This window comes from Phalacrocorax carbo, chromosome 3, assembly GCF_963921805.1.
Source record: "Phalacrocorax carbo chromosome 3, bPhaCar2.1, whole genome shotgun sequence".
NCBI classification, from domain to species: Eukaryota; Metazoa; Chordata; class Aves; order Suliformes; family Phalacrocoracidae; genus Phalacrocorax; species Phalacrocorax carbo.
In genome coordinates, this window is record NC_087515.1 from 34390136 (window position 1) to 34678493 (window position 288358).

Consider the following 288358-nt stretch of genomic DNA (forward strand, 5'->3'; position numbering starts at 1 on the left):
AGAAGAATTGAGATAATACAGCAGAAAAATATGAGTGAATTGGAAAAGAATTATTTTGTATATAATTTTTTCTATATCTGACAGTAAAATAATACTTTTCACTTTTATAATCTGTTTGATAAAACAATGATTTACTGATATAAATTGTAGGAGAAGGAGAAAAAAAAAAAGCCATAGCTGTAAAAAATTGCAACAAATACTGAAAGTTGCATTAAATGCTGTAAAGAAATACATGCCTTGGAATGTCTATATGATAATGTATTACTTGTGATCCCAGTCAAATTTCCCTGGATGGACTATCCCCAGAGACTGGGGTATTCAAGGAATCAATTTTTCATCCTAACCAATAATTTATGAGCATTTTTAGCTCATCTCACCTGAAGAATCTTATGCCAGTGTTCAAATGGATGCAACAGAGACTTACACTCTGAAGTATCCTTTGAAAACAGGCAGGAGAATGTCATCTGTTCAATTGTGTATGCTTACATTATTTTTACAGAGTTCAACTTAACGCTTACTGTGCTGGGTTTAGCTTCATTACACCTTGTAGCAATTTTAGTCAGCAACTGCAGAACTTCACTAAAATTCTGACTTCAAGGAACAGCTAGTAGAGGAAAAAATAGCTCAGTGGGTCAGAGATGGGAGGATATAGACCACACGGCTTCGAGTTTACTGATTCAATTCTCACCCAGCTTGACTGCATTTGAAAAATATTGCTGTCTGTGGACTCTTTGAATTGTGTACAGCAACTTAATATACTCAAGCCCCTATAAGGACTTTTCATACTATACAAAAGAATGCTATATTTGGAATTAATTGGAAGTTTTGTCGTGCTGGGCAAAGTTGTGAAGAAAATAAGCTATTGTTTAAACCTAGATATTAGAAAAAGCCCAGTTGTCAGCTAATGGCAGATTGCTGGTAGGGCAAGAAGGAGAAGAAAGGCATGAGATGATTATTTTGTCACTTTAAGCATATTTGTATTATGGCAAAAAATCTATTAGCTTTTGTCCTCACGTTGTCATGCTTCTAGTTGAGATCCAGTCTATCTTCTCCCTCCAAATACCATCAGCTCTGACTGTCTATGCCAATCTGAAGCTCTTTTAGGAACAGACTAAGTTTCCACCCTTCCAAGTTATTCTTCCAGATTTTTTTCCCTATCTGATATCACCACACAAGAAATGATAGGGAGTCTGATAGCTCCATTTGTACCTACTGGTCAGGACTACGTCTCCTGGAGGGTAACCTTCACTTTTCCCTTCAAATCAAATCTGTAAGGAGTCTCCTAATGCATAATAGTAAATATGCATGGCTGCTTTGACTTGAAGACAGTTGCATGATATTCCAAATTGGTCTCTTGCTGATGTACTTTGGCAATCCTGTTGGACAGGTTGGACAGTTCTTATCTACCACAGCTAGGCAGGCCTGGGTATAGTGCAACAGAATTGATGTAAGCCACCCTGACACATAAACAGTGTCAGGAACAGGCAAAATGTACCACCATTGATCAGCTGCATTAATGACTCATGAACAACTCATTGAGTAATGCCACAAATACTCTGATAGTCTATCACAATAATTGCAGATACTGGTTTGATTGAGAGAGTTTTTAGGAGCTATTGAAATTACTGTATGAACCCACATCATATTTCCTTTCCTTTCCTTTTCTTTTATGCTATTTCCCTCTCCCATCTATTTTGCTGACCCTGCATTTGCTGTCCATCTCCTTGAATACCCTTGTCACTGAGAGAATGCGCTACTACTCAAAAGATGAAGGCTTGCATAAATACAGATATATCCTGTTCTGTTTCCTTATTTTTCCATAAGCCCATTGGTGCACTGTTTCACCGGAAGAATGAAATAATTCCAAGGCTAATGAAATAAGAATAATTCCAAGGCTGTGCTTAATGCAGGATAGCATGGTCAATGGCCACTGCTTATGCTGCAGGAAGAAAAGGGCTGCCTTTCACTACTCTTCCTTGCTTCAGTACTGGGCTCTGTGCATGGGGCTGTGTATTGGTTTGTACTGGGAAGTTAAATGTTTTTAAGCACCTTGTCCACAAAAAAAAAAAAATATTCACTATTTATGTAACATTGCATATAATAATGATCTGGAAAGTACTCTCTGAAATAGTGACAGTGGTTCACAAGTAATGTTAAGCTTACTGGAGCATAGATGTTATATGCTGTCCTAAGTCTTAAAGGTTAGGAAAAATTGCACCTAGCCTTCATTTTTTATTTGATCACTGTTGTTAGTGATACTTTCTCCACATTAATAGACTAATTTCTTCATTAGACAATTATTAAAAAATAATTACAGGTCACTTCTTGTAAAGTCTATGCTTTCGCATGGAGGGCATTAATCAGGCATCATTCTTGCTCTGAGACACAGGGAAACAGATGGCTACAGCAATAGTAGGAATGACTGTCTCTTGCCTCAGCAGCCTGAATGTCTAGTCAGTCAAGAAAATTAGTCTATTATGCCCCTGATTTATTTGAGCTTTGGCTATTTTGTCTTCAAAATGCACATGGATATTGAAGTTTTAAATCCAGATTTTACATTTGTTCATTTGAGAGAAAGGGATTATTTCTATAAGGAAGCAAATTATAATTTCTACACCTAACTTATACATCTGGACTGATAAATATTTTCTACTTTCGTCTGTTTGCAAAAAAGACACTACAGAGTACAAAATGAATCTACCTAAAAAGTCACTTGCAAAAATTCATATTTATTTTCTCACTCGGGGTTTGAGGCTTAACTCTGATGTTATTTGGGTGGTTTTATGTTCTCATGACCTTATTAAGATTTACCAGGACTTTAGAATGCTGTTTTTTAGCCATATCTAATATAGCATGGGGACCTGCTCCTGATGAAGCCAACCATCTAGGTTTATTGTTGAATTATGACTCCTCAGTTACTGTGCCAAGGGCAAGATGTAAGGCACACAAGAAAAACATTGGGTTTTCAGAAAGATGGAGAGCTGCTCTGTCTCTTCAGTGGATCTTCTGTGGCAGTTCTCATCTGAGAAAACAAAGTCCTTATAAAAACAGTTTCATCTGCTCCCTGGACAGGCTTTTTTACTTGTGATATAAAAGGGTTGTAGTTCCTGTCTTTTAATCTTGGAGTATGAAAAATACAAGTATGCATTTTGTTGGTTCTTGTTCTGAAGAAGATGCCAGCTTCACAGCCAGCCTTCCCTAACATCAGTGGGTTCACAAACAGATCATTTTTTTTCCCTTAGAATTATATTCTTTAAAAAATAACCAAAAACAAACAAAACAAACCTTCAAAGGACAGTACATAGATCAACTTGTAAAGAATACATAGTTGCATTGGGTTTGCATGGCAAGGGTTTGGTAGTGGGGGAGTTACAAGGTGGCTTCAGTGAGAAGCTGCTGGAAGCTTCCCCTATGTCTGATAGAGCCAATGCCAGGGGCTCCAAGATGGACCCACCACTAGTCAAGGCCAAGCCCATCAGTGACAGTGGTAGCACTTCTGGGACAACACATTTAAGAAGGGGGAAAAAAACCTGTGCAACAGCAACTGCAGCTGGAGAAGGGAGTGAGAATATGTGAGAGAAACAATTCTGCAGACACCAGGGTCAGCGAAGAAGGAGGGAGAGGAGGTGTTCCAGGCAGCAGAGCAGAGATTCCACTGCAGCCTGTGGTGAAGACCATGGTGAGGCAGGCTGTCCCCCTGCAGCTCATGGAAGTCCACAGTGGAGCAGATATCCACCTGTAGCCTGCGGATGACCCCACGCCAGAGCAGGTGGATGCCCAAAGGAGTCTGTGACCCCGTGGGATGCCCGTGCTGGAGCAGGCTCTGGGCAGGCCCTGTGGACCTGTGGAGAGAGGAGCCCACGCTGAAGCAGATTTGCTGGCAGGAGTTGTGACCCCCAAGGGGGACCCATGCTGGAACAGTGTGTTCCTGAAGGACTGTACCCCCGTTGAAGGGACCCAGGCTGGAGCAGTTCATAAAGCACTGTAGCCTGTGGGAAGGACCCATGTTGGAGGAGTTCATGGAGGACTACCCCATGCTGGAGCAGGAGAAGAGTGTGAGGAGTCCTCCCCTGAGGAGGAAGGAGCAACAGAGATGTGCGAAGAACTGACCACAACCCCCATCCCCCTGAGCTGCTGCAGGGGAAGGAGGTAGGGAATTCAGAAGTGAAGTTAAGCCTGGGAAGAAGGGAGGAGTGGGGGAAGGTATTTTAAGATTTAGGTTTTATTTCTCATTACTCCACTCTGATTTGATTGGTAATAAATTAAACCAATTTCCCCAAGTTGAGTCTATTTTGCCCATGGCTGTAATTTGTGAATGACCACCCTATCCTTATCGCGACCCATGAGCCTTTTCTTATATTTTTTCTCCCCTGTCCAGCTGAGGAGGGGGACTGATAGAGCAGCTTTGGTGAGCACCTGGCATCCAGCCAAGCTCAACCCACCACAATAGTACTTAGTGGTGTCCGACGTTCCCATAGAAGAAAGGTTCATTCTTCATGGAGTTCTCTACAGCTAATAAAACTGCACATATTTTAAGGTAGTTGAACAATATCAGAATTTTACACTCTTTTTCATAGGTGTAAAGATGTACATTGTGGAGAGCAAACCTACTAGTGTTAAGCTTCTAAGACAGTTCATCAGAAAAGATCCATTTTGCCATAATGCATTGATTCATAAGGTAAGAACAACCCGTAAAGAAGGGTCATTTTCACTCTGACTTCATGCTGGTAGTGCTTATCCTAACATGACACTCCTTAATCCCAAACAACATTGATACAAAATGCCAAGGCAGCATTAGCTGGGATCTGCAAAAGCACAGAAGTTTGTGTCAACTCACTAAGGGAAGGCAGCCTCTCTGCTCCTCCCAAAAGAGTGATCATTTCATCAGGCACACTGAAGCTTAGAAATCATAAGTTGCAATATAAACAATAGTTATGATTCCCAACCCAGCTGGTGCTCTCAGGCAAAAAAACCTGCAGTCATTTGAATGCAGCAGGATAAACACACTAGAACACTAATTTGTTCAGCTACCGTTCCAGCTTGTTACCCATCTTTGGCAGATATAAGTGCTTAATTACAGTAGTGATGTCCACAAGTATCACAGAAGATGGTTTATCAGGTGTTTATAGTACCAACAAATATCATCTGACTGAAGTATAATAAGCAACATCTCAGCCCTCAAAAATTATGTACATAATATTCTACATCATAGCCAGAAAAAATATTTTCAGTAGAATTTTCCATTTAGAGAAGTGGCAGGGTTCATTCTGGTGCTTGGATTGTAGCAAATTTGTGATGGGACCCATGCAAGATTCTGGTGGGACCTGTATGGTTTCTGCTCTGCTCTCCTGCCTGCAATTTCTTCAAAGACAGAACCCAAGAGTTTGTAAGCCCCAAACCCTTTTGTTTCAGAGAATTCAGATAAAATCCACTTGTAACTAAACCAAGTTCATAAAATGGAATTTTCTCTTCAGCTTAGTTTATTATGATATTTAGCTAGATATTAATTATTACATTATTTTATAAAGCTAGGGAAGAGGGCTATTTGAGCATGGGTCTGTACAGCTCACAAAGCACTGCTAAGCACCTTGCTTATGGGTATTACTATGGAGATATGACATAGTAGAAGCCTCACTTGCATTTCTGTATTGAGTATCCCATTGTCAACAGTTTTTCTGTCCACATCCTCTCAAAAAAACCTGCTGAAGGGCTTTCACAGAGAAAATAGACATGTACTTTACAAATATAGGTAAGCCAGTTCTCCAGTCCCTCCTATTCTAATATTTGAACGCACTTGCAGTTTGTTAACAAGTTAGAAGGAGGCAATCTATAAGTATTGACTTTGGCTGTCTGGGAATGGTGTCCCTAGTGACTTATTTTTATCCCTCCCTCCCCACTTCCCTCTGACAAATTTTTGGTTGTAAGTCTTTGTGGCAGGGATTGCAATCACCCTCCAGCCATCACCTATCAGGAAGGGGCTATGCAGTTGACATCAAAGTCTACAGCATTAATGCTTTGATTAGAAATTAGTTTTGTACACCTTTCAGATGCTGGCTTCTGTGAAGGGTTACACAGTGTGGCAGCTGAACGTTTGTTGAGATAGTCCCTTTGAAAACATGATCACTGAACATAGCATTTTCATTAGAAGTGCTTGTGAATAATGCGCATTAATGAGGAGTTGTAGTACCTACGTTTATGTGCTCTTTACTCAGCTAATTCATGGTATCTCACTGTGAGCACAATAAACCATGGTACAAATTGTGCTGCACAAATAATCCATGTTTAACAAATAAATAAAAGACAATGTGCAATACCACACTTCAACACACATCCTTATATAAGCGTAACTCTTCTGACATATGTTGGAAGGATAATCACATGTATCTTTGATTACTACCAATTTATTAATTACTTTCAACTACTTAAATGTTCTCTGGGAAAAAAAAAAAGCCAAACCAAAACTTTAAAAACTGGGAATAAGTAGTAGAATTCAATTTCTATGTTAATATGTTGGAATTTTGCTAAAACCCAGCTAGCAAAAACATGGATGCACACATATAACATGTGTACATACAATCAAAACATCTAAAAGTCTAGATATTTGGGAGGTTTTTGGAAGTGAAGCAGCAGACAGTTTTTTCCAACTAAATATTATTCTGCAACATAAAAAAATGCTAACTGCTGATGTGCTTATATATGTAAAATTTTTAAATAATGAAATTAAAGTAAACTTGCGCAATCAAGACCTTTTTGTAGATTTTGCAAATAAGTTGAAGAATTCAGATGGAGTAAATACATAGATATTTAAACTGTGACACTGAAAAACAGGTGATACTGAAAGGCACTGGCTACTTAATTCACGTAGAGTTGGGTGAGGTAAATGATACTTCTGAAAAATCTACTAGCTGTATATTTGCAATTTCAGACAATTTAAAATTCAGGACATCCATTACAGTTATGATCTGAAATCCTGAGGATGTTGTGTTTTTAATGAACTAATTTTCAAAAGCTAATTATTCCTGAAAGATCTTAGCCTGCAACAGAAAAGAATTTAAGTGAACTTCCTATTGACAATGTTTTACACACAGCTTGGGTGTTACTTGTTAGAAGCCCAGCTAATAAAGAGCCAATATTGTATCCATCCTGGGCTAGATTTTTGTATATGTCTGAAAATATAAATTTCAGTGCAAGTGCATTTGTTGTTTATCTCTGGGCAGACAGACAGCCTTAAATTCAGTGCAGCACTTAATTCTCAATATATGCTATTTTCAGAATTATAAGTAGCACTTTACAGGCTTTGTGGGAATCCTCCAAATAGAGGTGAACTCATACACACCAATTATGCTTTGTTAATTATGAAATCATACTTAAGTAAAGTTCTCCTATCCTGTAAGTGGTACTAATTATTAAAGTTATGTTTGCTTTGAAAATGTCTCTTAAAGTAGGGTATGGTTTATCTCACCTGAAAGAGGCAGGTCATTTTAAGCACCGCCCAATGCCTACGATAATTGGGTCACTTAGACCTTAAGCACAGGTATGAATATAAGTTAAATTGTATGACTGTTAAGAACAAAGGAAGGCTCTTTTCACATCACTAGGATGAAAGTGGAGATTGTGGCTGGGGTAAAAAACAGTCATATGGCATAGTTTATAGTGCAATATTACTCCTATTTCCAGAAGAATAATCCTCTTGAAAGATTATGATTGCCTTATTGTTGACAGAGATTTCCTTTCAATGCACTTTGTCAACTGAGGAGCAGAGGAGCACTCCAGGTAGACAGCCCAAGTGTTATCTAAATACAGAGGGAGAGTTTCAGCTTCCTTCTGATGATTTTCTGTGCATTCAAGTAGAGTTCTTTGTTGTTTGATATTTTTTGTTGGAAACAGACATTTGCACAAAATAATCCAAAGTAGAACAAGACAATTATGTGGCAATGTTAATCTTATCTAATATTCATATTAATGACCTATTTTTAGACAAAACATTATTATTGTAACTCTGCTATGAAGCCGTCTTTTTTGATTACATGAATGGATCTTTCAAAACAAACCGAAACTGCCTGCATTTGGCACAGTACAATAATTCTGATTGCCTTTCTTTTGTTCCCCCTAAGAGCTATTCTTCATTTCTGCTTGAGACTAAGAAACTCTTTTTATTTTAATCTGATTTCTTTTTTCTTTTTCTGGCATAGAAACAATCAATAAGAAACCTGCCTCAGTACCAGAAGAGAATGACCTTTGCATTCTCAGCTGATGATACTGCAGAAAGGTTTAACTCTGGTGTCAGGCTATTATTTCATTGTATTTTCCAGCTATATGGAATTTTCCTAATATCTATATAGAAAGTTATAGTTGTTTATTATAAATGAACACATATGTCTATAGTTCTGCTTGAATGGCAGCATTTTTCTTCACCAAACATTATTTAGAGAGTGATTAGAGGATTTACCAGGAAAAATTTTAATTGTAAAGAATGACTTGACAACTTGTGAGTACAGGTGTACAGCAGTATTGCTTCTGTATTTTGGTGAGATGGTGGAAAAAGATGCACTCTTATCTAAGCCTTTCTGAACCGCATAGGTCCATACACACATTTCCTATCCTCCTTTCACTTTTAATGATGTATGTTGCTGAGTTTAAATCTTTGCTTCATTCATTCCTGCCATATATGTTTGTACACACAGACTAGAAATAAACCAGAGCAAACAGTTTAGATTTCATACTTCATTCTTCTTCTATTCATGATTCAGGTTATTTGAGCTAAGCTGGGAACACCTCATGAAGTATTGGTTCCCAAACTGGTCTGCTTTTAAAAACTTCTTTCATTTTGCAATTGCCAAAAAATAACGGCCATTTTTCTGTCTGTATTCACATTTTATGGACCTTCACAGATTTACACCAAGTGATTATTTACTGCAGTTGTTATTTATATGCTGCCTGTACAGTTTCTGCACTGCTTATCTGCAGAGCTTTCATAGAAAATATGAAAGGGAGAGCAAGTCCTCAGCTTGAGTAAAGTAGATGATGGTTTGATAAATCAAGACCTAACACATCAATGTATTACAAAATAATCCTGGGAGGGGAGACAGTAGCTGTAACACTGAAGTGGTCAGATTACATAAAGACAGATTTATGTCGTTGGCTCCAGTAAAAATGTTGATAAAGCCCAGGCACACTAATTATCTTTAGGCAGTATTTGCCCCATATCAGCTAATGTAACTTATACCCATGTAAGAGGTACCATTACAGCTCACCCCCAGGCTTCTGGTGGGCAGCAGCTGAAAAATTGATGTTGTTTAGCAGAATAACAGTCACTGTTCCCCAGCTTTGGGGGGCTGCAGAAATGGTTGGAATAACATGATAGCTGATACCTTCTGCAGGCTTCCTGTGGCACTGCTGGATTTCACACATAGACCATTTAACTATTTTCTTTCAATTTATTTCTTAATCATTTTAATTATGCTTCATTACATCCCCAAAATTGCCAAATGCTAATGCTTTTTCATGGGGTCATTCATTTTAATAAGCTGAGCATTGCACATACTGCAGCAAAAGCTGAACAGTAGGCTGTTTTACATTAATCATAAGTTTTAAGTTAAAAACTGCAAAGAAAATGTACATTCTTATCAGTTATGGCAAGTGCTTCCAAGTAATTTAGTAACTATCTGCTCAGATCAATTGTATTTCTTTCTAGCTGTGCTAGCAACACCATAGCACTATGAACCTGACAAAGTTCAGTTTCCTGAACAAATGACCTCTATCCTTATGGCAGAAACAGCACTGTGGCAGTACAGCAGCATTGCCATCCATATCGGAACCGCAGGTGTTCAGGAAATCTTAAGGACTGTCAGTGATAAAACTGCGGTGTTGACTTTAATTCATTATTTTGTGGGAAGCCACCGGTTCATTTTGGGCGTGGGAGACAATTTCCATAACTCTGCTGTGAATTCTCTTGCTGACAAGATGAATTGGGCTTTTGTTTGTAAATTGGATCTTCAACTATCAGGGAAGATATTTAGCCAGCTAAAGGTGATAGAAAGCTTTGCTTATAGGTTGCTTCCGGACAAGTCAGTGTCATCAAAGCAGATGGTAGCTGGTTGTAAATTCTTTATAATATTATTGTCTAATATAATAGCAAAGTGTGAGTAAATTAGGACATCATAGTTTTTTGTAGTGGAGTTATCCATGTGTCTAGATGCAGAATTTGTGTGCAGTCAATGGAAGATGGAAAGTTTTGCAGTGAAGGCTTGATTTCCCATTACTACCCTTTGGAAGTATTCCTCTTAGAAGACCAAAAGTTCTATCTAGAATGACAAAACTTCATCTTTTTCTATTTGTTTAAATTAAATATGGATGTCAATCAAAGTATATAATTAGACTACAGTGTCAAGCCACCTCTTGTGGCAACTTGCAGAAAATACTACTTGTACATAAACCAAGTATATTTCTCTTCACAGAAGTAAGGTAATCAGCTGAGGAAAAAAGAGGTGCCTGTTGCTGTAATAGGAAAAGGACTGTGAAAGCAAAGGGTGGTATTCTTCTCATCTTTAGTGAAAATACAATCTAGAGTCAGGCAACTGGTTTAAAATACTTGTTTTGGGTCTCCCAGTAATCTACGAAGATAAATGCCTACAGAGTGCAGTTCATTTGTCCTATCCCATGGACAAATATCCAAGACTGGTATGATGAAACAGTCATTCAGCAGGTGTCTGTGTTGGTAAGGGAAGAGAAGACAGGGTGAGCAGCTTGAACTAGACACATGGATTGTACATAAATAAAGTAAATCCTATAATAAATGTTAGCCTTTTGAGGATATAATGTATTTTGTCCTTTTATTTTTTCAATACTATATTAGGTGACTTTTTGTGTTTCTATTATAAATTCTATAATAAAAAGAAGAACACTTAATCCTGCAGTAAAAAATCCTCATTAAGAACTGCTGGCTTCTGTATTCTTGAGAGTCTCTTTATGTGCTTGTATCTGGACTATAAGTCTGGACCCTGATACGCTGTCAAGGTTGAAGTCTGAATGTCTGACAGCCTTTCTTAGTTTTTGCCAATGCTCGTGGTTTTTAAGATCACTACAGTCCACTGAATATATAAAGAAAAATTTAGAAGATCTATTTTTGCTCCAAACTCTTACATTTATTGACAAATTTTGCCAATTTTATATATTTGTTTATGATTTGCTTTCCCATTACTTTGTCAAATTGAAGTGTACAAAACATAAAGTGCATAGTAGAGGAAGCAGCTGTAAAAGCTTCAGAGCTGTGATGGAAAAAAAATAGACTCTTGACAGTGCCTCCAGAGTCTGTGAGCCAAGTGTATAAAGTACCAATAAAATCACAGTATTAGGCTGAATGCTGAAACATTTTACAGATTTAAAAATACCAGCTAAACTAAAAACCTCTCAACTTGAGCCATCTGAAAGACACACAAAACAAACCACTTTTCTTTTTTGTATATGCACATAGTAGACCCTAACTTCTGCTTGCAAATCTTTCTCTAGCTTTTACTGCTGAATATTGTTTATCAGAAAGAGAAATACTTGTGACTGCAATGCTATAGGAATTGTCATACTGAAATGACTGGTTTCCACAGAATTACTTTCCAGCAAGGCTATGTTTAGTTAATGCGAAGAGAGGCAGCCCTTGTTTTATGTTCCATCATTCACCCTTCCTCTAAGTGGGCTGTAGTCTAGGAATCTTTCCAACTGTGAGGATGAGCCTGAGCAGTTGTTGCATTTTTGAATGCATCATCTATACCGTGTAACACATAGCATTAGACTGTCTTTCTTTGAAAGCTGTTGCTTTACTTGACTGTTTGTTAATGGGCCTGTAGTACACCATGTTGTAAGTCCAAAGGACTTCTCTGAGATGTTGATGCACCCTTTGTAATCTATCTTCAAAAACAAATATGGAAATATTTTCATATTGCCTGGAAAGGCTGTTCAGGAATACAGCAATGATCTCTTTTTTGCTTTGAACTTCATTGTACATTCACACTAGACCAAACTCAACTAGTTCTTATATTTGGCCATCTTACATGATTATACAGTGCCAAACAATATTAGCTTTAAATTTTGAGTGATACTTTTAGATAAAATTGCAGTGTACGTATTCTTCTCCTGGAAAATGTCTAGGGATGTTTCTTAAAAACAGATGCTACCAGTGCATCTATTATGATTAAGTAATGTATATGTATGGTATCATTAATTGACAAAGTATGCATGTTGACTCATTAAAACCATGCAAACTTCTGCATAGCAGGTGTAGATTCCACCCACTTTAAATGTATCAAGTGTACAGTTCAGATCTTATCCTTTATTCCATATGCACTGAAAGAAAGTAAAAGTCCGAAAACAGGATATCTAGCAGGCAATTTATAGCAACCACTCTAAAACAATACTAATGAATGGGCTTTCAGATGATATAAAGTCTATTCCTTGACTTTCAGTTATTTCTGTATTCATGGTATATAAAATTAAATAATTAAAATGTTTATTTATGGCGATAGGAACTGCAGTAATACTGTCACATGAGCTAAATTAACGTAGTTTGTTTTTTTTAAAAAATGAATTTTATGTCAATGTTTGTGGAGGGCATGAAACAGCCCAGAAGCTGTGCACAGAGAAGCTGCTGGCTGTGAACTTTTGCAGGGACTACAAGTCTTTCATTGGGCATGCTCACCACAACCTAGCTAGGGCCAGGGTTCATGGTCTCATTTAATGACAGGGACAGCTATCCATTATGACCATTATGGAATGAGGTGACAATGATTTTACAAGATCTGCCAGTCACCTCTCAGATTATCATCAAATTTAGTCACTGTTGATGACGATCTCATTTGAAAAAGCAACCGCAGTCTTGGAATTAAGGAGGTGTTATAGCCCAATGGGCAAGATCAAGGATTTGAACTTGGAAATGCAGCATACTGATCCCAGTTGTGCTCCGTAATCACTACATCACTGATTCTGAGGATTTGGGGGGAATTTAGGAGATCCACAGGCTTTATTCAGGCCATTTGCTCAGAGATCATTTTCACTGTGAACAAATGTCGAACCGAATTGTGGTTATGAGTTGTTCATTTCTGATTCAATTCATTTCTCAGCATAATGACTTTAGGAAGTCAGTTCATGCTGATGATGAGCTGCTATTTTTCAGTGTAAGTCTCAGGTGAAGTATACAAACAACCTTCTGCTGGACCCAGTTGGTTATTTAAGAAATTTTGTATCTGTATGTCATATTGTCAGGTCTGCTTCGAAGGGGCTTATTGAAATCTTTATGCAGGAAATTAGAGAATAACTGACAGACAGTGATCAAATAATGATTAGTGAGTAAAAGCAATGCATTTCTAAAGAAGAATAACCCCGTGGGGCTGAAGATCATGAAACACCTGAAGTTTAAATATATATTTATTGATAAACTAGAGATTTCCAAAATGTTTACAGCTAATTTAGGAATAAAACTAAACAGTACTGTTGAAACTACTGTTTGAAGCTTATTCATTAATATTATGCTTCCTCTGCATATTCATGCAAACTCTTCATTTGCACGTAACAGATAACTAATAAAAAGTAATATGCTTGCAGTACTAAAGAATGAAGTTACTGTGCTCATTTTCAGAATATATGTATCTCATTGCTTATTTTGGATGCTTTTTATTGGTTTGTATATGACATTCAAAGAAATATAGCATAATAATTGATTTTAATTTGTTAAAGTTGCAGAAACTAGTTTTAGTGTCAAGTTTCTAATAACACTATGTTTCTAATAACATTTGCATTAATGAGTGAATTGCTAACACATTTCATATTTCAAATATTTAATTAATCAGACTTTATTAACATGCTGATTAATAAAAGCAATACTTATAGATTATTTATAAATCAGTGTAAAATGTTCATTTTCATTAACTTTCCACAAGATGTAGAAAATAGGTTATAACCTATTTTATTTTAGTGATGATTACTTACTGTTCAGTGGGGTCCTTTATATAGTTTATAGGAGCTGTATTTTGTTGCTATATTTGTACCTGAATTGTGCCCAGATTACTAGTCTATTTAATAATTAAGTAATAATTATACAAATAATGACAAATATGGAAATATGACATATAAAAGTAATTCATTACATATGCCATCATTTCAGTCTAGTACCTACACATGTTTACACTGGCACACTCCTCCCAGACAAAGGATATCTCCTAAAGGTTTGTACTGTCCCCTGACAGAAAAGCCTAGGTACCCTACATTTGATGACGTGCCAGAGCTCAGGTAAAGAACATCTGTATATTTTCACTGATTTCTGATCATTTTCTGCTCTTCCAATACCTTTTATTTTTGAACAGCTGATAGTCAGACAGATCATTTACTCTCTGATCATTTACAGTGTGTGTTATTGTGATACAGGAAACCATGAAGATGGTCTCCAGAATGTGAACTGCTGCAGTGTTGTCTCTTTTATTTTGTGAGGAAGTTAAAAGCATCCCCAAGTCCTTCTGGGTCACACAAAATATTTTCCTGTTATGATAGCCCTGATGATTTCAATGGGCAGCTTGGCTGCAGATGAGTGGCAAAATCTGATGCTTAATAAGATTAAACTTCAAAGACTAATTAAGCTCAATTGCAAATACTTTCATGGCTGATCATCACCAGTTGAGGCATGTCTGGCTGACAAACTTTTTCAGAGTGACTACATTTACTTATCCCAAGAGACACTGAACCAAAAAAACCATGCAGTTTTGTCTGCATAAAAGGTTGTTTTATTGATTATTTGGGCAACTGAGATGCATGTTGCTATCCCCCCAAATTAAATATAATGTTTCTACTATAATGTCTATTACTATGGAAAGATGAGAAAAATAAATATTTTAAAAACTGTAAAGGCTGTTTTTACAATGTAGCTTTTGGAATTATAATTAATTACTGATTCAAAATGCTCAATTTTATTAGCTAGCATCTGATCATAGACACTTTAAAAGTACATGATCAACTCAAACCATCCTTCAGTTTTTAACTTGTCCTTACTGAAGTCAAAGAATGTGTTGCCTGAAAAAATACCTGGATTGAAAGCAGGAGATCAGTTTATATAGAGAAATACAGAGAGGAGCCTCTTGGACAGCCTCAGTACAGCATCTTGACTGACCAAGCATACCTCAGTGAGAAAACAAAACACTTATCCATATTTATGGGCAGACATTCACCCATGTCCATCTAGGTTACTACCTATGTGTAGCTTTGTGTAAGGAAGAGGTATGAAGCAACATTTGTAAGGAAGAAGTGAGCCAGACCTGGCTGGGGTTCAAGGAAATCTTGTCCCTGTTAGTCCTTCACTTCATGGCATTTTCCTCCTGAGAGGGGTGGAGGCTATACTTGCTCAGCTCATCTCAAAGTTATAAGTGTCATCTGCTTGAGTGCAAACAAATACTGCGTTCTGCAAAGCAAATACTAAACCAGATGTAAGCTTGAGAGAAACCAGGGACACTGCATTGACACAGTACATTTCTGCCCCTAAGACTAATACTGTTGGTGTGGTCCTCCTGGTCCTGATGGGAAATGATTTTTTTTTGGCCATAAGTGTGCTTCACTGAATGAAATAGAACAAGGTTGAGTGGAGTGTAGGACCCATCTGAAATTATGAGCTGCTGCCCCTATGGGTGTAGCAAAGCCCTGACAAGGCAGCAGCTTCCAGCTTTTGATTAAATTTTGGGCTCTGAGGAAGATGCTGCCTTATGCTATGTCTAATTACTGATAAACGGCTGATAAACGGTTATTTGTATCCATGCAAAGTAGAAAAAGCTGCATACTACTATCAAAGTGGACAGGGCGTCCAGAATGGAGCATATTTTCATTAAGAAAAAAAAACAAACAACAACAACTTACTATTCAGAGGAAAAAGGAGCTGTAGAGCAATACCAATTCAGCATCTTACCTCCAGCATGTGGATGTTTAATGCTCCTGGGTACTGCCTTTGACCTGTTTGGTTTCCCCAGTCCAACCTATTGGGAATGGTACAGTGAAACCTTTTTCACAGGTGGCCTCTGTGAATTACCCTGAAAGCAACATCTCCTCTGGAATAAAGTTGAAACTGGGATGTAGTTTTTAATTAATTTAGAACTGGTTAGATTAAGAGCCCAGAAGTTAGTAGATGCTGTTTACCCTCACAGCAGGTAAAGCAGGGGCAGCATTTTTGTCTTTCCTGTAAAAGTTAGTTCAGTAGCAATAAAGCAGACTCTGTTAAACAGCTAATAAATATTTCTGAAGGCCACTTTTGGCGGCTCAGTGTAAAATACAGTGTTAAAATAGAAGGCTATAGCTAAGGAAGAAAGGAAAACAAAATTCCACACTGAGATTCTGCACAGTGAAATCCTTTGGGTAGTGGTGTACACTTGCTCATGGATAAAGAAAGAGACAAATTCATATATGCTTGCAGAATCCTTTGACGAGAAATAGATCACAGCTGCTTATCTAAACCACTTGCAATAAGCCTTGGGGGCAAAATCTAGGAACTTCAGATCCCAAACCATTTCTTCCATTATACCACCCAAGTATGAGCTTCCTTCACCCTCTGCACTGAATATGATCAGTTTATAACTTCTTACAAGCTAGCTGTTGCATGAAGATCTGATCATAAATACCAGTTTGGATCTTACTCTATCCAGCAGAGGGCACCGATATGCACATACAGCATTAAATGCATATTAAAGGATTTTTTGACAAATGTTTCTTCAAAAACATTGATTAGAAGTCTAATTGCATTATTACTGTTAATACAATAAGGCATGTTTGGTATTATAAAAGTTATTATTTCTGGGCTTTTGTGTCACTCAGATTATTACTTTTTCTTGTTGGCTAATGATTTAAGTGAATATATTGAAAAAAATTATATTAGTGCAGTCATGCTATTTTTTCTCTTTTGCCACCTAAAATGCATGCACTAATCTTTTTTTCATCAACACAATTTTGAAGGAGAATCATTTAAGCATAAATAACTTTAATCAAGTAGAGTGTCTTGCTGAAATCAATACTGAAGCACTGATTATGGCAAGTGGTATCCTGTATGTTGTTTCCAGATAAACATATACTATGCTAGTAGGAACTTTCTGCACTTCCCATGTGTGGAAATCCATGGCAGGGAAATTAAATAATAAACAGCCAAGCATAATCACTGTGAATAAACTGAGTTTATTTCTGACTTTATAAAAGCATGTGAACAGGTCAAGAGCATCACTTTCTCCACCCTAATATGCTGAATATACAAATTACCAGGGATAAAATAGAATTAAACAAGACCTACAAAACTCATGAAACACCTCACACCTAGTTCAGAAGATAATATAAAGATACAACATGCTTTGGCTGTTTTCAGTCTGCATGTGTTAAGACCAGCTTGGGCAAATATAGCAGGTGAGCTTTCCTTTTAGAAGGCTAAGAGTAACTGGCCTTTAATAACCTTCCTGCTTTAATGCGTTGAATGCAGTTTCTGAGTTAACTAATCACACTGCAATTAGCAACAGGTGTGCAAACTCACATGTAGAGAAACTGGAACACATGTTTCATTAATCAATTCATTAACTCGTTTTTCAAGAAAAGAAGAAAATGAAAACGTCTACTGTTATGAATAGAAATAAAGATAGAAAAAGAGTGCAACCCAGTAATAAAAGGCTACAAATCACTGGACTTAGTTTTGTTTTCTTCGAAGACAATGGCAGCATGTGATGAAGGTAGGAGTGGACTGTAAGAAAGTAGGAATTTTCTCTGCTGAGGCTGAATTGAAGTAGCTCAATCAGTATTTGAATGAATGAGGAATTACAGTTTTCACAGGCACTTCATGTTTGCTGATCATTAAATGCCCTCATAAGGAATTACATGGGCAGAATATAGCAAGAGCCACAATGATAAACATTTTCTCTCATTGCTATTAATGTCGTTACCTGCCTTGCTAAACAACTGTTTCTAAAAGCTTTGTTGGCTATTACAGCAAATGACCTCAAGCAACTGCAGAATGGCTGGCTAGGCTAACAGATATTTAGTTCTGCTGTTCTCTGAAATTCCAGAAACACTTGGTACAGAGCACAGCTGTTCTCAGAATTGAAACCTCCTTTCCACGTGGTCCTCTAGCGCTGCTTTTGTTGCCTTCAGTTTTCTTTATATTTTAAATTGAAATGTCATCCACAGAAACCTGAATCATTCTAGCCTGTTAGCTAAGCTCATAAAAATCTTCTTGGTAGCTCGTTACATTCTCTGCTCTTGTAAGTTAAGAACAATTGACTTGACAACTGACTTGATACGCATCAAGTCTCTGTATTCAGAGAAAGCTTTTGACACAGTGGTGTGGAAATCATTTGCTGATCTAAAAAAGTTCATGTTGTCTTTTCTGTTCTATGCTTTTTGCTTGGAGAACAATGGCTGTTTGACATATATCCCAACCTGAGAAATAATTTTAAGTATTCAAGGTCGCTGCCCTGGGTTATAGGTAATTCAAGATTAGTTACAACTTTGAAAATTAATTTATACTGTGTTTGCTTCAAAATAGAAACAACTATCCAGAGCTTTTCTCCTTAAGAATATTTGTAAAATACATTAATAATTTTGGCTTAAAGCTATGTAGCTCTAAAATAATAACTGCCTGTTATTTATACTCTCTGTACATAAGCTGGCTTTGGTTATTCATTATAGTGGAGGCAAATGGTATGGGAAGAATTGCAGTGTTATTAATGCTATATGCTGTTATCAATCATGGTTTTTAAGTCATCTGTAATATCTGCACCTGTGTGCTCACATTAAGAATATCAAGGTTCAATACTCAGTATTGAACGCTGAAGTTCACTCTCAGTGAATCACTAGCACTTCAGTTACTCTGAAGTTACCTGTAACCACATTTTTTCAGATCAGGGGTCTGACTTTTCCACTGCTTAGATTTGTGAAGACTGAACACAATAGGACAACATTCCTAGTTCCCATCCCTGTAGTTACTGAAATCTTTCCTGCTTTGAAGCATGTATGATTTTGACCATTGTTGTTACTGTCTCTTTTAAAAACAAATAAATTTAAATCTTCTCCTACACATAAAATAGTTCTTAGGTTTCAGTGTTGCAATTCATTATCTATTTTGTTATATGCTGTTAAACAAAAATAGGATGAGAGGAAATGGCCTCAACTTGCTTCAGGGGAGGTTTAGATTGGATATTAGGAAGTATTTCTTTACTGGAAGAGTGGTCAGGCATTGGAACAGGCTGCCCAGAGAGGTGGTGGACTCAACATCCCTGGAGGTGTTAAAAAACATGTAGACATGCTTCTTCGGGACATGATTTAGGAGGCATGGGGGTGTTTGGTTGACAGCTGGGCTTGATGATCTTAGAGGTCTTTTTCCAACCTTGTTGATTCTATGGTTCTCACAAGCTATATAGTAAAGGACTCAGAGGTGATGATCATGCAGAGAAGAAGCAATTTCTTCCCTGAACAACCTGTAATCCAAATACTGTATCATTTCTCTAGCAACGTAGTTGTTCTGTCTGGTACTTAAAAGAAGTAAAACAACCTAACCCCTATCTACTGTCTTCAAGTGCTGCCCATTGTCCTTAAGGGAAAAACCATTAGGGAGGCTGGGGGACAATTTTATGATCAGTTCAAGGGAGAAGACACCTTCATATCTGGAAATGTATCAGGCAGAAAAAAAGTTTTATATGCGTGAGTGGAATATTATGACACCGACTACATCATGAATGGCTGATATGGGAATTCAAGTGGGAACAGGTTGGCCTGTATCAACTTTGTAGAGTTCATTTTCAGCAACTGATAGACTTTGAGGTAAGCTGAGTTAAACATATTGACTTGAAGACATATGTATAGAATTTTAGGGAAGGTAAATGCAAGTATTCATTACACTTTGAGCCTACTGTGTAACAGGCTACCATTTTAAACTCATAGAACCAATGCTAATATTAATATATTCAAATCTAGGATCATCAAAAGCCTCTTGGATGTGGTTGAGGTATAGGAACTTTACTGAACTGAGCAATTAATATATGCTCTTGTTGTTACCAAAGAGCATTTTAAAATACTTTCACTATTCAGTATTTTATGTATGTACAGGCACTTGTGACCCTGGCATTAGCTGACCCTGTGACCCTTCGAGAAGTTTATTAATTTGCCCAAGCTGTCTTAAGGCACATTTCACCTTTCTCTAGAGTGTTAAGTGGTCCAGACAGCTCTATGGCAGGAAATGTTAGGAGAAACCTGAAAGAAAACAAATATATTGACACAGAAGGAAAAACATAAAGAAAAAGTACAAAAATAGCAATAAGGTATCTGCACCAGATCAGATTTATGAAATAAAATTTAAAATTATAAACAAAATTGCTCTATACTGTATCAGTTTGTAGACTTAACATTCTCTGTACATTATAAATATGAACAAGTGTTCTTGTTCATTCATTAGCAACATAGATTTAAAAAAACAAGTAGATTTTCTGCACGTCTAAACTGAGCAGTTTAGTAGCTAGCCCAAGCTTGTTATTGTTAAGAGAGATGGCCTTATATAACAGATCAGATTTGTGCAGCACAATGAAGTTTTTAACTCAGTTTATTGTTTGCTCCCAAATGAATTCTCTTCTGTTGGACAATATATCATAGTGCCTGCAATTTGCTGACACTTCTGCTCAGGACAAATTTTCAGTCAGAGCAAAGGCAGAGCACTGTCTGTCTTTGAGATGTGGTGACCCTTGCTACAAACTTTTCCAAGCATGGCAGATCATATAAAAATTTTGTGCTTTATGAATTGTATAGAAAATGTCCATCATTCATCTTGGATTGTAAAACTCATATGTTATGGAGGCCTTAATGGAATTTTGGAATAGAACCCATGGATAAAAGCTATGCCAAGAGGTTAAGAAAAGTCAAGGGACTTGTCTTTCGCCAGATCGTAGAGACACTAAATATCTTGCACATCTACTGAGGAATGCACATTTTTTAGCTGTCTTTAAATTCTCAGAAAGACCGACTGTGGACATTCAGTCTTTTTTTGATTTTAACACCCCTTTTTCACTGTCATTATGCCCAGATCCTGAGTCTGCATATCTGAAAGTATCCTGAGTAATCAAACTAGAGCTTGTTTCTGAAAGCTGTTTCTGAATCCTGTATGAGACAATCCCTTTCCTCCATTTACCCCTTGGAAAACCATGCTGTTTTCTTAAGGTAATAATCACAAAGAATCATTGAATAGTTTGGTTTGGAAGGGACCTTTAAAGTTCATCTGGCCCAACCTCCCTGCCATGGGCAGGGACATCTTTCCCTAGATCAGGTTGCTCAAAGCCCTGTCCAACCTGACCTTGAACACTTCTGCTGATGGGACATCCACAACTTCCTGTGCAACCTGTTCCAGTGTCTCACCATCCTCATAATAAAAAATCTCTTCCTAATATCCAGTCTAAATCTACCCTACATATGAAGCACTACATATTTCATAAAGCTGCTTAAAGATCTCACTGGTGTTCAGGATTAGTGGTAATAATATGGAAACTTCTGTACATAAAGCACTTTTCATCCTCTGGAGTAAGGAAGGACAAGTTCTTTATTTTCCTTCTTTTCTTACTAACAGGGAAAAAAGGTATCCTGGTTTCTGTGGTTTAAGACACTAAAACTTGCAGGTACATTCCTTTACTACATGTATAAAACTAATGTATTGTGGTGCTGTTTTAACCATCTAAATTTTAGCCTGGCTTTATATTACTTACTGATTAAATTTTTATGATAGTATATGAAGATGTTCGAATCAGTTTTGTACAGTGCTGTGCCCTTTCCCAATTGTCAGTAGTTAAATACTATGCCAATATATATATATATTCATTAATGCTTCCTTTATTTACATTTTCTGTTTTACTTTATCTCTCTGAACACACAGTGACCAAAAGCCTCCTTCTGTGGTGCATACTGAGGCCGGATGAGTGAACAAACCCCTCTGAGAAGTGATATGCCTCTAAAAATACATCATCTTTATTTAACAAAATTTATTGTACTGTACATTTGCCCACAGCACTTTCAATATGGTTCTACTTGATGAGTGTGCATTCATTATCTTATCATAAGTGTAGGTTCATGGATTTGAACCAGACAGAGCTGGTCTGTGAATTCATTGAAGCGATATATTCACAGAGGGAAAATGCCGCATAATAAAAAGAAACTGGTTGCTGCAATTATGACATTCTGGGAAGAAGGCTTCTTGGTACAAAAGTGCCCTCAGAGTAGCAAAAGGAAGGAAAATGGGCTGCCCTAGGCTTTGATCAACTTTGAGGAAAAGCTACTCCACAAACCAGATATATTGCAAAAGTACAGAATAAACAAAGTCTATGACATCATAAATCTGAGCATGGTTTTTTTTCAGTTTTAGTGGTACAAATGCATTTAAGAAAAAGTTTACTGTTGTGTAAAAGTGCAGTAAATAAGAGGTAGCAATTAATGATGCTGGGCAATGCAGAAGAGGGAATGGATGACTACTCTGTGCCAACTCACCCCTGACAAAGCTGGGAACATAAGGATGATTAGCTATATAACTTTTTTTTAGTATAAAGTACTGGTATGTCCCACATTTGGTACACATTGTACACAGAATTTTTGTTTGGCTTAGGTTTTGATGTGACAGCTGCCTTTAGCAGAAATCATGGGGCCCAGCAAAGTGTTACAAGATCTGAGAAGCAGGCTGGCACCGTAGTTTAAAAATGCGATCCTGAGTCATTTAAGCAGTATGCATACTTGTTACATCTTGAGTGATATGGACTCCAGCCCCTGCCTGCATGTTATCAGCAGAGAAGTGTAATCAAGCAGGGGCCCAGACTTGGTCCTTTTACCTGTTGTCCCAACTTGCCATCTCATGGGATTTATCTGTATGCACAATGGCACTTTGATGCCTTCTGGTGTGAAAACTGTTCAGACATGCCCTATTTTCAGACTGCAAATTTAACTGAGCCGCTGCTGCCCAGGTCCCATGTGCCCTCCACATTGCCTCCCCTTCTCCATTACTCTGTTTTTTTCATCAGAGTGTTATTATCTGCCCTGTCATCCATCTCTAAGAAAAAAAACCAAAATACTATGCACACTTTATAACATGTCCAAATTCTGAGACCTACTGTACCTCTTCCAGGATACTGTGTCTGCAGATTTAACTGTAGGTCAATGTATTAATTAATACTCCTCCTATTCCATGCAGTAAATTATGATTTAAGGTTCATGTGCCTGATACTCCTTTACACTTGCTTTCCGTTAACATTCAAAGCTTTGAGCCATCTTCACATGACGACTTGTGAGAGGTGAATTTCCAGTATGAAAGCTTGAATTTTATCAACTATGAAAATAAATATCACTATATACACCATTAGTTATTGAATTAAGTATCCAATCAGGATGCAGGAATAATATAATTTGATTTGCATAGATGCATGTCAGCTCTCTAACTAATTGACTAGATAAAAACAAACTAGAAACTGCTGTTATTCACAGATCACTGTATGATAATGAACAGCTTGTTAGCCAAGAGTCATTCACCAAAGAAATTAAAAAATAAATCTGAACAGCAAATGCATTTGAAAAGTTCTGGAATTCTCAATGTTTATTACTTAGCTGTCAGAAACAGCTGCACTAAGAAACCCATACGCATTTTGAGAACACTTCTTACAGAGAGCTATATAAACCAAAATACACAAACATCTCACAGTTTTTTCTACCTAAAAACATTAAATTCACAGTTTTCTTCTAAAGGCTCTGGATATTGTAGTAAGATAAGAGCATTGCATCTTGGTAGATGTTTATGATTAATGTCCTTGCCCAAACATAAGTATCACTGTAAACAGAAACAACGGTAACTAATGCGTGATCATCAAATGGACAAGTAACTGTTTCTTTTTTTTTTTTTTTAAATATCCTGTTTTCCAGACTCTGAATGTGACATTCCTGACCTGTCTGAATTATACTACCAGTACTCAGATCAATGTTTCTGCATTTCTGCTGACAGTGCCTGCTCTTTTCCCAGCATTTCTCCCAGCCCATAGAAGAGCTCACTAAGGACTAAGATAACTGTAGCTTACAAGACATTGTCTTGCTGGGGATAAAGAAAATGCTGGAGCAAGCTGGACTGAATATGAATTGGCTGTTCTGTTGAGATTTTGATTTATGTGTCTGAGCAAGATATTCTCATCTTTAATTTTATATTGCAAAGTGCTGGATTTTACACAGGCAAATCTAGGGTGTCTGAGCGCTATTTTTAGAGATATATCTCTATCTCTGGATAGATATATAGATATAAATCTCTTGCACATTCATTGTCCTATATATAATTTATGTAAGATGGCATGTTAGCAGTCCATGATTTAACTATGTGGTATTACATTGCTTTTACATGAGGGTAATTTTTCTTTTATTCAGCTTTATTTTCTGTACAGTTTCTGACAGACATAATGATTTTTTTTGTTAGTCAAGGATTCTTTTTGCTGGCATACCTCAAATAAGTGGTCTTACAGACTCTCAGACATTACCTGGACTTTCTCCAACTTCTAAATGCTTACTGCATTTTTCTATTTCTTCTATATATAGGCTTAAGCACTTCCTTCAGGCTGCTATGAAGCTAGAAAGATACCTATAAAGTGGAGTGTCAAAGGTGAGCAAACAGCTCCATAACAATTTTCACTTTGATTTTGCCAATATTTCAAGAAAATGCAGCAGTCTGCACATTCTACTTGCCATGTTAAAACATGATTGCATTGCTTAGTCATCCTCTGTATAGACCTGACATATGAAAATTGCCCGAGTCACAACGTAAGATGCATCAACCTGTGTGCAGTTAGTACATCTAGGTCAGTACCATCTTTTATGCAGAGTAAAATATAGCTTTGAAAGATTACTCTATAAATCTATCTTCCTTTTTTAAAATGCAGCTTCACTGTTAAAATTATTCCATCCAGGTTGCATAAAGAGAAACCAGCTTCAGAAGAAAATCCAAAAGTACACCTAAAACTAGCTGCTAACAACTACCATGATGAACTAAACATTAGATTAGATCTCTTACAGTTCTACTGTACTACAGCTAATTTCTCCGTTAACCCTATGCAGCAAATAATTCTTCTAGTAAGTGCTGGTTTCCTGATTTAGAAATAGAAGAAACAACATACCTACAGCTTTAATGACTTTCCCATTGCCACCAATGGATCCAAGGGAGAAAGTCAGGATTAGAAAATCTAGTTACTACCTTTCATTCTAAAATTCAATCCAACAAAGCAAAGAAGTGCCTATTTGGTAAAGCACACGTACTGTTAAGTCATAGCATACAGCAGTATCATGGGAAGAGTTCTTAGTCTCCATAACAAAAAAGTATTCAGAAGCATTATCTATAGTTAGAAGTAAAACCTTATCATTAATTGCGATAAATATTATATGAGCAAATATTATAAATAACTGAGATCCACAAGAATAATAAACAGACATTTTACTGAAATTTACTTTTTCATGGAACATTTCTGTATTTAATTCCTGACATGAAAATCACTTTTAAAAAGATTATGATAATATGTCTAAAGCTCATCAGATAAATTGTTGTGTCCCTAAAAAATACTGCAGTAAAAAAAAAAGTTTTTTTCAAAACTTTGAGCAAATTATCGTTTTAAGACCAAGATATTTTTAAACCTACCTTGCTTTTGACCATTAAATGTGATTACTTTGAGTTATATCTCTGGCTTGAATTGCTGACAAAATAAGAGTAAGCATGACATGATGGATAGGATCTGCCAGGATTAATAAGTAAAAACCTGGGAAAAATTAACTTGACATTTGAAGAAGCGGAGAAAATGTCAAGAAATAATTATTTTTATTCAATATCACTTGTGAGAAGCTTATTGTCCCCAACCAGGTCTGGGAATGTTGTCTATACTTTATATTCTCTGTCTAGAGTTTCCATTCATTAAATGAGATATACTCAATAATAGCCAGTTACATGTAAAATGATCCCCCTCCCTCCCCGCCCTGCTACACTCTCGTCCCCTGATCCCCCAGCTGAGCTGTTTCCCAGAGGCATTCCTCAGTCTGAACCATTTTAATACAAGTCACCCTCAGTCCTTTATTTTTATATATGTATCTGGGAAAACTGGGAAAGGGGATTACTAAAGTCCCTGCACTAACTGGACTGAAAAAACCTATTTATTCAATTTCTTCTTGACCAACCACTACCTCAAGAGGCTACAAACTCCCTAAACACTGCTCATTCACTATGCATTTGAAACAAAATGGATATCTTGGACGAAAGCCCAAGGCCAGTTACAGCTGCCTCTGCAAAATGAAGTACTCTGAAATCCTGTTCACTTAAACAGTGAAGCATTCTTTATGCAGAGGGATCCTGTGTGCCTAAGCACCACTTGGCCTCTCCTGCATCATGCTTCACCCATTACCCCCACATCACCCGGGTGCAAGGGGTGACTGCAGGGAGCCTGTGCAACCTCTGCCACCAGCTAGTCTGAGGGGCTTTTCCTTCTGTTATTGAGCCTTAAGTTTCGCTAAAGACTGAATGATTTTAGCCAGGAACCACAGAGATGACTTTCTAAATTTCAAGGCCTTATTTTACTGTCTGGAGCTGCTTGTACTAATATAAACTCTAGGTAAGTAAACTCTACATAAGTCCAGTGGTGAACATGCACACTGGTGCTTTCTATCCTGACATTATATCACACGTGGAGCAGGACATTTTTTCAAATTAGTGATGTAATGCCTCTATCCAGAGTCTGACATAATTTCTAAAAGCATGTTTTAAAGAATGTAGGTTGAGCAGCATAAAAGCTCTCTCAAGCATTGAGAGATGATGCAATTGGGGAGCAATATATTTTGGCCTTCTGATGCTACTTCGTTCACATATTCCAAACATGATTGTTTCAAATGATCTTGGGATTTGCTTTTGAACTGAAAACTGATTTCAGCACATTCTAGGAACAAAACACATCAATATGATGTGGAATAACACTGTATTGTCCTACATCAGGTAATATTTCATAACCTTTCTTGTTTAGCCGGAAATGACAATGGATTAGAGCATTGTTTCCTAACGGTGATACGCAAATATGCTGCATTCTGTAATAAATATTTTTAAGCCCTTTCTCTACATATTTAGTAAAAAAAAAAACATAGGGGGAAAAATGCCCCCCCACCCCCCCCCAGAAGAAAAACCCAACCACCAAAACCCAGAAAGCAAATGACTAAACCAGATATTCTAATCCAGTTATCTAACTGTATACAGTTTGTATTCTATTATATATCTTTCATTTGAGCAGAAAGAGACAATTTAGACAATGTATAGGTCTGAAAATCACCATTTTTCCCATCAGTGTTTCATGAAAAGTCATGTAAGCCATATGTAGAGTAGCAACATTACTCTAGAAACTAAATAAAAGAACAACAATTAGACTAGTGGAATATTATAACTAATTGTATTTATTTATAAATAATTAATTAAAAAAGAAGATAGACTTTCTAGAGTCTACAGGATAGTACTATTTTCTCCTATCCCCATGCTAACACTGTTACATTGGTGCACAGACTCAAAAAAAAACCAACAAACCACAAACCACAAAAGTTTATCATTCTCTAGAATGAATTACCATGGCCTGCTACATTCTAGAGGAAAATTTGATGAAATATTATGGTCCTTATGAAAAGTATATAAGCGTATGCAGTCTGAGTTCCCTTTGCTCTGGAGGAAACTCTGCATTAAAATTGACCCTCTGCAGGATCAATATGCCTTTTTACCTGCTTGTCTATGCTGGTTACGTGAAAACCTGTTCATACTTTGTTGTGGGTGGACTTGAGTTGTCAGTGGCTGATACTGTGCCCTCTTTGGATTTTCTGTTACAATGGGACAAGGAGTGAAATTCTGGCTCTGTTTGAGCCAATGGGGGTTTTACTCATGACACCAGTGGAACAAGAACTTTGTTGTGTGATTTTTTTGGTGTTAAGGGATAGAAAATTCTTGCATCTGTTTAAAAAAATCCAACTCTTGGCCTTAGCGGTGGGCAGGGTATGAAGTCTTCTGCAAATGACTGACCAGTTCCCTAAGGGAGGAGGATGATTCTTAGTGCTTATCCTCCAGTTTCACAGGCAAGGAGCTCCTAACACTATTGTGTCTGCTAGGCTCTGAGAGAAGATACCTGAAATGATAGACCTGTTCTGGTGGGGCACAAAAGGAAGAACTTATGAAGAGGGGTTTGTTAAGAACGACTTATGTTGTACAGTTTCTCTCCTTTCTCCAGGCAGGACCAGTCCGGGGAATTCCTGCAATATTCAATATCTTATAACATCCTTGCTTTAAGAAGAGAGAAGGAGAAAAAAACATCAGTTCGCTTTATTGCACTGTCAGGATTTGATTCTTGGGCTACTGTGCCCCTGTTGATGTCTTAATGAGGCCTAGGACATAATACATCTGATCTAGAAAATAATAATTCTACTATAAAGACCTGCTTATTGTCTTCTGTTCTCTTTTAAATATTTGTAAGGCAACAATACAGAGAACTCATCACTGCATCAAGAAAATCAGAGTTTAATATCAGGAAGGAAAATAAAAATGCTTTTGCCAGGGGAAATTGAAATACTACATGCAGCTATTTGGAACCTCATTTACCATATTAAAAGAAGTGACTTAGAAAAATTCATGTATTTAACAACTTTTAGAAGCAGTACATCTTTCTAACAGGGCACAATGTTAAACTAAGAATTTTATCACTTTTTTTTTTTGCACAATTTATGAGTATTATATAGATTTTATCTTGCCCTAAACACTCCAACATCTACCCAGAAATCTTTCGCTTACATTTATCTTGGAAAAGAGAGCTGAAGCACAGTGATGCTTAGATTATTTTTCTCCCTCTGCACAAACTACATGATTTGCATCTTATACATCTTGTGTTTGGTGCAGTGCACTGCACAGTGGTTTTTTACACAATGGGTCTTTATCAGTTCAGTTGTCTGCTTACCATCCTTATCTGATTCCCCCCCCCCCCCCCCCCCCCGATTTCAAGTGTAAAACTAAGGTGAGAAGAGCAACACTGAAAATCAAAAAAAATCCTGATAACAACGTTTATGCTCCATTACTGATTTTCATATAAGATGTATGTGGTATTTGTTATACTCTTTGTAACAAGGTCAGGTCTATATCAAGAGCATCAATATGTGTTCTTTCTGTTTCAGATATTACTGGCATTAATAATTATTCTGTTATCAACAAGTGTGTGACAATTCTGTTGATGATGCATGAGATGCTGGAATTGCCCTCATCCTTGCTCTAGCAGAGTGACCTCAATGGCAGATGTGCTACTGTGAGGAAACCAAGCTGGTACAGTTTTGAGGAACTTGCAGTAAGCAAACAAATTCTCTAAAGAAACTCAATGTTTGTAGCCATTGCCTCACACATATTAACAGCCCTTTTAAATATGCTGTCAGAGTTCATGTAACAGCAGTGAACCTTTCCTTTTTTGGCCCCCGTTTTGGGCAGGTTTTGGTTATAGTCTGTGGTCTGCTTGTTTATCATTCCTTCCATTTGCTATGCTCTTTGTTAATCTATTTCTAGCTTTGTCAGTACTACTTTGGAATTATCAAGGCATGTTATAGCTGGCAAACGTGAATGTTTCACCTTGCTGCTGCTGTGCCATTTTGGAAGGAGAGCTATGCAAGTTGCTCGTTATTAACCTTTGATTACTGAATGTTGTTTGTTGAGATGCAAAAAGCAAGAACATAAAGGCAATTTAATTCTCTCATCCTTACTGACTTCACACACTCTTTCTTTTCTTGCCTGTCTGTTGTGGAATAAGCTCCCATTTTCAACTCATTCTCTTACATCTATGTGTCCTTTCAAATCTCTTACAAAAGCTCATTTATTCCTAGCAACTCATTAACCAAACAGTCATCTCTTCTATCCTATTATTTCTATTTCACCTGTCCATTCACAAACCTGGTTTGTACCTTCTCTTTTTACTTTCTTACTTTTTCATTGTACTTATTTTTGTAACTCATTTTATTGTACTATTTAAAAGCAAATTTAGATTGCCTTAGCTAGGGGTGCTACGCAAAATCAGCAGTCAGAATCACTAAAATGAAGTCATATCTACAATGTCAGTCTCAGGTGCTGTGCATGAAGTAAAAGCAGACATATAGTTCTTCATTAGCTCTTATTTAAGGGTCACATCTTGGAGTTCACTGAAACCATAGAAGTCACTCTATTCACTTCTGGTAGCTTTGGATCAGGCCAGGATGAGAAAATGAAAAGCCAGGGTAGAAGGATGAATGGAATGGAAAAAAGCAAAAATAAGTCCAATGGAATATAGGGGAGGTGCACATTTATCACCTTAGTTGAAACATCCATTTTAATAAGAATGCAAAGAAGCGCAAAGTTTTTCAAAATGCAAGGTATATACGCAATATTTTCTCTCTGAATACAACTAAAGCCAGGTTGTGAAAGAAAATCTATTAAACAAAGGGGAATAACAATCAGAAAAGGAAGTCCTCCATTTTGTGTAGCATTCCTGGCTTACTAGTCAAAGTAATGTACAATGAATTGAGCCTTTTCCTTCTTTTTAGAAAGATGAATACATTAAAAATATCAGATGTCCATATCTTTCTGTTATCCTTTGAAATATGTATTTTCAATTCCATCAATGTATGCTCACTTGCCTTTTGTTACTTTCATATTCTCTTAAAAGCAACTACTGAACCAGAATATGTATTTCTTCTGAAGATCTTTTGAAACAAAACCAAAGACATCTCAAAACCTATAAAATTTAGGCACTAAATCCAGCTATACATAAGGATTTAAAATGGAATTTGAGATAATTTCTGTTGCCTTACTCAGTTTCTTCTAGCCTTTTACGTTTTAAAGGAGAACATTCAGGCCACAAAATGAAAGAGGTCTCTGATATCACTCACATATTTTCATTTACAAGGTACAAAAGCTTTTTCAAATAGATATTACATTTGCCATGATGCTGTAAGGGAATACTAAATTTTTTTAAAGAGTAAAAATTAAAATCTTATTAAAATTGAAATGAGTCACATGACACTTCATCTTTAATGTTGTGAAAATCTCATATGTGTCATTGTAATGGGAAAAAATAATCAATTTGTGTTCTGAGAAAAGTATTATTTTTAATTTACCTTGACGTGACATTAATAAGGTGTAAGCTCAGCAAAATACACACTTGAACTATATGACTTAGCTCCAATTATGTCTTTCTGTTAAAGCACTATTGAGTTAAATATGCTCCTGCAAATCTAGAACATACCAAATTTAAAAATGTACCTACCTTTTCTAATAGCAGTCTTGGAATAGTAAGTTTAATCTTTCTTTGTTGTGCATATAACTTTGTTTCATTTTGTTCATAAAAACCAAAAACCTACCATGGCTACCTATTTAGAGTATTTTTATATTTTTTTTCTGAGCAGTAGAAGCTCTTGCTTGTAACACATGTTCACGTTCAATATAGGTTATGACTTGTAGTAATTGTACCCCCAAAATACGCCTGATGAGTGTTTCAGCTGTGAGAATGGGCTTCTATAAAGTATAACAGTAACCTGAAACAATTACTGATGATAGAAGAAGAATGAAAAGAAGACAAAACATTTTAAATAAGTTCAAACAAAAAGGGCTACATATATTACAGACAGATTGTGAGATTTTGTCTAGTAAATAAAAGGAATGTTGGCTTGGAAATCAATGAACCAAAATTGGTGTGTTGGAACCAATTTTATTTCATTGATTTAGACTTGTATAGTCCCCAAAGGGAAAAGGGTCTCTTTTATCAAAAGCAAAAAGGGAATCACAGTAATCATAGCAGCTGACTTGGGATTTGATTATTGAACCAACCTTTTCTTTTCCACTACGAAGAACTGTATGATATATTAAGAGATTCTTAATATTGTACTTTGAAATTAGCTCAATGGCCTCAAGAAAACATTACTGTGATTCTGCTCTTATACTTTTGAGGTTTTTTCATACTTTTAAAATTCCTTTTATTTAGTTCGATGATGCTACCCTTTTCACACGAGCTAACGAGGTGAACAATGACAAAATTTCTCCCATGTAATTAAGGCAGAAAAATGCTAAGATCTATTAGTACTTGAAAGGATCTTCTCTTGCTGATGATGTCTGTGATGACATAGCTCCCTTACTATTGCCCCTTGAGCATACTGGATCACAGCTGCCCATTGCAGCCCTACCTTCAGTGGCTGTGGTTCTAATTCAACATTCAGAACCTGGGACACCTAAAACACTTCTGAAAATGTGGATACTTGTTGAGAGGATGTTGGTTAGACTGACTAGGTTCAGCCAGACTCACATAAGATTGGGTTTTCCTGTTGTACATACTGGGTCTGTTCATTTTATGGAAGTTGATGGTGAGAATGGTTTGCAAATTAGACAACCAAGTAGCTTCAGTTTACCTCCTTTCAGATTTTTTTTTTAAAAAAGGATCCTTAAAAAAAATATGCTCCATAGAAAAGACACCATCAATAAAATGTTCAGAGTTTGCAACCAACCTAATTGAAGTCAATCTCATTGCTAAGAGTTAGTCAAAGATTTAACTTTAGCCATGCACATTTATAGTATTTTTGTGGGAACGTGGGGCTGGAAGGGGTTGGGTTTTGCTTGAGGGGTTTTTTTGCCTGTTTTAACCTTATTGCTATTCTGGTGGTGTAAAATTTTCTTACCTTTTAAGGAAAAAAATTACCTCTCAACCAGTATTGTATATTACTACTGCATACTACTCTATATGTAAAAAATATAAAGGGGCTTATGACAGCTTTCGGAAATTTCTCCTCTGTCTTTCATAGGAACAGATTTAAACTGATACTAAGAACATTTGAAAATCATACTCAAAATGTGCATTGTGATTTAGTCAATAACTGAAGAACTACCTTAACTTTTGACATCTGAGGACCTTAATATTTCATTCTTAATTAATGCTAATTCCACACACAGAGACACACTCACACACATACATTTATGCACACAATGAATGTTATGTTACAGCATGTGTTATATATAACTGTGTATAGGTATACATTTAGAAAGAAAATAAAAAAGGACATATGGTTGCTCCTATTCCTGTCTTACCACATGAAGTTTGCAAAGATTCATTACTGTGATAAAGAAACTAAAAGGACACTTAATCTTGAGCAGGCTCTTCAAACCTCTTCTTCTTCCTTAAATTCATTGTACAGGAGAACAGAAGTATAAAATCTTATGCAAATTTGGAATAAATAGATTAAATGTTATTCTGTGTTCAGTCATGAGCAACCCTCTCAACCTTCTATAATTGGAGATGAAGAAGGCAGTGATGCACAATTACACCAAAAATACAATGATAACAGAAAACTATCAAACATTTCCAGAAATAAACACCCACAACAAATGTGTCTTTGTTTATTTGGTTCAGTGTAAGTAAAGTTTTCTTTCTCGAGAGCTACGGACTTATTGATAATGTGACATTAATTTGGTGGTGATTTGCATGATAATTTTCTTTTCATTTTTGTAATGGAGCTCTGGTATTCCTCATTAACATCCACAGATTTTTTCTTATGTACTCTCTCATCAGAGAAGAGTAGTGGGGCAGAATCAAATCTCTCAACCTGTTGGCCACGCTTCTTTTGATGCAGCCCAGGATACGGTTGGCTTTCTGGGCTGCAAGCACACATTGTTGGCTCATGTCCTTCTTTTCATCCACCAGTACCTCCAAGTCCTCTCAGCAGGGCTGCTCTCAATCTCTTCATCCCCCAGCCTGTACTGATATAGGAGGCTGCCCCAGCCCAGGTGCAGGACCTTTCCCTTGGCCTTGTTAACCTCATGAAATTCTCACAGGCCAACCTCTCCAGCTTGTCCAGGTCTCTGGATAACGTCCCATCCTGCTGGTGTGTCAGCTGCACCACTCAGCTTGGTGTCATCTGCAAACTTGCTGAGGGTGCACTCGATCCCACTCTCTATGTCACTGATGAAGATATTAAACTTTACTGGTCCCAGTACAGACCCTTGAGAGACACCACTCACCACCAGTCTCCATCTAGTTGCTGCAGCATGTCCAGAGAAGGGCAATGAAGCTGGTGAAGGGTCTGGAGAGCAAGTCTTATGAGGAGCAGCTAAGAGAAGTGGGGTTGTTTAGCCTGGAGGAGGCTGAGGGGAGACTTTATCACTCTCTACATTACCTGCAATGAGGTCATAGCAAGGTGGGTGTTGGTCTGTTCTCCCAAGTAACAAGTGATAGGATAAGAGGAAATGGTGTCAAGTTGCATGGGTGTTTAGATTGGATATCAGGAAAAATTTCTTCACTGAAACAGTTATCAAGGACTGGGACAGGCTGGCCAGTTGGTTGAATCACCATCCCTGGAGGTATTTAAAAGATGTGTAGATGTGGTGCTGAGGGACATGGTTTGGTGGTGGACTTGGCATTGCTAGGTTAAGGATTGGATCTGATTATCTTACAGGTCTTTTCCAACCTAAACAATTCTAAGACCAAGATTGCAGATTAGAAGAACAAAGAGACAAAAAGCTGGGAAAGTAAGGACGCCCTGGAAAAAGGGTAGTAGGTGAGAATATTTGTACTACTGGTTTTAGAAACACAGAAAACTTCTGTCCTACAAGGAATGCCATTTGAAATGATCAGTTCTTCCTTTGCTACCACTGGCTGTGCTCTATAAGGGAACATATTATACACAAAGTGATGGGAGATGGAAATGGAGTTGCATCATGCAATTTTTATAGAATATATCTATATTTTAGTATGGTTACACAGTTCTGCAGCAGTCTACAATGGTTGTTTATCTAGTCAGTTTCTTGATATGAATCTTTTCTTATTTTAGCGAGGCTCCTAGCTTTTTTTGTGTTTTGGAACAGTGTGTGTTGTGTGGCAAGACTTTCTTCTACCCTATTAGAATATATTTCATCTGAACTAGTACTCAGTTCCATTTGTAAGGTGAATTTCTCAACAACAGAATACAAAATTGCATCTCAGCTCATATTTACTGGGAGCCTGAGCTGCTCTTTCCTCTTAGTTTCCTTTAAAATTCTGTCTTGAGGTACAATGGCTCTATCAAGTCTCAGTCTAGCTTGGTAGCTGCTTTTCCCATCTTGCGATCTACAATCAAATGAGAAGGAAACAGCCTTTGCATTTACAACTGCACATTTGAAATGCATTTTTGCATCTTTACTATTCTTACTTATTATTATTATTTTAAAAAATCTTTCTCAGAAGAATATGAGGTATGAGGGAAGTGATCCTTCCGCTCTACTCAGCATCGCAGCATCTCTTCTCTGAAGAAAGGCTGAGACAGCTGGGACTGTTTAGCCTAGAGAAGTGAATACTCATGGAGGATCTTGTTAATGTATATAAATACTTGAAGGGAGGGTGCATCGAGCACAGACCCAGGCTATTTTCAGTGGTGCCCAGAGATGGGACCAAGTGCAATAGGAGCAAACTGAAACACAGGAGCTTCCATGGGAACATAAGAAAACAATTTTTTACTGTGAGAGTGACCAAACACTGGCACAGCTTGCCCAAAGAGGCTGTGGAGTCTCCAATGTTGGACATGTTCAAAAACCACCTGTACATGGTCCTGGGCAGCCTGTTTTAGGTGGGCCTGCTTGAGCTGGGGGGTTGGGTAAGATGACTTTTAGAGGACCCTTCCAATCTTAACCAGTCTGTCATGTCATTCTGTGAGATTCTGCATCCCATGTCAAAGCAAAACCAGCTGCAATTAGTGGATACAAGAGTACCCAGTCTTAATATATGAGATCTAGGTGTGCAGGCTGTTTCTCCGTGTCATGTTCGGTGAGCCTGATATACCTAAAAACGCATGGGAATGCTCTGTGTGTGTGTGTGTTTGTGTGTGAATTACTTTTTTCCCCATTCATGCTCTGTGGAGGGTAGAACTTGAGTTCAAGATGGTATTACAAGACACATATTCTTCTGCACAAATTTGCATTACCATGTGAAATATGGCCAACACAGAATAGGTATGTGTGTATGGCATGTATGCTTTATCCTAAAGTGAAAGACAATTCTCTTTTTTTGTGGAGAAAACCCACATTTTTTTAGAAGACATATATCCATATGAGGATCTGTAGTGGTTGTAACTACATGCAACCTGTGAAACATACTTTTTAATAGTAAAGCAAAACCTGCAAAATATGCTGTACTTATGGGAATGAAAAACACTGAAGGCAAGGCCCCATGAAAAATCCATAATCTAGAACTATTCATAAAACTTGGCATTTTATAGCAATCTATAGGTCAAAGCAGCCATTAATTAATTCTCACAACTCCTTTAAGCAGTGGATGAGAAAATATTATTTAAGTTGGAGAAACTAAACCGGTTAGATATTTCATCTCCTGAGGCGATATAGCATGAAATCTTATGCCCTGAATTTGTTTCTATTAATACTTATTCTATATTTATGTTAATCACACTAATTTACTATCAGTTCTGAGTTCTGTACATCTGTTTGTTTCAAAGCTATATTTCAGTTATAGCCACAACCCATTATAGAATTGCAGGAAAAAGACAGACTAACAATTTTTTGTTCTGAAATGACTACAGTAGGCACTAGTTGCTTACTTTGTGTGTTCTTTCCTTCCTGCTTCCATATTATTAGACAGTGTAATAGTGTTAGATATAAATCACATTTAGCTGGTTAATAGTTCACAAGCATTAGCCATTTAGTAACTATGCTATGTATAAAATTGTAGTGATGAAGAATATTTTCTATCCTACAAACTGACAGCACTGCTTTTTAGATCCAGCCTAGCCTGGCAAGGTTCTTGCACAGCCATATTAGCATTTGAGACTCTTTCTTCTGCAGCTAAAGGAGTGGCAAGTCCACCCAATTCTTGTATAACCTCAACAGTCAAGATATGCCAAACTACACTCTCTTTTATAGTATTCTTGTCTAAACCTTTTGTATCAGATACTGTGAAAGTACATAGGAATAATAAAATGCTTATGATGGTTTGCTATCATTCTTCTTAGACAAGATTTAAAGGGGGAGCTCAGGTCCAGTAAGAAAGTCAGACAGGCCTTCAGGCTCATGGAAAATGCTGAGAAGGCACGGATCAAGTGGTTTGTCATCTGAACACATAGAAGGCACAGTCTGTGTTTTGTTTATTCCTTGGTTAGAATATTGTAGGGCCTGAGGACATGATGATAGTTTTCCATTTGCACATGGACTCAAGGGATGCAAGAAGTTGTGTTTTGTCCTAGCCATGACTGTAGTCCCTGCAGGCACATCCTCTAGCATAGGAAGGTGGGGGCCTCTGGCTCCTGCCCACACAGCAGCTGGCAGAGCTGGCAAGCTGAAGAGGAATCATTGTTACCAGCCTTTGCAATTTTATCTTGGTCTTGATATATTTGCTATTTTTCTTTAAGTCACGAGTTGAATGATTATGAGTAAATTTCCATTCTTTTCAAAAAATAAAGTCTTCATGATTGTGGAGAAAAGATTAAGGGCATGACCTAAGGATATCCAGAACACAAATTAAAAATATGGCTTTTGAAAAAAGGAGGGGAGAAAAGATTTCTGTCTGTATGATACTGATCACAGTATTTTGGGAGAGCCATTATGTTAAATGGTTTCATGTTCCGATACTAGAAGACTGCAATTCTCTGCAGAAAGGAAAAAGTGCAGTGCCCCAAGCTCAGTGGTCACAATGTTTTGATTATTGTGGGTTTTAAACCAGCCCTCTATTACACACAAAGTCCTTTCTTCCTATGAAATTCAGAATCAAATGTGTCTCATGTTTTGAGTCTCTTCCTGAAACATAGAACTTGCTGCACTCTGTATCAGAAATAAGTGTCATCCGCAGAAACATTACAAATCCTCATAGATACAGTGAACTGTATCTAAAGATGTGGATTAACTTTAGTCAAAGCTTTTGCATTTATGTCTGACACCAGTTTGAGAAATAATTTTAATCTGCTGCTCTTCTCATGCACAGAGTGATTGTGGTGAAGTGATTTAGAAGGGAATCGCCAGAAAGACTTTAACTTTGCTAATGTAGACAGATAGACAAGGGTTTAACATGAATAATTGGAGGTGCATGTGTATGTACGTGGAAGGGAAAAAAATACTTCATTTTTGTTAGAAATAAAGTCAGCAAAAACTGAGCACAGGAGTTTATATGTAATACTCTAGATACAGAAAATCAGCACTGAATCATGCAATAGTATAGCTCCAACAGAAGCTTAAAATTAAGTCAATCCCCTGGTTAGATATGTGATTGTTGCTTGTGCAATTAGCCTTGCAGTAGTACTAAGATGAGCTGAGAAGGATTTACTGACTGAAGCCAAGTCTTATCAGAGAAGCCTTTTCGGGTGTAGATTAATGTGGAAATGACTTTTGCACGCCTCAGTAAGCTAGTGCATTAGGAGTAAAGACTTTGCTAAAATGCATTACAAAGGCCATTTTGCCCTGTACTAGAGAGAACAGTTTGCCCTTTCTGTGGCAGATGTGGTTACAGATTGCCCCTATTGATTGCACTGGGATTTACCAAATTGAGGATTTAGCAAAGATCTACCTTTAAAAAAGTTAATTCAAATTTTATTAGGTAAAAGACGATGGAGCCTTGAAAAAATTCAGTAAACAGCTATTGATGACATAATCTAAAAATAAATACTCCCTGAAGGAGAAACACACAAAAGTTGAAAAAGTGGAGAAGATTCATCTAAAAGGAAGACTCATCCCTTTAAAAGCCTGGAAGTTATCATGGACAGTGACTGATAAAACAAGGACAGGCTAACAAACAGGAAAAGAAAGGGACAAACAAATCACTAAGCAGGGATGGCTAGACACAGTCCCATGCTATGATAAAGAGTAAAGTATAATACATTTGGGGATTTTTTCAGTAAGGTATTTCAGAAAACACAGGTTGTGTTCGTATTCTGATCCAATTTTTGGTCAACTAAAAGGATTGTGAACAAGTTTTTGAAATCTCAAAGCAAACACTTTTAAAAGTTCTGAAGTAAATTGCTTCAAAGTGAAAAGAAATGTGATTTCTGTACCTTTGTATTGAATAACCAGCACACCCACCATGGTGCTTCAGGAAAATGCCCACTTTAAGTGTCAGACTCAGAAAAAAGATTTGAATTGCAGGTGCTTCTGAGGTGGGCAACATAGCCTAAGCTATTACCTGTTTCTGTGTAATGGTTTCTGGCATCTGCTTGCTCGTTCACTTTGGAACACTAACATGTATATTAAGCAACTGTTCAGCCCACATAAGGCACAGAGAATATAAATTCAGCCTAGCAGTGGGGAGGTACAACACTGATGTACTTCTGTGACTGTGGACTGTTACACCTTCAGCCACATATTTTTATAGGTTTAAGCGAGGACTGAATGAGATCATGGAGGTGAAATCTGTGGAGAAATCCTTAACTCATTGAAACCATATTAGGATTAGGAGGACTCTTAAATGAAAGCAGCTGCTTCAGCCTGGGGAAAAGAGAGTAGTATTGAATGGAGTCAAATCCTGTTGGTGGCCAGTCACAAGTGGTGTTCCCCAGGGCTCAGTGTTGGGCGGGTCCTGTTCAGTATCTTCACTGATGATCTGGATGAGGGGATTGAGTGCACCCTCAGCAAATTTGCAGATGACACCAAGTTGGGCAGTCATCATGTGTGGAAGAAAGTGTTGCTACTTTGTTGTGATACATGGAACTGCTGTGAATGTCAGAGCTGTGGCTAAGGGAAGAGAGCATGGAGGTCCCTGTATGTGTTGTGATGCAGGTACAACTAACCGAGATAGTGCAGCTTATCTACACAGTACTCTACAGGAGGCTTCTGAGAAGTTTGAAGGATGAATGTGGGATAAAGGATGATGGAATCAGCAAAGATATGTGAGGAAGGGAAGAAGACGACTTTCATTCCTGAAGTATTCAAGGGGTGGTGAAGAGGAAAGGCAGTCCCGTGTATGCATGTACTGGAACATAACTTTATCAGGAAGAGGTTTATCCATTCTGTCACTGCAGCCTACTTTATCTCCAGTTCTGATAAAACCATCTGGGGACAAAAAAAAATTGTCACATCAAGGATGATCTTCACTTGTGCAAGGAAAAATGAAAAAGCATGGGAATTGTAAAGTCATTAACTATATATGAAGAATTCTTGCATGACAACTTCAGAGTTAAAAATCATTGGAAATGAGCTGTCACGCAGTTTGCTCAGCCAAGAAAAAGAGCTGTCTTGAGTCATATTTCAATGACCTTACCTCATTTCTGGCCTGAATGGAAAAAACAACATCAGAGCTTTAACTATTTTTGCTAGAGATATCTTTGCTGCTATAGATTACTAGGAGTACTGAAATGGTTTACAAGTTGAAGGATGAGGAGAGTTTTTCAGAGGAGTAAAGAATATGTGCAGATGGTACCTCAGTAGAACATCAGAATAACTAACATATAAATCAACCTTTTTTTCATATTTCCTTATGAAAGCAAGTGGATAAACTGAATCTGACTTGCTGACTTTTATACGGGAGAAAATAAGTTTTGCTGCACAGCAATATAATAGCAAAATACAGTGCCTAAATGTAACAAGAAGTCCCAGATATAACCCCAGGTATTCATTGTAATAGACTGCATTATTATTTGATAACATTATCTTTTAATACTATTGCCTGTTTCATACCCGGCTGACAGAGGGTGGGAATTACATGAGACTGTCCCATGGAGTCAGGAGCTGTCAGGTCAGATCAGCAAAGACATTAGGTAAAAGAGAGCAGCATGAGAGAGCTTGATGTGTTCTCCAGGACACATCCAGCCTCTTGATCATCTCCCTTGCAGCATGTTGCCTTTTCCTATAGACTGTACAGAAAATACATGATCCAGGAAGCTAATATCTACAACAAAAATCAAATAGAACTACATGAGTGAAAGTATCCTCTCTCTCTGCAATTATTTGCAAGAAAGTGAGGTCAGAAGGAACCTGTAAAAATCAGTCTTATCGAATATTCATAGACCACAGAGATAAGATCTACAACTGCAGTTTCACAAGCATTTTAAGCTCAAGGCTACACACTGTCAACAGAAGAAACTGCAGAAGGAACTCCTTTTCACAATGACAAAACTACTTGGCCCAGGCATTTCTGTCACATGAAGGTAAAAACTAAGGAGAAAAAACTACATGTCTGAAGTTGTAGTTACACTCCCCAGCAGGGTCCATAGCTCATTCATGCTTGCTAAAACACGCCCTGTGCCTCCTTCCCCTGGCTTACTCCTGTAATTCTGGCTCCTGTGTGTCAACCCTACAGAAGTCTAATAATTTCCTGGTTCAAAGTAGTAAAAACTTTCTGTTTCCCATGAACAGAGACTCTGACCCTCCCTTTTCCACCTGAGAACATGGGATTCATTCTAGATTTCTGATACATAATCCTTTTAAACAAGGTTCCATTTAATCCACTCATATGTCTGTAAATCTAGTGCATGTATTTTTTTCTGTGTACAAAAGCAAATTAAAAGCGTCCAACCAGCTAAATTTGGTTTCTGAACAGCAGTAATTTTTTGCTTCTAATCAATGGGAATAGAAAAAATAATTAGTGAGGCAAAGGAATAATTTCAGAAGGACCATTTCTCTGCTTAGCAAAACTGTTATCATAGACAAGTAAATATTTTTATTATAAACAGTAGTTTTCAAGTACTTATATTTTTCTTTAATTTTTATTATAATATTTAATATTTTATACCAAGGAATATATAAATATAATATTTATAATTTTATTTATTTATTTGAACAAAAAGAAAAATGGTATAACCATGAGACTTTAATTCTGACTCTAGTGTATGATCTGGTAAATAGGTCATTTGATTGGAAGGCAGTATATTTGTCTTCTTTTACACTTTAAGAAACAATAGCAATGGGCCTTTGACCTCGTTTGGATTTTGAATCCATATGGAAAATGTGAGAAAACAGTGGCTGCTTAATGAGTAAAAAGATACAACTTTGGGGGTCTGGTTTGGTTTTGGGGGTTTTTGTTTTGGTTTGGTTTTGTTTGGCTTTGGGTTTTTTTAAAATCTGCAGCAGTGTAGCATTTGCCATTTGAAATAGATGTATATCTTCTAGGTCACTCAAAAACTATTTGACTTAATTTTCAAAGTTCTTTACTCTTTTTGTTATTCTGTGAAGACTTGTAAAGCAGTTGCTGGTTGGCTGTGGATTGCATAATGGTAGTGTTATTCCTGCTTCTTTTCAGCTGTTGCAAGAGCTGAAAAAGGCTGCTGGAAATAAAGAGGACAAGATAGCTTCTTCCTTTAGGATGGCTGTGACAAAGAAGCAAAATTAAGAAGGGATCAGAAACATTTTTAAGGTACATAAACTGTCTATGGGGGGAGGACCAAAAGCAAAAAATAATGTTGTTACCTGGAAACACAAAGGTGATGGAATTGCTTATATGGGAAGAGGTTTTTGCCCATATGCTTAAAATTAATTAAAAATTTAAAAATTTAAAAACTTAAAATTAAATTTGAGAATGCCTGTATACTCAGGGAGCTCAGTAAGATTATTCAAATGTTTAAGATATCTCATTAAATTGCAGTTTTAATACAGTTTTTATGCTGTTGGTGGAATATGCTTACATATAATTTATGGTATTATGAATAAAACTTAATGGGAGATGATTTATAAAGAGGGGTTAATGGACTTCTTTCCCAAAGAATTAGAAATCTTACAGTGTTTCTGTTAACACCCCCTTCAAACTGAATACCTCCTCATTACCTTTAGATTGTAACTGTTCATAATGCACCTGGCTAACTAATATTTTCCAGCTTAATTCTAAAGAGAGTCCTCCTCCTTCAAATTTATCATCAGCTGGTTAATCATTAGTAGCTTGTACTAGAATCCTAATTTCATGGAGAATGACTCCATCTATCTCAAGTGGACTAAATCCCTTTATACATGAGCTTGTTTGCCCAGCATGTCTCTCAGAGGTTTCTAGAAGGAAAGACTTAAAGACTTAAAGACTGGTTTGCTCATGAAACCTAATGATTTTTCCCAAGCTTTCCTTACCTGGCTCAATCAGAATATTTTTTTAAGCTTCAGTATGGACAGTACCCCTCAGTGAAAAAAAGTATTATACAATATTAATTACTGCAAATAATAAAGCTGTATTTAAAGCTTGGGTTCAGCTGTGATCCAAAGACTAATTTCAGTTGCAAGGAAAAACCGTTTATGCTGAGTTCAAAACTGGTCAAAAGAACTGCATGGGCTTGGAAGAAAGCTTTGTACTGTGAGTGGAAAACACTTAAAATTTAGTCTGTATTTTGTTGCTGGCTGTCCAAACTGGAGAATACCCTTTGTAATGTGCTCAGGTAAGGAAATAGCTTTGTTGACCATATCAGTATTTTAATAAAAGTCCTGTTTCCTAGCTTACATTATTAAATCATGCTTTCCCAAAATTGGTTGTATAATTCCATCAGAGGTAATTTGTTCTGAATCAGATACAGAACTACATACGTACAACTTCAAATATAGCAGCTTATTGTTTAACTCTGTATAGATTTTGTGTGCTTGTTGATTCAAAATTGGATGCAGGCTGTAACTGGGGAAAGATCCATGGAAAAGACTTTTTCTTCATATCAAAATGATAGTACCATAAACTTCAACCCATTTGTTTCTGATGCTTATATTCATTTTGGCCATTAACCCTCACCTTTCATTGCTCAAGGTTGTCTTCATTTTTCTTCTATTCTTGCACCCTGCTTAAATGGCAATTCACCATCCATAAAACAAGCACTGAGATATGGAACCCAGGGCAAACATTGTATAAAACTGCCATCAAAACCATTTCCTAAGGCTTATCATCAGTGATTTAACGGTCATTTGTTTGTTAGATTTTGAGAATAAATGGTTGCTTCTTCATTAAAGCATTCAGTTCCTACACACGAATTTCCAAAATGCCAGTACCATACCTGTCGTAAAACACCCATGTATATGATGCAGCATTTCTGTCAAAAAATTTAATAGCACCAGAAAATTCCCAATGAACAACTCCAAAATAAAGCTGCTCCAAAAATGCTGTTACTAAGCGATACTAATACACATATGTCAGGAAAAAATGTTTAAGCATAATAAATATTCCACCTATTACTCTGTTTTCATATTTCTTATGATTCTAACTGTTTCAAGGAAAATATTTAAACACATGATACACTGAAAATACTACATCAGTATTTTGACAAATCCCTATGCTCTCTATGTAACTTGTCCATTAATTTGGTTTGCTTAGGGTTAAATTGGTTCACTATTTTAATCAAAATGAACCAGCATTCAAATAAATTTTAGGTTTTTATTCAATTTATTGACTAAATCTAAAATTAATTCGACATCTTGATGGGATGAATTTAAATTCAATTTATTATTTGATCAGATTTTATTTTTTCATTGAATCATATTTTATGCATTCATGTTGAGTTATATTTTTATGATTAATAAAGCATACAACCTTATAAATCAACCATGAAAACATCATTCACATTAGAAATCACACTAGACTATTTTATTTTGTTTAAAAATATATGATTGCACTCTTTTGATCATATTCTTCTTATGGCATTTTACTTTGTTAGTTGTCAAGAAAAGCAGGTCATCTGCAATTCTTAAACATTTCTCATATGCATCCTGATTCTCCAGTGTCGAGGTTTTGTAGCACCTACTCAAGTACATGAGAACTGATGAAAACTACAGAAACTAGATTTTAATAGTATTCTATTGCAGAATATATTGTAAAAGAGAACAAAAATAGCCAGTCATATGCTAAGCAAGTGTGCTCAGGGAGTCTCTCATATCTCACTGACATCAAAAGCAAGATCATATTCATTTCAGTGGTGCAGAATGAAACCTATTATAGTTTTAATTGGTGAATATGACGTATAGCACTCATCCCAGGCATTTCAAGTCACTAAAGACAAAATATAGTGTGAATACTCAGTCCCTGGGCAGGCACATTTAGAAAGGCATAATTAGAAAGAGGACTAGCTTTTTCTTTTTCTTTCCAGCTCCCCAAAATAAAGGGACCTGCATTAGGTACCTGATATTTTTCAACCATGTTGAGAAGTTGAAATATCTGTGAACTTTGATGAAAGCCAAAAGCTCCTATAAATTAAATCATAAATATAAGAAAAAAGCATAATTCCAGGATAGTGGATATGTTAGAACTGACTCAGCATTTCAACATATTAATATATTTTATCACAAATCAGTGTTGGAATTTAGGAACATTTTAGAAAAGATGTATGAAATGGTTTCTTGCAGAAATATTCAATAATAATCATTTAAGAAAGCCTTTAGAATAAATCTGGAAAGTCACAGCACTTGTAAGAAATTCTGAAGGAACTTCTCAGACCAATTGCTGCATAATTCAGTGTTAGACAAAAATAGAAAGAATGTGCTACAAGTTACTGTGGTATATAGGGTTAAAGATTACAAGAAGTGGTGAAGTCCATGATTTTGTTGAAATAAAGGAGGAAACTTTTTATATTAATCAAAATGGCAAGATATGAGAGCCTATAGAGCTCCACAACCATATTGTACCTGGCAAACTACCCTAAAAACGTTTCTATTCATACAAAACCATTTGATGTATAGATTACTGGGTTTTGCACTGCAAAAATATCCTTCTAGAGTACTTGAAAATATTATGGACCTGATGTTTAGTCAGTACTTTTCCATTTCTACCATGCCTTTATCACTATTTTCTTCTCCAAAACACATATCCTCATGGAAATAACCAAAAGTATAACACACTAATGACTTTAAAACTTATTGAGGGGTTATGGCAAAATATTAACCCAAATCTTTGATATAAACGCAAGAATACAGAATAGGACATATCCCCTATTCAGTCTTCTACATAAAGAATGTGTAACTTTTCCAAAACTTATTTTATCATTTACTATTAAGCTCTAGACACTCTTACCAATTAGATAACAAGGTCTTCATGACATTTTGCTAAACTCTTAGCCTCAAAGGCATCCTGTGGCAGTAAATGCCATAGCCTAAAATTGCACTTTGCGAAGAAGAGTATTTCTTTTCATCCTGACTTTCCATTTTTCAGTTTCATTGAGCGATTCCTTGTTCCTTTGTTGAAAGAAGAACTAGAGTTCCTCTCTTATCATCTCTTCACCAATTATCATTTTATATGCTTTTGTCATGAACCTTACTTCTTACCTTTATAAGGCAAGTAATCTCAATTCTTTAAGCCATTCTTTCAAATAGGAATTTTTCAAGGCTGATAATGATTCTTATTGCCAGTCACTGATCCTTTTTCACAGCTTTTTTTTTTTTTTTTTTTAGATACAATGAAGGATACTCTACATTATCTCAACCTGTATAGTGAGTTTTCTACAGACGACTATAAATATTTCTGGTAGGTTTCCTTGACCAAAACATTTTTCTGAGCAGAGGTTTTCATTTCAATACTTTAGCCTGAAAAAAATACTGTTATTTAACACCGAGAAACTGTATGCTCATATTTCTCCTTTGAGTGTGCAGCACTTTCAATTTATCAATACTGAATGTCATGTGGCATTAAGTTATTTTTTCAGGCCACTTTGAAGTTCCTCACACCCTTTCTCAGAGTAAACAGTTACAGGTCATATTTGGTTCATTCAGCAAAGTATTGTGGATTTGGTAGAACTTAGGTGTTCCATTATTCCCTTTAGCATGTTTTTGACAGTTTCTTTAACTCCTGGTAACATGTTACTGGGGAATAGCTCAGAAAACAGCTGGATGCAATTTTTCTACAGTTTATTTGAGGGCAAGAGCTAAAGCAGCTAAGATGTATCAGGGAATTTGTTTAACGGACTTTATATAAAATATTTTAACTAGTAAAACACAGCCTTTATGGATTTTGTACCTTCAAATATACAATGGCTTATAGCAAAAGTTAGTCATCACTGGCTTATCCTGCCCAGGACTTACTCCTTCGAACTTTTTAGTTTTCCAGAAATGTATTACTTAACAAGTTGTGCTACAAGAGATTTCTGTGGGCTGACATCTCTGCTGTTAAAAGAATTGCTGAGAAAGGGAAATCAAGTGGGGTGCTTACTTAAAGAAATTATTAGCTGGCATTGTCAAACACATCCAATGTAGGTACCTTATCTACACTTTTTGTACAGCTGTGGATAACTGTTCCTGCTCCAAAATACTGATTTTCTTTTTAACTTCTGTTCATTTTGCAGTGGATATCCACACTGGAAACTGTTTAGCATTTGCTGATGGATTTTTTTTAACATGACTTTGACCTGTACATTATATAATTAGTCCATTTCTGGTGAAGATTCATTGTGGAGTACTGCTGGTATTGGCCCCACTGTAAGGCCCTGGGTGCATCACCCTCAGCGATGTGATGTTCCATGGAGGCCTGAGGGGTGGTCAGAGCTGATCCCTGTCCTGGGGAGCCACTTCCAGCAGCCATTTGGCCGTGCCTAGCCGCAGGCCCCCTCGTGCCAGCCTGATGTCCCAGCCTGGCCTCTGACCGTCCCCAGAGAGGTACTCAGTGGCTGGGGCTGGGGCTGCCCTGGCTTCCAGGCCCTGCTCTCACACACCTGGGAGTCCCCAGCCTGTGCAGCACCTGTATGCTATCACATAAGCATAACACCAGAAAGTCATCACCAGGTCCAAACACCTGGGTTTAATTATATAAAGGAACTTTTTAAAAAAGAATAGAGGCAACAGTTGACTTAACGTTACACTGTGTGCAGCAGCTCACAACCTCAGGCAACCGAAGTGCTGACACTTTTAAAAACACCCTGAGTGTTTTTAAACACAGAGTGGGAGAACTGAGAGCTGTGGCTGGCATCCCAGAAGTAAAACATCCTCAGGTAGAAACATCACAGGAAACGCCCAGCATTCCCCTACTGATGACTACCGGTGATTTTGACCTGTGGGATGGATCCTGCAGGGTCTTAAAATATTGCAAATTAGTGGGGCAGTGTTGTCTCTCCCCATGGTCAGTTTTTCTAATACTTCACTACAGAGTTACTTGCAGCACTGGTGATTTCACTCAAAGATTTCCAATACCAGCTGAACAAGATCACAATTTAGAGTTTTGCTAGGAGGGATTGATTGGATAAAATGGGGAAAAAAAACATAGAACTTTTACAAATCTTCTCTGCAAGGTTCCTTTTGAATAAGGAAAAAAATTTAATTCCTCTGGTATCAGCAGACAAAGGTATAAGCAATTTAATTATAAATGAAAACTTAGCTCAGGTAACCTGTAGCTTTGAGTAGTAACTAGCTGAGACATTTTTAAATTTCTTTTTAATTTTTGTTACTCCTAATTCTATTGAAAACAAAATCAGTCCTTCAACAAGCTATCTCCTGTCTGTGGTTTTTGGCTGATGGGACACTGCCTAGTAGGAGGGGGAGGCCGGAGTGGTTCTGTGTGCTTTTTCTTCAGGGCTGCATAGCAGTGACTGTAGCCTAGGTTGTAAATCAGACAAATCCTAGGGGACTTTCAATTTGTGATGGCCTTCTAAGACTTCAAAACTGCCCAGAAACTCCCATAGGGCCTGCAGTCAAGCCCTTTCTTTCACTTCTGGCACGCTCAGGAGATGCATATTAACTTCACGTAGCCTACACTCCAAATTAGCTGCCCTTGAGTCACACATGCCTTTGCAGCTCTCAGGATTTTTACAGTAGCATTTTCACTTAAAATAAGATATACTTGAATTAATAATTCTTTGTCAAATCTTTTCAACTGAAATCTGGGAATAACAGTCAATGTGCTCTAAAGAAATTATGTTGTATTTTGGTGTGCATTGTGAAACTGAATCAATGGCTGACTCTGGGTGACAGATGGATTACCTCTAGAGGTAGAAGGAAATGCAAAAGTGGCATCTTATAGAGCCTGCTTCTCTCTTTTATCGTAAATGAGTTCAGATCAGCTGAAGTCCAAGTGGCAACGAGACCTTACATCAGCTCCAAGAAGTTTCCTCCCTAAACTTTAGATCTAAATCATTCGTTTGCTTCCTCTGAGGTCATGTTTACTCCTTCACAAAAGGTTGCTTAATGTCAGGGCCCTTGGGGCACTGTCAGGCTTTAATTGTCCTGATCAGCCTCACTCCCACCCATGTTCCATGGGGCTCTATTTAAACCTCTGCCTGGGGTATTTATTCCTTCTTTGGGTAGTGCTGAGGTTACAGCTGTTTTCAGTCTTGCTCCCTGGTGAGACTGAGGTGTTGCTTGAAGGTGTTGTTTTCTGAAGTTGATTTTGGACCTCACCTTGCCTTATGATCCCTGGATGTTTGGACCTGTTGTTCTCGCTCGTCCTGTTCAGGTCTGTGAGGGCACTGCTTTCCCCACCACCTGGTAGCGGTGGGGTCACCTTGGCTTCTGGCTTATATCCCTCCTTGTGAAGCAGCCTGTTTTATTACTCTGCAACACCCAGAACATACACAATAATTTAGTTTCACTTCAGTAATCATTCAAAAATAATGCTTATGCCATATGCCTGATTATTACTTGATATATAATACTGTGATGAATACTCTTCAAAGATTACCTCTCACTATCAAGGCTAGATTTGTTAGAAGAACCTGGTTTGGGTCTAGTCAGATTGTATCTTGAAGAGTACATGGGAGCCTAGGGAGATGAATGTGCTGCCAGGCTTACCTGGAAGAGCTGTTCCCAGCCAACCCATGGGTTATCTATGTGGCAGTGGTCTGGAAAGGAAATGAAAGATGGGGGAGTTGAAGTACAAGATAAAAAACTCTTATTCCAGGGATGGGTTTTTTAGGGTGTTGTTCCCTGACATATTTTGTCCTGAGAAAGTCCAAGTTTTCTTATTGCAGCTCTGGAAGAAAGTTTAAATCAAAGGCCTACCAAATTTTTTTATGCTACTTATCAGAGTGTGCGCATGTTGTAGGAACAGAATAACAATTCTATGTTGAAATGATGATTTGCAAAATAACTGTTGGTCAGCTGCTAATAGCTTCAGACCGACAGAAAGAAATGGTGACTAAAACTAGTAAAACTGTTTCCTGGAAAAAATAATAGGAAAGAAACTTCCAACTACTAGGTATTTGTCTTTGAAAGTTTAAAACCAACGATCCAGGAAAATATCAGATAGTAATTTAAAAAAAGAAAAATTTCTGGTAAATGAAAGTCTTCCTGAATATGATAATAACATTTCAGTCTGTCAGCAAGAGATATAAGAAACTTGAATATTAAAAAACTTCTCTGCTATGTTGTTATATAATCATGGCATATGTTACGAATAAATAGGATTACAAAAAGACTTTTGACCTTTTGTGATTTAGTCAGCCTGATATTCTAAGACAATTCATTATGAAGAAAACAACATAAGGGAGAAAAGAAATAAACCTGGTAAAATCTTCTATTGCAGATAAATAAATCTACTCAAATGTTTACTATTGTTTGTTCATAGATTTTGGAGGCAGCAAAATCCTCCTGAGTAGTCTTTAAAGTTTGGTTTCTACGCAGGCTTGAAAATGCATTGATTTATGACCAGCTATATCAGTTTGTAGATTACGTGGCTACTTAGTATGTTTTACAATTTTCTAAAAATGTTTATAAAGAATATCTATCAAATTACCCTTCTGCATTCATCAAAAGTTTTTTAAAGGCATTGAAGGAAGACTGTAAAACCTCCCATATAAAAGGGAGGCAGAATTAGAATATCTTGTTCTTGAAAGGGTAGTTTTTTTCTGAGGATAATTGGAAGGAATGATACAAGATAACTTTGTTTCCAGAGGTACCAGCTGGCAAAGTTCTCTGTGCAGCTGGCTAGTCTGATATTGCTTAAGTGGGATTTTAATGATAAATAAAAGTTTACTGAACATGACATTCTCATGCCTGTTGCTCTGAAGATCTTGAAGTCTAAACATGAGATTTATCAGACATTCAGGTGTTACCTCGCTCTTTCTGTGTAAATCCTGGCCCATTGAGAAGTAAATTACTTTTCCTTCTGACTGTTAAAATATTGTTTTGTTTTAGGATACCAATTTCTAAAAATACTTTGTGCATTTATCACCCTTTAGGGTTTGTCTGTAATTCCAAAACAAAGGATGTACTTCTTTATTGTTGAGGGTTATAATGGATTTGCACCCATTCACATAGATTGTCTCCAGAAGTGGAGTCTCTTCCTATGGTTTTTTACTTATGTGAATAATCATAGAAGCTGGGCTCTTCTGCTATGTGTCTTTGATAAATAAATGGAGTAGAGGCCCTTAAGGATGGGAGAGAAATGCAGCCTTTGAAAATGCCAAGCCTACAATTCTCCTTGAATAGCATAACAAGCTGATCTCAGCTTGTAATGAAAACTTTCTTATAGAATAGGAATTATAGTGGTTTGCCATGTAGTACAATCTAATGAACTCAAGGCAGGGGAGATGTGGGTCCTATTTCTGTTTCCATTGTGGTGTGAGTTAGTCCAAATCTCACCCATTTCTCTTTTAGATTTTAAAGAATAAATAATGATGCTAACCTTTATAGCATTGTTTAGAATCCAAAGGAGCTCTGGGAATTTCTTAGTCAAGATCAGGAGCAGACTGGTTCTTATTGTTGGATCATCTGCAGTAAGATTTGGTTGACCAACTCAAAAGTCTTGTTAGTTATCATGCAGGATGTTAAGTCTCAATTCGGAGCTTCTAAAGTGGAATGGAGCAATAGTTTATCTCATGGCTATTAGGTAGAGCAATTTAATGCTATAGGAAGTTATTGAATTTCCAGTGTAAAATGTTCTTCCTATCTAGCGTACTTTAGAAATATCACTTTACAGGTGGTGAATACTGAAATACATTTCTGTTTGATTATTTGATCCAGGGATTTGCCTACTGAAATGTGTTCATCTCCTTAAGTAGCTGCCTAGACTGTCATGTTCATGAAACTCTTGAGTTCTCCAACCCTCTCCTGAAAGGAATTTCTCCCAGGTCATTGAGCTCTGTACTGTTATTTACATGTTTTCTGTATGAACATCTTGGCCAAATGAAAAAAGAAATATTTTCCCCATGTGAGGCAGATGAGGAATTATTTGGATGGTACAGGAAGACTGCCTCTTTTAGAGAAAGGGCACTAGAGGATTTTAGTTGAGAGTAGAATTACAAAGCGTATGGTGTTTGTTTCAGCAGTCAGTGTTTTGGGCAAGTGAATTATCTCAGCAAAAGCAAATATCTAAGTATGTGGAACATCCAGAAATACAAGCTCTTTAAAGAGAAGAACTAAAATCCCTAGTCTTCAGGTTATTTCTGGGAAGGATTTTTGTGCAAGGGCAGTTGCCCTTATGATTAATTTAAGCTAATAGGGGTTGGAATTCCTTCCACAAGGGGGAAATGTGTAGCGTGGTATCTTTATTCAGTATTTGTTCCTGTAGTTTATACATTACATATTGCACCCAAACCCAAATATTCAACTAGATTTTTCTGGTTTTAACATTTAAACTTCATCTTTTTTTCAGGATATTTTAGTATCTTCATTAAAAACAAGAGGAAAAAGAGCAAAAAAAATCAGGTGTACAATTTGTTTAGTATGGGTCCTTCATATTGTGTAATACTTCATTGGTAATAACTGATAACAGTGACACAAGGCTCACCTGAAATTAGGAAGAGGGGAATTTTATTATTTTTTCCCAAATTCTAAGCCTGAATCCACCATTGTGTCTATATACTGAAAGGTCAAGGGCATCTATTAAGGCGACATATGTGTGCAGCAGTTAAAATATGTTTTTTTCTCAAAATAAAAAGATAAAGATTATTTAGTGGTTGGTAAAATCTGGTATCAGAAGATATTTTGTGGGGGAACTTCAGTAGTATGTTGCTAATGACCTTGATACCTTCTTTCCAAGACTTCTTGTCAGTAGCGAACATAAAATCACTTCTTACAATCTTCACTTTTCTTGAAAAGGTCACAGAGCTTACAAATAGTTGAACATAGATCAATGAACACGTTCAAGATCTCAAAAAAGTTTGATACCAGAAAAAGTGAATGGCACTGCTGTCTTTGTCATAGACGAAGTTTAATAGTCCTGGGCATCAGTGAAATTGTTAAATAGTGAGAAACCTTGTATCAGACCCTGTGAAACTAGAGTAGAAGCTCTCTTGTCATTCCCCACTGGTAACTGCATTTGAGAGCTAGTCAGTTAATGGTTTGTAATTTGTTTAAAGATATTCTATTGATGTTGCTGTATCTTTATCTTTATGTCTGTGTCTTTAATCGGAATATTGCAAAAGTTCATATATTTGTGTGTGTGTGTATATATATATATATATATGTGTGTTTTAAAAAGTAACTTTCTCCAAATACCAGTGGATGAAATCAGAATAATTTTACTGGAAGTATTTTTAATTAGCCTATACTGATTAATTGTACTATGTCATTTTTTTGTCATGAATATTGGCACAATATTAACACTCAATCAATGTTTTGGGTTTCAATAGAGTCTCAAGATTAATTGTAAAACCCTTGTAAAATGAGCACATATCCTTGGCTAGGCTTTTATGACTGCTGGAGGTAGTCCCCATTTGATTTCTTAATGTTTATCCATATCATAAATTTTATATCTATCTTCAGTTGAAGATATTTTACTATCTTGTGGAATGAGGGTGTATCATACTTACATCAAAATACAGAAAGTATTTGCTCAACATTTGTTTCATCCTCTGTTATTGTTGGCAGCTTTATTATTCTTACTGTGTTGGAAGCTTACATCATTGCCATGTTTATGCTATACTTTAAACCTCTTATTGTCCAAACCCAGAAAATGACAGATTTTTAAAAAAATTTTAATTTCCTTTATTAATGTGTACACTTCATTCCTCATATTTTATATGAATGAGTACATTTTTACCATTAGCTAGGTGTCGCTAATTTTTCATTTCCAGTTGCTGTTCTCTGAGTTAGGGCAAACTTCTAGGCAAAGATGCTGTTATTTTTGACTATGGAATCATGGCTTATTAGTTATATAATAAGTTTCTTTGTAAGAATCAGCTACAAAGGTAAAAGCCCCTATCCAGTGCAGGCTAAGATTAAAAATTAAACTAAACAAAGAAAACCTAGATAAATCAATTCATTACTAATTCAATACCAGCTCAGAAAAATACTTTTTGAATCCTTGAGTAGTGACTTGCAGTTACAGATATATGAACTGTTTCGTACAATTTATCCAGTGAATTTTGGCATTTTGCACTGAATAAAATATTAAAAAGTCATGTTTGTTATTTAAAAATTAGCTGAATCAGAGTAAAATATTTATACAAAATTATTCTACCATCAAGCTTTCTGCATAAACAGTTGAATAAATTATATATGAATATGTTTTTTTGCATCTTTTCAATAGTACTTACTGAAATTCTGCATGTATTACTAAGGAACAATGTAACATTAGAATAAATTCACATATTGGTATTTAAATTTGCCAAAGTGCTTTGGATTTCCATACACTTGCTAAGTTAAGGCAGGGAGTGCGCTCCATTCTCTGTAATACACATTGATGTTATTAAGAGTTAGTAACTTATTCTCTTCTACATCAGGACAGAAGCTTTCAAAAATATGGAAAAAACCAGCAGCAGATCCCCCACAAAATAACTAGGTATGCAGGAACCCCCACAGAGGATATGGGAACAGTAATTTTGCTCCTTGATTTTAGCCAGAAATCTTAATTTCTGTTGAAAACATTGCAAAACTGACATATCCATGTGGAAATTAAAATTTTTAATGAATTATTTTGTCTATGTTTATTGAAATAATACTTTCTACATTAGGTTACAGTAATTTATAAGTAACAGGAGTCAACATTGTCAGCATTTTGGTAGGTATGCAAGCACGCAGAGCCAATGAAAGCAGGATGGTACAGCAGAAAAGATTTTGGAGTAAATTATCATCATAATGCTAAAATGATATGGTGACAGTGGAGGTACCAGTAAAAATCATTCATTGGTCATGTAGGGGTAGAGATTATATCTGCTATAGCTTCAGAAACTGCATTGAGTTTTTGAAAGTTATTGGTAGGTGTTGTTATTGTCTTGTTTTGCTTTTCTGCCTTTTCTTTTTTAGTTACTAATGTTTAGTTGAAACATTTGCTGCAATACCATCCCCCCTGCCAAAAAGAAACCCACCCAAAACCAAACAAACAAAAGCCAACTTATAACAAGAATGCAGAAGATGCATAAGGTTTTGCTCTGCCCTACTACATACTAGTCTAGCAGACATAGTTACAGTTTTCTATCTATAGTGAAATGGCACATTTTCATATTATCACTACACATACATCTGTTTGTGTGACTACACAAGATAATTTAGACAATTCTTAGATCAAAATGTTGGCAAGTTATTCATTCAGAAAGGATTGTCCTAAAAACAAAGGTCCAGATTTTTACAGATCAAAGTGTACTGACTCATACAAACCCCTTTTAAGCCATGCCACAGATGATTAATACTAAACCCATCCTACCCACAGGCACTTACCAAATGTCAGCCAATCATAGGCATCCATATCATGAGCATATCTATGCCCACTGCCCACACTCTGTGAATGATAGAGATACTCACAGCTTTGTTTGGATTCGTGCCTCTGAAGATCTCATATGTGATTAGAATGGATAGACTCCACAGAAACATAACTTGGAAGGCGCCATGGAAATTCTCCAGGATGCTGTTGATATGCAGAGGAAATTATTTTGCAGTTTCTGGGAAAGACAGACCTAGAAAGATGTTTAGGCAGAAAAAAAGTGTGACCCCTATTAGGAGGAATTCTACAAACTAACATTTTCTTTTAATTCTGCTATGGTAAACAAAGGAATCCTTAGAAATCTTGACTATACATACAAAAGGTTTTAATTTAACACATCTTTTATGGTGGAGTCCTTGAGCTCTAAAGGCTGCCCAATATCTGGGTGCATCCTGTTTTTCAGTTTCACTGACTGAAAGATCAGTTATTTGCAGAGCCCCTGGAGGGACACAAATACACATAAAGTTTAACTTTTATTACTCTTTTGGAAAAAGACTACTTTGCTGCAAGCAAACACACCTTTTTCTCTTAAAACTACATTTTAAGTCATGAAACACAAGCCCAGTAATCTTTACAGAATTTCAGTAATGCCCTGAATTTTGTCAGAGGGTGTCTGACTTGGTTGATGAGTAGCTGTGTTTTGCCAATCCAGTGAAACATTGTGTAGGTCAGTAGACTGTTATTACTGTAAATCTGATGTTTAGGCAGGATACCTAAAAGGTGCATGATTCTTAGTAAAATTCGTAGTGTGAAGACATTCAAAACATACTTAGAGGTAAAGAAGAAGCTAAGCATGGAAAACGCAGTTTCACAGGACAAAAAAATATGGTAGATACTCGTGGCATTCAGTGGATAGAAAATGTCAACATTGTTGCTCATATTCCTCATGGGTCTTATCTGAAGCTCATTAACTTAACAGGAAAGATCCAATGCATTCTGCATCCAGCTCTGAATCAGCAGAACGCAACTAGCAGTCATTTAATTTGATCACTTTCATAAACGTAAAGTTCAGTAAAAACTAAACTTTCATGTATTCCTCTTTTTTCTTAAGCACACTACATCTAACAGTTAATGCTACTTTAGGCATTTTTAATCCCAAAGCTCTTAAAGAAACATCACCTGTTGCTTACTACTGTAGACCAACAATAATATCCTTTATGTAAACATACTTTCCATAAGCTGCCCAACACCTTCAAAAATTAATTTGCATAACACTTTCAGATTTTCATCTTCAACTAAACAGCAAAACCCACTGTTTATTTCTCTACAGCCCTCTTTTACAATCTTAATTTTTTCTGCCTTACTGCCAGCATCATGAGTGCCTTGAAGGAACAGTTTTTGGTTGGATTTATGCAGAGCTGCAATGTCATTGGGAAGCTCCTAAAGAGTGCCTCCTAGCACTTCCAGGCATGCAGAATTTCTGATATATGGCCTGTAGTCTACACTTCCTGCTTTGTGGGGCCAGGTACTTCAAAAGACAGTTCTTGGAAAGAAGAGAATTAAAACCACAACTCTTACTCATGCCTAAACAGAGTATAAAGTAGTAGTTGTATTCTCTGAGTACAGGTGCTGTAACCTGTATGACTCCGGTTATATCAGAAATAACACAGGATACTTGACCTCATTTATTTTTTCCTCAATTCCATGGTAGGTGCTGGTATCTGTTTACAGTGAAAATGTTACTAGCACACTTTTTCAGAAGCAGCACAAGAGCAGACAACAGAATTCAGCAGAGTGAGCCTGTTTTTGCAATAACAATGTGAACTAGGATCTGGCTACTTTTAAAATATACTGTGGCATATGATCACCATTTGTAGCAAATTGAAGGAGAAATTTTGAAAGCTTTGGTATCAGTTGAAAGAATGTGACTTGGCAGCAAGAAAAATATATCCACAAAACAATTTCATCTGACAAAGTATGTTGTTGTCATGTAACCCAGTAATACAGTGGTGTTGCTGTTAGTATCAGACTGTAAATTTTGTAGAGTTTGCAAGGCCTCAGGACAGACGCCTCGGATTTGCTTTGTCTGAACTTCTATTCGGATCTCATCTGAATGGATGTGATGCTAAACTAGCTTCCTGTTGCTCTCTGGAGAGTGTCTAGATGGAGCTGACTGGTGATGGTGTTGAGTATAGACTTTGGGATAACTGGCAGCTCTCTACAGCCCACTGTGTTATGATGGATATCTATATAACTTTCATAATAAAAATGTAAGTAATTTTGATCCAATTGTTAGATAAAATGTGTAGTTGTCATTGTTTTAATGTGGAAAAATACTTTTTTCCCCCTGACATGGGAGGTGCAAACTGTTACATGCAATCTTGCATTGAAACTCTCATGCGGGAGAACTTGAAGATTCGAATAATTGAATAATTGCTTCATTTATATGTGCACAACGTTCCATTAAAAGATATTTGCATTAGAAAACTGTTTACGTTCTCAGTTTTTGTTTGCAACTTTTTGTGTTTGACACAAGGAACCTTTCAGCTTTCCAGACACTTAGACTGTCTAAAAGCCACGAGCATTAGAGATGGAATGTATATTTTTGAGGTGAACCTATTTAGACCAAACACTTTTGTTCTTAGTGTTACCATTCTTATAAATGGTTTGCGGAATATTTATTCTGATAAACAGCAATTTTGTGTCAAATGTTTGTGCAGCTGCAATGGACCGCAGGTAAAATGTATTAAGAATATAGTTTATAAAAAATAAAAATATAAATCAGAATACATTTTGAAACCTTTTGAAATACAGCCAGGTTTCACTTTTTCATTTTTTTTTTTCCTAGCACTGAGCAGAAAATACCAATAAAATATTGATTATGGATCATCTTTTAAAATTCAAATACGTGCTAGAAGACTGTCTTATGACATGTTCAAATTACCCCTAGTGGTCATACATTAATCTTAAATTATTAATATTTTATCTTGTAGTCATTTTCTGAAATATTTGCATAAATAACAAATGCTTCATAAGCTAAGGGAATCAATATAGTGACAAAGGAACTTGTATGCTTTCTACCAGCCTTCTGATAACGTGTTCAGTAGGCTGTGGTTAGTTGTTCCTTCTTTAAGTACTGACGCTAACATAAAACATTCTGAAGCTTCTCTCTCTTCAGTGATCTGCTCCCAGAAGAAAATGAAAGACTTTGCATTTCTGCAACATTTTCTGTTTGATTCTTTCCTTAAACAGCTGTGTGTAGTACATACAACCTCTCTTTGTACCACCATTTTTGCTCTAATTTGTATTTGAAAATGCCTTAATCATAGTCACTTTAGGAGCTTTGTGCTCAATAATAAAGAAAAGAAAAAATGAGCTAAAATCCTCAATTCTTAACATACCCAGTTGTTTCTAGTCATTGCAGGCTGATTCAGATCAAGACTTTAATTTATGTTACTGTATCAGTAGTTCACGGACACGGTCTACCTTCAGTCTCAAGGTTTTTCTGAAGCCAGGATGTCTATTCTTGACATAATCTTTGTTTGTACTTAAACCTTCCTGCTGTCACAAAGATGCGTTGATGTGACTTTGCTGTGGTTATTGTTCTTATCTGAGACTGGAAGGATTCAGCAATGTCTTGGGCAGTTTTATGCTGCCTTGTCTCCTTTTAGAGTGGAAAGGAATAGTTACAGCCCTTAGAGATGGATTTTCAGAAGCCAGTCAGCTGAACGGAGACAGCAAATACTCAGACAATGCACTTAAAACTCATGCTTGACTACTATTGACTGCAGTGCTTTAATGGACTATTTCCTGTGTTGAAACACAATTAACAGCTTGGTCCACACAGGAAAAACTGAAGGGAACCAGATCAAATTAAAAGACTTGGAGTTTTGTGCTTGTAAAAATGACAATTATTTAGCCTATCATATTTTTGCTTTACTTTCTTTACTACATACACCTATTTCAAATACCTAATCCTTTAGCATTAGAAGTACATCTTATGCAGAATTTGGCTAAGCTAGTTTTATTGATCATGGTCAGTTTTGAAATAACTGTTATTTGACCTAGATAGACACCTATATACAACAGCAATAACAAATCAGCATCACCTTATTTTCATGTCTGTGTAATTCCAGGCAATAATGTCCATACTCAATTTTCTGTTTCATATGATTTTTTTTTTCTTTTACAAATATAAGCTTGTAAGAAAAGTTAATTGCTTAATGTGCATGGTCTTTTCAAAAGCTGGTAATGAAGCAAGATTTAAGATCACTCCTATGAAAGTATTGTGCTCTTTCTTAACGTCTCCAGAAGTCATAAATCACAGTATTAAAGAAGGTATGACAGCATTAAATTTCCACAATCCTTGTGAAGCAGCTGCCATATTTGTGGAACAATTTCTATGTAAATGCAGGGTTTTAAAACAGAAATTGATATTGAGGTTACTGGAAGAGGGTTACTTTCACAATTAATTATAAATCAAAAACATGAATGTAAAGTTTGTCACACAGACAAGAGGTGAAAATGAAACAACCAAGGAAACCTTCATATGAATTATCTGCCAAATCATGTTTTCCTCTAGTCTTATATTAGCACATTTTTTTCATCCTTAATGAAATCTCTTTAGACATGAAACGTGAGCTTTTACACATATATTTATCTTCTTCACAGGGAGGAAAAAACCCCAATTTTCTCAACTTTAAAACTATGTCCTTAATTTATAATGGAAGCAGCTAATGAGTCGTAAGTACAAAAACCAGTATCTTAGTGCTAAAATCTGAAAGTGAAGGGCACTGCAAAACTACCTGTGCTTTTCTGAGGGCATCCATTAAAAGCCCTGGTCCTTCTTGAGCTATTGTAAGAGACTGTTGCTTTTCAGTTTGACCTTGTTCTCAATGAAGTTATGTTAGTTAAAGAAAAATGGGTAGGGGTGATCCCATGGAGGGAGCAGGCATTACAGAGAGGTGCTCTGAGAGATCTCAGAGCGTGAAGGTGTGGCCTACAGCACAGAGCTGCAAAACAGAAACCCATAAACTTTCAGGAACAGAAAATAAAGCTGCATCTACTTTAGCTATACAGCCAGAGTTGTGTTGAAGCAGGACCCATGTTTACCTGTTTGCTTTGTGTTGGTTTCAGTGAGCATGAAATGTAAACCAAAGTATCTGCTATGTAGACACAGCCTAAAAGACTGCGGAAAGCATCAGGGAGGCAGCAAGGCTGGCCTCTTGGGGAAAGGAAGAAACTTCAGGTGGCCTGTGGAGGGTTTGCTGCCACTCAGAGGCATTGAGTGAACTGTAACCAAGCCTGGGAGCAAGGGGCAGTGGTGTCAAAGGTATAAACCCTATTTTTCCTATTCTCTTTTTTCTATTTCTCTTTTTTTCTCTTTGACTTTTCTCTATTTAGAAAGCATTTTTGTGAGTATTCCGCTAATCCATGGGGTTTGTGGTCTTAGAAACCTCAGGTTTTCTTTGGGAAGCCCTCTCGAGACTCTAGACAGGTCTGCTTCGGAGCCATTGCTGACTTAGTTTTTCCTAGTAACTCTGTGACAGTTTTGAAAAAAGGAAGGAACACTCTTGTCCCTTTAGGATGTTTCTCTAATCTTCCTCTTCATGTCATTTCATGTACTATTGAAGTCAATGAGCAGTTGATTTTGCATTTGTAAAGTGTTCATTGGAAAAGACAAGCCCCCTTCAGTAAGACCTGCATTTTATTTTTATGCAGGAAAACACTATTGGATATAGTTCATGAACCTCTTCTACCGCTTCACATGATCTGATCACAAATCTTGTTTAAGTATAAGACTTATAATTTGTTCTGGTTAGCAATACAATTTTACACCTACCTGTTAGTTATTTCTGTGTAGTGCACTTCCATGTGTATTTCTCCATGAAGGACTCTCATTTGAAAGTATGTATTTACATGCCTGCTTGGTATTAAGATCAATTTAGAATGTGCCTTTCCCCATACGGGCTAAAGAGTGGTAAAGTTTGACTCTAAATATGTATTTTTAATTTTAATTCCCAGAGAATGCATTAGTATCCTGAAATCATTACTAATGCCTCTATTAGTAGGCGTCATTACTGATTCAGCTTTTATTTTTTAATAATGGGAAATACTTATTTCCAATCTTCAGCTGTGCTAACAGTAATGTTGTTTTCTGTAGTTGTCTCCTGGTTATCTTGCTCCAATATATTAGACATACAATTCCTGACATCTCACTTCTGGTAAGTTGTCTGAATTTATGCAGAGTACAGAGAATAATTCATTACTAGAACAGTCCTAAAAACAACTTTCTTATTCTTTTTTTTTTCTTAATGGGAGAGGAAAAAAAGTCTCCTTTTTGAACACAGATGCTGAAAAATTCTGATTTTTTTTCTCATGGCAAACCACAAACTTTGAAGAAATCCTGCCTCCAGCCCCAGCATCCAACACCTTTAGAATAATTCGCAGTATCTTTCTACTTAAAATGACATGGAAATTTAGATAAACTGTACTTTTCACATTTTAAAAGCTACATTGTAAGATATCAACATTTAAAAGTGAAAGTGTTACTTCTGTAGCAAAACTGTTAAGTGTTGAAAAGAGAAATAACAAGAGCAAAGAACCAAAATAGCTGAAGATGGATCTTTTCAAGTTCATGAATAATAGTAAGTGACATGGTTTCTTGCAGGAGAAGAGGACAGATACACATGATCCAGACAGTTCCTTTCTAAGAGTGTTACTTTCATATTTCCTAATGATGTTACAGTCACATGTTGGAGAAAAATTTCTTTTTCTTTTTCCCTATGCTGCTTTCTCTTCAGACCATTTTTGTCAGCTCATAAACTGTCTGAACACACCAAACAACTCCACAAGTTCAAACTGAAAAACAGATTTTAAAAGTACAGTTAAAAACTTTCCTTTTCTCTCCCTTTTATCCTTATAAAATCATTTTACATTTTTAGTTTCAAAAAAGGGCAACATTTATATGCAGTCCATTACCAGACATTTGGAGTGAACAATTTTTACCGCCTTACCTGACAACAATAAAAATCAAGTTTGTTTCTTCAGTCATGAGCAACTTAAAGGGGGTCAGTGCAGATCTAGAGAGGTCTTTAGTTTTGTCTTTTGGTGAATAAATTTAGACTTTCAGATTTGTGTTAAAACCTTCTTTGTTAGGTTCAGCCAGATGGCAAATGACAACGAAGTGTTAACAACCCTCTACTTTTCCCTCTTCTGTCTTCTTTTTATTGCAGAATGTGTATTCATTTCAGTGGGAAATTGTACTATTTACATGCAAGTTCACTCAAGGGCTGTGTTTGTCCTGGAGTTGATAGTTTCCCCATATGGGGTAGGAGAAATGTGTCATTTGAAAGCCCATTATCATGGCACTGGGGTTGAGCAGCAGCTATTTTCTGCAATTTTCCTATGATCAATGACTCTGCACATATATCTTGATGATTTTAGTCAATCATGTGGCCCTGTGTGGAGCTGGGTGACTCCTCCTGTGCACTGGTCTACTGACCCTGGAAAGTCAGAAATGAAGAGCTAAATTGGGATTTGAGGCTTCTATATACAGATGCCTGGCTATTTAAAGAACTCTTTGGAGAATGAGTGCTATATGTAGGTATAGCTAGATCCTTAATGTCCTGAGGGAATGAATGTGAATATTTATATTTGCAAAATTATTCAGAATAATCAGAATCTAAATGTCCTTAAGGAAGTTTTAGGAAGAATCTTAATTATAAACCAGGCACAGGGGAAAGTTTCATGACAGGTGGAGTTCTTGTTTGAAAAATATAAATTAGAACACACTTAATAAAATTAGTTTGTTACATATACACACTGAATTCTATATTAAGTAACTCAGGAAAACAGTGTGAGGATTAATGCAATAAAACCTTGGTTTCTGAAAACTCTGGACAAAGTGCTGGACTAACAACTAAACCAAAAATTAGTCTACAATTAAAAAATATCTAATATTGTTTGATCACTTGTTCTTTTAAACTGTTAGCTGTTTGGGTTTTTTTTTTGGTTTTTTTTTGTTTTGTTTTGTTTCGCCCCCTCCTTAGATCACACGTTGCTGTACACTAGGGAAACAAACAGAAGGAACTCAAAGCCTGTGTTCACCTGCTGGCTGTGTCATCACTGAGATTGCAGTGGCACGGTGCATGTTTTGCAACTTACATGACCAAAATGCTGTGAGGGATGGACACGAGCTCTGCAGGGAGATGAGGTGTGTGCAGGGGAGGGTATGTGCTGGCCCAAATGCATAGATCCCTGCTGTGCAATGGGTGCAAGGCCTGATGAGAGGTCCTGTGTAGGGCCAAAGGGGTTTGAAGGGTGACTGCTGAAGACCAACAAAACAAGGTGGTTGAACAACTGGAAGACAAAATAATTACAATGAAGAGCAGTCTTGAATGGCTTAGGAATCAAAATGTTTAAAAATGCTGATGTGGGAAAATACATATGAGAAAAGGGACTGAATCAAAACTGAGACTTTGGCTCATACTCCAAAGAGCTTTTTAATGGGCTATGCATGTGAAGGGCAGTCTTTGGGAAAGTCAGTTCTAGGTCTTGAATTTGTACTATTAGAAAACTTTGAATCCAATCTTTTAGCTCTTCTCCTTTGAAGGATGCTGACATTCTCTTTTGTACTGGACTTCTGGACTGGTCATGGACTTTTGACCATCCAAAGCACAGGATTACTTTAATAAGACACCAGATTGATACATGTGAAATGACAGTATATTTAACTTAAAGACGACACTCAGATGATATCTGGAAGTCACAAAGACAGGATTTCTAGAATATAGTACCTTTTCTATCTATTGTTAGATTTTGTCTGTGAAACAGGCCCAGGTGGAGACTCAAGTGAGATATGCTTCATATTTGAGACATGCAAGGGATGTCTGAGCTGGAGCTGCAGTAGCCACATTTCATGGGATCCTATTTTTGTTTGGTTTTACACAGTATTAATTACATTTTTACTACATGAATTCACAGCTATTATTTCTAGTGTAACGTTGTTATAGTGACCAGTCAATGATAAACTGTCTTCAGAACAAGGGATGTCAAGAGCCATTTTATTCCTATTCTGTGTGTAAAAAGAACACTAATTTCCTTTTGTGCAAGACACTGCCTGTTTGAGGGATGTGTATCTATCTTTGAAGGCTGTGACTTCTGATCATTAAAATTCAAGACGTTTGGAAAAATTAGTAAAAAAGAAAAGGCTTTGTTTTAAAGATGTTTTGCTGAGGTGAAGCTTCTCTAGCACTATTAAGGTCCATGTTGACAAATATAAACAATCTGTCATGTACTTCAAAGACAGAAATAGAAAACAGAAAAAAAAAAAAAAGGACAAATTTTTTACTGTGCACGAGAACACTTCACATATACATGAATATATTGCCAGTTGAAAGGAACACCCCTTGATTTTCTTTTCTCCTCTATCTTTTCCAGGAAGGGTGAAAATGACAATTCATGTAACAAATAGTTCGATAGTGGATTTTTTTCAAAGCTGGAATTGTTTTCTTTCTATGTTGTTATGTTGTAGCATAATGATTGTTTTCACTATTTCCATTTCCCACAAGGCAAAATTAATAATTCTTTCGCGAATGCTGTTGCTTGTGCAATAACTGGTATAACTGTGAAGACTGAGTAGTTTAAAAGGTTGTCAATATATAATTCTTTATGAGCAAGCCGTTGTTTTGAATTTGGTCGTTATGCAAATACTATCTAGTGCATGAAAGTGATTGCTATTTGCTAACATAGGTACAATGAACTGTCTTGGTTTGGACCCTAATGAACAGGGGAACCCTGCAGTGCTAACTTAGTGCATAAATGTGGAATAAAAGTTTGCACTGCTGTCATCAGCATATCATCTTGCTTCTATTTTCCTTGCATGGGATCCTATTTTACATATTGCCAGTGCAATATGCCACCTAGGCGCTACAGGGTAACGCAACTGGGACATCTCCTTTTCTCTGTTTTTTTTTGTTTTTTTCTTTTTGTGTGTACTGCTTTCACCGTACTCTGCCTCCCTGTTTCTGTGATAGTTTCCGTTCTCAGTCTTTCTGGCTTAAGTTAAAAGTACTAAAACCCCATATAGCTTGTACCTGCATATCCTTCCACCCATACCATGTCCTTCTTGTTTCAACTCTGTTAATCTTCACTGGGATTTCTTACTCTTTTCCAGTTCAAAAGCTACTCAAGTTAATTGGAGCCTCTTCCTATACTTAAGCAAGCTTCCAAACAAAGCTTCTCATACTCAGGGAAGCGTTACATTTCCATGGATTCATAACTGTACTATGTTGATTTGTCCTTTTTAAAACTTCCAAGCTTTATTTGACAATCAAATCTCATCCTTTTTCTTGAATGAAGAGAGAGGAAAAAAATTCAATTTATTTTCCTTTCAGGTCTTAGGGAAATGAACCCATATGTTAATCTATACATTACTTTCCTCTGATCTACAAATGAAAACTGAGAGCAGGAGACTGATTTCAAGAAAAGTGGTAGAGGCCTTCAAAAAAAGAAATCTTCTGTTATGGTCAACACAATATGATTTTATTCCACGGGCAACAGACTTGCTTTGCGAGCAGCTTTTTAGGTCAGAAATCCCAGTTATTTTCAAAGTGATTTAGACTAGCAAATAATCGGATCTAGTTCTGAAAGTAGCTCTTCATTATGTCATAGCGAAGAACTCATGATAGACTTGGTCACCTCTACTCCCATGTGACTGCTATCACAGCTCTTAAAGCAACACCTTGTCATAGCTATATCACATTCTAATAATTTTACCTGACTTGCAACCTGGTTTTTGCTTTTATGTCATAAATGTGTGATAAGTTTTAGATAATCCTGATGCTTTAAAGATCAAAGGCCAACCATTGCACCAGCCTGATGTGCAAGATTTTTGAAAAATTTCTTATATTTATATGGAGTGTGTAAAAGATATTTGTAGGGTGGAATGGAGTGTTGCAAGGCATATATCTTAAAATACCTTGATCTTCTCTGTATTTTGCATTAAGAAAGTAGTGAATGCACTGTATTTCTCCCCTTAAAAATATCAATTTCTGTCCTAATTTCTTAGAGTTTTGTGCATTAGCTGTTACTGGAATCAGAAATTCATAAATAAATTCACAAGTTTATGCATAGAAAATATTATTTCTGCTATTTCAAGGAAATATTTTCTAGTGAACATTAAAAAAATGTGGTTTTTTGGGTATTTGAAAAGTGTTCTTTAGAAAATGTTGGTCAGAATTGTACAAAAGGAAGAGTACATTGGATAGGACAAGTGCAGAGAAACAGCAGCATGAACATCTGCCTTTTAGATTTTTCTGCTCCCATTCACCTTTGTAATCCATGATGGGGGTAAAAAATGACCACCTTTCCTCCTTCGTGTATTTTCTTTCTCATGAAGAGCCCACTGTGCAATTGATTTTTTTTTTTTTTTGAAGATCAACACCTGCATTTTTCAATGCAATACCTAACATATCTCATAAATGTTAACATATCTCATAAATGAAACAGGAAGGACACTGGAAAGATATGTCAAAGTCACTTCCTTTCCTGGCCAAAACTTCTGTGCCTTGGCAGTTAGATAGTGTCCCTATTTCTTTTCTTGGCATACAGAATATGGAAGTCTTAAATCTTGTCAATGAGATGATAGGAAGGCTTCCTAAGTAGCTCTTGTGTAGTTTTCAAATAGCATTGTCTTAATCCTTGGATCTATCACCTTCCATTGATTTTGTATGTGGATATCCATTTTCAATGAACACCAGAAAAATAATTTATCTCATATACTGTAGCTGTTGCATTCTATTCTTGCTCTTCCTGCTAATAGTCTTTGTACCAATTCATAAAGCAGAAGCTATGAATCCCTTGAACAATGACTGTCAATTCTTGTTCTGCTACCAGTATTTAAGATAAACTGCTAGAGTCTAAGGGTGGCTCGTAGAGGCCCCCTTACCTTGATGAGCCCTTTCTCAGAAAAGTAGTATCTTTGAGATCTTTTAGTTGCAAATTTCTTTCTCAAACTGGTTTTTGGCTTATAATTTAAAAAACAAGAATCACCCATATATATTAGCAGGTATAGCTCAACAAAATATAGCTAAAGTTGTTATTATTATTAACAAATGTGAGTCTGCTGAAAACTTAACGAAAAGGAGCCTCAGTTTTAACATTTATCTGAAGCAATGGTGGCTATTAATGCTAATTAACACAGTGTAACAGCTAAGATTACAACATATTTCTTCATAGTTTTTCATGTAAAGTAGCTAGAAAGTCTCAGCTATTTTTCTAGATGAATTACTAACAAATGTGTAATATTAATAGTTGGAGAAGCAAATATCTAGCAATTTCCATTGTTTTCCTGTGTAAGGCAGGAGTATTTCCTATTTTGGGAACTATTATGCAACTCCCATTACATCACCATCTGTAATATTATGCTGTGGTATTAACAGGTTAACGTCTAGATGAAATTACTTTATGTGAAGTAAACACAGATAAAACCTTTCAAAATACATCTGAGCTGCACTTAATCACTTATTTAAGATGTGTTTTAGTTCTGTGAATGCAGCCAATATAAACAGTGCCCTGTAAGAACGATTAGGAAAGTATTTATTATGTATGTTTATAAGACAATATTCTTCAATTTAAAGGACTGATATTTTCTATGAAAAAGCTTTATGTTGTCTGGAGAAGCTGATAAGGAAGAATTGGAATTCTGGTCAGATGCTTGAGGCAAGGACCAGCAGTAAATACTGTTTGTTTAGAGAAACGGTAGGAAACAAAAGTCTAATTACAGCTGCATCAGTTGATGAGTGCATACGCTGATTTCACTGAAAACAATATTTGTTTCCTCTTTTTAGTTTAGATAGAAGTATGTTTGAGAATGATATTCAGAGTTTGTACTTTGGTAGGGTTTTACTGCACTGTAAAAAGAGGAGAAAATTATAATAAAGATAATTCAAATAGGAACAGCAGGAAATAGAAGATCCTAGGGTGTCAGTGCAAGAAAATACTCAGGGTTGCTTGTGAAGCAGGGTGACTGTATGGCATGATAGTTGTTTAGTAATTTCAGGTTATGTCTGTCAGGCCAGTCATGTCTGGCCCTGACTATACCTACCCAGCTTTCTGACTGCAGCAATTGCTGGCAGCTGGACAACCTATCTTTCTGTTTGTGACTGGATAAAATGTACTTGGGAATCATTGTAAACTAATATTCATCATAGAGTCAAAATTAATGTTCTGGAGCATTATAACCTCTGAAAAATATTCAGATACAATGAATCTCTGTTTTACTTTGAAAGACCATAACTCTAGTAGTCTAGAAAATAGAGTTCTTTGAGGTGAAGTAATACTTATATATGTAGATCACACATATAAGTGTTTTCCCTCTCCCCCCGCCCCTAGAAGAAAAATGTGATTTAGTACTAGTAATACCCAGGCATGATCTCCTAATGGGTTAAAAATAAGAAGATTTTATTACAGTCATGGGCTGCTGAACTTGAATGCAATTATTTAAGTGAGTTTTAATAGCTGGCTGCGTCTACTTTAGTGGTGTGCAGTTCTAAGATTTCCAATGGGAGTTTATGACATTTTTTGTTACTTCTTTCCTGATTGTTTATTAGTTTACTGACATTTTACCCACTGTACATTTCAGAGGAAAACACAGCTCAATATATTTCTGTGAAATCGAAGAACAAACAGGCTTGAGAAATAGTTGTGGCTGAATACTAAAAAAGCAATTTTAAAAAGGCATTAAGTTGTTATGGCAATTAAAATTCCAAATGCAAAAAAACAAGCTGAAATCTAGGCTTATAAATCCTGCACAAGTTTAAAGTGCATGTCTGCGTTAAAAAATAGTGAAAGTTAGAAACAACAGCAAAATTATCTTTTTCTTTCTTCCAAAGTAATAGTTCATAGCTGTGTTCAAAACAATCTCATGTTGGTATGGTGGCCAATAAATACTTCAGATTTTTTTTATTTCTGTTAGTTCTGCAGAGCCAATGAGGCAAAAAGGGAGTGAGTCTGAGTGCACATCACCATCGTCAAGAAAATGATTAACCTTGGTCTGATTGTCAACTTCTTTGTACTAGTAAAAAGACACTATGGTAATAATGAAGTCATAAAGCTTCACTGGTGGAGTGCTGATACAATGGGAAGGGAGCTAATTTACCAGGCCAAATTCTGTATTTGCTTGTATGCTTGCAGTATGAAACTGTCCTTCCAAGGCTAAAATAACAAGGGGAAGGAGTGGAGCTATTATTGGCTAACATGGGACCCAGTACTCCATTGTTTTCCTGTGTCCCTGAATGTAGCAGAACCATGGAGACTCACAACAGCACTCTTTCTATCTTAAATGTACTGAATGGCCTTCATTTCAAAAATGGTGGATATGGCTCTTTCAGTTTAGTAGCATGTATTGGATCTATTCTTTTGGAAAAGGAGTACCTGATAGCGTGTTGCTGTGCATGCAGGTTTGATAAGGGTAACGGAAAAACATCACCATTGTCTTGAAATTGCTGCAGCCTCAGGCTTCCTAATGGCAGGCACTGTAGTAGAGGTGTTATGATAAAGTTTTCAAACAATCTATTTCTTAAACCGATTTTATATGCACATACACACATATATTGCAAATATATTTTGTAATCAGGGGAGCCCAGAATTTAGTTATATATTCCAGCAAGTCACTGGTATAAAACTGGCAAAACAACTAGCATTAGAATGGAATTGCATGCAGAAGGAGGAAAAGGCAACATTTATAGATTTATTTAAACTAAACTCGCAAGAATAGTAACTTGCTGTCTTGAAGGCACTTTCAACAGAAAGTCTCCAAAACCCTTTTACATACAAGCTAAATGACAGAATGGTGCAAGTTTGGCTTCATCTTCTGGCAGAGGAATTAATGAGAAAACTTAGCCAGGCTTTACAAAGAACTGAGGATGCATTTTGTTTTACTTTCTCCATTGACATCTTCTGAGTTTATTCACTAGTGCAATCCCTTTTGTAGGGAACAGTAGGGCTCTTTTCTATGATTAGGGCAATTAATGCAGCCAGAACCTCTTACTATTCAGAGAAAAAAAAAAAAAAAAGAGAAGATGATAATTCACATGAACTTGTGCACCTGCATAATTAACCTATTCTAAAAAAAACCCAAACAAACCATGGTTAGAGTAGACAATTCTGCAAATACGAGAGGGGATGGAGGTGACAAAAGAGAAAAGAAACCTAAAACCTTTTAATTATCTTTATCTACCACAGATGGAAATAAAAGAGAGAAGCCCAAAGAAAGCACAGAGAATCAGTGAAAAGACTTCAGAAGAGAAAGTCAGCATTGTAACTACTAAGAATTTTCTGGTTTGGTTTGGGTGTTTGTTTTTTGGTTGTGTTTTTTTTGTTTTGTTTTGTTTTTTGTTTTTTGGGTTTTTTTTGTCTGCATGGGCAAAAATTCTCATTGCATTTGATCTTAAAGGGAAGATACAGACAATGCATTCAATTTTTATTAAAAGACGTTAAATGTAATTTATAAAGTTAGGAATTTAGGAAAGGTCTGACAAAATAATTGAATGAGAATAGATATGAAATATGTACCAGGAAACTGAGGTTCAACAGTTCATCTAGTTCTTGTAAATGAACATACTACTTCTACTGCAAGTCACGACAGTTTCTTGAGCTAAATTGTTTGTGCTTAATTGCTTGGGTCTGATGAGAATGGTTAATGTAGCCGCTTGCTTTATGAAGCTGTTTGGGGATAGGAAAGTGTCTAGATAGATATATATATAAAATATATAAAATTTCTGACTTGATCAGCCTGTAGAAAAGTGACTTCTGTTGGGCTGCCTCCGGTTATGTATGAAAGGATGGAGGTTCAATAATGTTGTTTTCAAACTTTCACTGACTGAGGTGAATACCTCGTTTGTGTGAAAGGGAAAAGTTTAGATGGGTATGAGCCAGCAGTTTGACTTGTTCTTGGGAACAAGAGGAAAAACTGCATTTTAGCTCCTTTATTTCTTGGCTTTTAATGGTGTGATACACATATGCTCTACCTGTGCTGGGATTAAGGGAGGTATGCCATGCCAGATCATAACAAAACAACTACATTCAAACTGCATTTGCATGGGCAGGAGGGGTGGTACATAAAAAAAGCCACCAGAGAGGTCACTTGTTCTGGCCCTAGTAGTGTGAGATGTCATCTTCCTGCTGCTTATCAGAGCCTCCACTGCCCAGCCAGCTGAAGTAGTGTCAGTGCGCTACAGCTGCCTGAGGTGTCTAAGTTTGTCCTAAATATAAACCATCAGTGAAACAGGTATTTGCATGTCAGCTGCTTGGGTATAGAAGCTGTTTAACGAGAGCTCACAAAACCTTTCTTTATTGCGAAGTGTGAGGTGCCACTAAGATCCAGCAAAACAGCAGCTATGAATCAGCGTCTCCCCCTGCTAGCACTTGAAACGACCTTGGTCTTTTCCAAACTGTTTACACAGTCACCATCAAGCTTATCATACTTAGAAGTATTCATTGACTTATCATACCATAAACCCTTATTTTAATAAAGGTTTCAAAAATTGTCTGAGTCTAAATTTTCAGAAGTTAATATGAAACTTAAAGTTTTCACTGGATTTAGGTCAAATATTTTTGATTGTTTGCTGAAAAATGCAGGATGCAGGGCTAAATAATTCGCAAATTCAAGATGAATTTAAAACAAATAATCCTGTCTGGAGAAAAAAGAAAGCTTAGAATAAGCAAAATATTCAATATTAAAATCCCTGAAATTAAATAGGAATTTTGCAAGGAAGTATTTTAATGTAGAAAATAACATATATTAATTATATAATGTTGTATTTGTATTATAGTTTAATATTCTTTAAGATTTATTTTCAATAGAACTCTGTCCTGACTTTTTTTGACAAGAAAGGAAATGGAAGTTAATCTAAGGCTAATTAAAAAAAAATTCCTTCATATATCTTTCTCTCAATCAGAAACTTGAAGGGAAAAAAGTTATTCAGTATACTTTACTCCTAAGTCCTAGTGACTTTCTGTTGATTTAAGTTAAGAAACCACTTAGCTATTTTTGAACTTTTTGCAGTTAGCAGTTTGACTGAAGTGTATACGCCTACTGGTATTTAATTTGAACACCATAACCTTTTAATATGCTTAGAAATATTTTATTATTTTCTTATGGTTGGTACCTACTATCTAGTAAGTAGCCATTTAATTCATCAACAAATGAAGGATTTTTTTTAGGTTAATACTCTGCAAAAAATATTTTCATTTCCTTCAAAATTATTAAAATTATTTTTGTTTACAAATATGCTGCAGGACTGATCCTGTATCTGTCTTTCACTTTGTACTTTATATTCAGGCTCCCTAATATACTTTTTGCTTTCACCATGTGTTTTGGAACAAAAGTTCCTCACAGCATAATTTTTCATCTTTGGCTTATATATCCAAGGTCACAGTTGGAACAAGCTCCATCAAGTGAAGAGTTGTTTTGTTGGCAAACAGAACTGAAATTGGTGATGGAATACAATAAGCAGTATACCAGTTAAAGTGAAATTAAAAAAAAAAAAAACAACAAACAACAAACCTCTATTACATTTCTGGCTCATTCTCTAAAACAAAGAAAATCAATGAATAAATACTAATGAAGCATTGCTAGCAGGTAGATTCCTTGTGTTTTCTTTTTGGATTGTAGTTAATTTCCTTGAGTGGCTCAGCTGCCCATGGGAAAAAGAAGAATAGAAACAAAAGTAAGCAACAGTTAATATATTAGCATAATAGTTGAGCTTGAAAAGCATGTGGTTTTGTAGACTCCTTTTATGTTTGGCATAATTTGTCAATGGATTAATAAATGCTGGTGGAAAATGGTTTTATTGCTTTGTGACCACCAATAGCACTAGTATGGTCAATCTAAACAAACATAAAGCACACGAGCATAGAAGGAAGCAAAGAGTTCTGTGAGGGACCATCATGGGCAGCAATCCCATGCCAGGAGTAGTCCGTGTATAAAATCATCATCACACAGGTGGAAGAAGTTTTTTGTAATAGAACAGGGCATCAGGACTAAGTGGAGGGGAGAGAAGGAAAGAAAACTGTTTAAAACAGGAAAATAGGAAGTGCAGCACTGTTTTTTCCATGGAAAAAAAAATACCCCCAGAAAACCCCACCACATTTTTAGAAATTATGGTACATTAGAATTCTTGCAGCTATTTGGTATGTGAATAAACAGTGTGATGGGTACGAATAATTACACTCAAGCCAAGGTTAAAAATAACTCCCCCAGGTCCCACTAATCACTTTTGATTTTAACTGAAATTTTGCATTTGGATTGTCATTTTTGTTATACTTCGGGAATCACTGCCATTCCAAAAAGCTGTCCACTTTTTTTTCAGCTTGGCAGCAGCTTAGATCTCTGCCCATGGCAGACTGATGAAATTGAGAGGCGTTAAGAGCATAGGACACAACACCAGTTATGAAGAAAGGGGGAGGTATCCTTTCTTAATGAGAAGGATTGCAGGATTTTAGCTGAACTGTTCTATTTCACAGTGTATGCTTGCCTCAGGTAGGATGAGTTTGTCAGACATCAGGTGATTTAAGAGAGGTTGGCTTAGAAAAAGGAGACATACACACTTCAGCAGAATTGCTATCCACAACATATAAATAAACCTTTAGAAAAATAAGACTTCTTTTGAATGGGAAAACAGGTCTCTTCCTGTTCAGGAAGTAGCTAACTATGAAAAGCTCTGTTTTATAATTTATTTCAGCCCAACAGACTAACAGTAGCCAACACAATCAGGTAATCTGTGTAGAGACAGAAACAGTATGTGCATCTTTTCTTTGTGAGATTTCAACTAATTATGGGCACTGAAAAAATACCAGTTTCTGAATACAGTCGCTTGGAAGGGAATCTATAATTCTAGAAGCAGTCCAGTGGTTCTGAAAATGCTAGCTTGAGTTTTTTCTGATGAATTCTCCATCCTGAATATTGACTTTTCTTTCTCCAGGAAAGTCCTTTTCTAAATAGCAGTGTGGATAAATGTCTTTATTTCTAACCCACTGAGCAAAATTTTACCATGAGAATTCAAGTTATAGCAATCAGTGAGAACAAGCTTGTGGAGAAAATTGCTAACCAAAATAAATAACTTTTTTTTTTCACTGAAACCTAGAAATACAAATATTTGAATTACTTTAAGTACAGAGAAAAGGGAAAATCTAAACACACAGTTTTGGTTGTGACTAAGAAGTTAAGGTATTCAGAGCCATTGTTTTGTATCACTTGTGAGAAGAGAAAAAGTTTAATATAGTTTTAGCCAAATCTCAAAAGGCTTGAGGAAATACAGTACAACAATATATGTGCATAATCTAATAGAACAGTGATTTTTTGACTTCTGCAACATCTACATTCAGACTTAAATTTTAAATTTTAAGTAGGAAGACATCTGTACTGAGGTGGATACTTTTAGTTCTTGAGCAATGATGATAGGATGGTAGTGAGGGAAAATGTTCTTTTTTTTGTTTCCTATTTCTTTCCTAGTAAGTCTGCAAATTTTGCTGCTTTCCTTACTAAGTAATATAAAAATATTTCAATTTCCCATGGTCACAGTCCAATATTAAACTTTTTGCTTAAAAAATTGACCAGCTCTGAGTCCTGTATTAGCCCTATATGTTCAGATTTACCATTTCAAGCTTCATATAAATATTTTTTTCTCTACCTTGTAATTTAGGATACTAATGTTTACTTTTCAAATGTAAAGAAATACATCAAGAATAAATACAGGTACAACATAAATATTGTTGGATGTGGAAATATCAAGTTTTTTAGGCCAAATTAGGACTGCAAATGTCAACCTTTAAAATCCTGTTGCACACTGCTGTGGCCATGAGTGCAGTCGAAGAAGACACTCTGAATTATTGAGTGCTGTGATAACTTGTGGCTTCATTTGGAAGTGCTAAGAGCTGTGGCAGCAGTATATATGGTTTCCAAAATGAGGTCTAATTAGGCAGGCGTAGTTATGGTATCGTCAATAGGGATTTAAATACAAAGAAATCAGATATGTGAGTCTGAAAGCTTTTATTTATTAGGATGCTCTTGCACACTTAATGCTTTGAAAGGAATTTTATTACTATCTAAAAGCAGTTGTACATTAAATCTTGAAATTAGCTTCTGTTCTGCATGAATATAAGTATCTTCTACACTGGGCAAGAGTTCAACAAGACATGGGAAGAGAGCTTTGAAGCTTTAGACGATACAATGAACTGCTCCAAACTACCCCCAAGTTTGCCCTTCCAGGACAAAAATTTGCAGATCACAAGTTTACCTTAAGAGCCCTGGTGAGAATACCATGTGAATGCCTAGGATTCTTCCTCCCTTTTTTTAAAAGCTGTGTTGTATTTTCCTGAAGTCATTGCAGTGCTTTATGGCCTAGCTTCCCTCATTTAAGCTTGGAAGCCAAAGTTAAGCAAGTTTTGTGTTAAATAGCAGTTGTGTCTCTCTACAGGAAGCAGAATGGTGCCATTGTAATGCTCAGCTGGAGGTGTTTCAAAGTGAGTTTGTATCAGTAATCATCAGCTGGCCAGAGCATATAGGGAGTTTATCTTTGGTTAATTGTCTTCCAAAAGGAAGGAGGAGACAAAAATCCAGAGGTGGTTCTCATGGGCAGGAAATTTACAGGCAGAAAGTACAACTGAAAAAGTTGTCAGGAAAAAAGGAAATCTACCTTTCTCAGCTCTGCTAAAGGCACTTCTCCTTCAGTGGTTTGCCCTACATATGTTTAAAATACTGCTGTTGGATATTCTTCCCCCAAGAAAAATGTCTGAAATATCTAAGCCCAAAATATTTCCCCTTGAAAAACTACCTTGGTGCTTTCTGAGGCTGCAATTCAGCAGTTGAGTTTCCATTCCCTTGACTATTATGGTCTTAGGTTAGGTTATATCTCCTCTGGTACTTAGCTGTCAGTCCTTATGAGGAGTCGGTGATTATAGTGTATTGTGGGAAATATGTGCATGGTAACTAAACCCACTGCAGACAATGGAAGTACTGAGCAGACAAATAGATCACATGAAATATTATGACTGTATGATATTTCTGTTGGGAAAATCTTTTAATGAATTAAAAATAAATCCACGGAAATTTAACAATTTCTGTTTAAAAATGTTCATTTGGAACCTGATGTTTTTACTGAAGTGCTACTTAGGAAGCTGCCTGGAAATATCTTATCTCAAATTTATTTTGTCTCAGGAGATGTTACAAGGTGTATGTGCCAAGACATGATCGAGAAATTATCTGGACCTACTCTGTCAGCAGAGCATATACAGTTGCTGAGACCCAGCCATGGCACTTGTTTCTCTGCTGATGGTTTCAGAGAGCCTCTTCCACTGTCAAGAGAGCAGCAGTGGTGAAGTCTGCATGAATTAAAACTGAAGGAGAGTGAATTCTGTTTCTTGTGCTCCTGCATAGGGCCTTTCTGAGTATTTGTGGTGTGTATTTGTGTATGTGAGTGGAGGGGATGGGATATGGGGACATTGGATTGGACACAGAGATATTTGCACCAACCTGTTTATGACATTAAATTGCCCCTCAGTGAGAAATAAAAGCTACATTTGCCATGACTTTAGCTGTGTCCCAGGTATGCATGTTCTCCTAAGGTCTCAATCACTGAAAATAATTTGTATGAGAAGCAAAAAATCACCAAAACTGAGAAGTCAGTGGTGCAAGTTTCCATCATATTTTTTGTGTCCTTCTGCTTGCCTGATTAGGTACCCTGGTTATATATAGATTAAGGACAGACCACAACAGGAAGCTGTGATTTGTAGCTACTGAGTGACTTTCAGCCATGGTTCCCAGTGCTGTTTCAGTTGCTTAGGCTGCTTTTGAGGGGAATACAGAGTGGGTGTCCTACACAAGGCAAGACAACTAGTGCCAGTTACTTCAGTGCAAAGAAGCAGCACAGCAAAAAGCTCCAGAGGGGCTGGTCTGAGCATGGGCAAGCAAATAGATGCAGATGCTGGTTTTCTCCCATGCTGCACTCTAGCAGGACTTACCGCATCCTTCCTAAGGAAATATTTTCAGTGATGTATCTCTTCCTGAAGAACCAATTCTGAAAGCTGTGGTAGTTAAACTATTTATGCCCTTAGTAAGCAAGAGAAAAGAAAGGCTGTCCTCTATGCAAAATCAGGCCATTTCAGTGGAAAATCCACTCATACTTTGTGATTGCCAAGCATGTCCATGAAGAAAGTAACTATGTGCTGAGGGTCCATGTGACAAAGCTTGATTTTTATGATGGAGTTGTTTGAATAACTTTGAAAAAGATCAGGAGAGCTGGAAATGACTTGAAGTTTTGGAATAGGTTTGTTATCCTGTCTTAAAATAAGTCATTGCCATGACTGGGATGCTTAAAGAGACATTTGTCTTTTAGGATGCTGGGGAAGGATGCCTGCATGTGTTCTCTAACAATGAAGACATAGGAAGGTTTGATTTTTAAGGGATGTCTGGCTGATTTCTTTTTGAATTTATTATTTTAATGTTACTGAGATTTAATTGTTTTGTTTATGGTATATCAGGGTGCCTAGAGCCTTGGCAAATCTCCTTTTCAGTTATTTTTTAAAAGGACATAGAATAGAATAGACTATTTCTGTTGGAAGGGGCCTACAACAATTATCTAGTCCAACTGCCTGACCACTTCAGGGCTGACCAAAACCTAAAGTGTGTTTTTAAGATCATTGCCCAAATGCCTCTTATGCACTGACAGGCTTCGGGAATCAACCACCTCTCTAGGAAGTGTATTCCAGTGTTTGACCATCCTCTCAGTAAAGAATTGCTTCCTAATGCCCAGTCTGAACCTCCCCTGATGAAGCTTTGAACCATTCCCCCACATTCTATCACTGGATCCCAGGGAGAAGAGCTCAGCACCTCCCTCTCCACTTCCCCTCCTCAGGAATCTGTAGAGACCATGAGGTTGCCTCTCAGCCTCCTTTTCTCCAAACTAGACAAGCCCAAAGTCCTTAGTCACTCCTCATAGGACATGCCTTCCAGCCCTTTCACCAGCTTTATTGTGCTCCTCTGCACACATTCAAGTACCTTCACATCCTCCTGAAATTGTGAGGCTCAGAACTGCATACAGTATTCAGGGTGAGGCAGCACCAATACTAAATAAAGTGGGATAATCACCTCTTTTTACCAGCTGCTTATTCTGTGTTTGATGCTCTTTGTGTTGCTATTTGCCCTCTTGGCTGCCAGGGCATGCTGCTGACTCACATTAAGCCTGCTGTCCACCAGCACACCCAGATCCCTTTCTGCAGGGCTGCTCTCCAGCCACTCCTCTCCCAGTTTATACTTGTGTCCAGCATTACTCAGTCCTAGATGCAGAATCAGGCATTTCGACTTGCTAAATTTCATGCAGTCAATCATAGCCCAATGCTCCAATTTATCTAGATCCCTCTCTAATGCCTTCTGTTCCTCAAAAGAGTCAATAGCACCTCCCAGTTTGGTATCATCAGCAAACTTGCTAATGGTGCACTCAACACCTGCATCCGGATCATTGATAAATCTATTGAATGGAACTGGCCCTGGAATTGAACCCTGACAAACACTGCTGGTGACTGGTCACCAGCCAAGCGTAGCCCCATTACTTACAACACTTTGAGCTCTGCCCTTCAGCCGGTTCTTCACCCAGCGCGCTGTGAACGTGCCCATCCCACAGTTGGACAACTTGTCCAGAAGGATGCTGTGAAGGACAGTATCAAAAGACTTACTAAAATACAGAAAAACTATATCCACCTCCTTCCCTTCATCTATAAGGTGGGTGACCTTATCATAGAAGGGTATGAAATTAGTTAAACAGGATGTTCCTTTTGTGAACCTGCATTGACTGTGCCTGACTATTGCATTATCCTTTAAATGCCTTTCTGTACTGCCCAGAGTAATCTTCTGTATAATTTTTTCCAGGAACTGAGGTTAGACTAAGAGGTCTGTAGTTCCCTAAGTCTTTCCTCATGCCCTTTTTGTGGATTGGAATAATATTGACTAGCTTCTAGTCAGCAGGGACCTCCCCAGACTCCCAAGAACTTTGGTAAAAGATAGAGAGGGGTCCTGCTATAACATCCACTAGGTCCTTCAGAACTCTGGGTTGAATCCCCTCAGGTCCCACGGACTTGTGGACATTCTGCTGATACAGCTAGTCCCTTACGATTTCAGTGTCCACAAATGGAAAGTCAGTGTTCCCACACTCATGGTCCTCTGACTCAGGGGCAGAGCAAGGTCTATCAGTATTATTAAAGACTGAGGCAAAAAATGCATTGAATGCCTCTGCTGCTTCTTTGTCCCTATTAGCCAGATGACCATCTTCAAAAACCATTGGTCCAATATTTTCTTTATGCCTCCTTTTGCTATTAACTTACTTTAAAAGCCCTTCTTTTTATCTGAAACAACACTGGCCAGTTTCAACTCTAATTGAGCTTTGGCCTTTTGTGTCTTCTCCCTGCATAAATGAACCACAGCTCTTCTTGCGAAGCCTGACCCTGTTTCCAGAGATCATACAGTTTCTTTTTCTTCTTGAGTTCCATGAGGAGTTCCCTGTTCAGCAAAGATGGTCATCTGCCCCACTTGCTTGGGTTATGACACAGTGGAACTGCCTCTAATTGTAATATTTAGGGAAGTAAACAGGCACATTTATTTTTTACTTAATTCTGGAGCCCTAATGGCCATAAGTTACCTACAGCTGATTGTCTCTTCAAGATCTTGTGTTATAACCAGAAGCAAAGGAAAAGCCTTCCCGAGGCAGATCTTGGGCCACCTGTAATGATCAGATATAGAGAACTACAGAAAGAAAACTTTTTGTAATATGTGGGATGTTTTATTTAGCTGACCAAATCACGTTGCTGTTCTATGTTTTTTGAATGTCATACATATGCCCAGAATTTAAACTAACAAGTATTCAGGTATATAACTGCATTATAATAACACAGAAACAAATTGTTCTCCCTCTTTTCTTTTTTGTGACTGACTTGCAGCTTTGCTCTTTTATTGAGCCTGTGACAATCTTGTTTAGAAGGGGTGCCCACCAAAAACAGTACACCACTGCCAGAAATAAGCTGATGGATAATGTTGCATAAGTATCATAGGTGATGAAGATAACTATCAGCAAAAGGGTTAAGTTTTTTAGTCAAGGCTATCATGTCTTTAAACAGATGTGTGGCCCTCTAAGAGATCCCTAGATAAGAGCTTTATGGTTTCAGAGAGGATATTCTGGAGAGATCAGATAATGACCTTAGTGTTAGAGAGGCTTAAGGTTTTAGCATTAGATACAGAGACTACAAATAAAGGATTTTAATTTTGAAGCACTGTAATAGAATTGAGTAACGTCAGAAAACACCTTAAAAATCAAGACAGTATCACAAACTATGAAACTAAAAATAAATTAACCTGCCTTTTTGGTCCATAATTGTACAATCCTTTGCAAATGCTGCTTGCCAGTAATAGTATTTAATTTTTAACCTGGTTAATCTTGTCTGTTGCAAGTTTAATTCCACTACGGCCATGTGGGAGCTGTTTTGTATTGCCTTGTGTCTTTTTTTCTTCTTGAATTACTTACTTGTCTTCTGCAAAACCAAGTAAGTAATTCAAGATATAAATTTATTTTTGTTACCTATCTCTCTGGGCTGTGAATATGTCCTCCCAAAACTAGAGGTTTCATAAGCATATGTCAAGACTGTAACTAGAGAAACCTAAACACAAACACAATGAAGTTTAAGTTACTGAGGACACATGTAATAGAAGGGTTTCAGTTTCTGCTTGTGTGAATTTGTTCAGTTCTGTTGCATTCAACAGATCTGTACCAACTATCCCATATGAGAAAAAACCTTATTTCCATATACCTTCTCTCTTTAATGCTTTTGCTTTTATCTGTATAGTTTAGTTTTGTGGGGGGAAAATGTATTGACTTTTAAATAAGGAAATAGCCATAATTCATATTTGCTCCCTCCTCCCTTTATAAAATTTGAAAACAGATCACCTGTAAACACACTTTGAAGTAACTATGCCCTTTTTTATACATTGTCTAGAAGCTATCAGCTATCTATAGCTATGAGGTCCACATTCATGGTGGGGTGGGGATTTTTCTTCTGTTTGTTTCAAAATAGGGTGGTTTGACCAACCAGTCTAAATAATTTAACAGCACACAATCATTAGAACGTAGGGGCAAACCAGAGCGTGGATGCCCTATATAATAGCAAATACTGACTTTGTTTCTCAGCAGTCTAGGTGGTAGCTTATTGATCTTACTGTACATATGAGACCATGGCTTGATTTCCCAGATCACCAGTTAAGCTGAGAATTGAAACACATGGTAATTAGCAGCCAGTTTTCAGATCTCAGTGTACTGAGCAAGCAAGTTAGAATAGCTGTCTCCTGGGGAGATGGAAAAACAAGTGAAGGAAATTAGGGAGACATTTCTGGATTGCATCTTGGGGAGGAACTAGCAAGTCTGTGATTCATATACCCATGGCTGAATTTCTACAATTTATGGGACTAGGGAACACTTCATGTGAATACCATAAATTTAAAAATTCCTACACTTGTGTCTTGGCAAGTATGATTTCTTGCAACTGTAAACATCTCTCATTTGGGTTACTTTACCACAGATAAATCTGATCAGATCTGAATTATTTCATGTGTTGACTACAACAATATGCCAGGATCTCTACCCCCAAGTATTCATGGGAATGTTTGAAAGCTGCTGCCAGGAAAAGTCCAACACAGTGATTCACTTCTGCTTTGATTTTTAGACCTTCACTGGGCTCTGGTAGCTCACATGCCCAGGTTACACTTCACTGACCATGCAAATCTGAAGTGCCATTTGGGATCCTGGTCTTAAGTTATCAGAAGCTTTGCCACTGGCTCAATGCGGCCAGGAGTTTGCCCATTGTATACAGAATTGTATCAGAAAATATCCTTCCTTCCATCCTTCTGTCATTCCTTCCTCTTTTTCTTGTAAGCCAAAATTCTCTGATCCAGGACCAACATGACCCTGCATAGATCTTTTAAACCCCAACTCATTACTACAAGGTATGCCTTCACATCAGATAGGTGTGCAAGAAGCATTGTCAAGCCAGTCCTAGTGGTAGGTTGTCCCTCTACTGAGTGTGTATGCTGGATCCTCTGAAAAGAAAGTCTAATAATAATGAAATCCTGTAAATCCCTATAGTAATGGCGTTTTTTGGGTTTTGGTCCCTCCCCCTCGCCCCCCACCCCCCCCAAATTATATGTTCCTAAATCTGTTGAAAGGAACTATGACTTATAGGAGAAAATGTGTATTTTTGAAATGCTCTAACTTGGTTTTCTAAGATTCTGAAATTTTGTGCACTGCCTGCTTGCTGATGCTGTCTACTTCTGAAGCTCTGCATGTCTGGAAATTTAGCCAATTATATTTTGATGCATAAACACTTGCCTGATTGCTCTGCATCCTCGTTTGCCTGTGTGATGGGCTGAATGTATGGCAGCTCTCCCCAGAGGCCATCCTGAAAATAAGATGTTGCAACTCATGAGTTTATCCAAGTGAATAAAACTGAAAATATCTCATAAGTACACAGAAAACAATTTTTTTCTTTCTTAGAAGTAAAGAGAGATTAAGATGCAATAATGTCAGTCACATAGGGGGAACTTCTTTAAATACCTGAGCCCATTATAAAAATGTGGAAGTTGGGACATGCATTGTGTACTGATAGCAGGATGTCACCATGGACACCAACACAAAAAAGTCAAATATGATGAAGGAGAGAAAAGGGAAAGAGGAGATGATGTAGTATCCATGACAACAAGTGGAAAAGAATATAAGACTCTAAAAACTTGAAAACTCTGTGCTTGTCTGTATTATTAAAATGAAATTTGCAAAGTTAGATGCACATAATATTTCTATGCAGCTGGATTTTGTGCAAGTTGTCAGTGTCAGACAGGTACAAAGGAAGTTCAAATGGTGCATTGATCTTTTCTGTTGTATTTGTATATCCCTGGAGTGATTTGTATGAAACCAAACCGCAGCTGGGTGAATGGTGGAGATCAGACCCAGTTATCTTTTTGTGTACATATGTATATACATAAACCTGTCCTTAGTCTGAATGTCTGCATTGGCTAATGATGTGACACAGTATTTTGTAAATGCATGTGACAGCCTGTAATTTGATATGGTTCATTATGATCTGAAGTAAAACAATGTGCTATGGGGAGATGAGTTGGATGGATGAAGAAATAATTTTTTCTTCCGACATGACAGGAGCTCTCCTTTGGAAGCTTGAGTATGCAGTTTGAAATGAGAGCAATGGACAAAGAAAGAGTGACAGGACAGGTGCTTGTGCTATCTGATCCCCAGAGGGTACTATACACTTCTGTCTCTGTGAAATATTTTGGGCTACCCTACACACATCCAAATGAAACTGCTTTGCATTTGCTACACCATATTTGATTTGACCTAATGGAGCTCTAGCATGTAGCCCATGTGATATTGTAAAGCATTCTTGCAAGGGAATGTGTTTTGGGACTTGAGTTGGTGTTGCAGTGAATATATAATTGTAGACTTTCTTTCCTAAAATGTAACTCTAAGCAAAAAACATTCTTGTATAAGTAGACAATATTTTATTTTCTTTAAAATTACAATTCCTTTCATTGTAGAAGTATTTGTAAATATTATTTAATAAAAAAGGTGAAATAAATTAAAAAAAAATGTTGTTTTAGAATTCAGGAATATGAAGCAAAGCTCCTAAAAGTATTGGTGAATATATGCTGTTCTCTTATATTCAGTGAGAGCTTGTATTCCCAAACAGCATGGAACTTCAGGGAACTTTTATTCAAATGCTTAGTTGTGTCCCTGCATGAGCTAGATCCAAAGCCCATTCAGATCAGTGGACAGAATCCACTGTCTTTGACTGGAATTTGGTTAAAGCCTTAAATGCAGAATAAAACGCATATTTGTAAAAGAGAGGTAGTTGGTGGGTGGAATCCAAATTGTTTACTTGAAAATAGTTTCAAATTAGATTTTTCTGTTGACTGCATGCTATAAATATGTCTGACCATACTTCTTTTATTTATATGCACTTGTTACCTGAAGGATAAAATCTTGGACATACCAAATCAGAAGAAAAAACAGAGAAAGTTGCAAGATATTTAGGACAAATACACTTTTTAAAAAAATGTGCTTATAAACTCTGTATTCTCTAATTGCTGTATAATGCAATGAGTCTTTTAGAGTCACAGAAAAGACCAGTTTTCTTTTAAAGTAATATTTAAAGTTTAACAAGTTTATAATCATAAACCTCAGTCTACTTGTACTTCACAGGTTTAATTGGCTCATATCAGGTGTTTACTTTGACGGAAGATCTTAGAAAAATAGCCAGGGATCACAAGAAGCAGGGTTAGTAATTCAATAGTTGCTGTTAGGACTGCATATATTTTGTGCACATACGATAAAGCTTTTATATGTTCCTTCAATAGCCAACATTATGAGATCAAGGGAGCTGTGGAAGTAAAATATTAAAGTAAATAAAAATAAAAGTAAATAAAAATAGAAAGTTGAATGAAATGGAAGATTTATAAAGAGGATATGAAAAGGAAGAAAGATGAAAAGTGAGAATAACGGTGATACTGGTGGAATTAATTCCTGAAACAAGGAAGAAAATATCTTTTTAGAAGTTGCAGTAATCATATGCTACCACCTGCACAAGAAGGTCAGAAAGATCACAGTGAAGTCTTGGATAAGATCCCCCTCATTTTCCTTTAAGACAATGAATGGGACAGAAGTACTATATATATATAATTTCCAGGGCCACATGAGAGACGGTTTGCTTTTTTGGCAAAACTACCTCAGGAGACCTTTTTGTAATTGATTTAAAGATATATACATTTTACCATTCACAGTAATGAATGCACAGAGCTCAAAGCTAAGTCATGCATTGAATGTTAATAGAATTATCGTGAATAAGCTAAGAAGCAAAACTTGAAAACTCGGATTTAAAATTAGACTTGATAACTGATAAAATTAATTGCTATTCTAAATGCAATTTTTTTTGCATTTCAAAAAATTTCTGTGTAGAATTTGGATTGTTTGGTAGCAAAAGCAAAAGGAAGAAATTTGGGTCCTAAGTATTCAAAACCTAATCCTGACAGATTTATCCCTGGTGAAGTCCACTGGGGTCCATGAAATCTTGGGCAGTTAAACAACTTCTGGTCCACAGCAGATCCTTGAGGCCAGGATTTCACCCACATTCATAAAATATGCATGTTTGTATGCATACAAAATTCTAGGATAATCCATCACATCTAAGCAGTATCGTTACCAGATAATAAGCCCCTACACAACCAACACAGTCAAATAATTCCAGGGAAAATCATTGGCAGGAAGATGGAGTTAATTGAAGCGAGAGGGAGGGGAAAATGGGAGATAACCAGGGACCTGCGGAGAAAGCAGCCTTAAGCTTTACTCTTACATTCTCCCTCCCTTCTCCTACATTTACACTGATCACTATGTTATTTCTACTTTTTTTTTTTTAATGTTACAGACAAATATGGTAGGGTGTGGTGGTGCTTTAATTTAAATTTTATTTATTTAAAGATAGTATTTGAACTTAAATGTTTTTACATCTTAGCTCACTACCTCATTGTAGGTATATTCCATGTTCAGTATGAATGTTTGAATGTGGTTCAGTTCTTTTAGTACAGGTATAATACTAAGTACAAAAAAAGGTTGTTTTTATTTGTTAGAGACAGCCAAATAGATGTTAGGAACATTTCTTCTCCCCCCCTCTCCCAAATATTTTAGGCAATTAAAAATATTACCATGTAATTCTAATTAGAATGTACAATTGCAGACTACAATTACAATTACAGATATAATGTAATTATATCTGAGATCTTTGTAAAATACTTCCTTTTCACTTTTTCTGTCTATATTTAACCAAAAAGGAAACAAAAATATAAGTGTCATCCTCCAACCTCTTCATTTAAGGTGAAACCAGTATAGTCAGCACGTGGTTGGGACGGCATCAGCCAACCTGAAAATATGTCAGGAAGGCTCTATATGAGTTTGTATGTGAGTTCACTTATGCCTCAGATATGGCCACCTTTGTACAGTGAATATGAATCAATAACATCCTTCTGAACAACTGCTGTTGCTCATTGTACTTCACAGTTCAAAAACCGAAGATAGCAAATTAGCTGCATATATGGATATGTTTGGTTATGCTCAGTAACACTGTTGGTATCTTTGGCTGATTTCATTATAGCCTTGATTTTTGTAAAAAGAATTGTTACACAAAGCCTCAACACTCTGATGAAAAGTTGTAGCTCCAAGAGTGTGCAAAGCCTACCATATAAGAGAAGTTTCAAACATCTATGTACGTGAGCTTGAAAACTAAGTGGGAACTTGTAGAGTTATACACATTTTGCTGGTATAAGCAGCTAGAAAAGAAATCTTTCTGGATCTGCTTGAGTTTCCACTTCATGAGTTTTACCGTGAAAGGTTGTTTTTGACCATGCCCAGAATGAATCTGATATAAATGCTGAATTTCCCCTTGTTTACTAGTTTTCATAAGAGGGAAAGCTCTTGTCACAAAATTAAAATTTAATACAGAAGACTCTGTTTTTAAGATTCTTGATTTTCATTCTGTGATGGAGATATAATCAAGTCCAGGTTTTTTTGTGTTCAGTTATCATTGTAAATATTCTTATGACATTAAAGTTTAGGGAGAGAAACAAAATCTTTTTGAGAGCTAGAGTTTGGCTAAAATATTTCAAGGTAGCACCAAAGAAGAAAGTCCATAACAGGTCTCTTTACAAAAAGAGATAATTCAGGTAGTTTAATGATGTCTAGCAGGATAGAGGTGTACTGCAAAGGTACCTCCTTGTTCAATGCTAGTATTGCTGAATTAAGGTGCCAGCACAACTTCCACATCATAATGTTGCAGTTTGGGATGTATGTTGTGTATCTTACACATACAAAATATTATGTAGATCATTTGAATGGCATTGAGGCAGGATCAGACCTTCTGCCTGAATAGGTGTACGACCATTTATATTTTCCATTGTGAATATTGAGTTTGTTAAACAGCAGAGAATTGGTGATTTTTTTTCTGTTAATCAGTACATTTAAGTAGATTTAAGATACTGCTTAGTACAATTTTCAGATTTATTTCTGAAGCATTTTATAGTCATTTGCTTACAATATGTTCACATGATCTTGCAAAAATATTAATGAGAGTCTCTTTAGATTTTCTTTATTACTATATACCAAGTGCCTACACTCATTTGGGGCAAACATCTGACAGAGTGATTTGAAAGGTCCTGTAAAAGATGAGTATTTCATGAATGCGTTTTGGATGGAGGTCTTTTTGGTACAAGAAAATGAACATCCAGAATAAGCAGCTAAGCAGAGTAGAAACAGAGGAGAATTGTGCAGGGACAAGAAATAGAAGGAATCTTTCTTTCCAATAACAGACTTTTCCCTGTGTTTTGAATGCAGATGAGATTAACGTGGCTGTATTTGTGGTCATGCTCCAGCATTACTAATTAGATGAGGATAGTTCCCAAAGGAGAATGATTTTGGTTAACTGTGGAGGCAGACAGCAAACTGAGCATAAAGCTTTGTTCTGAAAAGCGATGGAAGTACTAGTGCTTTCTGTTCGGTTTCTGTTCCATTTTGGATCCTAAGATCTGAAATGCATGGTAACACCCTTTGAATATGGAAGGAATAATTCAGCTTGATGAAACAATAGAATTCTGTGCTTAAAAATAGCTTTCCACATTTCATATATTAATTACTGATTTAAAAGGAGACTGATATCAGATAAGCATGGAAGAGTAATTAATACACAAGGGGAAGCAGACATGGAACACAGAAAATAATTTTATTCATCATTTCACTTTGGAAATCTTTCCTGATGTCTAGAAAAGTAGATGAGACATATTTCTTCTTTGGTTTTATAACTGAAACTTTTATCTTTTCTGTCTGTATGATGTTCAATAATTTGCTAAAAGTTGCTCATACTCACAGTGAGACAAAATCTCAGCAGCTGTGAATTGTAATAGCTCTAATAATATAAGTACTGCAAACACAGTTTGCACAGTAATTATTTTGTTATTCTGGTAATAATCCCAGTTTATACATTTAAGAATACAATTTTTAAAAGGCAAGCAGATATACTGATAGCATGGATACACGTATAGTACAGATGTATCTTATACATTTGTGAACTATGCAATTCCTTATGTTGCAAACCTTAAACTTCTCACATGGGACTAGAAATCTAGTGGCAAAACCACACAAACGCACATCTAAGGATGTGGTCAGAGATATTATTTTGACTGCAGTTAGGCAGCTCACTAGATCACCGCCTTGGGTGGTGTGTTGCTGTCTCCTTTGTACTCTCTGTCTCTGTAAGGTGGAATTTATCACCCTTTGGATCTGACAGCTTAACTATGCATCTGCTTGCCTCTCTTCCCATCTGTGTGTTTTCTGTGTTTTTGGTTTTTTTTTTTTTAAAAAAAACCTCAGCCCTTTTGACAGAACTAGAGCAGGCAGAGACTGCGTATCTGCTGTGATACCAGCTGATCTGCAGCAGTAGCCTTCTGAGAGGAGCAACAAGTAGCTGAGGCTGAGCCATAACTTCTTAACCCAGTATTTGTGCCATAAGTGTGCTTTGTTTGACTGCATCCAGAAAGGAAAGGGTGAAATGAAATAAGGCAATGTGTACTTTGCAAAGTGCAAAGGTATGGCACCATATGTATTACAGAGTATAGGGCATAAGAATTAATCTGTAGACAAATAATTCTTCATGCCATATTAATTCTTAATTTATGTTGTTCCAGGATAACAAAAATTAGGTCATAAGGGCTTAGCCAATAAAAAAATAAAACCAACCCCTCCCACCCCCACCCCCCCCACCCCCCCCGAAAAAACCCAAGAAGGCTGTTAAGCAAAATTTGTATTAGTATTCTCATCTGCTGGTTCAGAAAGGCAGATGTAGACCTGCTACTCCTGTAAAAGGGAAATGGAGCTCAGGAATCAAGTATCCTCAGGAAGGTCATAAGATGTACAGTGTTAATTAATCTTTTCAGCTGGTTTCTATTAATTCCTTGTGATTGTTGATACCTGGAAGCATAAGGAAAATGCTCAGAAATTTACAAATTATGTAGCTCATTGAAACTCCAAACTCTCTTTTTATTTATTTCTTTTCCCCATTGGTGTTAGGAAGGTGGTTTTCAAACTTCAGTCCACACTGAAAGAGAGGAGGCTACAGTTCAGATAATCATATATAATTCCTGTGGTCCAGGAGGTATCTGCTGCAGTGTGAAGGGTTCAGGTTCAAATCCTCTATCTTGAGTACAAATGAATTCCTAGATTGATAGGATTCTTTCTTAATTAATCTGTTCCATTTAGTCTACCTGGTTAAATAATTCTTCCTTTTGCACATACCACTAGGTGCTGGACCCAGAGTAAATCTGTAGGAAAGCCTTTTTCATGTCATCTCTCCTAATCAGGCAAAGGATCTGACTATCCTTTACTGCCATAACCTCTTGGCTAGCTGATTCTGTACGAACATACATATGCTCATGCAGACATGCTTGTTTGGTTGGCTTTTCTTCCAGGTACTTCTGTTTGAGCTTCTACCATTGTCCAGTACAGAGTTAGAATTATTCCCACTTCTCTGTGGATACTTTTTGCAGTTTTTATATGGCTTTTACAAATACTTTTATAAGGTAAGTTTTAAAAAGTGCTTTCCTCTTCGTTAGAACTTTTGCTTTTCTGGAAATTGGTGAGAGTATAAAAAAAAAAAGGAAAATAACATTTTAGTGTACGGTTTAAAAACAAGGCCCTTACCCAAAACTTGCTGAAGTCACTGGAAAATTATCTTTCTGATTTCCAGAAAATCCTGAATATTCATCATACATATTGCAGTACCTCTGCTTCAGTATACTTTTGTTCTTGCTGTTGGATGGCTACAGAGATGATCACAGTTTACTGAGGTAGACAAGCCAAATGCATTGTGTAAAACTCACGCATATTGGAAGCTATATGGAGAATACAAATCATGGGCATTGAGGGACTTATGAATCACTGAAGTGTTGTGCTTATGTTGAGTGCTGCTCGCTCTGTGAAGAGGGACAATTTCACCCAAAGTCTTTACTACACTTCCTTTCATCACTATCCAATTATTTGCAATTGCTAATAGAACTATCTGTCACTAGTCAAGCTTTGAAATGCCATCATTTATTAAAAACATATTTGTCTTTAATATAAATGCTACAACAGTGGTTGTACTGAATGCAGCCAGTAACAACTGACTAATTATCTCAATTATGTCTTAAAAAGTGAGATTTGATTAATGCAATAGAGCATGAGCAGGATTTTTGGTTTTATTACCTCAAAACCATTTATTCCCCTACAATTTCCTTTCTAATCAGAACACAGCATGACTTCTACTGAAAATAATTGATTTTTTTTTTTAGCAAGTCTTAATAGACAGCACAGAAAAATGCAAAGATTACAAGAGAGAATGGAATGAGAATTATTTGGAAAACTGTCATATAGAGCATCAGTCTGCCTCTGAGACAGGAACATGTTGCAGGTAAATGATGTCATGCATTCAAGAGCTCCTTTTTCACTGTCAGATATTACAAATGAGTCTCCTGCACAGATAGTTCTCAATGAAAAAATATAATATTCCATGTATTGACACTTGTTTAAGAATATGAATGCTGCAAAACTGTTGTTTCCACAGGAAAGACTGGGATATATTGTGGCAGATTTTGTAAAGCTTCAGGATTCTCCCATCCCCTGTAAAATGATTATGAAAACAACTGTTTCCTGTGTCAAAACAAACAGTAGCTGTCACTCATATGCTAGCCACATTGATTATTTTCTGTTTATGTAGAAAACTTCATGTCACCATCCATATGTATTTGCTCATATTTGTAAATACGATAAAATATACCAACAGCTTGGCGAAGAAACTGGCTTACCTTGCCAGGTATAATGGGATTTTGGCTCATATAACAATACTGAGAGTAGAGTAAACCCCTCTGGGATTTACAGTACACTACTAGCTAAATTCTGTTTTTCATCCTAGAGAAGAAAGTGTATCACAACAGGAATAAAACCCTCTCTTAAAATTCAAGTAGCAATGTAATTAATACCAATGTCTTCCAATAAATAATTTATAATATGCTAATACCAGCAATACTATTTTTTAAATGAGAAAAACCAGTGAAGAATTTTTATTTTGATTCCTTCTTCAAATACAACTGCACACCTGTGTAATGAGAAAATTATTTCAGGATTCCAGGTTAGAAGTGCAGAGCAGACTTGGTAATGTGTGCTGCATATTATGTGTATGTAGAGATATTGGTATGAGCTGAGCTTCTGCAAATTACCGTGCCTTGAACAGGAAGTTGGAACATATGACCTGATGAGGTTACTTCCAGTGTGAATCATCTTATGGCCCTTGATAAAACCAAAGTTTAAATCCAAGCAATTTAGCTGAAAGAGGCCACATTATTCAGGAACAGAATGTGTCTCTTACCGGTATTGCTCAGTAGCTGGTTCTTGAACATTAGATGAAGGTTTTGATGTAGACAGCTCTTCTATCTTTGAAAGTTAAGTGGGAAAGTTTAACATCTTAGTAGTGTTCCACACAGAGTAGCCTGGAGTTTCAAATCGTGTAACATTTCCTGAAAAGTCTTGGAAAAACTGTTCTTCCCTGTTCTTCAACAAAAGATGAAATTATGGTACAAGAAAACTAGAATTCTAATACCTGATATATGACATGTCTCACTAAGCACTTGCTCCATCACTACCTCTGAATTCAGCTCTATATGTGAAATTTATCCACATGAACTATTTGATTTTTGTGTTTGTTTTGTTATGAAACATAAAGGTTTCCCCAAGAACCTTCTGTAATAGGAATTCTAATAAAAGTGGGAGAAGAAAAATCAGAATGGCACAGGAAAGCATATAAGTGTTGACAAGGTAACTTTCTGGGTAAATTCCTGATCTTTACAACAAATATAAAATTCCTATTTGTTTCATTGGAACTACAACGTCATTCCTGTTTTCAGAGAAAGTGCTTGTGCTTAGAGAAAGTCCTTCCCATATCTCTTCTTTAAGATTATTATACCAGCATTAATACTGGGAATACATCAGAGACACCTTCACCTGAAAGAGAAGACATTTTTCAAAGATACATTTACCCAAGGTAAGTATTTGTTCAAGACGACTTTAAGATTTTCTGAAAACTTGAAATGATAAAGGTTACAAGTTCTAATTTGAAAAGCAGCTCAACTGTTCGAAAGGTGAAGTCACTCAGGTTTGCTTGAAAATTTTGTTCCAGGAAAATTCATCTTTGGGTATGAACTGCTGTGGTGAAAAATACTTGTGAGACTAGCAATTCACTAGCTAACTTAATTTTCTTTTTTCTTTTAGCTTATTCTTTTTTCATTCAGTATATTTGCACTGATTTTTCTTTTAGAAAGCAGAAAGAGGAGACAAATGAGGGCTTTTGAACATTATCAGCTATTTTCCTTACTAAATCAAAACAAAACCTCTTCACAAAATTTACGTATTAGGCCACATCCTATTCACACGACTTAAAAATTTGAAACTGCCATTTCAAAACAAATTTGGGTTAATCTGAGATTGAGATGTCTGAAAGAGAACATATTGTATTACATCAGCTGAAATAACAGAGCTTCTCCATCAGCTCATTCAGATTCTTGTCCTGCCTGTTAGGAGCCTTCTGTATGTGTTGTGGCCTTTGCAACACCGTTATTGTTTTCTTTTCATTTAATCTTTCTGGCTAGCCATGACCTACTCAGTGTGAAGAACTACCTCCCTCTTGTTTATATATGCTGACTCAACTGTATCTGTAAGACACATTGTAAGCATCCTTGTTGAAAGTCTTCCAACACTTCTTCCAGTTTGCAGTATGGCTGCAGGTGCTCTAGTCATACAGTAGCATGCCTGCATTACACAGCCACAGTGGGGTGGATGTACTTGCTTGTTGTAAAATTCGTATTTCTACAATGAAATTCAGTAGCCGTGCAGATGACCATAAATCTGTACATGCATAGCATGGAAATGACAGCATTTCCTTGCCTTATTGAACCATTTCAATAAAGGCAACATTACAATTCATTTTGCTACATCTTTCTCATGTCATTGCAGTAGTTAGAATTTTACACACACACAGGTTAGCATGTATACATTCAATGCACTTGAGTTGCCACTGGCAAATAACCTGGATAAAAATATTCATATTGTTTGACTCTTCTTTTTGGTTTTGTCTTTTTTTCCTCTCCAATTATGAATGAACTTGAGACCATCCCAAGAGAGCAGTTCTCTCTCCAATGAATATAAAATCAAGTTTGCCTCCAAAAATACTGCACACATGTACCAGGAACTCTTTTTCTGGTTTGTTGTTGTTTTGTATTCACTGTTCATATGAAGAGCTTTAGCTTCAATGAGACCAAGGAGAAATGGTATTTAGTTTCACATGCAGAATATAAATGAAGAGTTGTGAATAGTTTGTGTTATTTTTCAATTTCAGTGAATCAAAACAAAATAAATCTAGAAGTTCCAACAAATAATTCTAGTTTATGACTGTTAATTACAGAAAGGAAAATACTGATGAGGTTGTGTAGATAAACTTATTTCAAGTAAGAAAGTGTAAGTTACCAACATAGAAATCACTACTACAAGCCTTACCTCTTTCATTTTTACTGCTTTATAGATGATTTTAGAAAATAACAAATTAAAAAATAAAAAAACCAAACCAAATGTAAAAAAAAAAACCAAAAACAATAAAACAAAACCCCCCAACAAAACCAAACCAAACCAAAAAACCAAACCAAAACCAAAAACCATGCCTTGCTAACTAATAATATCAGGTAGCATATTGATTGGTCAGTTAGTTGTTACAAGAATGCTATCCCAGTCACTAGAACCTGCTACCAGCTCAGGCCCTTTTAAAATGGTCTTAAATCAGTGCAGCTCTTCATGTGAAGGAACTTTTCAGGATGAGTTAATGAGAAGAGATGTATAACTGATTTATTGGAATGTGGAGTAGGCTTCACAGCTGAAGTCGCAGGGTTGGTGCTGGTTACAGAACTCCTGCTTAGCACAGTTAACTTCAGCTACTAAAAGGTTCATTTTTCACGTCTCATTTAGGTAACCTCCCATAGACTGAGATTCAGTATCTAAGATTTACTTTGCAAATAGTCAACATAGCCATACACAGAAAAATGCGGAGAAATAAAATTTCATGAGGATTGTTAATCAAAATACCCAGCTGCCAGCAGAAGGGAAGCTAAGGTATAAACACTTCATTTTAACCGCGTGTAATGTCTTTCTCATAAAAAGAGTTAAAAATACCCTAACAGTAAGAGAAGCTTCTAAGTTTTGAGATCTGGTAAGCTACATAATCATCTGAAGTATAAAAATACTTCCTCATCACCGATTTCATAACCTTATGTTATGCAATGTTTTCCATAAAGTTTCCTCAAATCCTGCCAGTGTGCTTTACCTCAGGTTTGTTATACGCATCAGGCCACAGGTAGTATTCATCAGGGGTTCCAATAGAAAACAGAAGCAATTTTTACTTGGGTAGTCCTAAATCTTGAAAAATAACTAAAGTAAATTAACAGCAACTGTTTCTAAAAGTAGCTGAAATAGTCGCGTGTTTTTTGGGTTTTTTTGTTTGTTTGGTTGGTCTGGTTTTTTTGCACATTGGGAGTTTACAAGGTCTTTGGGAGTTGCAGACTGCTATGCTTCACCAAAAATGGGTGTGAAGTAGAATGAGAGGTTTATTAAAGCTAAATATTGCATAACAGTGAGATGAAAACAATATGAGAAGATCAAGCCTACACTGCTTATTGAAAGGGCAATTATGCCTAAGTTTTCCTTAAAAGTTAGTAAAAAAAGAAATAAAAGACATCTGACAAAACACATTTTAAGAAATTTTATTTTCATGAATCTTTCAGGGTGGGTTTAGGTAAAGTTGTTGCACTGGAGTCAACAGAGCTGCATCATTTTATTCCATATAACAATGTGACCCAAGAAAACCCAAGGAAAATAAGCAAAATTTTCTTGTCATAAACTATATATCACTGGATAAGCAATAGGAGACAAAAAAACGTGCATGTTGATATTATTCATGGAGAGAAGAGATTTGTTGTGATTGATACCACTTTTATTTAGTTTAAGCCAGGTTGTTTCATCATGAAGAAAACCTGGAACACCTTTAGAAGTGTATTTCTGCAGTTTGACTCTTTCTGCATAGATTCCAGGGGTTGTTGACTGGTATATTATTAATGACTTGAAAAAGTACTGTCTATATGTTTGGAAAGTTAAGATATGCTGAGTTAAATACAGGTCAGAACTGTGTAAACTGTTATTAGCATAAAATGATTTACAGTTACTGTCAGAAGTCATGTCTCAGGATGCCTTTTGAAGGTATAAATAGATTCTGATTAACAAGTTAGCATATGTGTATTTTCTACTGGATATATATTATATTACAGTGAAATTCATTTTGAGGAGTATTAGCACATAGAACAAAGCATTATTTTGCAAGTATACAGTGATTGAACTAATACTATTATTTATTATATATATGTATAATAAAAGTTAATCCTGTCTCCCTTTCAGTTGCCTGTCTAGGATGTGTAGACATCTGCCTGAGACCTTTATATTTTTCCATTTTGATGTACTTTTAAAACTGGATTAGTAAAAGTATTTGAAGTAGTCCCTCATCAGCTTCAATATTTTATCTCCAGGATAACATACACTTCTTTATATTGCTGACTTCCATGCTTTAGCATACTTCGTCTAATCCCATTCTGCCATCCTCCTTTGGATCTTCCTAGGTCAGTAGCATGGTCTGAACTGAGGGAAACCCAAAAACAGAACAAAAAACAACCCACAGGAAAAAAAAATAGTAATCTTAATGTCGTTTTTCTGCTTTGTCTTTGTGCAGATATATTTTGGTTTAACCTGGCAGGCAGCTAAACACCACACAGCTTCTTGTTCACCCCCCACCCCAGTGGGATGGGGGAGAGAATTGGAATGACAAAAGTGAGAAAACTCATGCGCTGAGATAAGAATAGTTCAATAATAATAATAATAATAACAACAACCATAATATTGTAATGAAAATGAAAACAAAAGAGAGGGAGAAGCAAAACCCAGGGAAAAAAATAAGTGATGCAACCGCTCATCACCCGCCAGCTGATGCCCAGTCAGTCTTTGAGCAGTGATTCCTGCCACCCTGGCTATCTCCTGACAGTTAATGTACTGGGCATGATGTCATGTGGTATGGAAATCCCCTGGGACAGTTTGGACCAGCTGTCTTGGTTGTATGCCCTCCCCTCCCAGTTTCTTGTGCACCTGGCAGAGCATGGGAGGCTGGAAGAGGCCTTGACTAGTGTAAGCACTAATTAGTAACAACAAAAACATGACTGTGTTATCAACATTGTTCTCCCACTAAAACCAAAACACAGCACTATACCAGTTACTAGAAAGAAAATTAACTCTACCCCAGCCTAAACCAGGACAGTATCCACCCCTTATTCTATACCATTTATGTCATGACCAGGTCCTACCCTTTCCAGTATGTTCCAATTAATCACCACCCCTTTCTCTGTCTTTTGAGGTATATATATATATATGTACATACACAGATATCATTCCCTTAGCCTATGGGCCATCCCTCTAACACATCCATTGAGTTCATTTAGTCCATGCCTTTGGGCTCTATTTGTCATAACAGTCTTTCAAGGCAGGAGAGGCTGTGTGTGGTTTTGGATTGCTGCATGCTGAAGTCGGTTCTGTTCCATCGTAACTGCAATTTGCTCGGTTTAATCAAAGTTCATTCTTCATTAATAATGGTGATTCTTGCTGTAATACTATCGATACGGCACATAGCAAACACAGAAGAGATGACATACAGTATTGTATAGCAATTAACATCATACCATTCAGTTCATTAGCTACTTCCACCCAAAATCAAATCCACTTGAGGCACACATCGGACTTCTCCATCCTCCTGCACCACCCACAAAGTGCACCAGGTCCTCGAGCAAAAGTAATTCCATGAATGGGTTTGCCTTTGCCCGAGACGGGAATAACTCAGACTGTTTGTTTTCCCCAGCATATTTTTTATGTGAACTAGAGGGACTTTAACCCCTTCCACAGTAAATAAGGGTTCTGATTGGGCAGGGACCACTCCGGCCAGCCACATACCATAGAAAATTACTATACTATCAAGCAGTGAGCCTAGCCATTAGAGAAGGAAGTGGACAGCGTATTCATTAATGTTTGCTGATAATACTAAAGTTCTGCAAATAAAAATTACAGAAGATGAAAGAAACTGTAATTGGTATTTAAATATACTGGAGGAGTACTGGCAGTCTGTAAAAGATTGGCTTTTATAACAGCAGCTGAAATTAAACATGTGCAACAATGTTAGTATATAGGTGGACAGTAACCTAAACTCATATACTTATGAACTTTGAATTCATACAAACTTTTAATAAGAAGACATAAGACTATTTTGGGAACCTCGGTGATCGCCCATTATACTACAGCAAATGAAGAAGGAAAATAGTGTATTTACAGTATCTGTATAAAAAAGGATAATAGAATTAATCTGTCCCATTCTCGGAGGATATGTCAATGCTTGCGGTACTCTCTTATCTCTTGTCCTCCTGTCCTCTTGTCAGACATAAAGAGACATAAAGCCTGATTAATAATTAAAAGACGTTGTGAAAACAATTATTTTGAATTAAATATTAAAGAAAAGAGAAATGCTAGTGGAAGTTTGCCTGAAGTATTTGTCTTAAGGAAAATAGTGTAAATTACAGAATTCAAACAAGTAAAATTTAGAGTTCAGATTAAGGAACTCACCATGTGTCACAGGAAAACACCAGCATTGCAAACTCAATGGGAGTTTTCTGGACCACAGTCCAACAGTGGATATGTAAATTCAAGAATCGATGGGATATAAATTGAGATAAAAACCAGATCTTTTCCCAAACCTCTTTCTAATGTTCTAGTGAAATGCTATTATAATAGTATTCCTTGAACTTTTTTTGCTTGAAACTTCAATGATATAACAAAAAACAGTTAACTCTTCTACAAGCTACCTGTTAACTATAAGGAGAAAGGTAACAAGAGTAGTAAATTGTGTAACACTCTTAATACTTTATTTTTTCTCACTTATAGATTTTAATGAGATGTTAAAAATTGAACAATTTCAAATTTTAAATGAGTACCAGCTGCTAAGTAGAACGTCCTGAATCAGCCAGGGAAGTATACATTGGTACAGCTATTGATTCAGTCTCTTTACAAAATCAGTCAATTATTTCTCTATGACCAAGAATAGATTGATCTTTCTTTGTAATCAAAGAGTGATCTCTTTATAGATGATGAACATGTATAGACTGTAGAGCTAGTGAGCTGTAGTAGTGTGTAGGTTTTGGCTGGGATAGAGTTAATTTTCTTCATAGTAGCTAGTATGGGACTATGTTTTGGATTTGTGCTGAAAACAGTGTCGATTATGCAGGGATGTTTTAGTCACTGCTGAGCAGTGCTTACAAAGAGTCAAGGCGTTTTCTGCTTCTCACCCCACCTCACCAACGAGTAGGCTGGGGGTGTACAAGAAGTTGTGAGGGGACACAGCCAGGACAGCTGACCCCAACCTACCAAAAGGATATTCCATACCATATGACATCATGCTCAGCTTATAAAGCTGGGGGAAGAGGAAGGAAGGGGTAGATGTTTGGACTTCTGGTGTTTGCTTCCCAAGTAACCATTATGCATGATGGACCCTTGCTTTCCTGGAGATGGCTGAACACCTGTCTGCCCGTGGGAAGGAGTGAATGTTCTCCTTGTTTTGCTTTGCTTGCGCACACCACTTTGACTTTACCCATTCAACTGTCTTTGTCTCAACCCATGAGTTTTCTCACTTTTATCCTTCCAATTCTCTCCCCTATCCCACCCTGGGGGTGTGAGCAAGCGGCTGTGTGGTGTTGGGGTTAAACCATGACAACCAGTGAGAGAAATCTGATTGCTGCTGAGATATTGGCACAGAAGTTTTAATGCCATGTTGCTAGCTTCCAAAAATGACTCTGTGAGTAATGTGGAATTGCTGCCTAGACAGCAGGTATTAAGGATCACCACTTGAGGCTCAGTTGCCTGCCTCAAAGAAGAAAGGCTTTTAAGAAGTGATTTCCTATTGCCATTGATGAGTTTGTTCCTTTGCTTGTATTGCTGAGGGCCACTCAGTAATATAAGATGCAAGGGCTTTTTCCTTTACCTCTCCCTCTGAACCTAGGAGAAATCAAAAAACCTTTACGTGCCACAAAACTTTTGGCAAATATTATTACATATTGTGAAAGTGAATTATGATAATTTCATACTGGTTTTAATAATGAAGAATGTGTTTAGAAAGATACAGAGAATAAGACTAGCAAGGTCTCTCCATCAATGTATCGGTAGGGATTCTGAAGGGACATCCATGTTGAGGTGCTATGTCTTTTGCAGATGGTTATACATTGGACCCAAAGATATTTTGCTTTTTTTGATCCTTTGTTCCCTAGAGACACTTAGGAGACTATCTAGGGTAAACCAGTGGGAAATGGTTAAGGCAAATGATTTTTTTAACTTTGCCTATACTTATTCTTTCCTTTGACGTTGGTGTTTCAGTGTGACAAATTGTCATACCTCTGAGTATGACAGTCAGTTCCCGGGATTTTGCCACGGAGAAAAAAATCATTGACATAAATTCTAGATATACTCTTTATGAAACTAATTTTATCTACATTTCTGAGAGAAAGATCATCAAAAAGAATGGAATGACCTGTTATTTTTCCAAGAATTTTAATCTATCACCAAATGTCTATGTCCAAGGGAGTAACATCGCTACCTAAGTAACCTCTAATCAAAAACAAAAAAACGGGACAAATACATGCCATTTTTTTCCTTTTCTGTCTTCTGCAGCATCATGGTCATTATCATACTGTGAAGCTGTAAAATCTCATGGACCAGAGATGTGATCAGGCATGCAAATCTTGTATTCCAAATGGTTGTGTCCTTTTTCCAGCGAGTAGGCTCTGGGATTTAAGAGGATATTTTTAACTGCTGGGGAACTTACATCATGCCTCTGAGTCAAGGAGTAACTGGGAGTAATTGGTTGAAGGGAAAGGAAAAAACTTAAACAGAATCCAAGGAGTAATAGTCTGAGGGTGAAACCCTTAGATGGCAAAAAATATGCTTAAGGGACCCAATGATACACGAGACAAAGCACTAGGAAATAATTATAATTTGGGTGTATAACCTCAAGTAAAATAAAAGAATAATTTAATGCACCTAAAAGGACTTGAAGGGTACACTTTGGATTGTGATAGTTCTTTCCTTAGATGCTCTGTTTTGCGGAAATATTGTTGCACACATCCTCTGGACCATTCTCCCTGTGTTCATATGAAATTCCTGCCTTATGTAATACCCTCAAATGCATACTTACAAGATGAGATAAATCCAATCTTTAAGATGAGGGAAAGTTGAAATAATAAGCATGAGAATGGGGCCACAACTTCAATGGTATTACCAATTTATGATTTTTAATAAAAGTTATATTCTTCTGTTGAGATTGGACCCTGATTAATGTAGGGTTTATGGAAAATCATATTCCTGAAGAGGTTTTTAACGTAAACAGACGTCGAGACACAAAAACCTTGCAGTTCCTTGAGAGCTGAGGCCTCAGGGCCTGAGCACCTGCCGATGGAGGTCAGGTTTTCACACTTTATCAGCACCTAGCAATTCCCACTGCAATACTTACAGCTAGATATTCAACATTTTGTGAACTATAGTGAAGTTGAAAATTTTGAGTTCTAATGATTTTACTCAACATCCAAAAAGGATATTGTGACATACCTAAAAAATAAATATTATTTTGTCATTAAAAGGCCACCCTTTCTTTATTTTTTTTTTTTAAGAATTTTTAAAAAGTCAAACTTAAGCCAAGCAAAGTACTCTAAAAATGTTTTAATTGAGAATTTTATTACAGACGGATCCAGCAGAACAGGGATAATTGAGGCCATGCCTTGAGTAACAAGATAAATCTAACTGTGTTGCTCTTAAGAACACTGTCCATGTGGAGCAGATCTAATACAGCAATGCAAATACCCTTAGAAAAATAGTGATAATTGAAAAAAAAATCAAATCCTCAAATCTGCTTAATTCAATACATGAGCATCTAGGGTATATGTTAAATTAACAGCAGATCACTTTAATTAAGATCTCATAAACTCATGAGCTTTAAAAGCTTCATTTTTTAAAGTGGGTTTGCTCATTAGTTAGGACCTTCAAACACCTGACTGTTCTTTTAGTTATTGACTATGAACTCCATTTAACCCAACACATATTAGATAACTTCCTTATTCATAAAGATGATTTCAAAACCACTACAGTTAATAATAATCTACAGATTTTATAAAGATGTTGAGGGTCCATTTTGGTTCTTCGTAATATAATGGCATATAAAACGTGAAAGGATTTATGCAGTTATTTGTTTTGGACTAGATGAGAATAAAAATGACTGTAGTGACTGTACATAATGAAAGTGTACTTGAATGCTGGAACAGCCTAAAGATAAGTGGTCCAAAACAGCTAATCTCAGGGACCTTCTTAGGCTGCAGTCATGGATTACACAAGGATTTGGGGCAAGATGTGGCTGGGGAAGAAAAAGCTCATCTGTTCTTCTGTTGTAATAGCTATCTTAGCAAATATACCATGATGTTAATGCCTCTACGTAACTGAATGCTATTTTTTTCTATTCGATGCTGCTGAGTGGTCATTAGTGTGTTCTGAGAAAAAATGAAACTATTTCAAGTGCTTTATTTGTATTATTTTAATTTTTCCAATGAATGTATGACTCTGGGTAAAGAATCATGACTGCTGTTGCAAAAGCATATTGAAGGCAAAAACACAGGTGGTATTATTTCTAGACATGACATTTTATGATTGTAGACTGTTAGAAATTTCCTTATCTTTTCAAAACTCTTTACTTTCAAGATGCTCAAAAACTATTCTTCCCTTTGTATTCTGTATATGAAATGAAGGAAAACTGTTTCCTTAGGACTCTGCTTTTTCAGTAGTCTCATTTGGGTCGACAGTAGAGCAGAAAAGGAAGGCCAAAATATTTCTTCTAAGCCCCCCGTCTAAGCATGAATTCAAGGACTGAGTTCTGTGTGCAGACTCAGAAAATATTAAGGTAGCCCTTACTGACCGAAGGATCACTCTTACTAGTGCTGGGCTTGTTTGATTTTATCACAGCCTAAGGCGTTCTGCCCACTTTTCATCTCTACTGTGGGAGAGGTATGAGAAAATATTCTGTAAGGCCAGTTCAGACCTTTGAAAGTTATTTGCTTAGTGCTGACAATTGGGTACAGTGAGAACCTCCTTGTAGCATGTTGGAAAGCAACAGCTGCAATTCTTATTTCTTATAATTATATATAAAAATCAGAGAAAAGCTAAAAACCTTCTAAACCAATCTTCAGTTTTTATATACATACTGGTATTTCTAAAACATCTATTGAAAGAAACTATTTTCCCTGCTTGTTTATCTTTCTTCTCATTCTGAAACTGCATTCAATTAAGTGTTAATTTTTTTAATGTTACCTAACATTATGAAAAGAGTTTTCCAGACATTCAGTATGGAGAACAACTGACCATAAATGCAGCGCATCAAACAAAGCAAATACAATCATACATATACTTCTGTGAGGTATCTTGACTGTTTCATTTCCATTCTACCAAGATACTAATTTTTGCCTGGAAAACTACTGCCACTCCAGATCCCAAACAATTTTCTTTGGAAAGCAAAGGCACTTTCTTTTCTGAAGACCACTCTCCTCTCATTTGCAGTGTCTTGAAGCTCAGTACTGGACCCATGCTGAATCTAAGGTCTGCTGCCATTAGTACTGGACAGAAAGCACTTGAAATCATGTTTGTCACCACCAGCTCTGACGGCTTTATGTGACAGTGACTAGCAGCCATCTTTAAGAAAGTTCACTGATAAACTCTCAGCCCTGTAGAAGAAGGTATTTTAATGTTTATTTTTCCCCCACCTGTAAGTCTGTTTTCAAAACAAAACAGGCGATAACAGTTAGTTGATATTTTTAGTAAGAAGTTAAATTCTATTTAACGTTTATTCATCAACTTTCTTGTGAAAGAGGAGTGTGCAGCTGTTGACATAGGCTCTAAAAGCCAGCTCTGCCTAACTGCATATTAAACAAACCATCATGCAGCAGATAACGAGGGTGTTACTGCTATGGTATCATATAGGTGGTACACAGTTAGGATAAGTGTAAAATTTGCCAGTAGAGAACTACAAATTTGTGAGAGCTTGCAAGGGAACATCAAAGAGCTTCATGAGATACAAGCTGCAAACTAGTCTCTTTTGCTGAAGAGTAAATTACCTTTACCTCAGTCAGTTCATAACCCAGTGAAATCAGTGGGGCTCCAGTAGATCTCGTAGCAGATCCTAGTACCAGATTTTGTTAGTTGTACTATTTACCTAGCCTGAGCTCAGTCTGTAATCCTTGTTCCTACACTATTGCAGGTGGGAAATGTTCTCTCTCAATTGTTTCCTGACTACTCCCAAACTCTGTATATAGGGAAGTACACAGTGACGTATATGCTTGCACATTCTCACCAGAGGGATAAAACAGCAAAGAGGTTTGAATGCTTGCTAATCTACTCTTTAAAGGGAGGATATGTAACCAAATCGAATTTAAGTCTTGAAAAAAGAAATCAAATTGCACTGCCTGCTTTCAGATTATTTTCCTTTTTGAAGTATGAATAGGAATTTTCATAGTGAGAAGTCTGGTGACAAATAATAGAAATGAGCAATATCTCTCTAAGGCTTTGTTTCTTAGCTCAAAATGCATATCACACTTGTCCCAAAACTGAGCTTTTCTTACACACTTACATCAATTGCCCTATTAGTAATGTGTAAAACTTTGTTCAGCTCATGTATTGTGAAGAAAATGATATAGTGTTTTGCACTTGAAATTATTTGTTGGCTTTTGTTATTTGTGTCATATTCCTAATTCTCTTGTTGTGTATTTTCTGTTAGGTGTAAAATTTCATTCTTGCACAAATATCTTTTCAAATACAAATAAACTTAGTGTTTGCAAGCCTTTTCTTGTCTAAAAGTAGTATCATTTTCTATCTACACAACCTGACTCTGCTCTTGAATGCACCAGTTTAAACTGAGAGTATCTCCAAAATCAGCAGAGTAGTACAAAGTCTGTCTTGGCAGTCTTGCTGTGTCTATAAATCAATCTTGAATGCAACAGTAATAATTTGCAAAACCAGACAGTTTTGCAAATAACAGTGTATTTTATATACTTGCGTGGCCATTTAAGATATATTGTTATTATGAAATATGCCAAATAGTCAGCTTTGAAGATTAAAAACACTTTAGACAAGAGAATCAACAGGAACACATCTCTTTGAAAAAGATTTTGTATAATGTTCTTTTACAGTGACTACTTGCCTTTATTCTGTTTTACTGAAATAATGAAAACCTCAGTAGATGTTAATCCTGAGAAGATTGTCCCAGCTCAAACATCATCCTTGGTTAGTTTCATTATTTCATACAAGACAGGATCCTTCCTTTTAAACTTTGAGTGAGCAGATTTTGTTTCATTTATTCAACAGGAGTTTGGGCTGTTGTCCAAAATTTGGCTTTTTATCTGCTGGGATGGATATAGCTGCTCATCTGAGGTGAAGTAATTTGCCATCTATGTGTCTGTGCCTGAATATGTGACTTGTGAGTATAATAAGCTCAATGCCAGTTCATTTGCTCTTTTGTTTCTCACTAAACTAATAAAAATAAGGATGATCACAGACCTCTTCTGACTTTTCTTTTTACTTTTTAAGCAGCTTGCTTTCATTAAAAAAAGAGTATCATATTTTTATAGAGCAAATGCATTGGCTCCTTATGCACCAAAACTGTTGAATAACAAGAACAGGGGCTCATCTTCTGGTGCTTATATAAATAAGGATTTTACTATGAGAGGCTACCTTCTATGAGCTCATGGCTCTCTGTATTATGAAATAGGTGGTGATATTACTTTTGATCCATCTCATCCACTCCCCGTGGCCAATGTATGAAATGCAGAACTGCAAAGCTTTTGTGAGAAAGAGTCTGAGAGATTCATAAACTGTGACAAAGTCAGCAGCAAAGTCTTTTTTGGGGGCTGGTCTCACTTATTGCTGCAACTAGGAAAAAAAAAACCAAACCAAAACAAAACAAAACAGAAAGAGGTATAGAAATTGATTACTAAAGCTCAAAGCTGCTGGATACTGTTGCTGGAATGGAAGAGCATTACCTCTTTGTGACTGTCTGAAGCAACAGCCTGCTCCCAGGCTGTTCACCACCCAATTGAAGTTCAAGTAAAACCAGAGAGGAGGTGAGTCTGAAACAGATGGTAATTTCTACACAGTTCTGAATCAAAACTAATGCTAAACCTCAAAATTATTGTTTGTTGCTACATTTCAGTTGTTTTTTCCCAGGTCGAGAAGAAATGGGGATTTTGCAGTAGTTTACGCTGTTGATTACCAAGATATTTTTAATTTGTAGTACTCCATACTTGTGGTAACATGCTTCCTTTTAATCTCTCTGAAACTTAACATACTTCAGGCTGATTTTCGCTAGCACTAAAATTGAAGCTAGGTACTCAGCAGTATAAATATAGAAATGGAAGCAAGGTAGGTGAGAATTTGTGCTCCCAAAGAAATTTAATTTCATCAAACTCAGTCCAAACGGACTTAGGAGTACATGTGCATTTGGAATTATTATGGACACAGCATGAACTGGCAGATTTTGAACCACATAAATGTGGAAGGGCACATATCAAGAGGTAAATGATGGAATAAAAATTGAGATGTTGCTGGGCATAATTAGCTGATTAGGAAGAGGGTCATGATGTGCATGGGTACAAGATCAGCCTGCAAAGTCTGCATCTGGTGAAATGCCAGAAATACTATTTTTTATTTTTTTGAAGGGAAAGCAGACAAAGCACAGTACCCATGTTGTTCAAAATGAATGTGAGAATAACATACACATGCACACAAATTATTTAAAAGTTGTCTTTACTGTATCATACAAGATGACATCCTTTTGTGACAATTTTTAGAGGGATGCTTTACAAAGTAAAAGAAATTAAATATCTTTATTTTCAGTTGTGGTCCTTCACATTCAGTCACATTTCTCAAAGATGATCAGCTTTGCTGTCCTTTTTGCCTTTTTCTAAAAGGCTTAATAGCCAACTTCTTTAAGTTTTCACTTAAACATTCTGTCCAAAAGTAAAATAATACCAAAACAAAACACTTTGTTTCAATAACCAGGCATGCTGAAATGACTTATATTCTTTGATATTTCAGTACAAAGTATTTTATTGCATCAGTTGATGTATATCTTAATATCTTCAATTTTTTTCAGAGCAAAGAAATTGAAAAAAGAGAATAATTTCTAAATTATTATTTATAGGAGATGCTTTCATAAAGATTTTATATAGTTATGTACTGGATAATTCTTGATGATCTGTTCTTATTGACAGAGCTGACCACTTAGCCACCTCAACAGGTTGTGTATGTCTAATATCTTTATGATTATGTGGGCTACATGAAAATAACAACTTCTTATTAAATGCCCACAATCCTTGAAAGGTGATGCCTGCCTAAAACTGTGAAGGAATCACTTCTGTTCAGCTTTGGTTTTTTTCAGGTGGAAACTCAGCTTATCCATGGTTCTTGACGTATGAAGTAAAGAGAGAAAAAGTATTTATTCCTTACCAAAGAATATAAAATGGTGAAAAATGTAATTATTCCCCTGGCAACGTCTTCCTGGGAAATCTTACCTTTCATACATCATATTAGATTTCTGTAAACAACTTCCATCGCAAGAAGCATCATACTGGATAAAAAAAATATTCTGTTAATATCTGATTCTCTCTTCCTTGTCTTAAAGGTCAGCCCTTTCATATGAAGACGAGCTGCTTGATATGAATCTGCACTTGTTATATGTATTGATTTTGGATAGTATGTACAATTTGAACATTCTTATGACAATGAGGTTCATGGTTTAATTACATACTGCTGTGGAATTCTTCCTTTTGTTGGTTTATTAGGTTTTGGTTTTGTTTTTATTTTAAAATTTAAGTATACAGGAGCATTAAAAATAGCTATCAAAATAATAATAAACAGAGTTGGAATTCTTTATAATTTTTTTCTTGAGCACCAAAACACATTAACATGAAATAATGAAGAATTTCAAGATAATGTACATCTCTGGGAGAAGCAATGCTTATTCTGAATGCATAATAGAAATCAATGTCAATTATTTGTTTGAATTAAAGTACACATTTTCCTTGTAAAGCAATAATGTCCTATCTACAAAGGGCATCCTTTCAGTGCGGAGACATACCTCATTAGTGCTCCTCCCTCTTTAAATTTAAGATAATTCACAAAAATTCTGAGAGCTGAGAAAAAAAAAAATCCCTTGATTACAGTCGCAACCTTTTTAGCGCTCATGATAAAGTTCTCTACCCATTATTCACGCAAATTTAGTGTTCTTGTATTGAGTCTTTTAGTTGATGAAGATTTTGCCTGGGAAAATGGTAGTGATCTGTTGTTGCAAATGTTCATAACTTATAGGAGGTCACATGTTTATTAGAGCTGCTCTTCTGTCTGCAAATTTGGTAGCATCATCAACTTTCTCACTGGAATTTTTGGAGAAGCAGTGCTATGAATACTTTTTGGTTGTGTTAATAACAGGTTGAAATAATGCAATGGTGGGATTTTTTCCAAGGAAAAGGGCTTTTCATTTTATAGTGCACTAACAAAAAAAAAATCACCCTCATGGATGTACTTTTAAAATCCTATAACGTAAAATATATACTCTGATCTCAGAACAGACTTCATTCACCTCATCCATGAACTCTAAGGAAATTGATGTAGCTGCATGCATTTAGTTCTTTAGTTTCATTGCTGGTGGAAGATCACTGGTTCAAGCGGTCAGTAATTCTCTTAGTTTTGTTTTATGGCAAATAACTGTGAGACTTTAAGCTTAAGTCAGGTTCAGTCAGCAGCTCATACAGCTTGCAGATCTGCCGTGTGCTTCTGCCTAGCAGATGGAAAGCCAACTATTCCAAACTCATTTTGTGATATTTCCGTTACTTCTGAGGAAAAATATCAGTAGATTTCCATTATTTTAGTTTTTTTTTTTTCCACATGTTTGGACCTTATTTTTATTAGATACATACATTTTCAGTAATTTTGCATCCATCAACATTTAGTTACTTAGCCAGGAACATCCTTTATTTTGTTAAACTTCTGTTATATTTAACAATGACATAAACAGAATGGAATAAGCAAATCACTTGCATCTGCATCTCTAAAATATGCTGTCTATATGTTAATTTACATTTGAATTGAAGAATTCACATGCAATTATACTGCTCGCCCTACTGCTGAATGGATTGTTAAACTGGTCTATAATTTTTAGTTTCCAAAGGCTCCTTGGTTGACTCTCACAAGATTGTTTACAAATGTTCCAGAAATTCACTGGAAATGCAAATATAGCACAACCATAACTGTCTTCCTTGTTATGCATGTATGTACTTGCTAGTCCATAGGTCAAAGGCTTCAGTATCCCACTTTCATAGCCAAGCACAAACAAGTTGAATAATCAGGACATTATGTAGTTACCAGACAAAAGCATCTACTGATTAATGCCAGTCCAGTATTTATCAAGAGGAAAGTTAAAGACAAAAATTAATCCGTGCTACATCATGTACATTTGTTACTTGTTGTATTATTTGTATAAAAATGATCTTGTTTCCAAAGCAAGAGATGTTTTCATAATGGAATAAGAGCAATTTTTTGTTTGTTTCTGAAATTCAAGTAAGCTGTCTATATAACTTTCTATAGCTTAATTTTGCTTCACTGAAATCAAGCCTAGCACCCAAACTGAACAGAGTGCTGTAACTTTGTGTTTCCCATGTGCAAAATATTTACTTGTGGACAGAAGTGGGGGGATAGTGGTTTATAGGGTTTTGGTAAATGTTTTGCTTTCTCTCACATTTGGTGAACTTGCAGGTTCCTCTAAGGCCACAAACAGAAATACTTTAAAAGAAACTAAGATCTTATTCTGAAAGCAATCTGTCTCTAGAGTGAGAAATACTTTGAACAATACAATAGACCCATGTTTTGGGGGTTAATCTCTGATTAACAATTTCTGCTTATTTTATGTGTCAACCTGGATTCCACCTGCTAGCCCGTCAGGCTTCTTTGTCCGCATCTAAGAGCACTGTAGTATTCTGATTTATATTAAGACTGAATGCATGAAGATACTGGGCTTCTTGAGTACCTTTATAAGTGATTGTACTGATAAAATAGGAAATGGAAGATCTGCAGATTTAATTTTTCAGGTGTGGAGACTGGTTACTGAAGAACTACTAAATCTTCCTGACTTAAAGTACTTTGTGCTTTTTAGTCACAGACCACTCAAATACAGAGGTATTTTTTGTTTGTTTTGTTTGTTTGTTTTTTTTTTTTTGTTAAAGATCCATTTGTGACAAGGAAAACCATATGCAGAGAAACAATTAATAAGGAGGGTATTCATTAGAAAATTCATTACATTTTTCAGTAATATAAAAAATCAAGGGGGCTGAATTTGTATTTTGTGTAAATTGACATAGGTCCTTTGAACACAGTGGAGATATGCTCATACCTCAGGGGATCCATCTCATTTGTAGAGTTATTATACTCAAAGAAAAGTGGAAGTCCCAAGAGACTTCACAAGAATGATATTGCATTTTCATCTCAAGATTATTGTAGTAGGTCGTCAGCTTTGACCATATGATAAAGCTTCTTGTGGGATGTTACTCTCCTTGCATAGAGCCCAAAGCAAACACAGCCTGCTTTTTCAAAAGTGGATATCCAGTTTGACAAGAAAATGGAATCACTCTAATAAAACTAGGAGAGAAGGGGAAAACCTATTACTTGCAGGCTGAGAATTGAAAACCACTGTGACTGTTCTTGCTGTTTTGATTCTTGAGGGAAGGCTTTTTATTTATTTATTTATTTATTTATTTATTTATTTGGTTTTGGTTTTCCTTCAGTGTGGGGAGAAAAATACCAATCTGAAAACTTCTTGTTATGAAAAATTACTGTAAGAAACACACCATAAAAGATCCTTTGTGGTTAAATATGCTTTATATCTGTTTGGTGTTGAGTATTTAGTAGAGGGGTTTTTTTTCCCCACCATTCCCAAGAACATGGAACACATAGAAGCTTGTCTTTTCACTGAATTTCTGACTCTTGTGTAGATTCAGTTTCTGATTCTTCCACAGGCTTCCCGTGTGACTTCCTCAGCCACAGTTTGTCACCTCGTAACACTGAATTAATTTGTTCCATATTTTAGAGGTCTTTTGAGGATAAATCTACATATTCATGTAAAGTGGCAAGATATTAAGGTGATGACTATCACATTTTGGAGAAAAATCTATAAATAAGAACCCCCTGTGAGACACTTGCATTGTAGCACAATCCATTTTTGCATCAAAAATGAATTTTGTTCTTCCTTGTTACACTCTAACAGATCACCGATTTTTATTATCATGTCAAGTGAAAGAAAGACTACAATTACCAAGTACTGTAATGGTTCGTGATCCAGTCTAGCTTCCAGTAATGCTAACAGAACTTTTTCATTGCTGTCAGAAACCATTACTGGGTACCCTCAGTTACCTTTTGCGAAACTCTTTGCTATCTAAACAAAGTATCAACTTCTCTAGCAACTGCTGTGTTTCTCCTGAAATACTGAAACATGTTGCATCGATTTGTGTAATATTTCAGACAGAAGCATAGTGTCAAGAGCCTTTGGCTGCAGAACTCTGTCTCAAAAGCATCTGCATTGTGGAGACCCTAGGTTTCATTGTCCAGTGGAGCATGGCTCCCTGCCGCCATAGAAAAGGCCAGTTTCAGGAGTAAGCAGGGATGCAGCAGGATGAAACTGTGGGAAACTTGAGAAGGCAAAGGGGGTCTTCTGGACTTCTCAGCCATGCAAGCTAAACCATGGATGAACTCCGGTGCCTATGTGTGCATGGCTATGAGGTTTTGGTTACTTCTTGGATCATTCCCTAGTACCATATTTGTTTATAATGTAAACTAACAATATATAACAAATAAATCCAACTTTCTACCCTTTAAAGTTATCTAAAAGCAGAATGCAAACCTATTTTTAGCTTTCAGAATAATTTGCCCCTTTTTCCAGAATAATCATCAAACTGTGTGAATGGACATAATGAAAGTTTTATTTATAAATACTGTAATGTATTAAGCAATATCTCAGCATTTCACTGAGGCATGCTGTAAATGTGCTCTGTTGTTAATCCCAATTGATCAATTTCTGATTAAGTTAATGGAAATGTTTTCAGTAATTTTACTGAAATTTTTTTCAGGCTGTTAATATTTAACGGGGAAAAAAATGAATAGATTAAAATATTTCTACAACATCCCAGAAATAAAAGTTTATACATATGCAAGAAAACTAATTTTGGAAAAAAATAATAATAGAGAGACTGGCAGAGAAATATGCTGTGTTTTAAACTTTGTAATTTTCTAAGGGTCAGGTGTGTTTCCTTGTCACATATATATATAGTGCATCATAGAACTGGTTTTACAGCATTTTCATATAAGAAAAGCATTCATTTTAGACAAGCTGAAAACAGGGATCAAGAAAAGGTATTAAATGTAACAATGGGAACTTCTTGAAATAATTCAAGTATGAATTTAATTGCAGCTATATTACATTTATGAAAAGCATCCAAGATACGCCCAGCAGAAACTATTTTGACTTCTGCACTTTAAAAAAATCTGACTTACTCTGACAAAACCTGGAGATTAATTTGTATTCATGCATTCAGCAAACTTAATCACTTCAGAAACAGCCATCAGAAGAAAAGGGACAGGTCATTCAGAAAGGAAAGACAATTATTCATGAGTCTATATCTGTCTGTATATGCTTAGAACAGCACAAATGTCTATTTCAAATAATTTAGTAGTTATGTAACTTAAAATTACTATTAAATATTCTCAACTGCACATGCAATATTTGCTGTTGTGGCTCTTAATATAACCTAGGGAGTTTTGCTTTTAAAAATTAATCATTGACTGTGTTGGTAGCTCCGATATCATATATTTTTTTCTTTCTATTTAAAGGAGGAAATAATATCCTTCCACATCCTCCCAGGCATCTTTCTGGTATTCTCAAGGCTTAAATGTTAGCTGTAAGGGATGGGACACAATGTGAATATTAATGTCCTGGCCTAGCTGATAAATGTGCTCAGTTTGGGCCATGGCCAGACATGAGCATTCAAAATATGGAACTAGTCCAGGAGGCTGAGATTTTCAGACAATCTGGGAAAAAGTCTGACAGAAGTGCTCAGCAGCTACCTCGTAAAGAGATTGCTCTAGAAATCTACAATGTGTGGGTGAAAAAAATGAGCTGTGACAGGACTGGAATGAGTTGAAAGTCTTCAGGATGGCGAAGGAGGACAATGCAGTGCATCAGTACATGGGCAGAGTGAGAATGACAGGTGAACTAAAGCACAAGGCATAAACTTTACCATAGTTGTTTGTTTGCAGTAAACTGCTTGCACATAGCCACACATTTCACCATGTTCTAGATTTCACCAGTGCTACAAATATTATTAAACCAGTTCAGTTAATCTTTCTGATATTAGCAAATTTGCTCTAGTGGTGCATTAATCTTAAAAGGGATTTAGTAGTGAAGATGGCCATCCCATCACAGCTCTCCCTGGCAATGGCAGAACGAAGACCAGCTGACTTGTACAAGAAACTGTCAAAAGCTGTGTTTCTCCTGTGTCCCTTTGGACATCCATGGGCATAGATGCCCTTCTTAAACCAGCCTTTTTGCAAATTCGAGGAGTCTGTAGGAAGCGATGGGATGATTTTTGGGCAGAGATGGCCCATTGAACCCTCTACTGAGTACAAAATAGGAAGGAAGTCCCCAGAGGGAGAGGCAGCTAGGATTTAGGATAGATTACTCCAAAGAAAATGTGCTCGTGGAACAGACAAGCGATTTAAAAACTGTTTGTCTGAAAGTCACTCAAACCTTTCAGCTACAGGGGTAATTTGTTGCCTCTGTCAAGCTTAGGTTACAATTCCATCTGTCTACGCTGTCCTTCAGTGTTTCCAGTCTTCATTCCTGCCCCTTGCATTCCCTCTGCTTATATTCACTAACTGGGAAGATCAACTAGCATCTACCACCAGGATTTAGGTTTGTGAATGCATCTTTTAGCCAGATAACAGAACTATTCTCATTTAAACTTAAAAGATGCCTGGGCTCTTTGAACTTTTCATCCCACCATGTGAAGATGCTGCCTTTATTCCCAAAGCAAGGTAAAACTTCAGCTCTTCTCTGAAACCTTACACACTCCCTCAGCCAAGCGGTTCGTTCTTCCCCAACCCAGAGCTCATCTGAGATTCAGTAACTTTTTATTTATTATATTTGTTCCTGCAGAAGTCTACATGTAATATGTTGGCATGACTCTTTGGAGCTGTAAAGTGCATGGCATTGCTCTGACAAAATCACAAAGACTATGCCAACTGAATTTTTGACACTAGGTTCTCAGAAATTCCCGTGCTGCTTATTTTCACAATGCAGATGCTCTAGAACTTTCCTACAAGCTTTATTCTAAAATCCACAAATGCTTCCTGCAAAGAAAGTGCTTTACTACAATTTTACAGGTAACTAATATTTTCTTTCACTGTTCCATGCTGAGAAAGCCCCTTCGCTGCATGTATCACAGGGAGCTCAGAAGGAGCAGGTCCTCTTTGCTGCCACCAAAATAAGAATCCTTCTGCCATGGCTTTTATTACACATTAGGGTATACTGGGTTTAAACAGCTAGTGAGGGTAAGTAGCCAACTTCCTATCAGTCTGTCATCCAGCTCTGGACTGGTACACTCAAGATTTCTTTTGGGAGTAGTAGAAGAGGGACACATATGTGGCTGCAGGTCTTTGGCAGCTATCCAGATGGACAGCATGTATGGACAGTAATGGAGCTTTTATACAGGAATAATGAAGGAAGAGACTCACAGTCATAAGGTAGACAGGAGACGTGGTGAAGTGAGAAACCTGGAACTCTGATGTGTGTGGAGGACAGCTAAGCTCCATGGTGACCGCACTGGATTTTGTGTAGGAACACTCAACGAGCAGGTGTCCTATGGCAAAACATTGAGATCATCCATGGTTGTGTGTTTCCCTCACCTTTCTTCTAGGTGTTGAAATTATAGCTTCAGTATAAAAAAATGTAGCAATAGGAAGTACAGATGTAATTTTTAAAGGCAGGTCTTCATCTGCCAAAGCAGATTTTTAGGCCTGACCCCTCTGGGCTAACTACAACTTTTATGTACAGTCCAAACCTCAGTTTGGAAAGCCTGATATTCAGCATTTCCAAGCTGGTCCTCCACTTGCACGTTACAGGATCTGTATTCAGAATCTGTCTTATCCCACTGCCCCTAAACATTGGCAAAAACATAAAAGTAAACCTATGACCAGCTGGTGACACATACTCTGGGACACAGAAGCATCTAGGGAGGCTAGCCACAATGTCTGCAATTGGAAGAAAGGACCCTTGCAACAGCACAGTATTGAGAAAAGCAGAAATACTTAGTAGTGAGAACAGCAAAATTGCTAAAAAAATTACAACCCACCCAACCCCCAGCTTTATTAGCTATCATTTTGATTCGGTCTGGTAACAATGGAGGACTTTCAAAGGATTACACACCCGGGTTCTTTCTAAATATTTATTACTTTCCCCACAAAAAAAAATGGCCCCTGGATTACTTTCTAATGAGCCCACTGTTATTCTGACATAATTCTTGTGAAATTAGGTGAAGTATTAGGAAAACACTTTGTTCTTTCCTTGATATTGATAAAACTGTCTTATGATTCAAAAATTACCAAATTGGTTTACTTCTCACTGCTTTGTTAATACCCAGAAAGGTAAGAAAAAACAAAAGTGTTACGGACTGCCACATAACGTCACAGTAAAATCCCTAATGTTTCACCAACTCCTCTGAAATGACAAATATCAAAGGAAAAGATCTCATAATTTTTGAGATTACTGGCACATGGATGTATATAATTGCTGTTCTAGTCTGGAGTCTGTCTAGTTATCCTGTGTTTTTTTTTAATGAAAAGGTTAGCATCTGCTGCCTTAAGTTACCCCGTAAATAGTAATGACAACCTGTGGAGAAAATGTAAGTGACACTTGTGACACAAAATAAAAGCAGCAGTTGGTGAACCAATAGGAAACATTAAAGATGAAAAAAGTAGGTGAATGTTAGGTGGACAGGCTACGAGTAAATTTTACTGAATACAAATACTGTTTTCAAAAAGTAGCTTTGATTGTGACTAAAATGTGTTTAAAAATGGTTTGAAAAGATACTGATATTGATCCATGCTGATCTTTACCGAAATGGCAGAGTAACATTTCATTCAGTAGATCCTGCATTATAGCGCACTCTGTGCATTTAATAATGTGCAGTATCTTGCAGTTATAAATGATTTCACAGCAATACTAGAAATTTTTTGATAGGGCATGCTGGAAAAGATGATTTCTGCTGTGATACCCATTCTAGTCTATCATTAAAGTTTAAAGTTTCCCCATAGCATTTAGCAATGACAAAGGCTATAACCATGTAAGTAAGGTTTCAGAATGTTAAGTGGAATCACTCTTTCCACATGAAGTGCCTTTCCCCAGCATTATGCTAGAGTGGAATTTATTTCTTAAGTTTGAAACTTAAGTGCGCACTCTTTTATTCATTTGGGAATATATTCTTAGTTTAGATGCAGTCTTCCATGACATGCTGTCTGTAAGTAAAGTTTTAAAACAATAGCTTTATAGTATGACTTTAAAGTAACTCTTAAGGGATGTTGTTGATACTATTTTATATACATTCCATTGCTGTCAAGGCAATTTAAAGGTCTAAATCAAAAGTCATATCCAAAAACTATATTTTGTAACTTACATCATTATATTTTGTCAGAAAGATCTTCAAATATTAATCATGCTTTCCACTGAAGAAGACTAAGTTAAATCCTTGCTATATGAGTCAGGAAAAAACTTGACAAGTACATCTCTTATCTTCAAAACAAGCAACTTAACTGCCAAACTTGTAGATAACCTAATGTATGTGTATGCATTTTCCTCCTTCAACTTCAGTCATTATTCATTACAGCAGGGAACCTGGCTTTTTGCGTTTTAAATGGAATAGAAGACCCACTGTGTTCTGATACAATTTTACGTACATAAGGTGGAAAAGATACCTGTCTCCCATGCCCTATTTCTGAGTGCAATTCTAACCTCAGCCAGTGCTAAATTAGGATAGCATCTTGAACCAGATTGTCCTATTCCTAGGCAGTGCCCCAGTCACCATCAATAAAGTGACAAAAGGATGGAGAGTCTTTGCTATCCACCACCTGGCAATTAGGAAGCAAATAATGAACTGCTATGGGGCTCATTGTCGGACAGTAGTGAAAGAGATAGATATCAGATAGTTAACATTATTTCAGTCCATACCTCTTCATATAATATAACTAGTAATTACACAAGAGTTGAGGTTGTAGCAATACTTTCTGTGTTAGCTTTTATGTATTCTCTGTTCTATGTATTTTTAAGGGAAAACATGTACCTTGGAAAGTTCCTATGGCAAATGGCTTTCACCTTCTTCTTAGGTTTTTATTTATATTTTACCATTTTTCATGGTTAAATGACTAAGTGGCAGATGAAAAGGTCCTGATAAGCTTTCTACATAAAATTCTACATAAAATTTATTGTGCAGATATAATTATAACACAGTCAAGTTCATAACAGCATATACACATGCATGCATGTATGCAGAATATACATGCAGTTATATGTGAGTTCCTTTCATTCTCATTTATACAAAGCCTCTGATTTTACAAGCCTGTTTATGGTATACATATCAACTGACATAATGTGTATGATAAATTTTCTTCCCTCTAATGCATTGCTTTGAGCAATGACTATACTTTCTTTTCAAGGAGAAATTTAAACTTCCTTAGCTGTATTTCAGGAATACGGATGTCCAATCTTCTCAAGTGGGTGAGATGCTTCACTACTAGACTAACTTAGATAAAATTCAGTTTGCAAATATACAGTAGCACATTTTTTGTAATAACTGTATACAAGTGCTAAATGGTGGAAAGTGCTTTTGCACTTTCTGTCTTTTTGAAAACAAAACACATTTTAGGTCCTAAAAGGTTTTGCTGGAGTCAGCATCTTTTCTTTGCTTTGAAAGGGCATTGGCATATGCCTTAATCTGTTGTATTTTGAATAATATTTTCTAACTGTTTAGTATAATACTGGTTCTGCTAACATTAGGAAATGTCATGATTGTATAATAATGCATGGTTCACATCACCTTTCCCCAGGTATTTTCTTTCAGGTAATAAGTGGTTCCTTTCTTTTTGTAACCAGGCACAGAAGACCATTGCTCCAGTTTTAGAATTAAAAAAGCATTAGTTTTTACGCTGCCAATTTCTTTTTATCAATGTGTAGAATAATTTTACGTTCCTAAAACCTTTTTCATGAGTTGCAAGCGTGTGCTCAGTATCACTAGGTCAGCTCTGTTGATGTGGAGAAAATGTCAATAATTCTGATGACACGAATCTAGGGAATATGATGTGTCAAAGTATATTAGGAGATGGGTTAGAATATTGTTTGGAGTAAACATTTATGGAAGAAAAATAATGAAAAAATGTAACTAGATTATTTTAGGTACTTTTAAAAATGTTTTGATATACAGGTATACAGCTTGTGTCAGTCATCGGAAAGACTATACTCCACTTAAAAATAAACTTATGCGGTAGGTGTCAAGGTAAATGGCTACTTTCACAGAGATAGTTCTAAAATAAAAACCCTCTTATTAGCAGAATGAGTCAGTTTTATACAAGGAAATTAGCCTCCCACAGTTCATGTTGATAGTAGCCATAAAAGGTACTCTGCAACTGTCTAAGCAGTGATGGCAACAAGCTAATAACAATCTTCTAATAATTCTGTTTTCAAATTCAACATAATATCCAATATTTAGCATAAAAATAGTTTACAAAATGTATCTGGTATAACGTGAATGCGACATGACTTCAGCGTACAGTCTTCAGGAAGCTAATCATACCAACACTTAAGTACACATTTAATTTTAAGTATGTGAGTAGACCCAATTAAGTCATCTGGATTAGTCACATGCATGGAATTAGGAAGAGGAAAAAGCTGTTTCCTAAAAATGGAGCTAAAATTTAATTTTTCTTCTTGTAAATTTAGAGAAGCATTTTATCAAGGAAACACTTTTGCAAATGCTGAAAGCTGTCATCTTCATTGTCTATAGAATTGTGGTTTTAGAACTGTGGTGGGCTAACCCTGGCTGGATGACAGGTGTCCACCAAAGCTTCTCTATCAGCCCCCCTCCTCAGCCAGACAGGGGAGAGAAAATATAATGAAAAGGCTCATGGGTTGACATAAGGATGGGGAGATCACTCAGCAATTGCTGTCATGGGCAAAACAGACTCGACTTGGGGAAATTAGTTTAATTTATTACCAATCAAATCACAGTAAGGTAATGAGAAAATAAAAATTAAATCTTAAAACACCTTCCCCCCGCCCCTCCCTTCTCCCCAGGCTTAACTTTACTCATGATTTCTCAGCCTCCTCCCCCTGAGAGGCACATGAAAATGGGGAATGGGGGTTGCAGTCAGTTCATCACATGTCTCTGCCCCTCCCTCCTCAGGGGGAGGACTCCTTACACTCTTCCCCTGCTCCAGCATGGATTCCCTGCCATGGGAGACAGTCCTCCATGATCTTCTCCAACATGAGACCTTCCCATGAGCTACAGTTCTTCACTAACTGCTCCAGCACGGGTCCCTTCCACAGGGCACTGTCCTTCAGGAACGCACTGCTCTAGCATGGATTCCCCATGGGGTCACAAACCTGCTGCAGCATGGGCTCCTCTTTCCACAGGTCCTGCCAGTAGCCTGTTCCAGCATGGTCTTTCCATGGGGTCACAGCCTCCTTTGGGCATCCACCTGCTCTGGCATGGGGTCTTTCATGGGCTGCAGGGGGACAGCCTGCCTCACCATGATCTTCACCATGGGCCACAGGGGAATCTCTGCTTTGCACCTTGACCACCTCCTCCCACTTCTTCTTCACTGACCTTGGTGTCTGCACAGTTCTTCCCCTCACATATTCTCACTTGTCTCTCTGGCTGCAGTTGCACACATTTTTTCCCTCACCTTATTAAATGTGTTATCCCAGAGGTGCTACCACTGTCGCTGATGGGTTTGGCCTCAGCCAGCAGCAGGTCCATCTTGGAGCTGGCTGGCATTGTCTCTATTGGACATTAAGGAAGCTTCTAGCAGCTTCTCACAGAAGCTACCCCTGTAGCCACCCCCCCAACCCCCCCCCCCCAAATCTTGCCATGCAAACCCAATACAATAACTTCAATAACTTTTATTGTGGTTTAACCTCAGCCAGCAACTAAGCACCACAGAGCCACTCAATCACTCCCCCACTCGGTGAAATGGGGGAGAGAATGAGAAGAGTAAAAGTCAGAAAACTCATAGGTTGAGACAAAGACAGTTGATTAGGTAAAGCAAAAGCTGTGCATGCAAGCAAAGCAAAACAAAGAATTAATTCACTACTTCCCATCAGCAGGCAGGTGTTCAGCCATCTCCAGGAAAGCAGTAACGGTTACTTACTGCTTTACTTAACTCTTACTACAATCACATACAACAGTTACTTGGGAAAACAAATGGCATAACTCCCAATGTCCCCCCCTTCCTTCTTCTTCCCCCAGCTTTATAAGCTGAGCATGATGTCATATGGTATGGAATATCCCTTTGGTCAGCTGGGGTCAGCTGTCCCAGCTGGGTCTCCTCACAACTTCTTGTGCACCCCCGGCCTACTCATTGGTGAGGTGGGGTGAGAAGCAGAAAAAGCCTTGACTCTTTGTAAGCACTGCTCAGCAGTGACTAAAACATCCCCATATTATCAACAGTATTCAGCACAAATCCAAAACATAGTCCCGTACTAGCTACTATGAAGAAAATGAATTCTATCCCAGCCAAAACAAGCACACTTTTGACTGTGTTTTAAAACAAGTTACCTCCATTAGTTTGTCAAGGAAACATTGCCTTTCAGCTTCTCCTTCAACTGCCAAACCTTCTGGTTAATTAGAGCTCAGTTAGGAGTAATCAATTTACCGCTGTATGTGTGTAATATATACACGGTTAAATATGATATGGATTTAAACTGATTAAAGAAGCATATCCTCACTATCCTATTCTAAGTCTTGACCCATTAAGTACCTAATTCAGCTGAATTTTGTATCAGAATGCCCATAAAAGCTTACCAATGACTGCACACTCTTTAGCTTCTGAGTAAAACTGCATTAAAAAGTGTTTTGGGAAAAAGTGTAGCAGAACTGACAGCATTAGACAGGTTTCTTACACTGCTTACTTCTGATGTTGCCTGTAAAAATCATACTGCATTCTGCTGCACGCAAATTTATATTTTATAGCTCATTTTAATCCTTTGGTCAAATGAACTGTCCCCTGCAGACTGCAAAGTCCATGATCACACATCATTCCTTGCACAGCTGCTATGAAACTTTGTCCAGATCTCAAGAAATGCTGGAGTACTCTAAGTTTGATAAGCACACCACAGACTTTAGTTGATCCTCATGATAACAGTATGGCATGGTTTAACCCTAGCCAGCAGCCAAGCACCACGCAGCCGCTAACTCACACCGCCCCCCCCCCCCAGCGGGATGGGGGAGGGAACCTGAAGAGTAAAAGTGAGAAAGGTTGAGATAAAGGCAGTTTAATAGGTAAAGCAAAAGCTCTGCATGCAAGCAAAGAAAAACAAGTAATTTATTCAATACTTCCCATCAGCAGGCTGGTGTCCAGCCGTCTCCGGGAAAGCAGGGCTCCATCACGCGTAACTGTTACTTGGGAAGACAAACACCATAACTCCAAATGTCCCCCACGTCCTTCCTCTTTCCTCAGCTTTATATACTGAGCATGATGTCATATGGTATGGAATATCCCTTTGGTCAGTTGGGGTTAGCTGTCCCCTGTGTCCCCTCCCAGCTTGTGCACCTGGAAGAGAATGGGAAGCTGAAAAAGTCCTTGACAAGTGTAAGAACTACTTAGAAAGAACTAAACCGTCTCCACAATATCAACACTGTTTTTAGCACAAATCCAAAACATAGTCACATACCAGCTACTATGAAGAAGATTAACTCTATTCCAGCTGAAACCAGGACACATTATAAACTAGGCAATTGTATTGCCTCTACTTTCACATGAGGAGAGACGTTAACTTGTCCAAGGCCATGTAGCTAACCATTTCAGAAAAAAACTTGATCTTCACAAGCAGTTTTTCTTGTTTGATAGACCTTCCCACTTCATTCTGAAGTTGAAATTTTCCATCTCACATCAGAATGACATGAAGATTGTTGAAATGGTATCTTTTAGGGAAAACTGAAGGGAAGCATCTATCAACTGATGGCTGACAACTCATCTGCCAAATGGAGAGTGAAGATGTAATTCTAGCCCTCATCTCTTCAGCCAAATCCTCCAAAACCCTGGCTATTTAGGAGAGGGTTCTCATATTTCAGCTTGAAAATTCAGCTAAGATGGTGAGAAAAACTCAACTGACACATTGCAGTGAAACATATATTTTTTTCTGAAAGACCCAACTTCAACAATTCATCAGTGCCAGTAAAAAATTGCCAGTGTCAATGCCCCTGCATTATTAATATCTCTTTCTGACAAACACTGTCCCATTGGGAATTGTTTATGTTGAGCAATGGCCAATAGCAGTCCCTAGCTGAAAGGACGTCTTTTCTTTCCTCCAGAGGCCTAGGGCTCACCTACATGCAGACGCCAGCATAGCAGCATATGAGTTCTGTAAAGATATAAATCTAGGTAAAACAACCACTAACAAAAGAACTGTCTGTAAAATGTTTTTTGGAGGACTGTCAACACTGAAATACATGCTTCACTCAGACCTGCCAGCTCCACCAATATGAGTAGTAAGCTGTGGCTTTTAGAGACTAAACAACCAATTAAAGTGGTAATCTACTGCCCTACCACTTCTGGCAATGATCTACTGCATTTGGGGAAGTCTGGCAGCCTAAGCTGTAGATATTTGGAAATACTGGACAAATGGATGTTGCATATTGTAGGTTTGACAGTAGAAAAGTTGGACCTGTTGCTGTTGGGCCTGCCAGCTTTGGCAGGGATGTAGACTCTACTTTTCCAACAAATACGTATGTTTTAGCCTTTAAGAACAATGGCTGTCATCTGCAGAGCAGATGCCTAGGAATATTTGTGTAAGTAGGGGAGGGTTAGTAGCACTCACATTTAGAGGAGTTTGCCATACCGGAGCCAGTGAGAAGAGCCTGCAAGCTGGAAGACTATGTTAAATTACTGGGCATGAAGAGGCTTCACCAACAGATTGGAAGTTGAGCAAGTGGAGCAGACTGTAAAGAGTTCCAAAGTAACCAAGATTTGAAAGAAATATACACTTTAACATTAATATAATATGAAAGAATGGGTATAATTTTGTAAATTTAATTTGAAATCATAAAACAAAAATTAGTAAGAAATTTAAGCCACTGTTAATCAATTAACAAAAGGACCATTCTTAGAAGCATTGAGAATATCTGACCTTCATCAACTGCAAGCTGCTTCTTTTAAATTATTATAAAAATCTGTTAAAGTAATCCAAGTGCAAACCACATTGCTGTTTCACTTCAAATAGGCCCAGAAAAATTGATAATGTGGATCTGTATTAACAGAATTGAGAGTTAGAGCTTAATCAAAACCTCCTGAAAGATCTGCAGAACCTGGAACGAGGTATCACTAAACTGCTGTTGAAATACTATGGCAAATTCTTTTCATGATCCTATTATGAAACTCAAAATTGAGTTTTCAACAGAGTTGGATCTATTCTTATATGTTGTGCTACATTCATGCCATCTTATTCATAGGATCCTTCAAAGCTTGAATAATTCATCAGGTTAGTATGCTACAGGCAATTACTCAATACAGGTCAAGGCATTGACATGGTATGTGAGACAAACCTCTGTTCTGTAACCTCCTTCTTGAGTAGAATTTGTGACCTATTGTCCAGTTGCTCATGGGAGAGGAAATTGCAGGCCATTTTGTTCAGATTTGAACAAAATACTCTTAGGCTTCACTGAACATCTTTTAGTGTTGATATGTCAATCACAGTAGAAAAAAAATATACTGATGGTCTCCTCTCTAGATATAAGACAATGCCTAATGCCTTCCAACCAACAAAGAGTGTATGGCAGTAATAAATATTAAAAGCAAATGAAAATACTTGCTTTAACTTCGAATATCAAGTGACGTTAAGATTTCAGTGACGTGTTTTGTCAACATGCTTCTACCTGCAGTCCTAGGATGCTTAGAAAAAAATATTTACCATCTGGAGTGATACAGAAGTATAAAGCTGTTATCTGTTGTTTTCACCAAAACTTAAAATGAAATGGTGGCAGCAGATATCCATTTAATCAAACGTATCACTGAGTTCATATTTTTGGTAACAGCAGATGGGTGGCAGTCTGGAAGACTTACCTAGAAAAGGCTCAGGGTAGTTCTGAATATTTTCTTAGCATGTAAGCATATGCTGAGAGTGAGTTGCCACACTTTAGCAAGTTACTGTTCATTAGTAGAATCTGTGGTAACTGACCATGTGCAGATTTAGTCCATCCAATTGCAAAGTATCAAACATATTAGATTATGAAGTTCATATTACGAGTAGTTTTTAAAGATGTTAAAGTTGGTCTGAGAGAATGGTTTTCATGCTGTAAGTGGAATAGAGTAAGAGCAGTCTGGTTATCAGCACTCAGATTTATAATACAGTAAATAATAGCAGATATAATAAATTTATTTTTCAGTGTTGATCCATGCGCTAGTACTCAGGAAAGCTATGGTTAGTCACTAGAGACCAAAATTCTGTTCTTCCCTCTGCCACTAAGTTATTGCCTGAACCCTAAATTTACTTATTTTTTTTTCCTTAATCCTAAAAGTAAGAGTATAGGAAGGATTTTGTAAAGCTTTCAGTATTGTCTCAACAATACTCCCTTTTAAGTAGAGAATTCAATTTCTGAAAAAAATTGCTTTTTAGATCCCTCAGTGTAAGACTGGACAGACAGGCACAAAATAATGATAGTTGGAAAAACTGAGACAGGAACAATTATGCTCATCTTCTAGCAAGGTAACTAACTTTACTATCTCTATAGATTTATGAATAAAACACTTATTAATAAAAAACATTATAAGAATTCTGAAAGTTTGTATTCCAGAAATTTGTGCCAGCACAAATTCTGATTCTGCAATTCAAAAAATATAGCTTCAGCTCTGTTTCCATGGAGTCCCTCTGGCTTCCACATGCCCATGCATGTTTTGTTCAATGAATACCAAAGCCAGAAATGCGACAAAAATTTTCTTTTTGTTGCATATTCTAACTGCAAAGCAGTGTAGAGGATGAACCCCTGCACACCACCACCAGCAGCTCCAAATGCCTTATACCACATTTTCTTAAAGCCTCAGAAGAGTCTTAGAAATACATTGCAGATTTCAGAAATGAGCCCTACCATTGCAAATTACAATTTCAATCTCCACTCCCCCGTCTCCCCCTCCCCCTCTCTTCCCAGCTGCATTCAAAAGATATCTGTGCTGATGCTGTCAATCACAATCAGCATCAATAGGTTGTTATGCAGGTCTTTGCAATTTCCACTCATTCTCTAAAACCAATAGTGTTGCAACTACTAGTAACAGGCTTTTGTGATTTGTCTTTATACCACTAGGGCCTCTGGTATTATCTTGTTCTTGTATTATGGAGGCCTCTATTACCAACTTCTGAGATCTGTGCATTCTCAGGTTTCTAATTTGGCAGTATCAAAACAGCAGCATGGTTAATCAGGTTATGTTAAATAGTCAGACATTAAGACCAGGTGGTGTTCAAGGACAGGCTTTACTTCCATATGGGGTTTTGTAGCCTGTCTACAAGTTTCTTGGAAACCTTTGTGAAGGGTTTGTTAAAGTACACTTTTTAAAAACGTACTTAGATGCAAAACCAAACCCTACAGGGGTTCATGACAATTTTGTCCCTGATTGATGAAAACACTTTAATGTGTACTTCCTCTAAGCATTTTCTTATGTCCATGGTCATTAATTTGGCCTCAATGTAAAAAATACCAAACCAACCCCCAAAAAAACCCAAACCCAAACTTGAAGCATTTGAAATGGTTTTAGAATTGAAAATTGAACCTTTCTATAGGAGATTTAGTCATAGGGAATAAAATGATAATCAATAAAATAGCAGCATATGCAATATTGTTAGATTTGAAGATTTTCTGCCATTTGTAATATTATTCCCAATTCTATGTCAAAGACTTATTTTTTGTTTCATCACTAGTCAGACAGCTTGGGCAGATACATTAGCCAGACTAATATTTAAGACTACTTATGAGCAGGCAGACTTGGATAATCTTGTGACTAAAGTTGGTTAACTACAATAATCACTCTTTACATGTAAAGATTATCAAACTCACTACATTTTTCTGTGACTTTGTCTCTTCTTATTAGTCATATCTGGGGATGTGATAATACCTCTGTAGCTTGTCAGGAATTTTTCTAGTAAGTAGTTTTTTGGCAAATTAGGATCTTCTGATGGAGACAGAACTTTTGCAGTAACACGCTGATATTGATAAAAATTTCAGAAAAAAAAATTACTTGGGTTCTTGTAAATAGCTGACTGGAGAAAGAGGTCTTTTCTTACAGATAGCTGTATCATTCTGTCCTTCATCTGAAACTGGAGCTTACATTTCTTAAAAAAAAAATTTAAACTGTCAAATACAAAATAAGGTCAGAATTTCCATGAAGTATTGCACCAAAAGCAGACAAAAGTGTTGGTCCATGGTTGAGAAAAGCATGCAGGACAAAAACCACAGAGACAGAGAGAACCTATGGAGAAAGGATTGGCTTCACTAAAGCTAGAATGGAATAAGGCTTCTGACATGTCAAATTAGGAAACCTTTGAATTGACTTATTGAAATAAAAACTGCTTGAAAGTCAGCAAGTGCTTCATTCTCCCGGGGCACATTAATTTAAAAATTCAATATTATTGACAGCAACAAAAGATAGGGCAGAAATCAATAAATTTATTGTAGGAAAGACCAAACAACAGTCACAACAAAATGAAAATAAGAACAAAGATCAAATGTACATATGCTTCTGCACAATTATCAGAATTCAGAAATAAAAGGAATGAAGTCAAAAGCCTGGTTTTAGATAAGGCTATTGCTACATTGGACATGTACTGAAGGTGGTGGAAAGTAAATTATAATCTATGGATTCACTTAATATTGGGGAGTAAAGCACTTAGAAATACTGAAGTAAACGATGCCATGGAGGAGTGGTTCCAAATGATGAAGAAATTAAGAAAGCATGGACTGAAATAAGGCAAATACCAAATATATGAAGTTTAATGAGACCAAGTGCCATATTTTGCATCAGGGGCATGGCAACCCTGGATGTACATGCAGACTGGGGAAGGAGAGGCTGGAGAGCTGCTCTGCAGAGAGGGTTCTGGTTAACAGCAAGTTGAATATGAGCCAACAGCATGCCCTGGCAGCCAAGAGGGCCAATCGTGTCCTGGGGTGCATCAAGCACTGCATTGCAGCCGGTTGGGGGAGGTGGTTGTCTCACTCTGCTCTGCGTTGGTGCAGCCTCACCTTGAGTATTGTGTGCAGTTTTAGGCGCCACAGTGCATTAAAGATATAAAGTTACTAGAGAGTGTCCAGAGGAGGGTCATGAAGCTGGTGAAGGCTTTAGAGAAGAAACCATGAGGAGTGGCTAAAGTCACTTGGCTTGTTCAGCCTAGAGAGGAGGAGGCTGAGGGCAGACCTCATCACGGTCTACAGCTTCCTTACAAGGGGAGGAGGACGAGCAGGTGCTCATTTCTTCTCTCTGGTGACCAATGATAGGATCCGAGAGAATGGCAAGAAGATGTGCCAGGGGAGGTTTAGGTTGGGTATTAGGAAAAGGTTATTCCCCCAGAGGGTGGTGGAGCACTGGAACAGGTTCCCCAGGGAGGCAGTCATGGCACCAAGCCTTGCAATATTCCAGAAGCACTTGGACAATGCCCTCAGACACATGGTGTAAATGTCCTGTGCAGGTTCAGGAGTTGGACTTGATGACCCTTGTGGGTCCCTTCCAACTCAGGACATTTTATGATTCTATGATTCTATGAAATACTTGAAGCACCATAGTGTTTCTATGAGTTTGAAGATCCAGGGATAACTTAGGGAAGTGTAACAGCTGTAATGCAAGAGTATATAGTTACTAGTTGCCCTGTTAGGATGGTAGCAATGAGTGTAGTGGGTAGAACTTGCAAGAGCAGAATCTATGCTGATAGCAAGAGATTTTGATCATTGCCACGTAAATTGCTACATTTAAGAAGATAGATTCTCAGAGCAACAGGCCAAAAGGAAAACACCTAAGCAGCATAAAGACATTACTTCTCTCTAGAAGTGACCAGAAGGTACTTATATTTAAAATCCACTACAACAATATTTCACTTCAGAGAGGGAAATAAAGCAGCTGGTTGAAATATCTTTCCAAAATTCCAGAACAGTTGCAGCAGCACAATCATTTAAAGATGTGACAGTGAAATTTCAGAATAAATGTATACCCTACACAAAAACTGCAACAGGAGAGTTGGGCAGAAAAGGGGAAAGGATATAGAGACAAGGTTTGCATCTTACATCTTTAACAGAAGAGTAAAGAAATACATTAGAAATAGAAGAACTTTTTTATAAGAGACGTGTCCAGCTGCAAGTAACAATAAAGGGCATATGAGGAAATTAAAACATTAATATGGAATTCTTTAACAAGGCAAGGAAAAAACTTACTAAAAGAAAAAAAAACCACCAAAACCAAAAACCCTGGGAATAAAACTTTTTTCCCAAATACATTGACATTTACAGAATTGATAGGATCAACAAGTGGTCAAGAAATTAAAGGAGCACTCTTGGAAAGCAAGGTGAAAACAGGAAAAGGAGAAAGAATTACTTGGTAGTCATTACTAGTGCGCTTTGAGGAAGTTGTCATCAATATTTTTAGCGGGAGTGAATCTGACAAATTGTTTTAAATTTAACTGTCAATGTCAAAAGTTTGAGAGTAGTAACTACTTACCATTCTGTATAGTATATGCACAAAACCAATAAAATTCTCCTTGAACTATTAACTTCTCTGTGGCTTTTTTTGCTTTCAAATCAGCCTCAGGACCAGAAGAACAGAGAATTTTAGGAGCAGTGTGACTTTTTTTTATGTTGAGAGGGAAGAGAGTCTATTGAAGAGCAATAGACCAGAAAATCTGATTTATCTAGTGGATAAATTGGAAGAAAATATAATGAACAACAGAGCTATAAGACATACGGACAAATATGATAACAATGGATGTACAGTCAACATTGTTTTTGCAAGAAAGAAGTCACATCTGTGAAATTTTATTAGGCTTTTCTGAACACCCAGCTGGAGAATGGAATAAAGGTGACCTGGCTGTTTTTAGGAATTAGGATATTCAAAAATGTTTTTGACATGATGCTTCCCTAAATCTTTTGGCTAAACTAAATTAAGAGAAGCAAAGATCAGCTCATGAATGAATAACTAATTCAAAGACAGGGAAAAAAGTTATGTAACACATGGCAGGCTCAAGTTACCAATGAGTCCTGGGAGTATAAGTGATGGATCATTTCATATTCCTTATTATGCCATATCTTCCTTAGTAATTTGAAAGGGGATATGAGTAGTGAAGTGGCAACATCTGACAATGATAACAATTTTCAAGGTAGTAAAAACACAAAATAGATTATAAAGTGTTGTGAAAGTATGTCTTTAGTACTAAGTCATGGTGATGAACCTGATCTGCTCTTTCAGTGTTTGCAGCTGTGAAATAAGCTATATGGGGGACTGTCAAGAACAACTACATTTACATAAATACAATGATGAGCTCTGAATTGGATGTTGTGACTCAAAATGTCTTCATGGATAGTTTCATGAAAAAAAATGTAAATTTTCACTGATGTCATAGAGGAAAAAGAATGTTTGAAATTATTAGGAAAGAAATAAAGATAACAGAAAACATAATTATGCTACTTTGCCTAAATCCATGTACACCCAAGGTGCACCCACTTCTTGAACATTGAGTGCAGTGCATATGTAATGGAATGAGAAGAAGTCTAGAAAAGGGTAACAAGAGTGAACAATGATACGAAATTACTTTCATATGAGGTGAGATTAAACAAAGTATGGCTCAGGACAAGGGGTAGGGGAAGGACGTGGTAGGGGGACAGTATAATAAATGGTTTTGAAATTAATTATATGGAGATGGTGTATACAAAATGGTTATTCACTATTATTCAAAATTCTTCAGGGACTTAAGTTAAATTTATGAGAGTTACTCCAGAGTCCCCTCCTTAAAAACTGGCATGTTTTATGGCTAAGGATAGATATTACTGCTTAAATTATGACTGGGATTGTCAGATTTAACCCTAAAGATGGAATCGTATCATCCCATTTCAACCAGATTTAACTGTAGGTTAGACCTCTAAACCCTGAGTCTATGAGGCATACTCTGGGATATATTTGTGCACAAGCTTTATACTTTCTTATTAGTTTTCCATTACTGCTTTAAACTCTTATCATAATTCCATGCTCAAATATAGGTTTATAGTTAAATAATTTTCCTACAAAAACTTGTCCATAGATTTTGTTCTGCTGAAAGTAGCATTTCTGTCTTTCCATGTTTGCTATATACCTTGTCTATTATAGATACAAAGAACAAATAAATAAAGTAATGCACTCTTTGAGGTGCTACATTTTGCAACCCTATTGATTAATGAACTTGAGTGAAATTTGATGGTTGATGAAAGGCCAAGATTTCTGAAGTAATAAATTTTTAGTTTATTTTGATATCATGTGATTTTTAGAGTCATAACTATGTTTTTATATGAAAATAGAACTTTAAATAGAACTTCAATCCATAATAATCTGAATTTAACAGTCTGTAACTACACATTATATATGTATGTATATACACAAATATGTATTTTATTTGTATGCAAAATATTTAACAGTATATTTCAGTATTTTGCCACAGTATGATCTTAGAAGTAACAAGCACCTTGAGTTATCATCAATGGTAGGTAATATATAGATATTTCTAAATCCCGAAGTGTCAGGTATAGCAGTCACTAGCGTGTCGACATTAAGACAGTATAGACTCATTACCAGCTGAAAAAGATCTATGGTTCTTGAATTACCAATATTTTTCTTCTGGTGCCTGGATTTTACCAGGAGGTCTTTTATTCAAATCCTCAACCCTGCTTAGCTTATGAGAGCTAACAAGAATAAAGCCTGATGTGTCACGTGTGCACAAAAAGTTTATGGAAATGGTAAACCTGATTTTATTTGAAATTTCGTGCTCAAATGGACTCTGGAGTGGAGATGTTCTTTGTCAAATTTCAGCCCACAGAAAAAATTATACAGCTGAGCTATAAACTAGTAAAAATAGAATTTGCAAATGAAGTGCTGACACAAGTCTCAGGCATAATAGAATGAGCAGTATCATATATGAATGAGTCTCTCTCTTTCACAGTAGCATGCCAGGCAATATGCAAATAACTTGGCTTAATGAACAGCTTCATTTAAAAAAGAGTTCATGTGGTTAAACACTCAAAGACAGTTATTAATGTTTTAATTTTATGGACTGACTAGGATGCATAAAATTAAATCCAACAAAACTCTAAAAATAATTAGAAAGAAGTCAACTAAATGAAAGTGATCATAGGTTAGTCTGCTGCTGCTGGGTTAGGCTTTCAAACTTCCGGAAGCCAAAATGAATATATCTTGCAGGGAGTAAATAATCAAAACATTCATATAAAAATACATCTGCATACTCATGTAATGTGTCAAAATAACTTCAGTTAAGCTAAATAAATCTATTATAAAGAAGTTTAAGATGACCTAATGGTGGCTTATAGGTATACACTAGGTATACATAGGTAGAAGGCTTATAGGTATACACTACCTATACACATTATTGCTTTAGAGGAATGAGTATAACTTGAAATAGCTTAAAAGGAGGAAAATCTCAACCAAGAAGCTTTGAGCAAAACGGACATACAGAACAATGTTGAGGGTCTTAACTCATTATAGAGCTACTTATATACTAAATCTAAATGTAAGAAATAATTAATTTTTTTTTACCTTTTTATTTTAATGTTTTTTTTATATTACCCAGGAGCACAGCCGACACTCTGTCTTCACACACCAAGACAAGGAAACCTCCTGTGCTATTTGCCTGAAGCCAGTGAATTACATCTGTCCTAACAGACTGCAGTATGTCCTGTGTGTCAGCATGCATGGTTGCATCAGGGCTGTGTCCAGGTACCTTATCCTACCAGGATATAACGCCATGAACAGAGAAGAGATGGAATAACAGTCTGCTTGGGGAACTTGGATATTCTGAAGGTAGTATCTTTCAAGTTTAAGTTAAACAGTTCTCCTAAGAAAGTGGCACACTCTCACTAGCTACTGCTGGTGATCTTGCTTTTCTTTCACACGGAGAACCTAAAATGCCTGCAGAAGCCTACTATGATAAAACACACAGGAAGTGTTGCATTGAAAAGCTTGTGCTGGTGCTGAGGTGATGGGGGTGGGAAAGGAGGAGTCTTTTGAGTATCATGAAAATTTCTAAATTATTCAGAATTTATATTGATAGCAGAGTTTGGGTGCATTATGTAAGCCATTAAATATGTAAAAAACAATCCTGCTTCTAAATTGCTATACACATATTTCAAATTCAATAAAGGAGAATATTAAATGAATACAATCCTAAACACATTTTCCCTTTCTTTTCTTCTGTATTCTTATTTCTTTTTAACCTTTTACTAGCTTGTTTCCCCCAAATTGCTTCTGCCTATTTGTCTGTTATTCACCCAGACATGTCAATTTTGATATAAGCCAATAAATACAACTGATAACATCTTTATAATATTTTTACTTGTTCAGAATCTAAACAGGCAATTTTAGAGACAAACCCTTGGCAAAATATCTTCCCATTGTGGATATGAAGACTGTGGCTAAAAAAAAAAAAAAAAGAACGATCTGGTGTACTACAAGATTTTCATTTTTGGGAAAGAAAAATGAACATGATAGAGAAACAGAGACAGATATCAGAGTTTAAGGATAACTTGTGTTATTTCATGCTGGGCTGGTGGCTAGATGTGAGGAACAGATGTGAGGCTGAAAGGAAGAAAGACTGAGCTGGTAGACATGAAGATTTTGGAGGTTTTAGTCAAAAGTTATAAGAACAACTTAGCCTACACTGTTCCCTAGATGCAACAGGACAAGCCACTGAATGAGTCCAGGACAGGGGAGAATAAAGTTGTCAGTAAAAATGTAGACATACCAGACAATGTAGAATTGTGAAAGCAAAGACAGTTGAAGAGACTAGAGCAGAGAGAGCAAGTAAAAAGTGAAAAAGGTTTTTCTTCCTTCTTGCTCATTAGACATAATAATGGAATCTCGTTTTCAAGAAAAAATGTCTTCAGACAGTGGGAAGAGTCAAATTGTTCCGGTACGTTAGATGTGAGAAAGCAGGAAAACTGTGCAATGGCAAGGAGAGTCTAAAGAAAGTTTTCTGTAGAACTTTATGTATCGTCAGAGGGTTGGAACCAAAGGAGTAAAAAATAAAGTACAAAGGAGAAAGAATTTTACAGAAGATGTTAATTTTAAAGGAAAGTTTCAGCAAGTTCAGAAAGGGTAATAGTCACCAACTAGATGCTAATAGTTTCTGATTTCTTTTACAGTTACTATGAAAGTAATATTTTAATGAGTGTGAGCCCTCCAATCTAGAGAAGAGAGAAATAGTGATCTTACGATGAAATCATGACCTTTAGTTTGCTATGCCAATGAATCCCTGGCTGTGGTTGTTTGGAATCTAATGGCAAGTTTAAAACCTGAACTGTTCGCTGGATGGTCTCCTTTCAGTCAATGCTGGCTAAGTCATTACAGCTTTGATGATCTGAATTTGTAGCGTTACAATTTAAAAATTATTTAATAATCTCTGAAATTATCTTAAATGAAAGCTGACAGTTGGAACCCTATGTCTAATTTAAACCCAAATCACTACTATAATTTAGAAATGTCAACATTCTGCAACTTGTTTTTAATCTGGCTATTTCTCTTCCTAACATGAAGATATAGTGAAATGACTGTGTGCTTTTAAAAGTGGTTCGGTCTATCAGTTTCATCTAATGAAATGTCAGATTTATCAGATAGGAACAAATTCACCTCTGCTGTTAGTGAATAATGACAATTTTCAATAGACTTTTTCTCATATTAAAGGAAAGCCAAAATAAATTGTAAATCTGAAATAGTTGTCGGACTTTGTATATTCCAAGCAGAATCTGGATATTAACTTGCCGAGTAAAAGGCATCAGTGAAAATGGTACTCTAAAAAATTGAAGAAGATTCCCTGGACTGCATAGCTTTAGGGTATTTAAAAAGCACAATACAACAGAAGTTTAGAAATTCAAACATAGTGTATAAAATAGTCAACACAGATGAGACTCAAAAACACTTGTGAATACCCAAAACCCTGCACATATGTAGAAACAGATGATTAGAGTGTTGTATCTGTCTTATCTTTCAGTTGGAAGTGGTTTAATGTACAGCTGAACTGTCTCTTGAGTAAATCTCTTTTATATTCCAGGTTTTAGAGTTCCCTTGATTTTACAGGATGGTGCCTTGGTGCATCTGAACTCTCTGGATGGTTAATAAGAACAATGAGAAACTGCTTGCTGTTTCATTCCTTTACCTTTTTCATTACATTAAAATGTTACATCTATAGGACATTCGAATGATCTGTAATAATTGCTATTATTAATTTGTGCCTCATTATTAACTACAAACTACATTTTTCAAATAGTTGCTTCAACAATTTGAAGCAACTTGTGTACGCCATGAATACTATAAAAAGTAGCCCGTAGGCCAAATAATAATTGGATAGGCATGATTTTCCTTAGAACAAATACTGCAGTTTCTTACTTAAAATGGACTTAAAATTTGGGGACCTGAACAGCAGAAGATAAGTTAGTTCAAAGATGGTATGAAAAATAGTGCAAGGCAGATCATACCATTAAAAATTTGATTTTTTTACAGCAATTTGCTCACTAGAAGATATTAAACAAGAAACTTGTCACAGAAACTGTATTTCAAAAGGACAAAACTGAGAAACATACCTTTTTATAAGCAATTTGTGATGATGATGAGGAAAAATCCAGTGCAGTTTGCTCATTAGGAATGGTTCATAAGTTCAATGTTTTTACAGGATGCTAATTTGCTTCAGTAAAATCCCAGATAAAATCAAGTTGTCTAGAAAAATACTCTTTGGAGAACAAAATTATCAGAATCAACATTTACCTTTTGAAATTCCCATTTTAGCACATCTAGAATGTAAAGTTAAAAAACCTGTTTTATGGTGCAACATTTAACATAATGTGTTTGATTGCTTCCCAGTTCCTGGTAATTTCACTGCAAATATATGTTCCTACAAAAACAGATTAAATTTGACTAATTTTTCCCTACTTGTCTACTTATTTATTAACAGTACTTATGGAGACAAAGCTCTCAATAGGAAAATAATACTGTTCCTCCTATGTCATTAAAAAAAGCCCTAAACAAATACACATTTTATTTCTATTTATAAGCCCATTATATGTAGGTGGTCAGATACAGCAAATTACGTATTCAACTATAAATCAAGCTGGTATTTTGTACTAGAAGATATTAAAACCTGAATATTAAAGATGTTAGTTTCAAAGGTAAAAAACAATGAAAAATTTAGAATAGCTGTGAGTGGTAAAGCTTTTGTCTGATGAAATATGAATTCTGCAAGTCAGTAAAATTATGTAATGCTATAGCTGTTGTAATAATGCTTTACTGTGCTGAGTTTTATGGGGAAAATTATTATTCATTATTTGTTTTTTGACAAATAGGCTTATAAATACCAAACAGTATTATTTAAGAAAATTAAAATATTGGAGTAGGTGTTAACTCATTACTTCAACATTAAAAGAAGTTTGGTTCAATGTACAGCAAAGTTAAAATGTGCAATACTGTAAAGCTTGCAGATGAACACCGTCTGTCCCTATGTGGCCCAGGTGAGGTGAGTATCCAAAAAAACCTGAAGTAACTAAGAGTTGTAGCTCTTTTATTTCATCAAGTATGTTCAGTGTAAAATACCTCAACATCTAGGGAAAAAATAGAGGAAGAAGGTAATTTTTTAAATGTTGTTTTCTTTGTGGGAGCTTGATAATGTTTTTATTCATTCAGGAATGAAAACACCAGTAACCTCTTAATCTTCTTGGCAAACATTTGACCTTGTTCATGAAAACATGTAAGAACACGATTAACTTTATGTGTACACGTAGTCCCAGGAAACTGCTTGAACAGAATGGTAAAAAAGGGATTTTAAGAAAATTTGGAGAAACAGAGTAGAGTTCCTTCTACTAACAGATGGTTTTGCAGCAGGTAACAGAAGAAGATAATGAGTAATCAAGTGCAATGACTAAGCTGCCTTTGGACAGGTTGTGTTTTCTACTCTGCTTCCCACTTCATCTCTCTATCTCCCTGTCTGTAAGGATTCAACCACTAACCTACATATTGATAAAGCCCTCATCCTTAAAATACTTCAAAGTGCAAAAAAGAGATTGTAGCATTATTAAGTATAATCTGATAATTGTGAGGGAGTTGACTAGTCATCTGGAATCAAAGTAATAACACACTATTTGAGAAAATAAAGTTTTTCTTGAGATGACATAGTTTGCGATCCATGCCAGAAACCCTACAAAGAGAATGAAACAGATTGGTGATTTGAAAACCAACTGCTAAGGAGAGGTAGGAGGCCTTCCATCTAGCTAGGAATTTTACCTTTTTATCATAGATTTGGTGAGTGTCATAGTGAGATAGCTGTTTTGGAAGGACAAAACACAGAGTTACAGGGAACATAGTAAATGTTATTCACCATGAAGAAGCAGGTACTAAGGAAAGTTATTCAAGCATGTTTTAAAAGCAACAACTCATCAAGAATTCTGTATTACAAACAGTGAAAAAAAGTCTTTTTTAAATAAAATTTTTAAACAAAATACAAGGTGTTCTAAATTCTTGTAATGGAAATCATAACAGCAAGGTTTGTCAGAATTATAAAGTCATTTTACAGAACTTTATATTGGATATCTACTGTAACTAAGATATAGAATCACACAAAACTGCATACTTAAAAAAAATATCTTCCGATGTGAGCTCAGAAGGCAACTGCACAGGAGAAAAACATGAAGTGTCTTTGCCCATGTCCTTATGGTTTTATAAACAAGAGGCAGATGGCAGAAAAGAGGTGAACTGTTGCATGTATGATGTGTGTGTGTTCTGGGCAGTACTGTATTTTCATGAGAAAAACAGCTGAGTAAGCAAGTCAGCCTGTTCTCACAGGAGAGTACTGATCTTCTCAGTGACAGGTAAGCAGAAACACCCAAGAGAACATTAAATAAATAAATTATGTATAAACTCAAGCACACAAAATTGGGAAAAAAAAGGCAGGTTTTAATTTGCTTTGTTATCAAGGCTAAAAGTTAAAAAAAAAAGATAGAAATTCTCAGTGGTATGAAACATTATATATAGGTAGTATTATCAAAGATAGCGATTGGGGTGATTCACATGACCAGGATACTGCAAACTCTTTTGCCTCATTTGGGAATTTAGAATGTTTGTGTTTGTGAGAAAGAGACATTCTATATTAAAGAAATCATTACCTGATTTAAGGCTACTGAAAAGTCAGAAGTGCTAGACCTTGAATGCCTGCAAATCAATGTGTTAAGCAGCACAGTTCAACAACAAATGCAGGAAGGGGTCTGTTCTATAGAGGTTGAATCAAACTAGAGAACAGGATAAGGGAACCTTTTAAAGCATTAATTTATTATTAATATGGACTTCTATTTACAGATATGTGCTGGAGAATACCTGTAATAACTATTGTAAGAGGGATGGATTTCAAGAATTGCAATATTTCGATGCTAATAAAACTTTTGAGAGAAAAATTGAGAGAGAAGAAAAATTACATGAGAATGTGAAAGAAAATTGAGAATGCTTGGTAGTTCACAATTCCACTGTCCAGGATGAATGCTTTAGATCAGCTAGAGTAAGAATACTGCTGCCTAGAGAGGTTGTAGAGTCTCCTTCCCTGGAAATATTCAAAGCCTGCCTGGACGCGTTCCTGTGCCCCTGCTCAAGGTATACCTGCTCAAGCAGGGCGGTTAAACAAGGTGATCTCCAGAGGTCCCTTCCAACCCCTACAATTCTGTGATTCTCTGACTACTTCATTCTTGCATCATACTTAGTACTAGTAGATGTCAAATACCTTTGTACAGAGGTGAAATCTTTCCTCTGAAGTACCAATTTCAGATTCAAGGCCTGTGTTCTTTTCCCACTTATATTGTCATTCCTCTTTCCTGTGGTCTTGGCTAAGCCTGCCTATTTCTTCTCTGTATAGCTCAAGCCACTGAACAACACAAATGGGGAAGTGAAGGCAACAAATAGCTATTAAAAAGTATCATATAGTCGAAGGAAAAAGGAGATAAGAGTATAACAGTCAGTAAAAATTCGAAGTTTGAAACTGTAGAAAATTGGCAAGAGAAGATGGAGATAGCAGGAAAGAAATCCCTGGCTCTTAATGCAAATAAGTAAAATAGTGGATTGTGTGGGGCTTTTTTGAACTATATTTGGAACAAAATAAATCCTACTGGGTCATAAACCAGACACCAGATAGATATGATGAACCTTTGAATAACAATGTAGAAAAGGCACAGGTATTCAATAATAAGAAAACTTGTTTTGGAAAGCTGTGAAATTATGTAGGTGTGTCTAGTAATGTGATTGACAACCATGAAGCACTTTCTAGTCCATCAGTAATAGCAGACAATAGATAGCATCTGCTAGGGATTCAACTTTTTAAATCAGTAGGGCTAAATAACTGTTGGGGTTTACAAACTGTACTTTCAGGGATGACACTTCTTAAACCGCAGTGGAACTCCTGTTCTCTTTCTCCATTTGGCATAGGACAGAAAGTAAATGAGATCTCTTAAAGTAGGCTTAAGTACCAAGGAAACCCTCAACACCACATACCTTCACAAAAATAATTGGTTGAAAATGTCTTTAATTTTTTTTATTTTTAATGTATCTAATGAAATAGATATACTAAAGTAGCCCCACAAAGCTGTTCTGCCTTTTTTCAGGAAAGGCAAGTAAGACAACCTCCTGTAATCTGACAGGTTTCCAGTAAAACACCAGAAATGAACAAGATGGGGAAAAAAAAACCCAAAACAAAACATAAAAAAGAATTCCAAACTGATAAAGCACCAGAGAATGTAGAAAAATACCCATTACACTATATGCAAAATCTGTCTTGTGATATAAACTTATTTTCAGTATTTGAGATTGTGATTTTAATGGATAAAGGTAACTGTGTATATATAATATAGTTGCTTTCAACATTGTGATAGGAAAATAGCACTATTCATATCTACAAAGGCCATGTGAAATGAAGTAAGAGCTAGCTAGTTGACAGATCTCAAAAGTAGTTGTCATTGGGGGTGCTTTTTAGCAGAATCTTGAAGAGATAAATAATAGGTCTAACGTTATTTAGTGTTCCTTCAGTAGTCCAATGTAAATATAAAATCACTTAAAAGTCACTTATAGAGCTTGGTGGACAGCTAAACTATCAAGGTCAAGGAATCATTTAGACTGAGAGGTAAATTAAAACTGTTGAAAGAAAAAAATATTTTAATGCAAAATTATATACATAGTAACAAATAATCCAGGTAATGCCTACATGAAGGGGTAGGAGCAGAAAGAAGAAGCTACTTCAAGGAAACAATATGAAAAAGATTGTAATCAGTGGATTAAATATTCAGCACAATCTCTATATGTGATGTTGTGGCAAATAAAGCTGTAATGTGATCTATGGTTCTAGAATCAAAGAAGCACTGAGAAAACAAAAGAAAACTCTCCTTTTTCTGCCCTTGGTAGGGTAGTGATTTTAACAATATTGGAATATTACATCTGTTTTTGGGGCCCAGCTTTTCATGACTACGGAGAAAAACTAAATTTCAGAAAGATGAGACCTATAATTAACTTTCAAGAAGCACTTAGAGAAATTCACAAAATTACACTCTCTTAAATAAATAGATCAACAACTTGTGATTACAGTGTGTTAATACTTTCATAGGAAGAAAATGTAGGATATGCTAGAGCAAAAAGGTTAAGAAAAATTAAGAATTTTAAATGGAAGATAGGTAAACTGGAAAAAAACCATTTGAATGGGGTCATGATTACTGATTATAGCAAACTAAAAGCAAAATGAGTATGTTCTTCACCTCTTGGTTTCTTGGTGCCTGGATTTCTTTCATGAAAGCCTGATTCTTTTCTTTTTCTTCCTGTTTAAGGAATAGAAGTGGTTTGGTTTGGGGTTTTGTGGATTTTTTTTCTTTCTCCTGAATTTTCAGCTGCTCTTTTATGTGCCTATTGTGTCTGATTGCATCAATCATACTATGTTTCCTGGAGTAAATTCTATGATGTCAAGTTATGTATTATTTAATCCTGAATAGGGCCTTCACATGCAAACACACAGGTATAAATTTACAATTTGCTGCAGTGCTGGAAGCTGTATTTGCCAGAAGGTATGATGGAAGAGATGAGTGAATTAATTTTGTCTAATGTTTAGCTTACTTGGATATTGACCGAAAAGTTCAAGTTGAACTCCATCATCCACTTAGGAGAGATTATGAAATGTTTGTAAAGGCAATGTATTTTCTGCTCTCTAAATACCTACCAAAGCTAACAAACAAAAAAGCAAGCACTGAAGATTATTTTAAGACCCTCAGCTGCCTACAGTTCATATAACACTAATGAGGGGCAGAGCAGGAGGCTGTGTTATTCCTTTGATTTTTAAAAAGGTTAATTCTAATACCTTTAAGGTTTAATCCATACCTGGTACTCCACTGAATCATTTCATTGTAGTCACATAAACAGTAACATTTGAGGCCTCAAGTTTATGTGTATTTACATTATAATATAGATCCTGTTAGGTTTTTCTTCTATAATTATGAGTTTTGCTTTTAACAACTTGCATGTGTGACTTCCAGTGTCATTCACCTGATGGTAACTAGGCCTCAAATAGTTGTTTATGGTGGTACTCAAAGGTTTCCTGGGTTTTGCCTTGGCTAAAAATTTGAATCTCACAACTTTATGTGGTAAAAATTCTGGTTTTGCAAAGAATTGTATAGATTTCATGGGTTTAGTTCACTCTGCTTTTGATTAAAAGCTGTGTTCTTATTCTCTAGGTGGAAAGTTTGCATGTAGAACTTCTGATTTCCACTATGCTATTCTTTATATTTAACAATAAGCAAACTGAGAACTAAGAAGTTTACTTACCCCCTTGATTGGAAACTTCAGTTCCTTGATACATTTAAGTACTGATGCATGCACTGCAGCAGTGAATTATGCATGACTAAGAAGCTACATTTGGTGATTGTATAAAGCCTGTACTAGCTGTAACATTGCTCATACTGATGTTCAAACTCATGTCCTCGCCCTGAACTTTTAGTCCTGCAGTACTGAAGAAAGAGGAACTTTCAAAGTCTCATTTGACAGTTTTTTTCTTCTTTCAGTTAACCCCATAAAGTAAGCCGGGAAAGTGGTTACGTATGACCCCTGCTCACTGACACAGACAACTTGTGATAAATCTGTGATAAGCTGAGGGGACTTAACTGTAGTGATTTATGTCAAATGTACCCTCACTACTGACAGAATCAATGTTACTGCAGTGACAACAGGGCTAAAAGTATTTTTTATGCAACATTCTCTTTTCTTCAATTTGATTTCAATGCCAGTATTTTAAAGTTCAGTTAAGAAATCAAATTACAAATACATTGCATCATTCCATTAACGATTGTTTTATGACCCCCTTTTGGCTTCTGCAGGTATATTTGTTATTTACAGTAATTTGTGCAATATTTTTGGAGAATATATTCAGCCTGTTCATTGCCTGTAAACCATTAGCTGAGCACTTGCTGTTTGTTGTGCTTGTGTCTATGATCACCAAATTAGTGTTAGTATTGCTTTTGAAAGCAGGTAACGATGTGTTAAAGCAAGAGAACTGTTAATGAATTCTGCATAATTCCTGTCAAAATTTTAGTTGTTGTTATGAATGTCCAGTTATTGTCAAAATACTGGCAAACTGTGATTCTGATTCCTGAGTGTGTAACCATTAATTGCAAATTAAGTCTGGTGCTTTAAGTTAGAAAAGTAATGCTTTTGTTTAACCATACTATTACCTAGAACTGAAAAGCTAGACATCTGGCATCAAAACTATTAACTTAAATAGCATATGTAATATATACTTAGGGATAAAGGAAGATGCTATTTTGTGATTAAGGACACTGGATTGCATTTTCATATGATTAGATATGTTTCATGTGATAGATACAGATATTTATCTGGATTTGCTATAGGCTTATTGTATAAGTCTGGAAGGATATAAGTTATTTCTTTTGTGTATAAGCCTTCCAACTATAAAATGGGATTCCAGGATTTGCTTTCAGATTTTTAATTTTAAACTTTTACTAAGGGTATGATTTTGCAGCCTTTGAGCTCAGCAGCAAAACTCTCACAGGTTTCCTGAAGTAAGAATGGGCACCACTTAAAGTGGTTTTATAATAATACATTGTTTAGAATGTCCAAGTTTAACTGTGATGCAAACCACTTAAAAGAACAGTGGTTATGACTTATAAAACCTACAACTTTGCAATTTGTCAATTCCAGTTGTCCAGGCACTTTCATATATGATGATTAGAATAAGTTGGTTGTATTCCTAGAAAACTATTTTTTATATGTTTGCTAACTCAAACATATTGTCCTTACATTAGAGGACAACTTCTTCTCTTTTCAAATTCAATATATTATACATTAAAATGTTTAATTACATACAAAATAGATTCAACATAATGTTACCTTGGAATTATAGGCTAACAGTCTGGTACTTAAGCAGTATAGTTCCATAAAAAGGAAGTATTTGAGGAAAAAGGAATGAGCAAGAGTTTCTACTAAAGAACTGTAAAAACATATTGAAAAATATTCTCCCAAAGTAGAATTTTAAACTTTACTGCAAACTTTTGAAACTAATATTATTCAATTTCAGCCTTTACATATGAAAAAATTAAACCTTCAACATTTTTATTACTGAAATGCTTTAATTTTATTCTTCTTCTGCAAAATATCAGTTTTCTAAGTTGACAAAGTAATTTTTGCTAATAAAAAACTTAAGCAATAAATTCCTCTAACTTCTGAACTATTTTATGTGCTTTTGAGTCCCATAGTGTTTGGATACTGCTCATTTTGGTGGTTATTATGATTATGATGTTATGTTTATGTATTCAAAACTAAAAATATATATATTTTTATTTGATTGCATGTATTAACTAGATATTATGTCACAACAGATGAATATTATGCTACTACAATAACATGGCATTGTAAGGTAAACACCATCTTATATCACCTGGTAATATTTTGGTTGGGATCTGGCTGTATTAAAATGAGTGCACTCACTGTCTTCAGCATCGAGCTGATCTTCAAAATATTTACCGTACCTTGGGTTCTAATATTTGAAGTGGTATTTTACAAGCACAAAGAAGTACAAACATGTACAGCTGAGAGCACATTTGATAGACTGGAGTCTCTCTCTGACTCAGTCAACTTTCTGCTACAGATCCTTTACAAAGGTGTTTTCAGAGTGCCATGATGATATTAGTCTTATGTATTATAGGTGGTTGAAGATTTTTTTTTTTAAACTGCCACCAAATAAGCATCTATGTGAGAGAAAATAAAATGGTTTAGTGCTATCAATTGATTTTATTATCCCATCCGGAAGCCATGAAATTATTTGACAGAACCTTAAAGCAGGCAGAAGTAGATATCACTACCACCCTTTAGAACAGTACCCTGAGAAAGGACACGGCACTATTAAAGTGGTGCTAGCTTTCCTGAATGCCAAAGGCCAGCTGAAAATGTCACACAAAACTTCTTATTCAAAACAGTGACTTTCATGGAACAGTAAGTCCACTAAAGTATAAATAAAAGTACTCAAACTATGATGGACATAACCTGTTAAGGGACTGCTTTGTAGTGATGTCTGGAATTTAATTTTGCCTATTTCTGATGAATTATTGAGAAGAAATTAATCTGTGACTACAATGGCATCTCCCATATGATTATATATCATCTTTTCTTACATGGTATCTGATGTTAACAATTATTCACTTTTGTGACTGTGGTTCAGAAAAATCTAGTAGACAAGTGGCTAGGAAAGCAACTTTCTTGAAACAGGTGGTAATCTGAAGCATTTTGTTAAATGAGCATAGAACTTAATTTCAGCTGAATTTTGACGTCATTATTCGGCTGTCTTTTTGTCCAGAATTTGCTACCCTTATACTGAGTAGTATTGTATAGACCAAGATAGCCATGACATTAAAATATATCTCAGCCTAAAGCAGTCAGACTGATGGCAGTCCATGGTCATAATGGTAATTATATTTGTTATTCTCATATCTCATGAAATACAACTATTTTAGGTCAGTCATGCTTGGCCAACCTGACAGTCTTCTACAATGATATGACAGGCTCAGTGGTTGAGAGAGCATCAAAAACTGCTTATTCTGACTGTAGCAAGGTTTTTGATGTTGTCTCCCTTAACATCCTCATAGGCTAACTGATGAAGTATGGGCTAGGTAAGTGAAGTGAATTGGGCTAGGTGGATTGAAATTGGCTGAACTGCCAGGTTCAAACTGTTGTGATCAGTGGCACAAATTTCAGCTGGAGGACGGACATTAGCAGTGTACCCCAGGGAAGATACTGGGGCCACTACTGTCTAATGTCTTCATTAATGACTTGGATGATGGGGCATAGGGTACCCTCAGCAAGTTTCCACAGGATGCAAAAATGAGTGGAGTGAGTAATACGTGATGTGGTTGTGCTGCCATTCAAAGGGTCCTGAACAGGCTGGAGAATTGACTGACAGGAACCTCTTAAAGATCAAGAAAGGGAAATGCAGTGTCCTGTACCTGGGGAGGAATAACCCCATGCACAAGACCAGGGTGGGGGCTCACCAGCTAGAAAACAGTTTGGAAGAGAAGAACTTTGGAGTCCTGGTGGACAATGAGCTGACCACAAGCAAGCAATGTGCTCTTGGAGCAAAAAAGTCTAGCAGCCTCCTGGACAGCATTAGGCAGAACACTGCCAGCAGGTCAAGGGAGATGATCCTGCTCTTCTACTCAGCAATACTGAGACATCTCTGGATTGCTGAGTCCAGTTCTGGGCTCCCCAGTACAAAAAACACGTGGACATACTATAGCAAGTCCGGCAAAGAGCCAAAAAGACAATTAAGGGACTGAAGCATCTCTCATATGAGAAGAGGCTGAAAGACTTGGGACCCATCAGCCTGAAGAAGAGAAGGCTCAGGGGGGAATCTCACTAGCGTGTACAAATGTCTGATGGGTGGAGTGAAGAAGATGAAGCCAGGCTCTCCTCAGTGGAGTCCAGTGAAAGGACAAGAGGCAATGGGCACAAATTAAAACACAGTTGAAGTTCCATTCATAAAAGACTAAAGGAAAAAAAAGATTACCGTGAGAGTCCAGCTGGATAAGGTTGCCCAGAGAGGCTGTAATGTCTCCATCTGTGGAGATATTTAAAACACAATGTGGAGATATTTAAAACACAACTGCATGCATTCCTGAGCAAACAGTTGGAGCTGACCCTGCTCTGAGCTGGAGGTTTGAGCTAGACAATTTCCAAAGGTGTCTTCCAGGCTCAACCACTCTGATTCTGCATATTTCTAAAGTTAAATTTAATTCTGTCCTTCAGACTGAAACTATATTAAAAAGCAAGGATCTTCATAAGGTTAGAACAATGTTGAGCTGATTATTCTCTGAAGTAGATATTAAAACAATACTTGTAGTAACTTAGTCCAAAATTTGGTTTTCTGATTCACATGACATGTTAATAATCTGATATGTTTTCTACCTTCCAGAGATGGAGGACCACCTGCTAATGGCAAGACCCTTGCTCTTCCAGTGAAAATATTTAATGGTAGGGTTTTCTTCTGAGCCTGTGTCTTTGAGGTCCTTTAATTGGTTATAGTGGGAGGATTACATCAGGAAAGAGTGGTCCAGAGATTACGTTATCAGTTTTTGTTGGGAACTGGCGTTCATTTATCAGGGGAGATCTGGCCCTTTTTGATGGTGTGAATCAGCTGGCCAGGAATGCCACTGTATATAAATATTCATTGTGTACAAATATTGTACACAAATAAGATTCCTTTTTGATTTCATATTAAGATTTTAAAAGTGGCAAAGCTGACTGTAAAGAAATTGGCTTATTGGACACAAATCTGTTTTGCTTTGTAGTCCTGCCTTATTACAAATTACTTATTATGTTCATTCAACTAGCAAACTCTTCTCCGTAGTCTCTGAAGACTGGGCAATCCTTCCCCTCCTCATCTTTACTATTTCTCTTCACAACACATTTTAGTCATTGTGGGAAAGTTGATTTAGCCATCTGCCCTATGATCTGTTCAGACTATATAATTTTTCAAGCAAATTCCCATCATTGCCAGGTGTCCAGAAGCAAGGTCACTCTGGGTACTCTGAGCTAACCTAGGCATCCCTTATAACATAGGCTTTATTCAACAGAGCATTTGCCTAGTGTTTTTCAGAAAGCTTCAGGCTCTTCCTTACAAGCTCTCTGGAAACCAGGAAGATGCAGTTTAGCACTGGGCTTGCCCCAGGCTAATAAGTCCTGCAGAGAGGCAGAACATAACATCTCAGCACTGGGACTGTTCTTCTGGGTTTGTTAACATGCAAAGTGCATTCACATAGCTTCCTGTTTGCTTTATGCTGCGACCCATACACTCAAAAAGAGCCTAACTGTGCTAAATTCTCAATGTTGCTAATGCCAGTGGAGTGGAACTGCACTTAAGTGTTGGTGTGAAATTTCCCTGGGGTTAAAGAATACTTAGTCTATGACTGCATGGGCAAGTATTTTAAGTCTATTGGCATAAACTACTTCAACAGCGCACACAAATAATCTGAAAGAAGCTAGGCAAAAAGGATGTCTGAAATGCAGGAGCTGTTTCAGACTGATGTTACTAGTAGCCAGTGGGATGCCCAAAAACCAGCCAAAGGCTGAGAGAGCTAACAAAGGCAAAAGCAGTTCTGAAGTCAAGTTGTGGCATAAAGACACCCCAGAGAAAGTCAAGACTCTAACTACAGCCTGTCAGGGCAAAGGTACTGAACAAGCAGTTGTGCCAGGTTTTCCTTCAAAAAACTATCATCAAGAAGCCTTGAGCTGTGCTGAAGAAATAGACAAGATCTGTCTCATTGCTAGAAACTTTAGAAGTAGCCCACGTCCATGGTCTTTGCCACTATTGCAGTGCTCCAGTAAATGGACAATGAGAATGCTGCTTTTTCACCCTCAATTCACAGTATCTCAGTATCAGTATTGTCTATCTCATTATCTTGTTGTTTAATAGCTGGCACCTGATTAGAAGTTTTCCATATACATACTGCATTTTCTGGCAAATTTTTCTGAAGTAGAATTCTCATTCTCATTGTTTTCAGTCCTGCATTGTCTTGATTTCCTCTGATTCCCCAAAAGGTGCCTATAATGGTGTCCAAGGTTAAAGGTAAATTGCTAAAAATGGTTTTTCATTTCATTTCCACTTATTCTTACATCTATGGTGTTCCACTTTCTCCAGTGCTCTCTGATGTAGCTTGATTTTTCTTAATCCCTTTGCATGACCATTCTTTCCTTTAAGGAATCATAGAAACTTTAAGGTTGGAAGACTCCTCTAGGATCAAGTCCAACCATCATCCCAACACTACCATGCCTCTTAAACCATGTCCCAAAGTGCTACGTCTACACACCTCCAGGGATGGTGACTCCACCACCTCTCTGGGCAGCCTTTCCAATGCCTGACCACTCTTTCACTGAAGAAATTTTTCTTAATATCCAATCTAAACCTCCCCTGATGCAACTCGAGGCCATTTCCCCTCATTCAATTGCTAGTTACTTGGGAGAAGAGACCAACACCCACCTCACTACAACCTCCTTTCAGGTAGTTGTAGAGAGCAACAAGTTCTCCCCTCAGCCTCCTCTTCTCCAACCTCTTCTCCAGGCTAAACAACCCCAGTTCCTTCAACCTCTCCTCATACAATCTGTTCTCCAGACCCTTCACCATCTTCATTGCCCTTCTCTAGACACAGTCCAGCAACTCAATGTCCCTCTTGTAGTGAGGGGCCCAAAACTGAACACAATATTCGAGGTGAGGCCTCACCAGTGCCAAATACAGGGGCATGACCACTGCCCTACTCCTGCTGGCCACACTATTCCTGATACAAGCCAGGATGATGTTGGCCTTCTTGGCTACCTGGGCACACTGCTGGCTCATGTTCAGCCGGCCGTTGACCAGCACCCCCAGGTCCTTTCCTGCTGGCAAGCTTTCCAGCCACTCTTCCCCAAGCCTGTAGAATTGCATGGGGTTGTCGTGACCCAAGTGCAGGACCTGGCCCTTCACCTTGTTGTATCTCATACAGTTGGCATCAGCCCATTGATCCAGCCTGTCCAGATCCCTCTGCAGAGCCTTCCTACCCTCAAGCAGATGGACACTCCCACCCAATCATGTGTTGTCTGCAAACTTACTGAGGACGCACTCAATCCCCTCATCCAGACCATTGATAAAGATATTAAACAAGAGTGGCCCTAAAACTGAGCCCTGGGGAACACCACTTGTGACCACCACCAGCTGGATTTAGCTTTGTTCACCACAGCTCTCTGGGCTTGGCCATTTGAGCCCATAAAGGAAATGTAACCTTTAAGACAAAACCAATACATCCAAGGCTGTATTACTTTAGAAAGGTGTAAATAAATATGCTGCTAACTCCTGCAGAATATAGAAGCACATATTGATCATTGCACTGAGTTATTTAGATTTTTATAGATGTAAAATTAAGCAGACATAGTGCTTCATGTTTCATGTTATAATGTCTGGGAAATACACAGAGTGCTCTGCTTCTGTTAATGATGGTTTGGTGTATTACATTGCTCTCTGCCATTGAAACTGTATTCTTATTCTCAAGAAGTGAAATATTGTAAGGATCCTTTAATTAGCTAGGAAAGCTAATTAAGCTTTTTAAACAAAGAAATGTAGGCACATTCTTTTGCCTTGACTATAACTATGTATTCTCAACACCATTTTGCCTTAATCGTGTCAAAACAGGTTTCAGTTACAGTTTTTCTAGATGTAAAAAGCAGCCAGGCTGTTTGATTTCTTACATCTCCTCCTGTATTCTCCTTTTCTGTTATTCTCAGTTATTTATTGCTTTTCATTACTAACCATTAAGTGTCTCCAGAATAATTTTCATGCTTATGTCTTCTGCTAGTAATTTCTTATCAAATCTTCAGCCCCGTAATTCTATGAAATGCCATCTTTTTCATAACAATATGCTAATTCATGTTCAAAGAATTGTACCCTGCAATCCATTTCATAGTTCCCCATAAGCATTTTCTATTGATTCAATCAACTTACTTCTCATCACCTAGCAACCTCCAAATTCAAAAAACAGAAGTGAATCTCTGCAACAGATATTTTATTAATTTTCAGCTTATTGTCATAGAGATTTTATAGTGTTCTCAGCTGAAATTAGAAAGTTATGTTTTGACTTTGAATAATATATTTATCAGGGAAGATTTTATTCCACTGGGGTTATGGTCTATCAAATGAATTTGTTTGCAGTTCAGCAACCACCTGAGATATTCACTAAAAGTTCAGAACATCTGTGTTTCTCATCAGATTTAGCTGATAGCACATTTGGATTCATTCAGAACAACCTAAAGAAAATAACAATGTATTTATTCTTAATCGGGCTACACATTTAAGGGAAATTTGAATTCAGAATGTTTGTATTCAGAATTCACATAGTATAAAAGAAAGATGAAAAAGAAGAATTAGGTCTTGGAAAACTGAAAAAAATTCCTTTATTGCTCAGGGCTAACTTTATGTAGTGTCTTTTGTGGAATTATACATCAAGTTTAAAGGCAATAAGATAAGTTTATAAGGTAGGTGCAGAAAGTTATGAAGCTAGTTGCAGAATTATGACCTTCGTATGGAATTTTAAGTTTTCCAGTGAAAATTTATGGTAGCAAAAGAACTCTTTATTTAGGGCCATACATCCATTTTCATTTTCAAGTACTAAGCTTTGCAGATTTTGCACAGTTTGGTAATTACATAGTTGTCAGATAGTTTCCATAGGGTCTATTTTAGTAGGGCCATACTGATCTTCTGCAGCAGAAATGACAAGATTACAGCATCCATTTTCCTGTAATCCATACATGTGGAAAGAGCAGGCATGCAGACACTTATGAATAGGGCTCATGAGAATGATACAGCAAAAGGAGAGATTTCTAAGACATGCTAGAATGAGTAGATCTGAAAGTCCACCTCCTTCACAAATCTACGTGTGCATGAGAATTGAATAGGGAGATTGTAACAGCTACTGTTGTGTAGATGACCCCGTGGATTTGGTTGCCTTTCTCAGCTTTCTCTTGAAAAATACCTGAGTGTGTTTTTAGAGTCCCATCACTCTAGGAAGCTCTAGTTTTATATTCCCATTAGCCTTAAATTGTCCAAATCTTCATCTCCTATCTGTCTCTGCCTCATCTGAGGTTTGACTGGCTACATTAGAAGGGAAACATATTTTATCTGCTTTTTGAGAAAGTGACACTGAGGTGGAAAAATACTTCTGACTGGTGCCTCATCTCAGGAATGATGAAGCTTTTTTCACTTTTCTGCCATTGGGCCAAAAAAAAGATAGGGCCTGCTGGCAGACTTACATGTTATAGTCCCTCTGTAGCTCAGCTCTACAAAAACAGTCTCAGCGCTAACAAAAGCCAACCAAAAGGCTACTATTGACAACATTTATGTTAACCCAGAGTGTTTGAACAGAAGCAGATAAGGCCTTGACTGCATTACAGGCTCTGGCCATCTGAGATAGTGGCCTGGTTTCACCCAGAGCACAGAGGTGGCTGGGGCGGTGGCCTGGGGACAGCAGCACTGCACCTGAGTCAGCAGCCACCAACACAGCATGCCGAACTGCTAGCAATGACTTTTATATTTTTTTCAGCTTTCTTAGATTTAACGGTTCTTGTAACAATTCGATCTGAAGCAGATATAATAGTGATTTCTGCTGTGAATCAAAATAACTGTTGTTGCAGCTGCCAATTTGTGTGGTCTCTGAAATCCTGAATGAAAGATAAGATTTTTGAAAGGGCAGTTCCATAGTGAGGAATGTGGATCATAAGATGAAAGTGGCTGCCTTTGTAAGTTTGTTGTATGACGTTAATCAGCACTCCAGAATTTATTAATTTTAACTTTAAAAATAAAAAATCTTCTCAGTAATGTGTCTGTCTGCCACTGTTTTATTTAGTATTTGGATGGAATAGGTTTCTAGCATGCTCAAAGGTCGTCTTCCTTTTTCACTTGTTTGACAGAATGAAAAAGTTGTAGTCACTGGCAGCTTCTTTATTTCACCCAGGGAATGCAATTTATGAAGGTAACACCAACTTCTAGCAAAAATAAGCACCCATCACCAGTCATAAAATAGAAAAAAAATTGATTCTTCATCTGCTTGTTTTTGTTTGTTTGTTTGTTTTTCATATTCCCAGCCTGTCAGTTAGTGGTGATAGGACTAAACAGAGGCAAGCAAGGAAAGCAAATTTAGCTGTGAAGCCCTGTCAGTGAACTTTCATTTCTTTCATCAGAATAATATATGTGCTGTCACGCACATGTATTTTCACTGTTAATTCAACCTTTTTTGCCTGACTGAATTCATTGCATCTTTCAAAGAAAAAGATAGACAGGTCATGTAGGTGAACCATTACACACAGTTCATATATGGACTATAATATATAAAGCATAAAATACAGAATCAGTGAGCTACCTTACAAATTGTTTTAACCTTCACAAATAAGATCACACTGTGGAACTTTTGTGCACATTCAAAAATCAAAAAGGACAATATTTGGACAATTTCAGTCATCATCTACTATTTTTCAGGTTTCTTAAATATTACTTTCTAACAGGTCATCTATGGTAGCTCTACAAGCAAACAATTCTCTGTGCTTTTAGAGGAGAAATTGCTAGTATTTTTCATACTTATTTGTTGCATTGTGGGAAATGTGGTCTTTTATAGTAAATTTTTAAAGAACAATGTGATGATGTTTCAGGACCACATTATTCACTCTTAAGGTAGACCAAATTTTGGTAATACGGAAACAGAAAGAATAAATACAACTTCCCCACCCCCCCACCCCCCGGAACTATAGTGAATAATAAACAGAACATTTGGCTATATCCTATTTTCCTAAGAAGAGCCATCTGTTCTTAGAGTCGGGTGGGTTGCATCACTGGCCTGTTTTGTGACAAGCTGCTAGCTGATCTGAATGAAGTCAGATTTTGGGTAAAGTCCACCAGGATTGTTTGAGAATAACATTTCCTAAGAAAAGATTCAAATGGGTACTTTAATTTTATTCATGATCCCTGTAAATGCCTAATCACAGAGGATTTGACTGAATTACTAGTACTACTAGATCAGAGACAATGTCTTAGCTCCATGTCCAGACCTTTTTGTGTCAGTGAGTTGACTGATGTGTTCCTTTTCACATTGACATTTTAGCTGGTGTTTGTTTTATATCTCCACCAGGAATATTTCCTTTTCTTCAGTAATATACATTAAGCCACTTCAGATAGCCTTCTTGATTTCACTCTCCTGCTTCACTGCTGTCAACTTCCCTTCTGAGATCACCAAAAAGCAAGAAAAAAATAACAAAATAAATCCTAGTTTGATGTTATTCCTGTACTCTTCTGTTTAATAATGTCTTCACTTGCATTTTTATCTTCTAAATGTTTATTTCCCAGATGTCTTAAGAAATTTTTTTCTTAGTGTTTGGGTGAAGAATTTTGAAGGGAAGATGTGGTTGCTCTAGTGACTCAGATTCATGAAATATGCTGTTCTTCCTCAGATCTTGGTTCTGCAAATGCATGCACACATGCATATAATTTTCAGTGTACTGCTTTTGCCACTGTTCTTATTAGAACTGTTATATGTACATTCCACGCTTGAGCTCATGCAGATACAAAGACTCCTCTCCCTCCCCTCTGACCTGAGACAATGTCATTGCATGGTGGCAACAGAAGTGGGGCGCCTGAAATTTGTCAGCTTCTGGACAAGAGAGAAATCTTGCTCTTGGCAAGTTGTCATCTTTACAGATTCTCTGTTACATTTCAAAAGATCTTGGCTAAATCTGGCAGTTCTGTGGTATGAAATGCTGCCTAAATTAGCCTGGCAGGTACAACAGATGTGTTCATCAGTTGTACTGTATTTTCTGTAGTAAACTATGACATGCTAGTATGAGATGCTAAAGAGAAATATGCCTGTTTGATGACTAAAATAATTCAGATTTACACAAGATGGATTAAACCTTTGATTCTATCAGTAAGAGGATATAGTTAAGAACCTTCTGCAAGTCATTTCTTCAACTGCCTAACTTGTTCTTAGTATTTTACCTTGTACTTTTGCTGGCACCTATATGTTGCATAGGACCTCTACATGCAACTTGAAGGACTGGATGAATTTATCTGCTGTTCACCATGCAGTAGTTTACAAAAAAAACCCTAGTAAAACCTTGTTAAATGTTCATAAAAATAACAATTTCTGATTAACTGCAAAAATCCCCTTGGTCTCAGTAGAATATACGGTGTCAATATTCTGTTCAATAATAAATAGCTACTTGTCTCTCCTAAAGTTGCATAGATAATGATAAGTAAACTGAACTTTAATCTCTAGGGTGCCATTCTATCACTTGTTAATATTTCCCTATATTTTTGTTATGATTATTATTGTAAATTGTAAATTGAACACTTAAGAATTTCAATGAAATTTTCTCACAGTTGTGAAAAAACAGTAAAGAGATATTATTTTGTGGAAGTCATACTTTTGAGACAAAATGAAACAATGGCTAGGACTATAATTGGACTTTTAACAGTAATCTGGGTGATTGAGGCCAAACCCATTTTGTAACTATGCAAAGCATGGCAGATGGTCTTTTCTGATTTCACAGCATCTCACAAAGTGCAATATAACCTTCTTAACTGACACTTTGCTAATCCTCATTTTTTATGAATCTGCACAAAAGAATTGGCAGTGTTTTCACTTCCACTAAGCAAAGATTTAAGATTAGGAAAAAGTGCTGAGAGAACAATTCATGTATTGCTGGGATGTCATTATTTTTAGAATATGTACTTAGTAGGATAAAGTACAATATTAGATAGCTGACGTGTAACATATGTCCTTATTTTCTGTTCTGTTTTCATGCCTGATAAATTTCTAAGCTTGGTACAATATATGGACAACTCAGTAGGTACTGAAAGTATACAACTTTACCACATGGAATTCTTCATTCTTTATTGCAGAACCTGTGCATAAACTGGTCAACAAGCTTTTGGGGTTTTATAGCTTTGTGTGTAGTTGTGGTGCATGAGCTACATAGAACACCTGCTTAATTGTAAATTACTGTTAAAATTATTAATGAGATTCTTCTTTTTTAGTAAAAAAATTGTGGGTGAAAGATGGCTTTTCAGTTAGGAATCTCTGCTTGCAGTGATTATTACTGCATGATTTGATGGATATGATTTTTTTTCCCCCGCATACATCTTTGGATATTTGAACTATTTTTGTTTAGGACTTCTAAACTCCATTTCAGGATGGGATTAATCTGGAATTCTGAGAACTCGTTAGGGCTTTTATGTAAAATTAGAAGGCACAGCTGAGTACTGCTAAGATTGAAATTACTAGTCTTTCTCAATTTAAAGAACAGTCCCTTACTATAGGGATACATATCTTACATAGTGATGTCAGATCAAAACTTTTATAGATACTGTCTGGTTTACCTACTTTCATAGACACCCTGGTCCACCTACTGCTTAATACATTTTTTTACTGTACAAGGGCACTCAGGAATTGTGTTCTGATTTCAAACAATAAACAGAATTTAAGTTTAAACCACTCTCAGTTGCACGATTTTGTGGGAAGAAAAGCAAGGTTCTATGAAGACAGAGTTATCTAAATGTCAGAAAATAGGAGCACTGATATTTGTTTTAGCCAAAAGCAATTAATACTGTTTTGTAAAACCTGTTATCAACTGAAAACATCTATTGGTTGAATATTTACCAAAAAAATTTATAAAGAAAAGCTCTTAGCTGAAATCACTGCAAAATCATGATGGTCCCAACAGACTGTTTTTGTCATTAAGGATGTGTACAAGAAAGTACTGTGCATTCTAGCATTCCTAGATTAGATGAAACAGGCAAGCAAGAACAACCCAGTTACTCTGGCAGCCATAATGTGGTCATGATGCCATTAGTGGAACTACAGACAGGACAACATTGAAAGTTGCAGTGTTGCAGTGCTAAGAAGCATCTGGACAGAAGTAGCTTCACATAGAAAAAAATATGTTTAATAGAGTTTCCAAATTAGGATGGAATACCTCAACACTGAAGACAGAATTGAGAATTAAAATAAAATTATTTGTGGATGCTTGACAACATTTCTTTAAGCTAAGATACTAGATATAACTGTGTTTAAAAGAATCATTATTACATTCTCAAGAAGTCATGCAGGCTTATTTGTTAATTGCTGTCAGGGATCTGTGAAATGCTTGTGTTCAAACTGTTCCATACAAGGGTGCATTGGGAGCAAATAGTTTCTGAATTAATCATAAATATTTACTGAGAGATTATGTGTCTCTTCTTACTCTTTACTTACAAAGTTAGCTTATTAAATTATGAGTTACTTTTCCTTTTAGCAAGAAAACATACCTTCCTCTTCCATTTAGAATTCTACAGTAAGGGACATATATTAACATGTGAGAATGCTCAAATAGCGTTTGTTTGCTATTTAGATTTCTTTCTGAGAATCTGGGTAGATATATGACCTTTTTACCATAATATCTAGCAGTATGCTAACTTTTTGGCATTTGACAATTGTTTTTCCTACTGTATAAACAGAATATTTGTGTTGCAGTTTAAGTTAAGCACGTTCTATTTTGTCCTTGTCTTCACTGAGAAGTCAGAATAATTGTTGCCTGTCTTTCTGTAACATTCTTATTGTTATTTCCTGACAATTTTGTCTTCCCTGAGTTATCTTTTCTTGAGTCTAAGCATGCTTTCTTTCATCCGCTTCACTTTCCTAACTTTTAATCACTCTCTGTCATTCAAGGTTGTGAACTCTCTACTTTGTTCGTTCTCTTTTTGAAGTGTGACAAAAATGTTGACACTGGGCCCTTAACAGCGTAAAATAAAGGGAAGTATACTAATTGCTCATTTTGCACATAATGCTCCTAATAATGCCATTCAAGTCTGCATTTGCTTTCTTGTTACCTGTTTTGAAGTGTAATCTGTTATCCAAGATATTGGAGTTGAGATAGTTATCCTCTATTTTCTGCTGTTTCTTCACATCTCATTATTCGTCTCTATTTAAGTGCCTGTATGTATCTTTATTCAACTACATAATTGATGTCAGTCCAATTTTTTCAATTTATCAAGCTCTTATTATTATTCCTTTCCTGAAATATACTTAATGTTTCATTTCCCAACCTTTAAATAATTCATAAATTTGATTAGCTTACTACCTCCTTTCAATTCTCCAGTCTAAGTCCTTATTTGAATCCCAAGAATCCCTGTGATTTTCAAGGCCCAATTCAAAACTCAATAGCCCAGCATGGCTTCAGTCATTAATAATGTTTCACTTGGACTGATCTTTTGACTGGTTGAACTTTTCCATGAGGTAGCTTAACTAATCCCTGATCTTTGCGTACTTCCAAAGACTGTTTCAGGTAATTATTAAAACTTCCTGAGGAGAAAACATGGTACATGTAATCTTCCGTCAGTGTCAGACCAACTAAAAAGAATTAGCTGAATAGCTGGATATAGTCGGAGGAACAATATAGTCTAATAAACCTCTATTGTGTCTTCTCTGTCTATAGACCATACGCTGCTCATTTCCTGCTGAATGACCTGGATGAAGACCATTAGGGTTGCACTGTGATAGCAAAGCCTGTCTTTTCTAGTTCCCCACTCCCCAAGCCCCTGTGGCTCTGGGCTGTGGACTTCATGGGTAGCTGGGACTGAAAGGTCACCAGCAACCCAGACTGTCTCCATCATGAGCAGCAGACACTCTTCCATATGTTACTGTCTGTGATTGCTACCTAGCACTGTTTCAGGCATTGCAAGGTGCATACTCAGAGACTCTCGCTTCTCACAAGCTTCCTCCCTTCATCTGCAAATTGCTTCAGCTGGCCATTCTGGTTCTGCATCTTTTTAAATGAAGCCCCTGCTTTATATGACAAGCTTTTTAGGAAGTGGTGGGTCTAGCGAACACTGGCTGTTTGCATGGATGAAAAGGACCTGGAGGTGTTGGTTGACAGCTGCCTGAACATGAGCCAGCAGTGTGCTCAGGCGACCAAGAAGGCCAATGGCATCCTGGCTTGTATCAGGAATAGCATGGCCAGCAGGAGCAGGGAGGTGATAGTGCCCCTGTACTCGGCACTGGTGAGGCTGCACCTCGAGTACTGTGTTCAGTTTTGGGCCCCTCACTACAAGAAGAAGATCGAGGTTCTGGAGCATGTCTAGAGAAGGGCAACGAAGGTGGTGAAGGGTCTAGAGAACAAGCCTTATGAGGAGCAGCTCAGGAAGCTGGGGTTGTTCAGTCTGGAGAAGAGGAGGCTGAGGGGAGACCTTATTGCTCTCTACAACTACCTGAAAGGAGGAGGGGGTTGGACTCTTCTCCCTAGTAACAAGCGATAGGATGAGAAGAAATGCTCAAGCTGCGCCAGGGGAAGTTTACGTTGGATATTAGGAAAAACTTCTCCACCAAAAGGGTTGTCAAATGTTGGAACAGGCTGCCCAGGGAAGTGGTTGAGTCTCCATCCTTGGAGGTATTTAAAAGAAGGGTAGGTGTGGTGCTTGAGCATATGGTTTAGTTGTGGTCCTGGCAGTGATAGGTTAGCAGTTGGACTCGATAATCTTAAGAGTCTTTTCCAACCTTAACAATTCTATGAGTCTATGATTCTGTGACCCAAGCACACATTTTCCATGGTAGATGAAAAGGAGGACAGTCCTCTATGTTCCCTTTTTGGCCTCTTTCAGACAATCCAGGAGTAAAGCAGTTGTGTGGGTGTCAGAGGGTAATCTCCATGCATATTTCCAATGCCTAATTAGCATATCTCTGAAGGGTAATCTCACTGACAGTGAGAACATCTGAAAGCAACCTTACTTCCCAGAGAGCCCGTTCATTACAGCTGCTGAGCTGCCAGGAGGGAAGCACAGCGATTTCCTCCCTGGCTTCTGCTGGAGCTTTGGTGCCAGTGGAAGGAGCTGCAGCTGCTACAAGGAGGTGCAGTAATGCCAATGGGTCTATTCTGTGAACTACATACAGAGTGAGGGCCTTTTTCCACGTCCAGGTCAAGAAGAAGACCAGGTCAGGCCATAACGTTTTATCAGACTTGGAATAGATAATTTGGGTTGGTGCTTTGTTAGTTTTGGGGAGGAGTTTGTGGCATTTTGACACTTTCTTCAGTACAGATTTCCCCACCACCCTATGATGACTGGGAGACTTTTCTGGTCCCTCTTAATAAAGCCTCAGTGTCTTCCTGTCTTTATGATAGTGCTTATCAATAAAGTCTTTTACTAAAGCTATACAAGCCAATCGTTAAGTAAAGCACACTTTGCTTTGTCGATTGTTTCTTCTTCCACAAATTATTTATTTTGACTTCTTTAAGGTTTTATTATTGTTAAGACTATGCTGAATACATTAGGATGACTCTTCTCTGCAGTATGAAACAGAAAAAACACTGGATATTGTCTTAGCAGCTAATTTTTCCCGTTCTGTGTCTGAATCTCCAACTTGCCAATTAAAGTCTGACTTGTGAGGCAGACTTGAGTGAAAGAACATGCTGTGGGACTCAAGAGCAGCTGGAGGAAGGAGGGAAGCACGGATTAGTTAAAATACACTTTGTTCAGGTGTCTTTGTTGTTAAACTAAAGTGACAGCTAGTTGGGCTGTTAGCGTGTAAACAGGTTAGGCAGATAGGAGGGAAAAAAGGCAAGGCTAACAATAAGAATTATTCTGGCTTTCAGCTTCTTTGAAGTAAAATAACAACCAAAAATATTCAGAAAAATAAAAAAGGAGTTAGTCTGGAGAGGTTTTTTGCCACCAGACATGCTTCCAAGGAAATTTGAAGTTAATGGGCAAAATTATTCTTCATATTAAACAGATGGACTGAAAAGTTGACAAGGATTTCTATATATCCTGAAGAGGTAAAGAAATTTTACCAGAAAATTTAGCAAGCAAATAAGAGGATTTGAGCATACTACAGTGAAAAACTTTTTTGCATAAAATCTGGGCTGGTCATTTTTGAAATATTATAGTGATGGCTCCAAAAGTTTGACAACACCCTTAAGTAAAAATGGAAAAATCCATACAGCTATTGGAAAGCAATCTTTTGAGCTTACAGTAGCATAAATATTAATTTTGATTTGCTGTATTCCTATATTTCTTCTTGGCTATTTCCATGTTAATGCTATAGGGCTTTTAGATTTTTGGAAGCTAACTAATATTGTTGCTTCTACTTAGATAAGCAACAATATAATTTTCAAATGAGCATAAGCTAGACCAAACTTCTACTCCATTTCAGTGGCATTTAGGAACATATTTCAATAGAAAAACCCAACCTAAGCTGTTTTTAATGTTTTTTCCCCTATTTCCCCGGTAAGCAGCTCTATCAATAACTATCATGTATTGATTAGGAATACAATTCTGGGTATAATAGCTAGAGCTGTTACCAAACTACTAGCATCCCTGGAACATTCTGGAAAAGGTAGTAGGTAGTAGGGAGTGTTCCCACACATCTTTCTCAGGGTATGCACAGAAAGAACATCAGCATTGTTTCTGATTTTGAGCTTGAATAACACCTGGGAAGAGGAATATCTTTGCAGCCCTGATTCCTGCCTACAGTTTGGGAAGATTAACATTCTCAATCACTGACATAAACTTTCTGTTAACTTTATTGGAAGAAGTGACTAGGGCCTTTAATCAATAATGTAAGAAGTCCTTATATTAGTAAAGAACTAAGTAAGCATTTTCCATCACTTCTGTATGCGCAACAGGTATGCCCACAGATCAAAAGAAGTAGGCATATTAAACAGTTAAATGTTACTAATGTATTAAAGAAACATTCTTACTAACGCGTCTAATTGATTATGGACCAACTCAGACTTTTCTGCAAAGAAAGCAGTTATATTTGGGGTTTTTTTTTAATCGCTCTAGTTAGCAGCTAAAGCAGCAATGTTTTCTTGCTCTATTTCACCTTCTCTAAAACACTTTTTTTCAGCTTTTTGTGTACTACACTGAAATAAGGTTACTGGAAATAAAATTTCACCCTCCTAATATTTGCAAGAAGTAAGCATATAAAATGAATATAAACAGATTGGAAAAAATGTATCACCAGCAAGCATTTATGCCCAGCATAGTTTGTGGTATAATCACATTTTTAGATGATACTGGAACAGTGAGTATGAGTTTAATCAGATATATTATTTTAATTTGATAACTTTGTTTGAGCCCATATAGTCTCTGCAGTTGAATCCAGAAAATAATAATACTGTCAGAACACTGATTGGCCTTAATGGCCCTGACCAGCTTCATCTTGGACTCCCATCCATACCTACTGCCCCAGGGCTCTATTTAAAAGCCCACAGGCCTGGGACTTGCTTCTTCCCTAAGCTATGTTGTAGGAGTGTTGGTTTCTGGCCTTGCTTATGAATGGACCTCAGACCCATGCCCTAAAGAGCTTCTCTCCTGGATACACCCTTTAGATGTCTGCAGTAGCCTTGTCTCCAGCCTCATCTCTGGCCTAACCTCCTTTTGTTCTTAGCTGGACCTTGGCCATAGTTCATCCTCTTGCAGTGCCTGGGGCTGTCAGTGGAACTTGCTGCCAGTGCCTGACTCTGCCCACCTGGCTCAGGTACTGGGGTCTGCCCTCCATCAGTAGGGTAATTCCTTAGCTGGAGTCACTGTCCCCTCACGAGCAGCCTGTCCTTGCTACTCCCTGAGATACAGCAATTATCTGACTGGTGCTCATGGATAAGTTATAATATTTTGATCCAGAGAAAAGATGAGAAGAACTTTGGAGAGAAGGAACTTATTTGATAAGTTAATTGAACAGGTCTGTGCCCCAGTAAATCATCTGGGTTTCTTAACTGCAAGAGGAATAGGTTTTATGGATACAACCAAAGAGACTGTTTTTAGCAGTTAACTTACAAACTGCATCTTTGAAAGCCATGTTGACAGCTTAACAGACAAACATTTAAATTATTTCAGTTACCACTGGTTTTAATCTCATCATCTAGCTTGGGTCAAAGTAATAAATTCTGTGAATGGCATCCAATGCAAAGTCTTTGTTTAATTAAAAATATAATGCTTTTAAAATTTGTGGCAAGCTGATTTAACCTGTGGATGTAAATTTGTAGTTTGTAACAGGAATATTAGTATGACATGACCACAAGAAAATAGAAATTTTTTTTGGTATATGTTGCACCTCAGTGGGAGACCCCATCTGCATATGTCTGGGGCAGAATCTGGCTAGAAAGCTATTCCAGAACACTATCCAGCAGCTACACTGATACATGTTGTTAACTAAGCTGTAGTTGTAGTTCATCGCTCTACAAAACCTGAGGAACAGAACTACAACAACAATATAAAAGCATTGAATCTCTCTCCTTTGTGATTGATTTTACCTGTGTTTTGTTCCTGTCCAGTGGCTAGTGGGATTGCATTGGAGAGGTAAGATTATAAATTAATAAATATACAGTCTTGTAAAAAGAGTTTCAATGACTAAATATACTTGTTTGGTTTTGGTTAATTGAGAAAAGAAATCTGCCAACCCTACTTGAACAATGTCCACCCTCTAATCTACCGGGTCAGGTCTGAAATGGACTATTTAGGAATTATTGAAAAGAACAAAGCTGCAAAAAGGATAAGAGATTAATAAAGTCACAAAGAAACTATATCCCCTTTATTTAGGGACCTAAATTTACAAAGGCTTGCCTGTAATTTTAACTTTGGTCCTGTGAATAGTCCTATTGATTTCAATGAATGTCCCAAAACATGGAGAGCTAAGCATGTAATGTATCTTTGCAGGATTAGGACTTACTTCAGCCTACAATTCTGCATTTTAAAATAATGTCTGAACTCTCAAGGGAAAACTGTCAAAAACACTTCTATAATTTTTCCCCTTGGTCTGTTTATCCTGATGTTAGTAGACTCCAAAATGACACTTCAGTCTGAAAAACAAAAATATGTTTTTAAAATCTGTGGAGGTGATCCATGAGACCTGCTTTGAGACCTCCAGAGAAAATAACAATTTTAGATAGCTCAACTTTTGTGCATTTAAATTTTCATTTCAGATGATCTTTTATAACTCTGATCTACAAAGCAGTTAATCTGTAGGCCTAATATAGAAAGAAAAATGGGTAATGGTTGTAAGAACTTCAGCCAGAGAAATTAAACAATTTCACTGAAAGAAAACAGTAAGTAAAGGACAGAATTGGGATGAGAAATTGGGTGGGTTGCCCAGTACAAGATGCTACAGTGCAATTTGGATTGAGAACAGTTTGTGTTTTCAGTTGGTACTTACTTATTTGCTTCATGAGTCTTGGTAAGACTTTTCATTGTTTTATAATTGTATATATTTTTATTTACTGTGTTTCTAATATCAGCTTATTTCATATTTATATGTGTATTAGACAAGAAATACTTCTGAGAATGTACTAGATGGCAACTGGTATGCCCCATTTGGATCTATAAACCCTTGTTTGCAAAAGGATATTTCAGTAAGTTGAGATTTTGTGAATAACCTGTTCTGGGCAGCAGTAGAGAGTTATCCCAAGATCTCCAAGTGCACTCATGTATAGTGAAAAAAAAAAAAAAACGAAACAACAAACAAACCACATTTCTTCCATGAATAGTAGTTTTCCCTCTGACAGCATGGTTCCACTGATTTCAAATGAGTTGCTCTGGTTTCAGAATGTAGTGGAATCATACTTATCATTTAGGAGGGAAAGTTCATTGAAAATAAAGCTGTTTAATGTCCTCTTATTGCTGTCCATGAAATATATTGTGCTTATTAAACATTTAACCATTAATAAGGTGTATTGAAGGAATCTGCAGCAAACTAAAAACAAAAAATTGCAAATTAATGGCTACAATAATTTTCTTCTTTTTATAGGCCTGGGCTTCACATCAACTGATGTGAGATAAGAAGCTCACATGGTTTTTAATCAGAAATATGATATTTTTACTGTTTTCTGGTGTTCTGAAAACGCTGTAATTTAATGGTTAGAACCTGTTCAAAGCTGGCCTAAGCATATCCTGAAACAGAAATGGGAGCAGGCTAAATTAGCTTGTATGATACATTTTTGTTGGAAATAATGAAGGTGTTTCTATCTGCCTTGCAGGGACTTAAATATATGAGAACCCAAATCAGAATATTCTTTCTACCTACTAGCATTGTCTAAAGTAAATCATGTGATCAGGTGTATGTCTAATGAAAGACTGGTTTCAAATAACTAAAGAGAAAAACAAATTATTTTACTATCAACATGCTGAAGTGAGATCTAACAGAATTTTGTTGCTCAAGAGCAATTCCCACTAACTTTACTGATGATTAAAGCTGTCACTTTAATTCTTTTTCCAAATCCTATTAGATCTTTTTTGGCCCTGAAAGAAGCAAATTCTCCAGGAAGCTTAGAAAGGAGGTTATTTCTGCACTGCACTACTATTATTTACACTTTTTACAAAGTATTTTTTTTAAGAATAACCAAAAAAATCCTTTCTTTCACAAAATGTAAGAACTTTAAGAGAAACTGGGTTCTGTTCCCTTACCCTTCATCTCCTTTTATTAAACAGCTTGGCTTTCTTCAAAAATTATATATGAAAAAATTATGAAAATTATATTTACATCACATTGGAAAGCTTTCCCTGTCATTTTCCTTTTAAAATGCCCTTTTCCCACCAAGGTGTCAAAGGAAAATATCCAGTGCAGCTCAAATGTGTTCTTACTTTTCATGGTTTGCCTCATGAGGCATGATGGAGGATGGGACACTGCATTATAGCTTGTGGAGAGACATACTTCTCTTAAAAAATAGTGTGGGGTATGACTTCAGTCTCCCTCACATCTGGCAGTGAGGGAGGTGTTTTGCAGGACATGGAGAATGCATGCGTAAGCTCTATTTCTGCTACAGTGTTTGAGCTTATCTGTGAATGGCAGTGGAAATGAAGGTCTGGAGGTGTGCTCATGGTGGTACAAAAAAAGCCAGACTGCTTCTTAATGCTGTCAAATCTTTTGAGGGCTTTAATGTGCTGGTGAAGCCAGTGAGAAGACTCACCATGGCTGCTGAAGAGTCCAAGCCAGTATGTCCCACCTAGTCCTGCCATCATATAATGTGTTCACATGTGGGGATTGGTGCATCTGCCAGGCTTTCTGCCTCCTTGTCACTTTAGGACCTTGGTCTCCTCAGGTACCTGGGTGGCCTGTAGACTTCTACCACAGGCCAAAGGAAGGGAAAGGTCAGCAACATAGTGGATTTCCTTCAAGGGTTGCAAAAATAATAGGGAGAGAGAATGTCACTAAGCACTTACAGCAAAGTAGCTATTACAAAGAAGCCTCTTGCAAAAGCCTACTATTTCTATAAACACTTGGCACCTAGGTGATGTCCCTTCTTGAGCACAGATGAAAAATAAATATTTCACAAAGATCCAGACTTATTGGACACACAATAGATATGATCACATTTCAGTTATGCATGTGAATGCAGTTTTCAGCAGGTCATTATTTTGCCTATATCTATTCCCTCAACACCTTAAACAGAAGTTACTTTGGCGGGCCAAGCGTGGTCAGTGTGAGTCAAAGACACCTGATCTGCCAATCTTTCATTACTTTATATCAGAATCTGTATTCTGTCCCAGGGACAGCGCTCAATAGACTGGTGGCTAAAGAAGAAAACGTACATGAGTTTTCTATACTAAGATTAACAGGAGTGTAAATACGGAAATATCTTTGGTCTATAGTTCAAAGGAAAGTACAAAAGCAAAATATGTTTGAAGAGGAAGATGCAAGTTTGAATTACAACTGGAAGGATTAATGCAGAACACTTGAGTGTAATTGCTTTAGGATTTCTCATTGGGTTAACAATCAGATGTGCTTTTAGTTCAGCCATCTCTTAAAGATAGAGGCTATCTTTTCAGATATTTTGCCTTCATGTTCTTTGCTTTTCTGGCTACCTCTGATGGCCTAGTTGGCTGTTGATTACAGATTCATTACTCATTGTTGATCTTATTTTCCTGGGGGATGACACTTTACCAGACTAGTATCACTTCAGCTGAAGGCTTTTTCTGGATTTGCTTTCCTAAGAAGATAGGAAAAGCATGGCTGAGGTTAATCTTAGATGTTTATGAACCTTCCTCATCTTAATGTGTACCAAAATGTTAGGAAAAAATCTCAACACAGGATAAGCAGTAGTAGAGAAGGACAAATGAAGAAGAAAGGCACAAGCGATCATAAAGCAATACATATTTGTCAGGCTTTCCTTCTAAGTTACTTTAAATAAACCTCCCATATTACATCTCAAAGGACTCCATTACATTTTATACTTTATCACTACTCCCAATTACATCTTGAATGAAACATCTTTTTTGCAGGTTAGTGATAATCATCAGTTAATGGTTACTCTCCATCTCTCCATTCCCTCCCCCCACCCCTGTTTTTCTTGAAACCAATTGCAAAATAATACCTTGTGCTCACCAGAAACAGATTTGAATGAGAGTAACTTGTTATTGCAACGTCAAGCATCTCGGAGGAAGGCCAGGACAGATGATATAAGACACTTTGACATGAAAAAGGATTATTCTGCCACTTTGCAAATACTTCAATACCAGAGAACAGCCATAAGTAAAATGCAAATTCATGACTGTAGATATTAATGTGATTTAGAATTTATACTGGCACAAGCAATAAAAAAGAACTTTGTGTACTATACACATTGCCTTTCCTCTCAGGCTCAGGTTAGATTGTTGTGGGTGATTTGCAGATTCACCTGCTGAAACTAATGACTAAAATAATTTCAAGTGATAAATATGCTAGAAAAAATGTGGCCTTCTTTGGGGACTTTCTGCAATCAGAGAGAAAGATAGCAATTTGTCCAATTATGCACCTTATTCTAATATTGACTAATGGAGTAGTCTGTGTCAGAGGGAAGGAGCAAAGGTTCTCAACCTGCTTCCTAGCTGGAAGTGTCTGCAGCATGGATATCTGCACTTCACTTGGTGGCAGCCTCGCCAGACAAGCTAGACTGAGTGGTCTTACAGACCTGATAACCACTTTCCACCTGATCGTGAGCCCCTTGAAGTAACAACATGGCACACAGAAGTAGAAACAGCAGGACTGAATTTGTTTACTGGAAAATCTTGTAAGAAAACTGTGGAAACCACATGTAAGTACGATGTGATAACCAAGAAAACATAATGCTGCGCTGGAAAATCACTTTGCTGCTTCTTCCTAATACCTCTTTCTGCCTTCCCTTGAGAGCACCACACCAGTAGGATACCACACTTTTGGAATGTAGACTGTTTTTTAATGTAAGTTAAATTATTGCTTATATCCCCTCTTTATCTTGTTGTCTTTAAGATCATTACTGTGAAACAAAATTCTCCCAAAATTTCATACAGCACATCATATCCTTGATTGATTTACTGGCATCAGTAATAGTTGCTGGACTCTGTCTAGATCACTATAAACAGAGACTGGATGTCCATGGAAGCTCTAAGAAGCATGCCAGCTGTCATGAGTACTTTTTAAACTTACAATAATGTAAGAAAAATCTTTACAAATCTGAATGAGCTGTCCAGGTTATTCTGTTTCTTCTCATTTTTTTTCTTCTTTACACTAAATAAAGAGGTCTTAATACTTTACAAGAGCTCATATAGAACTATTGGTAATAGAAATAAATAAGCATTAAGATGGTCATTGTAGCTGCCAGAAAATGCAAGAAGTCTAACAATTGGTTGGCATGCACAATGTATGAGAAATAACATAAAGAGAAATTGAGATGATCCTTATCATACATAATTTGCATGACTTTTTTTTTTCCCATATTGAGAAAACTTTGCCAGAAGATAGAAAATCCTAATATTTTCTCCTATTACAAAAATCTCAGGAAATCCTCTGGTCATGAAGGCTCTAAAACAGTTATAATTATTGATAATTAAAATAATTTGCTAGTAATCTGCCTATCAATTTATATCAGTCAGCAATTGATTACTTCCTAAAAAAGACTATTGTAGTTTCTTTATTTTTTCCTTTTTGTATGCCATTCTGAAATAATTAAAAATTATATATTAAAATGTCATCATAAATATTAAAATAAAACCATTTCAAAGATCAACAATATCATGTCACCAACCTGAATGGAAAAAAAATTTCTTTAATAACAAACTCCCACCAGAAATCTGGAAATATCCTAATCTTAATTCTTACTCATCTCTGGCTGTCCAATATTAATTTCCATTTGTATTTGCTTCTATGCTTGAATGCTGGTGCTGCATTTTAATAAATTCCAACCCTTTCCTATGTCTTTAAAAATGTATTTCTTATGTGCTAGCTCCACAGTATTTCTGTAAATATAATTTTTCAATGTGACTTTTTAGCTACATTAATTTTACATGAATAAATCAAATCATAAAAGCATTCTTTTTAATGATACCTCAAGACATGAAAAATACTGTGAAAGGTAAGATAAGACTCAGAGATAGTCATCTTAATGAATTGCCATTTGCTAAGTGGAGTAATAAAAGTTGAGGTGACATTCCAAAGAAACTATAAGCTGTTGATTTTAACCTCACTGATCTAAAAATTCATTGGGAACTCAATATTCTAAATTCAGTATGATCTATTACTTCTAGGATTCTGTACTTCAGAATCTTCTATTAGTACTGATTCCTTTATATATTCCTGTCATGTTGAGACATGATCCTTGGCAATTTGCTGTTTACAAATGAAACGTTAAATTACAAACATTCTTTAGAAATCTGAATCAAAATCATGGACAACGATCTCTGAGATAACTGCAAGCCCACATTACTTAAGGTTTCAATTGAATTCTACAGAATGGATTTTGATAGATTTTTGAAGGTGATCAACAATCAAAAAATCTGGGAAGCACTGCTTAAAGCTGCTACAGCAGATGCCACCTGTGGCAATTCATGTGTTAGTTGTCAAGGGCATAGTGTTTAATGAAGTAAAGAATAATGAGACATACAACTGCCCTCTGATATTGCAAAGGTACTTCAGGAAATATATTTTGCTCTAACTTTGAATGCCCATGTCAAAAAATGGTCATCCAAATGCAAAGAACATTGCAATTGCCAATTTGCAATAATATCTCTGACAGAAAAAGCAGGGTAAGAATGTGTGTACATATATTCATTTATTGCTGTTTCTCTGAATATTCTCCAACGTGAAGCAACCTGTAATCAAGAATTTTCTGAGCAAGAAGGGATATTTTTTATTTAATGGCTATGTAACAAAGGTTTTACATAGGTCTATATGAATATGAAGACACATAGGAAAGTGTAAAGTGGGATTTAAAAGGTTGTACTATTTCTGTTTTTATAAATGCTTTGAAGCCACAGCTGTGTGCATCTAAATGTGAGACACTTTCTTTAATGGTCTAATTAATGATAGAGAGGAGTGGGGCAACTACAAAAGTAGAATTCTAATTTAAGCAGAGTCACAGTCTTTTTACTAGATCCTCTATCAAGGTTGTTATTTTCCCCTTTTTCACTGAAACAGAATCAATCCTCTACCTGAGAGATTATACTGAGGCAGGTGCTTGCAGATTTATACCACCTGTCTCCATAATTTCTCTGAAGCAACCTCATTGTGTGTACCACCTGAGAAGCTGTTTCAAAATGTCTTCAACTTATATACTGCTATTTGCCCTAATGGAATATAAAGCATTTTACAAATTACATCACTTTCTTTGCAACTGAAGTACAGCTGTCTCTGGAGATGTAAAGCAGGATTCTTTGGCAGTAGGTAGCAGAATCTGGACAAAAAGTAAGGACTGTGTTCAGTCTACAAGAAGAAAGGCAGAATACATACTAGGATGTAAATTTGGCCAGAGCATTTAGAGTAATGTGCTACTAATAAGAAAAATGCTTTGAATTTTTCTGGGACCTGGTGGATAGTAGCACTTGTTTATAAGTACTTTCCAGATATACCACAGTAGAAAAGACAAACATGTTTTCTTTTTAGTAAATTTTTACTGCAAGAGAAGATATTGAGTCATACTTGGATCACATTTACTGGCTTGAGTAAACTTGTAACAAGAGATGAAGTTTGATTTGGTTTTGTGTTTGTTTTATTTAATAATATACTTAATGATTCTACTTTTCTATACTATATAATAAAGTATGCAACCTAGAAGTGATAAAGGCAAGTTTGTGTATGGGTGAAATACATTTTTATTATTCTCACTTTTGGCTGACATCAGGAGTTGGTGAAAATCTTTGAGAACTCTTAGTTCCAGTAAAAAATGTGGAACCTAAGCCAGACTGGTAGACTACTTGGTTGAGAACATATTAAGAGGGAAGAAAATGTAATGCCATACACATGAAACTGGTCAAGGAATTTTTTCAGAGCTTTTTTGTATAGCACAAATGTGTGAAGTTCAATTAATAGTTGATTTTAAAAGTTCTGTAATGACTCAGAATAAAAACGTTATTTCAAATTCAATATAATCTCTTAATTTGTCCACTACATATGTTATACTGCTTCATATTACCAACATTAAGTATTCTGATTAAACCATCTAAATGATCAAGAATAAGAATATTTTGTGATACTAGCTTCTTGCATTTCTTTAAATTTCTATCTTTTGAGGCCAGCTTATGACAAAATCAAATATAAATCAGCATTTTGGGCAGACTACAAAGCTGCACATTTGATGTCTCCTTTTGCATAAATTTCTGCTGACAAACTATGGCTTGATGTAAGATCTAAACAAGTCAGGTGTGTTTTGTTTTTAAGTAGACTTAGGGTTCTGCTGAATTTTGGTTGCATTGGGGCACTTACTCTGTATCTATCATGGCAGTTTCCTACTCACGCCTTACTTCTGCAGGCAGGTAGGAGAAGCACTACACAGCTTTTGCCTACAACTGTTTTTTTGATGATGGAAACCCAAAGAAAAAAAGAATCAATCAGTTTTTACAGAACAGGTCCATCTGCAGTGGACTGGTGAATCCCCAGTTTTCTAGTCCCTGTCAGAGAAAGAAGGCTCTTTAAGGGGTATCTTGACAAATCTGACTCTGGGGTTCAGTTCCTGTTTAGGTATTGAGAACACAGTCCAAAAAACTGAACCATACCGATTTGTAGCACCTGAATTCCCCTGAATATTCTTCTCTTTGCCATCATTAAGTTTCTAATAAGTTGTCTGAAGGAAAACTTATACAGATATTGAAAAATAAGAAGCTTATGCATAAAAAATTTGAGAATCAATTTACATATACAGTCCCACTGAGCAATGTGTCATTACTGAATTCTCATAAAGATACATGCTGAGCTATTTACAAGATGAACCAAAGTAATTAGCTATATCTGTTGTAATTAGGAGTCAGTCAGTATGTCATCTGAGATAATTATGTTGCAATACAGATAATTTTCTTGAATAACAGATATTGCATGGAATTATTTGTCTACTAGTCTGATGATACTTCTCCGGATAAAAATTTCAGTGATGACTAAAAAATTAAGATGTTGTAATGATTGAAAAACCTTTAACAAATTAGGTTAATTTCAACTTTGTTTCTATTATTCATATGATTGTAATAATTCTAGATTTGGTTTATATTTTTCATGGTTTTGTTATGGAAAAGTAGTCTCAGTGTTTAAACAAGAAGAATCGAAATTAATCTCAGTAGAACTTCACTGAAGTTAGCAGAAGTGCTACAAGCTTGACTACTTTGAAATCTTCTCTTCTTCCCGGTACGTAATTCTAGATATACTTCATTTATTGTAGGGCTATAGGAAATTATTAAGAAATATCCATTGGAAAATGCAAATTGTTTACATAACAATAAACACATAGCGAATTCTTGGGTTCTTATTGGAGGACTTAATTCAGATTTTGGATGTAAACTGAGTTAAGTAGATTTCTCTTCCGCTAAAACATTTATTTGAATGAAAATTAGCTAAATGATTGTCAAAATCACAACCTTTTTGTTCCAAAGTTTCTGCGTTTGCACTCAGGTCCATGCCAGTACTAGGGTTGGGGTTGGGACAGAGACAAGCGCTTGAGCTGCAGTGGGAGTGGGGCTAGAAAGGGGCTACATGAGGACAGTGTGGGCTGGAAAAAAGATTGTCCCCTGAGAAATTTGTCATCTGTAGGCTCCTTTGTGGTCTTCAACTCAGGCTCAGCCTACTAATGGAATTATATGCAGAAATAGTTCTGCTTTTATTTATTTGGGCTGCCATGCCTCTGGCTGATGATAACAGTTTAATTTGAAATGTGGTTTATTTTCATGGAGGCTCTCCCCCACTAGTCTGAATTAAGAGATCCTGGTTCCAAAGCCAAAGGGCTCTGTTTTCCTATCAGCACTCAATGCCTTAAATTAAACATCTCTGGGTCAGTCTCCAGCTGGTGAAGACAGACACCTGTGGTAGACTTCAACATTTCAAAATAAGACAACTATTGCAGCAGCAGGGTGACGCAGATGAGCTGAATTAGATGCCAATGTCTGTGGCAAAAAGGAGGCACTTCTACAGGGTAATAGAGGATGCTTAAGGCCTGGACTAGAAACCGCCTAGGTCTACTGTTCAAACACAGCGAGTCCATGGAGGACCAAGCTAAAAATTAAGTACCCTTGTGCACTCCTGGATGTTGGGTGTTCAGGTCTGAGACCAGATGATAGCAAAGGAGGAGGCAGCAATTGGTACCTCTTTCAGTACTCAATCAACAGCCAGTGTATGGTGGTTTGAAATGGGAAACACTGGTTCTGAACTGGGCCTGCAATGCAATTAGGAAAGTGTGAGTCTTCATCCCAGCTCCTATATCCCAAGCTATGCTACCTAGCATAACTATCAGGCTGTGACAAGGCACAAGCAACAAAACAAGAGCCAAAGGGCTATAAGGAGCCAGGCAAGAAGATGTACATCTCTACTTTTTGGGCAGGGCTTCGAAGAGGTGAGAAGATGGACTTTTCTTCTGACTCCATTTGTCTCTACATATTTATATTAAGTTTCAGCATCATTTTAAATGTCCTTCCCCTGTAGCTTGGATACTGTAACACTCCTCTATAATAAGAGAAGTTTTGATCCACAGCCATCCAAGTTTTGGGTACTGAAGGCTTCTCCATTAGGCTATTGTGAAAAAGGTGAGAAACCTTCTCCATTTTGTTAGTCATGTTTGAGAAAAAATTATTATACTGTGCTTCTTATGGGGAATTAGTATTTAGGTGTGTCTCTGCACAAGACTGAATTGCCACAAGTCTTAGAACCAGAGTAAGCTACTGCTAAACCCTGTGATACGCCCACTAAGTATGGCACTGCCAGTGATATGGGGTTGGTTTTCAGCAAGGAAGAATTTCTAACTATTGAATGTCAAAAGTTGACCTAAAAATGGCATGCTACACAAAGTATACCAACATTAGCATTCTTGTAATCACATTTGATGGTAGAAAGCTGATGTCCATTGCCAAGCTGGAGGACTAAGACTAGCCATGACACAGTCTTGAGAGTAGCATTATATGAAAGATATGTAAAGTAAGGATATGTTGAACTTTTCTAAAGCTATTACATCATTTTAGTTAAACATGCTCACTTTGGCTGCATCTGAAATAGCAATACCAGTCGTATAATATGATTTTTGGCAAGGTCATTTATGGATAACTCAAACTTGAAAAATTCTATACAACCAAACCAAGCTTTAATAAAAAATATTTATGATAGCAGTGGCTGATGAACTCAGCCAGGAGTAGTAAGGAATTAATAAGGATGCTAAGCATCTAATATAAATGCAATCCTGCCTCTAAGTGGAAGTCTTTTTGTAGGAGGAAAAAGCTGTAAAAAATATTTTCTATTAATGAAAAGACACGAAAGGTGGGGAATTTATTCTGTGTCTTCTAGAATGGGATTCTTGCAATGTGATGTTAATGTACACAAAGGCATATATACCATAGGCCTGCTTTCAACTCTTAAATGCGTTGTTGTAAAAGCATGGAGAAACCAAATTATGTTAAAAGACTGCAGTAGGTTATAAATCCATAGTATCCTTATTATAATGTTTAGCTAGTTGACTTTACGAATAAGCTGCTATCATTTTGGTCTAAAAAAAGGTGATAATACTATTTTGGGGAAAAAAAAAAAAAGGTGGGAAACTTATATGCAACTTATTGGTAAGCCTGACAGATGGTTCCCAGTTATTCAGCTATATCCTGTCACCCTGACAGGAACATTCTTTTTATTAGCCTTGAGTCTTCTTCTGTGCGTCCAGTGAGAATGTCCAGTAAAATTGCAGCCTACTGGAGAGTGGGCTAACCTTTATCACATCATCCGTGTTTAAATGGGCTTTGAGGGAATGTATCGATGACCTTGTCTGGATTTCTTCTGGGCTCAATTTGTGACAAAATAAATTCATACTTCTTTAGGATTCTCACTAAGAACTGCACCACATTCTGTTATTGTTTTCTTTCCATTACCTTTGAATGTGGTACTTGATACTGATTAATTGTCTCTCCTTTCTATTTTCCAGGTGCATTTTCCAGGTCTTGTCTCTGAAAACAGATGCCACTCTCTGTCTTTTTATATTTTTTTATGTTACTGAATTAACTTTTTGTTCTCTAAAACCATCATAGATGACTTGGAATTTAACTGAGCCTGTGCTGTGCCTGTGACTGAGGGGCTGTGGATGCAGTCATACAGGCTCATTAAGGTCCCTTGCTCTGCACACCGTCACTTCGCATCCCACAGCAGTGGGATTAACTTAATGAGATAAAGACAAAAATATTGTATTGATACAGGCAGTGTAAGGGTCAAACTCATAAAATATGGTGAAATTGTAGCTGCATTGGCATAATGCCAGTCCTCACATATTCATACCACAAATGTTTACAGTGCATGTTTGCTATTTTTGCTTTCACCTGCTTCCTTCAGCATTATGCTCAGAGCTAGAAAGAGGGTCTGAAATTGATTCCTGTCAACTTTTAGTGTTTCTGAAAAAGGGAAATCATATTATTACAAAATGTTTATAAAATATTTACTACTTATTTTTATTTACTGAATAACACTCAATTCTCTGAATCTACAGAATATGCTTTAAAATAAAAATGAATCTTCAAATATATTATCAAAATGCCAAGATCCTTTTTTTCACATTTCCCTTCTTGTTAACACACACATATGAACTTGATAATAATGTACCTTTGTTACGAAAAAAAAATAATATCTGTGATTATAGATTACAATGGACACACAGGGAAGCAGCCTGTATTGTACAAGTCTTGATGGGGCTTTCCCCTCTATTTTTTCCTTTTCTTTGTTTAAATGAATGTAATGCACTTTATGATTTAACACAATTACTGTAAAATATGTTATTTTTTTTCCCTCTTGTGTGGTTTCATTTACAATAACACTGGGACCAATTTGTCTATTAATTTATGACTCTCTATCTGTTGACCTTGATGATGTTATTGATTAACAAAGTTTTTTTCAGGTGTTCAATTTTGTGGTGCTAACAGACCGGAACTTAGTAAACATGCTTTTCACTTTACTTTTGTGATGTTGTTAGGTAGTTTAAAAAGAAAAGTACTGATCCCCAAAATAATTATATTTCATTTATATTCTATCCTGAAAAGTGACATTGAAATATGGAATTAGAAATACTCTGTTTATCCTTTTAACAACTTCTAGGCAAATCTACCCCATTTACAGAGAAGTAGGTTTCAGTTGTTATTCATAAAGACGATGCCTGAAAATTGGCCTGGAATCTGAAAGCCATCATTCAGCCTTCCAGGCTCAGGAACCAAAAAGATTTTGCCATGGGAGTTTAAAATAGCATCTCAGTACTTTGATATCTACCTTTCCAAATTTCTGTAAGACTTGTATGTCTAATTCATTTAGCTTATTTGGAGACCCTCAGGTTCTAATAATTATATTAATGATTTGGAAACCAAAATATTTTCCTCCCAGAGATGCATTGTCTATTCAGTGCTAACAGAAATAACATTTAATCTCTTTAGTCAAGTCACCTGGGGCATGATAAAAAACATTACAAAGATATTTGATGAATACGGAGCTGTTCGGTTCTTTTTTTAATAGGCCCCTGTCACTGGAATTATTAATTTAAATTAATGTTAGGGGTGTGTCTGTGATATTTTCACTGAGTGAGGGAGCAAGATAAACCTATTTTACGAAGCTTTGTTAGAACAGGAATTGGGGATAGAGGCTGGGTCAAATCTGAGTTGTTTTCTTTTTACTTCTGGAAGAATGGAAAAGACTTTGAAATCCCACCTGATTAAAGAAAAAAAACCCACTTTGATTTAATTATCCCAAACATAGAATACATTTTTCTGAGGAGATAACTGAGTGTCATCATTATCTCACCTGTGGTTGCAGTATTTAACCTTCTGTACCCCAAGGTTTATTTCAAACTTTTCTTCATTTTCAACATTTATATTCAGTGGTGGGCTGAGAAAAATTGAAAATGGAATTAACCCCATTCTGAGACCAATAAAAATCTAGGCATCTTCTTTTATATCTCTTTCTAACCGTATGTGATTTTCTATTCACATAATACACTCTTTAAACTCAGTGCTTTGGGAACTGTCAGATACAGGGAGAAGACAATGGAGAGGAAGGAAGTTGTTGTCTCCTGTTGCATATGTTGGAAATGCCAGCTTTTCTGCAGAACATGGAAATACAGGAAGAGGGAGAGTTGTCTCATCCCAGCAATCTCTTATGACCTTATCTAAATTTTACATATAACTTTGTTGAAAATTTTTCAAAAGGTAAATACCAAAAATTATTCTTTTAGTTGAACTACCACAAAGATTCAGAAAAATAAAACTTTTGGAAATATCACAGGGATGTATTGTTCAAAGTACAACTAGATGCCTTGTGCCTTATTCTCTTTTATGGGCCTAAGTTCAATAACGTATGCCATGCAGTATAGACTGAGAGTCCCACAAGCCTCTGCCAGGAGGGGGTTTGGCACTTTTTGGCCTCTAAAGAGATTTATGACATAAGTTACCTGAATGGATGCCCCTGTGAGGCATAGTTAAACTCTTTCTTAGTATAGTCAAGTCATGCAGTCTAGAACTGAACTTTTAGAGGTGTGGTTTGCTTTTTTTCCTGAAAATATTATGTCCAGCAAGCCCAAAAATAATATTTTCCTGCTTTAGAAGGAACGGTATTATTTTTCATCAAAAGCCAAAGTACCTGCTATCTCATTAATAGTTGGGTATCTCTAGAAGCTATGCAAATGTATTCCTCATCCACATATCCCCAAACAACAGGGAACTTCCAGTATAAAAACAGACCTTGCAGCTGCTTTCTTTCAAGAGTCTAAAACAAAACTCTGGGCACCAAAATTTATGTTTGATTTACACAAATCAGAATTTTTTTTAATTACATCTCTCTCAGACCTTTGCTAGTTGTCAGAAGTGTAACTTGCTTGGGGTCTGACAGGGTGAGATTTGAATTAGCTGAACTTCTGAATCTTCTTGATATTTCTCCATTGCTGTTTGTCACTCCTGCAAAGCTGTGATATCCCCTGAGGAATGTAAAAATCCAGTGGACCTTAGACAGAGGAGACAGTCATGGATCCACATATGACGGTTTTCTCAGCATGTCATTTTAAAGTTCTGAAGAAAAATTATAACCCAACAGTTTCTAACAAAAAAGAATATAAAACATTAGCAATAATTATCATGCTTTATTTTTTTAATCAAAACTTTTTTTTAAGCAAATGAAAGGTGTGGAAAATCTTCTCTCCAACAGAATGAATAAATATGACACGAATAAGAAAGTTGAGGCTCCTTTGGAACAGAAGAAAATAAAGAGGCCAAAGGAAGGAGAAATATACAGACACCAAGGGAAATGGATGAAGACACAAAATCTGCAGCACATTTTGAAGTACTTACATTCATAACAGATGTTTCCCAGCTATTCTGCAAGTTATATGACTAAGAAACTTGAATCTTGACTGCTGATCAGTGAAGTGGCATGTTCAGTTTTATAAAACAATCAGGGAACAGTTCTAAGTCAAATGCACTGGCATGAATAATGACCATATAAAGCCTGTTAATATATTAATCATTATACTGCCTCAGACTGTGAAACTTTATATAGAGCTAATTATCACCGTGTTAATGAGTGGTGTAATGATAAATGCAAAGTGGATAAGTTCATTCGTTCAGTGCATTTGAAGAGTTAAGTATTCTTCATAGTGCTAAAATAAGAAGTGAATATCCTCCATTTTCCCACAGTTCCTCTCATCCACGCTATTAATATTAGCAATTACACTGCATTGTGGATGCAAATAATTACAAGCTGTTCATTAACAGATATTAGCTGTGTCTCTGTTCCATTTTGTGTTAAGATGTCTGAGAATAGTGCCACTATTGTCTATCATTTCTGGCCACAGGAGTGATTTGTTTTTCTTTACCTAAATATTGAGGAAAACAAGAAGAGTGGAATCTCCCAGTTTCTTGGCACCCTTCAGTTTTTGATGCTGATGAACATCCATCAGACCTAAGAAAAATAGCAACCTGAATCTAGAAATGCCTTCTTTTCCATAGTCATGGGCCTACTGCTTTAATTAAAGTTTTCAGTACCCAGGAGCCTGTTTACAAAAACAGTGGCATCTGAATTTCATGGCAACCCAAAGATAAGCCTGGCTTCACGTTCATAAACTGAGTTTGAACTCCATGCTCGATATTTAGCAAGACTGTGTGGCACAAGGCCAGACCAAGGATAATGTGCCTCCATTTTGGGGGGTAAATGTTATAACTGTGAGGGTTGGGAGAGAGACAAAGGTGAAAGTCCCACCGGGTGTGAGCACCTGGGGTGTCATAAAGGAAGGGGCACAATGCAAAAAGATTTGTCCCTTGAAAACATCTTCATTTGGGACAGGGCTGGGTGGCCTGGACTAAGGCTCTGGCCACATTCAGCATAAGCTCTAGGGCCAGGCAGCCCATCATCAGCTCCACTGCAAATGTAGCTACCCCTGAGCCTATTGCTCAGCCCTTGCACAGGTTCCCTACTCCATATAGAGTCTCATTAATTTCTCAAATAATTTAGTTCCCACACTTTTTACCCTGTTTCATATCCACTCTTCAGTATGTGTGCACTAGAGACTTTTAGGTGATTCAATGTCAAAGTAAGTGCATGGATTAACATGTTGCATAAGTTTCTCCTCAGACAGACTTTTTTCAGCCTGTCACCTGCTTTTTCTCACCACAAACTTTTTTACTTTTTTTTTCTTTTTACTATATATTTTATAAACACTCACTGCTTCCACATTGACTTATATATCAGCATTCAGCTGAACTTCTAATGAATAGTGCTAACTCAGCTGTTGTGTCTACCTTTACATATATGTGATTTGCTTCTTGTTAGAAGGCAGACTCCAATCCTTCATGTATTCCATTACTTAACTTTGTCTCACGTTTGAGACAGTCTGATAGTCTTTAAAACAACAATACTCTGTGTGATGGCTTTTCCTCCTTCCCAGGATGACTTATTACAATCAAAGTGTATAAGGAACAAGGAAATCTAGGAATGGCAAGGGCCAGTGAAGACAAATTATTCTGTTTAAATGTCCTGAGCTTAATAGGGACTTCAAGTAGCAGGAGGAAAATCCGATGCTTTATATAGGATAGTTTCATCCAACTGAGCTGGCAATTGTGAAGGAAAGAAATCAACAGCACCACTTAAATATTCTCAACTGAAGCCTCTTTTTTTTTCTCAAATTTAAGACATTCGATATGCCTTCAGCTTCAAAGAAGCAGAAGAAAACAGAGCAAGGAGCACTGCAGCTGACAATGTCTTTGTCAGGTGACCATTCATCATCTGCTCCATATCCCACTCAAACCACCTTCAGCCCTCCTGTACTCAGTTTAATTGTTTAGGAACAGGTTGTAGCATTATGTGAAAAAGGGTACATAACTATTTCCTCCAGGGTCTTTGGCAGTTACGAGAAGTAAACACATGGTTGATTGCCTAAAATCAAGGATGGTGTTGCCTTGATATTAATGCAGTATTAATGAAATGAGCAGTTCATACCCACTGAGAAATGGATTTACAACTTCACCTCTCTGTACATATATATTTTATATATAATTTGAAGTATATGTATAAAAATATACACCCTATAATTTTTTCATATATCATGTAAGTATATATCATATCTTTCTTGAAAAACTGCGTTCTCAGATTGAGACAGGAAAGCATAATGCTTAGCAAGCCATTATCCTGTTTTCACGGTACCTCTCCAGCACTGTACTCAGATTGCCACACTCAGCCTTTTCATAGTGGTCTGGATAAATAAAAATTACCCTGCTTTGGGGGACAAAGCTACTGGATGAATCTTATTACTGAACTAGCTTAAATACATTGGTAGCAGTCACAGTCTATCATTCCTGTTTCTAAAACTGGTAGCATGGTGGAACTCCAAGGAAAGATGAAGAGGTAGTGAACATATGAAAAAGAAAGACAGAGTGAGGGAAAAAAGTTCATGCATGCTCTAAGCACACGCAAACACTTGCATTTATTTTTGAGATGCACATACAAGGACATCAATAGAAACTGTTTAGAAGAATGAACTGTAGAATCAAATAGTCAAGAAATTAACTTTTTCTAGAAATCACTCCAGTAGCGGAGTTCATCTGTTGGGCTAGGAGAGGTGTTGTATGTATCTGTGATGAGTAATGGATACTTTTCTGAAGCAGACTCCATAGTATTCAAAGTCCAAATGCTGTTCCAAAGTATCTGTATTCCCAACACTGCAAATGTGTGGTAATTTGAAATTACATCAGGGTCAAGTATAGGTATGCTGTGTTTTACCACACGGTTTTAAGGCTTGATGCAGATGGTTTTAATCAAACCTAGCACTTTTCTGATTATTTTCACTTCCAATTCCCAATTACTGAGGAATATAATATTGCATAGGAAGAGGAACTTAATGCAATTCATTAAAACTCAAAGAAGGTTTTGCTTCAGACAGGAATGACAAAAAGACTCATATGGGTTCTGATAATGGAATGAAGCACTAAACATTTGTTTCCTTGCAGTACAGTATCAGTATGTGGAAGATGCTGAGAATGACTGCTAAAGAACCTAATAGCTGAAATAGCTGTTAAAGAACAGTGATATTGCTAATGACTCAGGATTTTACAGGCTAGGAAGTAAGTTCAGACTAGATCAGGTGCAGAGCTGAACTACAAGAAAGGTTTGAGGAATGGAGACTATTTTGTAAGAGCAGCCCAAGAGAGCCAGGCTTGGGCAGCTCACAGAGGAGATAAATCAGCTCTCCAAGGATGCACAAGTAGAGAAAGCAACAGGGGAGAAAAAAAAAACACCAAAACCAACTCTGAACCACCATAGAGTGTTGGCATGAAACCAGTGTGTAAAGCACCCATGAATACAGCAGGACTGGAAATCAGAGACTGTGTTCATGACCTAAACAGTGAAGCAGGAAATTGGACTTTGCTGTTTAGTGTTTCTATCACAAAGCAAGAGCAGGAAACTGGTCTAATGCTCCCAGTTCCTTCCTTTTGGGCATGTTTGCTAGCATTTAGTAACTAAAATCCTCTTCCTCACTGCCTTATTTTTAATGTGTTGACATCACTGCTTTTTGTTTAAATGGCACAGTGTGGGCAATTGGGCCCTCTGTCCAGATTTACATTGCAGTCACCAGCAGACATAGGAATACAAAGAAAATAATTGTTATTCTGTCTGATACCATCATTAAGTCATTGCAATCCTGAAAGACCCAAAGAAGAATCACACTCCATTGCATATAATGATTCAGGATATTTTAGTCTAGCACTACACTGAAGTTACAGGCACAGAACCATGGTGAGCAGCTAGAAGATAAGTACAGTGCAAGGTGATGTCACTATCAATAACCTCTTGAGGGAACTAGAAACTGACCCACACTTCAAAAAAAAAAAAAGTGTCAGAGTGTCAGAGTGGATATATCATACACATCAGCTGGCCTACTGCCTAGACTACCAAAGCACTAAGATGTCTTTATTTTTTACATCATTAGTCTCAACAGTGAATCTGCAGGATATTTTTTAATTAGAAGTAATATATTTCAGATAGATATCTGGAAAACATTTAAGTCTTTCATTATATATGTACAAGAAGCTGGGGTTTTTTGTCAACAATGATAAGTCAAACAGCTTACGGTGAAGCAGCATGGTAACAACACAGAGCTGTACAAAACATTTTGCTGTTTGGAAATTGTAACATTTTATAAGCAAAAAATAATGGGACTACTTACAAGAAAAAGACTCAAATCCTAGACTGATGAGGCAGCACAAAGGGAAGAATAAAATGCTATGGAAGGAGTACATGGTGTGAAAAATAAAATTGTATTTTCTGAAGAAAGAGCGTGTACATGTGCACCCATTTCCAGGTGATAGAATTTTTAAATGGTCCATCTCTGTCTTGCAGAATAAACTAAATATATTTTACCTCATTGTGAAGTTCTGGGCTTAATCTGTCAGTACCAGGGAAAATGCTATGCAGAGTGTCCTTTCTTTTTTAAAAAAATGTAGTTACATATATCCCTTCCTCCATGGTGAATGGAAATCTAACATGAGGGAGTTCTCAATATCTGTTTGTCAGCATACATTGTTGATGTTATTCCTTAGAAATGAAGCATTTATTATTATTTCTGTTCATCTCTTTCCTCACTGTATTCACCTCTTTCTTAACTACTAGGACTGCAAGATCTCTGGGGGAGGAACCTGAGTTTCTTTATTAGATTGCTGCCAAACTCAGCAAGGCTATATGTTCTGAAAATGTTACAGCTGCACAAAACACACTGTTACCACTAAGGTCTTTCTACATTTTAGGTAATTCATATCTCCATCAGGCCCTCTGCCGTGATATAAAATGTACTCTCATGAGTATTATTTTCTTTCCAGCATCTCAGACCAACCATGATTTATTTTAACTTAGCTCTTCACACTTTTTGCCACAACTGATAGCTTCACCAACCAGCATTAGCATCTTACATAGAATAAACCAGTAACCTACATGTTTGGTAAAAGGCAAATTTGCTCTTCAGCTCATTAAAGTAACTCAGTTTGGATCTACATCAGAATTAGTCTGATCAGAATTTACCCTAACACACTTAGTTGTCAAGGGTATTGTACATTTGGGGACAGGCTATTGCAATGCAAAACCAACACAGCAAGTACCATTTGGCTTACTTGGCATTTTACCAGTTGTTAGCACCAATTTTCATGCAGCAGAGGCCAGTTGAAATTGCTGATGCAAGAAGTGATAATTTTCTTGATGTGAGATGAATAGGACATTTTAAATTTAGCACTTAAGTAGAGAATAATTTAGTCTCCGTTAGAGAAGAAAATGCTAAAATAAAAAAAAGAAACACCAGTTAATGTAGAATTAACTTGTCAGAGCTGTAACAGCCTATGAATCATGGAAAGGGAATATAATCAATTAATAACAATTAATATCAATTAATATAATATGTCATGAGTAGCTGAAGCAATGGCGAAAATAACATTGCTGCAAAGGCCTATAGTAAACTTCCAAAATAATCCTGTTCCCTTCTGTTGTCTTTGCCCAGGTATGTTTTGCAGTTTTCTTCTTAATTTGATAGTGCTCATTCCAAATTTGGAAGTCACAATTCAAACATACCCATTGCCTGAGTTGTTTGTTCATTTATCTCTAAGTTTGTCTATCCAAAGCTGAAGTAATCAGGACCAAATGATGGTTTCTGCAGGGAGATGTTATACCTCCATCTCATCTAACCAACACCTTGTCTTGCGCTGGCACTAGATACCTACTTTACACATATTTCTCATTTTAGGCCATTCATCTCTAACCCTACACAGTGTGTCCTTTTAATTTAATTTTGTTGCTTATGCATGAGAGAAATAATTTGAGTTTCTATTTCTTATGCTTGTATTTCTGGCCCTGCCGAGCTCCTTAATGACAACTCATGGTCATGGAGTGAAAGCAAGATCCCCACCAAACACAAATAAGTCAGCACGTGCTCTACTCTGCAACTTCTCCTGATTGCAGGCACTCTGCAAAACTCTGCCATGCTGTGGGACTTGGGTTTTCACTCCCAAGAACCTGCTCCCTAACACTTTCAAGGCTCAAAGCTTCTTCTCAATAATATCGCTTCCTTCCTGAAATATTGCTATACAACCATCCTTGATCAAAATACAGTGTAAGCTTAGGGTTAAGGTGATTATAACCTTTACTGTTTTTCAAGTCCTATATATGCTAAATCATCCATATTAATCTGAATGCAATTTACACAGCTGTACATACACAAACTGCACAGAGAGCATGAAAGCAAATATTTCTATACAATTATTCTCTAAATAAGAAGTCTGCAATTATTTTCTAGCTCTTCTGTGGCAAGAAGCCGTATTTGTCTTCATTTTGAGTCTCCTGGATTGTCTTCAAACTTCATTCTTTAGCCTATTTATTTTTTCTGATTATGTAACTATTTTCATTCCTGGGTTGCATTCGTGTGGGCCAGGCACCATGTTTATAATTTAACCCTTTTAACCTGTTGTTTCAGCCATGTCTTTCATTTTGAGGAGTGAGGAATGTGCAGTTTTAACATCAAATGCATATTTATTTAATTAGTTTCCAGGCAGAAGGATCAATGCAATAGTTGAGATCATCCGGTATGTATTTGCAAGATCCAGCTATGATTTTCCACCTTGGAACTCATTCAGTCAAAGAAACCCCTGACTTACTTACAAAATTTCAGGGTACAAACCAGGCAAAGCAGTCTGACATCAGATGGAAATGTACACTTTTCATTATTTATCACTAGCAGTTGCAACTGCTCCTGAAGGTACGTGAAAGGCCTTTTTAGTAGAGTTCCTTCCCCAAACTCTCCATACTCAAAAAAAATAGTAAAAAGAAAGCATGTGCCAGAATATTTCAGGTTGCTATGTAATGATGGGGAAAGACTGCTCCAGTGATCTACTATTTAAAACTAAATTCACAGGTCAGATAAACTCCCTGTGCCTTAGTTTCCCCATCTGGAATAACAGTGCATACCTTTCTTCCTCACTGGAGAACTGTGCACTTTAACTAATCAACAACTGTAGATTGCTATATAGAGCAGAGCAAACAATCTGGAGTGAACAGTTTATTCAATGAATTTAGCCTGCTTGCAGAAAATCCTCAAGCAGATGGTGTTGTTATCAACTACAGAGGAAAAGAATAAAAATCACCCTAGACTGAATTTTTCTGCTTTGTTTTATTTCACTTACAGAATCTTCAGCCCCGGGGAAATATTTCTCAAGGATGACGAATGCTTTTTTTACAGCACTCTAAGAAATGCCTTAAAACCCCCGATGCTCATGGGACCGCTGGATCTCCCTCTGCACAGTTCCCAATTCCCAGGGAGGTAAGTGGAGGGGGCTTCCTTATGCAGGCTGAGAGACTGAAGACCACAGGGGACTGTCCGCACTTCAGGGAAGATTTTACCATATCCAGAAAGCCATTTTTAACCATCTTGTCTTGGTTGAAGGCTTCTGATAATTGGATAGCCTTTCTTTGACATCAGGAACTGAAACATGTATTTTCAAAGTTAACAGAAAGATAGCCAATCCAGAATGCTTTTTACTTTGAAATATTAAAAAAATCTGTCTATCATGCAATTTAACAGCAATGTACCACATAAATTCACTGCTTGCTATTCAAGAGAAGAGTTATACTTTGTTATCACAGAATGTTACTTATTTCAAAGTGTGCCTCATTTTATTTTGCTTTACGTTTTCATTTGTATTCCCCTGAAGACTAACTTAATGTTTATATGAGTTTTCAGAAATATATTTTATAAAATATGATGATGTGTGAGTCACTGCATAGCAGGGAACACATCAAAATAATGACTGTGTTCTAGGTTATATGGATTATATGTTGAACTGTAATTAATAGCCTTGCAAGGGCCCAACCACATAGTATTTGACAGCTAATGGTTAGTGTGATGATGTGGACCCTTACAAACAAGCATTCAGCATCTGCTCTGACACAGAAAGTGTAAAAGATGTTAGCTTACAGCTAGATGATATGAAGGATTTTGATGCTGATTTAGAATTTAGATGACCTTTAGTTTCTTGAGTCTGAAACTGGATTACCTTTCTTTACCTTTATTTCTTCTGTCTACAGTGAACCACCTAGCTGAGGAGCACCTAAAACCCACAGAAGTCCTTATCCTTGATTATAGGAAGTCTGGGCAACTTCTGCCTTTGGGTCCTGTTTTTTCTTCAGCAGCAAGGAACTCTAAATATCTGATCCCAAATCTTTTATTAAAGTAAGTCCTGAGCTTCCCTGAGTGTCAGGTCCTGATAGTAAATGTAGAAATTTCCTTTTCTTTTCAGGCTTGATATGAAGTTACACTAGAGATTATGACATGCTCATTGCCTTTGTTGATACATGTTATTCTGAGATATACTTAAGATTAAAAGTGAATATTCCTAATCAAATGACAAAGTAAACATGCTTATTTGAGTTGCAAACTGGAGAAAAAGTTACTTAAAGACACATCAGTGAAAAATAAGACTTGGAAATATGTTTTGACCTGAAGTTCTTCCTCAGAAGCCATCTGTAAAGGAAAAGTTAATTAGTAATAAACATAATTAGCAATTATGACTGAAACTAAACGGATGTTTTGTTTCACAGATGGCTTGAAAAAAAGGCCTTATGGCCAAACACCATTGGTAAGATTAACATTGTCAGTGTATTTTAAGAAAGCTTGATGAAGGAAAATATGGCTGTCATTTCTGGTCAATGCAACACATCTTACTGACTGATAGCTTTGTTTCATGCAAGTATAAAATACAAACTGATAAAAAAAACAAGGAGATGTAGCCTTCAGGAAGTGAATTCCAAGAACAAAAGAGAAAAGACAAGGGTAATCCCATACACTATTTCACTGCTCTTCCTCCAAGCATCATGAAATGGACAAGTTACTGCACTCAAAATTACCAGCTACTGTATGAATTTATACCTCATTAACACCAGAAAGTGTAATTCTTGGAATCAGCAGAGCCACTGCTTGGGAAAACAAAATCTGGGAGTAGCCAGGTATAGAATATTCTGCTTTCACTACATACTTGAAGTAGAACCAGTCGGCACTTGACTTGGATTGTTAAGCTCATCATGGAAACATGAAAAAAAGCTTCCCAGGGAAGTCAACCCATGCTATAATTTCTCTGACCAGTCCAAACTTTTCTTTCTTAGGCTCCAAAATGTGTCTGGATTAATCTCTTGAAACTCCTGACAAAGTGCATTTGGTTTGTCTAATTAAAGAAAAATAAAACCATTTTTCTTTATTGATTTTGGAAACATTTAGCTTAAGAACACTGTCTCTAGAAAGAAGACAAACAACATATTAGGACATCTTTGTTTTTCTATGTAGTCCTATCATACTAGACAAAGTAAAAGGTAACTTCTCATAACCAGTGTCAACCACCTCCAAGAAATAAGCTGTCATTCATTTTACTATTCCCTGTGCCTCAGTGTTGTCTTAGAATGCTATGGAAGCTTCAAATCAAGCTATTGAAATAATGTTAATATATTTTAAGACTGTTCATAGGTATCTGGGTTTTGTTGAATTAAATTGTTTCTGTTAAAAGATTATTTGAAAATTTCATTATGAACTTCTGTGAAAAGCTCCTCATAGGCTCTGAAAGTAAAAACACCTAAGTAGATTTTAGAAAAGAGGGTTGGTTTTATAGCTGCACCTGTGATTTTCAGCATTTTCCCTTTCACACTGCTAGCAATGGTGGCAAATATACTAGACACCAAGATGGAAGTTGATTTTACAGGAAACCCTGCACAATACCCATTTTTTAGTCCCTGTCCATGAGAAACAGAGAAAACAATCTTTGATTGGGCCTTCCAGGATGACTCGTAATACATGAAGCTCTTTTTTTCCTGAAGGAAAAGTCATGATGCTATCCTGAAGCTGACAACAGTCACCAATGAGATTCTTCACCAAGGTGCATTTTATTTTTTTTCCTTCTCCCTGAGCCTCTCTTTTTATCCCTGTTTTTTACCATAGAGTTGATAAGACATGACTTTCATCTTTATTCAGTCTTAGACCATTTTATTTGCATTTTAAAAGACACTCAGAGAAAAAAAGGCACTGTATCACAATAGGAAAAGCTAAAAAAAAAAGAAAAATGGGGGCATGCATCTGCTAATGAAATGGGCATTTTTGAAATTGCTAAATATACAAATACCAAATAGACAACAATTCTTCATACATCTTAATTAAGACAATTGTTCCCTGGATTCCAGATGTTTAAAAAAAAAAAAGGCACCAGGCAAAATTCTGTTTTTGGTAACATTGGAATAAGATTAAAACTTTGTTTAAATCAGTGATTTAGTCATATTTACATAACTAAATTCAAGTGTAGAAACCCAGCTGTCATTATTTGACAGCATATGTTGTGTTAGATAAGCTGGACATAGTTATAGAATATGTGTGCCCTATTAGACATATAGCTGAGGAAAGTCTTAAATTTATTATTTTTCTAACTACTACTTCTGGTTAATTCTATTTTAAAATGAGCCTAAGCTTTATTAAGGGAACAGTTAGTGTTAATTCAGTCATAATTTATAGTCTGGAGAAAAGAGAATATGATGAAGATCATGAAGAACTAGACAGTGTGAGGCAATGTGACCAGCAGTTATACATCAAAAGCCGATTTCCACAAAACGCCTTTTAATCTCCAGCCAGTTTAGAAAACATAAGAACTAGTACATCTACATAGCTGATTGTGGTGTAGCAATGCCATAGCTGAACTAGCTTTGGTGATGGAAGTCTAGTTGAGTTGATTACCCCAGCGTCACTGACAACACTTCACGGATCATGTGGTGCCATGCCTTGACTTTCAGAGGCAGCCACCTCTGCTCTACATGACGCATTCATTTCCTTAATGAATTTGTCTTCCCCTTGCTGTATAGAGTACTTCTACAGTGTGGGGAAGTGTAATTTCTTATACTTGAATCAAAGTTTAAACTAGCACTGGTTGTGTTCTGGTTTCAGCTAGGATAGAGTTAATTTTCTTCATAGAAGCAGTGATAGTGCGGTATTTTGGATTTAGTGTGAGAATAATGCTGATAACACACTGATGTTTTAGTTGTTGCTAAGTAGTGCTTACACTGAGTCAAAGACTTTTCAGCTTCTCATGCTCTACTGACTGACATGGCTGAAGATGCACAAGAAGCTGGGAAGGGGCACAGCCAGGACAACTGACCCAGACTGGACAAAGAGATATTCCATACCATGTGACACCATGGTCAGTACATAAAGCTGGAGGAAGATGAAAGAAAGGGGGGACGTTCGGAGTTGTGGTGTTTGTCTTCCCAAGTAACCATTACACGTGATGGAGCCCTTCTTTCCTGGAGATGGCTGAACACCTGCCTGCCCATGGGAGGCAGTGAATGAATGCCTTGTTTTGCTTTCCTTGCATGCACGATTTTTGCTTTACCTGTTCAACTGTCTTTATCTCAACCCACAATTTTTCTCACTTTTACTCTTCAGATTCTCTCCCCCATCCAACATGGGGGGAGTGAGCAAGCAACTGTGTGGTGCTTAGTTGCCAGCTGGGGTTAAACCACAACAGATTGCAAGCACTGGATAGTTCTGGATTATAGGCTACTTCCTCAGGGATTTTCTCACCACTGTGTGATGTCTTCTGCTTCACATAGACCAAAGCCTGGAAGCATACCTTCTTCTATTATAACTTGTCCTCATTCTCTGTCTGTAGACAGTTATATTTTTATTCCCCTATTGACCTTGACCTGTGCATTGACCATATGATAGACTGCATAGTCTCAGAAAAGCCTTCGTCTTGCTTGCCCATATAAAGCCACCACAACTGAGCACTGTTCTGGAGCCCAGAAGTCCTTGGAAGTTTCTGCAATGGAAGTAATAAAGCTATTTTGATTTTCTTTAGAAGTATATTGAAAATTAACATGAATGAAAAAATGTATAACATTTGCATAAAAATCCACATTCTCAGGATTAGGCTTCAGTATACTTGATTTTTAGCAATAATAATTAAGCAATACAAGATGTCTTAGCCACTGTAATTTTCTATTAACACAACTGAAATATGCTGGGTCTAATTTCATCACCAGTTTGTTTTGAAAGAATTTAGACTATACACAAAAAAAAAAAAAAAACTCCATGCAGATAACCCCTGTTTAATGTCTTTAAACTTACCACTAAATTTACACTTAAGAGACCAAACAATGTTATTTCTTGTGGAGGATTTTCAGAAGCACAGTCCAAGAGGTCTGTGCTGTATATATTTGGGAGCCTGGAGACACAACAGGATATCAAAGCAAGTAGTAAATAACAGATGAAAATGTCTGTTGTCCTCAAAATCTATAAATTCCAGAGAATTCCAGGGAAAGGTCTATTAAAAGTGATGAGTCTAGTGCCATGCATACTGTACTGTGATCCTAAACATTCCTGGTAGGGCTGCATAGTTTTACTAGTATAATACATTACAAGTTAGGCCATATAGTGTTCACAAGATATGTTACTTATTTTGTTTTCCTTTTGGATTCTTCTACTAGTTTATGTTCCTCTTTGACAAAATAAACCTCCTGAATGACAAAATAAAACAATTTGCACTGCTTTCAAGGGGCCACCTTGACTTATACACCCTTGCTGGTTTACACTGCTCTGGAGATGAAAAGCAGCCTTTAGGCTGGCATTATGCAATCAGTCTGGTGTAGTGGAGTCATATAAAATATATATAAGCTGCATATAAATGAAAGCTCATGTATGTATATTACATCATCATGTAATCCAGTATTAAATTTTACCAAAGCTCCATATGGAATAAATATATAGAGATCCACTGAGGTCAGTTTGCCATGATAATTTACTCTGGTTAAAACTGTGTTTCTATGTCTGAGCTTTCAACCAACCTTATATGACTGCCAGTCCATTAGCTTCAGTGGGGTTGTTTTATACTGACTGAACAGGAAAAACTGGAACCTGAGATGTTGCAGAGATATTGCCTTCTTCACTGAGCCTCAAATCAAAATGTAACTAATTTTAACCTCTGTGTTTCTTTGTAAACTATTATTACAGATTTTATTTTCTGGTTTCTAAGGGTCTGGCTCTATAATAGCTCCTAAACCCTTATTCCAAAAGCTACATCATGTGCCAGAATCTTCTCAAATTTCATTAAAATCAGTCACTCAATTTTCTTATGCATTCCCAGCTCCATTGTGATATTTATTTAATCGATTACATATATTTCTATATGCTTTCTAACACCTAACAGTTGTGTTCCTCACTATACTTCCTATCTATCCACTGAGATATCCCATGGCACATCTGTGTAAGGATTCTTGTGAATTGTATGTGCTTGAAAAAGTAGGACTTGTTATTCATACAGTTTGCGGCATTACAGATAAATGGAAATCTGTGAAATCACAGCTGGAACAAAGCAAGCACAAATTATAAAAGCATTAGCACAATCTGTAATGCTTATCCAAATGGTACCCAAAAAAGGCCTGCACAGAAATCAGATCGGGTCACAAATCAGGAAACTCAGGCTGTAAGAACAATTTACAATGGTGGAGATCCCAGAGAGCAGACTAAACTCACAGTATAGTGAATCAAAAGAAGAATAAAGAAGTACTAAAATATTTCTGAAAAAAAGCAAGTGTCTCTGCTGCAGTTGATATACCTGGACACACAAAATCATTTACGAAGTGTTTAGGTAAGTGATCAAATTCTATCATTATTTCTGTTCCAAATTTTCCTTCATTTGGAAGTTTACTTATATCAGTAAGATGCTGTCTAGGTTTTTTTTTAAAGTTACTATTATTTTATATTGAAAATTATACTATAGCAGGTCATAGCGTCCCAAACTCAGGCCTCTCCTGCAGAAAGTCTTAGAGTAATCCTTAGATTCTGAGTGGCTATAAACCCACCAAAATGGTTTCTTCTTTTGAACATAAAACACTTGCAAATGCAAAATATTACTGTCTACAAAATTGCAGGGATATTTTTAATTTTCAACATGTACTTAAACTATGCTATATTTGGGACTATGGATATAGAAGGGCTTACTTGACACACATTTGCATGTGCAAAATGGGAAGCAGAACTTTGCAAATTAACTTGGCAACTGAACTTTGCAAAATATTCACTTGCAGCCATGGAAGTAATCTTTTGCTTTCATTTTGATGTTTACCTTTTCAAACAATATGGAATATTCTTCTTTCAAGTGAGAACTTGAAAGGCTGAATAAAACATCTGTCTGTGGGTTTCTTCTGCATGCCTCTATAGTTTCATAGATAGATAAATAAGAACAAAGAAGGTACGTTTTGTGAAATTTGTTGTATAATGAGATTGTATGTCACATGAGAAGATATTTAGTACTTCTATGTTGAATATAGTTTTGTTTGGATTAGTATAATTTTATGAATCATGATTTGTTTTGTTTTCTTTAAATTAAAAAGATCTGAATACAAACATTTTGCACGGTGTTTTTGGAAGACATAGCTCTATTTTAGATCCCGATGTCATGTATTTGGAAGTTTTAATAGTTAAAATGTCCATTCTGAAAAATTGAGTGATTAAAGACTTATGAATTGGGTCTATACTATAAACTTGTGAAGAACCTTCTCTACAAAATACTCTTAGTAACTTTTAATTGCAGAAGCAATTTCCTTTTTTTCTTACTCAGATATTCACAAACATTTAGTGTGAAGACAACTAAAGGTGCTATGAAGGGAGACAGGAAATAGCAGCCAGCCAGTAATTTTCTCATGATGAGTTTTGGAAAGAAGAGCATAAAAGCCCATAGTTGTAACTGTGATCCATGAAGGGTTATTGTTGTGGGAAACGATTTACCCTGAACATTTCTCACAACTTCAGGATGTATTCTGCAAGGAAAAAAGCTAACAGAAGACCTTTAAGGCATGAATAAAATTGGTAGGGAAAAAATGTTTATCAGCAATCTATGATATTTGCTTTGTCCTGAGGTTTGAAGGGAAAGGAGCTTTTATTCAAACAGTGCCCAGAAATTTTGTTCCAATTTCAGTTCTGCTCAGTTTGATAAACATTTCTTAGTCCTCAGTGTGGCAATAGCTCAGCTTCACAAGACAGGTAATCAGGCTCGGTTTCAGTAACTTAAAATGTTGGATTTTTATCTTTAATTAAAAGGAGGTAACAGAATATAACCTGACAGATTTCAGTGTGCTTATCAGCAAAAGACAAAAGTATATCTGTATCGCTAACAGGCAACTGGCATGAGGATTGTTGATTTAGTGCTGTCAAGGAGTCTCTGCTAGCATTATGATCTGCACAGAGGTGAGAGACTGATGATACTAAAAGCTAAACTGGAGGAAGATTAAGCAGTTTATGTATCAGTGAGCACTGGATATCTGAAAGCATGCATAGAAATTAGGACAGCAGAGTGAAGTGGCATAAGGGAGTCAGCAATATGGCTAGCAAAGGCAGCTTAGGGCTAAATTCTGGCCTTGTCTCCAGCAATTCATAGTAAACAGGTGCTGGCTTCTCATCCAGTACAAAAGGGATAGCAACTCTGTGAGGACCAGTGAGTGTGTTTGTGAGTAACATTTATAGTTTGCTCACTGGATCAGTTACGATGGAGATTCTGTCCCTTACTGGCATTGGCTTTTATGTGAGCCACACAAATTAATCAGCTCAATGGTGAGGGGTGCCAGTTAACTTTTGGACCAAACTCTGATGAAGTCAACACCACATCCACTGAAGTAAATGCCAAAATTCCTGTTGATTTCAGTGATGGCAGGTGTTTCTCTTAGCAGGTGTCTCTGTGCTGCAGAGGGATCATGCTGGACTGCCTGCACTGAGGAAAATGTCTCCTTATGTCCTCCATTCTCTTCACATGGAAACGAGTGATGTGGGAGAGCTTCATCCATTCACTTGATTAAAAAAGGGGTGTACACAGTACAGAGTCCAAACAATGAAGCCAGATAACAAAGGATGTTACATGGATAAATGAGAAACACTCCAGATCTCAGCAGGACCTGTGTCCTGTACTTAACAGAAAACATGGCCAGATAAATGACACCAAGCATTCACTGAGGAAAGCAGGATAAAGCAGGCATCTGTCTTGTGGGGAAGTTGTATGATGTGGTGGACCATGCTAAAAATGATAAAACTGAGGTTTAGAGAAATTACAGAACAGAGAAGCTCCTGGTCTTCCTGTCCTGTACCCCAGAACTTTTCAATAAAAGACAGCTCCTCAACAGGCTCTGCGTTAATAACACATTTCAGTTGCATTTTCCCTTGTCCGCCATAGAAAAAAAATCAGTGACAATATTTCAGAAAGTGTCAGTAATGATTCAGCTTGAAGGTGATAGCAAGGATGCATGTGCTGGGGTAGGTAAACGTTCACAGCACTGGAATGAAAACTTTCTCCAACAAGTCAGCTCCCGAGACCTGTTGCTGCAGAAAAACTTACAGAAATTGCAGGGGAGGGCGACATCCATTGTTTATCTAATTTAGCTGGCAAGTGAAGGGACACAGATGTTATGTTAAATAATATTTTGAAACCTCTGTCCATGTCATACAATGGACAGAACTGTAAATAGAAATTGGAGGGTCTAAATGCCAAATTCCTCACCTTCCTACCCCTTACCCTTACAAAAGAGAAGAGAAGGGAAAAAGGAAAGCGAGGAAGGGAGGGAGAAACAGAGAGAGGGAGGGTGGGTGAGAAGAAGGAAGGGAACTCATCTCTGAATGACACAAGGACCAGTCACTATACAAACAGTGAGAAATAGCTGGCACATGGCTTTACTGTCTACAGGCACTTTCTCCTACACCTCTGGTTGCTCCCTCTGTTGTCCTATCGCCCTCGCCCTCAGCTCTTCACTCCTTACTGAGCGTGCTCAGCCTCAGTGCCTGCCCTCCTCCCTTGCCTGTAGGCAGGGTGGCTTTTAGCCATGCTATGCTATCTGACATCCTCTCTCTTAGTCCCTCATGGATATTGCCAGTTTTGCTTGTTAAATCCCGCCATAAAATCATAATTTTCCATGTAGGTTGTGATAACTGCTTTTTGTGAAATCATATATGAAGGCTGCTCTATAGAAATAAAATGTATGGTACTGGTAGCTCAGTGTTACAGGGATTTTGGAGTCATGGATTGGAGAAAACAAAGGAAGCACTTGAATTCTTTCAGGTTTGTCAAAGATCTTAATAATGTTTGAAAGGGACACCAACAAAACTAATAACAATATTTTCTCGCTTATATACAGCTTTGAGCTGATTGGAATTAATCAGCATAGAAAAAAGTTTGCATTGTTTTGTAGCAGAATTGTTGGCAAGATAATGAATGGAATTTAAAACAGGAAAATTGTTTAATTAAAAGAAGGTCTTAATTTTGAAAGTTATAAAACACAATTATTTGATGACTTCACATTCTTTTCCTCCTATTTTTGAGATGAAAACTTATTCAAAATGTATACTTTCCTTAAAATAACTTTAAATACATTGACTTTTTCCTATGAAAGGATATTTTATTTGGGGAAAAAAAGCAGGTATTATTCCAGAGAGAGGTAAAGAACTTAAAACAATAGGAAGAAGAGCAAAAATCAAGAGAATATGCTGGTACTGACTTGTATAGCTAATGTGAATAAAAATAAGGAACAGACAATTAAAAAATCAAGGCAATATGAACACTAATTCACTAAGTGTTGTCAGATAGCATTAGGAAATGAGAAAACTTTGTTTATATCAACCGCTGTAGTAAGGAGAAGGGAAAGAAAAAGGAATATTCTGTAGTTACAAAATATTTAAGCTGGACTTTCAAAGTGTCCCAGGAAGTGACAAGCAAAGCACCCTATCCTCTTTGCCATTAAAGATGTGAAGCTCCTAAAATTTAATTCAAATTTTGTCTGATTTGAATTCTGGAATAGGTCTTAATCAGATGAAGCTGTTTTTCTTTGTATGAAGCTGAGAACAGGCTCTGGGTGTCTCTGGTGGATGCTCAAACTACAGAATAATTTTCATTTTTGTCTGACTCTCTAAATATTTGAACAACCTGAGTGAAAATAACAGAGGGATGAGCCCCAGAATACTAATTGTCTTTGGGTATTCTTTGCAATTGGGCAATTCTTTGGGCACTTGTTTAGGAAGTATGAGACCTGGGTGTTTAAGTCATATAAAGGAGAAAAAAAAAGCTGTACTGATTTCAGGGGAAAGAGGGGTGAATTTTAAGATGTTCAAATGTTAGAAGTCATAATTTGGCGTTATTCTGGACAGTCTTACAATTCTTTTCTGGATGAATTCAGGGAACCAGTTTTGAAGATGGAAGCTGCAGCACAGTCTCAAGGTCTTGCAGTAGTGCTCAATGTAGATAAGCCTCTCTGTTCATATTTTTACTCTGCCAAAAAATTGTCTGAAGTTTTCATAATTTTATTATTAAACTTTTGCATTTGCAGGTTTTCTTAATGCTCCAGCTGCTGAAGCTGTTATAAGAAAGCATGGCTTTCATAAATCTGTAAGTGTTTTGTTTTGTGGCTTTGATGGAAAGAATCGAAAATTTGACAAAGTAGTACTTCAGAACAAGAAATTAGGGGGTTATATTTTGCAGCTGTTATTTTTAGTGGCTTCAGGTAGTGGCTTTTGAATATAAGGTGGTAGTACCATAAGCAAGAGAAGCATCACATAGGTGTTTAATTAAAAACCAGACAAGCCAAAATGTTCAGAGACAGATCACGCAGGCCAAATTAAATTCAAATTCAAATTAAATTCTTACAAGCTGAAGAAATCCTACAGGTGTTTAGTGTTCAGCATGTGGCTAGTTTTGATAACATCTTACTTTTTTTCTCTGATCTGAGTCCTTCTCTTCCTGCTCAGCTTAGCCACTATGTTTCACATCCCTGACTCTACTCAAAAAAAATATGTGATATAGCACTGCTGAAGATGGAGTTAATTCAGTCCTAACAAGCTAGAAAATAGGTTTAAGTACTCATTCTGGTTACACAGTAATTCAGAGGTCTTCTCTGTGTTCCCCGTGTGCAAATGTTCTGCTGATAGAGCTTTAGGTAGCTGATACAGGTACTTTTTCTTCTGAGCGCTATGAGATTTGAACAGCTGGTGGGTCCCAGTGCACCACTTAAAATCACCTGCAGCAGCCTGCTTCTGTCAGAGGCTTGGACACCTTGGCAGTGACCAGATTTCCTCTGTTCTGCTTCCATCAGCCACAGGACTTCCCTGCTGGAACCTAGCACACTTCCAAGGAATAACAGAAGAGCAGTGGGAGATAATTTCATTGGCTACTGAGCGGATTTCAGGATGATCCATCGCACATTCTGGACTCCCAAGTAAAATATAGACTCAGTGTAGGAAAATATTAACCACAAAAAACATTTAATAGGAATTATAGCCTTGTCAATGAGAGTTTAGGATGTAACCATCTCCATTCCAGTTTACATTACATGTGTATAACAAATATTGACCTTTAAAAATGTATTTCTACTGAGGATGAGAAGATCCTTATCTTGCATCTTACTCATTGTGGGATAAGAATTTAAAAGGATTGCACATGGCTGTAATGGATTTTCTGCTGAATGTTGCATATTGCCATCTTGCTGAATATTGTGTGTTGTGTATTACAGTCAAATCAATGGTGCCCAACAGTTTTGTTTCAGGATGATGTTACTTCAAACTGAAGAAAACAGGGACTTAGTAGTTTTGAAAACAGAAAATGAGAGGTCTTCATTTGGTATACTTAAAACCTACATATCAAAAGTAGCTGAACAAAATAAGCAGGACCATATCTTGTTATCTCACTTCAAATGCAACTGTCAAAAATATGCACTGGATGGGAAGGCTGGACTCAGAGTAGTGAAACAGGCAAATGCATTACAGAACTTTTCCTTGTTCTGTAAAAAACATCACCCAGTCACAGCTGGGGCATTATCAGCAGAATTCCTATTAACAGCTGGATTGGCATTAAATCCATTATTTCATTTATGCTACTCTAGTATTACCTATTCACATAAGCAAATATCTGCATGATCACTTCATTGATCTGTCTACCTATTTGTTTCTCATCTGACTTCGACGGAAATCTCCTAAAACCACATTGATTGTAATGGCAGCTGATGTTGCAAAGATTTATAAAAAGACAAGGAGATACATAAAAAATCCCAGCTAAACTCCAGAATTTCATACACCAGTGTAGCCTTCCCAAGCTTCATTGCAGCAGCCTCTGGACTTACATACATTCTCACATAGGCTCACAATAAAGTGACCCTGCAATGCTTCTGTAAATCATGCCATCATCCTGCCTGAGGAATTTAAATCACTTAAAGTACATACACAAACTAAGGGAATTATTGCTGTGCTAGAAACCCATGGCTTCACATTTAGAAAGAGATTACTGTGTCATGACAGTCCCCCACTGGAATGTGATGTTTTAAAATATTTCTAACTTCGTGTGTATGGTGGAAAGACAGGAGGAAAGTCAAAGGCTTTAAATCACAAAGGAAAATAAAATTAAAGTGCATTTAACATTAGTAACTAACAAAAAAAAAAACCCTGGCTACTGGTACATCTCTAGAATGGAATGATAACTTCCACAGTATAATGACATCTAGAGCAAGTATTAAAACACTGGAGAAGGAGCTAGCTGGGTACACAGTGAAAGCTGAGAGAGATGCCTCAAAAACCTCAGCAAATAAAGAGTTCCAGGTAGGGAGATTACACCTTTGTTTAATGACGGGAAGTTGGAATTACTTTCAGTTCTCTCATCCTATTGCCAAAAAAAAAAAAAGTCATGGGCTGCATTCACTTGTCAGTTAATCACAAACTTTACTTACCCTAGATTTATTAACTCATATTAAAACCCATTTTTCATTCATCTCTTCCTCTGTAATACCAGCAGAGGTATTATGGCACAGCCGTAACAAGGTAGCATGCCTGCTCTGACATCAGGCAATGATAGGTGTGTGCAGTATTGAACAGAGATCTGTTCAAGCTGTACACTTTTTTTTCTGGAAAAGTACTCATGCAAAATCTTGTCTAAGTATTCCCTGTATCTAGGCGCACTTTTCACAGAGAAGGTTCAAACACCACTAGGTGAAGAGCCATGGACCATCACTTTGTCTGAACCTCTTTCATGCACATTAAGGTATCAGTGACACAGAGATTGAGAACTACCATCTGGAAGAGTTAGACTTAGCTCAGAGTAGGCTTTCCTTTAACATACTCGTATGAGATGTGCACAGTGAGTGGGAATGCAAGTAATTATTTTTTGCTTATTGTATTTCAGTCTTGTCAAATGTCTAAGAGTAACCCAATCATCGGTTTCATAACTGAGATGGTTTCAGTATTAGTTATACAAAAAATATTTAGTGTTTTGGTTTTCCAGTATTGCATGAAGTACCATCAACTTGATGGGGTGTTATTCTGCCGGAATGCAGTTATAACATTTTCTTTGAATTCGCATGTCCACTTTTTTTTCAGGGAAGAGACAGGTAAACTGAGTATAAATCATCGTGAGAGAAAATCCATTTATTGGAACTTAACCAAAATTTTATCACACTATGAATTTTAGGAAAAACACTTATTATTTCAGAATTTATCTTGCAAAGACCAAAGAATTTCACTAAATAATACTGAAATATTATTTTGCAAATTCTCTTTAAGTTTTATGATACAAAACTTATAAATACCTAAAATCCTTTGTAACAGAATAATAATGATATATTTGTCACAAAAATATTAATAACATTTCTTCCAGCAAAATATTCTTAATCAAATGAATTAATGTTTTCAGCAGCAAACAAAGCTCAGAAAATTCTGAACCAGCTCCAGTTATATTGTCAATTTTCCTCAGTACCAATAGTCTACCTTAGCTAAGTACTCATAAACTAGACCTTTGTAACAGGGTGATTTAACATGAAGGACTATGACAGTTTTATACATGTGGGATCTGTAAAGGAACTTCAAAATATTTTCACACTTGTTATTTTAAGTCAGAAGGTCACGCCTTTCCCACCATCTTTAGGGGTATGAGATTACAATAAAAAATATTGTTGATAGATGTTTTTAGAGATATCAGATAATTCTGTACAACTTGCAATGTTAGTTACCATATGACAACATTTAACCCAACTAGTTTATCTGCTGGTGGTACTCAGATATAAATGAACAGGCTTCTCTGCAGAAAACACACTGTAATTCAAATACTTATTTTAGGTTGTCACAAATATGAGTTGTGCATGCCTAGAGGTTTCCGGACTTCTATTGCCTATTTCATGCCAAAAGGGTATTAGAGATGCACGTCTCCACACTCAATTATTACCTGAGAGTTTTGGTTTGTGGTTCCATTTTTTTTTTCTTTAAATTATAGCATTTGATAACTTCATTCAGTTTTGTCCTCATTGTGTAATCCTCTAAAAGCTCTACCACCTGGGCATTGAAAAGTGCAATTTAATCTCTTTCTCTCTCTATCTCCCCCAATCACATATGCACACACACAGACTTTAAACTATTTTATTAAAGCTTATAACCACCTGCGTTGACAGTTTTGGCAGAAGTGCACTGCTGGCAATCAGTCTGATAAGCAATGACTTGTGATTGCAGTAACGGCATTGGCATGTGAAGGTAGTGACAGCTCTGAAGTCTAAGGTGTTGATTGAAAATATGCATTTAAAAGATGCAAATTTCCAAAAGAAGTGACAGTTGCTGTGTTGAAAGCAATTGATACAGCACTCTGCTTACCATCAGAGCTGGTTAAACAGCAGGATTTCCAGTTCATTGGAATTTTTCTTCTAAGCTCCCCAGTAAGTGACCCTTTCTTTCAGTTGGAGACATGAAGCTTTTATCCATTTCATTTCTATCAGCAGCAGTGAAATGTGTTTTAAAAAGTTTACTGAAGCTTGCCAGGGACTGACATGGTGGTTTGAGAGATGCAGCCTCCTTTGGACGCCAGCTGGACGAGTCATCCTCTGCTAGCTGTGTTACTTGTTAGCACCCAGCAGGATGATAGCCACACCTTACTCTCTTCTGCCATACCTCTCTTCCTGACCCTCTTTGCCCTTTGCGTTTCCCCATCAGAGTCTTGCTCAAAGTCGAAATCACACATTTTTGAAGCTACACACTACAGCAAGTATCTAGGGACTATTCTGTGTGTCTCAACTTCCACAGCGTCAAGTCTGGCTCCTCCAGTTTCTCAGTGACCCAAACCAGTCTCACTCCACAGCTCTGGCATCTGGAGATAGCCAAGTTACCAAGCTTCCCATGTGTCGAGATGTTTGGCTTGCTCCTTTTCTCCAGGTCATCCTTCCCATCAGAGGGTCTGTCATGTGCAGGCTGTGGAGACAGACCTGCCACTTCTGTGTCTCTTCTGACACTAGAGACTTTCCTGATTGCACCTTGTATGGTCATCAGAGATTTTCACACTATGTTCTCCCCAGCAATGGGGCTTGTTCCTTTTAATTGAGGTATCTATCTTTCCTTACAATGCTTTTCCTCTATAAACATTGAAAACAAAAGACACTGAAAATCATTGCTGAATATTGCATGATGTGTGAAACCAGCTCTGGCATTGGAAATGACTAAAAGGACACCTTTTAACTCAAATAGAAGGCACTCATACCTTCTGCCAGACCCTACATTAAAGATATGCTTACTTATAGCTCATTGTGCAATTACAGGGAGTAAATGCTGATTTTTGGAAGGGCAGCCACTCCCATTAGCCTTCTCACTTACAGCTCTTCAGCTGACTTCTAGTCACATTGTCATTTCTTACTCCCAGCGCAGTGCAGAGCCCCTCATCCATTGGTGGTATCTGTCAATACTGGAATTAGCATGTGTAGTAGTAGAAATGGAAATTACAAGAACCCGCTTTCTTTCCATCAAAAAACACAACCAATGTGTCACTGGCATACTGTAGCTGTTTTCCTGTGGCCTGAGGAAAGCAGTGTCACAGCCATTGTTAGTGTGTTGGAGGACAAGAGCTGCTCATGTAACTGCTCTGACAACTGGTCCCTCCTGAAAATGCCAATCGATTGCCTTCCCTGTTGTACTTCAGGCTCCTCCAGCCTCGGCAGCAGCTGCATTTACTGGCACATGAGGAACACAAATGGTTGCAGATGATTTAGTGTGCTAAAAAGAAATAGTTGATGCAATTGGTGTAAGAAGCATTCTCAGGCACTCTTCTGCCGCCATGTCAGAGAAAGTAATCACGCAGGTGGAAATGTCCCCATAAGTCCTGAGACATGGTAACGAGAATTAAATATTGAAGCTCAATAAGTGTCTGAGGTGTGTGTCAATTTATCCTTAGAAAAAACATGGCAAGGTCTTATTAATATTTCACCATAAAGAGTCCAAAATATCAAGAAACACCAAAGTTAAGTTACTTTCTTGGTATTCTACAGCCAGCTATGGTTCTATATTTTAATAGTCTTTTGCCTCAAGATTGCTTCAACACTTGTATACACCAGCTGCACTGCATGTTTGAGTCAAAATGCTACTGTCCATGTAGCCGAGCTTTAAACAAGAACAGTGTTAAATATTGCATCTGAAGTCTTCCTGCATGCATTTCTCACCTCCAAGCAAGTTATCTTACCTTGTGCGTCTTCATTATTATAGTAAATATGCACAAGAAGCTGTCATATAAAATTATATATGGAGGGTTAAGGAAAGAAAACAGTGGCTACAGATATGTTAATTGCAGAGGTTTAAGTTCTCTAGAAAAAGGCTGATGTACAGAAAATAACTGTCATGACTGACATATGTTATTCCCTCAAACAAATACTGTATTTTCCCCAAATCAGCAGTTCAAACTTAATGGGGGAGGGGATGGGGAAGAAAAAGTTTGACCTTAAGTTCATTAAATTATCTGTTGTTATGAAAATGAGATGCTGTTTCTAGAACATAGAGCTAATAGACTGTGCTTTACATGTTGAAGACATATTTGAGTATTTCAGAACTGACACGTACTAATTTCAACTTTTTTTAAAAATAATTTTAAACAGGGTTTGCTGAATTCATTTCTGAATGAATGGGAATTTGGAACACACAGTGTGCAGGATAGTTCATCAACATGAGGAAATTACCAATGCCAGGAAGCACACATGGGCAATGGACATGATTGCCTCTACTCTCATGGTACTTGCATGTTCACTGCCACAGTTTTGGTCTGGTCATCTGGCATTTTACCAGACAATAAGCAGACAGAGTTCAAGAGTTATCACAGGCCAAAGATGATCCGACATTGGCAATTTGAGGTAGTTATCCTGCTCTAGAGGCTACAAGCTTAATAGCATAGACTGAGACTATTCCGTGATGTTAGGACTCTGCCAGACAATGGTCTTGAATAAATTTAGTATGCTTCAATAGACTTAACCTGATAATATGTTATTTTAGCACCTCAGTTTTCTGTATCTGAGCTAATCACTACACAATTGTGTCAAACATTTAAACCAATGAAAAAATGCTAGCCTATTTTGTTGATTGTGACATTAGTTTAAAAGGCACTGAAAAATCAAAGGATTCTCAAAATATTTAAGATTAGCTATTCTGCTTACTGGTTCAAGAATAGGGATATCTGGGGGCAAGCATATAACTTGTGGTAGGGGTTATAATAAGCAATGATAATAACTTATTAGGAATACTAAGCAACCACATGGATAATGTGACCACAAAACCGGCATTTCTGTGCATGCAAAATATCCCTGTGGGAGCCAAAATCCACTACTGTGAGTTTTGTATCAGGATCACAATTCAAAAAAGTAAAATTAAGTAAAATAAAGACTCTTGAATCATCAGTGTGAAGAGCTATGTGGGGATGAATGAATTCAGGGCAGCCTTGCTGGCAGAAGCAGAAGGTCAAAGGAGCAGAGGTTAAGGCTGAGCTACTTTATAAGGCTGTACCCTGACTGAGGGGAAGTATTAATTGAATTTCTCACTAAGAATTATTGTTGGACTTTGTCAATCACCTCTAATCATCTTTGTAATCATCAGATGATGATATAGAAGCCTTCTCCCTATAGAATGTGCAACATACTGTATTATCATTTCTAGTAATTTTCTGGTCCATCAGACCTTGAACAGTAGTTCTTCTTGTTAGTTATGAGAATTTTTGTGCAATTATACCAAAAATAGGAAGCCCATTTCTTTACCTAGTACAAACATGTGTGTCCTGCTGTTCTAATATTTACAAAAATACTCCAAGGTGGGAAAAGTTGCAAACACAAGGGGAAACCAATCTGACACAGGAACTTAAAGAAGAATGAACTAAAATGATACCAATGGTAGTTGTGGGTTGTGAGCAGGGTTTCATCCTCAGAAAGATGAAACCCCTTTCCCCAAATATGAAAGCTGTGCAATAAACTATTTTTTCATTTCAGCATGAACCAAATTTCACCAAAATATGCAGTGCCAGACAGCACAACTATTTATGTTTTTGGATCTAAATTTGCCGAACAGAATAAGCTATAAAGAGGACAAGATTAGGTCACATGTTCTGAGAGTATTTAAGGTTATCACAGTTGGATTGAGCACGTATATGCACACATAATATGATCTGTGTGTAATATGTGTATATTAAAATAGGTTTGCCTCCTTTCCTTAACTTATTACTATTGTCACATATTCTTTATAAGGGATATGTATCTGAATGTAACTTAACCCGATAAGCATTAAATATGGTTCAAAAATACCATCTGCAGTTAGATGCAATTGTATAAACTTCCATATGTTAACTGTGTAAATCTATAGCTGGTTCCTTCGGACTTGTAGTTATGTAAGTCGCTTCCTTCATCAGTGAAAAGCACTTTGAGTTTTGTCATTTAATGGAGTCTCTCAGACTAAATACTCAGTTGTTCTCTGTACTGAAGAGACTTTGAATTACTATATTCAGATCCCAAAAGCATAGAGTTTGCTTTCAGCCACAGAAAAGAGTCTCAGGATATGCTGCAGATGTTCTTAGAAAATGCTGGGTAACAGTGTAGACTGTGTCTGTAACATCCAGGCCAAACTCTGTTCTCATTTACATGCATATGTGCATTTGCAAAGAACAACAGGTCAGTATTTTCACAAGTGAATTTGTACATCGCATTTTTTTCAAATGGTAAAATGTTCAGTAGTTTCTATGAAGGCTGCATATTGCCTGTGAGCTGAAGGAAGAAGTCACCCTATGGAAACACCTTGCCTTTTCTTTTAAATAATTTATTTACTAAGCAGTTCCAGGATGTAATCACAACTTTACGTTGGTTACCATACAAATAATTCCAGTTGAATAATGCTAACTTGCTTTTAATTTTGCTGTTCTGTTTACATGCAGTAGTACAATGATATATTCTTGCAGCCTTCCCTACCAAATTCAATGCAACGCACTGAAATCTGCAACACACTGTTGAAAATTAAGCTGTTGTCAAATGTTCTTCTTCAGTATGAATGTGTACATAATTCTATATCTAGAACATCAGAGGCCATGCATAACCTCATCATTACATGGCAACATGAAGTAGAAATGGGGCTGATAGAGACAAACCATTTTGAAGTTGTCATTTGCAGTCCTGTTTTCAAGGTATCTTCTGCACCTCCATAATGGGCCTTGATAGAGGTTACTATTCATGTACAGTTATACCTTCTAAGATTTATATGCATGCACAGGTGTGTGGGAAGTGCATCTCAAAGGTCCAGGGGCATGTTGCAATCACAAGCATGTACCCTCTCAAACACATGCACATGAATATCTGCTGTTATAGGAGATTTCAAAAAGAATGTGTATATAAGAAGACAAGTAGATGGTCATGAGTGTCTTCAAATTGTATGAATTCACAGATTAATATCTCATCTTCATTTCTGGTGTTATGTCAAAAGAAAATCAGAAATGAGATCCGCTGGGCTATTGAACAAATTCAGTTGAAAATGCTTATACTTTCTTTATGTGCTTAGCATCATAAGCGATGGGCAACCATGAATTATGGGCAGTATGTTTATAAAGGGGAGAACTAGTGGGAAATTTTCTTGATAAAACACTTTTCTTCTGAAAATATGGGCTTGACTAAATTATGTTTTGTAGAAACATATTGTTCTCAGTTCAATCCAATAAAATTGTCAAAACTAAATTTCAATTGGGTTGAAAATATTTCATTTTTACCTCAGATAGATATAAAACTCTTCAAGTGAGTTAACATGGATTCCTACATCCACCTATGCAACCATATTGTCTCAAAAGAAGATACCATTCTTACAGTTTGGGTTCCTATTCAGGCCAGGGTCTTTTCACATGAGAGGACCATCTACAGTAACCAGCCTCCCCAGATGCTCCGAAACCCAGTATACATCACAGGGAATATATTTTTCTGGAAGGCTGTCTTAATAAGGAATACTGTAGTGACTTTATGAATAAGGTTTAAGAGGTACCTCAGTGGCTCAGATAGCTAAATATTATGGCTTACCTGAATCAATATTAAATACATTTTTTCTTAGTGTCATCCATAAGTTAAATCTTTCAGATGACAACCACTGAAGCAGCAGGCACAGAGGAGCATTCCAATATGTCTGAAGCAACTTCTTTAAAAAAAAAAAGCCAGCAGAAGGGAAGGGGAAGTTCCCAAACTTTGCAAAAGTAATTTTTAAATTACCTTTAACTCTGAATGTAAGTCCAGGTGATTCTGAGTTAAAATTAATTTGACAGACTTCAGTTCTCTTTCCTCATACAGTGAGGAGCTCCTTACTTGATGAGTAAAATTTTGCTAGGTGTTGTGGTGATTTCACTGGCAGGGTTTCTCACAGACCTGATAATTTTTAAATTACTAATGTTGTTAACTTCAAGATTGAAGACTAAAACCTTTGAAAGAGTTATTCTTTTGTTATAAGCATTCCCATGCTTTACAAAATAAAACATTTTGATACCTTGTGTGCCCAGTCTGTCAAAACTTTTGCCAGTTTGGGGTTCCAGAAATGTTAGTAGAAGCTTGCTATTCTTTTAAGAAAGTCAAAATTTTACTGTAAACTCTCTACCCAGAAGGGGCTGATGCAATGTAAATTAAAATATTTCTACTCAATCTGGTGAGGACTGGAGAAGACTCATAAGGAGCTAGACTATTCATATATACATATAAGTAGATTTGTCTAACTGCTTTTAAGTTTATAGTCTCCATACAGGTTAAATAGGAACAAGGGCAAATATATTGCACAAATATGAAATTATTTACCTGTTATATAGAGGCAATACCCTTTTCCTTTTAACAGCTATTGAGAATTATACTTAACCATACTGAAGTGTTGTACAGCAGTCAGTCTGTGTCTAGCCTCTGTTCATCATCATTAAAGTAAATGTTCTACCTTCTATATATCATCGGTAATGGAGACTGTAATACATGCATCAGTATTTAGGAAGTTTCTGCAGTGTCAACTTTTCATCCCGATGCATTTTATAAGTGGATTTATCTATAATAAATCTATGAAACAAATGCATGCAGAAACACATTTCTGAATTTATTACTTCATTAAGTTAAGCTTCAGTAAGGTTGCTGAGGTAAAGCTAATATCAGGGCATGCTATATTGTACAGGCTATCTAGATTTTTCTAAGCAATAGAAATAAATCATAGAAATATTTCTTGCTGCGTTGTGAAGGCTTATGGGTAATTACCAATGTGGCCATTCTCCCAAACTCTGATGTTTTAGGATTACTTCTATATTTCATTTTTCAGCACTGAAAACCTTCCAGCAGCAATAAAAATGTTGAATCCAAAGAAAAATCTAACAGCCCATAAAAAGAAGTTGACATTATTTTTTTGTGAAGCAGTCATATTTACTTACAATTTCTCATTTCTAAATCTGCCTTTTTCATTACTAAACATTATAGAGATGGGCCCAGTCTGCAAGCTTTATAACCTCCAGGGACTTTCTCACAGAACTGTGAAGTGGGGTCCAAATATACAAAGTGAGTCATAAATCCTCGTTAGAAACCTAACTTGTACTACAGTCCTACAAAATATTGAGACACCTCTGTGTCATTGTCCTAGACCCAAGTTCTTAATTTTTAAAAGCAGATAGTGCCTTGAGGAGAAAGCTTTCTTTATTCAGATTTGTCAACTATTTAATGCAATTTTGTGAAAGTAATCTTGCTTTTACAACTTCTTTGGTCCAGTTTTAAACTGTTGAAGTGACTTAAGAGCCTAACTAATTTAAAGTCCTTCAATCTATTTCTAAATGCCACTCAGGCCTTTAGGAGTTTTACTGAACTGTGGCAGATCCAATCCCCTTGCCCGTGACAACTAAGGAAGGCAATGAAATCAATATTTGTGGTTGTTCTAGGCATCTTATATTGGCAATGGTGAGAACCAAGAGCCTTTCAAATGTGACTGTACTCCCACCACCTAAAGTAGCTCAGCTACATGGGATAAGTTCAAGACATGATCCTTAAGCCACTTTTGCAAATAGCCGTGAGCCTTGAAGAGAACATTTCTAGAGATGGGCGTGAATGTACTGGGGAGGGTCCTGCTATATCCTGACCTGCTAGATAAGCATCAACTACAGAAACTGTATAATCATATCACTGTGTTGCTGTGGCTGTCCCAATACACTTGGCCCTGCAGAAAGGGTTATCAGCACAGGCCCAATACCACACCAAACTAATTATACATCTAGTATTCCTGGCACCTATTTGCCCAGCTCAGAGCAGAGACAAAGTAAGCTCCTGGGAGACTTTACCCGTATAGACATATTTCATACAGAATATCTCCTCATTGCCAACTACAGCGTTACAGTCAAACACTGAGTAGAGGGGAAAGATCAACTCCCTTGATCTGCTGGCAGTGCTCTGCCCAATGCAGCCCAGCAGGCTGGTGGCCGTCCTTGCCCCAAGGGCATATTTCTGGCTTCTGTTCAACCTGGAGTCCACCAGGATCCCTATGTCTTTTTCTGCAAAGCTACTTTCCAGCCAGTTGGTCACCAGCCTGTCCAGGTGCATGGGATTATTCATCTCTAGGTGCAGGACATTTCTCTGAATGGCAGTGCAACCATCTGGTGTATCAACCACTCCTCCTAATTTTACATTATCTGCAAAGTTGTTGAGAGTGTGCTCTGTCCTATCATCAAAGCATTTATGAAGATGTTAAACAGTACTGGCCTCAATATAATCAGTCCCTGGGGTACACCACTGGTTACTGGCATCCAGCTGGACTTCATGTCACTGGTCACAATCCTGTGAGCCTGGCAGTTCAGCCAGTTTTCAGTTCACCTCACTGACCACTTACATAGTCTGTGCTTCATCAGTTAGTCTATAAGGATGCATCACAATCCGTTTGGATCTCTCAAGTTTACACTTTTGTGTCAAGGACAACATATTCTGTAAATTAAGTTTTATCTTATGACCTCATTAGGAAAGAGAATAAATCTGTCAAACAAGGGCTGAATCAATCCCCTTTGTACAGACTAGTCTAACATGTGAATCCACTAATTCATCACTTTGTTAATTCATGAAGTTTCTAACTTCCCAGTTCTCTAATTCATAACTTTTAACTCATAATTCGTAACTTGTGCACCTATGAGCAAAACAGTTACCTATGAGAGTGTTCATCCTTCCTCTTCCATCACAGTGTAGGCATCCCCTGTATCACACAGGCAAGCATGGAAGCCTCAGTAGCCCAGCTGCCATTACCTTTGCTTCAAATAATTTTTTGGTAAGCTGATATATTTATACTTTCCAGCTTGGAGATTTTGTCTATACCATATCTATAAGTCATTGTAGTATGAAGAAACAGCCAGACGACTAATATGTAATGATGGTGGCTGCAGGAGACAGCAAGCTGCTGGTAATAGCAGCTGCATTTGCCCTTTATCCCTTCCTGTCCATTGTGTCCTGCCTTCATGTTGCTCTTGCTTTGACCTAATTGCACTGCTCCCAGAGCTGTGTGTTAGGCCACCTGAGCAGGGGTTGGGTGAATAGTCACAGAATGTCATGGACAGCATTGAAAGCCTTGCTACAGTCAAGATAACCAATATCCACTGGTCAGCCCTCCTCCACTGCTCCAATCATCTCATTGTAATGACTATCAGGGTGGTGATATTGTGATATCACAATCATAATCAATCATATTCAATGAAGAAACATGGTTTCCCCTTTGTGAATCCATGCTACTACTCCCAATCGCCTTCTCGTCCTTCATATATTTGCAAATGGTTCACCTGATTCTCCTCCACTGAAGGAGTCTGTTGCTCCACAGATTCCCACTGGTCTCAGAAGCCTGGGATTCCTGAAGGTAAATCTTACCAGCAAAGACTGAAGTGAAGAAGAAATTAAGTACTTTTGCCATTTACATGTCCTATGCCACCAGGTCCTCTGCCTCATTCAGTAGAGGGCCCATATTTCCCTACTCTTTCTTTCTACAGCTGATTTACCTGTAAGAGCCTTTCTTCTCCTCCACGTCCCTCACCAGATTCAAGTCCAGGTGGGCTTTGCCTTTCCCAGTCCAATCACTGCATGTTCAGACAGTGTCTCTGTATTTCTCCTGTGTCATCTTACCCTGTTTTCACATCATGTATACATCCTTTTTATAACTGAGTTTTGTCAGGAGCTCCCCGTTCATCTGTACAGGTCTCTTGCTGCCTTTACTTGTCCTTCAGCATGTTGGAATGGACCATGCTTGAGCTTGAAGGAGTTGATCTTTGAAAATTAACCAGCTCTCCTTGATCCTTTCTCTCTAGGTCTGTATACCCTGGTATTCTTCCAAGCAGAAGATGAGACCAAAATCTTCTCACCTCAAGTCCAGGGCTGTGACCTTGCTTGAACAGTGAGTAGTGGTTGTAGGAGAATACTTTGATTAGGGGTTTGTTGTTGTTAAGTTTTGCACATCCCTTTTACTCGATCTCCCAATGTAAACAAAAACTACATCCAAAGAGTACAAAAAAGTGAGGAAGAGGGGGTGATTCTCACATTGGTGGCAGTCACTTCCCACAAGAACCCTCCATGACAACATGATATTGCAGGTGCAAGGCTTTGAGAAAAACAGTGCAAGAACAGCAGCATGAGGACAACCAAGGATAAATACTCCGAAAGGGCCCTGGAAAATATTGTCAGAGCAGCATGGGTGAAAGAGTGCAGGGCTGTAGTGAAAGGTAGGATACAGAGTTGCAAAGAAAGGCCCTGAACTATGCAAAAGGCTAAGAAACCTCAGTACTGTGCAACAGCTTCCCCCAGCCCCAGCTGCCATAAAGTCCTTTTGCCTGTTGCAAGTGGCTACATTGGGTTGTCAGAAATTTACCATACACAGTATTTTCAGCGCTGGAGCTCAAACGGGTTGAAGAGGAGTTGCTCGATCACTAGGCAGTTGTAAAACCAATCTAAAACCAGTTCAGCCCAAGGCAAGCCCAGTCATAAGACCCTGCTCTATCAGGTCATTAGGCTGTTGGTCTTTCAATAATAAAGGCAAAAATCTCATTTCCTGCACTATGTAGATCAAAGTGCTATGTGGAGTGAGTTTTCTTCTCTGGGATGTCCAATCATATACTCTATTCTTGGTGCATCTGGGATTGAACTGTCATGTGTGCAACATGGATCATCAGGGCATGGTGCAGAGCAGGTACCACACCACATTAGCTAGATGAATGATCCCACAATTTTATTTGTGTTGTTCTGTGGACGTCACAGGCTGATACAGACATCCACATATGCTGGAATCCTTTTTTTGTTTGTTTGTTTCTTCACCCTTTTTACCCTTCTACAGATCATAGAATCATTAAGGTAGGAAAAGAGCTATAAAATCACCAAGTCCAGCCATCAACCCAACACCACCATGCCTCCTAAACCATGTCCCAAAGTTTCATGTCTACATGTTTTTTTAACACCTCTAGGGACTGTGACTCCACCACCTCTGGAGTTGGAGCACTGTTCCAATGCTTGATAACTATTTTGGTGGAGAAATTTTTCCTAACATCCAATCTAAACCTCCCCTGATGCAACTTGAGGCCATTTCCCCTCATTCAATTGCTAGTTACTTGGGAGAAGAGACCAACACCCACCTCACTACAACCTCCTTTCAGGTAGTTGTAGAGAGTGATAAGGTCTACCCTCTGCCTCCTCATCTCCAGGCTAAACAACCCCAGTTCCCTCAGCTGCTCCTCATAAGACTTGTGCTCCAGACCCTTCACCAGCTTTGTTGCCCTTCTCTAGACAGGCTCCAGCAACTTAATTTTTCTTTCATGTAGTGAGTGGCCCAAAACTGAACACAATATTCGAGGTGAGGCCTCACCAGTGCCAAATACAGGGGCATGATCACTGCCCTATTGCTGGCCACACTATTCCTGATACAAGCCAGGATGATGTTGGCCTTCTTGGCCACCTGGGCACACTGCTGGCTCATGTTCAGTTGGCCGTTGACCAGCACCCCCAGGTCCTTTCCTGCTGGCAAGCTTTCCAGCCACTCTTCCCCAAGCCTGTAGAATTGCATGGGGTTGTCGTGACCCAAGTGCAGGACCTGGCCCTTCACCTTGTTGTATCTCATACAGTTGGCATCAGCCCATTGATCCAGCCTGTCCAGATCCCTCTGCAGAGCCTTCCTACCCTCAAGCAGATGGACAATCCCACCCAATTTGGTGTTGTCTGCAAACTTACTGAGGACACACTCAATCCCCTCATCCAGACCATTGATAAAGATATTAAACAAGAGTGGCCCTAAAACTGAGCCTTGGGGAACACCACTTGTGACCACCACCAGCTGGATTTAGCTTCACTCACCAAAACTCTCTGGGCTTGGCCATCCAACCAGTGTTTTACCCAGCAAAGAGTACAACTGTCTAAGCCATGACACTCCAGCTTCTCTAGGAGGATGCTGTGGGAGACAGTGTCAAAGACTAGTAAAGTCCAGGTAGACAACATCCACAGCCTTTCCTTATCCACTAGGCAGGTCACCTGGTAATAGAAGGTAATCATGTTGGTCAGGCAGGACCTGCTGCTGGCTGGGCCTGATCCCCTTGTTGTCCTGTACATGTCTGGTGAGCACGCTCGAGACGAACTGCTGCATAATACAGGCTGACAGGCCTGTAGTTCCCCAGATACTCCTTCTGGCGCATCTTGTAGATGGGCATCAGCAAGCCTCCAGCCATCTGGGATCTCCCATGTTAACCTGGACTGCTGATAAATGATGGAGAATGGCTTGGCGAGCTCCTCTGCAGCTCCATCAGTACTCTTGGGTGGATCCCATCCAGCCCTACAGACTTGTGAGTGTCCAGGTGGCACATCAAGTCATTGACTGCTTCCTCCTGGATTATGGGGGGTTTATTTGGCTCTCCAACTTTTTAAGACTTTTATAAGATTCCAGTTTATGGAGTCTTACAACATAAACCCAGTTTAAGTTTTAAATATTGCCTGGAAACATGTTTGACAGCTAGTTGAAGATTTTAGCTCACTGTTAGAAGTTATCTGCATTTCTAATGCTAAATTTGTTTAAAGACCAATTAATCAGGTTTGGTTTTATTTCTGTTTGTATGCTGCTAAACACCCATCATAATACGTAGCTGCATTTTCAAGATCAAGAAGATTAGAACTATTCAAGGATACCTATTTATCTTTCTGTCCTCGGAGACAAAGTTATCAGAAGTTATGGATGCTTGTGAATTATCAAAAGAAAAATTCCTGTAATGAAAGTTACAGAAAAGACATGTAATGAGTAAGGAAAAGTAATTTAAATTCAAAAGAATGAAATTAGATTCTATAATGAAAGATGCTGTCATATTATATGACAATACTTTAAGTCATATAATGACAATCTATTCTTATTGCAACAGAGTGATCTGAGTTGTGTAGAAATGGAAAATATTTGAAGAAAAGAACTGTGCAAATGTAATGATTCATTGTGTTTCTTTTTAGATAAAGACATACCTCAGAGCTTTGAGTAGGAACTGATGGTTCTCTGCTCATCTTTCAGTAGGGTTTTTTGATAAGCTAATTATAAATTTAACAATTTTAAAATTTAGTCTTCTTAAAAAAAATCACCGAATTTTTCCTACAAACTGCTTATTAACCGGAAGAGATTGCTACAGTGTTATGGTTTTACCTGGGATAGAGTTAATTTTCCTTTACTGAGCTGGTATAGTTCTGTGTTTTGGACTTAGGATGAAAACAATGTTAATAACACACCAATGTTTTTTGTTTGCCTGCTTGTTTTGCACCCTACGCTATTATATGTCTACTTCTAATGATGTATAACTTTAGGAAGATGAAGTCCATACATTGTTTGTACACTATCTTAACACAGTGTTGTATTTGTGGGAGTATATATTTTTGACTACAACAGTGGCATCTGAGTGTGTACTACCTATGAATCTGTGTACCCACTGAAGCCTGAAAAGCTGCAGAAATATGACAGCAGGAAATCAGAATATTGATAGCAATCCTGAACTTTGTGTGTTTAGAAAAAGTTCTACTCTTACTAGGTGCAAAGGGTACAGAATGAGGCCAGTGTTAAATATATGTTTCAAATACAACTCAAAGCACCATCTGGGATCGACTGGAACCTTATTGCTCAATTTGAGCCACTCTTTACTAGGGCAAATTCACTGTCCATACAAAATTAATGATTTGTGTGAAAGACACTAGATTTCTGATGATTCAAGCTTCTCTTGTTTAAAGAGGTTTTTCATTAAAAATTGTTCAAATAAACATTTTATTAGGGCAAGCAAAGATCAGACAGGTTACTTATATTTTATCTCATAGCATCCAAACTTTAGCTGCTTGGACCAAACAGAAGTCTCTGGCCTTTTGGAGAGAATTCCACTAATATATGTAATTTAATTTAATTTAATTTAATTTAATTGGTACATGTAAAATTATGTATTTTTAAAGGCAACATTAACATTCCTCAGCAAGAAATTCCTGGTGGCAAGTCATCACCATACCTTCAAGTCTAGGTAATGCTGATTATATTAACATACTTCTCTTAGCTCAAGCTGATGAAAAGCACACACATGCACTTATTTGCATGGGGAGAATGTAGAACTTTTCGTTACAGAACTGCGTGTTTAATATCTATTTTCCCAGCACCACTAGAACTGCAGTACTGAACTTAATTGCGTTAGAAAAGTCTGCGTGTGCATAGGCTAAAGAGATATATCAGGTCTGGCTGAGGTGGAGTTAATTTTCCCCATAGAAGGCCTCATAGTGCTGTGCTTTGTATTGGTAGCTAGAAAGGTGTTGATAACACACCAGTGTTTTGGCTACTGCTGAGCAGTGCACGCACAGCATCAAAGTTGTCCCTCCAAAATTTCCCTCCCTCACCAGTAGGCATGGGGTGGGCAAGATCTTTGTAGGCAACATTGCCAGGACAGCTGATCCAAGCTGACCAAAGGGATATTCCATACCACAGGATGTCTGCTCAGCAACAAAAGCTAAGAGAAAGGAGGAGGAAGAGGAGTTATTCATTAATTATGACATTTGTCTCCTGGAGCAACTGCTACACATTCTGAAGTCCTGCTTCCCAGGAAGTGGCTGGACATCGCCTGCTGATGGGAAGAAGACAATAAAATCTTTCTTTTCCTTTTGCTTCCACGTATAGCCTTTGCTTTTGCTTTTATTAAACTGCCTTTATATTGACCCATGAGGGTTTCTTTGCTATTTTATTTCCATCTCATTTCCTCCTCACCCCTCTCCTGCTGAGGAGGGGAGTGACAGAGCAGCTTAGTGGCACCTGGCGTCCAGTCAAGATCAACACACCACAGGCAAAAGCTGAGACCTTGGAGGCTCCTCAGCTCTGACGAGCTCCAGATGAATCCATGGTATGGTTTGTACGTAAAATTGGGGGAAGGAGAACCTGAATAAAGGAAAAAAAAGATCAGTCCATCCCCGACATTTTAACTAGTGTTTATTCAGTGCCTTGTGATTCAGTGAGAAAGCAACTCCTTCAGAATACCGTTGTGTTTGCCTGTATTTCTTTCCCTCCCTATCCTCTTGGGGCAGTAAATAAACCAGTCCTAAAGTAGAAAAAGAAAGGGAGCAAATGGAGAAGGATTTACTTTCATCATTACTGTAACAGTATTTTAAGTCTTCATCATATTAACTGATATTCTGGATGTGTTCTAAAATAGTAATACTGACAAGAAAAACACCAATATACTACAGTGTTCCTAAGGTAATTGGGTTTGCTACAGGCATTGCGGTGTGAAATGTTACGGCCTGTGTCATGCAGGAGGTGCTCCAACTTGAAAATCGGCATAAGCCCACAGCCTTAAGAAGCAGGATTTTTATGAATAAACAAGTTATTTTGATGTTAATCACCTGTCTCACTGATATACAAATGGAAACAGCAGTGTGATCACAGATGTTGCCAGCAATGTTGAAGTACTGTGGTGCTGAGTTTACCGAAACAATTTAAAATGTTTTTGTTTGCACAGCAAAATAGGCAGCAAATAAATAATTTGAGCCCTACTTCTAAATAAAAGATGTAAAAGGCAGAGTCTGAGCTCTATTGCCTGCTGTATTTTCTATTCTTAACGGATCTAGTAGTGAAATTTGCCTCAATATTGGTCTCTTTTACTTATTGCTTTTCTATTTCAGTGAAGCATAGCTATGAAAGTAATCTGATATGGAAAAGGCATCATTATGTTGTGATAATATGTACTAAGACACATATAGCTAGCAATTGGAAAAAAAAAAGTAAATTATGATTTATTTCTCATGTAGTTTGAGTCTGATTCTGTACATATGAAGTAAAAGTGAATTTTACATTAATTTCAGGGGTTTAAGTTGGCAAACTACCTTAAAGTTTTGTAGTTCATTCTCAGTCACTGTTCACATAAAATTTAGTTTTCAGCTCACAGTTCTAAGCTATATTGCACACAGTTGTGCTGTGTCCTAGATTTCTTACATGGACTACTCAAGATGACAAGAATTACTGTAGATAAGTAATTTAGTATTCTCTGTGTAAACCATCTTACTGTTACAGCCTGGGACCTGTATCAAGGAGTCGTAAGTACTAGTTTAATCTGAGTATCTGTTTTAAGTTATATTCTGTACAAGAGACCCATAAGTATCTAAAAGAAAATAATTTAATCTCTCTATCTCTTCACAACATTACAACTTCATATATTATTATGAAAGTCTAGATATTAGTGCAAAATGACCACCTGAGCAACTTTTGGACCTCCTTCACTTGCTGACAACATGTAAAGCTTTTGGAAGGGCGAGAGAGATCAGGCTCACTATATTTTAATAAGGATGTTAAAGCTTACCTCAGTATAAAAGTAATTTGTCAGCTGATAAAAAATGCCAACTTCCAGCACTAATAACGGAAAACTTGTGTTAATGAAATCTTTCATCATTTCTTGGCTAAATAGGACTCAATTTTGAAACTTTTTACAGCAGTTCTTTTCATGGGATGATATCTTAGTTATCAATACCAATAATTTTTCTAGACATTGATTTAACAAAATATGATTATGGACATAGATATTTTGTTGGTTTTTAATATAAGCTGATCAGTCTATCTAAAACAATATGTTGACCTGCAAAAAGCTCACTTGGCTTTGTATGTTACAGATCAGTACTGTGTAACTAAAGATTTTGCTTTGTCTCCCACAGCAAAAGGTCTCAGAGTTTCTGAATATAATTTACTAAGACTAAGATGAAGCATCTTTTATATTTCACCTCATGATCTAGAGCTGGTGATGAGAACGAAATATGGAGGCTCCACAATTCTTGAGAACCTATAAAATACTGTGGCGACTTTAGCATTTATCAATTTTTAAATACTGCTACAAGGCTTCAAGCAATCAATTATTTCCCAGCTCAGTGAGAGACTCAGAGCTATACCAGATAAACCAGAAATCAATTTTACTGCCTTGTGGCTGGTTTCTAAATATGTTTCTCCTTACCACACTTAAAAACAAACAAAGCTAGATTTTTTTTTTTATTACAGACATGACTAAATTTCCTTCATACTTCACTTGCTGTTAAAAATTCAGAAGGGGATAAACCTTTTCTTTGTTGGGATATAGGTGCATGATCCTTTTATTATTGCTTCCTAAAGAAACAGAGAAACAAATATCTTCTTTTTCATTTCCTGAGTCTGGCAATGAATTTGGGAAATATTTTTCACAGTGAAGCGTCTCTTGTCTATTTTTTTTATATCACCCTGCTGGAGTTCTCTACCATAAGGGTAGCATTTGATAGGTGTAAAGGGTGCAATATTCTGCTAAGGAAACATGGGAGTTATGATGGTAATTACCAGCACATTAATGAAAAACATAGTGTTGTCCAAAGGATGAGCAAAACCTTGCATGAAATCCAAAGAAGATATTACGTTTTTTTAAAAATACAGCAATACAAAAATACAGACTTAGCTCTTCCCATGCCAGCCTCCTCCTGTGAATCCCTGGGTCTGACTCCACCTGACATCAGCTGAAGTGCTGGGAGTTCTGGGAGCAGCACTGGGTACAGCAGCCATAATCCCATTATGCTTATCAGTTCACATGTACCATGTACCTTAGTCTGAATTTGCACTGTATCTCCATAGAGATTGTTTCTGAATAAAACAAACAAACAAACAAACAAAACAAAACAAACAAACAAAAAAACCCCGCACATGATCAAAAAAACCCAGAAACAAACAGACAAACAAACAAAAAACCCCAAACTTTTGAAAGATTTGAAGCTTATACAACTTCTACGGTTGCTATTTTTATGCTTTTTCTGTTACATGGAGGAGGAAACACTTGTGTTCTAGTGGATTTTTTCACTCCTGAATCACAGAAAAACACAGAATGGTTGAGGTTGGTACGGACCTCTGGTCCAACCCTATAAAGCCAGTTGCCCAGGACCATGTCAAGACAGCTTCTGAGCATCTCTAAGGATGGGGACTGCACAACCTGTCTGGACAACCCGTGCAGGTGCTCAGTCACCCTCACAGTAAAAGAGTGTTTCTTGACGTTCAGACAGCACCTCCTGTGTTTCTTCTGTTTATGTCCATTGCCTCTAGTTCTGTCACTGGAAAACATTGAAAAGAGCCTGGTTCCATCCTCTATGCACCCTACCTTCTGGTATTTATATACATTAATAAGACCCCTGCTGAGACTTCTATTCTCCCAGCTAAATGTCCCAACTCTCTCAGCCTTTACTCATCAGATGCTCCAGTGCCTTCACCTTCTTAGTGGTCCTTCATTGGACTCTCTCCAGTATGTCCATGGTTCTTTTGTACTGAGGCACCCAGAACTGCTTGGTGTTCACCAGGACCCCCAGGTCTCTTTCTGCCAAGCTGTGTTCAAGCTGGCTGTCCCCCAGCTTAAATTGGTACACAGGGTTGTTCCTTTCTCGGTGCAAGATGGCACTTCTTGCTGAACTTCATGAGGTTCCTGTCAGCCTACTTCTCCAGCCTGTTAACATCTGTCGTGGTTTAACCCCAGCTGGCAACTAAGCACCACACAGTTGCTTGCTCACTCCCCCCATGTTGGATGGGGGAGAGAATCTGAAGAGTAAAAGTGAGAAAAATTGTGGGTTGAGATAAAGACAGTTGAACAGGTAAAGCAAAAATCGTGCATGCAAGGAAAGCAAAACAAGGCATTCATTCACTACCTCCCATGGGCAGGCAGGTGTTCAGCCATCTCCAGGAAAGAAGGGCTCCATCACGTGTAATGGTTACTTGGGAAGACAAACACCACAACTCCGAACGTCCCCCCTTTCTTTCATCTTCCTCCAGCTTTATATACTGAGCATGATGTCATATGGTACGGAATACCTCTTTGTCCAGTCTGGGTCAGTTGTCCTGGCTGTGCCCCTTCCCAGCTTCTTGTGCATCTTCAGCCATGTCAGTCAGTAGGGCATGAGAATCTGAAAAGTCCTTGACTTAGTCTAAGTACTAATTAGCAACAACTAAAACATCAGTGTATTGGCATTATTCTCATAGCAAATCCAAAATACAGCACAATAACAGCTACTATGAAGAAAATTAACTGTCTCCCAGACAAAACCAGGATAATGTCCCTCTGGATGGCAGCATGACCCTGTGGTGTAAGAAGCAATCATCTCAGTTTTGTGTGCCTGCAACCTTGATGAGAGTACACACTGCCCCATCATCCAGATCTTTAAGGAAGATGCTGAACAGGATCAGACCCAATCAGATCCCTGGGGTACACTGCTAGTTACTGGCCTCCAATTAGACTTTGTGCCACTGATCCTCTGGTCCCAGGCATTCAGCCAGTTCTCAGTCCACCTCATTGTCTGCTCATCCAGCCCATACTTCATCAGCTTGTTTCATCATTACAGGTTACATAGGAATAGAATAGACACTCTGCATGTAAATGGTATCTAGAAACTTTAAAAGTAGAATATATTCAGTCTTTCACAGCATTTTTCAGCTGCTTTTTATCAATATGGAAATCAAAAATTAAAAAAAAATTACTTATTAGATACCAGCCTGTATGACACTTATCCTTTGCCTAAAAAATATTTTATGAAGCCTGGGAAAAGGACTGATCAGTTTCAAAGACTGTGAAATGTAAACTGCTTCATGTATTTATTTTCCTTCCAAATCCTTTGTCGTTCTGATCAGCTCAACCTGGATAATGTGTAAAGGGCAATGACATTTTGACCAGTAGTGAATGCACAGAAGACCAATGCAAAGGACTTTGTACAACTGTTTGAAACGTTTTCATTGGAAATGAGTCACAGGTTCAAAGCAATACTGTCCTGGACCCATTTCTAATGTAAACTAGGACATGCTCAACTGTTTAAGCCTGTCTTATCAGGAGATTCATTACCACTTCAGGGTCATTATCTACTCTAGCAAAGGCATAAAGCACATGTTGTTTCCCTGCAAATATTCCTACAGTACTTTGCAGTGAGAACAATTCTGCTTTTACTTTTTACACGCTGAGCCATTTGCCTATCAGCAATAATTCATTTGTATGTTCTTTCTACTGAACTTATACATAAACAATCCCCCTCTGCTCTGACTTGTAAAGCTATGTTTTGAGCCTTTGCCATCATATTCCAAAATAAGTTTATTTTCCTGTATAAATTTTTACCTATGAAAACTTTATTAAATAACAAAAATATGGAGACAGAGTAAAGACCTATTTATTTATACTTTTCCACATGTACAAAGAAGTGGTTTAAAGTGCATTATGCAGTCTGTACCATATTGGATTTCATTAAAATGTAAAGTAAATACTGGTGATTTACAATTTCATATGTAAAGCCCTTTTCTTTTTCTCCCAGAGAAATGTATATACTCTTCTATCAAATTTCACACTATGTGAAAAATAAAGTCTTTCAGTACATTGGAACCTTGCAGTGCCAGTGGCTATAACTGCATTTTAGTTAGACTACATTGCACCACTCTGCAACGTGAAAGGGGCCACCAAGTACAGAAGTTTGAGTATAAGAAAAGCTGACATCTGTGACAGCGTTTTGCAACCTGGTGCCTGTGTTCATGAATACCAGACACAACCTGGAGCATATATAAACAAATATGTATGTGTCAGATCAATAATTTTTCACAAGCTTTAATTCTGTCAGAACAACTTTAACTTGCATGTGAAATTTATCTGAGAGTTCCACTTTTCTTTTCTTTTGAGCAGTTGGCATGATACACTTGATGACCAAAGACTTTATTAAAAGATATAACATTGGGGAAAAAAAGAAAGCTCTTACATTAGGAAGCATCAAGGTTGGTAGTGAAGCATACAAAAGGTAAGAAATACTATAGCAGAATTTGTCAATTCAATTTTAAATCCCCTCTACCCTGTGTGTATTCATTACATATATGGAGTGTGCATGGACATTCAGTTTTAACTACATGCTCACCTGCTATTTCTTTCATAGGACTCATATAAATTCACAGGACAGAATATGCTCACTTAATGAACAGATCCCCAGCTCTAGGTTTTATCTCCCTTATTAAATATGTAATCCTATACCTTCTTCACTTTACATGATTAAATTCCTGTTATGGAATTATTAATTTCCTCAAGGACTTTCCACTACCTTAGTTGCTGTGACCAGTTCATAAATACACATTTATTTGCAACACCTGCATGAAGACTGAGAACTAACTGCTTTATAGAAACAGTGAAGCACAAAGATACATCAGCTTGGAAAATGGAACTAACCCAACATTCATAAGGCCTGGATTTAGAGAAAGAAATTAGAACTTTATATTAAAAGTGTTAAATACAGGTTTTATTTTTTATTGGTATAGATAAAACTGTCTTTATTTTCTGGCATGAATCCTTATCATATCTGCAATTCAGGACCATGTGTCCATCCAGCCTTACACAAAGTGAGCCACACAGTGTTGGCACGGCAAAACTGAGTTGCCTCAAGATAGGACTATACGATCATGAGATAATTCACATTGGAAGGACCTCTCTGACCTATCCTTTAGCCCAGAGCAGGGTCAACTCTGTCATCAGACCAGGTTGCTCAGGGCTTTATCCAGTTGTGGCTTGAAAACCACCATGGACGGAAATCGCACCTCTCTGGATAACCCTGATTGTCTTCAGGGTGAAGAAATTTTTCTTAGCCCTGGTCTGAACCTCTCCTGTTTCAATTTATGCACATTGTTTCTCGTCATCTCTCAATGCTACAAAGGGCCAGACTCTATCTCTTGAGTCCCTTCCTCATAGGCACTACGGGCTGCTGCTGAGGCCCCAAGGCACCCCTTCCCCAGCCTGAACAAGCCGCAGTCCCAGAACCTCTCCTCCCAGGGCCTGGCCACCATGGTGGCTTCCCCAGCACTCTCTCCAGTCCAAGTCATGAAACAAAATACTTGCCTCCTGTACTGGGAAGGGAAGCATAGGGAGACCACACTGGACCATATATTGTAAATACAGCCTGATGAGTGCTGAATATTGGGCAATAATCACTTATTTCACTCTAGTAAGCTCCCTCCCTCATCAATCCTCACGAGGTTGTCTGCCCTCTTGGCAAAGATGCTTTTGCCTTGCTTTATTAGGTGGATCCCACCTAACACCATCAGTCCTTGATATTTAGGAAGGGGTCCCTTGATCCTGAAAGTCAAATCCCTGTCAACAACACCAGTAGTGAAGCCACAGGATCTGTCTGCTCCTCCCTAAGCCTTGTCCCTTCACCAGCCGGATCAAGGAGAAACTGCTCATGGCTTGCAGCCTCACTCCCAGGTGCTCCAGGTCTCCTCTGGAAGTATCTGGATTAGGTACTGCTTATTTTTAGGCAACTAAATCCTGCTTTTACTGATCCCATACAAAAAAAGGTTGAGTGACTTGCTCAGGATCATAGAGAAACATTATACAAGGGGTATAGCCAACAATCTTAGGCTAACATCATATTATGTTGATATCTCTGTGAAAGTGTGGTGCATTTGCTACATGGGAGCAATGTAAAAAGTTCTTAGAAACACTGTTTTGATTCAACCCCAGATAAGGACCATCCTCTCCAGTGAATAATATAAATGAAATGAGGAGGAAAAGACAGGAACGTGAATTCTATTAAGGTTATTGTATATTGTTATAATACATTTTTAACACTATTTTAATGTTTAATTTCTTTAGTTTTTATAAAGTTGAATTTCCATTATATTAATTTCCGTATGGTTTATGAGTAACTTGGGACCTCAACAACTTCTTCACAAAATTCTGGTTCTTTTTCAACAGTATTAACAGTAAAAATATTGATTTCTGCAATTCAGAATTTTCCTATAATTATATAGAAAAATAATATGGCCAGTGATGAGAGTTAAACTGCTTTAATTGCTATGTGCCTACAATCTCTGTCCCACTGAACAGGGAGACTGAGACTAAAAATCTTTTTGAAGCTTCCAAAGCTGAGCTGTCTAGCATAGACATTAGAGAAAAGCAGCTTTGTTGAGAGCAGTAGCATCCTGTAATTTTTTTTAGGACTCTGAGAAAACAGGACAACCATGAGGAAGGAAGACTGTTTTCCAAGGTGGACAGAGGCGCTGGCCTATAGCCTAAGGGTATGGATCACATTGTAATTTACATGTTTTATTTGGAAGCTCTACATTGGGTTACTTTTTAATTGAGCAGTAAATTCTTTTACCTGACAAGGATGAAATTGGTTCTGTACTGCAGCAACAGTGTCTGGACAGTGAAGAGAAAAATGCATAAAAAGCAGATTTTTCCGGTGTGGGCAGACTCAGCCTTACCCATGTATTATAATATCCTGTATGCAGGAGAGGAAAGGCAGGGGAGAATGCAGAAAGTTTGAAGTAGATGAACTTTGCCTTGGGAGCTTTCCCTGACAAAGGGACAAAGGCAAGGTCAAAATATCAACTTGCAGAACTGACAGCTCCAATAAGAGACCCAAACTGGAAATATTAACTCCATTTTGTATGACATCCGTCTAATTCAGATTAAGTTGCTGCTACACTTATGCATCAAAAGATTTGATTTTGAGTCAGCTTGACACTGTCCAGGATGTCTCAGGAATTTGGGCAACTTCTACATGCTTTCCTTGATGAGTAAGTGCTCAGATGTACCCTTCATGATGACCTTGCTTACTTCTGTGGTATAATGTACTGCATAGTCAGGGGAATATTATTCCAGTGCAAGACACTGGGATCAACCTAAGATACTGTCTAAAGAAAAGAAGTAGGCAGACGCAGAGAGGCAGTGGGCATACCAGATTCATTTGAGCTGATTTGCAGTAAAGTGCTCTGAGTTCAAGGCGGTGAAAAATGTTTTGATTTTGATTAAATATAGATATATAATTCTTTTGGTAGGGCGAATCTAATAAAACTATATTTCTTGAAAATAATAATAAAAAAGAATGCATATTCTTAACCTGGTTGTAGTTATTGTTTATTAGTGCCAATAAGCCTACACCAGCTTACTACTGTTATCATGCAGGAGGACTTGAGAAGAGAGTATATAGTCACCTGCATATCTATTTTTAATCTTTCTACTTTTAACTATTCTGCCATTCTACAGCTCCAAAAGGAACAAGTGCATTCACCAAAGCACAAGATACCTTTTTGTTTTTTTTTCAATTACTAATTCATTTTTCTTCCACCAGTCACTGAAACACCTTCCACCTTCCACACCTTCCACCATTAATCCCCATGTTCTCAAGTGATAGCTGCCCAGCCCCTGTAACACAAGGGCTTTTCTGACTGAGATGTTCTGATCATCACCAGTGCACACACTTGATTCATAACAGTGATATCATCGTGCCGACAGGAAATAAGAATGTGCAAGAATATTGACAGCTAAAAATACCACATTGTGGAGACTTTTAGCATTGAAAACATATCAATTTTCTGAAACAAACTTCAAAGAAACTTCCAGAATTCAGATATATCACCTTCATTTATAGTGCTTTTTGGGGGTTTGTTGAAACTGAACAGTTGGCCTAACTAGATTTGTATGAGCCTTTTCTACTCCATGTGCTCAAAAAAAACCCAAGTCAAGAAATATCTGTATTCTTTGATTGCTTTTAATCTCAGCTTTCAAACAGTCATTGAAAAGATGCTTTTCTTCAGCCTATAGCATTTATAAGAGTCAGTGGCTAAACTAAAAGTGAATTTTTGTCACACTGATCAGTTAAACTGACAGTGAATTAAAGAACTTGAAGAAAAAGAAAAAAAAAAAGAAAGGCAGCAACAGTGGGAAAAAAACCACGCTGTTTTGATAGGGAGAGCAACAAGATCCCATGATGTCAACATCCCAAGAAGATAGCACTAAGAATTTCTTATCTACAGCAGTCCATCCAGTAATATTCAAGCTTACAAAACAGTTTGAGATTGGTCAGTTCTTTGAACAGTAAGAAAGTTTAAACAGTAATAAGTTTAGCAGTAGAACAGATGAAAAAATACAATGTAATGAAAGCTGCATATTCTGAATATAAGTTTCTGGGTTTTAAACGGAATAGAAATAGGCAAAACACAGAAAATGGTGTTCTTTCCCAATAAAAAAATCAGTATTGCAACAATATTGTGCACAGTGACACCTGTGCAGTGATACCGCATGGACAAGATCCTCAGGTGCTTTACTCCTGTTGAAAATAACCGTGTTGTGTGAGCAGGAAGAACTAACAAGGGCTGCTGAGTCACCCTGGTTTCTCTGTAGCTATGAAAGACCTGATCCTACTCTCCATATGGAACTTTAACAGCGAAACTGGGCTCCGCATCTATAAAGTAAATGAAGGGGCAAATTAATCTGGTGAATGTCTGCAAGTTTGAGTCCTAATGCTCAGAAAATTTGGCTCGTCAATGCAGGCAACTTTTACTCATGCATTCTGTCTACAGAACAACCAACTTTTCTCACTCTTGCCCTGATCAAAATCCTTGATCCTTTCCAACATATTCCTCAAACCCAAAACTTTATAATAGTGCCACAATTTAAAACTTTCTGAATGCATGGCCCTTCAGGTGTTTTTTTTCATATACAATATAAAGGACAAAGGAAGGCTAATTTATACTAACACTCAATGTTTGGACAAATGCCCTGAACAAACCACACACATACACAAAACCCAGAAAATGCTCTGAAGGGATCAGTCCTACAGTGTTAGGAAGTAAGATGTTGACAGAGTAGATCACTTAAACTGGCTTCTTCTGTCTCAAAGATCTACTGATTTGCTTTTTCTTTCCTGAGTTGCTGAATAAGTCTTCCAAATACTCACTAAATACATCTTTACTAGAATTCATTGAGGAACACAGTTGCCTTTCAAAGAATTAATAAATTCAAACTCTTAGGAGATTTCATGGAGTTACATTGCCCCCACCATATCACTATTTCACAAGTATCCAGTAATCTGCCTGTGGGACAGATGCACATGATTACTGCACTTCAGTTCTTTCTTGGTTTTTTTTCCCCTTTCTCATCAATAACTTAATCTAAGCACCTCCTCCCGGGGGGTTAGCAAATACTCCTTTACACATTGTTATATAGATGCTCTGCTCTATAAAAGATGCAGGAATTACCAAAGACAAAAAAACTGAAAAATGGTTTGCAGGGTGATGTTCAGGCTGAGAGGATTAACATGAACCTTTTATGGTTCAAGAGAGAACTGCAGGCTGGAGAAGGTGGCTCTTTCATAACAGCACACAGCATTGGCAAGAATGATACTTGAACTTCCTTCTTAAATACATTTTCATTTTAAACATACTTTTAAAAAGCTATTAAAGAAGAAGCACTGAAGGCCAAAAGACTTCTGGGTGGAGGAAGGAGGCTGTGTAAAGAGGTCCTTAATGGATTTAATTCTGTTTGACTCAAGAGCAAATTCAGAGATGACAGGTCTTATGCACAGTTATTACTCTGAAAGAGTCTCTCAATTACAAAAAAAAACAACAACTTGAAACATCAGACAATTTCAAAAGAGAAATTACATGCACTGGTAATGAAGGTGGTTAACCACTGGATGAAATTACTGAAGGAAAAGAGTATCCTCCACCTCTAAACATTTTTAACAGGGACAAGATGTCTTGTCTGAAGCCTACACAACACACAAACACAGGGATCTGTGTTCAATACAGGAATTACTGGACAAAAATCTATGCTACGCTATAAGAAGGAGACAAGACAGCCTGATTTCATAGATTATATGTTTAGTTCCCATTTCTCTTTGTTAAAGAAGATGGGGTCAATGTCACTGGCATAAGTGACTGCTTACATGCCTGCTGCATTCAGCTAATACAGAGTACTTTTAAAGCTGTGATTTTCTGGAACATTTTAGTCTGATTCTTGGAAGAAAAGCAAATGAGAAAAGGACTACACTCACAAAGCAAGTGAAAAAGGCCAGATGGAGCACAATGGTTAGAGAAGACCTAAGAGGGAAATTTTCATCAGTTTCATTTTACTCATCAATGTATTCAGAAACCTCCAGCAAAACAGAAAATCCTTAGCAAGTCAAGAACAGTATTTTAATGCTTACCTTGCTATAAATGTCAATAAACCAATCCATTCTTTAAAATGATCTAGCATTAAATAGTCAAGCAGCTACACAAACTGTAGAATTACTACAGCCTAAGGACACCAAACAAATGGACAAAATGGCCACACTTAATTCTATCAATAATTCAGTCTTCATTAACCTGTTTCTCCTGAATTGATTTTGGTACATTTTATCAATTCTGACTAAATTACCTGCTCAGTTTTCAAAATGTCACTCTGGTCTCAGCCCAAGTGAGCAGCTGCCCAAAGTGGAGGCTACCACCCAGTTTGGCATGGTGCAGAAGAACGGGGGAGGCCTTCTCAAAAGATACCCGGTGTTAGGAGAGCTGAGCTGCAGCAGGTTAAACCAAATATTACTGGCAATGCTACTTATAGAAGCTTATTTAGCGTCTGTCACTGGGCACAGTGCTGGTGTCCAGCTAAACATTTTAAAGACACTGTTTTATGGTGTTTTATTCCTAATTGCTTTTAAAGGGATAAACCTTTGCCAGTCCTCACACTGTGCTTTTTTTAGTTGCTCCTAATTAACAAATACTGAAAATATGTATGATTAAAACCCATGTCAGAGAGGAAATGGGAAGTGTTTTGATAACATTCGCCTCAACATCAGCAGGCACAGCTCAGACCCACAAGTAAGAGCTGAGGCTGAATCCTATTTTGAGTCTCTCATCATTTTTCTAACATAGATTTATGACCAAGAGAGAAGATAACAGACAAGGACAATGGAAACCCCTCTAGCATTTTCAGTGTGTCTGTCTTTTGGTAAAGCCATACCTCAGCACACTCAGGATCCCGCAAAAATGAAAGCAGTGTTCACTGCTGTGAGCTGTTTGTAAGATCATTGTCACTGAATATCTTCTTGCTTGCAGTTAATACACATTTCCAAAATAAAAAGAAAGCTTAAAAAATGTCAAGTTCAGTTCAAATTAGGAAAGCTTTTTACCCTGTTATTTTGGAATTCTGTTGTTCCATCTATGGCTTCGCTATGAGTTTCTTTGTACTCCACATTGCTCCACTGATTGCAGCTGTGATAGGAATGGGAGTTTTAATGACATAAAGACTTAGCAGAGAGAAGGATGGCAGATTCAGGACAAATGAAAATGTGAGTTACATTCACCAATCTTTATGAAGCAGTAAAATACTGCTGTCTCAGAGATTTCAGTAGTGTCAGAAAACAGCTTATTTTTTAACTTAAATGTTTTTAGTAAAGTCTAGGAAAACTCCTTCAACAGTCATGCTCACACTATGGTTCTGCATCTATTTTTCACAAAGGGCTATATTTTGGGTCTAACTCAATCATCTGTGATATTTAAAGACAAAACTTTTGGGTAAAGCTGAGAGTATTTTCGCAATTCCTATTTGCTAAGTGAACAAAAGTCAAGTTAAAATCAATGATGCTTCCTACTCTCCTGAAAGATAACATGCAGGCAATAAACTACTGTGTGAAATAGTACTGACAAGTGAATGTGGGGCTTTAATGACTTTCAGTCTTTGTCATATACATCTCATACCTTTAGAGTTAACAAAGCAGAACTAAGGTCCTGAAATACAGCATTAAAAATCCCCCTGTCCTCTGCATATACCATCCTTGGAGACAAAGATAAGGAGGAGTAAATCTGGACTTGACATTAAGCCAATCCTACTCAAGGCTGCATCTAATCCAAAACCCACTTTTGTATATTGGAGATCATTGGTGGGGACTGGAAAGTAAGACAGTTTTTCATTGGAAATCTTAAGACAAAGAGATGGAGACAGAAAACAAGGAAGTGTTGTAAGTGTATGACATGGGCACATACGTATCAAACAACTGTTTGACATCAGCCTGTAACTCCTAGGGACAGGCTGGTGAGAACAAGTACAGTGCTACAGAAGCCAATGCAGTAACGACCATTTGCATAAACTGAAGATATATTTTCTAGAAGGTAAAAAGGCAGAGGTTGTGCCATGTGCCACAACATGGGTATGATCCTATCCATATATAAGAAGACAAGCCTATTTTGCTCTCTTCTTGTACCGGACAGAGTCAAAAAGTAAGCTTGACAGAAAAGTTTCTTGAAATGTAAGACCATACCATTAGCACTTCCCACGGACAAATGGATGTAAAGAGCCCTTCAACTGACAACAAAAACACAGAAGCGTTTTCTTAGTCTACAAAGTTTTCAGTTAGTAGATGGCCTTTTTGTCCTTTTTCTAGAGATCATAGGTATAACAGAGGTTACATTTCTGCTTCTACTTGCTACAGTAATACGTTTAGCACCTGACATCAGGAGGCAATGGGCACAACCTGAAACACAGGAGGGTCTGTCTGGTCATAAGAAAACACTTTTTTTCACTGTGAGAGTGACTAAGCACTGGCACAGATTGCCCTGAGAGGTTGTGGAGTCTCCCTCCTTGTAGATATTCAAAAGCCATCTGGACCTGGTACTGAGCAACCAGCTCTAGGTGGTCCTGTCTGAGCAGGGGGGTTGGACAAGATGACCTCCAGAGGTCCTTTCCAACCTCAACCATTCTGTGTGATTCTGTGATTATGTGACATTAGAACAGAAAAAGGAGAGCATGTATAGATGGAGACCTAACTGGTGGTTGCTATAACTATCAGATAAATTGAGCAGGAACAGAGGGCAGAGGAGGCCAACACTGACATGGTAGCTACTTTCAAGTCCTGTTTTGACTTAGCAAAGCCAGATTCCAACTGGCTGCTCAGCAGTACCTATCCTTGCTGGGTAATTTGTGACTAGTATGGCTCTGGCTAAATGCCATTGCTGCTTTCCTGCACAGAACAGTCCAGCAGGAGGCATTGCCTTTTACAGAAGGACTAATTTACAGCATGAAAATGCATCTGTTCCATTCTGTGATTCGAGAGTCTGACTGACGCTTTCTTCAGTTAGCCCTGTATTCCCTCCTGTCTGCAACTAAGTGTGGTACATCAGGTGCACTTGACTTGGAGGGCTGCTTCATGCACAGTTGAATTCCTCATGCTTTTTGCATGCACTTGAGAAAGAAATAGCAGGGCTAGAGAACTAACAGGATGCATAAACCCTGAGCCATGTAGTTCTCTTCACTTACTGAGGTTAGTGATGCAGGAGAAAAAGCCAGAGCAAAATCCATCAGAAATGGACTGTGAAACAACCATAACATTCCAAATAAAGCAGGTTTCTATGTCTTCCACCCACCTATTTCCAGCCAGAGAGCAGAGCTGGGTGCTGTATGTATTTTGCTTTTCTTATCTGATCTGCCAAATCAGGGTTTAATTTGTGAATGAAATATTTTATGTGAAGATGGTACTGGGCCACAAAGAGCCAGACTCTTGTTTATGTTTTAACTTGAAAATGAGCAGTCTGATAGAAATTTCAAATAAAGAGGCTCTTAGAGTATACAAAATTTTATAGAATGAAAGAGCAAAAACCTGGAAGATAAAAAAGTTTTATAGAAACTGTTATTCTAATGTAAAATCTTGAGATGTAACTGTCACTTAGTATGTTTTACAAAAAAACCACCCTCAATAAAAAGCCTGATGGAACTGTTTAGTAGATTAGTAGATTAGTGTAGCTACCTTTCTCTTTGCACAAACACATTTCAAATCGTTATGTAAACACCTAAAAATACCACAGTAAAGTTCACATCACTTATTGTCTAAAGAATAGTGAACATTGAAAGAAAAATGTCTTCCTTTTTGAACTGAAATAATCTCTTAGCATGTGCCTTTCCTGCTGAGATTACTTTTAGAAGGTTTTATAGACAGTAGGCCAATTCCAGCATATTCGTCATGTGTAATTATGGCTTCTCCCTGAAATTGCACCAAAGAAAAACTGATTATTATTTCAACATAACCATCTTGACAGTTACAAATATTTGCACCATAGAGGAAGTGAATGCATCATGTCATATTTATACATAGCTTCATGCTATTGGAAATATATATACTGCATTAAGGTATGGCAATGTAAAACTTAAGTCACTCAAAGAACCTTAGCTCTCAGGATAAGTAGTATTAAAATATCCAAGTGAGCAAAACAGTGTCCTTACCATTATAAGCTGAAATTGCCAACAAAATGTATTTTGCTCTAAGAAGTACTGCATTCATATTACTGCAGTGGGTTGACCTTGGCTGGATGCCAGGTGACCACCAAAGCTGTTTTATCGCTCCTCTCCTCACCCAGATAGGGGAGAGAAAATATAATGAAAAGGCTCATGGGTTGAGATAAGGAGAGGGAGATCACTCAGCAATTACCATTACAGGCAAAACAGACTTGACTTGGGAAAATTAGTTTAATTTATTACCAATCAAATCAGGGTATGGTAATGAGAAACAAAAACTAAATCTTAAAACACCTTTCCCCCAACCCCTCCCTTCTTCCCAGGCTTAACTTTACTCCTGATTTCTCTACCTCCCCCACCAATGGCACAGGGGTTGCAGTCAGTTCATCACAGGTTGTCACTGCTGCTCCTTCCTCCTCAGGGGGAGGACTCCTCACACTCTTCTCCTGCTCCAGTGTGGATTCCCTCCCATGGGAGACAGTCCTCCACGAACTTCTCCAACATGAGACCTTCCCATGGACTACAGTTCTTCACAAACTGCTCCAGCATGGGTCCTTTCCACAGGGTGTAGTCCATCAGGAACAGACTGCTCCAGCATGGATCCCCCACGGGGTCACAAGTCCTGCTAACAAACATGCTCCAGCATGGGCTCCTCTCTCCATGGGTCCACAGGTCCCACCAGGAGCCTGCTCCAGCTTGGGCTTCCCACAGGGTCACAGCCTCCTTTGGTCATCCACCTGCTCCAGCATGGGGTCCTCCACGGGCTGCAGGCGGATGGATATCCGCTCCACTGTGGACCTCCATGGGCTGCAGGGGGACAGCCTGCCTCACCACGGTCTTCACCACAGGCTGCAGGGGAATCTCTGCTCCAGCGCCTTGGCCACCTCCTCCCCCTCCTTCTTCACTGACCCTGGTGTCTGCAGAGTTGTTCCTCTCATTTATTCTCACTCTTCTCTACAGCTGCAGTTGCACACATTTCGTTTTTTATGCCTTCTTAAATATGTTATCCCAGAGGCGCTACTACCATCACTGATGGGTTTGGCCCTGGCCAGTGGTGGGTCTGTCTTGGTTGGCATTGGCTCTATCGGACATGGGGGGAAGCATCCAGCAGCTCCTCACAGAAGCCACCCCTGTAGCTGCCGGTTACCAAAACCAAACCTTGCCATGCAAACCCCATAGATTTACATAAGGTCAAAGGCAAGGATAAATTTGGTAAGTGTGTCAAGAATGTATTGCCATCAGGTTACAACATATTTTTCTAGCATTTTGTAATGTTTATTTTGAGAATAATGAAAGATTCCCATAATTTATTTACCTTCTCGTAATAGCACTGCACCAGAGACAAGTGTCAGTTGTATTTCATGTTTGCTTGTATTAAAATACTCTCATTATCTCAGTTATCCTTTTAACAATCTGTGAAAATTTCATTTTACAACTTCTGAAAGTTCTGATAGCTGAACTTTGGTTTGCCCAAATTCACATTATTTATGAAGCAAAACACTGCATACGAACCTCTATATGAATGTAAGATTAGCTTGCCCTTATCGGCCATGCTTCTCTTTAACAACTGTGCACACACAGCTTACCCAAGTCTAGTGCAGAGCTGAATTTTAAGCATATTTCATCTTTTGGGAAGGTGAAGAAAGTAAAAGTTTTTAAAGTTTTCATTTTGCTGTAGCAGTCATGCACGGACTGTAACTCTAGCTCTTCTAGAACGGCTGCAGTCTGGTTGCTTACTGCAGCTCCCACTTCATGGATCTCCTAGACTGGTATAGACAAACAAAAACAGGTGATTTGTAATTTATTCTGATCTTCCAGACTATTTGAATACTCTTTAGACTGTGAAATACAGTGGATTACAGTTAGAATTTTATTATGGCAAAGCCAAGACTCTGTCAATTGAGGGACTAGCAGAAAGTTGAGATATTCCATCCAGCTACAACCAAGTCATACAATACAACATGCTTTTAATGTATTAATATAACATTATTTTTTTAATATACCAAGATATTGAAAAGGAAATAACAAGGCATTTATGTATTTAACTGTGAATACTACAGACTTTTAATATTTCTAATAGGTGCAATATTTTACTTCAAACATGTAATATTGAATAGCTTCACATGCTATGCAAAAAAACAATATTTATGACAGAATTTCTTTCCCTTCAAAAGGTCACTTTGAGGCAACTTTAACAAGACAGTGTTCTTGTTAATGTTATCATGTGGAAATATTCCCAAAATACACACAATGCACAAAATCTAAACATAAACAGGGTATTTTAAATTCTACTCAGTAGTCAAATATTTTAAAATAAATAACACCTGTCTTGATCTGTTTGTCCAACCCTTCTCCCCTTCCCTGCCTGTTTCATCACACCGTTTGGTGGACAGAAACAAAGAAAACATCTGCCAGCAGATGTGTGATATGAAGATATTTAGGCACATCAAGATGGTTTTTTCCTTTTTGAGAAATTCTCCTTGTAAAAAGCTGCTGATTGTCCTAAATCTCCACGTATCTGAACCGGTATTTCTGAAGTACAAGCCAGTCAAAAACCAAATAAATAATACCTCTTGAGGTAGTGTTCGGGATCTCCTATGATAATGCCATGGAATCATTTTTATACCACAGCATCACTCACAGAAGAATCATGAAACCTACGTCAGTTACAGTCTCCACACTAATTCACAATAAGCCCTATACCTTTTTCTCCAATTTTTTACCTCTTTTTTTTAATCTAGGGCTTCACCAGATCTGAGCTAGGGATATGGGAACGTTAGCTGGATTTGTTTCACCTTACCCACACACACACACACAAGCACAGCCATCCATGTGCCTACTATTGCTGCATAGAGTATAACGTAAGCAGCTGTACTTAATGTATATGTATCTAGCATTTTGCTATCTTTCAGATCAAGGGAAATGTCACAGACAAATATAGTTAGGACTTGAACTTCAGACTTGTCATGTCACCAACAGGTATAACAAAACTGGATAGGTTCTGCATTTTTTTTTTCAATTTTTAATGTGTTTTTATTTCAGACTTTACTGAATTCAGGGAGGTGGGGGAGAATATTCAGAATTATCCAGTTCAGTTAACCAATTGAATATGTGTGTTCACATGAAGCTACTCTTACCAGTTGCCAGAAGAAATCATTGGCCAAAAGCATCACCAAAAGGCAACACAGTGTTTTTATTAATTAATTTAACTTCACAAACGTCTGGTGAATGAACCCAGAGCCAAAGTCCAATTAAACATCTGTTGTCATGAACATGACTTATGCCAAACAAATGGAAATCTATAATCACGACAGAAGTAATGGGAGTACATCCACAGTGATAACCATTCCCTAACTTCTTGCCATCCAGCTGGCACCAACGTTGAAGTCCTTATTTTCTGTATTCAGCATTCAGGTACACTTCAAGCTCCTGCACAGTGGGGACAATCTGACCTTCTGGCTTTGCATTTGCTAAAATACAGGTTAGAGAAGTCGAGTAAAAAAGGTGAGAAGCCAGGAAGTGTGGGATTGCTGCTGTTTTAGAGGCTTCTGCCCTGTGGTTACTCAAAGACAGCATAACGATGGGTCATCAAGAGGGAAATGGTTTGGTTGAGCTTAAGCTCAAATCCAGAAATTCAGCAGGGCTTTATTATCTGTGATTCAGACAGAGGAGTATACAGAATATATGGTCAATAGGAATAAAATAGTTTGATGAGAAATTTAAAATCAGTCTAAACTGCCAGAAGAGCAACAATCTAAAAAGATTTTAAGAATAGGGAAAAAACAGCAGAGCTAAGGGAAGGGGCTATGGGGGAAATAGGAGCAGTTCCAGGGACACACAATGATCTGTTATTCTAATTTTTCTGCTTATTATTCTTTAGACACCCCATCAAATGTTCTCCATGGTTATCAAGCATATGTTTTGAATGCATTATGTGAAACAATTAGAAGCACATGCTTCCTTTTCTATTCATAGAAAAATGCCAATACTAATCTTACTCTCACAGTCTTGTCAGAGCTCTCCTTTGGCTAGAAACTCTCCATGCAGCTGTATTGGACCCCAGTCCATTTGACCTCTTCCTATCAAGTTCCCTTTTGCTTTTGCAGGTTATAAGACTGGCACTTCTTTTAGCCTTCCTTGCACATTTCTGCTGCACGCCTTCTTGCCCATTACCCTGTTACAAAGAAACCCTGACCCTTGTAACTCCAGTACACCGTCTACTTCTTCTGTATTTCCTGCAGTGTGCATAGACTCATCATGTCTAAGGAAGGTCTGAGTTTACAGGTTCAGGGCAGCTCTAACAGCGGGGGCAGTGAGGTCTACCCCCACCAAAACCTGACCTTGGTAAAGTCTTGCCTGAGTTATTTCCCTCTTGCACTAAGCAGGGACAGCAGCAGCACATATGCCAGCACCAACCCTGCTACAGCAGAACTTGAAGTGCATGTCAGAACCAAAAGTACCTCCTGCCTGCACAGCAGCACTCTGGGGGAAAGAGCCTTGCAAGCTAAAAGGCATTAAAGCAGCCACCATCACAGGTTAAGGCTTACACACAGTGTGGTATGCAGTTAACAAAGCAGGAAAGCAGGAAAAAACTTAGGGACAAAATGGAGTTTATAGTTTCTTTGGAATTCTACTTGCTCTTTCTGTGGACATACACACAACCTGCTAGCAGCAGGTTTTCTCACAGAAAGCCTTTTCAAGAAAAAGTTATAGGGGAAATCCTAAACCCCACTCATATCATAATGCTTTTTAATGTGACCCCCAGGCTCAATGAGTACAGAAGGTATTTATGCTCCAACGTTTGCTGTTCTGAAAAGCTCCTGGATAGAAAGGCAATCTGGAACAAATGTTCCTTTCAGTACTAACCTCAGGTGGAAATATAGCAGTCTTGAGAATTTAAAATACCTTCTCCAGACTACCACAATCATATTACAACTTGTCCAAAATTCAAATATCTCAGTCATTTTTTTTCCAAAGTTTTTGAAATTTGTTGCTGATGATGAACATGGGAAAAAAAAGTGTTCATGATTTTCACAGGGTGAAAAAGTTCTGCCTCCCCCTTGGAGTATAGAAACTAATGATTTAGGGAAGAAAACTTCAAAGTAGCTTTAAACTATCCTTTCTCCTGTAATAACCACTCTTTTGTCAGTCTACAATGCAACTGCAAGAATGTCTGTTTGACAGCCCAGCACCCATCCAAGGGTAGCTGCACAAAACTGATTGGCAGAAGGCCATTTTGAAGAGAAGCTGCAAGGGGCGAGAAGGAGGAAATGAAACCCTGAGCAGAAAGGAGATTCTACGTAGGATCATTCTTCTACAACACATTAGACCAAGCTTTTAAGAAAAATTGGAGTAACTTGTACTTTTACTTTTGACACTTCCAGTTTAATTTATGACCGAAACCACAGAGATATAGAAAAGAATATAAAACAACTGTAGCATCTCTGAAGAATTAATAAAAACACTTCTTGGAAATGTTATGGCCATTCGATGATTCTATGATTTGTGTAATACATGCCTCTCAAAACTAGAGTCAGTGACAGGGAATCAGTGAGCTCTGGACTCACTTATTTCCTTAATGTCTAAATAGCATTGAAATTCCTCTTTTCGCACCACTTTTCCTTTCTGTGTGAAAATGATAGGCAGGTCCATTTAAAAAAAACCAACACAACAAAACAAACTCAAAGCACAGTAAATTGGAATCTTAGTATAAAATTTCAAATAAATAAAAATAGGTATTGCCCATAAATCAGCAAGAAATAATATTTTGTTCTCAGTAGAAAATAATAAGAGTGGCAAAAGCACAATCAAAATGCAAATCTGAATTAGTACCCTGAACTTTGAGGTCCTTGCTTTTGTCATGGATTGTCTACAAAAAACCAATGTCTTTGCTCAAAAGAAAAAAAACATACTATGTTAATATTAATATTATTTAAATATAAAATTTATGTAATGTAATGTTAGAAAATATTTATGGAGTACTTATTTTTATATTAGTTCCTCCAAATCAGATTTTTACTGAAGGGTATGAAGTTTATATTTTCAAAATTGTTGGAGTTAAGTAATGTGGTCAATACTACTTTTATGATTATATCAAGAAAAGGATCATTAACAAAACTCAAAGGTAAAAAATATTTCAGAAATAAAGTCTATTTTATTGTTTATTTGCTTTTCCCTTTAAACCCTACACAATAAGTTGAACAATCATTTTTAGTATATTTTGGCAAACCCTTCGGCAAAAACTATTTGACTTAGACTAGGCCTTGAAGAAATCATCAGCAATTATGGGAAAAGAAACTTCTTGAATGATGAAATAGGTTATTACATTGAAGTAGGACAACAGCATATGCCCCAGTTTCTAAGACAACAGGACATGATTTAAAAATTCATCTCTTCCACACATGATACCATGATAGGCAAAAAAATGTTTGACACAAGGAGGACACACAGAGTAATCCCTTCCACCGCAGCATGCATATCCATATTAATTTATATTTATTTTTTCCTCCTTTCTGTGGATGGGGACCTAAACCCCGTCACTACAGCCACCCCACTTTGTGGAAGCTAAGCCAGGCACAGATTTGGGACCCTGGTTGATGCTTTTTCAGGTGGTTCTCGCAGCCCGCTCCCTCTCCCAGCCATTTGCATGCATCTCATTCCCAGCATTGCTTGGGGTTCTCACCATAATAAGGTGGCTTTACAACCTAACCTGAAGAAAAACTGCCATAAAATCAAATATTTTTAAACATAAATGATGTGCAATATTCTGTAGTAGGGAAAACAGTTACAGTGGAAGGGAGATACGGTTTCTGGGGTTTTGCTAGCCTTTCTCTATGTTAAATACTCATTCCAGCACTGACACGGAAAACAGTGTTACTGACAGCTACACTAGATGATCCGCGTAATTCATTGATAGCTCTTCTGTTTACAAAATAATAATAAAAAAAACCCCAGTAATCTAAAATAGACAAAAGTATGTAAATCGTTCTGGAAGCATCAGCTCTTACTTTACCTTGAAGAAAATGCTACCATTAAATACAAGTTTATATCTCAGATAGAGACAATGGAAGTTAAAGGCACTCAGTACCTTGAAGGACAACACTATATGATATTACAACAAAACATATTAATTTTTCCTTTAATTCATGTTATACTTTACATCGATATCAACATCAGAAAGTTTCCTGTTTTAAGATGAAAGGTTGTTTCCCTGGTACACAGACTGAATAAACTCTATGCATGTCCTGTCGTGTCGCTATACTGAAATTCTTCTGCTTCTTTGGATCAATGCAAACCCATATTATAACATACTGATTTGGTGACAAGATCTGTTTCTGAAAAGGTACAGAATAAGTACTGCAATTGCAGGGCTCATCCTCTACTGGCAAGCACTACCTGTGCTACTGATGTGCAAAACTCATACCAAAGGAAGAAAAGTTTGCACACATTGGTCTGAATACTTTAATGGATATTAATCTGGACCTTCTGCTTCAAAAAGTATTACAGACTGTAATTTTGGGGTTTTTTTCCAATTTAGTTTGTCACACTGCAATAATGAAAAAGAAGGGCCAAGAGATCAGGTAATTAGAGCATTTTAGTGATAAAAGCCCTATAAATAATTTACTATTTTCTGGTTCTGACCCCAAATCACCTGATTACAAAAATGGGAAAAAGAACAAAAGGGACATGCCCTTGCAGCTGGTGTCAGTGAACTTAACAAAAGCAGCTACATCAGCTAGTATGACCTACTCACAGAAAAGCAGTGAAAAGGGCATCCAAATGCAGTATAAACCATCTGCTAACCTACCAGTTTGCTGTAGTATTAACAGAAATGCTTACCACAGATTTTCTGATTCTTTTTCGTTGCAGAGAGAATAAAGCCCATGACACTGAATTGTGAATATCCCAGCCATGCGGCAGAATATTCTGGAAGGCAGCTTGTCCAATATATCATACGCAAAACATTGCAAATAGAGTTACCTGACCTTAAGTAGAAGAGCATTCAACACATGTAATGGTTGATTTTGTAAACTGTACGGCCCTCCAAGCATGACTCCACCTTTATCTTCAATATAACTACCAAATGCAGGCTGATCAGTGTCCACCTGCATACTGCAAACTGCCGCTGAACAAATAAAAAGATGATTAAGCCAATATTTATGCACATAACAGAAAGAGATCATTGTACATATTGCTCAGTTTATTCAGCAGGCACATCTCTGAAATAACTTCAATGCATGGCCCAAAAAAACTAGAAACTGCATTTCACATATTGTCATTACTCAAATTAATGCTGTAGTTACAACAGGGAGAAATATCCCATTAAGTTGGTTGGAAAGTTTTTCAGAATACAGGAATTGGTATTTTGTAAAATAATCAGTATGTCTGAAGTCAGCACAGTCATTCTAGATTTGTGGCATGTAAATGAGATCAAAGTGCATCAGCATTAATTTTCTTGTGGCAGGAAGGGGGGAAGAAGGTGACTTTAAAATGCTAAATATAAATAGTAGAATATTCAAAGATAAGACAAAGGCCAAAATGTATCATTTATATAAATGGCTATGTGTGCTGGTTTTGGCTGGGATAGAGCTAGTTTTCTTCACAGAAGCTAGTACGAGGTTGTATTTTGCATTTGTGCTGAAAACAACATTGATAAAACAGGGATGTTTTAGTTACTGCTGAGCAGTGCTTACACTAAGTCAAGGACTTTCTAGCTTCTCACACCACCCCACCAGCGAGCAGGCTGGGGCTGCACAAGAAGCTGAGAGGGGACAGAGCTGGGACAGCTGGCCTCAACTGACCAAAAGGATGTTCCACACCATATGACGTCATGCTCAGCAAATAAACCTGGGGGAAGAAGAAGGAAGGGGTGCATGCTCAGAGTGATGGTGTTTATTTTTCCAATAAACCATTACACGTGACAGAGCCCTGCTTTGCTGGAGATGGCTAAACACCTGCCTGCCCATGGGAGGTAGTGAATGAACCCCTTGTTTTGCTTTCCTTGCATGCACGAGTTTTACTTTACCTGTTCAACTGTCTTTATCTCAAGCCACAGGTTTTCTCGCTTTTACTCTTCTGATTCTCTACCCCATCCCACCAGCTGGAGAGAGTGAGCAAGCAACTGTGAGGTGCATAGTTGCCAGCTGGGGTTAAACCATGACACTACGACAGTACTGATAGAGAAACAGTTTTTCCCCTCACTCTGAACTTCATTGGGAGTCCCTCTGGCTGGCCTATGGTGGGGGGAAGAACCTGGAAGTCACAGGAGCCTACAGAAGGCTTATGCCAGTAAGTGCAATGTTTATCTCTAAAATATTGCGCATTTTAAGTACAATCTTTATATACAGACTATGTAATGTTTTCAAGAGGCCATTATTATCACGTCATTTAAGTACTTGGAGAGGGAATCTATAGCATTTAGCAAAGCACAGCATGCTTCAACCCCACAATTCCTGTGGTTGAATCTGAAGCATTTCACCCCCTTTGAAACATCCTGTGAAACTGAGCATTTAGGTAAAAAAGGCAGGCAGCAGTTAGTAACTCCCATCACATCAATGTTTATGCTTGTTCCCTGCAGCTGGATCTGGGCAGACAGATGTATTTAATAACATACCTTCCTCCACAGTCAATGGCAGGTAGCTGCAAAGCGTCTTGGAAAATCCAAGTCTTCGTCTATTCAACAAAATCTGGACCAGTGCACTGCAGGGATCATTCTTGAAATGCTGCAAGTGTGTGCACATCATTTCCACACCGCCCTAAATCCCACCTTCATATCACAAAGCTAAACTTAATGGTTGCATCTTCCAAACTCTACTTTGTGGTCACAAGGACTGTGTTACCAAAGCGTGAATAGCATATAGTAGCACTGTCTCATGGATGATACCTCAGATAAAAAGGAAAATGTGACAAATATTCAGATGACAACGCTTGTGACTTCCAGTTAGGTCTCGTATCAAAACAGAGTTTGCAAAATTAATGCAAAAAGTAGCCTAGAACAACTATATAGAGTCCTTAGAAAATGTGTAGAAGAAAACCACATCCTATTTGCTGGTTCCTACGTTCTAAGAGCAGTTTATCACACATTTAGAAAACACACATTTTCATTCTAGTGATTAGCAGTCAGTGTTCTGCCATTTAAAGCTCTCATGCTCAAGGGGAACTCAGAGCTGATGTCTCCTCATGACTTTAAAACTGCTCCTGGGGCTTGCATATGGAAGGGAATACCCTGTGTTTTTTCATGTGTTTGTAGGTTGTGATCTCAACAAGCTCATAAACATGTCTAAGGCTGGCTATAATTAATCTTGATTTAACAAGTCAAGTAGTATATAGTGTTTAAAATAGCTGCTAAGTCTAAGGGCATTTCTTTTTTGTGCCAAAAAGAAGTGGAAATTCTAAAGAAGTATTAGCAGAATAGGTTTGTCACTAGAAATCATGAATTTTAGTAGTATAAAGAAATGAAAAAGGTTGTATTGCATATAGAGTTAAACATTCTCATATGTGAGAATTACATGTAGATCATGGAAAAAACTGCATTTCAAACACCATTAACATTAACTTCTGTGCTACTATGTTTTGCTTATAGCAAAATTCACTAATGTAGTACTGTCTCAACAATTCTAAAAAAATAAAAAATCTGATGCCAGGCACTAGAAACAATCTTGAAATGTTGTTTTTTTCTAGACTTTTTAAGTTTGTATTTTTGTTCTTTCATATTTTCTTTCTGACTTTTGAATTTGCATGGCACACATATTCCAAAGTTTCTTTTGCAGCCAAAAGGGGAGATTTTTAGATGTTTTAAAATGAAAATCTAAAGGCTTTCATAGTCCCATGCCCCCAGGAACTAATGCTTTAACAAACACATCAAATAGCCTGACACTCATTATGACAATGTAAATTTGTTACACAGGTCATAAAATACCTGCAAGAAGTGTCTACATAATGCTGATGTCTTGATTAGATTAAAAAATACAAGTAGATCTAGGAAATGTTTCCTTCTTTTGTGTATGTCCAGATATTGTAAGTCATATAGTGTATGGAGATCAGCAATAATTTGGCTCTGCAGGGTATCTTCTAGTGTCTTCTCATGGCAAAATGCCTTTCAAGCTTATTATCACTGAGACAGTAATTTCTAGCCTTGCAGGTACATGAAAAAAATATATATGACAACAAGATGCCATTAGCTCCCCTTTGTTTAATTTGAAAATTTTAAGAACATATTGAATGAAGCATTTTTTTTCCTTAAAAACAGCTATAATAACAATATTATTGTAGGAAGACAAAGCATGGAGCTGTGAAAATGGGTAAGCATTTCAATGTAAATGAAATGCATGCAGAACAACCTAATTGCATGGCAAAGGATGGTCTAGTTACCTGCCTAATCTACTACATGGAAAAGTTGGCAATATGTTTTTTAATCTATATTTATATATAATTTTCATGGCTTCAAATACAGAAGTTATGTTGGAACTTCAACTGGACCAAGGAGCTCTAGGATAAAACCTATATTAATTATCAGTATTAATTGTTTGGGAAATATGTGGGGGGTAGTGTGTGTGCAGAAGCGCTCAATTTCCCTCAATTTCAGGGCTGTCTAGATTTTATGAACTTCATGAAAAGAGCAAAGAAAACATCTTTCCCTGTAGTTTAAAGAAAAAATCTTAATTTGAAGCTATGAAAATCTTCCAGCAGTTTCCAAAACGGGAGTGAATTCTGCAAGTGCTTGTATTTTCAAGGCAGGGCTTGCTGCATCTCTCACCACAATGAACAAAAAAGACCCAGTATTACAGCAGAAACTTTAGTGAACTATGGATTTCACTGCACCTTCCTGGGCTCATTAGTTCAGCTAACAGCTTCTACTTGTTAAGAGGCTCTGTGGGTAGCAGCAACAGCAGCAGCAGCAGTCAGTGATGCTAAAGCAGAGGCACCTGCAGAGACCATGGTTCAGGCAGTGTCTTGGGCTGGAGATGACGCTGTAAACCCTGGTTAGGGAATGTTCTGTTTATTTTCATTTCGTTATGATTTTGTTTTCACACTCAGGCCAACTTCACACCTCTCGGGCATGCCTTTTGTACCTCAAAGGAGACAGAAGAATTAACGGTCATATGCTGCTTTTACTTACATCCCTTTAACCTGCATTCAGGCAGGGTCATATAGCTGTGAGGGGAAAAAGATGCCCTTCATGTTAGCATCCCTCTGTGGAAGATTTTTCATTTGCTTCTATATTTAGTTTTTTTGAGCAATAACAGAAAATGTAATGTCACCTCCTGGAATACAGTGGCTAAAACATTTGAAATGCTTTTGCTGGAGGATACTGTTAGTGCTTCTTTTTCCTCTCCCAATCCAGTATCCGTTTCTTGCTGTACTGCAGAATGAGTATGAAATGTATTTTTTGATGGATGGACAGTCAATCAGCAAAATCTCCAGGTTTGGTAAAGAAAGCAACAATAGATCCATATCTGTATATACACATACATTGCCTTTGCTCTTCCACTGAACACGAAATCTGGTTGATTAAAGGGGAGGGCCTTAATAATGTCCCAGTGTGGTGTAAGGTTAAGCCGTGTGAGGAAGATCTGAGGATGCAGCAGAGTCACCTACACACTCTACCACAGCAGAAGTTGCCCTTAGGGAATTAAAGAGTCCCAGAAGAAAATCACTAGATAAGGCGACTGATCAGTTTTTTCCAGAACTGAATCAGTTAGTAACTTGAGCAAGCCTCTGCTTTGGTGGGGTAAAGGGAGAACAGTTTTACTGTCTCCAGGCAGTAAAAGTGCCAGTGCCTGGGAAATTTGTTTCTGAAGCAATAGGCTTTGTCCTTCATTGTGTATAACTTAGACAAAAAAACTTTTCATCTGAAAATAACAACAGTGGACAAACCTCAGTTTCTTTTACAATACAGTATTTTCTTACCAATTTCTTCCCCCAAAACCAAAATCAGAGCAAATGCTGTTGCTACAGGCTGCACTGTATAATCAGAACTTGTGAGTTTGCTGTCCTTCACTGTCTGTGGCTATCACCTTTTCTCATACCTGAGAGAAAACAGATGATCCACCAGCCAGATTGTCAGGACAAGTCATTCAAGAAATTGGATCGGTTCCTTTCACTAGCAATGGGGCCTGGAGCAAATCATGTAGTCCAAGCTTGGATGTGATGAGAGGAGGCCTGATACTTCTAAACCTCTCATTTAGCCATCACTGCACCACTGGGATCCTAACTGTAGACAAAAATACCTCTCTGTGCTACAGTGTCCAGTTTGTAACATGGGTATAAAGACATTTCCTACCTCATACATGTATTTTGGAATTCAGTACAGTAAAGACGCAAATTGTGATGTAAGACCATACGCTAGCTTCATGGAGCAAGGCTGAGATAAAATCAACATCATTTAATTTGACATATAAGCACAAATCTCATAGCATGTGTAACAAGCAGTATAGCACTGCTGACTCACAGCTTATACAACCTCAAGAAGTGGAAAGCAATCTTTGTATTTTTTATATACTTATCTCTAGAATATCTGAAAGTATTGCACATATCCAAACCCTGAAATAAGACTTTCAAGCTTTTTTTTCTCTCACTTTATACTTCCTTGGTCAGCCACAGGAAAGAGCTTGTTTGGGTTGTATACTTTGGCTTGTTTGTGTAAGTAGATGTGTTGTGTGAAAGTCAACGAGATGTGTTGAGTCAAAAAATGATAGTCTCACATACTGTTTTCAGGGTGAAAAGGCACACGGCCAATCTGATCTCCCACTGCACTGGATTTCATAGTAACTCTTTACCTCACTGAGTTATTTGCTACTCACCTGCGTGAGCTTTCCTCATGGCTGACAGTTTCGATTTTAAAGCTGACAATTCCTCTCAGGAAAAATCTCCATGGAGATTTCAAATATCAGGATAAAGACCTTGAACTGGCCTGTGTTTTTAATATTTGGAGGAGTGTACAGAGCACAACAATGGGGTGGGTTTTGGGGTGGGTTTTTTTGAGACCAAAGGGACTTCTGTCCTTGAAACTATTCAGGCTATTTTCAGAGTGTGAGACTTCATTCCTAGGTGTAAAGAACTCATCTAATTAGTTCCCAAGGTCAGGAAAGTATGTGTCAGTGTGTCCTACTCTATGCTGGCAAGGATAACAGACAGGCTTATGTTTTGGCTTGGTTTTTTATTGCTTGTATTGTTTGGGGGATGGGTTTGTGACTAGCTGTTTCAGATTTGTTTTTCTATGATATCAAGGAAGGATCCAGCATTGGAGAGTAATGGTGGAAGAAAGCATGGTGGAAAACAAGTTTTTCTTCTATTTTTTAATTAGTCAACATTTGCTAACCATGTGGGTTGACTTGATGTGCAAAATATGTACACACAGCATATATGGACAGATATGAACTCATGAATTTTATGCTGTAAAATGCTGCCATATGCACCATTTTCCTCACAAAATCTGATCACAAAACCTCATTGCTGAGCTCAGCCTAAAAGATTAAATCCTTTGTTACGTTAACATCGGTGTTCATGATGATGTTCACATGAACAACCACATAAGGCAAGCAATCCTGCAACTGTGTTGTTAAACTAGAGATAATAAATCCCGATGAGAAAAAGGATATCTTAGAAATGGCTGTCATATTACACAGATCAAAGCTGGATCCCATCTTCTAATCCCAAAGTGAAGGCATAGAAAGCTTATTTCTTTGTCCGGTATACTATGTACATACAGCCTTAACTGCTTCATGGACATAATTAATACCATCTGAGGAGAAGATTAAACCGCTGAGATGTGATTCCAAATTATCACTTTTCATTTGAATACAAAGAAAAAAATGGTTAATATTTTGCTGCAACCAATTTTCTATCAACTGGATTTCTCATTTCCCAAATGAAAAGTTATCCTCAATAAACAAACTGCTATTGGTTAAATAAATAAAAAAAATTACTAGAAACTAGAAACTCTATTTTCTAGGAATTTTCTGTACTATAACCATTTGTTCTTTAAGAAAAAAAATAGTTTCTAAGCTGGGTATATCTGTGAAAGGTAACTATCACACATTCACTTTATCAACTTGTACTTTCACTCTGACAGGCAGATGGCCAATAGTTTGTCAGTGACCACAACCACTTACACTGCACTTCTCTTAAGCTTCACATCTGCACAGTGTCATTTTTAAGATGAAATAATGAAGTAGTAGGCTTAATTAGCTTTTAAAGTATTAGTGTAAAACTGCCAATTTTTACTTCATAAAGCTACCACCCATCTCAGGAAATGGAATAAACTGAATTCACTCTATAAATCCAAATGGTTGTAATTATTATCTTGAACACATGCAGTTATAATAGGTTATTTTCAGTGGGATAGAGGAGTTAAATAAAATTTCCCTTTGCATGCCTGAAGTTTGCAAGCGAACAAATAATTGTCACAATCCCATCTCTGCTTTGACAAAACTGTGAGAGCAAATGGGCTAAACCGTGCCTTAGCCAAATTCCTTACCACTCTGTAGATGTTCTGCCTCTACTCATATAGTTGGTGGACAGTGATCCTGGCTTTCAGGAAGGAACACCACTTATATTTATAACATCGATATTTTTTGAAGATCACAGGTGTTCTTGATTAATAAACTAAAAAAAAAAAAATAGAACCAAAGTCAGTCAAACTTTCTCTTAGAGAAAAAGTAAGTCAAAACAAAACACTTTTCAAATTACTACATTTACAATGTAAAAAAAACAAAAAAAAGTCTCAATAAGGAAACATTTTCCTACACTGAATCAGGAATCTCCCATGTTTTAACTACAGAGTTATCTGCTCTATGACAATAAAGGGATAAGGAAATATTAGTGCAGTTGGGCAGAACATGATGTGCCCTTCAAGACCTATGACAAAAGGGTCCCAAGTAGCCTGCTATATTAATCTAATGTGACCTGTCTGTTGTTCAGTAAGCTGTAACTGTCATTCTCTGAGGATTCTCCTCTGGGCTTTGTGCAGGCAGGAAAATTCGTCCAACCAATTGTAAAAGAAATCCCAACCTGCAGACATCCTCGGAAAGCTCAATGAAAATATAAACAGTCCTGAGATTTTTCAGAGCTTTTAAGAATGAAAACTATGAACTACTGGAACAAGTTTTGAAGGGAAGCATTGATTTTTACCTGTTGATGTCTCCAGACAAAAACTAGATATTTTTTCTCAGAATGGCTTTTAGTCTGACACAATTTAGTGGATTTAATAAATAAAATGTTCTCTTTTATTCCAGTTGTTAGGCTAGAGATACTGCGTCCAGTTTTTACTGGTTTGCCATAAGCTAAGGATTTCTATAGGCAGAATAACTCATGACGCTTTCTGAGATGCTTCAGCTCTCATCACTCAGCCTTAAATACAACAATCAACATTACTTCTGATGCACAGCCACACAATAGTTATTCTTACATCCTTACCTGGAAAAATTGATTTATCATTAAAATTATTCATGTCTGTAGACAAATGGCTGACAACCAGGTTTCATCAGCTGAAGCACCTGGCTGTTCCTGGTATGCGGAGATCAAGTAAGATGTCTCAGAAATCCAGGTTAAGAATAGGAAGTTGACTTTTGGAAGGTGCTGACTGAGAGTGAACAGCAGCATCTGATTCTAAAGCTCTGGATCTTTACCCTTTCTGGTAAACAGACGCAACTACATTTAAGGCAAGGGAATCGGAGATTTTTTTTTTTGTCTTAACCATCATAAAATTGTTGAAATTATAATTTTCATCTTACCATGCTTTACTTTTATATGACAGTATAGCAGCAGGAACTCAAGGAGTCAGCATATTACTTTTCTTTTTACATGTTAGTTTTTAAATTGCAAGCTGATGGTATTAAGAAAGCAGAGAGGGAAGAGAGTCAATGGGACAAGTGACAGAGATCTTTACTGACGGTAATGAGTTTATCTTGTACCTAAAAATAGTTTGAAAGTTCTCAGTTACCAGCTCAAATCAGCATTTGGTGGCTGTAATCCCAATGGACACATGCTATTAGATTCTGGTAGTAGGGAGAATATTAGTCCCCAACACTGAATATTGCAAATTCATAGGTTGTTTTCAGGATGGCACCGAGTTTAGTTGAAACACAAGGCTTGATCCACCAGCCCATGCTCTAACATATGATGAATAATAACATTTGTCAGTGTATTAATACTTTACTGGGCAATAGTGTCACCAAATTCCCCTCCTCCCTCCCAGCCCCAACATACTCTTTCACTGTATAGCTTGATTTACAGAAAAACACCTATGAAAAAAAGTCAGAAAGAAGATGCTGGACTATTGATTAGTGATGGTTCAGTGTAAAACCAGTTCATTAGGTACAGAAACATTTTCAAACCTGATGAATTTATTAACTTCTAATGCAGTAAGCAAATAGCTAATTGGCACTGCTACAGCATTAAGAAAAATCTTCATGAACAGACTTTTCTTACATTGATAGGTCTTGGCTATCTTCCTTTTGAGCACTAAATTTCATTCTTTTTGTCCTAGGTAATACAAGAGAAAATTTTTCACATTTCAGTAAAGTATGGGTGTTGTGTAGTGAGTATTGAGTGGGCTGAAAATTATGCCTTCTTTAGTTAAGCCACCACCAGTCACTCAGGCACTGCGAACTCCTGCCCTTCCCTGTCTGTGCTAATAGATATGGATGAACTAGGTTCACGATGGCTTTGTTACAGGCAAGCATTAAGTCTTTGCTCCATAGGATCATATATTGGCCATACAGCCAATCCTTGACTGGAAGGCAAGTTCAACTTTCTTTATTATGGGGTAAGATTAACGTGGTTTTGGTTAAGTTGCCATTTCAAAATTAAGCTTCCTGAAAGACCCTTGTTTGTTACAGTACAAATTTGGGTCTTGCACACTTATGGTGACCTCCTTCCAGAACTTAAATTTAGCTAGATTCCATGCTGATATTATTACATCCACCTTCTGCTTTCAATGTTGTTGATCTTAAAAGATGTTGACTATCACTGATGTCATACACCAGTAAGAGTTGCATAAGCAGTCCTGCAGAGAATTCACCCAGAAAACTGGATGAGGAATTTATTTTTCATGCTTGGTGAATCCTATTTTGCTCCACGCATGATTCACCAAGTATGTTGTTCAGTTGGAAGGGTTTATGTTTCTTTGTGCTACCGTCTCAGCTGATCTAGGACAGACAGTAACCAAACCCCTCCTAGCTTCGTTTGAATACGGGGCATAGATGTGAATGAGTGAAACAAAGGTAAGGGGAAAAGGATGTTTGTTGGTCTTTTTAGATGAAAGTGTTCAGATCTTCACAGGTTTGATCACATGGTTTCAATCAGGTGGGGGGCTGTGTGTAAACAATCAAGCTGTAGCTCTGGTTTTATTTTCTACAGTTGTATATGAATACCCAAAAGTTAGAGTACATTTCTTTCACTGTATATGCAATACTACTTATTTTTAATCCTGAGTGTTCTGTGGGTAATCATGTACTCCTGATTTTCAAGGGAAATCTCAAAGGCTTTATTTTATGGATAGGGGCTACAATACCAGATTCTACAAAGGTAATGGTCTCATCTAGAAGACAACACTGACAAAGATGGAGCTAAATGTTAAAACATATTACTCTTTAACTTTTAATATCATGGAGGACATGAACAGATTTATGAAGATGATGGTACTAATATATGAAGCCAAGGAATGTCTTTTTTATCTATGTGTAGATGAGAAATCTGAAGTGATTCCTACTGACAATAACTGCATCCAAATCTAAATTCATTAGAGATTAAAAACAAACGGCAACTGAAACGTTTCAAAGTTGTCCTCAAAAGTATGCATACACTGGCAAGGCTTTTTAACAAGAAGCTTAAGATAGAAGTCTTTCATATGAACATCAATAGGTATCGTTCCAGTACTAATACGTAAGTCGGCACATATTTGTAACAATGCAATAGGATACCATTCATGGTTCAGAGGCCGTAAGAGACTAAAGTCTGTGGCCAATTTCCAATTAATGAAAGGTTATCTTTGCTTTAAAACTTAGTTACTCAAGTAAAGCTCTATCTCCAACTTTGTGACTATATCTCATTTAAGGAAGCATTGTGTGTTCCATATACATGCATAGACGTGTCTTTAAAAGGGTAATTATGACAAAGGCATGTAGAAAGAACAGAAAGTTGTCAAGTCAGCAGATAAATATAAAAGCAATTATAAAAAAATCCGGTAAGTTGTGGGGCTAGGTAAAGAGCAATATCATGGACTTTAAAAACCAAATCTGGAAGTACAAAATATAAAGGCTGGTACCTATAAAGAGAACCTGAAGGAAAGCACTGGTCTTGTCAAAGTTTTCATTTGTGTAAAACAACTGTGACTAATTCTAACAGCTTACAGGAAAGCAAGAGCAAGCATTTATACTAAAAGGGGCCTCATTCTTTCTATTCAAGTGACTCAATGAGTGAAATGTGAGGTCTAGAAGGTAGTAAAATGAGTCTTAATTAATCTATATTTTAATATTTTAGATGTCCTGCTGTGTATACTGCTGATTGGAAATCTAGATTATAACTTGTGCCAGGTAATGCCAGCAGTACAGCTGTTTAATCTTTTTGGTATTATTTGAAAGAATATTATTACGTACATTTTACTTAGATTATTCATTTAAATTATTTATCCTTTCTGTGGCTGTTTTCAGTTTCTGAAAGGCCAAAAGCCTTACACTGAGCTTTGGGAAATCTATCGTCCCAAGCATATTTTTCTACTTGGAGTTTCTATTTTTCCTTCTATAGCTATATGGTTCACTGGGGAATGTGTGGCATGGCAAGTTGTTCAAAAGTCCCAGCATTTGAAGGAAGCAGATTAGTAAATGTTTAAACTGTCATGCTTGACTACTATTTTTCATAAATAAAATAACTCAGAATGTTTAAATGGACTGTTGTTCAGGACTCCCAAGTTGTTCCCTCCCCTTGGCTTGTGAGCACTTACACCCTGAAAGATCAGTGCCTCAGCACTCAATTGTCTTCAGCACTTTTGCTACAAATCATACGCTCAGGCTTGCCTAAGCAGGGAATAGAGTGCACCATGTGAATGAGACTGCTACTGTGGTAGGGAATGCTGAGTGAAAACGGAACAAGGTATCCTGCTTTGAGTAGGGTGAATAGTCATCCCAAGGGTTAGTCTGGAGCAGCTGCTGTACTGTAAGCTCACACTCCACCATTCTGCACCCTAACTGCCTCATGCACACAAGACCTCTATAGCACACTGACAATGAGAAATGTAATATACAGTTTTCAGCCACGGGTATATTGGATTGTAGATGGGTATGTTTGTCTTACAAAAACAACCCCTTTAACTGAAGGGGTGGCTCATAAAGAGTTACATCCACAGATGGCAAGGGGCAGTCAAAGGGACTCAGAAGAAAGAGTCCATGGTGATGAGCATAGTGTGAAACCTAAATGAAGGAGAAAATCAAAATGAAAAACTATAAGGGATGAAAGAAGTCATAGCTAAGATGTGTACAGAAGAGTAATTGCTGAAAGGTCTGTTTGAAGAAATCACTCCTCACATGGAAGATATCTAACAGTACAGGCTAACATAGCACGAGCAACCTTATCCCAAAGCGCACAGAGGGAGTTACTGGTTTTCTTTGTCTTACAAATTTCACAGATTTTTATGTAGGAAGAACTACTATCATCACCAAAAAATACCTCCTAGATGGCATAATACATAAACTCTTTTGAAGACTCTTGATGGTATGAATCTGTCATTCATGCCTACATATTTGTGTATAGTGAAAGAACATATATTATCATCTCTGAAGAGCGGAAATGTTCAGTTGTTTACCATATGCAATGTAATTCCTGCCTAAATACAAGGAATTCAAAATTTGCAATGTAGTCCATCATTAAGATAATTATATGCAATCTTGCTATAGTTGGGGTATCTAAATAAAGTATGTGTCACAGATTTAACTTCAGTCTGGGACCATGGATCATACATAGAATACTTAAGCCCCAAACTTCAAAAGGATTAAACATTATTTAAATCTAAGACTCTGTATCTAAAATTTAGTAAAAAGAATAATTTCTAACATCTACTGTAAATTTTGAAACAATATTTTTAACTTTGGTTAAATAACTACCTTCTATTTGTTAGTTAATTTTGTGTTATCTTAAACATACTTGTTATCTGTAGGTTGCATTTCTGCACATCCCATGTAAATATTATTGTACCTATAGTAAAGTAAAAATTTATACCTTTGCTTAAATTAAATATATACACTTAAAAGTATACACGCTGATTTCTAAGCAGGGCACTTACATACCAAATAAATCATAAAAATCCAAGCAGAACCTTATAATCCCATGTTAGGCAACTGTATGATACTTTGTTCTTAGCAAAGAGACAAACATATGCCCTTTCCTTCAGAGGGTCTCTATCTGATTGTCAGGGTCACACAAAAACATGGATAACAATAAGGGAACAAAGTAAACTCCAAATAAGGTCTAACAACCTCAGTTTTCCAATTTGCTCATTATTTCTTATGTCTCAGATGATCCAGGACATTGATTTCAGGACTCTTTTCCCACATCCAATTATTTCAAAAAAATGCCTAACTAGATGAAACATACTTCACTGTGTTAATTGCAGTTTAGCCTTATTAATGTACTCATTCCCTCAGTCATATAATAAACTGAAAAGAGAGACAGCTTTTCATACATGGAAGCTGCAAACATCACATTGTTGGTTTTGGGTAACTAGGTAATATTTCTATAGCATGAATTCTAGATACTGGCAATACCAAGCCTCAGCCTACAGCTTTGTAAAACTCTAATCCCTTTTAAAACCAGGATGTTTTTCCACATATTAAGTTTGCATAACCACACACTGTGCCTTTACTTACTCCTTTTTGAGTGTTCAGCATCTGTGACCAGAATTTTGTCTTCAGTTTAATCTCTGCTGTAGGAGGAGCAGCTTCAAGCGACCCTAAGGTGCTGGCACTCTGCAGCACTCTCCATCGCAGCAAGGCTCTCCACAGCACAAAGCCAGCACAGGACAGCTCCCCACCACCACCCACCTTAGCTCTTCGGGTGTGTGTAAAGGAGGAACAGTGTCATGACTGGCTACAAATTACTAGGATCTTAAGGAACCCACATGATACAGAACTGCCTTCAGGCTCTTTCTACTTATTCTGGGGATCAAAGGAGCACAGTATTGCTGAGGGCTATATTTTAAATGGTATTTAGATGCTATAAGATTCAAGTGGGTGCTTAGTGAGGGTGATAAATGTGTCTAAGCATCTGAAGTCCATTAGCCTCCTGTTTTTCATCTGTAAACCTACGCACTTTTCGTAAATTTACCCTATAAAGCTATTTGCGTGTGAGGGTGTAAGTGGGTGTATGTATATATTATCACCTATGTACCTACTCTTCTGATGCTATGCTGTTTGCTGCTCAGCTACTGCTGAAAACCCAAGCCATTTCTGTCTTTCAAACAAGTAAAATGGTGAGCAACTATGAAAAGTAAGCAATGCCCATTATGTTCAGCTGAGCAGTCAAAAAGTTAACAAGCTAAGAAACACTTGTCAATAAAAAGCTGTGAAATTTGTTTGTTTAAGCTGGCAAGTATAATAGATATTTCTGTATCTAATGCTAAAGGCAACCATCTCACTGAAATGTGATGTCATGTATGACAATGGTGTGACAGACTTGCAAGAGGGGAATATTAACCTGCCAGTTTACCACTGGTGGCAAATTTAAGAGAGAGAGATAAATATTAATATTGGATATTTATAAAACAATCACTTGCTTAACTGTTTCTTCTTCTGAGTGTCACTCCAGTACTAAAGTACAGTTTAATAATGCTTTCAATGTGTCACCAAAAAAAGTAAACTGCCAGATCTCATTGCTAAGTCCCTAAGCCACCTAGTCCCTTGTGAGAAGAGTTTAAATGAAAAGAGAAGGAGACAAAGAATGCTGTACAATTTCATCTGAACTTCAGATCCCGGCAGCTTTATTTGCAATTTCAGATAAGTACACCCAGCACTTTACTGAGTTATAAATTGCTTTTCCACATTGTTTAAACAACACAGGGAGCAGATCTACATTATTCCCCTACGTTCCAATCAAAGTCAACTTCAGTTTTTTCTTGCTTGTTTTGTATTTATGTGCTGCATTTCTGCAAGCAATGTGCAACGTATTCCTGGGTTTTTGATTGTATTACATTTCATTTGTCATATACATTGCTAGGCCAGTCAGGAACAATTACACAGAACAGTGCTGTAACACTTGGCAGGACCGATGTGTCTTTCAGTGTAACAGTTACATTGCTGATAACATAAATTATATGCCATATATACAACACTTGGTATTTGTCAAGGCTTTGGTACTTAGGTGCCTCTATTAGGATTAATATGTTTCAAGAAAACCAGAGTACTGCAGCAATTAATCAAGTTTCCATAATTAAGGTAACCTTGATTTAAGCAAATTATCCTTAAAGCTCTCAAGAATCAATGGTTTAGATAAAACTGCTAAGTCAGTAATTCCGTGGTCTGTAACTGGATTCTTAGAGTTGATGTATGGAATAATTTCCATATGTGAGTCTCCCCCTCAATACCTTTAAAATTCAAATCTAGTTACCAGTCCATACAACTGTTCTGCAGAGGACAGCCCTGGGTGCCACCTTCCAGCCTGTAAGGGCTTCTCAGGGCCTAAGCTGCAGTCACAGTAACTTCTGGCTACAGCACCATTGCCTAGATAATGCACTTCAGTGGAGTACTGTTTTCTTCTCCTTAAGTGTTTATTGAAAAAACACCCATCTATATGACTGATCTTAAAGTCAGGAAAGTCAACAACAATCTTCTAATGGATTTCAATGGGAATAAAATTGGGTCATAGAATCATAGAATGGTTTGGGTTGGAAGGGACCTTCAGAGGTCATCTAGTCCAACCCACCTGCAGGGAGCAGGGACATCTTCAACTAGATCAGGTTGCTCAGAGCCCTGTCCAACCTGACGTTGAATGTTTCCAGGGATGGGGCCTCCACAACCTCTGTGGGCAACCTGTTCCAGCACTTCACCAACCTCATTGTAAAAATTGTTTTCCTTGTATCCAGTTTAAATCTACCCTCCTTTAGTTTAAAACCTTTACTCCTTGTCCTGTCGTGACCGGCCTTGCTAAAGAGATTGCCCCCATCCTTCCTATAGCGTCCCTTTGAGTACTGGAAGGCCGCAATAATGTCTCCATGCAGCCTTCTCTTCCCCAGGTTGAACAACCCCAATTCTCTAAGCCTGTCCTCATAGAAGAGGTGCTCCAGCCCTCAGATAATTTTTGTGGCCCTCCTCTGGACCCACTCCAACATTTCCATGTCCTTTCTGTGCTGAGGGCTCCAGAGATGGACACAGCACTCCAGGTGGGGTCTCACCAGAGCAGAGTAGAGGGGCAGAATCAACTCGACCTGCTGGCCACGTTTCTTTTGATGCAGCCCAGGATACAGTTGGCTTTCTGGGCTGCAACCACACATTGGCTCATGTCCAGCTTTTCATCCACCAGTACCCCCAAGTCCTTCTCCGCAGGTCTGCTCTCAACCTCTTCATCTCCCAGCCTGTATTGATATGGGGGGGTTGCCTTGTACTTGGCCTTGTTGAACCTCATGATGTTCTCACAGGCCCACCTCTCCAGCTCGTCCAGGTCTCTTTTGCATCCTTCTCGTGTGTCAACTGCACCACTCAGCTTGGTGTCTCCTGCAAACTTGCTGAGGGTGCACTTGATCCCACCATCTATGCCATTGATGAAGATACTAAACAACACTGGTCCCAGTACAGACCCTTTGAGGGATGCCACTCATCACTGGTCTCCATCTGGACATCAAGCCTTTACCACTACCCTCTAGGTGTGACCATCCAACCAATTCCTTATTTACCAAACAGTCCACCCATCAAATCCATATCTCCCCAGTTTAGAAAAAAGGATGCTGTTGGGAACTGTGTCAAAGGCCTTACAAAAGTCCAGATAGATGACATCCGTGGGTCTTCCCTTGTCCACTGATGTAGTCACTCCATCATAGAAGGTCGCTAGGTTGGTCAGGCAGGACTTGCCTTTGGTGAAGCCATGCTGGCTGCCTCAAATCACCTTCCTGTCCTCCATGTGCCTTAGCATAGCTCCTAGGAGGATCTGTTCTATGATCTTCCCAGGCACAGAGGTGAGGCTGACAAGATGGTAGTTCCCTGGGTCCTCTTTTCTACCCTTTTTAAAGATGGGCACAATACACAACCATCATCATACATAACATGCAATGCCAGATGCTTATTATATCTTTTGGTTTGTATCTAAATGCAATGTTCATGCCAAAAGAGCAAAAAACAAATGCCTCTTGAATTCAAGTCTGTCAGAAATGGCTCTGCCACATTTGGTACCTAAAGCTGCATAATGCATAGAAATGCTGTATATGTATTTTGTCAGTTGATTCTAAAATGTATCTTGAAGTACTTTCCAGGAATATCCAAATACAGCATGACAAACTTAATCCTGAAATGAGATTCACATGGACAGATCTCAAAAAGAAGCCTTGGTTTGTCAGAGAATATGAAAAAAAACCACCATGCAGTAACAAGTTTAGCTTCATGATCATAAAGTGTCCCCACTCTTCTGACTGGAGTTTATCAATGATTTACAAGAGGCATAGTAAGCCACTGGCACATACCTTTTTACACAACAAAAATCAGAGCAAGAAAATAAGAAAACAACTGGGCATTGGAAAAGAACAAAATATCTATTTTTAGCTGAGCTTTGCTGTAGGTGGAGTATCAATGAGGCAACAAGATGCACAATAACTATCTCAGGTAAGAAGAAAAGCTCATTAGCAGAATAGTGAAATGGCAGAGTGAAAAAGGGCTTGTCAGTTGAAGGTGAGAGGCCAAAGCAGAATGGAAGCCATCAGGAACATACTCCACAAGATAAAGCTCAGCTACAGCACTGAGAATTTAACTTATGACTGCTTCTATAACTGAATTGAAAAGTCTGCTGAAGGCAGGCTGAAATAGCAATGCTAAAATGAATGACTGCATTGTATAGAGGGGGAATCCTCTTCAGCATTCACAACCACACAGGACCATACTTGCCAGTTTAAAAGTAGGTACCATTTTCCCATGTGACAAAACTATTTTTTTTATTTTAAATTTTGCTTCTTCTAAGAAGATATTATTCCACACTGGGATCTGGCAAACAGTTTAGCATAATTCTGTTTAGAATTAGATATATTATTTTTAAAAGCAGAAGAGATGCACCTATGAGTCGTAATGTGCTACTGCTCTTCATGAGTGGCTCACAATCTGACTGGATGAAAAGACCATTTTTACATATGAATAATAAACCAATGATTTTCACATCTAGGAAGACATGAGAAATTCAAGGATTTCAATCAGAGATGGACCTAACTTAGTTTCAAGATTAGAAGTAATTGGTAATCTATCACATCACTAGACAAGCCATTCTAGAGGTTAGTAACTAATTGATAAAAACATGCAGTTTATTTCTAATCTCGATTTCTAATGTTTGGGGCTTTTCCTGTTCTTTTCTGTTACCTTTAAATGGTCATCTGCTATGGGGTACATTTCAACACTTCTTAAATATTTTTTTTTTTTTTTAAATATTAGAGATTTCAGTGCTCAGGCCTGTAATAAAAAAAACGTTGTGTTTGGATATTAGATTAGGTAGTTCTTAATTATTTTCTGCATACCTCCCAGTTTTTTTAACATCAATTAAAGGCAAACTTTGACATATTTGTCCTACTTATTTCATATGCAGAGATAAAATCAGGATCATACTGACTGCTCTGTTCTTGCTTACATACATAAGAATTTGATTCACTATCTCAGTTATAGCACTGAAATAAGAGCACATGTTCAATTGGTATTGCTACTGTTTTGCAGAACTTCACAGCACCAAACTCTGCCAAGAGTTTGTATACTGAGTTTATCTAAATTTCAGGCCATGGGGAAACAAAGAGCTCCAACACCACAGAGACCAGAAGTCATCAATGCCCCCAGAGAAGTAAGGGGCTACTTTGGAGCAGCTTACAGACACTGTTTACTTGAGCAAGCAATGAACCTGGGAGTCAGGGTATCAGTTTTTTCCTGGAAAGTGAGAGCAAGAATGTAATTTTGACTTAATTATGACCTACTGTAGTAATGGAGTTTTCCAGTGGAAAGAAAATTTATATCCCCTGTCTGTCACTTCTCCAGCATTAGAAAAGATGTGACACAGCCCAGGCGTCCTGTAAAAAACTTGATGATAGGCATGTGGCAGAAAAGCAGAACTGTAGAGATCTTAAGCCAGTCCATGTAGCCCTTCATCATTCTGCAACCTTGATATCTACAGCCCATTAGTCCTGTCATACCTAGAGGACTCAATATGATTTTGAATTTCTTCATTCATATCAATGGAGTGTTAACCTTGGTAATGTTAATTTAAAGTTAATGCTGTTACCTCCACTACTGCTAAATAGAATAATCAAAAAATAGACAATCTTATACAGGAAGCTTCAGCATCCCCTTAAGAAATGACCTTGGTTTTTAAGTAATGTTTTATTTTCAGATACAGTGTAGCATTAACACCTACTGCTACAGCATTGAGTTAACACCTACTACTTTAATTTTTATGCTAAAATGATCCCTGTCATCTGGTTTGCATGATGTGTCTGAGCGCTGTCTTTTTTCTAAAGATATCTAAACTTCAGGTTTCAGATGTTCTTTGACTTGTAAAAGGAAAAAAATTTTTTAAAAAACCCAAACTATTTTGGAAGTTAGCTACTTCGTTTTCACACATTTGATTAAAAAAAAAAAGAGAAAAAGAAATAAGTGACATCCTAGCAAAATTTTCAGCATTTTCTGTCTGCATTTTGTCTAGAAATAAAGCAAGAACAACTTTCTGCATGAGATTCTGCCACTTCTTCCTTCAGTTTCAGTGACCGCTAAGGAAAACTGAGGTGAATAAAAATGAATAAAACATGGAAAACTATACCTAAAATTTTCCTGATTTCAGAAGAAGTTGTGTGTAACTTCTGGCCAAGCATTTCTCCTTCCCCCCATCAAACTTTTTCTAGTTTTTACTCCTACTTCTGGATAATGTCCTAAAACTGATTTTTAATTATTTTATTAGCAAACAAATAACTGTGAAAAAAAATTCTGAAAAATAATTTTGCAAAAAGAGGTTATATATTTAAACATAAACCTAAGAGGAGTAACAGTTTAACAACTCCCAATTCCTACCCCCGCCTAATAAGTGGCCAACAAATAAGTTATCATTTAATTTATCATCTATAAAAATATACTCCTACAAATTACTTAAAAATATTCTCATAAGTTTACATTTCCCACATGCACTGAAATTAAATCTGTTAAAAGGTAAAAGGAAACATTAAAACTTTCAGATTTCTGTGTGAAATCTTTGATAAAAAGCTATGAACTCTATTAAAGTAAAAATCTGTATTAATTAAAGGGAAATACAAGAGACAGGGCAAAGTTCCAGCACACTAAAAGAAGTGACAAATTATAACAGAATTTGTGTCACCACGTGTCTGCTTATGTGTTTATAGGTTAATGACTACATACAAAAAGGATTTGTACTTTGAATAATGAAGTATCAGAGCAGAGAACTGAATCTTTGGTAACTTTCTTCCCTTCAGAAAAGACAACTATAATGACACAGTGTGCTAACTGAGAAATCAAGCATTTCTATGAAAAGCCTCTATGATAACTAAATAATGTAAACCAAAATTATTAGATGCACTACTTAGTTTTCTTCACAGGCTATAACACTGAACAGGTGGTGGTCCATCACTAGTCTGAGTCTGATAGTTTCATTGGCTTTAAGTAACTGTCCTAGTTTCAGCTGGGATAGAGTTAAATTTCTTCGTAGTAGCTAGTATGGGGCTATGTTTTGGAGTTTTGCTGGAAACAGTGGTGATAATGTGGAGATGTTTTAGTTGTTGCTAAGTAGCACTTGCACTGGTCAAGGACTTTTTCAGCTCCCCGTGCTCTGACGGGTGCACAAGAAGCTGGGAGGGGGCACAGCCGGGACAGCTGACCCAGACTGACCAATGGGATATTCCATTCCATATAACGTCATGCTCAGTGTATAAAGCTGGGGAAGAAGAAGGAAGGGGGGACGTTTGGAGTAATGATATTTGTCTTCCTAAGTAACCATTACGCTTGATGGAGACCTGCTTTCCTGAAGATGGCTGAACACCTGCCTGCTGATGGGAAGGAAAGAATTAATTCCTTGTTTTGCTTTGCTTCCACGCCCAGTTTCTGCTTTACCTATTAAACTGTGTTTATCTCAAACCATGAGTTACCTCACTTTTACTCTTCCGATTCTCTTCCCCGCCCCACCAGGGGGTGGTGAGCGAGCAGCTGCGTGGTGCTTGGTTGCTGACTGGGGCTAAACCACGACAGTAACTTACTGTGACATACAGCCCAGTGAAGGTCAGCTGGTATGAACACAATTGTTACGATAAGTTACGACAACTAAAATATAAGCTCTGTGAGAGCTCCTGTTTCATAAGACAACCATGAGAACAAACAGTTGGAAAAAAAACAAGTCAAACATTCCTCACACAGCTCTCTTGTTGCTAGAAAAATTCAAACTCTAACACAAGGCGTTAGAGCACTCTCTCCTTAGATCCCTTTTCTTGGGGCCATGTTTTAAGGGCTCAGACTAAGCAACAAAGAGTAACAAAGTCTAGAGCTTCAGCTGGAGTATGGCTGCAAAGAGACTGCCAAAGAAGAGGGACAAGTTCTCATAGGGTAAACCTGCCGCAGCCTACCTATTCCAGCTCCACTCCCAAATGAAGCTCTAGAATGTCTCTGTCCCAGAACTAATCACGAACCTAACCCTAACAACAGGCAAGGACTTCAGCCTAAAACCAAAGAACTGCCCTACAAAAAGAATTGTGCAGGGGACACCTTTTTCTCCAGCCTGCACCTCCCCTTGGCAGCCCCTTTGTAACCCAACTCAAGTGCACCTCTAAGCTTTTTCTCTCTTTTAAGCCCAGCCCTAATACTAATTGGGTTTAGTTTGAGTGAGAGGAATTTTCTAAAGTTCCAGCTAGAGTGGGACTGAAAAGGGGTTGCCAAAGCAAAGGGTAAGCTGCAGTCACATCTCTTCTCTGAGAGCTTCATTTAGCATTGAACCTTTTGCTAAGGCTGCCAATGGAAGGCATAGGCTGCCAAGAGTTCTCCATTGAGAAATTCCTCACTAAGGACAGAGATGAGGGTCTTGTGCTAATTTTAGCCTGGGCCTAGAGATACCATTGGTCTCTAAATTTTTTAGCATTTGGTTTGAGGGAGAGACAGCCTAGAGCTCTAGTGGGGAGTGGAGTTGTAAAGGGGCTTTCTAGAGAAGGGGTAGGCTGCAAAAAGATTTGTCTCCTGAAAATTTGTTCATCTAGTAAACACTGGCAACTAATTGCTATGAACTTTCTTTACCTTCTAATTGTTCCTGCAGCACATCTTAAAGTTATCTGCAAGTGTTTGTATTGAAGAGAACATTTGTTACAGGGTACACAATTAGCTTCACCATCTTCTCATACTGTTAAATATTGGGATCACTCCTTCCATGTTTTCCTGCAAGCTTTCATTTCCATACACAGTCATAGTATCAAGGGTTGTTTGGATTTCCTTTCTGGAAAAGGCAAACATGACAACTGATGTTTCCTCACAACAATCTGTGAAAACAGTTACTTTTTTAGCCTAGATCTAGACCTCAGCAGCGTGCATTGTTTATCTTGTCAGTGTTTAATAACCTAGGAAGGCATAGTTAATACACACAGCAAGACTGGCCAGAGGAGGAAACTTGCAAAGTTGTACAAAGAGGAAAGCTGCAGCAGAAGAGTGCACCAAGGAGGCAAAGTTGCTTAGGAAGGAACTTCAATATGCCAGTAGTTTGTGCTCAGCAAATTTTCCCAGCTTTTTCTTACTTGCAAAAATATGTAGAAGGTTCTTCCTGGCCCTGATGTAGTTGTAATTTACAAGAGTTCTGCTGCTATTTGCAATGAGGTAGGCCCCCTAATAGGTGAAGGCTACCAAACCACAGGAAACAAAGGTAACTAAATGTCCTCAAGCTGAAACAGAAGGTTTTCACGCAACTGTAAATATCCCCAAAACAACTGCAAAACTGGTACTAGACTTATATTTCCTGACATGAAAAACTAATGCCAAAAGAAGCACAGTTGTCTGTTTTCTGGAGACAGAAGGTGTATGAGTCATATCAGGCAACAAGAGAGGTGCCACCTACAAGCCTGCAGCCATGTGTACAGCAAGGAAACAAGACTGGTCCAGGAACAACGTGGACAGTTCTGATTCTATTGGGATACCCTGGAAAACTGAATTCAGTGCTGGGAGCTGTGCCAGAAAGTCCCCACAGATGATCCAGTGTGTAATATATTGTTTGACTGTCTTATGAATCAGCAGATGATTGACAAGGAGAACTGCCAAATGGATAATTACATCAGGCTTTGTAATATTAACTAAAAGCAGGAAAAAATGAAGCCTTATAGAAGTAATTCATAAATTTTGTCACTTGTCATGTATCATCCATTAAGTGCAATGCCAGAATGTATATTATTTTGCTATAAAGATGCTATAAAGATCAGTATTAACTGCTGCTGTAGAACAACAATGGTAATTTGTCCTCCAGTTGACCTTCTCCTAAGCCCTCATCAAATTGATTCCAGCCTGATACAAAACAATGGCTCCTAAAGCATCAGTATGGGAACTGCAGTGCTGCTTCACCACATGGCTTGAGGGGATTTACAGGTACTGGAGCATGGGTGCAATAAGATCTGAACATCAGAAAAACATGAGCTGTGGATGGTAACTTCTAACTGATTCCTTACAAAAATTGTATTGTACTAAAAGCCTGGGTTTGTTCAAGATTGTCCTGCCTGCAACAGTATTAACTTAGGAACTGAAGATTTAACAGAGCCTTGGACTAGCAGACAATGCCTCCACTTGAAAAATAATCACGGATACACCAGTACAATAAAAACTTTGTTCTCAGACCCAGAGTCTATTCAAGGACCGCAGTCACTATTGCTGAACTGAAATTATTTTTTTTAAACTAGCGTATGCATAAAGCCTTCTAACATCTCTCAAGTGGCAAAGTCTAGTTGCAAAATAATCTCCAGCATGTGTTAGTAAATCAAATCTAGTTGTTCAATTTTTTCCTATCATTCATGTCAACATTATAATTCCCCCACCCCACACTAACATTTGCTTTAGAAACATAGGAAACACCTTATTTCAGCTCCAGTCCAGGGTAAGGACATGAATGCCACATTCTAGAAAAGGACTTTGATCAGTTTAGCTTTCTGTTATAGTTAGACATTTTTGAGCAGACACATGACTTTTGAAGACTGCTTTTCATTAAATTTTACTAGTTAGAAATATGTTTTTACAGGGGAAATAAAAGTAGAATAAAACCAAAACTATGACATGGAGAAATGGTAGTGTGAGTGCAAGAAAAGAAAACAAATGCTTAGTGATGCTTACAAGAAAATAACGGTTTCTGCTTATAGAGGAACAAAAAGGTGTACCACTATTTGCCTGAATTGTACTAGTTAATATATTTCCATGTCTGTGTGCATTTGTATTTCATGGCCTGCTAAAAATACACTGATGAAAGCTGTTGACCTAGAATGAAGTAAACTGAGCAATAAATAGACCCTATCTAAATCAGAAATTAAAATACAGAGTAGCTACACAGAGTTTCTCAATTCAATGACCATGGTAAAAGCCATAACATGACAAAAAATGCTCTGTAAATCATCACTGTAGTCAGATTCTCATGTGAACTGTCTCCAGAAGAACAAAAGAACTAGATCTAATCTTGCAGAATTTTTCTCCCAAGCTGTTATACTGAAATCAGCAAGACCATTCAAGTAAATGAAGATTTCATTTTAAGCCTTAGTCCTCTGGAAGATCTAACTGTGCCTTCACATTTTACATCATATACCTTGTACCAAGCTTACAGGGAAGAATATGATGATCTTATGACTATGTCCGAAATTGATCAACTGAATGAAGTAAAAAATTATTTTACTACCAAAAGCATGTACAGGGAAAAGAAGGTGGGAACAGAAGGTCAGTAGTTCACTTCATGGAGAACTGAACAGCTTAGTTTAGATAATTAGGATTAAAATAAGCAGTTTTTTATAGGAAAGAATGAAATCTAATTTGTAGCCAGGACAGAATAAAGTGAGTTATAAGTATGTACTACTGGGGAGGCTGATCACTTAAAGGAAGACATGAACAGTCAGTAGGATTTGGGCAAACATTCAGAGTTGTAGTCCTCAAACAGAAGATGTCAATGGGAGGAGCAAAACAAGCCTCAGCATATGATATACAACAGTACAAAACGTATTCCTCCATTGGGATACATAGGAGAGAGGTCAAGAATGATAAGAAGTGGCAGGTCTTCACTGCCTTGAACCAGTTCCAACTCCTGGAAGGAGCTGAAGAAGAAACCCTGTGAGGCAGTATAACAGCCAGATCAGGCAGGAAGTATAAGGGATTAACGGGCAAATAATTTTTGTGGCAGGGATATGCAAAGCAAGGATTGCAGGAGCAGTAAGACTGATGCATTCTTGTTTGGTCCTCATACGTCAGATGAGGGACAGAATGGAATGAACATAAAGAGGTTGGAAAGAAAACAGTATATTGCTAAGGTGAAGTATCAGTAAAGTTAGATGACCATCTCTAGTCAAACAAGTCAAAAGAAGAGTTTGACAGTGAAGTGGAGAAGGCAGCACTGACTCTTCTAAGAGAGAAGGCTGTGTATGAAGAAAGTGAGGCTGTAAGTTTGTGACTTTTTGTATGGGTGGGAATCTTTGTCTATCTGACCAAAGGTGAAAAATAAAATAAAATACACAGCCCAGAAAGTAATCTTGGGATAGAAGCTACGGTAGCAGCAGCATCTGGAGAAAGTAACCATGTCACACTGTACAGCCAAAATTAATACAAATCCTAAAGAACTGCCTCCTGAAAAAATTTGCTGGTTCGAAAAAAAAAAAAGGTGTTTGTACTGCATCTTTGCCAGCTTTTTTCTATGCATCTCTCCCCTTTTGCACCAAGATTTCTTTCTACCTTGGGCAAAACTGTGAATGCATAATCCAGTTGATCTGCTTGTCCACACAAGAGTCTGAAACGAAAGCTCAGTGTGCTGATGTGGAGAAGGTATCTGAGTTCATGGCATTTGGATAGCTAAGAAAGCCCTCAAGAACTTCAAAAATACTATGAGGCATGAATCTAAGTCATAAGGAAGAGTTTATTACTCTCTTTCATAATTGAATTGAAGACAATATTATTGTAAGGAAAAAAGAAGATATTTGCTTCTTGATATACATAAAATTAGTTCTTATATATAAAGTTTATTTTAGATATATATATATGCACACACCTTTCACCAGTCCTTGTGGATAAAAGTATGAACAACACCATTTTCTTTTTAATATACTAGAAGGGGAGTTTTGTGAAATTTAGATGGATTGACAAAACTAGTGCAATTTCAACAGCCTCAGTGTTTGTAAGATAGGCTTTGTCCTTCTTCAGAAAAGTATTGTAGTGACTTCTTTTTCTTTGTTTTAATGTCTACAGTGTTACCTCTGGAAAGGCAATACTGGAGTAAAACCAGAGGATTTACTGCTCTGATCTTTTTCATAAAACAGGGAAGGTTTGTCGTTAACAGTCTATAGTTGTACAAAGCAGTAGTCAACAATGATAAAGTTAGTCTTTCAGCAAATATTCTAACCAGATATTACCTGTTCCGGCCGACCCTTAAAGATCTGACAACTGGTTTCAGTACCAGTTGTCTCTGTGACATAGATGGGAGCTGTATGTTTTGAAATGTTTTGCCTTGTCTTGAACCATGGCAGCCTATTGAAAAATAAATAGTGAGCATTAGTGGGATAAATACGCTTCAATCCTCAGAGCATGTGACCAATGTCTGAGTACACTTAAATTACTTTGGTGATTATACATGTAACTACCCAGTTCTGACAGTAAGTGGAATGGTGTTTGCCCACCTTCACAGTAATTTTTTCCCTTTCGTTTAAATGGGATTTTCTGTATTTCAGTTTGTGCCCATTGCCTCTTGTCCTTAAGAACTAGAGGACATCACGTTTCAAAAGAATTTTATAATTTCAATCCTAAATATATTTCTAGACAGTTTTAGACATATTTTCTGTGTGCAAACACAGTCTCAGATTAAATAGCTCTTCTCCCACCCTGGTATTTCCCTTGATATATTTATAAAGTAGAATCATATCCCTCCTTCCATCTGTGTTTTGCTAAATCAAACAAGCCAAGCTTGTTTACTCCCTTGCATGATATTCTTTCCTTTCTCTGATCATTCTGCTGTTCTATGCCTGCTCCAGTGTGTATTAATCGTTCTATTACATGGACAACCAAAATTACAGATAATTTCAAATTAATTTGCAGTGCAGGACAGTACTAACATTTCACTTCTTCTAAAAGACTCTTGACATCTGTATTTACAACTGCAAAATATTAGTAATATCCATATTCTCCATCCCAAATGCTGTATTGAATTTCAGCCAGATTAGATGGTCAGAAAGTTCTCTTGTGCAAAAGAAAACAGAGAGCAGGGTCATTAATCTTGCTTTTCTAACAATGTGGAATTGTATTCCATTCTAGATTTATCTTTGTGTCTTGTTTTCTTTTACCAATTGTTCCAAAATCAAACAAAATACTGAGATGACCCATGGTTTGTCTAGATCATGCTTCTCCCCTTATATTCTTAGTCACACCTGGCCCATTTCAGATTCCAAAACGGAACAATTTGACGAGGACTTGGACTTGGACTTCTGTCCAGCATGCCTGTTTCTTTTCAGTGAATGATTTTGACACTGAAGAATAAAGGACTTCCTTTATAATTTTGTTTAATAATATATTCAGAGTTCTAGAACCATCTATGTAAATCCCAATGAAAAGTAAATATAAGGCAGCTTGTCCTTATTCCTACAGTTCTTTGGACAACCCTACAAACCCATCAGGTGGTTGAATGACACTGACAATTTCCAAAGGAGAAGAATTCCTATTTGCTCCCAGTCCCTCCTGCCCACAGCACTTGCATGTCACCTCGCTCTCCCCAGCATGTGAATTCCAGCAGAATATTTCTGAATGCCATGATTTACTCCCTGCTGTGGATGGCTGCTGTGAAACATCATTTTGAATCATGGTTAATCACCATTGCCTGACCATCACACCTGTGTTATATAGCTACCAGATGGTAGCTACCCAAAGTACACCCAAGTCTTGTTTCTCTACCTTCTTATAGTGCCATATCCTCCAGAAAAACAAAACACATTTGAGTCTTGTCATTTGTCTGCAGTTTACCTTTATTTTACTAGTAACATGAGGTTATCACACAAAGGACTTAGAACTGTGCAGTTTACTTCCTTATTAAGATACTAAGCATTTTCTCAAGTTTAAGCAGTTGTGCACTTCTTTGCGGAGAATACAGTACATTATAAAAATATTTAAGAAGGAAACCATTATTAGTCAAATCCAACATATTTTTAATTGAAATAATCTTTTTTACACACCCTGGCTGAGAATGTCCCTTATCTGTAGAACAGTAAGGTGCTAAATGACACTGAAATATATAAATTTTGAGAATTTTCAATGTCTAACACAAATCTTGAAAGTGAGACACTAAAGTTTCTTCCAGAAAAGAAGGCAGTGATATTCTCAGAAAAATACGATACTGGAATTATTACAGAACATGCAACTAGCATCAAAGACTCATCCCTTCTCAAATTGCCGTCCAAAGAGACTATTTAGTATCCTCAAGAGCATTTGAAAATTATGGAGCTGTGATGTTTAATTAGGTCTTTTCTTATCCATGGTCAGGTGGGATACTGTGGCCTTCTCACAGGAAAACAAAATACATGAGAATTATGTCCTCATACTTACAGGCTACTACATTGTTTTCTACTTGAGGAAATACTTGAAAACAATTGAAATCTAAGCATAAGTAAAATTTTGGGTGCCCTTATTTAAAGCAATATTACAGAGCATCTTTGACTTCCTGTCGAAAAAATGTAATGATTGTTTATCTGCTTCTGGAGAAAGTAAAGATAAATATTCTTCACAGTCTTCAAAATTGTCCTAATTGCAAAGTTCTTTGAAGAGTTTTTTCTGAGTAATGCATATATATCCAGGTACACTTAGAAACTTTAACTGATGAAGTGTACAAGCAGAAGATTATTAATCCTGCATTTTTTATCTCCCTCATGCATTGACCATGGATGCTCCTTAGATCAGGCTACTTATTTTACAAGATTCTGAGATCTTTCAAACAGCCATGACATAAGTATTTATTTTTAATTCTACCTCCATCAGACAGAGAACTTTCAGGAACAAAGTTAGCTTTGTTAAGCCGTACAAATGATATCATAGGGGATGTAAAGAAACATTTATTCAATGTAATCAGTACTTTAAAACCGAACAAGGAGTTAACCATGCTAAGGACACAGACGACTATTCAGGGTTTCCTTTGGCACAACACCGAAAACAAGAACATATTCAATGGTATAAGCAGTACCGAATCCATGAAAGGATTTATTTATTTATTTATTTATTTATTTATTCAAGGTATACATGACCTGTGTAAGTAACTAGCATGAAATCATGGCTCTGCAAGTATTTCATTTATGGGAATATTTGATGGATAAACATTCTGAAGATGAACTGAACTGAATGTAGATAGAAGAGACGGAGATTAAAAGCTTGAAGGATTTGCTTTCTGCTTGTCAGTACCAGGAGTATCTTACAGTGGTTTAATAATGATTTGCCAGTAATGGTAATAATAATTTTAATAGAAGAGAATACCCAAAATGTAATTTTTATGTATATAACATATATATGTATATGTATAAATATGAGAATAGATTTCAAGACATGAAATAAAATTCCACCTAGTATAAGAATGATTTCTTGCCCATGAATACTTCAGTACAAAAAAGTCTACTATTTCACATTATCACTCAAAATCTGTATCAGTTGCGTTGGCACAAGAAGTATACTAATGGAATGTGTTAATTCCACAGCTATTGGGAGGCATCATCAATACAGAAAAAGGACAGTGCTGGCAACAGGAACAGCAGAAGTGGGATGAAATTTCATTGCACAAAAATTTCACGTTGGTCAAACACAAGTAACAAATTTCTTCTAAAAATTTGTATTAATAACTTTGAAATATCAGACAAATATAGCAACCTTTTCTGGACCAATACTGATCTAATCTAATACCTAAAAATTTTATATTAGTCAATCTTAACTTGTCATTTTATGTCTGATATTTCTTAAACCCAACATGATGAGAAATAGGAATGCTGACACATTAAAAAAAGAATAGTTAGTATTCATTTTCATTTTTACTCGTCTTACTTTCAGTCAGTGAATACAGTAGCAATAAAACATCTTCCCAGCACATTCAGCCTTCTTTTGTATCACAACACCAGCTGCATATTTCAGAATAGGAGAGAAATACAACTAGGTCCTTGAGCCTTCAAAAAATTATGTGTTTTATCTCCAGACGTTGTGAATAGAATTGGCAAGGATTTTTTCTTACTGATTTTTGAAGACTCCTCTGAACTTCTTTCAAATTCTACTTGATTAAACTAAAACATTTGATTACACATTTACCCTAATTTCTGATCTGAAGTTACCTTAGCTCACTTCACAGTTTCTGACTAGAAAATTTTGGGCACTTGGTAAAAAGAATTTCCTTCACAATTTAAATTTAACAGAGGTTGACTAGAGTTCACATCTAAAGAAAACATTTCACCACTTTGTGTTTCTCTCCATCTTCAGAAAGAGCTCTTCGTTATGGGCTGAAATGAAAGGCAAAACCCTTATTTGGTTTCCATGCTGCCCAGAGAAGCCCCATTGAAAACCCCTCGAAAAGACAGAATAAAATAGTCACACCCATTGAACACAGACTGAAGAAAAGAACTTTGGAATAGCATTCGCTGGTTTGCCCCTTCTGCAGACTTGGAGAATGCTGTTTATTTTGACATTATGAAAAACTGATTTTATTGCAACTGTCCATAGTTCATTCAGAGCTTTGTAGTAACAGGAATAGTAACCATCTTCCCAGCAAGTTGCCTGAATCTGAATTTGAAACACTCATCAGTGGAAACACCTAACACAGTTAAAAGCTGCTATTCCTTTACTGTAATGGTTCTACAACACCCTTCCATATAGTAAATGTTAATTGGCTTGTCATGTGAAAAACAATCATATCGCCAAAGTAAGAGCAGTTTAAGAGTTAACTATTACAGCTTTGTGAATTCCCATGCAACCACAAGGACTGTAATTTATTTTTAATTACAAGTTCCATCATTTCCAACAAAAATAACTTTCCTCAATACTCTTTTTAGAGCTGCAGTGAGGGATAGGCTATATCGATTTGATTAGAGGAATATTTACCTTCCCTGGAGATTGCCTTCCTACACATCTCTTGTAGAATGATTCATAGGACTCAGTCATTTAGAATTGCAAATGTGGTGTGGGACCTCTTGTCAGTTGACAAATGGTTGTAGTCACATTTAAACAAAGAAAGAAAAGACAGAAATTCAGATAAAACAAAGACGGAAATTATACCATGGAAGAGATGAAACTTCACTCATTCTAACCATCATAACTCCAGTGCTCCACACTCATCCACTGTTGTGATTACTCTCATTAAGGAAATTCAATGGCTTACTGGGTCTCTTAGTTCATATACTTGTCATCAGAAGTGTATCTTGCCTATCCATGCTAGCAGAAACTAGGACAGAAGCCATTTTGGCTTATGAAATGCACTAAAGTAGCAGTCTGCATTGCTTATGCTTGAAATTTTGTTGTACAACACATTTAGTGTGCTTGAGTAATCGACTTGGAAGAGCAATGTGGAATTGTCATTCACCTGCCATGTAAGCTGAGCTTAATTATATAATAATTGCACATCCAATACACTGAAAGTGAAAGGAAGTGGCATTTCCTTGTACTTACCATGAAACAAACATCTATTATTCATTCACTTAGTCACTGAAGTACTATTACAGGCATTACCATTTTGCTTTAAGGTGCAATGATAATTTATTAAGTAGTGATGCAGGTGTTTATAAAAATGCTAAACTGAAGCTCTGAAATGAACTATTGCAAAGACTACATGAGACTGACAGTCTAATTCATGGTCAGACAAAATAGGCAGATATTAAGGTTGAGTAGGTCTGCTCAAAGGAAATGTTTGCATTTTTCCACAACCCAAGGTAGAGATACTCATGAGGTGTCTGCCATTAAAAACAAACAAACAAAAAACCCCCAGATAGTCTCCTAAAAGTTTCAAGAAAGAAATGGTCAAGGTTTCATGACACTTTGGTTCTGTATGTCAGCGGTTGCTAATTTGCTGAGGGTGAGCACTGCCTCATGTCTCCTCTTGCCGTTTCCCCATCATGGTTTACTTCAGAGCATTCAGAGTGGTTGGTACTGTTACCACTTCTGTAGCGCTTAACAGCGATGCTACCACCTCTGTAGAGTTGCTTTATCTATGTCCTCCCAGCAGTTCCTGTATAGCATATGGCACTGTGCTGACAACCCCTCCACAGCTGCGTCTTATCCTTAAGCCATTGAATAGACTGTTCTCTACTAGGAGGCACTGCATGGGAATCACAACCGAGGTGACAGGTAACAAACAGGAAGGAAAAACATGCCATTGAAAAGCATAAAACTGCTTAGAAATTTTAAGGGATTTGAAATCGTGTTTCATACTTGTACCATGAAAGTCCACAGATAGTTCAGCATGCACCTATCTATCTCAAAAATAAGGCTTACATCATTCAGTTGCCTCAGTTTAATCTAGTCCATCCTGAAACAATCACTGCAGAACGGGAAAGAAACGTGTAAGATAGACATGTTAGTGAAAATCAACATCATGGATAGTATTAAACAACCCCCAAAACATTTGCTAATGTACCTACTTTCAGCTTACAAGATTTTATTCTGCCTGGTTGACTGAAATAAATGAGCATCTGTACTCCAACATGAGACATTCAGTTGTTTAAATTAGAGGTAACAGGCCCTGCATAAATACATATACATCCTTTTTTTTAAAGGATCCCACAGTCCTTGAAAGGGCCATAGGATGAAGGTCAAGCCAGTGTAGGAAGAAACTGCTCTTTACAGAAAACTGTTCAGAGAGTAAAATGAGAAAACAAGAGCTTTGACTAAACATGGGCCATGGACCTGCAGCTAAATGACCAGTTAAATCCAACTCTTGTAGAAACCTGAAACCTGTGTGATGTGCAGGGCATTAAGGAGAGTGGATAGTCACCACCATGAGGTTAGCATTGGCAGTGTACCAGGAAAAGTAAGTGGCCCCCAAAGATGAAATATTCACTTTTCTGTTATATCACCACCCAATGGGGATATTTCTTTTCCTTCTTATTCAGGAAACTAGCTAGCCATATGAGATAAAGGGGCGCTGCCTGTTGGCTGGCTCCTCTACTCTAAACCTTACCTTTATTATTGGCGTCAAAAGATCTCTTTTAGTTCAGTTTGAGAGAAGTTTCCTGTCTAATAAGATTGTCAGACTAAAGTAATAGTAAACAGAAGATCACAGATTCAGCATACAGAAGAAAAAACAAATGCGGAAAGCCTCTTAATTCTTCATCAGCTCACTGGAAAATAATTTCCTTTTAAACTGAGGGAGAGACATGAACAGCTTTATTAGTTTGCATGCCAGAGCAAAATGCCTGAGCAAACTGTGACAATGGACGTTGCTATACAATTTAAACAGTATTGCAAGTAATTAAATGCTCCTCCACAACTTATTTGCTTCTCTTTTCAGACACACATACAGCAATACACTTCACCATATAAAATAGGTTTTTCTACTTATAAGAGAACATGAGTAAATACAAATTGTGTCCAACTTCAAATGGCTGAACAGGATATTCACAGAGTCAACTCTATTCAATTAACACACATGCCTGAAACAGAGCTTTGACTTCCGTATAGTCAGTGACACCTATATGGCACCTGAGTGCTTTGACTCACCCTCTGGTAACTCCACTGAATGATAACTCCATAGTTCACTAAGTCAAGCACCTACTTTTATTGACATGTGCTGAAAAAGTAAGGTTCTTTTCCATGATACTCATCAAAGAACACTGGGCTTTTTTGTATTGATAGTTTTCCACCCTAAACCCTGCAGGCTTTTATAGAGACGGAAAATTTTGCAAAACTTCTAACCAGACTTCAGGATGTAAGAATCTGTAGTATCCCTTTGGAAAGATAATAAAGTTTTGGGCTCAGAAAACCAAATGCACCATAAAGCCTATCATTACAGAGGTAAGTCATAGTAATTGGAAGATTCACTCAACTATTCACATTCACTAGAACATTCACATTCACCTATAAGTAGCACTATCCCCTTTTAGTTAGATATGGCTATACCCTTCAATACCCTTCAACAGAAATGTCTGAATACATTACAGGTAGGTAGACTTCAGGAATTCACTGGACCAGGCCTGAGCTAGAAGTAATGCACAGGAAACTTTCAGAATTCACGTTGCATCTCTAAGACCATGACAACTATTTTCCAGAGTCTTTTGTGTATATGAGGTGAATTTTTTATAAGTTAATTTGGATCATCCAGATTTATTTTAATGTCGAAAGGAAATAACGCATTCAGCACAATAACTAGGATTTATTACAGCCTTTGTGGGACCAAACTAAGTGCAGCAAACAATTGAGTGTGGCCTTTTTTCTAATGGCATGATATGTACACAAGGTTTCCCAGTGCTCTGCATTGACTAATGAGTGAAGCATCAGTTCAAGCATACCGAACAGCTTCATGCATTCAACAGCAGCTCACTCAGGGTCATCAATTTTAGAATTTCTTCTATTCAGGACTAAATACAATACACTTGTATACATAACTAGATGTGCATATGGCCTAATACGGTTTCAGGTGAGAGCAACTACTGGAATGCTGGGCAAGAGAAACACCTTTAGCTTTTTCAAAAGCAATGTAGAATATTTAATATCAACTTCTACAGGCATTAAAAATTAAGAAAGTGCAATGCCAATTTAGCATCTTATTATTAATTCAGCACAATGTGCATGTCTCTGTGTCCAGTCCCTTTGCAAGGGTGTAGGACAGAGGGCAGAAATTCACTTACCACATTTCTTTAAAACTGCAGAAATTCCAGACATATCAATGTGATCATGTTTTCTTACAGCTGCTAAATTGTCACAGCTGATGTATTCTTTAATGATATGAGTACAGTGAACCACAGTTACTGTGACTCCCTAGCGCTCACTGCTTTCTCGATGTTCAAGGACAGACTTACAACCAAGGAAAGCATCAGACTGGGGGTGTGAGCTGGGAATAGTGCTATATTCAGAATGTGCCCACTCTTGCAATTTTATCACACATTTTGTAATAATTTCTATTTTCCCAGTGGTGCAAATGCTTATAGAATCATATAAGTATACATTCATGCAACTACTTGACATTTGCAGTTTTCATTAAAAAAATAAGCCTCAGATCAGCAGGACTAGTAAGAGAGAAGGGCTAAGAGGGAAATTAAGAGGGTATTTAAAATTATTGCTGCATTTGTCCTGTCTCACTGTTCCACAGAGGGGTGCTAACCCGTGCATAATTAATTTTTGTGCATAGCACACTACGGCACTACAATCCCCACATTGGACAAAGAACAGCTGAGAAAACCTATGAGAGATATGAGACAAGAAAGACTACTGTAGACATCAAAAGCCCTTATACAGGTTGCCACTGTCACTCTAGGCTAGGGGACTGCAGCTGTTAACGTTCTGCATCAAGTAATGCATTTTTTTAAGTCATCACTTTAAATCAGGTTTTGGAAAGACGGAGTAGGAATGACTTAGCAATGCGATTCAGATATCATTAGCATATAACTAGCAAAACTCACAGTTTCTTTGTGACGCTATTTAGTAGCAGATAAGTATTGCCAGATTGTTAAAGAAATGGAGCATAAGATTTCTCTCACATGATCATACAAAATATAGAACACTTACCCAAGACACTGATTTCACCTGTTCCTAGAGGTATGGGCCATGTCATACTATGTAAAATACATGGTTAATTAGTATTGATATTTTTCTGATAGCACACAGCTCCTTTCACTTGCAGGTCTCCGTGTGCTTTATACATACAGGGTTTCAACTTAAACAGAAGCAATGACTGAGGCACACAGAGGAGTGACATAGCAAGACAGCTCAATATGCCAGTAGGATACAGAACTCAGATCTTCAGGCCCTAGTGTACTTCTGAAGCTCTTAAACAACTGCTCTTTCTCAGACTGCTAGTTAACTGCCTTCTCATGAATGGTGTAAATGTCTCTTCAGGCAGACTCCATTAGCATTTTCTTAGAACAATGCCCTATCATCAGGAAAATCACTCATTCAACTACATATGTGATGTAAAATTCTAGGGCATTTATTACTTGTGTTAGTGAAACATGTTATGATGTTATCTTCCATTCTAAGTATTAGAACTACAGCAAATACTGCAAGCTAGTACATGTCCTTTTTCTTAAAGGGACCTATGCAAAACACAATGAAAATGATGGAGTTATTTACTGCATTATTTTCACAGTGATGGAAAATGCAAGAAAGCCACATAAAAACAAGATACATTTTTAAAATTCATTAAAATTCTTTTTTTCTCCTTTAAAATTCAGTACTTTTCTCCTTCAGAGGAGGCTGCATATATACTAGCTATGGTGCCCTCTTTAAACTGGGCTTATAATTTAGAACATAAACTGAGACTACATGCAAACTGCTAAAAGAATCTCCCATCCAGGATATTTAGAAGACCAGTATATTTCTATCCCAAAGAAAAACTTTTAGGCGACTAGTTTTACTCAATATTTGTTGGCTGAGTTGCAAAAGACTCCTATTTCTCAAACCTCCACCTTCAGCAGAGCAAGTTAAAACATTTTGACCTTGATCTGCCTTACTCAGTTAATAACCCTGCTTCACAGATATATCTTCTCACTGTTGATTCTTCACATTTGAAAGACCACATAGAAAACACAGTCCCTCAACAGACTTCTTGTTTTCTCTTGTGGTATCTTAAACATGTCTTTGTTTCTTTAGTTTACAATGTTTTATCATCACTGCAGCAAAAATCCCACAGAAGGCCACAGCAACAGGCTGATTTTATGTGGAGAGTGATCAGTCATCCACAGCTGGAAGGAACAGTGAATCCCAATTTAATTTCAAAATCTAATGAAGTTGGCCTCTCAAACCCACTTGATGTATCTACTAATATTAGGCTTAGATTGAAATATAAGATTTCTTCCTCAAGACCTGTCATGATTATTTGAATCAGGGTTGTTTAAAATAGAGGAAAGGAGGCCAAAAAATGGGAACATGGTAACACTTTCAATGGCACAAAAATTGATTAGACAAAAGACACAGGATACAGGAAGAGGATTTTGATTAAAAAATAAATCAGTTTTCAATGATAGCTTTAATGAACTACTGTCACAGATTGCCTGGGGAAGTCCCAGAGTCACTGTCTTTCACAGTTTCTAAGAAAAGGATAGCCATTCATAGCATTAAGAATGGAAAGTCCGTTAGGAATGATATAGGGAAAATAATCCCATACTCAAATAGGTGACCTCATGAAGTTCCTTGAATTCCTATGCCTCTATGTTTCTGGCAACTTTTACTTATATAGGACATATTACGCTATCAATCTAGCCACGAATTTCTCAGAAAATACTTATGGAAAGACACGTCCATAGACAACTACAGATTCGAAATAAATAAAAAAGATTGACTTGGTCCTGTACTTGTATTTGAAAGAAGAACTTTGTTAAGTTTAATCTGCTTCCCCAAAAGTAGTGGAGCATTTAGGGTGTCGCTCTTTAATCAGCTAAAGTCAGCTGTGGGGATTGAATGGCTGTGGTAGGAGCACACATTTATTTTCCTTCGCAGCATTCATTATTTATTTCCATTACATTTACTCTACTTTCACAGAAACAAGGTGCTTCTGCTTTCTGTGCTGTAATGTCTTGTTACAATTGGGACATCTTACCCACTGACTTCACTGACTATTTTATCAAGCATCAGATCGAGTCATTGTATATTCTCCACTCAGTTTTACAGTCAAATATCCCAAGACCTTCGTCAAGCACCAGTGTCATTACAGCTGCTGAAGACCTACTTCAGCTTCCACACTGCATGAAATAGAAAGAAGCTGCAATAAGAATGGGTATTAGTCACAAAGCTTTGCTGATGTCTTTTTCCATTTTCTCTTTTGACTTTTCTTTGACTTGTTCCTGATGCCAGAACTGAGTAAGGAAATAATACAGTGCTACTCTCACAGCCCTGTGCTAGCTGGAAATGCAAGCATGTTCTTTGGATGTCATTTCTATCCCTTAATGCAGGCATAGCTACAGCTGTATGTTCAAGGTGATTTAAAGAGAATTATTTGAATGAAATGGCTACTGCTTGTGCCTTTGCTAGCTGTTCAGATTTTATGGGTTGAGAAAGTACTGCATCATTTAGCAAATACAGCAACTAAAGCGAAAAGCAGCTGGTTATGGTAAGGAAACACAAAGAGCAATAATAATTTAGGTTGTGACTGTTAAAAAATAAGTAATTGATGACAATGATTGTGAATAAGCTTGTCATTTCAAGCAGAATATTTAATTGTCTGCTAAAGCTAATTATCAGTGCATTTCAGCACATACCTTTCCCACTTTTATGGCCATATGGCACCCTTACATGGACTCTGAGCACATATGAGAGGTCTAATTTAAATTACCTCAAGCGCTTACATAATGCTTTGTATATTCAGAAATCTGTAAGATTCTTGGCTGGATATACTCTGGCATTTTCAACACTATCACCAAAGAGAGCATTGGGAGCCAGCCACAACCTCTCTCGTAGCAAATTATAGTTAGTCCTTGCATTGACAGAAGGTGTAGGTGCAGAAGCTCCTTTCCCCAACTCTGCTGCTGCGAGCCAGACTCTAGCAGTAGCTTAATAGCAGATATTTCTCCTTACCAGGAGTCTGAATTTTCATTCTGAACACTCTATTCACGAGTCCATCTAGTGGATAGTATGAGATAGTATATTTCTACATACACATATATTACACTTACGTGTATCTCTAAACTCTTTTTCCCCCCCTATTCTAATTATAACCGTTTTTAAAAATATGACAGTTTGGCACTGATTTGAATTATTTCCTAAAGATTAAAACCCACTAAAAACACTAAAATACTTATATATGTATCTTGCTTAGAACTTGGCTTCAGACGCTAAATAAAAACTTCCTTCCAAAGGGCAGGAAAGTTTTGGAGATTATGTGAACTGCAGAAAACAACTTTTTCCCTTTGTGAATGATACTGAATTTCCCTAAAAGATTTTAGGAAGGCAATCTTCCACATGATACCCTTGAAGCCTCCCTTAGTGGTCAGAATGTGCCGTATTCAGGGCTACAACTGGTCACTAGAATCCAGGGGCACCCATAACTCTTCAGTGGAGAGTGGAAATTCACCGGTTTCTTCTTCTGACTTAGCTCTCAAACAAGCCCTCTGCCTCTGTTTCTCTCCTCAGGCTTAGTCCTTTCAGACTCAGTCCCAAAGGAGCTTCTCTTACCTTTGTACTCATACAGTGTTGGGCGGTGAGCATGTCAGAGGATAGCTACAGGGGGAAAAAAGAGTCCAGTGCTGTGCAAGATCCCCAGCCTGTACAGAGTTCACAAGTACACCTCCCAGAAATCTGCAGATGCACAAGTAGAGGGTGACTTTCTGAATATTTTGTTTTCCAAAATCTAAGATCAGCTGGGTCCTTCAAACATTTCATATAAGTTAGGAAAGGACACACTAGCCCTTAATACTTCTTTTGTTTTTCAAATTGCTATAGCAAGCAACTAATCTTGAGTAAAACTGAAGTTTCCTGTAAATACCTCTGACCAGTTTCTGAACTCCAGTTTCTGAACTACACCACAGTCTTCCTCCTAATACAGCATAATGGCCATCAAACTTAACTTGCCAGCTGCCAGTTCAGAAAAAGCATAATGTTGAAGCATTGGCACCCTATATCAATCTGATGCAAACAGCTATAAACTTTCAAAAATGTAAAAAGCAAACCAACCAACCAACCAACACCCCATTCCCAAGCCAGTTCATATATTACTTGACATTTGTCCAGTAATTTCTCTGTCAATAAATTTTTATTCTTTTTTTTTTTCCAGGGTATTCTTTTCCACCGCTATTCTTGTCCCACGTGTTCTTATTACTGGAAACAAAAGTCTAGTTATACTGCATGCAAAATAAATATTAGTCATTCACAGTATGGGAAAGTTGCTTAAAAGCACCACCAGATGAAGAAGGCATCTGTCATATACTTTGTTGATCCTTGGGTGAGTGCTCCAAGGAGGTGAGTATTGTGTATTTAGGAGTTTCCCTCTTAAAAATAAAAGCACTCATACTACCAAGAATTGTTGAAAGAAATGGCCTAATAGTTCTGTTCTGGGAAAAGCTGAAGTGCAATGAATCTGTTCCTTCTACACCCCTGTCTCCAAACTGCAAACATTTCCCACAACACCGCCTGCAGGAATACCCAGCTGGGGGCTAAAATTATATCAAGGGGAAAGAATAAGCAATAAATCTAGTCTGATACTTAGGGACAACAGTAGTGCTCTTCTGCAGACAGATTAAGAGCCACACTTAATACATGTAGTAGTTCAGTTACCAGGTTGTGTCCAGACGTACAGACATTTTGTATATCATAAGGTGGAAGTAAGACTTAATACTCTTACAGATGTTTGGCTAGAGGTAAGTCTGGGTAGAACTGAAAGCCTTTTATGATATAACACTATCCTCAGACACAGATTTCTAAAGAAAAACCTTAACTTGGACTCTAGTCTTGGTTTTGTTGAAAAAACTATGAATGAAGTATAACTAGTTTTCTAGTATTTCAGTGAGGGAGAGGCATCAGATGCTTCTAGTAGGAGGAACACCAGTATTTGCTATTTTATTTGCCATGATATGTGATGGATGTCCCATCTGGCTTCCAGCAGCTCCTACAGAAGTACATCCTACAAGACATGCACTCCTTTACCTGACAGCCAAGTTTCTCAAATACTCAAGGACATGTAAGGTGGCACTAGATAGCTATTTTTAAGAATCTGGATCAGTTCCCAGATTACCTGCTGGGCTTGCTGAAGATAAAAGTATGAGTGTTAGTATCTGAGATCATCATTATTCTTTACTGCTGGTGGAAGCCATTTAAAATACATTCTGTGGCTAAAAGACAGTCTCAACTTTGTAGCTTCATATCAGCAAGAGCAGATTACACTAACTGGTCCCACATTACTGTAAAAAATTCTTTTCCATTTCTGCTATCTCATGCTCTCCGTTCTTACTTTAGTGCTGAGTTTATTTCATTTCAAATCCTACCAAAATTGCTTCAATTTAAGTAATTAAATTAAATTCCTACCCAAAGTACTACATTGACCCAGTTAATCATACATAATATTACCCTTACCATTCCTCCTTGCTGGTTTTAAACATAAGCCCATTCCTAATTTGTTTACATGCAATATTGTAAAGTAATGTAGATGACAGTTGCATGACAATTTTCAGTACCTGATAAAAGTATCTTGTTCTTAATGTAGTATTTTTTTTATAGTTCTTTTTGTTTTGTAAGAAAGAAACTAATACTTCCTGTCAGAGACTGATTAGACCAAACCATTGTTTATAACTTTTAAAATTTGAATTAAAACCTTGAATTTTTGAAATCATGATGAATTGTTGGCAAAATTTTTATTCCATATTTTGGTGTGTGATTTCTACTCCCATTTCTAATTAGAAATTCTGAATTAAAAATTTGTCACCTTTTTTTAATTTTCCTTCCCCACACACTCAGTTTTCACTGAAGTTTTAAAACATTGTTTGAAGAATTGCTTCATGTTTCTTTCATTCACTTCCTCAGTGCTATGACTATGAATTCCGGAGCAAAGTTAGATGAAGTCAGAAGCATTGAATGGAAAAGAGAACAGAGACAGATGAGGAAAAGTGGCCATATTTCTGATCCTTAAAATGGCTCCTTCATGCCTTCTTCCCTCTCATCTCTGGAGTACCTTTCAGACCATGCATACTGAGAACTATTGTCAAGTGGCTGACTTCAGTTCTTCTAATGTATACACTTCTCTCAGCAATAATGTCCAGGAGCTATAAATCACTGAAAACCTCTGTGTCAGGCTTGAATACTCCTTTGCATATGGAAAAAGGTGTTACTAGTGATAGTATCAATCTTCTGCTCTTGTTGGTCTGATATTACTGTAAAAAAAGTTTTGCAGTGTCTAGAAACTATGCCCTTTCATAGAAATAAAATGATGGAATCCCTTGGGAAAAGAATATGGACTTACAGATGAAGAAAAGGACCAAGAACAGTAAGAATAGGGGGTAAGAATATACTGTGAAATCATTAAACAGCCCCTGCTTATAGAAATCTTCAATTATTTTCACATTCAAAATCATAGAATCATAGAATCATTAAGGTTGGAAGAGACCCTTAAGATCATCAAGTCCAACATCTAACCTATCACTGCCAAGTCCACCACCAAACCATCACACACAATGAGTGAAGGATGACAGCATTTTGGTCATCCAAGGTTCGCATTGCAACTGTACAGATTTGTTAAATTTTAGTGTTAATCAAACCATGGAAAATCTTTGTCTATATTAACTAATTGTAGAAAACTTTCACTATTGAATTTGATGAAGGGTTTAGGTGAAAAATCAAGTATCCATTTTTTTCCCCACACATAAGGCAACCATGAATATTTCATGGTTACTCGTGAATATAAATATTTGTATCTATTCAAGGATGATGTTTAAAGAACAGAAAAAGACAAAGAACAGCATGTGATATGTAGCATTATCATCTCTACTTCGCAAGAGGTCTACTAGCTGTATGGAGGCTCAGGAACTAGAAATTTACTACAAAGAACAAGAATGGAGCAAAAGCATGGCCTTATCCAGTAAAATAATTGTATTGATTTTTAATAAATATGCTTGTCATCTGATATCATAGATAAACATTGTTTTTCTGAAGACCTCTCATTACAGTTTTCTTATGGTCTCAAGTGACTGGAGCTCACAATTGCTTTTATCACTTTCCAGCACAGGTAATACATACTAAAATATAGAAGATTGAAGGAGTAACCTTTATTTACATGTACTACCTTCCAATTACTCCAGCATAGTTTCTCTCATACACACTGCTATTTTTATGTTGTGCTTTAAATACAACAAAGCCAACAACACAAATAATCTACATTAGACGTGTTACATTTTTAAAAAATGTAAAACATCCCCCTCAAAAAGATAGGAATCTTTATATAAAGACAAGTAAAAAGGAATTGTGAGATATTTTATAAAGAATAGTTCACACAGGCTGGCATTTTCTTTCATATTCAAGAAAATTTACCAAATTTAAACTATTGGACTTCTAAAGTTAAACTCTGTGTATATGTGTGGTTGAGTAAAACAATGGTTAGAAACCAGCATGCGCATGGCTGGGTTTATGATTTATCAGCCAACCAGTAGAGTTCTTCTGAAGATTTGCCACAGGCAAATATAGCTGCAAATGAGTATTTCATTTAGCCTGAATGTGCACGCATTTCTCTGGAAAAGGAGATGGGTCCTCTGTATGGGTATTGGCATGGGAGTGGCAGGGGCCCTGCCAGTTTTACTATATACATTAAAAAGGGGAAGAAAGGGATTTGCTACCTTTTGTCTGTATTTCACACAATTTAAAAAAGCATGTTGTTGACATACATAAATTTAGAAAAGTATCTGAACTGTCCTTTAAAATATTCTTAGGAGCACAGGATTACTTAAGCAGACTCTGCATGCAATTTTGTTGTCATTTATTTACATGTTTTTGCATGCACAGAAGCAACTTTTTGTAGAAGTGGCTTGTCTGTAACTCATTTCAGGTCCAATGGCTACTTCTTACAAATCCCATTCTAGTTTGTTCAAAAGTAATCGCATTAGAAAGGAACAGAAAGGGAACAATGATGTTCTTTGTTGGGCCAACAGTATTTATTTTATTACCTATACTTCAAAGAGTTTATTAAGAAACATCACATATGGGTCAAGCCAAGCAGTACTAATTTCCAGTAAAGGATAAAAGTTGTCAAGAACTATGGTACTTTGAGCAAATGGAATAAGGAAAATGGAAATAAAGATTAGACCTATAATTTCAATAAAGTGTTTCTACCATTTAAAATTTTAAGACAAGTGACAAAACATTGTAGGAAAAATGAATGATTTGATACAGTCTCATGTAGAGACACCCTTCTGTTCCTTTATCTTTATAAATTTTATTTAATTGGAAATATGCTTGGCTCATGCAAAAATATCATGTTTCAAAGAGAAAACCAGGTATCACATACAGATACATGTGGATGAGATGAGAACAATCGACTTGTGTTGGGCACTTAAAATACTTTATCAATACACAACTCATCACCACTTCACAGATCACACAATGCACACTGAGATAATTATCATCCCTATTTTACTCTTACCCAGATGCATTGTACTTCACATCCTTGATCCTAAATATCAAGCTTTTATGTTCCTTCCACTATCCCTCATTTAAGACTATATCAAACCAGAAGATATACAATTCATGAGATTTTCATTTTTTCACAAATGACCAGTAAATCATATATATGTGAGTAGGATGCTATGGGAAACAAAGAATAAACTAAATCACATACATGCATTCATACACTATAACTTCAGCCCACATATCTCAGTTTTACTTACTGTAGAGAACTCTGCAAATAATTGCCACAGCTACCAACACTACTACAGCTTTATCAGTGCTGGCAGCCCTAGTGTAGATGGCACCCCTGCAGCTGTCAGTAGCATCATGTCTATTAAACCAGCTCAGTGCCAATCTAATTAACACAGTGCTGAAACAGCTGCTAGTGCTGGAGAGCTGTGAATATTGCAGCTCCTCATATCACTAATGTCAGTAGAGCTGCAATAGTGGGAATGTTCTGTAAATGTTCCCCAGTGCAGAACAAGCCTATGTTGGCAATGACCTGGATTTCTGTCCTTGTTGGACATAATACTTAAAGGAAGGTGTCAAACTCAACTCTGTACTTAATAATTAAAGACTTCCTATCCTACATGTTTCCTGACAAATTTTGAAGTCCTCAGTTTCTGATGACAAACTCCTTCATGTATCTGACTTTACTACTCTATATGATTGCAGTACTGACAATGCAACCCATGCAGTTGTTGCTCAGCATTGAAGAAAACATTGTGAAAAGGCCAAAACTATTCTGGTAACAGGTCCCAAAAGGGCACTATCTAGTTTTATCATTTCTTAATGAAAGGAGGAGGAGAATTCACTATTTTTAGACCATTACAATTTTACATACCTCAACAGAGGACACAGACAATCTTCAATGTTTGATGCCTCCCCTCTTTAGTCACTTGGGTTAATAAATGTGCTACCATATGTTCAGAGAGGCTTTCATGACTTGTCTGAGGAAATCACTACAATCACTTTGTCTTTTAAAAGTGGCAATTATGGAACAATGAGATGAGAAGAACAGATGAAATACCAGCTAAGTATAATAAACCAGACAAGAGTGTCAGAAAACCCTGTTGTAAACATGCTTCCTCCCTGGGTAAATGGCCTCCACCAATCTGCAGCTCACCTGTTACACAGAGGGTAGGTGCAAAAAACAGGTCAATAAGCTCATTGGAAGAGGCAAGGCAACCTTTTACTAATGTAAAATAATTTTCTCCTTGAACAGAACGGATTTGGGAAGATCTCCTCTCTGTTTCTGGGACAACACCCTAACAGTCTTCCCAAAAGACAGGGCTCATAATAAAGACACAAATGAACTTTTAGGAGGGAAACATGAAGACATGGAAGACAAGAGCCCAGAAAGCACTTAGAAGAGTTCATATTTTTCAGGATTGAGTTAAAGAGAAGAAAGCTCTGCCCAGTGTCTCTAAATTAATCAAAATAACATTTTCTTTTGGTGTACTGCAGAGATATAGCTCAGATTCAAGTATGATTTATTGCAGTGAAAACACATTCAAGACAAGTATTGTCTTTTTTCCATACTTGCATAACATAACAGGATCCTGCTGAGTACTGCCACTACATAAACATCTGACGACCCTTTACTGTGGCTGAAAGCTTCACATTTTCTCCAGTTTATTGCATAACTTAAGTGACCCACTTAAAACATTATTATGAAATTTTTCCTCAAAGTCACTCATTTATTTGGCAGTACTTGTTTGAAACGATAGTAGAACTTTCATGTACTTTTCAAGTGTAGACGCAATACGTCCTCAGCAGCAGAACTAGGGTCCGTGAAATCTAAACTCCTGGTCCATCCCCAAAACACGATGGCTGGGATTTCTGGACACACAGTGAAATCTCCATTCCAGTACATTAGGAATTAAGAGAGTCTGTCCCCAAACGTAGCAGCCAGTGCAGATGTCCTTCTTCTAAAGCTCCTGCTGGCACAGAGTAGTGGCAGATTGTTCAAAGAGGGATAGATTTGGGGAGCAACAAAGAAGTCAAGGATAAAAGTTACATTCAGCTTTGTTCCATGTGCAAAAGGAAGTCTATTATGTGCCCCTTTTGTTTCCTCTGTTGCAGGAAGCAAGAGATTTTAAAGGACGGAACTTTAAAGACAGATGCTATAAAAAAGTAAACATTATTTTTCTTCTCTTGGCTCCACAGAAATCAGGAATTGCCATTACACTGAGATTCCTTGATGAGAATTTTTAATTCGGTGCTCTGATGGTTATGCTACTTCACAGACATGAATACCTGCAAAGTTTGAACTCTTGTTTCAATTTTAATCCCTTAGCAGAACCACTGCTTCTGAGAAAACAGGTTCTTTAAGCTCTTCACTGAGTTCTTGTCTTTATATATGTGGAAGATATATGTCCTTTTCTGCTAGCTATGTATTTTAATCACAGTTAAGTCTGTGTTTGAATGTATGAATCTATACACACAAGTATATTCTGACTGTTTATGTCCACACTCATTGAACAACTTGTTATTATATCCATAGAAACAACAGGGCCTGTGGTGATTTTGCCTGTGTGACCTGCAACACTCCCACCAAACTACACAGCAGACACTGCCTTTCCATTCTGTACATAAAATGACCACAGGTCTGAACATAGCAGGAATCTAGGTACCACAACAATAGAAATACATATATATTCCAACAACACAGTTTTTTACTCTGATGCTCAAATCACAGTCAATGACAAAGAATCCTATTCTCAAGGACTTGCCCACCACTCCTCTCAGCCTGATCCTCTGCTATGCCGAGATGCTTTCAAAGTCAAAGGAAATGATCACGTCACAAAACGTATCTTTCTATTCCCCTCCAATAACACTTACCTGCTTTTAAATCAAAGCTAGTTGTTTGTGTTTCGTTACACTGACATATTTAAAAAGCAGTAAGTTTCATGTTCTAGACAGAACCAGCCAACTGATAAAATATGCCAAAAGCTTTTTTAAAAAAATTATTCTAAGTTGTATCATTTGTTGCTGAAGATAAATACTGCCTTAGAGAAGACCCCAGTAGCTATTGAACAGCCTACCACAATAAGAAATAAGATAGGAAGTGAAGCAGAATACATATTAAACTGCATCTGCATCCAAAACACTGCACCATACCTAAGCAAAGGGAGATCATTGCATCTATAATTCAGCTTTCATAAATAAAGTATATCCACATGGTTACTCTGACCAAAAAAAAAATACTCTTTATTAAGACAAAAAGTATAGCAAACTTGCAAGCAAAATCAGCATTAAATTGTCAAATCTTACATGTCAGGGAAATAGCAATGAAGATTCCTTATTTCTGTAGCAGTCTCATGACTTATCCAACCCCTTCAGTTCCACATTGATGTCACTTAACCAGTTACCAATTTTTCACTGTTACTTGCAATTTAATCCAGCTTTATTTTTAAATACCCTTTAAATGCATGTTATGTAACTTTTGTTATTAATTTGATGTGTTAAAAATATAACTACATTTGTTGCTTGTGTGATATTAAGTTAATTGCATGTCAAATAGATTTACCTATGATATAATTAATAAAACTTAATGAGTATTCTTTTTATATTTGCATTACAGCTAGCTTTTACACAGCATAGAAATGTCAAAGCAATGAATAGCCTAAAGCTAGGTTTTGGCTTTTTTTTATTGGCAGACCTAAATAGAAATATCCTCCAGTAATGCCCAGAGTTGATTTAATACTCAATCTGCCAGCTAATCTTTACGATAAGTAAGTCAAAACATGGTAAAAGAAACTTATCCTCAAAAAACTTTTTCTTGCCATCAGCTTGTATTTTGAATTAAAGCCTGAATATAAATGTCATGATTAGCCAATAAAGTACAAATAGAGGATGACACAATAAAAGCCACTTCTTTCATCAGAGGAAGCCAATTGCATTCTAGTAATTTAGTCACCTGTGCTGTTACCATGGTTGAAGGTAACACAGACTCTTATTTAGTCTCACTCATTCTTATTTATGAAAATAAGAGCAAATGTTCTAGGTTCTTCAGAAAAAAAACAAGCTGAAAGTACATTCACAGTAACAAATACTGGACTGTTGCAAAGCTTTTCTTTTACTACACTATCCAGGAATATTCTTTGATCATCAAGTGTTTAAAATTCATCTACTTGCCCTGTTTCTCTTAGTGATCTCCTTTTACCTGGAATGAATGTTTATGAAAAAAACTAAATGAGAAGGACGATGAAAATAGACATGCAGTATACAAAAGGAAAATAAAATACCTCTTGACTGTGCTTGCTACACACATTGAATGCAACGTTCAAAGCCACTCTAGCTAAAGCAACGAGCAGGTCATCTTGCTGTAGTGGGAGCAATGGAGCAGAAGTGCAGACGATGGGAATCACAAATGAGTCAGTGACCGTGGATACACACCCTGACTTACAACAAACACAATCTTCAGAGCTTATAAAAGGGATTATACACCATCATCTTGCCATATTTCACCTTTTTATTTGTTCACGTACT